Source organism: Calliopsis andreniformis, chromosome 9 (genome assembly GCF_051401765.1).
Source record: "Calliopsis andreniformis isolate RMS-2024a chromosome 9, iyCalAndr_principal, whole genome shotgun sequence".
Classification (NCBI taxonomy): domain Eukaryota; kingdom Metazoa; phylum Arthropoda; class Insecta; order Hymenoptera; family Andrenidae; genus Calliopsis; species Calliopsis andreniformis.
In genome coordinates, this window is record NC_135070.1 from 4780737 (window position 1) to 5035796 (window position 255060).

The 255060-nt window shown below is 35.1% G+C and overlaps 7 protein-coding genes and 1 non-coding gene across 10 annotated transcripts; 7 read left to right on the plus strand and 1 right to left on the minus strand.

Annotated features, from left to right (window-relative positions):
- The first annotated feature begins 10782 nt into the window (after positions 1–10782).
- Ublcp1 (Ubiquitin-like domain-containing C-terminal domain phosphatase 1) lies at positions 10783–12284 on the plus strand. Its single transcript, XM_076385565.1, has 2 exons — positions 10783–10973; positions 11106–12284. Exons 1-2 carry the CDS (start codon positions 10814–10816, stop codon positions 11948–11950), a joined length of 1005 nt encoding a protein of 334 aa, XP_076241680.1. The 5' UTR covers positions 10783–10813; the 3' UTR covers positions 11951–12284.
- Positions 12285–12604: 320 nt separating this feature from the next.
- Sp3 (phosphatidylinositide phosphatase spermathreecae) lies at positions 12605–19466 on the plus strand. Of its 3 annotated transcripts, XM_076385203.1 has the most exons (13): positions 12605–12743; positions 13159–13535; positions 13598–13861; positions 13935–14089; positions 14175–14347; positions 14412–14604; positions 14680–15007; positions 15127–15197; positions 15471–15695; positions 15997–16218; positions 16305–16618; positions 16688–16897; positions 16976–19466. In XM_076385203.1, the coding sequence occupies exons 1-13, from the start codon at positions 12647–12649 to the stop codon at positions 17959–17961; spliced, it is 3615 nt and encodes a 1204-aa protein (XP_076241318.1). In that variant the 5' UTR covers positions 12605–12646; the 3' UTR covers positions 17962–19466. The 3 variants fall into 3 exon arrangements, with proteins under 3 accessions (XP_076241318.1, XP_076241319.1, XP_076241320.1); XM_076385204.1 differs by lacking the exon at positions 15471–15695; XM_076385205.1 differs by lacking the exon at positions 13598–13861.
- Positions 19467–20599: 1133 nt separating this feature from the next.
- On the plus strand, positions 20600–22968 carry LOC143183170 (rRNA N(6)-adenosine-methyltransferase ZCCHC4). Its single transcript, XM_076384635.1, has 4 exons — positions 20600–20790; positions 20867–21420; positions 21505–22204; positions 22277–22968. Exons 1-4 carry the CDS (start codon positions 20742–20744, stop codon positions 22627–22629), a joined length of 1656 nt encoding a protein of 551 aa, XP_076240750.1. The 5' UTR covers positions 20600–20741; the 3' UTR covers positions 22630–22968.
- Positions 22969–23364: 396 nt separating this feature from the next.
- Htra2 (HTRA2-related serine protease) lies at positions 23365–25301 on the plus strand. Its single transcript, XM_076384476.1, has 7 exons — positions 23365–23759; positions 23852–23975; positions 24076–24162; positions 24238–24432; positions 24505–24655; positions 24723–24888; positions 24972–25301. Exons 1-7 carry the CDS (start codon positions 23365–23367, stop codon positions 25132–25134), a joined length of 1281 nt encoding a protein of 426 aa, XP_076240591.1. The 3' UTR covers positions 25135–25301.
- Positions 25302–31204: 5903 nt separating this feature from the next.
- LOC143183311 (uncharacterized) lies at positions 31205–35867 on the plus strand. The gene is given in 5 exon segments (XM_076384835.1): positions 31205–31733; positions 31736–31831; positions 31834–31859; positions 34278–34697; positions 34770–35867. Coding segments are annotated over 5 exon segments (1509 nt in total). The 5' UTR covers positions 31205–31570; the 3' UTR covers positions 35574–35867.
- Positions 35868–57463: 21596 nt separating this feature from the next.
- Positions 57464–63843, plus strand: Cpr16 (cuticular protein 16). Its single transcript, XM_076384306.1, has 4 exons — positions 57464–57578; positions 60151–60343; positions 61100–61407; positions 62554–63843. Exons 1-4 carry the CDS (start codon positions 57570–57572, stop codon positions 63049–63051), a joined length of 1008 nt encoding a protein of 335 aa, XP_076240421.1. The 5' UTR covers positions 57464–57569; the 3' UTR covers positions 63052–63843.
- A 3860-nt stretch (positions 63844–67703) lies between these two features.
- Positions 67704–218866, minus strand: Oamb (Octopamine receptor in mushroom bodies). Its single transcript, XM_076384723.1, has 12 exons — positions 217842–218866; positions 196135–196266; positions 144732–144838; positions 91871–95305; positions 83132–83269; positions 81208–81306; positions 81003–81130; positions 78794–78931; positions 76665–76947; positions 74854–75015; positions 72692–72999; positions 67704–69635 (listed from the first exon to the last, which is right to left on the minus strand). Exons 4-12 carry the CDS (start codon positions 92129–92131, stop codon positions 69518–69520), a joined length of 1635 nt encoding a protein of 544 aa, XP_076240838.1. The 5' UTR covers positions 92132–95305; positions 144732–144838; positions 196135–196266; positions 217842–218866; the 3' UTR covers positions 67704–69517.
- A 27573-nt stretch (positions 218867–246439) lies between these two features.
- On the plus strand, positions 246440–246573 carry LOC143184221 (U5 spliceosomal RNA). The gene has a single exon (XR_013002741.1). It is a non-coding gene; the product is annotated as a U5 spliceosomal RNA (small nuclear RNA).
- Positions 246574–255060: the final 8487 nt, after the last annotated feature.

Sequence of the window (255060 nt, forward strand, 5' to 3'; positions counted from 1 at the left end):
TGAATAAATTCATGAATCACCATATTTAGAGAAACGCATTTTTCTCAAAACCAAGCAAATGTCTAAAGTAAAATACTTTCTCAAGTAACAAATACTTTAAAAAATAGTTACGTGAACAAATTCTGATAAACCACCCTGTACGATATCGATTAAGCTTAGGCACACACGACCGACAATTTCGTCGGTCTAACTAAAGGTCGATTACAGTTGTATATCGATTATGTTCTTATTCATTAGATAGAAAAAGAAGGTTTTTCAACCTGTAATCAGCTTTTATTCAAATCGATAAAATTGTTGATTGTGTGATCCTACTTTTGTATGCCAACATACAAAATTAAAAAGTCTTTTAGAAAAATAAAGACTTTATTCAGTAGGTTTAAGTACTACTATTTAAATAATAAACTTAACTATATTTAAGTACTACTAACTTAATTTAGTAGTGCTCATGGACTTGTGTACAGCATATCCAGATAGCACAAAGATATGTTATGAACGTCCAAAGAACATTCGATCTGGACGTTCCTTAGATTCAGAAGATATCCTAATAAGATTCGTATGTCTCCTATATGTCCTCCTTAAGTTCTTTAAATGTCGAAGGAAAGTTTCATTTACATCGTAAGATGTAATCAGATGTATCAACCTGCAAATAGGATGATCAACATCCTCAAAACATTCTCTGGATATCCAAAAGTAACATTCTGTGTACTTTGTGTGAATATTTAAAACAGCTTAAAAAACTCTACTGTAATATCTTAAAAGGTGTATAAGAAATGTATTTCGAATATTTAAAATTACTAAACAAAACATCTTCTCTACTTTTTATATACGTTTTAATAATCTTACACGGGACGAAGTGATAGTGGACCAGATCACTTTTAACGTTGACCCATAACAAATTCGCGTATTCAGACATTATGATACCTATACATAATATGTAGTAGATTTTACAATAAATATACACATTTAGGAAATATTAACTCAAGTATTAAAAACGTTTCAAAATTTCAGTCTGTTAAACCTACGAGACAGTTGTTCTTATAACACCTAAAATCTTACTTTTCAAAATGTCTACAAAATTTATAAGATGGATGTTCTTGCAACATCTGAAGTTTAATTTTTTAGAAGATTTAAAAGTTTTTTAAAGTGAACATTCTTAGGACTTCCTAAACGGATATTTCGGATAATATTTTAACAATTTAATAATTTAATAGTAATTTAATATTTCCATAATATGTACACTTTTACAGCTGAAATTAATGAGTAAGTCCCCTCTTTTCCATATAACACGGTACAAATTATTCTGATTTACACTGATTCTGAGTTTCTTATAACGCGGCAGGAATCGATCGCGTTATAGGAGAGTTGACTGTAATCCTTCCATTAAAACGTGAAACCGTGGCAGAGGTCTACCTTAATAACGAGGTGTTAAATACTCCCCATAACAGAGAGCGTACGTAGATACATATAACTAAAAATCAATGGTATTCGGTTACGATCGAAAGAGTAAACCATACGAACGTGCCATGTTTCCTGAGCGAAGCCAGAAGCGCGTTTAATTTCCCTGCCGCTCGTTCCCGTGGATATCCAACGTTTACATATCGAGTCGCATCAACGTTATTGCAGTATGCATTCACGCGGCAGTTATCGGTCCCGCATACACTGCGCGTGCCTATGCATTATACGCGGCCAACATTGTCCGCTGTCCGTGCATCAATCACGAGATATCCTGCAGGTGAACACGACCAAAGATTTCAACGTTCGACGCGCACAGCTCGCCCGTTACACTTGCAATAAGCGCAGCCAGCGAAATGTTAATTTCGAATAATGTGGGCTGGGCTACTGCGATATTTAGCGCCCACTTTCAGCATAGTGATTCTGAACAATGCATCGCGGTTAGTTGCATATGCCAAGAAAGTTTAAACAGAGTCTTGAAACGAACTGGATAAAGTTTGCAGAAGCTGCATGGTTATGAGCACATAAAAATTAAATATCTCTTGCCTTCCAGTTGGAACAGAACGGAGAATCTAATGGAGGTCTAGGCAAAGGTTGTGTGAAGTATAAAGTAGAAGAGGATGAATCAGTTGAGGTAATTTATTATGCCTACTTTTGTCCTTGATTATAGTAGTAGGATGTATGGTGTGAATGTTTTGTGTACTATTATGAAAAATTGTGAATTTCTCGTGCATTATTTCGGAATAATCTTTTTTATAATACTTCTTTATAATAATACTATAGTGATCGTATTGCGATACTGACACCATGCCAATCGTAACTTGAAAATGACTTGGTGAAATTTATTTTATTTCAGACAGGACCAACTAACTTCAAACTTTGAAGTACAAAATAATTATTTACTTCAATTAAACGTTTTAAATGAAATGATGAAGAATTTTGCATTTATAAAAGTGAAGCTTCGAGTGTATTTGAAACTAATTGTAAAATGTGAAACAACATTCCACATTCAGTAATCGAATTTCTTATCCAATAGAAACACTTCTTAAAATGGGTTTACACTACGTGTTATATAACTTTAAAAAACAGAAAAGAGACCCATCTTTAGAATACGAATTTCTTTACATAAAAAGAGAACATAACACTTTTACATTATTTTAAACTTCCACTAACTAAACACCAATTAAAAAAATATGTTGCTACAATAAGAAGAAAATCAATTATCTGATCAAGCCACCCTCTCTTCTTTCTATCATATTCACCATGAATCAACTCATGAACACTACGACACAGAACTAGAAAATTGATGTTCATCGAATCGACTCGAAATAAAGGAAAATTGGAACCGTAACGATGCACTCGATGCGATTTCGCGCTCTTCCCTATAGAATTTTACAGCGAAATGCCTTGCAGCGTTCCATCAAACGGCAACAGCCTCGGTCCCTTTCTGTCAGTGAACTTATCGCGAAGCCTATTCTCTCCTTTATTTTCCAGCCCGTTCTGACCCACATGCCTCCAACGCCAGGACTTGTATCTGCTTCCAATTAAAAGGGTGAAATTGGATCTCGCGAAGGAGAAAAAAAAGATCGAAAGGAAACCCCTGGCCCCTTCTCCCCGAACCAAGAGAAGAGTCCAAGTGTTGGGGAGAGAGGGGTTCTTTCAGACGATCGAGGTTGCTGCAACTCCGCCCCGCTGACCAACCCCCTTCAAAGACTAACTTTCTCCAGATCTTTTTTTAGAGATTAAGGTTTCGCTGTATTACTCTAAAACCGAGCTAAGCATCGATAAATATTCAAAAGCTTCTTCTAAGCTGGTTCAAAATACAAGTTTAAAGCAGAATTTCCTACAAGCGTCTTACGCCGTGGTTTACCCTTTAACTTCTATTGTCGGTCTATGAGCTACTACTTACTTATTTATATCTGTTTCCCTCTCTGCATAACATACGGGACTCTTAAGAACAGTTGATTTTAATTTTTTATTTGCCACTTTTATGTTAATACTAACCCACTAAAAAACACTAGCGATTTGATAGAGAATTAAATAGTAGTTATATGAGTTTTAATAGGTTTAGTAGTTAAGAGTTAACGAAATATCGAAACGCACACAACATTTTGCAATATGCATATGATCTGCATTTGTTTCTGTTGTGTGGACATAACTCTTGCAATTGAGACACTAGATAGTTGCGAAACTTCTTAAACGCTGCCAAACTAACTTTGTGCAAAGTAGTTGAATACTAAATTAAATCAAATTTATGCTTGATTCGGCTATAGGAGTTAACGCTTTGAAGGTTTAATACGTACTGTCTGCGTAGAGTTCCTAAGTATGATAGGACTAAAATTAAGAATAATAAAATTGTGTTTAGAGCTTCATCTCAGAATTATTGATTATTGAAAACATGCCTAAACATGAAGTGAAATGTGTCTGACATGAAATTTACTCTAGTTATTTCGCTGTGTCTGACCTGTCTAGTACACGTCAGTAGTAGAATAAGTCGCAAGTCAGACACATTTCACGCGAATTTCAAACGTTTTCTTAGTAATTAATAACTCTGAAACGAAGTCTCAAACGCATTTTTGTCATTTCTGATTTTTCTTTTATTTTAGCGTATAGAATCACTTCTTAACATTTCTAACAACTTATCCAACACCCTGTGCCATAGAAACCAAACGAATCGAACATGTGTGCAAGAGAGTTATTAACCTTCAGATGGCGAAGGCTAAGTCAAAAATGACTGTGAGTCCACACTTCACATGAATGCAAAACAGTTCGTTGTCCAAAGCTTAAATAACGAGTCTAACAAGGAGGCACGAAGTCTCATACTTTTCCATGATTATTAAGGGTAGTACGATGAGTATTTACCCCCAGCAACCACCACTATCAAGTGATCGAACAATGACAAATTAGCATCTAAAAAAGAATCACCGATAAAACTTCTATTGACTTCCTGGTAGCACAGAAGTTTATTCCGAGCTAGACTTCAAGGGAATGGATCATGAACAATCCACTCTTCGGGATCCAGCCTGAGTATTACTTAAGGATTACTTAATGTTCTAGTTTAAAAACTTAACAAGATAAATTTTTTTTATCTCATTTTATGAAAGCATATACCCTCTAAAATATTTCAGTTAATGGATACTGTTGGTTTCGCAAAATGAACAAACTTGTAAACGTTTGCTCACAGCATGCGACGCATCGTTGCACGGAATTAGGTACCCTTTAAATGCGATTTTCTCGAAATCACATTATTACAAACGGTTACCATAATATCCCAAGTTCTAATTGTCCAGTTGAGACCAATTTTAGAGGGAATCCCCAACACACCTGTTTATATGGCCCGAACTAGAATTTTGAGAATCCGATGTTTTTCAGTACTTTAACATGTCAAAGATGCCAAAGTAACGACTCATAAAAAATCGGTAATCTGATTTTACTGTGCTGTCAAATTTTTAATTTTAATTATTTTTGCACAATTCTAGTTCTGACCATAATCATGCTTACATTGAACAAGATTATTTTTTATTCATTTATTTTAGACTAGAGTCGTTTAGAATTGTGACAATCATGAAGGCATTTTTCATATAAGGGGCTGATATTAAAGCAACTGTATCACCTGCAATTTTTAATGTTTTTATATTAAAAAATTGCATATATTCCTTAAATAAAGGGTGTTTCTTTTATCTTGCACATCATAATATCTTCGTTATTTTTACTGATACGAAAAAATGTGTCAGGACAAATTTGTTTGGTTCAAAGCTAAGAATATTATGATGCATGCTTTTTTCACTCAATCATTTTTTTTCCTATTTTTGAAGGTCATCACCATTGATTTGCACATTAACATGTATTTTCTATGATGCAACATTATAATGCATATCAAGATGAATCCAAGAAACTATGACACTATGATCTTGAAGGAAAAAATGCCAGAAAACATGAAGAAAAGAACTTTACATGCTTACAATATCATTCTTTTAATCATGATTGACCATGCAAACAAAAGTTTTATATCCCCTGCCCCAAAATATGTATCTCAAAGCAGATGGTCACCATTTTATACATTTATTGTAAAGTAAATTTAAAATAATTAAAATAATAATAAAATAGTAAAATTTATTACTTACAGAAAACCAAAAATGTAGAATTTTTCAATCATTTTTAAATTAACGTGATTTTTTCATTCAAACTCATTTAAAGCTCATAGAGTCATAGTTTCTTGGACCCGTTTTGATGTGCACTACATATAATGCAGCATCAGAAAAAATACATGTTAATATGCAAAACAATGACGATGATATTCAGAACTTGAAAAAAATAACTTTGAGAGAAAAAAAGTCTCAGCAAAAATAAAGAAGATATTAAGATGTACAAGATAAAAGAAACATTCTGTGGCAAAAATATACGAAAAATTCGACACAAATATATGTTACCGCTTGAAAAAGTCCTAAAAACACTTAGAAAATTGCGGTCTAGACTAGAATACCCCCTTAAACAGAGCGTAAGAGTTAAAGACGAATTAAATACCAGCTCTTACAAGGATAAGTTCAGTTTAGAGAGTAGTTACATTTGATACTTTTCGCGCCACTTAGGGAATACGTTCGCATCTTGACATGAGAAACACGAATATGTATGAAGGCGCAAAGAAGAGTATGCAAGTGGAAAACAGGATACTCGAGGACATCCTGTGAAAGGGATAAGTTGAGAAGCTGCGAGAGGAATTAGAAACTTCTCTACTAAGCGAGACTGCATACACTGAAATTTATGCTCGCTGATTCCGTGACGAGAATACGCAAAACCGGAACAGATAATTAGAGACACGGCGACGCGCGACGTGGCGATCTGGATTCATGAAACTCTATGAACCGAATAAATCTGCGACTGTTCGCTACGACAACGCCTGTTATCGTGAAAAAATTCACTCCCCTTTCCAAATGCATTTACAGTTAAACTGCTCCAAGTGAAATCGTTCTTTTGGCGATTATCCCATTTATTTATCGTTCATCGGCAATTTTTCAACCAACAGAAAGAAACGAATTTCGCCGAGGAAGCGACGCGATAACGTAATGCCGCGTCGCGACGCTCTCCTCTTTTTCCCTCGCGAATGATAAATCACGTTCGATAGTTCCGTAGAAAAAAATATAATCCTCTGCAATGGATACACATATCCGTTTAATAACGAGAGGGGAGGACACGGTCGGATATTAAAGTCGATTTCATTTTATCGAAGTGGCTGGTCCACCAACTCTATGGCTGGTAATTCATCGTCCCGACTGCTCCGCTGGCTCGCAACGACGCCGTGGTAATAAACGCTGCCCCTGGTCTTAGCTTAATAATTGATATTAATCTCTTTATTCGGCCGCGCTAAAATTCCATCAACTTTGCGTCAGAGGACGCTTGTTCACAAGTGAAAACGCTGTCGACTGGTTATGAAACGGCGTGTTCACGAAACTGTGTCACATGAAACCATGAGGATCATCGCGGACGAAAGTTGTTGAAACTTTGTCAACTGACCATGCTCGCCCGCCAGTTTAGGCGTTCGTGCTGGAAAACTAGCGTTCTTTTGAGAGCATTCGTTTTTTAAGTTCTAGTGTCCATTGAGGTATTTGGAAACACCAGTAAACGTGAAACATAGGTACTGGTGTAAAATGGTGAACTTTTTTAGCGAAACAGAGAAGCTTTGCCGCAACTGTTTTTCTGAGGGGATCAGACACTGTTAATTTTTGTAAATGAAAGATAGTTCTGAAGTTTTCATTTGCGTGTCATTATCGTTTTGTTTAAAGTTCGTGTTTTATGTTAATACCTTAACTTTGTTATGGAAGCTTATTTCTATGGATTGTACTTTTTGTTCAGTTATACAAGGATTACCAGAGATAGTTGTTTCAAGCTGATATATAGAAATTATGAATATTTCTTATTTAATTTTTAATTACTCTTGTTGCTTGCGAGGACATTAAAATTTTTTTAATGAAATAATGAAAATTAAACTACGAGTATGAATGATATTCAATAATACAGACTTTATAAGTAGATTTATAAATTAGCAAAAGATCTCACTGCAATAATTTGTGAGTAATTTAGGAAAATCAAGTAACAAATTATTACTCAGTTTCCTGTGCAATGAAATCGGTGAGTTGAAGAGTAATACAAATCCAAAAATAACACTTTGAAATATTTAATCCCAACGTGTGGTCCTCTACATTTTACATACCTATGGGGACCTCTGAGCTAGAATGTATTAACTCCATTTGTTTTCTATGTGACTTAATACGCTTTTGCTCTGAAATCCAGGAGCTTATTTGAAAATGGCTAATTTCGGACTTGGACTGTTTATCTCACTCCTTCAATTAGGCTTCATTAAGAAACTAAAAGCAAACTAAACATGAAAGGCATCATATCACAAACATATGCACCTATCATCTAAAAGTCTATTTGCATGTATGCCTAATGCAACTCCTCCTTTCCCTAAACATTTATATTCGTTTCATTACAATTAAATTCCATCTGTTTGACAAATGTTAATTATTTATTACACAAACGATAAGAAACTTATAACTCATTCTTTCAGAAACAGTTTTTCTTTCCCAACGACTCCTAAAATTTGCCACTTTTCATCACTGTTCAACCCTTCTTTCTTTAACGATTTCCTTCCCCAGTGGCGTAGCAAGGGATCACTGAGTCCTTGTATAATCTTTTGGACTCCTTGCCCCATTATTTTCTTCATATTATTTAAGCACATTATTTACATAATGGTCGCTATGAAAACGAAATGTAAGTTCAAACCAAAAATTATTATTAAATTATTAGTTAATAAGGAAGCTACTAAAATATAAAGAAAGAAATAAAATAAAAAACACATTTATTTCTTATTTGAAAAACAGTTATATTACGAATGTGAAAAATACTTTATGAGAATATAAAAGCACATAACATATGTACAAACATATCTAGTCATATTCTATTTAAACTGTCAGTTTATACGTGGCGTAATGGCCTCCAAAATGCTACATTGCAATATAACTCCTTGCTATAAAATGCTTTCATATATATTTCAGAGTCTAAAGATGTATTAAAAATGGAATAAAAAGTTATTTGCCATGCAACATGTGATTCTCAGAACTTGATAAATAGTATCAAGCAAACAATAGAAAAGATGCAAAAAATGTAATAATATATAGCTTATGAATGTAAGACGCATAGACCAGTGGGCCCACTGCTGATCTTTGGCCCTTGCACACTGCACACAACTACCTCCCTATAGCTACGCCACTGCTCTTCCCCTGAAACATTTCAAAGATTAATCGACAACGTACAAAGAATTAATGATCACGCATATTACCCCAAGGAATCCAACGCATTGCATCTGTAAGCACCAATGATGGTAACAAAAAAAAAAAAGAACTAGAATAATGAAAGGGGTGATGCAAAAATTTAATTACAATGCAGTAACTGCAGCAGGACACGGTCGTTTATGGGTGCAAGTTTTGCGTTTCGAGCCTCCTTAAACAGGACGGGTATCGTTGCGCGTTGGTTTCACGCTGGCAACAGCTCGAGGGAATCGCAGGCCACGGTTTTTCATTCGACAAGACTGATGACTCGCGCGGCTCGTAAACGAAACAAGCGCAATCGAGCACGCGAGCTCGCGTATCTCTTTCCCTCCGACCCTCCCACCTTTCTCCCATTCGCGCAAAGCAACGAGCCTTGCCAAAAATTTAACCGTACCCTCCGCAGTAGTTACCAAAGAGCCACCGCAATTTCTTCCCTTTTCCGCTTTCTCGTTCCTTTTTTTTTGAAAAAGAAAAAATTTACATGCCCCTTTTTCTACCCTTTTCCTTCCCCTTTCGCTGGTTCTAAGAACGGGACACCGCCACCGTGCCACACGACATTTGCATTTTTATTCCTGTGAAAGGAGCCCCCTCCGCGAATTTATTTCCTTGCTTTCGTTAAAGACGGGTACTGGCCCGTATACACGCATTCTCGGCTTTTGGAAATTGAAGAGGAAGCTGTTTGAACGCTGAATATAAGAATTTTTATAAGTGGAGGAACGAAATTGTTTCAAATGCATGGCTCACGCGAAGTGGCAAAGTTTTTTAACAACCGGTTTATTACCCAGATATCCCGGTTTTATTTCAGAGGAACTGTAAAAAAGCCTTGGACGCAAACTTGTAAAATTTTACGACAGCTATTCCCAGGCGTTTGTTTAATCAAGTCACGAGACTAACTCCAAAGTTTCCCAAACTTTCTACTGTCGCGGGAGATCGGCTTAAAATCGCGTGATAAAATTTATCGACAGTGAGAAAAACGAAGGAGAAGATTAAAAGGAGAATGTTAATTGTAGTTACCACGCGACCTTGGTATATTAATACATTAATTAGAAAACTACGCGATACAGACAGTCTTTGGTTTAGTGATTCATGAATTTGGTCAGAAAGGATTATTTAAATTCGCGTGTTCGAATTTTAAAAATATTTTACTTTCTGTATTTACCCTGGGAATACTGAGCTCTGAATTGTCACGCATAATTCTAAGACGAAATTCCTTAAAATCATTTTTCATACGTACCTATAACTTTTGACATTTTAACTCACAAAGACTAAAATATGAGCATATATATTTTTGCTAGCATTGCGTGTTCAATATTGATTCTTTAATAGTACTAAATCCGATGATGAAGAATCATATCCAAAAAAATTCTTCAAAACAAGACACGGTTCTAAAGGGATTAAATATTTATATGGTCATAAATAATGTTTTAAGAATTGTTACATAAAAAAAATAACTTAAATTTAACATTTTTCAAATTGTGCGCTCTCTCATTAATCCCTGCCAGTATTTCTAGAAATACACTAAAATAGTTTCCACTGTTTTTCACTAATATGTATATATTAGTTACTATATATTATCGTACATATAATTTCCTATTTATAACTTAAAAAATCTCGACGTATATATACGTCATTGGTAAACATAAATAATTACAGTTTCAAATGTTCTTGCAATTGCTAAATAATTATATTAATAAGCCACTTACCCAATTTCCAATGGATAAATAAATCATGGTCCAGAGTAAACTGCTCATTTTTATTAATTGAATAATAAATGATCGACAACCAGGATTGAATGATTTTCAGTCAAGTTCTGATGGCAGCACTATCTTGGCTTTCGTTCATTCCTCGCAACGCCACCTGAATGGAGAACGAAAATTTTTGACTGCAATACCGACAGAAACCCTCAACAACATATATATATGTATATTTGCGTGCATATGCTACAACTTTATTTCATTGACGTAGATTCTCTGCCATATAGATTGTATGTGTGTGTACAGTTAATCGTTTGATGTCGCGTCACTATCTTAAAAAGAATGGAGAGTGAAGTGAAAATTATCGTAAAATGGAGCGGCAAGGAATACAACATCTCGGATATACAACAGGACGATACTGTTCTAGTGTTGAAAGAATATATACACAGAGAAACTGGTGTCCTTCCGGAACGTCAAAAGTTGTTGAACCTCAAGTTCAAAGGTTATGTTTTGAATTGTCTTTGTGTCCTTTTCTCTCATTAATATGTTCCTTCTAACACTCCTATTTCACATCTAAATCTTTGACTATAGTTAAGATACAATGGAGTATCTATAGAATTTTTCTTTTCACCAGGCAAAGCAGCTCAAGACGATGACATCATAGGAAAGTTAGGTCTCAGACCTGGATTTAAATTAATGTTGATGGGATCTCGAGAAGAGGATATCGCTGAAGTATGTCACACACCAAACGATGTGTCTGACGTAGTTAATGATTTGGATATAGAGGAGGAGGAAGTAGAAATTGAAAACGCAGAAGTATATCTGTCCAAAATCCAAAAAAGAATCGATCACTATACAATTGTAGAATTAAATCCATTCAGAGAAGGGAAGAAACTTCTAGTTTTGGATATAGATTATACTCTCTTTGATCATAGATCATCTGCAGAAGGCATTACAGGATTAATGCGACCTTTCCTTCATTGGTTTCTAATACATGCGTACAAAGATTATGATATAGTGATTTGGTCTGCAACTACTATGAAATGGATTGATAAAAAAATGAAACTACTTGGAGTTTCTACTCATTCGCTTTATAAAATAGCATTTCATCTAGATTCTGTAGCTATGATATCTGTTCACACACCAAAGTATGGTTTGGTTGGAGTCAAACCACTTGGTCTCATTTGGGGAAAATATAAACAATTCTCTGCAAAGAATACAATAATGTTAGACGATATTAGAAGAAATTTCATCATGAATCCACAATCAGGATTGAGGATAAAACCTTTTAAGCATGCACACATTACCAGGAGTAAAGATAAAGAACTGTTAAAGTTATCTGATTACTTAAGATTTATAGCCAAGGTAGATGATTTTCAGACTCTTAATCACAGAAAGTGGGAAGAATATACAGCAAAAAAATACGAAGAGGAAGGAAGGAATGAGACGAACATCGACGACGAATTTCCAGAATGTTAAATAATTGTTAAATTTCATTGATTTTCCTACTATCCAAAAGATAAGAAATTTAGCACATACCATTGTAATGTGATAGCAAAACAATTTAAATTCTGTACAAAAAAATGCGAAAAAAAGGATGTAAAAAGAGAACATGGTTTACATATACTTCCATGAATTATAGTATATAGGATTGATTATTCATTATTCATGCTGCATGAATATGTTAAGCTATGCCTCGTAAATCTGCATATTTTCCCACGCTTTATATTTAAGATGTACTTATGAGTTACACAAAACATGTACAAAATATATATCAAATCATCTAAATAAAACCTTTGTATTTAAACAACTACTATATGATTTCTTCTTTTCATTCTTTTTCCTAAGACAATCGTATTAGAAAGCATAGACTATGTCTGTATAATTAAACATTACGCTATTTTAACTTCAATGGCTATCGAAATTTCAGGGATTATCAAAATTCTATTTTAGTTCTTATCTGATTTGAAATTTAGTATCTATATCAATCTCTATCCAGTCGCCATCTACTCTTTGATCAAAAATATCTATAGTCTGGTCTGTGCTTAAAACGGGCTTATTGTTAGTTTTATATAGGAGCAAGATGGCGAAGTGTCCGTCATAGGCGGACTCGTTAAGGGAGTTGACATTACACATGCTGCCTGTAAATCGTCATACCGCGGAAAAGTCAGAAGAATGGAACTGTTTCGTACTGACACTCATTTTATCTTTGTGAAAGAGAGATACAGTCTTTGGTGCGACAAATATACGGGTGAATTTTCTGCAAAATCGGGTGAGTATAAGCTTACAATTGACAAAAGTGCATAGGTATACGTTTACGTCAAGTGCAGTAACACATTGCAATATCGTTTATCATTTTCACTATCAGCTGTTTTAATTTATTGAGAAATATAGGCAGAATAATTTTATATTTTTTCATGTTATGGATTAACTTTTCTAATAGCTCTTATCACAACAGGAAAATTAATTTTATATCAGATCAAAATTACATTGTTCCTAGTAAAGGAAATTCCTTAAAAGGTAGCTGCTTGCATACTCTTTTGCAATGTCTATAGTCCATACATTATGTAAATATATGAGATAAGATTTTACTAATATAATTAGTCATAAATGAAGATGTGACTTAAGATTTAAGCAAACTTTTATGAACATTAGGAATTGATTATTAACTATGAATTGTTTTACAGATTGGGAATGGGCTTCCGCAAAGGATTTAGAATGTGTTGGAATGTTTTATGGCATAGTTGGCAAAATAGAACAGCCATCTGTATTAGAACCTCGTTTAATGTTGATTAAAGAAGTTTTCCCAGCTGGAGAACTATATGGAGGTCATGTCGTATATAAAATAAAATCTATTGCATTTTTGCATCTTGGCACAGAAAATGGTGATATTGGACTTTTGCCATGCAAGAAGCATCAGAATTTGCCAAAGAAAAAAAGTCAAGGTGGTTTGTTTGATGTGCCACAAAAAGCTGCTTTTGCCAAAACATGGGGAACCATTAAAAGTGCTACAAATACTATAAAGAATACTACACAACAAGCAGCTGCACTTGCAACATCTCAGGTAACTCATTTAACTTTAATAAGTTTTAATAATGAAATGTTATAATGGAAAATTATTTTCAGGTAAAATCTACAGTCACTAAACGAAGTATTGTTAAAGACAAAGAAAGATTTGAAAAAAGGATTTTAGAAGAACTGAGCAAAATATTTACGGAAACAGATTCTTTCTATTTCTGCCAAACTGGTGACATCACCAACAGTTTACAAAAGCTTTCTGTCATTGAATCACAGAAAAATGAAGAAGAACAAAATAAACCACTCTGGCAAAGAGTGGATGATAGATTCTTCTGGAATAAACACATGCTACAAGATATAATTAATTTAAAAGTTAGAATTTTTATAAATTGAATCTATTCGTTTTATAGGATATATGTTCTTATAAAAACATTCATTTTATTAGACAGATAAAGCGAATTGTTGGATATTACCAGTTATCCAAGGGTATGTACAAATAGAGAAATGTAAAGTAGAAGTGGGTTTCGATGACCAGCCTAGACATGAAACCTTTAATCTAGCTATTATATCAAGAAGAAGTAGATTTCGTGCAGGAACACGGTAAGTATTTCATTTGTTTGTATAAATGTATTGTATTAGTTTTGTTATATACAAAAAAAAAAACGGATTTTTAATCGTAATAAAGATATAAACGACGTGGCGTCGATGATGAAGGGAAATGCGCAAACTATGTAGAAACAGAGCAATTAGTTTGGTACCATGATCATCAGGTATCTTTTGTACAAGTACGAGGTAGTGTACCAGTGTATTGGTCTCAACCTGGTTATAAATACAAGCCTCCACCACGTATTGATAAAGGTAATTAATAAAAGTAATAACTCCATGTATATTAATTAAAATGTCAATATTTGTGATATTTTAGATGAAGCTGAAACTCAAGTGGCATTCGAGAAACATTTTACAGAAGAGTTGGAATTATATGGTCCAGTTTGCATTGTCAATCTTGTAGAACAAACAGGAAAGGAAAAGATCATTTGGGAAGCGTATAGCAATCATGTGATTAATTATAATAATCCGGATATAACATACACCACTTTTGATTTTCACGAATACTGGTAAGCATGCGTTAAGCTTTAAATTATAAAACCTATTTCAAATTGCTGTTAAATCTACCTTTGTGCCTAACACAGTCGAGGAATGCATTTTGAAAATGTGTCTATCCTGGTCAATGCATTAGCTACGGTACTGACAGATATGGGCTATTGCTGGCGCGATAAGCAAGGCACAATTTGCATGCAGAAGGGAGTGTTTCGGGTGAATTGCATAGATTGTTTAGATAGAACAAACGTGGTGCAAACTGCTCTGGGTAAGGCTGTGATGGAAATGCAGTTTTCAAAGCTAGGACTAATACCGCCGGATGGAACGCTACCTACAAATATCAGGCAAACATTTCAATTGCTTTGGGCCAATAATGGCGACATTATCAGTAAACAGTATGCTGGTACAAACGCTCTGAAGGTTCGTACTCAGTAGCGATTTGTTTCGTAATTTCGTTGTACAACTTGAAAGTTAATTGTACACGAAACATCCCTAAAACCTTCGAACCTCTATGATACATGGTTTCTTGTTACTTATAGGGTGATTATACAAGAACAGGGGAAAGAAAATTTACTGGTTTAATGAAAGATGGCATGAATTCTGCAAACAGGTACAATTGGACAGCAATTACGATACATGCGCTGTATTGCGTTAGAACATCACTCTCATTCACAAATCCTACACGATACATCGCTTTACTGTTATTCATTAGCCAAAACATTCCGCGAATATATTCTTTTAGGCGTTGTAATTTTTTAAATACGAATAAACTGTTACACATTAGTCTTGTATAATGATCAACACCGACTATGTTTACAATCTACGACCATCAATTAAATATTGATGCATAGATCCTTGACACAACCCTTTCATTTTCCCGTAGATATTATCAGCAACATTTTATGGATGACAAACGTCAAGCGGCGATAGATACTTTGCTAGGGAATCCCATCGACGTAAATCAACTGAATATCGATTGGTTGCACTATTTAGACATCCTTGACAATTGCTGTAATGAGCTAATACCCGCGAAACCACAATATATAGAGCTTCCACTTGCTACACATCCTGAGTTTCTTTATGCCGGTGTTATGTATAATTTGGCAAGGTTCGTTCTTAGCTTTGGGTTCAAAGTTCTTAACTTGTCAAAGCACGAATAAGAATTTTACTTCGAGTCTTTAATATCATCGTTCTATTAAGTGGGAAACAATGTTAGTGTAACTATATAATGCTGTAACAAAGTCTATGTTGCACGATACAAATTCTATTGCACGTCAGATGCTTGATTTTAAGTTTAATCTTAATCCTTTAAAAAATGATTACTTACTATTTTTACAATAACACTTTGTCTCAATTCTACCTTCATCTTTCTTTTATACAAGTACCCAAAAAAATCCGTATTCTTTCAGATATTATTTAAATCGCTTCAAGGATGTCTATAGGCAAGCTACGATTGATATGATGTTAGGAAATTCAGTAAGTGAGGAAGTGTTCCAAGAACGTACAGAAGAGGAAGATAATGCTGCAACAGCAGTTCATGTAAAACTGTTGATAGAAGACTGCAAGAAGCTACTTATACCTGATCCAGAAGTTATTTTAGGAAGTTGGGGTTTAATAGATGCTGATCCTGTGTATGTCATTCATTTGTTCTTTTATTTTTTCCTTAATTGTTCCAGAATTCATCATATTATTTCTTCTACAATTTCTATGTCAACAGAACTGGAGACCCAACAGAAACAGAGATGGATACTATTTTTATATTAACGCGCGACAGTTATTATGTAGCTGATTATGATGATCAGATTGATAAGGTTACGAACTACCAAAGAGTTCCACTCGAGGATATTGTGTTGATCGAATTCGGTCAACCAGAAACTACAGTCTCTCTTTTTAAGAATAAGCATTTCTATTGCATTAGAATAAATTACAAAGTAGCCAATGAATGTGGCTACTTTCACATGTTTCGCAGTACAAATTTACGTTTTTTCAATAATATGGCTGTTGTTATAAAAACTGAAGAAGAAAGTATAGGTAAGATAGCTAACTGTATTTAAGTTTTCAGTTATTGATTCAAATTATACATTAATTTGTGCATCACAGAGTCTTTAAAAGCAATCTGTGAAGCTATTTCTGTAGCAATGGAGATAGCAGGCTTACCAAAGATTCCTATAGCAATGAATGTAACATTAGATAGGCGAAAGAGTAAGTTAGTTAATGTTAAAGGATCTCCAGGCCTTCTAGACATTACTTCTTTACCTGAATTGACTAGAAATCTGTCAGAGACACAGTTACTAGCCCTTAAAAGTGCAGGTATCTATCTTTAAAACCATTGTAATACATTCATAGTTTTAGATGAGCAATAAGTTGCAAATTTTCATATAATTACAGGAACAAAGGCTTTAAACAACATGTCGGAACAGTTTAGCAAATTAAACAAACTGAGCCATAGTTTTAGCACAAAGAAACCGATGGACTTGGCTAAAAGTATAAGCAGGAAGTCAGAAGAACCTACGAAGCCTACATTTACTGTCGGAGGTAGAGATATTTCTGGCAATGTGCAAGGAAAACATCGTAGCAGTAGCAGCAGTAGCAGTAGTGACGACGAGAATGTTGAAGCACCACCTGTCCCCTTAGAAAAACCAGAAAACTTTAGTCATGATAAGAATCTGATGGAAGCTTATACTCCATCCATCGGTATCATAATGGGCGTCAAAAACGCTGACGTAGTAGAGAATGACGACAACAATGAAAATCAAAATTTGCCAATGAGACCCAATAATTTTCCTGACCAGAATATCAATGCAGAAAGTCTGCTTGTTCCAGAAGCCGGATCTGGTACAAGTACTCTGAGTGCATCCCCTCAAAAGACATCAGCGACCACGCCTGAAATAACGATACAAAGTGCGACAGAATGTTTGAATGATGACAAGGAAAGAATAGCTCCACCTTCAACGTTAAATCTGTCAAGAAATATAAGTCATTCGGCAGGAGAAGTAGACGAGAGAACCATACTGAATAATATGAACACTAACAATTTGCAAACAGAAAATAGAATACAAGATAAGAAGAGGTCAACATCCGAACAAGATTTAACCCTGAATATCACATCCTCCCAAAGTGAATCAGCGTTGAAATCTATAAAAACCAATATTACAAACGTTGCAAGTCCAGTGGCATCTACTGCCAAAGACATACTGTCGCCCTTTTCTAAATTCGCCAAAGGTGTCCAAACATTGGGCGCAAATTTAGATCCTAGAAAACTGAAGACGGGACAAGTAGGATTGCTAAGGAATCTTTCGGACCATCACATGGAACAGCGACAGAAATTACAAGAAAGGTGGGGCTCTTGTCGGTCAAAATTGATCGCTTTGTAAGTTTTTTGAAGATACACAGTAGCCAAAAACCTGAATGTTTAGCCACGTTATTATATCCGAAAATTTAGAAATTTGCAAAATAATAAAAAAACGAGATACTTCTGCATAGGAATTGACAAATGGATTTATCTGATACCTTCGATATTTTCTAAAAATATAACATCTTTAAACAGTCATATCTGATTTAAAATCTCAATGCACATGTTTAATAGATTCGGTTATTTTTTGTATTACTGCCATCTTCTTGACAAATTGTGCAAATTCATTTTCTAATCCTAATCAGTAAGACATTGTCTATACTTTTATGTGAAAATTACTTTCCAAAGTACAACATGGTCAATATTTAATCTACAGTAAAGCTATTGGAACTGTCTATTAACAAATTTTCTATTCTATATTGACAAGAGCGATGTGTTTTTGCTCCTTTACTAAATGACTATTTAACATGCAAAATGCTTTTGGCATATTTATACAAAATTTTCGTGTCACGACACCATTTGTATCAATTTTATGAAACGAATCGTAGCATCGCATTTGGATGTTAGAAACTAAAATTTTGAATTCACCAACAAGGTGTGCTTTTACAATAAAATTTAATCCCAGCATTCACTGAAGATTATAATACTTTGCTGCATAATTAAATTTTCTTAATATTTGGAACTTTATTCATTTGTTTTATAAATCATAATTTCTTTTTGTAAGTTCACAGATTCAGGTAGATATACAGTTATTGCACATATATGGCACACACAACTATCTAAGCACTGAAAATTTATTTGTGCAGCAAATTCAGTGAAAAGGCTTTGTAGTCAATTATGTAAATAAGAGAAGTTATTCAACTGTAGTCTAGTAAATAATATTAATTTTAGTAATTAAAACAAAAGCATAGTAGCAAGATGCGACATGCAAAGTAAATGCTTTTTTCAGAAGTCTGTACAGTGTGCAAATTAGTGTCAATAGTTATTAAAATATAGAAAGTACAATGCAAGAAGCCAATAACTGAATTTTTTTAATTACTGAATTATGATAAACAGAAACAAGTTTGAGACTTATTTTAGATATACGAGAAAAGGAAATCTTTGTTCGTATGTGTCACATTGTTCCTCGTATAATTGTATGCAGAAACTATGTGTAATTCAAAATATCAGGAACACAATCACAGTATTCATATATTTGCATAGTTGAAGTATTATGTACATTACATTTAGCTAGTACTAGAAAAACTCTGAAGATATACTCAACATCTAGTTTATGAAGGAATATGCATTGTTATTTAATATGCTATATTTATGGCAATTTAGACTAAAGGACATGAATTTTGACTTTAGATATCTGACCTCTTGTATATATAAATGTTAATTTAGTTGTTATACTATGCAAACATTTCATAATTGCACTAACACGTGTAGAAGTATTGCAAATTAAGTTTTCTAGTAAATGTTTTTCCAATTGCAAATAATAGTCTGTGATATAATCTACCAGAATAAACACAGCCTAGAATGGTATGAAGTGTCGATTCTGTAGATCATTTAGAAATGCTTTAAAACAAGAATACAAGGAAACAGGACTGTTCGTAAGTGATCCATTCTATTTACCTAAATTAATTATTCAGATTGTATCGTCGTTTTTTAATTCATTCCATATAGGTCTGCATATTTCTAATATAATTTTAATAACTGTCAGAATATTTATTTATTAATGTAGTATTATAAGTCTATGAAGAAAATGAAATCTATATTTTTGTTCCTTTTTCCCTATTAAGACAATGTATGGTCCAATTAAAGTTGAACATTCAAATATTGTAAAATATATTATTATCTCTGTATTTTTACGACAGAACATAAGAAACAACCTTAACAAACAACGCACGAAAATGTTTATAGCCTGTAGAGGCTTCAATTGCCTTATATATATACATATATATATAGCAGTTACATTTTCGAAAACACATATACATGATTATGTACATATGACGCAACAAGCTCATAGCACTTGTAGAAAGAAAAAGAATTGAAATAAAACTGCGATAAACTGCAATAAACGCTTAAAACTTCATTTTTACTTTTCCTAAGAGAAGATTGATTTCAGTATAAATTTTCGTTACATTAAACATTATTTCAAGAAAATCTTCTAAAGTTAGAGAAACTATGTCCCATTTGATAGAAAATTATATATACAATTTGCAAAAAAAGTATTTTAACTAATTTTTAAGTAATTATCGATTTAGTTAATCAGATCGTTCTGTCATACAAATAAAAGGTGAATCTCGGCAAAAGTGTTCGAGCGTCACTTGATTTACAGAATTAAAGATTAAAAATTAATTTTTTGAGGAAGTGTAATACATACTTTGATACAACGTCGTATATTGCTTCAATTCGGTCAATTTAAGCACTTAAATATTTCTCTTGTCGTAATTTATTCGTGGAAAAACTATTCTTAGTACACTGATCACAGATACTCCGAATTCGTTTAAACTACTGAGCAAAGGAGCGTCGCGTAAGCATTCAAAATACTTTCGATTCTCGTTTGCGATATTTGCTTGCGATTCTCGAATCTCGAATCAATCGTTTAAATCTAACCTCAGTGGTCGATTAATCACGTGGTGCGGTTTGTTTTGACACAGACGAACATTGTGGATTTTAGCACACTGTAGTATGTTTTACGAATGTATGAAAAATAATAAATATCAATGAAACTTTCCCTTCCCTGTATTTAGATTAAATATTTATGAAATTGTGGGTCTTTATCACTTGATAGTTTCTTTTTATTTAGTAGCAATTATGGAATGCTTTTGGTCCGATTTAACTACACACCCACAATGCCCACATGGTAATTTTCAGTATTAAAATTTGTACAATAGTATTAGATTATATTAAATGTTTATAATAATGCTAACCTTATGCAGGGCCTACTTTATTATTCGGTACACATGAAAAAGGTAAATTGGAAAAATTCTATACATGTTCTGCTTGCCGTGATAAAAAGCTATGTAAGTTTTACTTGAAAGAAGGACAAAAACTGTCAAAACAAGAGACAATTAAATGGGAGCGTGAGAGAAAATTGTTTACCTCTCGTTATCATCATAGATTATTATATATACATTTTAACGAGATAATGAATTTGCCACCAGAAAAGAGGTGTTACTGTCACACTTGTGAAAAATTAATAAATGTAACTGAGAAGGATGCATCGAATACACATAAAGATCATATCATAAAAGAAGGTCTCACAGACTATGAAATGAAACATCCAACAGAGATTTTGAAACCTTTAGAGGACTCAAAGCAGGAGGCTCAATATTTCTTTACGAAAAAAGCGACAGAAGATATAACAAACATGCTTGTAAAACTTGGTGCAAAACAAGTTCTTTGCATTGGCACACCAAAAATTCATGAGTATATAGTAGATAAATATGAAGATAAAATATTTTCATTATTATTAGACTTTGATGGAAGATTTGTAAGTATATCTATTTAATAAATTTTTAAAACAAATAATTTTAAGTTAATAACAATTTCATTGTGTTTTATGATTTTGTTACAGCACAACTTTTTTGGACCACTAAATTACTGTTGGTATAATCTATTGAACAATCATTTTTTCCACTACAGCTCTGTACATATGTTTAAAGACTTTATTACACGTAACAATGGTAAAGACACATATTTAATATGTGATCCACCATTTGGTAGTAGAGTAGAACCTATGTCATGGACCATAAAAAAGATTTCTGAGCTCCATCAAAAATGGAATAATATAAAAAATGAAAATGATTTTTTGAAAATTATGTTTATATTTCCATACTTCATGGAACCCATAATGAAACAAAAAAGCAATCCACCTGGTGTATGTGGAGGTTTAAAGGATTTAAAAATGACAGACTACAAAGTATCTTATGACAATCATTCATTATTTGTAACAAATTCTAAACCTAACAAGCCTCCATCACCTATTCGAATCTTCACAAACATACCTTTGCAATTATTGGAATTTCCTGAATCAGATGGTTACAAATATTGTAAAAAATGTCAGAAATGGGTTTCCCAAGAGAATAAACACTGCAAAAAATGTAAAGACTGCACCTCCAAAAATGGTTTGACATATAGACACTGTAATGCATGTAAACGATGTGTTAAACCTTCTTGGAATCATTGTCAGAAATGTAAAAGATGTACTATATTTAAACATTTATGTGGAAAAAGACCAAAGATCAGTGGCAAATGTTTCAAATGTAACGAATATGGTATGTATTCTTCTCCCAAATTTAAAATCATAGTATTGAAATAGTATATACCATGTACTTTATTTTTCATAGGACATACTGAGAAAGAATGCAACAACAGTCAAGAAAATCAAGCAAATACAGAGAAGAAAATTAAAAAACGTAAGCTTAATGACAAAGAAACAATAAATAATATAAAAAAAAGAAAGATGAATAATTCCCATAAATCTGATGAGGAAGAAAAAGAGACATTAGGATCTTCAATTGTTAAGAAGCCTACAAAAAAATTAGAAAAGAATGGAGTGAAGCAAAAAATAGTACCAGAACTAAAAGTGAAGACTTCAAAGAAGTCAAAAATTCTGAAATTGCCTAAACAGACGAAATCACTTGTTGGATCAAATAATAAAATAAAGATAAAGAAGAAAATAAAAAAACAAAAGGCATAAATTATCTATTATAAACACAATTCATTGTAAATTCACTTTTCAATATTGTAAATTACATTTTCTTTTGATATTAAAAATTAATCTTTAAACAAATGAAATTTAAAGCCTTTAAAACTTTTACACAGAGCATCCTAGAACTAGTGGAAAGCTAGTGGTTCCACATGAAATAATGAGCCAACAATATAGAAATAAATTTTTTAACATCACGTTTTGTTTTCAAGGAAGTTAGTTTAAATTTTGACAAAGAAAACTTATTTCTTCATATTCCTCAAGCGCCTAAAATATTAGTTGCCCAACAAAATTTCATTCCATATTTTCGATTTATTTTTTCATGCAGAATCACTATCACTTTGCTAGTATCACAGATTTTAGAATAGTTTGTATAACTTTACTCATAATATCGCAAAATTGAAAAATAATATGATCATTGTAAATATCTTTTTATAACAGTCATTTCATACAATATTTCGGTAAATTTAAAATGTTTACTTACAAAATTCGACTTCAAAGTAATTTTAGCTCCACAGTTGTTTTAAGACAGATTAGTTCTTTTTTGCAAAGAATACAGGAATAAATTATATGATTTCTTGCTAAATTTTCTTCGTAATACACATTTACTTTCCACTTTTTATGAAATTCACGAAGCGCACAAGCGCAGCACTCGCGCGCGGGAATATGAATTCTGAATGCAATTGAAAAGCTGCCTTCTAGTTGTAATTAGTTGCCAATTGAAAGATGGCTGCCTCCTTGACGCGTATACCGTGGAGAATTTTAAAGAGAAATCAATTTGAGTATAAACAATTAGTTGCTTTCTCCTGCACAGACAGATTCTTACAGTGTAAACATTTTTCCACGCAACAGAAAAAGTCCAATATTTCTGACCAGACTATTAAAAGTATACTAACCTATACGGTTTTCGTCTCTGGTGTTGGTTATGCTCTGTACAAATGGAAAGACGATTTTCACATATATCAATTCTGTAGTTTGGCCAGTATTATACCTACAATACATGCAAAGTCGATAACTACGGTGGACATTAATCATAACAGGGATAAATACAATTTCATAGCAGATGTAGTGGAAATATCAGCTCCTTCTGTTGTCTATATTGAAATTAAAGACAATAAAAGGTAAGTGCGGATTAGGCGACTAAGGAGCGACAATGCAATAGTATAAGTGTGCATCTGATTAAAATTTGAAACAACTATTAATCAGAAGATAGGTTTGATTATTATACAGGCAAACCAATCACAGCTAGCAATGGGTCTGGTTTTATTGTTCAATCTGATGGTCTAATATTGACGAATGCTCATGTTGTAATTAATAAACCAAATACAACTGTTAAGGTAACTGCCGTGACAGTTTATGTGGATTGTGTATATTTATACTACATAAAGTAATAATGTAAACGTTTTTTCAGAAATTCTTATACAGTCTATTTCACAGGTACGTCTTCAAGATGGAAGTACATACACTGGTATTGTGGAAGATGTTGATATGCACAGCGATCTTGCCACTGTGCGGATTAACAAGGTTCATATTCATTAAATAATGTAATGTATTGATTTACAATTCTACGTGGTTGTTATAATAATATTTTTTATGTAGACTAATTTACCGGTCATGAAGCTAGGCAGTTCATCAAATCTTAGGCCAGGAGAATTTGTAGTTGCTATTGGATCTCCATTAGCTTTAAGCAATACAATAACATGTGGAGTTATAAGCAGCGTCAATAGGCAAAGTGAAGAACTTGGTCTTTTTAATAAACAAATGGGTTATATTCAAACAGATGCTGCGATCACAGTTAGTGTCTTTATTTATAGTATACAATAATTAAGGTTAAACTCATTTCTATTAAAGATTATTATTCTTTAGTTTGGAAACTCAGGTGGCCCATTAGTCAATTTAAATGGAGAAGCAATTGGTATAAATGCGATGAAAGTGACGGCTGGTATTTCTTTTGCAATACCTATAGATTATGCTAAGGATTTCCTGAAGAAAGCAGAAATGCGGAGAAAAGGAAAAGGTAATATGTCATGACTAGATATCGTAAGGAAGTAACAGTATCGTAATAAATCTATCTTTTAATGCAGTACAAAATGCTGTGGAAACCCCTAGACATCGATACATGGGAATCACTATGCTCACTCTTACACCGAATCTTCTTTTTGAGTTACAACAGAGACTAGAAGGAATTCCACAAAACATTAGACACGGAGTTCTTATCTGTAAAGTAATCACTGGATCGCCAGCTGACTCGTACGTTTTAGAAACTAATCTGTAATAGTAGTAACTAATACAATACAAATAGTTTGTCTAACATTATTATCAAAATATTTTAGGGGCGGTTTACAGACAGGAGACATCATAACACACGTGAACGATGAGCCTGTGTTAGGTGCCACCAATATTTACAAAGCGGTAGAATCAAGCAAATTATTAAGGTTGACTGTTATAAGAAAGATGGAAGTATTACACTTACGAATCGAGCCCGAAGAAATTTAAACTAAAAAAATATATTTGATACATAACTTATTTCAAATCAAACTATTTTTCAATAGAATTTCTACGCTTGTTTGTACAAATCGCCACGGACGTATTAGAAGAAATTATTTGTTAAACCAAAAAATGTTATTTCTTCGCGTTCAACAATAAATTGCGTAAAGAATGAACATGCTGTGTATCGTTTTTCACTATCCAACGTGGTCCCTGCATGCGAACGATCTTTCGATAAAAAATTGACAGTATCTAACAAGATTTATTGCGATCGTTGAATTTATCGGAAGTCTGATTGTTCCTTTATCTTCTTCTTAGAGTTGTCACGTCGCTCGAGTAACGAGGGACGCTTGTGAGATAGAGGTCACGAGCACGTGTGCGTGCGTGTGCACGCCGGGTGTGGTCCACCGGCTCAGTCCCATTATGTTTATGTTGTTTACGACATGAGACGACCTCCGCAAATATGTGACCGGATCTCAGTGAAGAACGTGGGTGTGGTTTGCATGAGGCTCCTGGTGATTTTTTCGAAAATGATTTTACTGTCCGCGAACGCGTGCATCTTCTTGTTGGAATGTTAAGGTCGACTCCAGGTGGGACGTAATGAGCAGCTCGTTATTCTACCCCGAGGTTCATGAAATGAAACGATTTGACGGTCCTGTTCGCCCTTGAACTGTTTTAGCTTAGTCAGATAGATGAGTGGAATAAATTACTACAATTTAAATATCCGGATCGAAGCAGAATTTTTGATTGGGGTAATATGTAGGAAGCCTTGTACGATTTTAAAGTAATTGAAAATTAAATCCAATGAGAAATACAGTATTTCTTCTTTTGTGATAATGTATTATTTTTCTACTCTTTTTGTACTAGAATGTGAGGTATAATGAAAAATATATTTAAGAAGATAAATATACAAGGTGTTCGAAATTTTAAGAGGCGATTCTACATGCTAAAATAAGACGAATATGCGTTTGAGGCTTTGTTTCAGAGTTATTTATTGTTAAAAGAACGCAGCTAACTAAAATACTTGAAATGTGTCTGACTTGAGACTCATTCTACTGTCGACATGCAGTAGTTAAGTCAGACAGTGAAGCTAGTAGAATAAGTCGCAAGTCAGACACGTTTCACGCGAATTTTAGGCGTTTCCTTAACAATTAATACCTCTGAAACGAAGCCTTAAACGGAATTTTGTCATCTTGATTTTCATCCTATTTAGACATGTAGAATCACCCCTTAACATTTCTGACACCTGTTGCCAAACATCTTGAATACATTGGAAAAACCAAAAGTTCTTCCCTGCTGATGCTATAATAAAGCGTAACTGAGGGATGCCAAAAATACCTCTTCCGCAAGTTGTTCGAATGAAGCTGGAGGAAGGTACAATAACTATGCTGGCAATTGCAATCAATTTCGAGCGACAAGTACTTTAGTTCGCTTTTCTATTCTTTCACGGTACTTGGTTCCACGATTATCGCCTGTACATCGCTTCATGTTTTTTCTCCTACCTCGATTCTCTTTTTCCCCTATCTGTTAATCTCCCGCGCGAACGAGCCTCTATTCCCTGATTATCCACGCTTTTGGCGCGTATTCGCGCCCACGAGTGAACGTGGCTGCTTCCTACGAGCGTGTCTAGCGATTCTCAGTAGCTGGAGAACAAATGGGCATCAAGGTGATCGGGACCTGGTATCTACGAACGAATGAGATAGCCCTGCATTGCGTGATCGCCCACACGTATTTACATCTTGGCTACCCATCGGTCGATGACCAACAGTGAGAAATTTACTTGAGGGGTATTCCTATTTGGATATAAGTTTCATTGTACCTAAAGTATATTACCGTAATTTGTTTGCTAATAATATTGGGATGGGTCTTAGGAGTATAATTACCATTCTAACTGAAATGTTTCTTTAAACAAATTCTCAAGGAACCTCTTTTACACTTGAACTTCAAAATATTCACTTAAGGTGGTACACCATCTTATCAGTTTAAAAAATCAGAAACGTTTCTGCTAACTTTAGATTAACTTCAAACGTAGATATGTAGTTCCTTGTAAAATTATGTACAACGTGGTATATGAACTTTTTGGTATTTTGATTTGTTGAATTGTTATGAATATTTGAATTTGACCTTTTTTAAGTAAAAATAAATTTGTTTTTACAAGGCTCTCATATCTTTATTCTTGAAAATTATTAAATAGTCATTAGCCATTTATTATTATTTATCATTTTCAAATTATTTGTATTTTAGGTATTCCTAATTAAAAAAATAGTTTCAGAGATTTACCAGAGGCAAGCTGACGACCAAACATGACAGTGAACACTGTCGAATTACTCTTCCGTTTTATAACTTTAAGTAATCAAATCCAAAAATAAAACTAAAATATTGTTTAACATGTCAATATTTTATTTAATAATTATAATTACCTAAAGAAAAAAACTGTATGTCCGTCCATTTTTTTAGGTCGTTATAATGGTGCACCCCTTAAGAAAATCCTTGCAAGTTAGCATTAAATCATTATATCACTGTGTCTATTATATCATCCATATTATGCAACTGGTACTGTTATTTATAAGATTATAAAGAGTATTAAATTGAAAAAGATAAAAGAAATTAATTAAATATTTCAAATCTCTGCGCATGTCCTGATAGAATTTTGAATAAGTATAGTGTAGATTTAAAGTGTTAATCAATTTTTCTCTTATACTTCCAAAGTTTGATTCTTTTTATACAATAATATCTACAAATGTATTTATATATTTACTTATTTATTTATTTATTATAAACTGGATAAAGTCCCAGTAGTAACAAAAGTACATAATACATAATTTGTAGTGAAACGTGTTACAAGAAATTATATCAAATTCTTAAAACTGCACACTTTGTTCGAAAGAAAGTTTAAGTGGATGCGCAAATTATTGGCTTCGATATAGACAAGACTGAAGGGGTCAAAGTTAAATTAAAGTAAAATATAAAGTTCCAAAATGTTCACTACCCATTTCAACCACAAAGCAATATTAAAAGATAAGAAACTTCTGTCTAACAAAATATATATTCCTCAGTGTAACTCCCCCATAAGCCCTCCATCAAACATTGAAAGTTGACAAAAGGTCAAGGGAAACTAACATTACCTTATAAAGCACCCAGAGATCAAGACTCCGCGTTGCACTCTACAGAATCTTCAAGAAGACTCCGTGTCCTTTATCACGCACGCACACAGTGAAATCCACAATCACGTCTCTCCCTTCGTGTCCCAGCCGACAATGACAAATAATTCCGCCACGAACGCGACGCGATTAAAGGACCGCAAGCAGGGAGTCGCCTCGCACGCGACACGCGGCACGATCGCTTTTGTTTAATCATTTTTGAACCGACCACGTCCGGGTCATCGCGACGAGTATCGCCAAGGACGAGGGCCAAGCGATTTTATTGCGGCAAGGGAGGAATCCTGGATGTCTGCGGTCCAATGGAAAAAGGAGAGAAAAAGGCCGCGGCAGGCAAACAATTTCACTGGTACAAGACGCCGGCGTTGCGTTCGATCAAGGACGAGCGAATTATTGCCGCGAAAGGCAAGGAGGAGCGCGATACGTAATCACGACTCCCCATTGTGTATCGGGATCTATCGATCCTCCGGCTACTCAAAGAAAGGGGCCATGAGGCGCCCCTCGACGTTGCCCGCCTAATGGCAATTCCAGACGAATAAAGAAGCACCACGACCAGTGTTAATGACGTCAATAATTTCACAGCGGCAATTAACGCGCGATACGCGGAGGATCGTGGTAGTTATGGACTGGTACAAGAAATTTGTAACAATCCTGCGGGCGAAGCGTTCTGCAGCTTGTAATTATTTGAGAAATTATCTTCTTATTTTCTATGATCATAATATATATATATGGTCGACTGTATGATTATAATCAACCACAAATGCATACGAACGTATACAACTGTTTAGACTGGTGATGCATTTGTGGTTGTATGACCATAGGTAAATAAGCTAACTGGACAGTGTTTAGATTTAGATGGTATACATAATATGTATATTTGGTACTGTAAATGTATATTATCACGCATAAGTATATAGACACTTATATGTTGGCGGAATATGTAAAATATACCAAGTAAAACTGTTTAATATACAGGGTGTCCAAGATGAAGCAAGCCACCTAAATACCTCCTCTGTTTCTAATAACACGAAATTGTTTAAATTGAAGAAGATGATTCTACACTAAAGATTGTTCTTCTATGATATTTGTCTCTCGAAACCATTCAAATTATACCATGGACGATTTTTGTGTCATTAAAAACAGAGGAGATATTTAAGTGGCCTGCTTCAGCGTGGACATCCTGTAAGTTTTGGTTACAAATCTCATCTCAGATGATTATATAAGATTTATAAATATCAATGAGAATAGTATTTGATATTAGTATAAATAAAAAATTATAGATATTTCATGCATTTCCAAATTCCAAATACTTATACAAGATACTGTATATCAATCTAATTATCATTTAAGAATGTATAAGAGCTGCTTAATAAAAATTGAATATTAGGTAAAGTATGTTAACAATTTATTGTATATAATTATCCTCCAACAGAGTCCTTATATTATGTACATGATTCGTTTAATGTCAGTGCATTTGTCTTACCTTTTCTACCCTTTGTTAAAGATGTTGTGGAAGTTTGATTCAGTCATGCCTTTAAGAACCACTTCTAATGTTTTTTCAATGCAACATTTTTCATTTCTTTGACAAAAGAAATTCTTATCACTTTCATCTCTCTTAATATTTATTAAATAGTTCTCATTAGTTGCCATACATTGTGTAATTCTTAAAAGAGTACTAATTAAGTTCTAGCTAAAATATACTGGGTGTTTGCGAAATCATGGCATAACCGATAAAGAGATAGTTTCTGATGTAAAAATAAGTTTAAAAAATATATTTAATAACATTTGTTCACGAAGCTTCATTTTCGAAAAAATCGAACTTGTAGATTTTCTTAGTATGCTTATATTTAGAAACACTTTGCTTCACTCGTCTACATCGTTCTTCTTTGCGTTTATAAACAATGTCAGTCAGAATTTGATACAATTTTGGAGAATAATAAGCAATAGGTAAGTTTCAATAATTTCTCGATTTTAGTAGTTTATGAGATACTGAAAATGTCTCCTTTGATCTGGCTTCATTGGTTACCTACATCAATGATCTGGTTACATCAAAGAAATAGCTTATTCTAAAAATAAGGAAAATTCTCATGAAATAAAAGATAATATTATTCAGGTGTTTCAAGAGACGCAAAATTTGAATATATTATTGTCAGTTCACATTTCTTACTCACTGAACAAGACTTTGTTTACAAAATCAGGGGTGTTATTTTTAGTATCTCATAAAGTAAAATAAATTAATTATTGATATTTATTGCTGACACTAGTCAGATTGGATGAACAAAGCAGCTTGCGTCTAAATGCACGCGAACTTAGCAAACTTTAGGCCTCAATTTTCTCGAAAACGGTGCCTTATACAAAAAAAATTATATTCTATACTTCCAGTTTAATTTTAGCCAACCTGTTAATGTGTTCCCTTCTCACGAATTCAAACGAGTTTGAAATACGTTGTTCAGGGCGATATAATTAACTTTAAAACGACTTTTTCCTTTATGTATATACGGTGATTGAGTTTTCCTTTATGGAAATCTTTAGTAAGTAAAAGACGAAAAAGTCTTTTGAATTCGCAGTACGTCGAAGTTTACATTAATATATTTCAAATTACGCATCATTTTTTATCCTTCTACTATAGATTTCCTATTTATATTTAAGAATAGTACAAGTAATTAACAAAGTTATAGTACAAGTAATGTATAGGAAAAAGTTACTCAAAATTGTATCTCTGACAACATATTTCAAAGTAATTAAAATCGGCGAGGTGACTCCTTTTCTGCATAATTACTAAAATATTACTACAACTTCCAAATACAAATATAATTCGAAAATTAAGGTCGACTGTAAAACGCATAAAGAAAAAAGATGCTTAGAATGTTGTCCTTAACACCAGATTACATAAGCTCGTTCAAATCGGTGAAAAGGTGACACATTAACATGTTCATCTCAATTTTAAATCAGCAAGTTCCTTTTCTTTCAGACGATTTCGAAAACACCCTCTATGTTTTATGCTCGAACCATAACTAGCGGTGATAAATTCACATTCGAACAGTACCCAGCTATACCTAGACCTTCGGTCGCCCTCGTAAACTTGAATCTAGATTACACGCTATAAGCTCGTTGAAATCACCGTTTTCCTCGTATAGTCTGAAAATAGCGTCCAATCCTTTCTACTCGTTCTACGACCAAGTCATCCAGTCTATTTTCTTCGGTCCGCCGCGTATCCCAGTGCACACTTGGATCTAGTTCTGCGTTAAGATCGCGCGGCTTCGAGAAAAAGCGAACCGAACGGGCAAATGGTCGAAGAAGAAGCGAACGTCTGCGGAGGGCGTGGCAAAGACGATGGCTCGCGTGGATCCGGATCCTGGATCGAGGGATCCCGTCTTCTCATGTATTCGGTGAACGGATCTGCCTGTCCTTCGGCGGTTCCTCTGGTTCCTGGTTCGAAGACACCGTCGCCTGCTCGCGCGTCCCCTCCGCCATGTATATAAGTCAAAACCAGATCGGAAGCAAGGTGCACAGGCCGAACAGTCCTTCGTCGAGTAAGGAGGTTCGCAGGAAACACATCGCACGATGCAGGCACTGGTAAGTCCCTTTGTTCTCATCGAAAACTTCCTTCCTGAAAGAAAACCCTTCTTCTGGAGGGTTGATTCAGAGTTTGTTTCTGGTCTTTTATGATCTGATTGTTATTTTTTTTTACTGCTGTCTTCATGCTAGATGTTTCAAAAAGAGTGTAGATATCTTTGTGTATCAAATACAAATATTTTATACAAAAGGGTTATTAGATATTTACCTTTCAAGGGGTTATGTTGTATATAAATAGGGTGCTTAGTTTATCTGGAAAACCTCCGAGTGTTGACAGTATTTATTCTAAATGCTGTTAGCATTGTAAGTACTGTCAACACTCATTAGTGGGTTTTCAGTTAAACTGATTGCCCTGTATGTCATGATCAAAGTCAGTCCATAGCGAGAATCGTGTATATACACCATTATGAAAATTTTCAAGTACTTCGATATCTGTGTTAGTGTTCTTGAAATTTATTTATTTATTCTTGATGATTTGTCACTGGTAAATTATAACGTTTGAGGGTTTAATTATTAAAACTATTCAATAGATTGCAAGGAAGTAGAATTTTTAAGTACCACTAGGATACTAAGCATGTGAATTTTGTTGTAAATGGTACGTTGAGGTACCTTCAGGATATGAAGGGTTTTGGAAAGAATTTTTGTATGAATTTGGAGTTAGGGTACTAGAAAGAAAGTGAATTCTATGTTGGAGGAAATTAATGTGTTATTTCATATTATAGCTACTATTAACGCAAAAATTCAGTGAGGGTTCTTGTGCTACTTTGAGAAATAGTTAATTATAATCGATACTTGTTCAATTTTTCGGAGATTTCACTAACAATATGAGAATGTTTCACAAACCACGATCTCAATAAGTAGATTTGAGCTGTGCTCCCAGCAGTTTGGAAATTCATAAAAACATATATGTAGTGCCGAAATCAATGTAAAATAACAAAGCTTTGCGGTAGCCTTTTCGTTTTTGCGAGCCCGTCTATGTGTTTTCACTCGCCACAGTGGAAGTCACTCGTTCGCCTCTTATTTGATCGTAAAAGAGAGCTGAATCCTAAGACTCATGCAAGTATAAACTCACCCCCTCTCGCGTGAGAAGAGAATAGCCAGTGTCACTGACGGCCGACGTAAAATTCGAACGATTCATCGGCAATGTGGCCTTGTCGAGGGCCGAACCAGGCCTTGAGAGGATTCTAAAGTCACGAGCGCGTGCTTTTCCCTCCTTTTGTCGACAATCGTTCCGGGAACGATCCTTCGAACGAGTCTCTTCTATCGATCGTTCAATTGACTTCGAACCTGCAGTTTTATGGAGGTAAACTCCTGAATCGAGAATTAAAGTTGACTTGGGGTAGATAGATACCAGGATTCTCTGAGGGAGAGATCGAATAGCTGGAAGATCAACGAATATTCATTTAAATCCTTTGATTCAAGATTGGTATCTTATATTTATATCTGTAGCTCTTGAGGTTTTACATTTTAATATAAAATATATAATAATATTTATAAGGATAAGGAGATAAGGAGCAACGTTTAGAAACTTTCACAGTTAAGAATTTATAAGTTTTCAGATTTTTAAATTCTCAAGTTTTTAAATATTTAAAGTTCCAATGATTAAAATATTACAATTTTTTAGTTTTCTGATATTTCATCAATATCTTATGGAATAATGAAATTTTCAAATTTTAAAACTATAGAATACTTAAATTCCTGAATTTTCAATTTTTTGAGGTAGCTAATGAATATGAAGCAAATTTAATCAATAATATTTTTTTAAGACTCATTAAAAAATGACCCTTAGGGAATTCTTCTTTTGAGAAAAGATGAAAAGTTAATTTAAGGATTGTAGAAATAGGTAGGAAAAATAGAAAATATATGTAGGAATAATGTATATCATAAGTTAAAACTAAGTTAGGAAGAAAATAGGTGCAAGTTACTGATAGTGTATTCAATAGAAAGGAAGAATTATTCATTTGGAGCCAGATAAGTGTAAATTTGATATGTCAAAATATAACGAAAATCAAGAATGATGAAATTCTGTTCAAGGCTTTTAATTAGATAAAGTGCTTAAAATATGTATGAAAGGTGTCTGACTTAGGACATATTCTACTGTAGACGTGTATTAGTCACATTAGATACAGTCAAGTCAGTAGAATAAGCTCCAAGTCAGACACATTTAATGCATATTTTAGCCATTTTATCAACAATTAATGTTTAGTTTTCAAGAAATTTGTGATTCCATATTACAGTCAACAAAAGAATCACACAAGCAATGACTTCTTGTAACTGTACAGCAGCTATCATGTAACATTTAATCTCCCTTTTACGCAACGTTGTAAATACACAGAAAACATGAGACGTTTGCAAGCCGACTTACACAGATATAGTCCCTCCTAAAAGATTCAGAAAGATTCAACATTCTCTTTCCAGATTCCGTTAATCGCGACTCTGAGCGTAGTCTCAGGTGTGCAGTTGTTGCCGTACACGTTCTTGGTCGATCCGCTTCCGGTGCTTCGCCAGTACCAGAATACGAGGACAGGGGAGCATGCTTACAGTTATTCTGGTGGTCCATCGGCCAAAGAGGAGATCAAAGATGCCAGTGGGGTCACGCGAGGATCCTACAGTTACGTGGACGCCAATGGGATCCTCCAATCCGTCTTCTACGTAGCAGACGAAAACGGTTTCCGCGTCGCCGCGACAGACTTGCCTTCTGAGAATAATATCAACCTGGAGGCCGCTCACATTCTCGTAGCTAGAGACACGAAATCTGCTGCGATCGAGAAATCCAGTCGCAGGAAGCGCAGCGCCGAAGTACCTAGCCAGAGCGAGCAGAAGGAGAAAAGCGGAGCAGCTGATTCGATTCTACTTCAATCTCTAGTACCGACCGCGACGTCCCACCAGAGCCAGGTGCAAATCCACAAGAACTACAATCTAGAGCCAGCCAAGACTCTGGTGAGGATCGACACAGAGCCACTCTATCAGCCGCTGCTCCTCCCCAGCGCGGTGCCCCTGGCCACCTCGCACCAAAGTCAAGTTCAAGTTCACGGCAACGTGCGCGTCAACTTGTCCGAGGTCACGAGCAAGGCTAAGCCGCTTGACGGCGTTAGTCAAACTCTGTTTCCTCTTGGTCAGTCTGAAATTCAAAACTACCTGTTGAGACGTCAGCAGCTGAACAAGGAATTGCAAAAATTCTCTGACTACATAGACAAACAGAAACTCAAAGAAGCTCAAAAGCAAGATTTCGTACCGATAGGTGTCCCAATCTCTCCTGTCATACCAACTGTCATCGCGAAGGATGCTGTTCCTGTGCTTCCAGTTGCTCAGTTGTACACTCCTTCGATCACCACTTCGATTTCTCAGCAGTCTATCAGTCAGATTCATCCTTCGAAGATCCCTCAAATCAGTATTCCATCCGCTGGGGAAGCCATAGCTCCTGAGAGCAGCACTCTAGCTCCTAAAGAGGACATGATTATCAAGAGCAGCACTGATCTACCTCCTAAGGAGAAGGCGGTTCCTGAGAACATCGCTGAGACTGTGCCCCTCAAGAAGGATGCTGCTGTCGCGTCGGAGTCACTTGCCCCGTCTACCACCGCGTCCATCAGCAGCTACGAGATCAACCAAATCCATGGACCCTCGAAGGTTAAGCTCGAGCCAACTTTGCTAGTGAACGTCGCGCCGATCACGCAACTACATTCGGTCGTTGATCTGCCAGTCTATATTCATTAAGCTGTATCTCTTCTTGTCGGAGGGGAACGAGCAGGCATAGCCACGGACACGTTTACTTGGGAAATGAGAAGGTCTGCCAGTGTTTAACAGCAGACGACGACCTTTGACCGATCCAAGGCAGGAGCATGTTTTTCTTCCCCGAGCAATCTTCGGGCCGATCGGTCGCCTGCATTCGCGAGCAATTGATGAGAGTGTCGGCGGATGATTGATCGTAGATAGACTCGTTCGCGCGATAGCTCGCCTCCTTCTTACGCGCGTCATTCCTTACACTTCATTCTCGCCTCTTCATTTCGGTCAGCGGCAATACGCTTGCGTTAAATTATTGTTCATAGCTCACTTGATAATAAAAGACGATTTGCGTGTACGAAAGCTTGTTTATTTTTTGTCCCTTGGGTTTTCCTAAGTCTGTTGAATTTTAGTACAAGGTGATTCTCTCGCTGGTGGACTCAAAGGCAATACCGCTGTCTAAACACTGCAACGATAGCTCCAGGTCTGTACGTAATACTAAAAAGAAGGGGTTCATGATTCTAAGTGCTTATAGCATTCACCGAGAGGAGTAAAAAATGTCTAATCAACATAGGTCCTAAAGTCAATCCTTCCGACAAAGAACTGACTTTTATTATCTACGAATATTCGATACCACAAGTCAGTGACGCATAAAAGTACATTCAAAGTTATCACCACAAGATTACCAAACTAGCACCAACGCAGATTAATTCATAAGTAAATGCAAATTGAATAAAATCTTTTTTGTTATGCTAAGTGTTCGATGTGACTTGCTTTTGTTACAATGCAAAACTCACATTTACTAAGCTCAATACTACACCCACAACTGCACTTAATACTAAATGAAAACTGAAAATCTCAACTATGTTTGTATCTGTGAAGTAATCTTTGTTGATGTTAATTTAATAATTTTCTTTTGACAACATGGAACGTACTTCTGAATTAATTCTTGATTGATAAAAATCAATTTTTCATCAAAAGAATTGACTTTAGGACCTGTGTTGATTAGATATTTTTTATTCTTCTTGGCGAGTAGTATAAGCCCTCAAAGTCTTGAAACTTTTTTTGTAACACCCTGTATACGTGATCTGTCGAGAGGTCTTTTATAATAACCATAAGTGGCTGATTTTGTCCCCATAGAAATTGCTATATACGTATATACGTGCAATGAAAATGGAAGCTTGTTGACAGATCACATTGTATAGTTAAAGCTAATGCGTACGAATGATATTTTGACGCCCGAACTTGTTGTCATCGAATGTGTGTCTTAGTTGTTTGTAATTGGGATAGCAAAGAAAAACATTTGATCGCAGCGAGATCGTGCGTCAAAATATCACTTGTGTGCATTAGTCTTTATGGTACTATTACCATGGTGTTTAGGCAGCGACACTGTGTTTAAGTTAACTGCCGAGAGAATCACCCTCCATATAAGGTGTGCGACGATAGGCGTGAAATGTGTTAAGGAGCGACTCTACACGTATAAATAGAACAAAAGTGGAAAATGAAGAAATATTAAAGGTATATCTAAAAGACACGTGAAATGTCTGACTCAACTTATTCTACTAAGATCGCTACGTATGACCTAGCTAGTATAACTTAGCAGTAGAATCAATCATACGTCAGACACATTTTATGTGTACTTTAGGCTTTTTGTAAGAATTAATAATTCTGAAATGAAGCCTCAAATATATATTTCTTGTTTTTTATTTTCATTTTATTTTGACACGTAGAATCACATGAAATTTCTGACACCTGTTGTCAGACAACCTGTATTTTCTAATAAAGGGATGGATAGAGGTTTTGTAGTACGTTACTGAATTTTAACACATATCCGATTGAATGACGAAAATTCAGCATTTTACTACAAATTATCAACGACTACATGAATATTTGTCCAATCCACGAATTGTGTCAAAACTGTTAGCCTTAAGGTGAGGATGATGCAAAAGTGCTAGTACACATTTAAGTTCACAGCTTTTTTGCGTTAAGTTAGATTTTGTGCAGTCTGTATTTTGATTGGACTGCGAATATTTTGATGGAATATCCATAATATACAAAATATTTCAAAAAGCAAAGTTTTATTGAAGTTCCATTTTTCTAATTGTATTTATGAAACCATAGATATAGATACATAGACGTTCGTAGTTTAGTTATGAGAATACAAAGTGTAATTCTGTATCACTTAGACCCAAAAATAGCACTGAGCTTGCAGTAATAACCTCTTATATACATAGTTTTAAGTTATCTAAGAAAGCAGATTTAATTATTACAATTATTTTCCCATCTTTTTAGAACAAATACGAAATAGAGAAATTGTAATAAGACACCTAATTATGCACTTGTTGTTGACGATACACAAAAATTTTTGACTGTAGGTATACAAATGCTATTATATCATCTTTGATTAAAGTAACTCTTAACTAAACTAACAGTTTTTTGTTATAACTGGTTTAGTATCTCTAAAAAATAACGAAAATGGCATCGATTGCCATTGTACAGAAAAATATACGATTCATATTCCCTTTATACCTACACCTACAAAAATATTATTGATACCAGATGATGTCTCCCTCGAACCCAATCAAATTTCGGCTGACAAATATTGTTCTATCGTCACCAGCAAGCGAGTTATTGAAGTGATCTATTTTAGTTTTCCCTCCCTGTGTATTCACCTTTCTCATCGACAGGGTTACATTTCATAACTCTTCCAATTTTCAAAATGGAACTCTTTTTATTCCATTATTCCTCCTTACTACTACCATTTTAATTATCCTTGAGATTCCTTTCATCCCCCTGTTTTTGCCCTTACCACAGACATCGTCCCAGCATCCCGTTCGTCGAGAAAAGAGGACAACGATTTCTTGCTCGCAAGCCGAGGTCGTTTACCCAGAAATAGGAAAAATCGGGAAATTATTGCGTGTCGTGGACAGCGTACGGCGTGACTATCGCATTTGCTGGGCAATATCATGTCTTACTTATTCCCATTCGGCGTATCGAAGCAGGAAGGATCTCCCATCGAGGAATCGAACGGTCCCTGGCGCGTTTGTCACGGCTCCGCTCGTGGGAACCGCGCCGGAACCTTTAACCTTGAACACCATCAAGTTCGCTATTATCCGGAATATATTACAGCATTAAAGTACCGAACGGGGATCGCGTGTCCAATGAGACGTCAGATTAGCCTCGGCTTTAACCAAAGCCCGGCTACGTCTTCGCCATTTCAGCTGATCCGCGATGAACTTTCAGGATTACTTTTGAACTCAGGGAGGCTTTAGGGCCCGACGATGAGGCCTGTGCTTGGGAAGATGGAACAAGCTTCTATTCTAATGGTATTGGGTCTATTCCGAGGGCGTTACAGGATCATGGACATCTGATCGATTGATGCACCACCGAGGAGTGCATGAGAGGATTTGGTGGACTAACGCTAAGATGAGTGGTGAGAAAACAGTCGATACTTGTGACGAACCTCAGTGTTTGGGAAATTTTCACGCTTTGTCTTACTAATTTTGCTCTTCAGCACTATAGAGTTTTTAGAATTATTAAGGTTTCAGAAATTTTAGAAAATTGCACTCTTAATACTAGAATTATCGGGGTTAAAGTACATATATGTGTAAATCGTTAATTGTATACCAAAATCACAGGTTCTTGAAGAAGTACATAATTTATAGGGATAACGTTCATTTACGCGTTTCTTTAGTTTTATTTAGCGTTACCTGAGAGGAAAATAACATTTGTAAAAAATGGAATGTATGTAAAATATGATGCTAACTGTCATTTTGACAGCATTGGTAGTTCTAGTGTTAAATATAATTATTGTTAAATATAGTTTAATTATAAACTTGGTTACAGAATAATGGTAATAATAATAATAGTTAGTAAATCATTACTTACAATTGATGATAACTGCAATTAATTAAAAGGTTGTAACTAAGAGCACTTAATTAATAGAATATTAATTACTCGTAAGTTATTCGTTGCAGATAAAAAATGTTAGTTAATAATTATTTGTAATAATTAGTAATCTACAATCTTTAATTAAATTTAATTATCAATAATAAAATAATTAATAACCTTGTAGTAATAGTTTATAATTCATTTTACCTTTCCCTTCTATACAGGGTGTTCAAGCTGAAGTAGGCCACCTAATTATTTCCTCTGTTTTTAGTAACACGAAAATCTAAAAATTAAAACAAAATGATCTCATACAAATGATTGCTCTTCCATGAAATTCCTCTTCCTAAACCATTCAAATTTATTAAGATAATTTGAATTAGTAAATACAGCTTAGATAAGTAAACGCACATAATAGAGAGATATAATTACCAAGAGAAATGCCACTAACATTTCCACATCGAACGAAAATCAGTCTGTTATTTCATATTTTTCTTATAATTTTTTCATAAATCATTTTTAAGCCTACATTTATATGACATTTTTTCTTTATTTTCGATGGTAAAATATACTGATACCGTTTAACGAAGAAACCTGTGACACCTTGTATATCATCAATAGTATCGGTATCGATTCCATCGCTAATTATAACTTATTCATTCTCAATAGCCAGGCTATCGAGCAACGTTTTCGGCTTTCTAAATAACAACTTCGTCGGGGAGTCAGCTCGCAGGAAATGTTCTCAAAGCGAGAGGTCCCCAAGGTGACGTCCAGCGAGAAATGGTATCGAAGAATCCGGATCACCTTCCACTGTCAAGTGCACGTCGCCACGGACAGGGTCAAGAAACTTGATCTGGCGTAACGTCGCGAGATTAGACGCCGAGAAATATCACCGTATCTCTTAATACTCGTCGAAGCTCGCGGCTGTCCGCGCGACGAGGAGCGCGTAAAGTACGCCTATTCCCTTCGAACGCGAAACACGTTTCTTGCTCTTCCTTCTCCGCGTGGGCGTACGTAAGAAACGACCAGTGGAAAGACCGATGAAACGGTCGGGTGCATCGCGCAAAATCTCCCGCGGTTTCTTCATTATTGCACCGACTCGCCGCAGCCCATTTTCAATTTGATCCGCGACTAAACCGGAACCGACGTGGCCGATAAGGGGAAGAATTCTTCGTGTGGTTCGCTTCTCCAAGGGCTACGTGGAATCTCGAGTACGTTTCAGGAGAGATTGAAATAGAAATAGGTACTTTAGGAATTTGATCTCGTTAGACTGTGGTTACAGTTGCTGCGTTCTCTGACGAGCTGTCTAGAGAGGGGAGCTTGAATCTCAATTTCGAAGCGATTCGACGGTTTTCAAGATTATGGAGATTCGAAGTTGAATATAATTTGAGGTCTAAAATTATTGAGTCTTCGAAGACAACTGAAACTTTTCAAATTCTCTTTAATGCTTTATTAATAGTACTGTTTGGAGAAAGATGCATATTGGAACTGCTTCTAAGATTTTGAATGATTACCCATTTTTTATGACCTAATGTATCTCTGAGAATTTCTAAAGTTATCAAGATTTTCATGAGTTCTAAAGTTCGAAATATGTTCGAAGCTATTAGAGTTGTTATACTTTATAAATCCTAGTTAAGAGAAACGAAACACTAACTTTCTGAGGATTTCGTTTTTAGATCTAACTAGATGGGATCGTAATTGTAATTGTGTGAAGAAGAATTATGTTTAAGAATTATGTTTAATGTCTTCTACTTTAATGTAAAATATAATACTAAAGTAACCATAATACATGTATTGTGAATTTAAATATTAATACATGAATTATTAATTTCAACATGTATGGAAAGATAGTTATAGATATTTGGGTAAAATTCTCTATTCAGAATATTGTATAATATCTTTGGCAAATTCAGTGACTGTGTTTCTTTGATTCATTACTTCTATAAACACAGGATTAAGTAAGATCAGTGAACATGATCCCAGATAAATCTAGATTTACTTGTAATCAATAAATTCATTACACAAGTCAGTCTTCTTATTTTAGTAATTCTTGGGAACGGTTGTTGACACGAGATCCTAATTAGGAGTTCACTAATGATGGTACCAATTAACGCGTAGATTTTTGAAACCAGTATCTAATCAAACGTCTACAAGTTTTATCCTCTTCCTTCTTTTTGTGATCGAGTTAAAGATTCCATTTGGACTGGCTTTAAAAACACTAATCTGCATTAACTAGTAACTGGAAGTCGATCTTGAAACTTTTATAAGAGCCATTTATTTATTATACCATTCCTAGAGAATCTGGCATGTCAAAGTTATATTTACGAGCTCTTTTAAATTGTTTTATAGAGGGTGCCCCAGTTTTTTCCAGCATAACTTTGTCAGTATAATCTACAAGCAAAATAAAGGAAAAATGTTATACGAACATAGGCTCTTAAATGCTTTATTAGGAAGCTATAATAAAAATACAAACTGATAATGAGCTGCTTTTTTCATGGAGTCGCATTATAATTTCATTTCAAAATGTCTGTTATTAAAAAGAAAGTAGGAATGACATAAATACGTCACGAATACTTTACATTAATTCCTATTTTGTATTAATTTGTATCTAGTCAATTTTTTCTTTCACAGTTTCCCCCTAAGTAAAAATCTATTGATGTAATAGCTGGTGATCTTGAGGGCCAATATGTACAGGTTCTCCTCGACTTATCGTTATAGTTAGTTAACCATTACAGTACTGATACTGCATATTTTGAAATAGAATTATATTGCAATTTTACCAAAAAGCAGTCTATTGTTATTTCATATTTTTATTATAACTTCTTAATAAAGCATCTAAGGACCTATACTTCTACAGCACGTTTTTCTTCATTTTGCTTGTAGAATATGCTGGCAAAGTTATGCCAGAAAAAACTGGGACACTTTGTATAGGGATAAAAGTGTCTTTATAATCTTAATTTCCTTCATAACTCAGAAGCTTCGATCGATTAATCAAGTAACAACGAGAAGGTAGTTGGTCATCAGTATTTCATATGGACGATTAAAATTCTTCTTTCCAAAGGAGCGTGGCATTGAGAAGGTTGCCCCGTTTGCCCAAGGAACGTTATTTTTCTCGAACTGGTTACTGTTACCTTACGGAGCAATGAATGATACGACGAGAAAGACGAAGGCGGAGAGGAACGACGCGATTCGCGCTCGCGATAATAGAAACGTCCACTGCGCGACTGATAAAGGAGCTGCGTACGTTACACGGCTGCGGATGACGCGAGCTGATAAGTCACGCTCGATAACGGAAAGGGTAATAATGATTTCAGTGACGTTAGCTCAGAGACTTTTCTTGTCTAAGAAAAATTCCTGACTGGAGTCTGCACTTCGGCCAATCGACCCCAAGATTGAATGCTCGGTCCTTTTTAGCTCGTTTCTACTGTCGCTGCGTATTTTTATGGGACGTTTAGTGTAATTTATAGGAGTGCAATAGCACATACAATGACGGCTAATAGTATAGAACCAAAGATTAGTAAAAATTTATCTCTTACTGATAAGCCAATACATAGGATGTCAAAAAACTGGTGGTACAAGTGGAATGATGGTGATTCTACATGGAGAAATAAGTCGAAAATTTAGAATTCAGTGTTTTAATATTATGCTCTGTTTTCGAGAAAATTGACTTTGAGTTTTAGCCGAGGAAAAGAAAACCGAAGTATAGTTTTAGGCATTTGAGGGGTAAATGGGGAGAATGGAATATTTCTTGCTTAAAGTAGAGAAAGTCAATGGTCAGACCGTGAGTATACCCCTTATCCCAAGTATCTTTTAAATTCAATTTTTTGAAAATGAAGCACGATAGTAAAAAATGTTATTCTATATTTTCAACTTATCTTTTCATGTAGAATCACTCCTTCGTTTATACCATCAACTCTCGAACACCTTAAATATTAAAAGAAAAAAAAAAACGACGACAAAGAACATACCTTAGTCTTTACTTAACTAAATGTAGGTAAAGACTAAATTGTAGTTTGGTTAGTTTATACTAGTTAACGACATAAAACGTAACTCCAAGTTACGTTGCCTCATCCTTTTGGTCTATAGCGTAATATGAACACTAAAACATGTGTTCTCAAAAGTTTGGAGTCACTTGTCAGCTCTCACTGAAGTTATGCTGTGAAGTATGGCTAAGTACTTCCGATGCGAAATCAATATTTTTAGTAATAACATACAATGTTTTCTCCTTCAATATAATGGTATCAATTAAAATCTAATAATTATAAGCAAACAATTCTAATAATTATTATCTAATAATTATTGTCGCCTTATAACAGTTCTACGTAATTATCTTTACGTATCTACACGAAAGGGTATTTATTCATTAAATGAATAAATAAACAAGTATAATAATTTTTTACTATTACTTGAATTGTATGTCTAACTAGGCAACCATTATTTCCCTTAATCCCTCAACCTCGGTTTTACTACATGTATGTAATCTGCGCTGTACCATAGTTCTGTGTAGGAGAATTTTTGAAAATAAATTTTCAGTATTGTAAATTTATATAAACTATTTAACTAAAAATCAGAAAACAAAAGCATTTTAATACTATAATTGTCGGTCTCGTTTGCATAGTGTTCTTACAGGTGAAAATGCACGTTGATGAAGAGTTAATTTAATAAATGATTCCATAATTGGTGATTGGTAGTTTACGTCACATCAGAGGAGATTTAGAAGCAGTGGACTTGTTTCAGTAACTTATGTTTCCTGATTGATTACGTTACTTTCTTTCTTCTTTTAAATGCTTTAATACTCTCAGAGTAGCTCTAATCCGCTTTATCAAGAATCAAGTTATCTCTCGTATCACAAGTTAGTTTAACTTGGTCAAGCCTGGTCCAATCCGCTCCAATTGTCCTGAGCTGTCTTGGATCTGCTCCAACTGGCTCAAATCGATTTGGACCTGCTCGAACCGGCTTGGAACTGCTTAGAATCGATCTGATGCATTTCAATCCGTGCAGGCTTGTCTGTATGAGTTTTAAATGACTCAAGTTCCGCCAATTTAGGGTCAATGCTAACTTTATCCGTTTAAATGGTCATTGCAGTTATAACCTTTCTGCCCTGAATTAATTTTCTAATTAACTAGTTCTTAGCTCCTGTCTTACTGAGAGAAAATAGAAAATTGTTATTGGTCATTTTTGTATTTAATTAGTTATAAATGAAGAAAATTAGTTAACAAAACTGCTCTCGTTAGTTCTTTAATTGAATGCCATATAAACGATCTTAAGGTTCATTTTTTATTGAGAAAAGAATTTCAAAATAAAAAAGACTTATTTTCTTACATTTTATTGAAGAAAATATTTAAGTATCTTGGAAACAGACTTTAATCCACTTTCTGTATTGAAACACATTCCAGAAGTAAGAGTGCTCCTTTAAAAGCAGAGGAATTAATTAAAGAGATTTCAAGATCAACTTCAATTAATTCCTCTGACTGAATTATGTATTCTTTATCCTGGTACGACCGTAAACTCATTTCAAACAAGCCTGTTGTTCCACTGTTCAAGGCCGTTCAAGGACACCAGCAAAAAAGAAAACAATCTATGTTTATAAATAACTTCGATACCAATTCATTATGCATCTGTAATTCTGAACGTCCTTGTATCATAACTCATCGAATCCTGTTAACATTCTATTCAAGGAAAAGAAGTTAACCTTGACGAATTCATGTCCGCACCTGTGGCACATTCATTTCTAGATTGTCAACCTTTTAATAAAAAATTGAACTAAATTTAACGAATACAAAATTTTCCCCTTAGACAATGTCCATATTTTTAAAAAGATTCCACAATTCTCTTTTCTTTTCAGATCCAAACCTAAGAAACAACAGGAACTCAATTCAAAATATCACAGTTAAAATGATTCTCAATGCTTAACTCGTCGATTGACAAAAAATTACCTAGAATTAGAGTCAGAAGATTTTTCCAGTTCTACTTCCTTCAAATTTTTTATCACAGCGAGATCCAAGAATATTGCAGCACATCGTGACCCTTCGAGTTTACCCGACTACCCTAAAAACTTCAGGTCACGGTGGATCTTCCAGGCTGATAGAAAAACGTCGAGGAAGTGTTGAAAGCGATCTCGAGTCGCAAGAACAAGCTCCAAGGCTCGCTCTCTTGGTCGTCCACCGCGAAACCGTGGCGTCAAAGGAAAAAAGGCCGATCACTTCGGGCGATTGATCTTAATTGATTGGCGCGAGCAGGCCCAGCAACCTTGCGGTTTATCGGTGAGTGTCCGTGGCTAGGCCCCCGTGGGAGGCAGGCGTCGATAAAAGTGGCTCGGAGTAGCCGGTGCACCGGCAATCAGCAAATGGAATCGTTAGTTAGCGGTGTAATCTTCGATCGGACGTTAGTTCTTCCGTTGTAGTACACAGCTCGGGTCACAATCGTGATTCACGATCGCGTTCGACCTGCACAGTCGTGGATTCGCGCCGTTTATCGCGGCTCTCCAATTCGACTCCGCTCTGAACCGCTAATTAAGGCGAATTATTTATCGACCTTTTATAATTATTTGTAATTTACATAATTGGCACATGGAGGACCGTAATTTCAGCTTCATTTTTCTGGTTTATGATTCTTGTATTTGTTGTATATTTTATTGACATGTTTGTCCACGAATTGTAAATGTAATATGAAATCTGGTTATTTGAAAACTTTACTGATGATGCAAATATTTTTTCTTGGGTTTTTCAAATTTATTTTTGCTCTTCTTTTAGGTAGTCTTATTTTTTATTTCTGTATCATTGCTAGATACGTATTTTCAGTATTCATAGAAGTATTGGAAATAATAACGATTTTTATTTTTACTTTTTCCATGATTCTAAACAGGCTTTTCTTTAATGTTCTTTTGGTTTACACATAAATGAATGTGATGGGTATGGTGTAAACAACGTTACAAATAATGCTGTTTTAGCGAAGAGACCATGTATCTTTCTCCCATACATATTTCTTCCTGTCCATTCTATCGCAAAGACTAGTCAGAATATAAATAATAATAGTATCAATTTTGATCGGTAAAATAAAAGTCTCAGCGTCCAAAACTCGAGTACCCATTTTCGCCAGAATCTCTGTAGATTTGTCCAAATAATGTTTTAACGAAGAGACCACATACTTTCCTTCCCTAAATTATATTTCTTCTTATCCACTCTTTCCAAAAGACTAGTCGGAACATCAATAATAACAGCAGGTATCAATTTTGCATCGATAAAATAAAAATCTCAGCGTTAAAAATTCGAATACCTATTTATTTTCCCCAGAATCTCTAAACACTTAGTCATACGTAACAGCGTCCCTCTGTCGTTTACTAAGAAATAAAACGAGAGACGAAGATTCAGTTTCGATGTTGAAAATTCGCTCACGAATCTTCACATGCATTGCTCGATGATCGATTCGTCCCGAGGCTCCGTATCGCTTCCGACATAAATCAGGAATCCCTCCGTCCTCATCGAGCATAAAGGGAATTTATGGAGCATTATTCGAAACAGAGGGGCCGAATCGACAAAAACTATTTATTCGACTCGTGCTCGCACTCCAATCGTAAATCAGACAGTTTTTCGCCGTGGAACCAGCCTCTGTGACGCGGATAAGCGACATCCGGGGTTGTGCCAGCAAACGTCTGACCGATTTGTATTCAGCAGCTCATCCCTTCAATCGAAATCGACGTTGTACCGGCGAAACGGTGTCGCAAGAAAAATTCGTGACTCCGTAAAAGGAGGTCTGCTGCGCTTTGTGAAGAAATTCGGGATGAATTTTTAATAGAAAAGGTTCACAGTCTGCGCAGGGTGTCTCGGATTATAACAGCCAAACTTTATCAGTCTACTCAATGGGTATAAATAAGAAAAAGTGTTATATAAACATAGATCGTTTAGAGCTTTATTCGAAAGTTATAACAGGAAAATGAAGTATGAAAGAAATACTAACTTATGGTTACTGCGATACAGCGTGGGATTATACCATGAATATTTATACTTAGTCTGTCTTTATCTAAGCTAGAAAATATTACTACCTGAGGTTATCAAACATGCTATGATATTTTTAGCTATTTTTCGGGATTGATTAATGTAGAATTGAATTCAGGATTGAATAATGTTTTGACATCTCTACCTATTTAATGAGGTCTAATAACTTACTAAAGTACTAGCGAACATTACAATTTCAAATATCAAAGAGTAAACTATAATATTCAATACAACCTGTATGATACTTATAGTTTTTTCGAGATTATTCACATTGTTGACCAAAAGCATTGTACAAGTGGGAAAAATAAATAAAGAATGTAAAATATCACTTTTTCACTGACACTTAATTTTTGAGAAAATCAAATTTGATAATTTGTTGTGTGCGTTTATACTTAAGTACATTTGATCACGCTAGTTAATAAGTAAACGCGAAGTTCAAATATATGCACTAGAATTTCATTTGCTTGAATAAAATTTTAGTTACTGCCAGATTAACTGAATTGTAGTTGAGCTCCTATTGTTTAAACCACTGTTAAGCGTCACTCCATTTAGGTATATGAATATCCAATTGTAAGAACTATAAATATTGAATGGTTGGAAGAACAATTCGAATTTAGCATGAAACGAAATTTAGCATAGACTGATAATATTTAAAGAAGTTGGAATGCTTTTTAATTTTCTTTATTATTAGTAAAGCATGTATGTATTCACAGTACTTAAATTTAAACACCAAATTTTTAGACATAGATCGAAACGTATGATCTTTTTTATATGTTTATTTATTCATATTTTCTCCTTATTATTCCAAAAGTATTTTATATTAACATTGCATTGGTTAAATTTTCCAATGTAAATTATTTGTCATCCTATTCTCTCTGGACACAATTGCATTAATTTCATATTGAAACATTGTATCAATTACCTGAATTCATTTGGCCAGTACTGTATGCTTGTTATTTATAACAATTTGCTTTAATAAACAAAGAATTAATTCATTAAGTATTACGCAAAATTATTGTGATCGCAAATTTGTTTCTAAATTCCTAAGGTTTATATAATATTATGTATTTAGAATTGCGCAGCTTTTGAAAATAATTTGCAAACATTAAATTGCTTCTCAGAATTTTTTATCAGCTTTCGATTCTTTCATCAAACTTTAAAAAAAAATATTTACTTATACAACCTACTTTTAACGATGTCAAAAATTTATAAATTTTTGAAGAAATATACAGGATGAGTCTCATAACTGTATCAATTAAAATTTTTTTGTAAACTATTTCATGCAGGAGAAAATGTTTCAAATGAAAGTTATTTGGTATTATGAGGAGCATATTTTCAACACCGAAAAGCTTTCATTTGAAACATTTTTTTATGTAACAAATAGTTTAAAGAAAATTCAAGTGATACAGTTGCATAACTCTCCCTGTATTATAATAAGCACAAACATATGTAATAGATTTTCAAGCCTAATTTTCTCGAAAGCAAGGTCCATGAACAGAATGATATGCTACATTTTTTTATTTATTTTTGCATAAAAAATCATTTTTTGTCCACTCATACAATATTTTCAGCCGCACTTTGTATTATTTTCATGCGTCAGTGGATAAAGTTTCAAGTTATTAGAGGTTGAAGACACTATATTAAAGTTCACAAGGATTTCCTGACTAAAACTAACTGCCAAGTAGTTATTTCTCAGAATTACCTAAAAATTTCAGTGTAGTATATGACTCTTATTGGCTGTAAAATTTGTCCTGTTTACTACGCTATTTATCTTTCCAATACACTTTCTGGGAAGGTTGCCATGCTGGCACGTCATGCAATGTAACGGAGGAGGATCCGGAGGCGGAAAGGTTGACATCAATGTCTATTTGAACCTTCCTTTCTGACAAGCGAACCTTACTCGGATAATTTGCCATAGAAATTATTTACAGCGGGTGTACAGTGCACCCATGGATGGAAGCCTACTATTGATCTCTAATCTATAAACAGCTGGAAGATGGAAGAATGAACTGTGACTTTGTGGAAAAAGAAATCGATTGCGCACTTATCTCGTGATATTAAGTTTCTTATGAGCATCATTTAAAACAGAGATTTTAGAATGAGAGACGGTAATCGTCGAGTATGTTAAGTTCCCTTATAACACAGGAAATTCAGTCCCTGCTACTTCGACATAAGTGCTTAAGAAGTCAGTATACAAGAAAGGGAAATCTATAATCCTTTACAAAAATATCCATTTGTTCAGAAGCAAATTTAATTGTATAGCACATTGTAGATATATCTGTGGCTGTAAGCCAAAGCTATCCATGTAACATTTAAGAAAAACAATTGAATTAAGGTCTTAATTGAGATCTAAAATATAGAATTTTTATTCGTAGAAAGGTGAAAGGACATTAAAAGAATTTTTTCACTTGGAAATAAGGGTTCAAGAAGGCACAAGGCTATAAAACAGTATTGCAGTTAAACACTTTAAATGCTAATATCACGAAAACAAAAACATACGACTCAACATTTAAAACTGTTCGTGTTAGAAGAGTATTGGGATCTCTGAGTAACGCCACCTTGGTATGACGAGGGTAAAGAAATCCTAATAATTTCTCTTGGGTTATACGAGAGCTCACAATTTCCTACCGCGTTTCGCGAGTGACACGTTATTTAAAGATTCATCGTACATCAATTTCCTCGAAATTCGATAAGAAATCGCTCACCGACGTGCCACGAAGTTAACTTAAATTTTTCAATACGACCCATTCAGCGTACGGATCTCCAACTAGCCACAGTGAATCTCGAATCCATCGAAAAGATTTTCAAAGAGTAATCGATCGACTCGGGACTCCCCGTCTTTTGCAATCACCTGCCAGGCTATAGCATTTCGCTCGAAGAGACGACCTTCGCGATAACGACAAAAACTGAAGTGTAATAATACCATCCAATTACATTAAAGGCACGCGCTACTGCTATTCCTCGGGCTGTCGAACGCAATCCTTTCAGTGTCTTTTTTCCTTCTTCGGGAGAACGAACCACGCACTCACCCTTACGTCATGGCCCGTTATTTATGTCAAGCTTTACGAGGTCTGCTTGTAATTCGCGCGTAGCGAACTTTTCTTTACGACATCGCTCCGAGAAACCAATTATTCGGCGAACAGATCCTCGCTGCGACGAATGCAACTGCGCCTTTTCACGGCACCAGCTTGAGGAAGGATATCGAATCATCTGAGATGCCAGAAAGCTTCCCTTATTTTGCAAATATTTTAACTTTCGTTTGTTATTGCTGGCTGTTTCAATGAAATTTGAAATTTGATGCTTATTTAGTTCTCCTCGCTGAAATCGCGTTGCGTGTATTAGTCAGGTTAATCGAAGCAACTTTAGAAGAATAAATCTCGAGTCAAGCGAATTTCATGCATATTTCAAGTGTAGTTCTAGACAGCACACGACGTCTTGAAGACGTCTGTTTTATGTCTATTTTATGGCTGAACGACTTACGATATAATTTAGACGCCTTAGGAACATTCGACAGCATGGTTTGAAGACTTCTGAAATTTACGTCCATAAGACGTCTGAAAAATATGGACGTCTTAAAGACGTCTATTTTTTGTCTGAATGTCTTGTAGACGTAGTTTAGATATCTTTAAGATGTTTTATGAATGTCTTTTAAGATGTCCTAAAGACGTACTAAACTTCGGACGTTCCAAATACGTCTTTTGGTCATTTTTAAGACTTTACTGAATGTTTTTAAGGCGTTTTTAAGATGATTCTATACTACATGGAGTCTCAACAATTAATATCTGTCTATTTTTATTTTCTCTTTATTTTAATATGTAGAATCAGATCTTTCAGATTGCTGACACCTGTCGTCGAATACTTCGTATGGACATTACATTATAAATTTCGCTTGTTAATTTTGACTGTTTGAATAAGATTTGAAATTTGAAATTCATTCAGTTCTCTTAATTAATCTAACTTTGAATGGTAATCGCGTAGCAGTATTCGATAGAATAATTCACAATTTTTCAGTTTATGAATCTTTAAAAATCTTATTAAATTTCATACTCTAAACTCTGACTTGGTATGGGTAAGTCAAAGCAGTTATTTTACAAACTCAATCCTTTCTGTTTACTATGAGAAATACCCATAAATAAATTTATTTTAATTCCATCAATAAGCAATCAATTTTGAAAGCTGTAATATTAAATTCTGATAACCTGTTCAAAGACTCTCAAAATCGAAAATTATTTCCTCAACTTTCGTCAATACAAAGTTCTAAACGCTAGTTCTCTCTTTGCTCCTTATCCCCCTTGGTCGAGATTTCGTTTCACTAGTGTCGTCCTTCCGGCTATTCTAAGCGGCTTTCAAAATTACGAGCTTGCAAAGGTCGCCCCGACGTCTTTATTGCACGCCGTTTCGCTCGTAAAACTTTCCCCCTTGAAACGAACCCTGAGCTGCGTGTCTTTTAGCGATATTTTTTCCTTCTCATCTCTTTTTCTTTGCTCCTCGTTTCTGTCTTCATATTACTGTAAAGAGCCTCGGGAACACGCATGCGAATATCTGCTGAATCTATCCTGTTGCGTAAGCTTCCCACATAAATATAATTGCCACCTATAATTCTTTCAGCTCGTTGAAATGTTGAATTCCTTCTAAACTTTTCTAATTTAAGCTACATCCTAGCTCTTTTTTTTCAACACTTTTTAATTTACTTCAATTTACTTACAAGAAGAATACACCATAAGCCAAGAACTGATTTCGATGAAACTGAAAAATACATCGACACATGTCTGAACGATTTATCGAATAGGCCTTAATAACATTTCGATAATATTAAAACTAGCAGAAACTTATATAGAAGTCAAAACAATTAATAAAGTTAGAAAGTACGATAAAAAATTTTCATCGATTTTATTAATTATTCTTTTTAATTAAAATCTTTATCGATTTTATTAATTATTTTTATTAATTATTATATATAAACTTTGAACGTCGAAATCATAACTATTAAGATTTATCCGATAAAACGCTCAGACATATGTCGATTTATTTTTCACGTAGATACACCATATTCAGTTTCATCAAAATCGGTTATTGGCTCATGATGTATTTTCCTTGTTAGACTTATTTTAACTCACCTTAATATGCTGGGATTTATTTTCACGTGCTTGTAAGAATTAACTGAGTGACTCCACGATCACTACACTGATGCGTTTACTTCAACGTCTAGCGAGGGAATGGCTTCGGTGGAAGTTTTTGCACCCTACCCATCCAAGAGCCATTGGTTTGTTTCATTATCACCAAGCCCTATCATAAAACCATTACTGGCCCCAAGTCTCAATCTGTTCGGTTATGTCGGTCATGTATAGTGCTTCACTGTCAAGAAGAGCCTTTACAGCAGTGCAGATCTATTAGTCTCACGGTTCTTCTTGTTAGTGGAGTATAATAGTCTCTCGTGCAGCACGAGATCGATCATGGTTTTGCCCTTCCGAGGATATTCATTTTCTTACACGCTCAAACTCCAAATTTGCTCCAACAAATTCAGATTTACTTCGATTAGAATATCTGAAATGTTGGGGGATGTAAGAGTGAACTCATCAATTTCAAAAAGATTGTTTATGCTATTCATCATTATAGAAAATTAATGATAAGCGTTTTTATCAAAATACGGTTCTCTTGAGTTTGTTCTTACTTCCTGCAACCAGCTGAGAGTTAATTTAAAATGGCTGTGTTAGAAGGGACTATTCTACTTGTAACTCAGACTACTCCTGTTTTACACGTGATACAGAGATAGTTCTTTAATCCTGAGCTACTGACTATCCAGTTTTTAGACATTACTACTGGCACACAGTTTGATAAATTACTAGTACATAAATAATATTGTTATTAAATATTTACAAGGTTAATATAGTATTAATTTTTATGAATTACTGAAACATAACAAAGCAATCTTATTATGACATGTATTAAATATTTAAATTTCTGTACTTAAAAGGCCTATCATCTGTTGACGTTAAAAAATAAATAAATAACAAGCACTAAAACTTTGTAGTAGAAAATATTTAACAGTTACGCAAAGGAAACAATTTATGGTGAGACTAAAAATCAAAAATTGCATGGAATTTCATAGACTTCAGTAGTTTAGGGTTAACTTGCAGAATTTACATTTTATTTGCAATAAAATTTTTCAAGAAGAGTTGTAAACAGGATGCTCCTCTCTAAGCAACTGAAATTTACAGACATTCAGACAAAATACGTTTATTTTAAGCAAGAACTCTAATATAAGTATGTAAATTTCTAGTCATTGCTAGAAACCAGTACTGGATGAGTAGTATTCTCCCATTCGACACGCCATTTTTCAACTTCTCAAACTGTTAAACAATTCCATAGAACATCGTTGGATATCACAAATTTTAATCCCACCTCATTTTTAACCCTTTCGCTGATTTTTCTTACGTCGTATGAGCATGACACACAGTGTTTGGAAATGGCTATTTGGTCTTGGAGAAATCAAAATTTTGACCATCCCTTTAATCATTAATGTTATTATGTTTTTAAATTTTCGAGAATCTTTGTTTGAAATTTTATTTACCATTGAAAAGTATTTACACAGGGTAATTCTTATACAGAAATCTGTAATTTGCAGCGTCTTCAAAAATATTGTTTAACGCTGATGTTCCTCATTCTAGCAAGCAATAATGTTAACATTGATTTACTTCATGAATTTTCTGGAGACAGAGAAACGTATTTTATTGTCCTAATAAAAAGATTTAACAAAATTTATGACCGTTTTGATTAGAAGTATTTAAAGGTAGCCAATTTTTTAATACAATTATCTTAGTTTATAAAGAACTTGTAGAACTTGATCAAAATTTCACCATGAGCTTATAGTTTAAATTTAGTTCCTCAATTGTTCTAAAAATCTACTGCTTCTGCTATTCTCTTTAAAACGTAACTTTAAAGTTAGCGTACCGATATTGTTTTCCTCTTTATTTTTCTGCACTATTTTTCATTATTTCCTACATTATTTATATACATTTTAAAATTACAAATCTTATATAACATTGAAACATCTCTAATAAATCTATTTGCTTTTTCCATTTAACATAAAATAATAAAAAAACTTCTTAAGCAAAATTAATGTTAATAATATTAACAAACTCGTTCACAAGAATTTGCACACTGTTAAGGTGAAACATAATTCATCGTGTCTAAGTTGCCGTTTTCGAACACTGTGTGACGTGGAGGACCTCGCTACTTTCCCCGTACGTTCTTCCTATTCCTATTCTTATTTTTATAATAACTGTAGGTAACTGAACAATCTTCTATCACATTTCAAGATCTTATTAAGCAGCGACAGAACGAAAAGCCACCCCTGAGTTCTAAAAGGACACCTCGATCCTCCCCTCCGTTCCCTTCGCAAGGAGGAAATCGAGTCGACAAGGAATTGCATCGCGGCGTTCTATCGCGCGGAATGCAGCTGCGCCAGTGTTAGCTGCACGGCGCAACGACAGCCGTTTAATGTGAGGGGCGCGCGCGCTGAGTCGCGTTTAGTGCCAATGTCAAAACCAACGCGAACCGCCCACGTGGCCGTTTAGACGTCCAAGGGAAAAATCCTGGACGACGACTTGTTGCGCCGCGTGAGTAATGCAGATGGAATTGATGAACTCGTTACCGGTCGCTTCGCCGCCTTGCGTCCTCGACTCGCTCGTAAATTTCAAACCGCGACCTACACCGCGAGGCGGCGAGTTTCGAGTTCCGCGTCCAGTTCCACGACTGATAACGATAACGGGGGACCCCTAGAAACTGGCTGGACCTCAGGCTCGCGGTTCTTGAACTGCGTGCCGCGATGCGAGGACGCAGTGGTGTCCACGAGATAATAGAGTTTAATATGAGATACGCAGAGTTCGGGAAAGGGTACGATGAATTTGACTATTGTGGAACCTCGATTATTCGAAATGTCGAGAGATTCTAGTCTGAAACATTCTTTTGATAGCTAGCTTTGTTTTCCTTAACACTCTACTATCGTTTTATTATATAAATCTTAATTGATATCCTACTGTAATTTTAGTATTATTGGGATAAGTATTTGCACCCCTAGATAAGAAGAATTTTGACTATTCGAAGTTCAGTTAATTGAGGTTTTACTGTAGCGAAGAAGGAGTAATTGTACACTTTGATGACGATTTGATAATGTAGATACTAGATTGTGAGAGAGATCGTCGATTTTTTGATTACTTGTTTGTGAATATTGTATTTAATGGATTGTGTTTTTCTTCTTCATTATAGCAACTTTTAAATGATTAAATATTCAGATTTTCAAACTGTTTTTATTATTAACTTTTCGACTGTTATAATAGAGTAAAGTGCCTAGTTAATCTATGGTTTCTGTATACCTAATTTAAAATTAAGGATCTAGCTTGAAGTTTACTAGAAATTTACTAGATAACAGGTGTCAGAAATCTTAAAGGGTGATTCTACATGCTAAAATAGGATGAAAATCAAGAATGGCGAAATTGTGTTTGGGGCTTCGTTTCAGAGTTATTAGTTGTTGCAGAAGCGTCTCAAATTCGCGAGAAGTTTGTCTGACTTGGTACTTATGCTACTGGTAGTGAGTATTAGGTCAAGCACAGCGAAGTCAGTAGAATAAGTCCTAAATCAGACACATTTAACGTATATTTTAAAAGTTTCCTCAACAATTACTAACTCTGAAATGACGTCTGAAATGCAATTTCGTCCATCTTCAGTTTCATGTTATTTTAGTACGCCTCAAAAGGTATGATACCTGTCGCTGAACGCACTTTATGCATATTATAATTTTTCATGAGCAAATAGTTCCCTAGATTTTACTCAAAATGTCAATTACTAGATATTTAATCTTATTACAGTAATAGCCTAATATTCCAATATTTAAAATTTCAAACTATTCATATAGTCAAATTTTTAAATGTTTCAATACTACAATTTCTTGACATTCAATCGTTCAAATGTTCGAAGTTCTTTTGCCTTCTTTAGTTCCCGATTCCACTTTTTTTGACAAAATCACCTGACACCACTCTCATCAAACATTTACAAAAATCGTTGTTGTCGATAATTCTGAATAATTACAAGTTGGACGTATCGAGGTTCGTTTGTAGATAAAAATATTGAAGGTTCAAAGAAAAATCACATCAAACAATACATAGTCTCTATGCAATTGAAAAAGTTACATATGTCTAGAAACTACACAAAAATTCTACAAACACATCTTCACTTCCACAATTACCTACTTTATACATGGTGAGTCTCACAACTGTATCACTTAAATTCACATTAAACTATTTGTTGCATAAGAAGACATTTCAAACAAGAATTGTTTAGTACCAAGAGAAGCACACCAAAATCGAGCATACCCTCGACACTAAACAACTTTAGTTTGAAACATTTTTGATGCAACAAATAGTTTAAATCAAATTCAAATGATACAGTTGCAAGACTCACCCTGCACAATAATCGTATTGCATCGTAATCATAATCATCAACTCAAAAATAGCCAAGATGAATATCGATAAACATGTCACGAATCTGACCATCAATTCTACGTACTGTATTCGATAAAGAAAACAACGAGGAAGACGTGAATCAACTAAAGGCGACAAGTAGGTGTGGGCTTCTAAAATGACGTATTTTGGAAAAACGAAAGAGAAAGGCGAAAAGAAAAACCGATAACATCCCCAGGGTGGACGTGCGAAGCGGAATGCGCAAGAGATCGACGGCTCGTACCGCGGCCAATAAACATTGATTTATCGGCGTGGAAATCGAACTCGGGGTGATTTGTGATCCTGGGCAGTTCTGCCCGTGCACCGAGGGCCTCACGGTACCCCATAGGGCCCCATAGGGCCCCATAGGCCCCCATAGGGCCCCTGTGTACCGGTCGCGTTGGTGGGGACGCGTCCGTAAGCGCATATATGTATAGCGGGTCCTATATAAGGGGATGCCTCCGAGAGCTCACACTCTCATAACCGTTAGTCGAGTCTCACTGGGATTATACGGCTGCAGAGGAGGAAAAGTTGTGGGAAAGACGTGGACGATTCACGATTCAAGAGCGTTTAGCGGACTGGGCATTAGATACGTCTGACCACTGGCGAATATGATACTCGTGAGTGATTCAATTTTCATTTTCTCTTTCTTTCCACTGATGTCCTTTCTGTGGGGTTTTGCGAGGTTCGCGGTTGGGAGAATATGTATTCAATTATTTTATGAGTAATGTTGTTTGTGAAGGTCGTTCTACGGTTACAAATTTTATACATCTGGGATTTATTTTTGTCGGGTGAAGATTGATTTGTAAGTTGCAATTTATCACTTTACTACTTGCAAATTAATTTTTGCATGATTCTCATTACACTATACCTTTTTTACAAGGTTTAGGTCCACCGTGTAGAATAAGTCTCAGGTGTAGCTACTATAATCATGTCTCATCTGTTAACTAATTTTGAAGTCCCGTCTTTAAGAAATTCTTATTTTCTGAAAGAAAAGCGTGAGATAAAAAAGAACATTAGCTGTAGAACGACCTAATAAATATAAGGTGTTCTAGAAGTATCGAATAAGGTTATTGATGAGAGTTTCCCATAGTTTGTTCTACATTTTGTATGTTGAATGCTTATCTAGTTTCAATTTAAATTACACATTCCAATTATGATAAATATATGAATAATTATTGATAAAGATATAGAATAAAAAATGTTTGTCTAACTGGACCCTCTATCACAATAAAAAATATATAACCATAATTATGCATTAGTAATAAAGTGATTAGATTCACATGAACTGAGTGAGCAATTAGATATAAAAGCTTTGATGTATAACATGAATAACTGAACACCTCGAAAAGCATTTGTTCATACATTTATCTATATTAACATTTGTTTTTCACTCTAGCACATTCTACAAATGGGCTAGATCTTGATTAATATTTCTAAAACACTCCACGTACAGTGAATACGTTGGAAAGTGAAAAACGATTTAAAAAATACTACGACGCTTACAAAAAGTAACGTCGACAAAATCTAAAAATATTTAAAGAGAGAAAATTAGTTTATTTCAGTTTTCTTGGGACTATTGCAGTGAAAATAATTGCAGATGAAACAAAAAACAAATTTCTTTCACAACAGACATATGATACATAAACAACAGGGTTCAGATTTTTCATGTTATCTCAAATTCAATATTATACTAAATTAAAAAAAAAGAATAATCATGTTAGCTTAAATTTTCCCTTTAGAAGTCTACACAATTCACATTTTCATTGTAAAAAATACCTACGAAGTGACACTCATATTTGCGAAAAACAATTCCCTCTAACAGTCTGCTACTAAGCAAAAGAAACCCTTGGAGAGCTATGAAAAGTCGCAGCGATAATTTTAACCCGTGAATTGACTCGAGGGGAGTTGCCGTGGCGCGTGCATCGCATCTGAACCTTGAATATGAATAGGGCGAATTTGTAATCGCAAAGTAGTTTACGACGCGAGTAGACGCGCGTGCGGGGAACGTTTTAACGACGAGGCGCAAATAAGGGAAGTTTATCCCGGTCCCGTCACGCCTGTGTCATCTAATTTCCAAGTTTTACGAAGCAGTTTGTAAGACGCAATCTCAATTAATCCACGCGAGTCGGCCTTAGAACCAGCAACTTTTAAAGAGCCTCGCCTACTCCTCCATTATGCTTCTATTTAACGCTGCACATTGCAGTTCACTTGTCATTCTGCCTTATTTCTGAAACTCGTTAATCCTCTTGAATGCTGTTCACGTTGAATGCGGAATTTTCGAACTCCGTTCGAGGGGAAATCTCTTTGAAGGTGTTTTCCTTTCCGCCTACGCGGCGATCCAGTCTTTGAGGGTCCTTCCCTGCAAATCATTTCCCGAAAAATCTTTCGTCGCTTTAATCTTCCGTGCACCTGTTGCCAGCGAAATCATGGGACAGCAGTAAATCCTATAAAGGAAATTACGAGCTTCTAAACCCTCTGCAGAATTTTTGTTCCTGAGGAGTTCCCTTCCACAAACGACGAGTAATCTGCGAAATAATCTTCGTAGGCTTGCAACTTCTTGAGGGTTCTAAACTACTTCAAAGTATCTGAAGAGACGTCTTACTAGTGCTAGCAGAGGTTTATGTTCGAATGCTGGCGCATCGTTCAACTTTCCTGTAAGCAAGTATCGCTCGTGCTGCTAACTATCGATAACTGAATCACCTCGAGGAAGATTTTCCACTGCACAGCACAATATTCTTGAGTTCTTCGACGATAATTGATACGATTATTAGCGAATAAATTATTCCTCTTCACCATGGAGTTTCTTAATTGTTCCTCTTGTCACGTTCGCATACGCACGATGGTACTTGGGGTCGTGCAAATAAAAGCTTCTGTCCTCGAGTGAGTCTACGTGCTTATCGTTTTCTTTTCCAATCGAATAGTTGGTGTTATAAATTAAATAAATTACTATGTAAGCAATCACTTCTGTATGTTCATATATTTTAGATGTAGTGGCCATAACTGGTGCTTTGGCCACAGCAGGTACATCTACCCTATACTCGAAAACGCATATTGTTTTAGTTACATGCCATAAGCAACCAGAGGCGACAAAATGTTTCTTGTTGTTGCCCCAGTGTAGACGCAGCTTAAGAATTTGAAGATATTTTTCCCCAGGAGGGAAGAGAGATCTTGAACGTATTTTTCTTACAGAAAATTCTATTTTGTGCCCTCCTCGGGCAATGTCTCGGCGCGCCGATCGCCAACGTTTGGTTCAGTCCTCTGGGAACTTTAACGCCATTAAGACAGTTCCACGTTCAGGATGGTTCCGGGAGTTATCATTACTCATTCACTGGCCCCCATCATGCCAAATCGGAATCCAGTTTAAATGGAATCACTCAGGGTGGTAAGTTTCAAGAATCACTTATTTAGTCGCTCACTACCCCGATTTTTATAGCGTTTATTGGCACTTTTATGGAGATTTTAAGACTCGAGTTTAATTCAAAGTGTAGAAATCTGGTTTTATATTAGCCTTTTAATGTGTATTTCCTCTGGAAGCTCGTGACTTTACGAGTTTAAAGAAACTTTTGAATTCGATCATTTTATCCAAATTCAACTATATTATTAGCTTTTTCTTTTAGTTTTTTATTTAGCTTCACTACGATGTAAATATGCAATTACAAAATTTACAGATACTACGAACTTCTAACTCAAAGTGTTAAGATTCAGTTTTATATTAGACATCAAGTGCTTAATTATGTTGAAAATTCGCAAATTAACTCGTAAGTAACATTTCTGTCCGATGACTCGTAAAAGCATGAATGGCATACATTCCTTTCCTGGACATTACAGACACAGCAACCTACGTTTGAAAGCGACCACTTTGGAAACGATGATCTACGTGACGCAACGAACGCCCAAGCACGGGATTAATCTTCGCGTCGGGCCTTTCGAACAATGCGTGCCTCTGCAATTTGCATATCCCTGACGCATCGAATCTCATTTGCTACGTTCCTAAACTGGACTCATTAATAATTTTGCAACTCTGCTTATTTCTTCAATTTCTCACTTAACTTCAGAAATTGCTTTACTAATTTCGTTCCATTATTTTCTTGTGCTTTTTCTATCTTTGTGTAATTTATTAGACGCTCCCTTTCCACAGGATATTCCTACATCGACGCAAATGGAATTCTTCAGACAGTGACGTACACAGCAGACGATCAGAACGGGTTCAGAGTAAGGGCAAGCAACTTGCCACAGCCTCCGAAAAACGACCTGCAGGTGATCCAAGATACACCGGAAGTGGCGGCAGCGAAGAAAAGCCATTTAGAAGAGCTGCAGAGATTGCAGTTGAGGGATCAAGGCAACTATCAATCGAATATTCTGTCTTATAAGATCCTGCCTTCGTACTTCAGCTTCGCGCAGTTGGAGAAAGATAACGAGAAGAACCTGGGCGTTCGAGAGATTGCAGTAAGAGAAGCATTTTTTAAAAGTTTAATTAACACATTGGGGAACGTTTAAAGTTTGTTTTATAGACTCACTGACTTTCATTGATCGATTAGAAGAATTTTGAATGATTTTTTATGCGATGTAGATACTTTGAGTATAAGTTAGAATACTTTATAAATTCGATCAATTAGAATAATTTACAAAATAGAGCAAATGAATAAAATTGTTTACAGATATTTAAGTATTAAGTACATAGTATTATTATTTGTCAACAAACTCTTGTTAGACCATTGCATAAATAATGCAATGCAAGCATTACTTTTCCCTGGAAAATATATAGTAAAATTATTGATTTTTAACCATTATTCATTAATATATTTTCTGTTAGTTTTTCTAATGATTTCTTATAAAAATATATAATTACTATCCCTGTATATTTCTTATGATTATCATAAACTGGTTATAAATTGGTATTGTCAGAATGATTTGTTATTTTTCGAAAAATCATGCACTTAAGTGTTAAAGTATGTTTCAAGAAAATGATTCTAAAATTCTATGATGAGAGTAAATATACACTCCCGCGCATAGGTGTTAGAACACTTATCATATTTGCATTTAAGTCTGTAAAGATGAAACAGTCTTTCAGAAAAGAGTAACAATTTCTTTTCATTTAATGATACATATATGAAAGGAAGAATTACATATGTGTCCATAGCTTAAAAAGTTATTATATTTTCTTCTCATCGAAAAATCCACTACGCTTCACTATCTCGTCAAAATGTTAATGTCAACAATAACCGACTCAGAAACCATAGCCAAAGTGTGATATGTTTCTATATTAGTGCAAATGAAAATAATGAATTATTACTTGTCGAACTTATCAGATTTCTCAAAAAACCAATAGGAATATATTTTTTTATAATTCTTATTACAAAATAACTAGCATCATCTTTTTTATATCATAGAATTAATATTCAACATACGAAATTACATATACTGTGATTAGTATGTCTAAAAGTTGATAAACGAAACAAATAACAAAATTTTATTAAAAACTACAGGTGCTCTAACACTTATGAGCGAGAGTGTACAACTTAAAAGAGTCGAATTACGAATAGCAACTTCCCACAAATTAAAGGTCAATAATTAAATATTATTTTTCCACAGACCGCCAAGAACCCCTTCCTGCTATCCCCTCACGAGGCAGAGAAGATCGAGGTGCCCAAACCAGACCCGAATCTGTCCAAAGTATTGCCAGCGAGTCCAACTTCCGCTTCGCTGTCGCTCCCAACGTCGACAAAGCGCGTCGACGAATTGGGGCAACAAAAGAGCCCGAGTGCCCAAGGAAACTCTTTGCAAATAGGAAAGCCAGTGTCGCTTAACAATATCCAGAGGCCAACAGCTGTCCCTGGATCCTACGTGCTTCCGGTTCTGCCCTACAGGCTGCTCCACAGTTCCCTCCATCACACGCAGGACTCGCTAGGCCAATACGATTACACCTACACAGGAGACTCCAGCGCGAAAACTGAATCGAGATCGCTAGACGGGACGACGAGGGGCGCTTACAGTTATATCGATCCCAATGGCGTTTTACAACAGGTCCATTATGTGGCGGATCATAATGGGTTCAGGGTTATGGCCACCAACCTGCCGGAAGCTAAGTAGATTAGCCCTGCTGCGGCGAGACGCGTTGCTCAGGAACTGGGGACTTTTGGCGATTCGAAGGAAGTTTCTTTGCTGAGGAAATTGGACACCTCTGCTTGGAGGACAGTGTGTGGGCTACTGGAAAATTGTTTGAACACAGAGAGCACGAGTAGTGGATAAGGTATCCACGTTTGAAGAACGGTGCTGGAAATTAGCTGTCTTCGTTAATAGCAAAGCGCAAATTAGATCCACGATTTGGGAGGTTTTCTTGAGAGGACAAGCTAAATTTTCACGGAAATCGACTTTTCTGTGAGAGATGAATTTGTAATTTATTCTTAGGGGAAAGTTTCGCAGGATTTTCTTTGAAAGGGAACGCTTGCTTTCAAGAAAACTTCGGTGATTTGGTAATTGCGTTTCAAATCGAAGACGAAGACTTTGCTCTTTCGTTTCTCCCGATCGGAGCTTCATCCACTTTTTCCTATACTTTTGCAAAGGGATGTGTGTACTCAAAGGATCCGGTTAATTTTCATCGCGTTCCGTTCTCGAGGTCCCTGGAATGGGTCTCCTATCAAGGGGCACTCGATTGGTGCGGGGTAATGAAACTTCATGAATGCTTCTCGAGTTCGTTCTACGCAGCCTCGAGGTCTGGTGGAAAGAGAACGTACTTAATTCGCATTCGCTTCTCTTTTTTAATCGTAACGCGCGAGAGAATCTACGCCTGAATAAATTATTCTACATACCGAACGAATTCGCTCTTCATTTTCCCTCACAAGTACTTTAGTCTACTAACTGTGCTAATTATTGAAGAAACCTTGTTGTATGAATTTATGTATCTACATTTACCAAGATAGAAAATTATTTAAGACGTAGGTAAATTGTTAGAAAGGATAGGCAAGGTAGAGAGGAAGTTCTTTTGAAGGTTCTTCGAAACTGTGGAAAATCAATTTACCGACCTATAAGGATTGTATATTATATCAGAATAATTTCTCTGTCTACTTCTTAAAAGCATCTAGAAAGAGAAATTTCTGTAGTAGATTTGTATATTCAACAAAAATTTTAAAAATGGAGAATTTCCTTTCCTGTGTTATATATTTTTTTCCTGAACTATTCAATTTTACTGTCAGTGATTTTCCCACATATCTATAAGCATTAGAAATAATTTCGTGATATGTTTAAAATATCCACTTTCCGTAATATACTTCCCTTATTTCTATTTATAGTGAATGCAGTGATTTCAATCGTCTTTTGCCTTCAATCAAAATTGATACATTCAATTGCGCTCAGGCAACTAGAAACCCTCGTTTTTCCCATTTCCCGTATCAAAATATTCCTGTAATTTCAGGAACAGATGGGCGAGTTCTCAAAGCATCGGTTTGCAATGAAAACGTTCCGCGCTCAAACCCAACTAATTCCTGATGGACTGGCTCTGGCATGGTGTGTTTTGCGAAAAAGATGGACCTTTGATAACGAATCCAGTGATTCAACTGACAAGTATATAAAGACTTCTATAGGAGTCCTCGTCGATGAGGTTTTCAATCTCTCGATTTTCAAATCAGACTAACAACGACATTCTCAGCTTTGAGGTTGGTCTTGAAAATTTAATGAAACAAAATTGGCACTGTTTTCCTTACCATTAGACGTAACGAATTATATGAATAATTTACCTCGACCTAGAGTCAGAAACAGACACACTGTCCTACTAGCAATTAATTAATTAACAGAAATCTGTGTGCATTGAGTCGTGCACTGATTTAACCTTTTCAATTTCTTTGATTATTTTCTCGATATAAATGACAATCGTAATAATACAGTAGTGGTCAATAAAATTGTTCCTACCATATCTTAAAAATACATTTTTGTTCAATAAGTTTATTCAGATACCTTGTGTTTTATAAATCAAACTTTTAAGTAGTATGTAAAGCTCAAAAGATATAACTTTAAAATATACACAGAGAATGAAAATAATTTATTATGTAGTTACGTTAATAAAAAATGTAATAAAATCAACTTGTTACACAAAGAGAAAGAAATTTGTCCCTTAAAATAAGAGAATACACTACAGTATACTATTCAAGGAAAAGAGGAAGTTATGCCAAGATTAATTCGATTCACATTTCTTCCAAGTAACTTGTTTCCAGCTCTATGTTGTAAACTGTTAATATTCATGTGAGAATTAAATCGTAAAAAATTGAAATTTTTTAGATAGGTACTATGTCTACAACCATCATTTTAGATATATTTTAGAAAGATAATGATGCTGATGAAAGTACTGACTTTAGTGTATTAGAGTTTAGAATTGTTAAAGTTAATTGCCTTTGAAGTTCTTTAAAATTTTACTACGAGAAAAAAAGGTAATATTGCTTTAAGCCTTATTTGGCTAAAGTTTCTCGTCCCCTATGAAGGACGATCCTGACCTACCTCTACGTTATTGAAGAATTGGTCAATAACGGGGATAAAAGGTGAAAGGCCTGCTGAGAATTAATATCTGGTCAATTCTCTGATCCAAAAAATGCAAGTTGTCCATTCCATTCATTATTTCCAAAAGTCCTTTCACTTTGTTCGTTCAATGATACGCTGAAAAACCTTTGTGGAGAATACTCCTACATCATGCTGACTCTTCGTTTACTAAACTAATTTTATACTGACACTATTTGTTGCAAAACAACTACTTGCAAATGTATATCTATCAGTGCAAGGCAAAATCACATAAACTACATTTTCAAACAATTTGAGCACTTATGTTTCCTAAATGAAGCATACAAAATAAGGAGGAAACTATTTTTTTAACAGTAGAACTACCAGAGCAGTTGACATGACAGATACGACTATTTCTTGGACAGATTATCTTCTGTACAATCATTGTTTCTTCTTAGTTAATGTTGAATAAAGCTAAGAAAATATATAAATAAATGTCGAATAAATCTAAGAAAATATGTTCTTTAAATTATATAAAATATGTTATTTTTGAATTATACAGGGTGTTCAACATTAGGTGTCAGATATTTTAAGGGCTGATTTCACATGTTAAAATACAACGAAAATTAAAAATGATAAAATTGTGTCTAGAATTTCGTTTTAAACTTACTAATTGTTGAGAAAACATCTGAAGTTCGTCTAAAATGTGTCTGACTTAGGACTTATTCTACTAACACCGCTGCGCTTAATTTAATTAGGTCTCATTGGTAGTAGAATATGTCCCAAGTTAGACTCACGCGTATTTTAGGCGTTTTTGTAATAATCAATAGCTTTGAAATAAAACCTCAAACACATTTTCGTCATTCTTGATTTTCGCTTCATTTTAGCGTGTAGAATCACCCCTTAAAATTTCTGACAACTTGTCGAAGATCCTATACACTTACTCAAAATCTGGTATTTTGGCACACCATTAAACCCAGACAAACATTAATCTCGATAGTTCTAGCGTTAGAAAAATGAGAATAAAACAAAATACAAGTCCACGATATTAAAATTTAAGTTCTAAATGCAAAATTTAAATGTCTCAAAAAAAGAAATATACGAATTATCTAATTTTGCCTTTCAACCACAGATATAGATTAATGCCACAGTAGTTTCAGCGTGAAACGTAAAAAGATAAGAGGGTAAAAGCACGGAAGAGATACTGCCCTATCGATATTTAACGGATGACGATAAAGAATTGTTACTCCGTCGCTCGCATATGTTGAATGCTGTTTATTTAATTATGTCAATTGAACGAAAGCGAGTTTTCTTTGTTATTTTCGAAAATTTTGCTATTTTTCGAGGTAAGTCTATCGCACATTGCCTTCATAATTATACTTCGTGTTTATTGCTACTATCATAGTAATTAAAAATTCATAGTTTTTCATACTTCAAATTTGTAATGTGTTAGGATAAATTTTATGGAATGTCTTTTTTCCAGAATAGGTTTCTTTTTACGAAACACTTGGAAATAGGAAAGTGTGACATTTTTCTCAGACATTTAGTACAGATGCCGCACTTTTAAATCGGTGTAGATGCAACAAATTGAACGAAAGCTAAGTCGACTGAAATGATGTGTTTCATGTTTAAAAGTACAGAAGAAATACCTGCAAATACCTATCCCAAAACACTTTTATGGAATTAGCTCCTCTCTTGCTTAATTCTACAGTGCATAACAAAGAATCGACGAATATTTTGACGTCTCCAGAAAATATTACTTTCTAAAAAGAAAAATTCCAAAAGAAATTGAAATTACTCTGTTTCTACTAAGTTTTCAAATAAGAAGTTAAATCACTTAGTTTAAATGGAAAATTAAAAATTTATCTCCAAAAAAACACAACTTGTAATTTCATTTGTTTAAAGCTGATATGTACTGAAACTTTAATTTATCTCAATGAAGATAGTAGCACAAGATGTCTTACTAACTATATATATATATCTTTGAAAAAATTCTCCATTACAGGCTTTAGGGACAATGTAAATTTCTCAAAATATGCGGCACCTCTCCTGTATGTATCCCAATCCTATAAAATACTTAAGATTTCGACAAGCAGAGATGAATTATTGCAAAGCGTTTCTAATTATCCAAAATTGCATTCATTAAACTTGCATTTGCTACAGTATCGTTCCTACGTACCTGGAGCCCAAGGAACACGCACTTTCATGGTCCAAGAGCCTGAAACCTGATCCAGAGGGTAAGCAAGAAGGTCCCAGGGTCAACGATCATGGATTTATTCGCATATTTATTTCCATTCGTTCGTTACGTATAGTAGACGATATATCACACGATACAATGAGCCGCACACTGCCATCGATACCTCGATTTCGGACGTCCCTCTGCCCCCGACGGAGTCGCGCGCGATCCGTCTAACTTTCAGTAGCGAAGACTTGGAAAAAATCGAACACGTCCGTACAAAAATCTCGTCAAGCGCTCTTATAAACCGCGAGAACGCGCTTAATCGACGCTTCACAGCGCGTCCATGTAGTTCGATCCCTACAGGGCGTCTCGAAAGTCGCGAGCGTCGAGTTGTTCTACCTCTCGAATTCTCGCGACTTTAGCTACGTTTACGTAAAGCAACTTTTGATCGGGCAACTGAGTTGATCAATCTGAAGTTAATCAAAGTTGCCCGTGTAAGCCCAATTTCAACCAAGTTGAAAGGACAATTTTGATCGAATTTAGGTTGATCAACTCGATGGTCTGACCAGAACTTGTCTAGTGTATTATAGAGTTATGAGATGTTGCCTTGCTACCTATGAACTGAAATGCTCGGAGAGAAAGGGAAACAAGGAGTACGAACGATACGGAATAGAACATAGTAAGATGCAAGGATATTGAGTGTCATTGGGGTAGACGACGTAGAAATAAGTACGTTTACTCCAATATTATTCACTATCGTTGCATCTCACTTTGTTACGTTCTGTTTCGATGGCGTTCCTTGTTCCATGATGGACGAGTTTCCTTTCCTTCTGATTATTTCAGTTTGTAAGTAGTGAGCCAACATTTCACAACTCTACAGGGTAAGTTACTCGGCTGTACCACCTGAATTTTCTTCTAAACCATTTATCGTATAAAAGAATATTTCAAACGAAAGCTGTTTGATATCCAGAGTATGCTCCTCTTTGGTATGTTGCTCTCGATACCAAACAACTTTCGTTGGAAACGTTTTTTCACGCAACAAATAGTTTACAAGAAAATTCAAATGATGCAGTTACGTGACTCATCTCGTACAGTTAATTTCAAAACGCCCCGCGAGCTAAACGTTAGAGTACCGCGTCAAGGAGGATCATTTTAATACTATTATCACAAATAACCAACAGGGAATGGTAAAAAATCTACGGAAACGATGGGAGAACTGAGGCCAGAGGGACCTCCTGGGCAATTTGTGTTCGATAGTCGCGCCAACGGTGGGTTTGCGTTTAACATAGCTGTGTACACATAGATATCGACACGTACTTATTCGATCGCGCTTTTGTGCGCCAAGTTCATTTAAAGCGTCGCGAAGTTCCCTATTAATCTCCCTTTCGACTTTCCTCGTGGACTGTTGCGCGAGGCATCGCGACTCGTCTTCTCTGCCCCTCGAAATCGAGGGTCTAAGGTAAATCTAGGTCGCGAAGCACGCATCGCGGTTAATTCCATGGAAAACGGACAGTTTTTTCCAACTCCACCAGCCGCACTGAAATTTCATTACGAGTTTTAAGCTAAGTTCGAACGAAGGTCTCCGAGAGTCCCTTCATAGTTTACTAATCAGTCAGTTTGCTCTCCCTGTTCGGGACACGAGCCACTCGTGGAAGTAAGACACCGAAGAAGCTCGAATGTTCATCGCGAAGTCTGCTCCACGTGGAGTCCCCCGATTGGAGCAGTCCTGGAGTCGTTCCAGGTGAACTGTGTTCGGTTCCGCGACACAGCCCGCTTCAGGACGACAGCTCTGGCCGCTCAGAGCCGCGGGGTCCTTCAGAAGGATTGGATCCTCACTTTGGAGGTGTTCGGGTCGAAGGTGACGCGGTGCGCGCCACATCTGGCGCGCTACAGTCATCTCGACTCGCTCTGCGAGTGCACGGTCGGCTCTGAACTGGGATCCGGGTCCGAATCGTCGATCGACACCCCTTGCTGTGGCATGCGGATCGAGTAGCTGGGACTCCGGTCGTTTCTGCAACCACAGAGCGTGGGATCATGGCGGCGGTGCGAGGTGTGCTTTCATGGTTTCATCAATCTCGACTTTTTATGCCAATGATCTGCGTTTAATAGTCTTATTTGCATTCGTTTCAATATTTCGGATTCTTCGATCGCTTTGAGGATTAATCGAGGTAAATGTGCGACTACACTATATGTTATATACAGTATGTCCCACGAAATCCTGGACAGTCGATTATTTGCTAACGTATTAAAGATACGAAAAAAGTTTTTATATGAAATTGAATGGCAAGAGGGGGCTGATTTATTGGCCGTAACAATTTTTTTTTTATCATTATTGTTTACAGAGATATGAAAGTTAAGTTTGGTTTTTTAAATGGGATTATATTTTTTTTTTCTTATCAATAGATAGTACGTTTCAAGACGAATTCAGCAAACATTAATGTATACACCTTTTTTCAAATAGTTTTTAAGATATTACGCGTAAAAGTTTACTAATTTTCGGTGGAAGAAAATCTGCGAGACCAGGAAGCACAGTAGGGAGTCTCGACTCTCGACCACACTTAAGATGCTACGGGTTAAACCGTGCCTCTTGTAACTGATACGAAGAGACTGTGGTAGGAACGGCAGGCCTAAATCTTCCACCGAAAATCAGTAAACTTTTACGCGTAATATCTTAAAAACTATTTGAAAAAAGGTGTATACATTAATGTTTGCTGAATTCGTCTTGAAACGTACTACCTATTGATCAAAAAATATATATATAATCCCATTTAAAAAACCAAACTTAACTTTCATATCTCTGTAAACAATAATGATAAAAAAAAATTGTTACGGCCAATAAATCAGCCCCCTCTTGCCATTCAATTTCATATAAAAACTTTTTTCGTATCTTTAATAGGTTAGCAAATAATCGACTGTCCAGGATTTCGTGGGACATACTGTATATAACAAAGTTATATAACATTTAGATAAATAGGAAAGAGAGATGTTATATATGTGTCTCTTTTATATTTTCTAAAATGTTATATAACCTTGTTATACATATGATATGTAGTGCAGACCCACCTTAAGGAATTCTTGACAGGAAAGATTAACCCTTAACTATTAATATGAAGTCGGGTAGTCTCTACGTGATACATTTATCAATACTCTCATTGTCAGTTTAATATGGAAGACTATAATGAAAGTTGGGTATATAGAGTACATGTTTCAGAACTGATGGTACAGGCGGAAAGGGGGTGATTCTATATGAGAAAATAAGACGAAAATGTAGCATACCAATTTTTGATATCACGTTTCGTTTTCAAGAAAATTGGTTTTGAATTTTGACAGAATACAAATGTACAGTTTTGGGTGCTTGAGGGATAAACGGGGAAACGGGAATGCTTCTAGTGTACCGTAGAGACAGATAGTGGTCAGACCGATAGTATTCCCCTTGCCTTGTGTACCCTTCAAGTATCCGAAATTGTACTCTTACACCCGACCATAATTCCAACTCAATTTTCTTCTTCGAGTTTATTGTATATTTTCGATTTATTTTTTCATGTCGAATCACCTTCTTTCCTCTTGTACCATCAGTTCTGGGATATTCTGTATAATATGGCATATCTCGCCTCTACATTATAATTAAAATTGAGAATAATTGAGGGTTAATTGGATTTTAACTGAAATAAGTACTTTGAAAATGTTAAAAATTTGGAAGTCGAAATATTGTGAATAATTAAGGATAAGTGTCTTTCGAGGACTTTAGGATCTATAAAATATTAAAAATTTAGATATTTAGGTACCTATCACTTAGCATATGAATTAGTGAGTTAAAGAATAGTACAAGTCCAAAAACCATATTTTGAGATATTCGATCTCAATGTGTAGTTCTGTGTACTTTACATACCTGGGCACCAGAGCCAGAGTATATTAAGTCCACTTGTTTTCTGTGTGACTTAATGCATTTTGGCTCTAGGATGCAGATACAGTTTTGAAATTATTTGAAAATGGCTAACTTTGAACTTATATTGTTCTTCAACTCGCCGAAATTAAGAATTACTATGTACACTATTGGCTAAGAGCATTTTCTATTTAAATATTACTTAAATCTGTAAAATAGTAACTGAAAGAAATTTTCATCACTTTCCTATGGAACAAACAAATTAAAGATTAAAAATTATTAATTTTAAAACTTACCAAAAGTAAATTAATGTTACATGTACGATTCGTCAACATATCTTCCGTGGCTGGACACTAACGCTTGAACTAATCCCAGTAATCTTTTTATGAATTTTTTAATTATTTCTAAACTAATTTCGTTCCAATTTTCTTGCAGACACTTTCATATGTCATTATCATGTAACTAATTTAATTAACGATTAAATTAATTTATAACACGACAATCAATATTATTGTATCATGATATTTTTAGTTTTCTTGTGGCGTTTGAAACAGAGTTGGGTTGTTTGTACAATGTTGATGTTAGCTACAGTTGCTGTGGGAGTAAGTAATATCGAATTTGATGGCTCTAGGGATGTTGATATTAAGCTGAGCCACTAAGAGGACGTTAATATCGACTTGGACATTGAGCAGGGTCAGTAAAGTACGTCAGTATCACTTTTAACGAGTTTAAGAATTCTTAGCTATGAAACACAACACTAAAACAATATCAATTCCTTCATAGCTACTATTTCGTTTTCAGTACAGACTACCCTCAAATAATTGATATCGTTATTATAAGAATGATTGAGTTCTTCTTTTTTATAAACAGCCTTTTATGATTGGAGTATATATTTAGCTATAATAATGATAATAAATTAAATTTGGGATAAGAAGAAGGTTAATAATTTTATCCTCCTTTCCGTACAACAAAAAGAAAAAATAATATTCACTTGTAAATAAGTACGAGTATAAAGAAACTTCATTAGAATGATTCTCCAAGATCTAAATATTCTCTTAAATCATCCATAACTCATATATGGCGTCTACTATCCATCACTCCGTAATTGTTAATTTTAAGCTTCCACATGTCAGTCTACTATCTGTATTATACGTGTACTCGTTTCTAACTCGATCGATACTCACCTCATTGTTAATTGACTGCCGTCACTGCCGCGTCTCATGCCAGCTCGCCGCTTGCAAAAACATTTGCAGATGATCGTCTTGAACGCGAATCGAAAGTCTTTGCTGAACAGAGCGTAGATGCATGGATTTATCGCGGAGTTGCAGTAGCCCAGCCAGAAGAGCACGCTGAAGACGGTGGGGTGAATGCAGTTCGGACAAAAGGCGCGTAACAGGTACATCGTGAAGAAGGGAAGCCAGCAGAGAATGAACCCGCCGACGATGATGCCCAACGTCTTCGCTGCCTTTGTCTCCATGCGAAACCTTCTCACCTGCGAACGAAAACGATTCGTATTCGACGCAAAATTCAACACTGATATTGAAAATATGTTGAGATGTCGACAGAAGCTAATTTCTATTATCAATTTCACTTGAACCTTCCAAGAACTAAGCATTTTTATCTGCAGAAGCACTGTGCAAGCGACAATGAAAATTATGTTATTAGAAAGTTAAGTTAAGTGTAGTAACTAAATATATTAGCTAAATCGATTAACTCTACAAAACAATGATATTTATACCTAATGGGATCTGCACACGGTGAATAATATTATCAATACTCTTCGATATTGACAATAATATTGTCTATACTTTTTGATATTGATAATATTTGACTGTGTTCGGTCTGTATTGAATGAATGAAGATTGAATATTGATGAAATTTTGATATTTTGTAACTCAAGCGTTTAGATTGACACGGGTTGATAAAATTATTGCCAAACTGAATTAATAATATTATTGTCAATAGTATTGACCATGTACGGGACCCTTATTGTAACTATAAAGAGTTAAGCGTTAATCAAGTGCTTTAGCACTAATATCTTAAAAAATTAGAAAAGTGGAATTAATGAATATGATCCATAAATAACTCAATTATAAAAAAAACTTCAATTAACTAAAGTCGACTACTTACAGTTCCTATTACTCACATTGTAATAACAATAAGCTTACAGTAATATCTCAATTGTAACTTGAATAATGATCAATAGTAGTTTGTTAAAAATAATAAAATTATCTATCAAAAAAGTGCTTCAGTTTAAAGTTTTCTTTAAATAATCAAAGTATATTGAAAACTTATTTAGAAAAATTTTTTCGAAAAGAATTATGATAAGGTGACACAGCAGATAAATGAAAAAACGAGAGATTGTATAGTGCACAGATGCCATCCTTAAAGGGTTAAACAATTTCGGATTACAAGCGTTAGAGATACATAGTTCAGGCCTGTTCAGCTGAAATCCTAAGATTAAAAGCGTCGCGTCGCGAGCAAGTGACGTTACGAGGGCATAAAGCATGTCAAAGGAGTTGTCAAAGTGTCAGTGCAGTTGTGTCGTAGTTAGTAACTTGTTGCTAACTTCGAGGCGTCTAAATCTAAAATCAAGGATTGTCTTAGCCATGAGATTGTAGCTCTTAACGCCACGCCGTCATTTGCATGCTTTACGTTGTCAAATAGTACTCCAAAGAGCATTGAATTGTATATGACTGATGTATGTACAATTATATTATTAGTCAATAACAAAAATGATTATAATGAATTTTACCTGCTTCATTTCAACTTCTAAAATATATTTAAGTCTTGACAGATTATTTTAATATTAATAACGACAGTAAAATATTTTCAGAATTCGAACATAGTAAATAAATACATTAAATGTTGTGGGGATCTCCTAGATTCAGTCATTTAAAATAATTTGTAATAAATAAACCTTAATGTGTTTACATTTTATACAAAAATTAATTTAAAAATATAATGTTAAATAACTAAACGCGCCTTTAAATTATGAAATTTTGCAGAAAGATATGAGAAAAGTCATCAGTTACAGTAGTACGCCTTAGTAAACTCAGGAATTCTGTGTTAGTCTGACCACATAACAGACCTGTTCTACTTGACATATACGTACAGTTTTTCATTCTCAGAAACAAGCATCATGCTTCTAGTTATACCGCTCCTCTATCCTGAATATAATGTTAGCAGAGCTTTTACGCCAGCGTAATGAGGATAAAATGAGAAAAACAGGTCTAAGGGTAGAAGCAGCGACAAGGAAAGCAAGGAAAAATTGATTTCGAACAGATTCACTTGACGTTATCATCGGTGACACTTTCACTCATCAAAATTCCTCGCAGTTCCGTACCTGAGCTTTTATGTTCCTCTTCCCCATCTTCGCTACTCGAGGCTTCTCCTCGGGACCGGGGGTGAGCTCGCGTAACGACACTTCATCCCCTGTCATTTGGCTCTCGCAGCTGCTTCGTCTGCTAGGCCTCCTCGTGCTGCCAACTCTATTTACACTGCTCACCTGTCGTGAACGCAACGAGTCGACTTTAACGACGCCATTTCCCCTATTTATTCGCCTGGTACGAACATCCACCGTGTCTCGCGACGATTTGTGTCGTCGTAAACTCTATTCTCTTCTTCGTACAATCGTAAAAGGGTGAAACGTACCCTCCGCTAATCGCGAGTTAACGACACGAGGTATCTGGTTCGTCGCAAAGGAATTACGAAACTCGTTCGTACGCCTATTCGGGTAGTCGCGGGCGCAAATTTCAGGGCATTTGGGAGCTGCGATGCATATTCACGAGCTGGTATAAACGCTGATCTAAGTCTCCGCCAAGTTTCTCTTTTCTCTTGGCGATTTAAATTTCAGAAGTTTCATTACACGCGAAAGAAGGCAAGCGAAACAAGAGCTTGAGCATCGTTTTCAATTTAAAGGTTGACGTTTAACTTGCTTTGAGATTTAAATTTCAATTTGTAAATGTCTTAAACAGTAATGGATATTCTGAAGCTTTTGTGGTGGGAAGCTATATAATTTTCATGTAGCTTTTGATGGAGTCTATCAAAATGCAGTATCTCTGCTAGTTTCATTTTCATAATCCCGATGTATGGCTATTCTGCTCTTTTATTTTGTTGTAATTAAATAACCAGTATACGACAGCTTCTAAATATACGCCTTTTCAATGGATAACAGTGAAACTTAAATTTGCATTTCATCACAAGATCGTCGTAAACAGATTCATGCGTATACAATAGATTTTAAATGTCCCCACAAATGAAAATCTAATGGATTCAAATCCAGAGAACGAGCAAGCTATGTAATAAAACCTTCACGATCAATCCATTTATTTTCCAAAATATTGATTTAAAAATTGCCTAGTTATTGTTATCGAAAGGGAGACCAAATAGAAAGTTTACTCTATTTATAAAATTCATTATATCTCATAAACGAAGACAGGTAAGACCTGTGTTTATATGACTTTTTTTCCATTGTTTTTAGGCATACAATCAACTCTCGAAGTGGATCCCACATGTTATGAAACCCCCTATATAATATAATTCGATAACGTTTCTATTTACAACACCAGTTACAACTAAATATTAAGCTAATCGATATGACGACACTATATATGAATGAGTCTGAGTTTGATCTGAGAATTAAAGTAGAGTGTAGTACAGTCTAGTGTAGTGACTAAGAATGTCTAAGGATACTCTTTCATATAGATTGTTGAGTATGGTAGGGAGAGGATGATCAAAGTCCTCGGATAACTATCAGTAAGACTGACAAATTGGTACTGTACAGAGCTAGTAACGTTGCATTTGGAAAAGATATGGATCCATATGGTTATATTAGATAGAATTGCCTGATTTCACAGACACTTTCAGATGCAACGTATCATTGGTCAAACTAATCATGACTATTAACTGAATCGACATATCTCTCATATACAGAAAATTACTACTATGTCAAAATGTGTCTCTGGTGTAACCTTACTAACTCTGCACAGTACTTTTACATAGAAAGTGAAAACAGGAGTGATTAGCAGTGCTTATCCATGACACAGGTCTATCAAAAGGTCGGTCATCGAACAGAGTGTTAGTAACTTGAAACTATCACAGAATGTTGTAACCAAGGAAGCTTAAAATGAAGACGATTTTCAAGTGTCGAATTACCTTAAGGTGCGTGCTCCTCGGTGTTGGACAAAGCTGGCTCTGTGTCTGCCCGTTACTGTAATGCACCGAGACCTGGGAGCATCTCGAGGGCGTCCTCTCAAGAGTGTTGCACTTTGTATTCAGCGTCTCGGTGCTCGGATACGAAACTGAGATCTTTATCTTCTCCCTTTTCACCGAGCACCGACTACTCGACTCGGGGCTTCTTGGACTACCGTTGTTGCTACCGTTGTGAACGCTGCCTCGTCCCCGGTGTATCCTCAAGGTCAACCTTTGTTCGTCGAACCTGCCAAGAGAAACCCCGTCCTAGGTGCTCGCAATGTTTGGAATTCCTTGGGTTATATCGCAGACACTCTATTTCTACTTTCACACAAATTCCTCGCGAACTACTTTTCCCTTGCAGTATCTTCTCCACAACGCTCTACATAGTTTAAGGTGCTGAATAGCGGTATTATAGAGTGTAATACATACATGTTTCAATATGTTATAGAGTGATTCAAGACGTCAAATGGGTCATAAAATATCCTATAATATAGTGTCTGACTTGCTTCCGTTTTACAGTAATAATGCTTCAAAGTTAACATGTCTATACGGTAAACTACGAGTCGGAGGATTTTGTAATTTTGCAGAATGATTAAGGAGGAGCAATAGAAGAAAAGAGTCTTAATACATTTTATTGTACCTCTTACGATTTAAGTTTTATAAAGCTTTAAGGATCAAAAAATCTTGCGGAAAAGAACGTAAATAACACACACAGATTTAGTATAATTCAAAAGACTATCAGTAGTCAGCTGTTCAAGACCTAGTGATCGACAGAGCAGGGAGCCGTTTACAATAGGAGTCCCATGAAAGGACTTGTGTCCATAAGCGTCTTAACACTTGTTCAGGATCTTCCGAAACAAAAACAACCTTCTTAACAATCAAATTCTCTATGTCAACAGACTCTTTTAATGTGTTTATCTCACCGATATGCACAAGTTACTTTTCGTTTCAGAATATAATGCTGTCTTTAACCCCTTACCAATCCAGCACGTGACAGTCATGGGAGAGCCTGACGCTCGCATACTGACTAGCCTGTGACAATCACGGACTTAGCCATAACCACTCAATTTATGAAAAACAGCAGGTAGACATTTTTTGAATCGATTTCGTCAAATTTGCAGCAAGCAAAACGAAAGCAGATCGGATACTATGTTATAGGATATTTTGATATTATAGAGTTCAATTGAGGTATCTTAGCACCCCTTAAAATATTGAAACGCGTACATGCTACACCTTGTATATGTTACACTCTGCACAAAAAAAAGTGCATATAGTTTGCAAGAGTTTGAAACATGATGATGCTAGTGGATTACTTCGGGATAAGTTATTAGTTGAAAATGGAACTGAAATTTATACAGTGTTCCAAAACTGGCGGTACAAGTGAAAAGATTGTAATTCAAAGTATATAAAAGAATAAACCGAAAATATAGAATAAAATTTGTTAATATCATGCTTCGTTTCTGAAAAAATTAACTTTGAAATTTAGCTGAAAACGAGAATACTGAAGTACAGTTTTAGATATTTGAGGAGTAAATGGGGAGAGGAGAATGCTTCTAGTTTACAGAGAAAGTTAATTTCCCTTATTCCATGTACAGTTCAAACAGCCAAAACTATACGTCCATAAGTTTGTACCCAATCGTGATACAAATTGAATTTTCTCAAAAACAAAATCGAAACGATAACAAAAACTTGTATTCTACGTACTAGGTTTTCGTTTGTACCATTACCAGTTTTGGGACACACATGAGATCATTTTATCACAAAATTTGTTCATAAATTATTTGTTTAAGGATAACGTAATTATTTTCTGTATCCTCTGAGTTAATATAAAGAATAAAACTGGAATGTAAAAGAAGTAATTTTTGAATGCGTAGTACATCACTTAGTTATTTAGGGGCTAAAGATTTTAAAATCGACAAAGATAATTTGGAAATGTTAAACAGTGGCTAATTTATGGAATTTACAATGGAATTTACTTATTATAAAGGCAAAGTCAGAGTTCATAACAGTTCAAGCAAAGTCAAGTTAATGAAAATAATTAACAGAATACCGTGCAACAAGTCTAAAATGATATTCCATGCTGCTCTTACCTGGAGCCAAGCATTTTCGAACTCTTTGTCGTACGGAAGCCTTGATTAATGGCCTTCGTCGTGGAAACAGCCGCGTTATATATTCTCCAGTAGAAAAACAGCATAACCAGCATCGGTATATAGAATGAGCCCAGGGCGCTGGAACGTGACAGAATATAAGACGTTTTTAATATCGATATTCGACGAGAGAAGAATTTTCTTCGACAGAGTGAACAGATTCTCCAATAGTTGTGCTCGTTAAATCTGTCTTTTGTGCCCGACTTTTTTACTTTTCTGGAATTAATCGACATTTTACACGAATATCCCTAGATATACTTTGCTGATTGCCAGACCATAAGAACTTCTTCTGTTCTTTCAGCAATTAACCTTTCAAAGATGAAGCCTCACACACAATTTCGCTTTTCTTCATTTTCGTCTTGTTTTGACATATTAAAATTTCTTAAAATTTCGAACACTTGTCAAACAGCTTATACAGGTAATATATATACAGTAAAAAAAGCTGTACTTTTGCATTATTTATAATAATAAAAAATAATAAATAATTTATAAATAATATAACACAAATCTTCAATCAAACCCCATAACATCAAATGTGAAATAATAAAATGTAGGCATGGACCAAAATGGATTCGGAGTTAACTACTCGCAGATTAAAGGCTCCACTGTGCGAGGGTTAAAACAAACATGTAGACATTTCAATTAAATTCCACGAAATATCCAAATACTTATAGACCATGGTATCAATTAAAGAAATATTTCCTTTCCATCCCTCTTCTCTTAAAGATTATTAGTTGCTTATATTATCCAAGGTGTCCTAGAACTGATAGTACAAGCGGAAATATGACGCCCACATGTGACGCCCACTATAAGAATACATATTTGATCTAAAGTAGGAACAGTCAATGGTCAGACCGAGACTGTTACCCTTATCCCCTGTACCCTTTAATCACCCAAATCTGTACTTCCATACGCTTGCACCCAGACCATAAATCCAACGCAATTTTCTCGAAAACTAAGCATAATATCAAAAAACTTTATTCTACATTTTCGCCTTATTTTTTCATGTAGAATCACCCTCTTTGCGCTTGCACCATCAGTAATGGGACACCCTGTATGAAATAACCATCAGAGTGTAAGGGGTTAAACAAATATAAACTCTACGCCCTGACTCTCCAGTAGTTTACTACTGTATTGTTCAACAATGTTTCATCCATTAATATAAATTCTGGTAGTGACGAGTTAAATCGTATTTTAGTCAAATGGTTTCACGCGTGCGAAAAACTGATGCATATCGCGAGAACAGAACGAAATTGATAATGCGCCAGTGAAACGATCGTAAATTCGTCCGACGCTCGATGGAACATTAAACGTTTACTCAGCAGTTGATTTAGATGCAGCCGCGCGTATAAAGCGACCACGATTGATGCATGCCCTCTCCATCCTCCCAATATCTCGATAACCCAGTAAGAATAGAAATGGTCGTTGGCAGAAATACAGACTTCGCTCTTGAGATTGTGATCATACCCGATTCTACGCTGGAGATGCAGAACCGATACCATGGAATTCAGTTACATAAAGTGAGACCATCCATTTCAGTAACACAATTCCTATAATAGACTGCCTTAAATGCTTAAATTTGCATCTCACAGGGGAAATTTCCCAAAGGGGCAATTAGTTAAAAAAAAACAACGATTGAAAGCGATAGTACGTCACCCCTTAATAACCAAAATGAATGTTATTCGATCGGAAAATTTGATATTGTTTAGAAAAATGGCGTCAAGTATATCCAGTTTCAGAACTGTTTATGGCGGTCTTTGACATCATTTTTTCTAACGAATATCAAATTTTCCAAGCAAACGACATTCATTTCAGTTATTAGGGTGTGGAGTACTATAGCTTTCAATCGTTCTTTTTTTAAACTTATTGCCCATCTGGGAACCTTCCCTTGTCAGTTCGAATCCTGCAATGTTCAATTCAAGTAGATTCAGTTATGCAGTTCTATTTTAGAAAGATTCAACCTAATAAACTTCTCGTTTTGAGAAATAAAAGCAGCTCACAGGAAAAATTGCCACGAATTTCTATCAGACTATTGCAGTTACTATTAGGAATAAAATACTCGTAAATCTGTGCAGTGTTTTTGATTACTACCCGACGAAGCTTTAATTCCTACGACATTTTCATCTCCACTTCTTCATTTACAGAGTCTTACCTGTAAACGACGTAACCAGCATCGTTGGTTAGCTCGCAGATCCAAGGGCACGGTTTCACCGGGACTAGGATGGTGGTGGTGTTGAATGGGCCATTTTGAGCGGATGTCCCATTGTACGTGGGATGCGACTGTAGATAAAGCGAGGTAAATTGTATAAGGGCGTCGTTTAATGAGAGAAAAATCGTTAGAGCTTTCTGCTAGTTACCCTTTTGTCTTTCCAACCGGCTAGGGGCGGGAAACAGATAACGAAACTCAAGATCCAAACAGTGGCGACCAGAAGTCTTGCCCTTTTCGGTGACATAATCTGGATGTGAAAAATGTTATAATTATATGAAGTTGTTGCATGTGAAATGTTTGATTTCAGAAGCGCGAAATGCTGTTTGGAATTTAGTAGTAAAAAATGACACCAGACGGCATGATACATCAATTAATGGTTTAAAACTTGAAATTTAACTCTTTTTTTTTTAACTCTTTTATTATATTATGCATAAATATAATTTATTTATACAATGAAGTATAAAACCGTAGCAAATAAAGTTTTGAAATAAAAATTCTGAAAGGATTATTTTATTTGCAATAACAAAACATTATCACAGTGATGAGTAAGAGAATGCAAATTGTTTAATTTAACACCTTTTTGGAATATGTTAGATGAAGAGAAAAAGGAATATAAATACTTTATAGTTTCCATAAATGAGTAAATTTATTAGTGGAATAAGTTGAGTTAAGCTACATGTGGGAGAATACTCTTAAGGAAACTACTGAAATATTTAACCTTCTACCTGGTCTTAAATTTGATAAAAAATCCTATTGTTTCATTTCTGGTTACTTCAATTATAATAGTACACCAGGTACAATTCAGGATATTTTAATATTACATTATGATGACGGAAGACGAGAGAAAGCTAAAGAAATTTCAAATTTTCATCTCATGGGATTTAAAAAGTTTTCAAAGTTCTACTTCTTGCGTTTCATGACTTTTAAAAGTTTCTGTTCTACGAGTAATTATTTCTTGGCAAATTAAAATTTATGATAAAGTAATTCTACCTCTTATAAAATTTGTTCACAGTTGGGGTCTTTACTTTGCATCGAAAATCAATTCGTCATTAAAGAAAACACTTAAGAAAGGATAAGATTCTGTGAACACTTTACAATGTTTTACAAGTTATCTAAGTATATTTCTTTAGGGTAATAACTATCTGAAAATGATTTATAATTATAATTAATAATGGAAAGTTTTCTTTGTCAGTGCTTCTATCTGATCCAGTACTAAATTAGTATAAAGATTGAAACTCACAGAAAATTTTACTAGAATATAAAATCAGATGAAAATTGGAATGCTTCGCTTAAATACAAATTTAAACAGAACTTAGCAAATATCACTGAAATAATATAGAACACACGTACATATCACACACCTACGAAAAACCATAATAAATTGAGAATAAAATTCTTCAGAAAAATGAAAGAGAAACATCTATTTGCAAAAGTCCTCGTTAGAGCATTATAAAATCTAAGTTAAATAAAATTGATTCAGACGTCTATTATTCGAAATTAAAAATGATGGTTACGTCTATGTTTGATTCAGAAAGACAGTTTCAGCGCTAAGTTATGGTCCCTTTTACAAAACACCAAATAATTTTGTATTAAATTTCCTACTTTCTGACATTTCGGTCTACATTTAATCCAAACAATTGGACATTGTGTGTGTTTTCTCTTTTCCAGACGTATAAATTTTATAAATTTTTTCCTTCAGAATGATCTTAACCGAGACCGAAACGTCGAAAAGCATAAAATGTAACACAAATTTGTTTATGTATAAGGTTTTAACCTCGTTTAAAGTGAACAAGATTGTTTAACTTTCTGAGTCTTCTGTAAAATCACATAGAAAAATTGATTTAACAGAACTGATTGTCAGTGAAATAACGATCTCTCCAATGTGATTTCTCTCAATACAGAAAGCACGAGGTTTGGATGTTCGAGGTTGAAAAGCACACCGGTTGATTAAGTCATCGGAGTGAAATGTCGAAGAGAAGGAGAGAGGAATCAGAGGAGCCAAATGGCTTCATCGATCGTTCTGGACCACTCTCCTGTCCTTTCAAATCGAATAATCGATGAATGGTACTTGCCTGAGGATAACTGACCGGCCTGGTCACTGCTAAGTATCTATCGAGGCTGATGGCACACAAATTCAATATCGAGGCAGTGCACATCCATACGTCTACAGCCAACCAGATGGAGCACCAAAGATCGCCGAATATCCAGACCTGTGGAAAAATAAATCATGGAGAAAGTCGTTATTCATTGGAACTTCTTTCACGTCGACAATTCAAGATTCATTATTAGATATTTTAAGATTCATCGTCAGTAATTTTATACCAGAAACGCATAAAAGAAATTTCCCTAGGCAGTCAACTGCTATCGTAATGGGAGTAGAATACTTTTGAAGGATGCCAGCGTATAGGTAATGATATGTGTAAAGTATTGGATTCCATTATTCAATAACTGGAGAAATATCTGAGGTTATAAGGTAAAACGATTGAAGTCACATGCTTTTGTTTTTGAAATATTGGCATTTTATCTTCAATACTGTCTTATGGACGTTTGTCTTCTTGAGTCTTTATTTTCAAGTGAAAACATTCTTTTAATGCTCTTTATTCTTCCTGAAAATATAACTTCTATATTCTAGATATCAATTAAGTCCTTATATTCAATTTTTTGAAAATGTAATATAGGTCGTTTTTCCTTACAGCCACAGATAATAATCACTTAAAGTTAGACATTTATTTGTCTTTCTTTTGTTTCGTCTACCAAGTCTTTTCTTGGTAGATTAAAATCAAATTGGTAAAGTCTTGTTTACATACATAATAAAAAGTTTACGTATGTCGCACAGACTGCCTCCAATACCTTCGCGATTTTTCGTCATCCGAGATTGGATGTTTCCCTTTTTATGGGCTCCAGTTATAAAGTTGCACAGAGAGCCTCGTCTCAACGATACTTCCATAGCACAATGCAATCCTTTCATCCCCATTCGCTATTTCAATCTCCCGTCCTCTTCGAACCAATACTACATCGAGGCTCCCTTATCCTGGCACGCGGAGCTTACTCGAGAAAGTCGCTAGCTTCGGAGGAAACGACAGAACGCGTTTTTGAACGCTTCCAGGATAATTCTACCGTAGAGCTTGGAAACATTCAGCTCTCTATATCCCTTTGTATCTTCTATAATTACAAAGTATGCACAGATTTTTAAAATTAAATCGCTGAGTTGAAGAACAATACGAGACTAAAAACCACATTTTTAGGTATTTGATATCAACATGTATAGGATGTATCATGCAACTGGGACAGGCTGTAACTCTTAAACAGTAAGAGAATATATTTAACTTTAAAATACTATATTAAATTATCTAGTGTTTGTAGAACCGGATTTTTGATAAATTAATTCGTAACAAAATGGTATTACCTGAAAATCGATACTTTAAATTTCAGCTATCATGATTTTGTTCTAAATTAATTTATTAAAAATCCAGCTCGAAAGAGACTGGATAATTTATTCTAATATTTAAAAATTGAAGGATTTTTTATTTCAGATAATGCACCTACTGGTAGCAGTGGTCACCGCAATACGCTGTCAATAAAATTCCTTCTAACATGTTAACTGCATTTTATATATTACTCTCTTTTTTGTATAAAAAAAATGTACAAAGATTCATTAAAACATGTTACATACAGAAAAAGAGCATTTATCCAAAAAAGTTCAACAGCTTGTCTTTAAAAAATTCCCATAGATGTATGCGCTTCTGCCTAGCTATCCCTCTTAATACACTTTGGTTCTGGAGTCCAAGTATAATGTTAAGATCAGGTACTCGAAAATGGCTACTTTTGGTCTCGCACGATTCTCCACCTCACCGATTCAATTACTTCGAAGCTCCTTCTTCCAGTACCCACGATCAATTTCCTCAAGCCAGCGCTTAACACTGCTACCTCATAAATGACATTTGATTCGCCCTTATCGCAAGAGACACCAACCCGCATCCGAAGCCAGCGTCCAAGCGTGGCGGCTCGATTGTCGATAATCGGATTCCCATTATTCGCGCTTCCAAACGCATTACGCACAGGTAAGACGGGAACAGCGTGTGACACGTCGATTGAAGGCCTCTGCGGCCTCACGACGGGGCATCGCGCGTAATAGAAGCCATCCTTGCGAGTGCAGCGCTGCAGCTGCAACAAAGACAGTTGCGAGCGACTGCACACGCAGCGAGCGTGGCCTGTGCGCCGGCTCAACCACCTGTTTCGAATTTCCCCTCGACCCATGGCCTCGTCGCCGTTGTTCGATTAGCCAAACTCCCTCCCACGGCCTTTACAGCCCCATTTCCTGGCTTTATAATGTTTCCCCGATGTTATTAATACGATCCCAGTAGAGCTGTGGATAAACGTTACGCCATTTGTCTCGTGGCACATTCCTCGTACCTGATCGTTCGATTATGTGTCATCGTTTTAGATGAATGAGAGGATTGCTAAAGCGATTTTATGTTTCGAAAAGGGAATATTGAAGAATAAGAGAACGAAGAAGGTTAAAGTTTTAGTAACTTGTGGGTAGATGACTGAGGGAGTAGTTTAATTTATTGGTGAATGTTCTTCGTTCAGTATTATCTATTTTCTATGTCAGTGGGTTGTATTCTCTTGAACTAGTGATCCTGAGTTTCATAAATATTTTTTTAATGTTTTAATTCTAACATCTTCATTTTTAGTGGCTTTCAATGCTCATTCTAAATGATTATTGCAGATTTAATGCTAGGATATGATTATACTTTGCATACATTTTATGTTTTACAAGCGTTACTTTTTTCAGTTAATGTTGAATATCTCTGGAGAAACATGTAAATAAATGTTATTTCAACAACAAATAAATTTACAACTTTAAGTGATTATTATCTATGGCTGTAAGGCAAAACGACCTATATCACATTTTCAAAAAATTTGAGTTGAGGCCTTAATTGACATCTAGAATATAGAATTGATATTTTCAAAAAGAAGAAAGGGCATTAAAAGTATTTTTTCACCTAAAAATCGCAAACATTCCTTTGACACTAAAACCATGATTTGACGAATCACGATCTCTCGGTAGAATACTTGTCAGAAATGTTTCATTGAAATTCTTTACAGAGAACTCAAAGCGTCTGTGCACACAAGTTAGGAAGCTTTCCATTTTCTATCGCCGCTTCGAATTTTCTTGTTTCCCTCTTTCACCTCTGCACTAGCAAGTTTTCAACGCCATCAGCTTCTCCCTCAGGTCGCATAGATTTCCCAGAAGCTTCTCTGTCGTGTGTGCAAGTCCAATTTACCATTAGCTCGGTCGAAAAGTAAGTGAACTCTGTGGGGACGACCGATGAATATGCGATCCGGCTTCGTCCTCCTTGGAGAACGTTCAGAAATATTCCTGCGATCATTCTATTTCCTTCCTCTCTAGTACAAAAAAGAAGCACCAAAGACCTCTCTAATAGAGGGAAAAATATGCGAACGTTAGAAAAGCAATAGGGGACCTGAACATAAGCAAAATGGGCGTATAAACGGAAGCTATAAAAGAATTCTTTCGATAAAAGCGATACTAAACTACTGTCGTTGGTCGACTCAAGCTTTTCCTCTGAATTTAACTCGGTATTTATAAGTTATTAGATCAGTGGCTCGTGAAATGTTCGTCACGTTTTCTAAAATGAAATTTAAAAGGAAATGCTTTTGATTCAATTCAATGATATTCAATGATATTCAATTCAATATTGTAGCTTTATTTTATTCGATCTTGTCAACAGTACATGAATAATGTTTTCATGAAAAAATTTATTATTCAAATCGAAATCTCGTGAAAAATTTTTTATGCATGAGTGGGAAGAATCCTGTATTTAACAGAAATCATACTGAAACGTAGTTGAATATTTTATAAAGTATTAAAGGATTAGTCGACAGTAAATGAAAAAGAAATTATCAAGCAACTTGAAAACTCAAACATGTAATATTACTGGTACAAAATACGATTTTATACGGATTAACGACTGAAATAATTTTGAAAGCTTCATAAAAATCTGATAATTATTTTTTATGAATATTTACAAAAATTTGAAATCAATAATAATAATCCTACTAAAATGACTTTAAATGAGAAAAACCAGTAGATCTATCTTTATTAATGTAATGGACAGTATACTACTAAATCGATATTATTTATTATCATAATACTAAGGAGTCATGGCAATTCCATTCTCAACAAAAATTTGTCTAAATAATTCATATAAAAAATCATCTACGTTATCCGTAAATATTTTTCATATCCATTACAAAAAGTTAAACTTCTGGGTATGTATACCCCCTTAAAAGAATACAAATATTTACAAATTCATGAATGCAATTTCCAAAGTCCCCAATTACAAACGAACGTTCTAAACTATATACAGTCCTCTTTTTGAAATTAATCGCAAAGTCACGATCGCGCGAAGAAAATTCAATTTCAGAAGGGAAGTTACTAATTGAACCTCAAAGGTATTAAAATTGCAGCCCCAGTCTCTAAATCCGAATAAGGGTCGCCAGGACTTTACCTTGCTTCCCAACTCACACCTTTCCCCCAGCTTCAAACGTTCATCTTTTGGGGCGTGCCAGAATCCCAGCCAGGAAGAAACGAAGGGCGAGAGCCAGCAAACTGTTGCGCCTAACTCACCCCTCCGATTCTCGGCCACCCCTTGCTTCGCTCGCTTATTTCGCGTGTACTCTTTTTGCGGCGAGTTCTTCAGAATGAACGTGACGGGGCGGGGTGAAAAGTGGGCGAATATAGCGGCTCGACTGTTCCGCCGAGTTTAATAACGGGGATAATTGTTTCGAGATATTTTTGCTCGACCTTTTTACGCGTTTCGTAGACAATAGCGGAGCTGACCCTGCTTTACTGGGGAAATTATATTTAAAATGTTGCGAAATTGCGGAACACTTTGTCGTTGTTTGGGGAAACGTTACAGGTTGCGTGATAAAGGGTGACCTGGTCTCGGTTGAATAAATTCGCTTGCTTTGATACTCTTCCTTGTTTTTAATTGTTCGTGTCAACTGGTTTTTCATAGCTCAAGTGGTAACGGAGGTTGGTTTTATTTTTATCGTGACAGGATTCTGGAAAATGGAGTTGCATAAAGAGACTGGCGCGCGTGTTTTTTGGGGTAAAATATCTGTTAATGGGAGAATGTAATTTGGGGGGAAGGATGATAATTGTGTTTCAAGTTACAGTAGAATAAAGAGAGATGACACTGCCATATAATAAAATAAAATTACCCAAAGTATAACGACAAAGGTGGCAGGATGTAAAGCACAACAGGAAATAGGACGTTACAAGTAGTATAAACTACAATAAAGTGAACCATAGCAGTATAAACCAAACTAAAACAGTGTACCTATGTAGAAATTATACTGGATGTTTGATGACAAGTGTCCAAGGTTTTAAGGGATGATTCTATACGTAAAGCCTCGTTCAAATTAGTCAAGATATTTGAATTCAAGTGGCTTGAATGCAAGTGCTTATGGAGCAATTTGAACAATGTCAACGTGTTGTACTACTTGACTTTAATAGCCTTTCAAGTTTCAACTGACGTCCTTTCAACTTTTCCTTTCCTTGAAATACACACTAATTGGTCTGTACACTGATTGAACAAATTTTAAGAAAATTGATAACCATGTGAACGTCATACGTAAACTGTCAAAAATGCATGTCTTGTTACTTGTTTGAAAAATGCATATCCAAATAATCAGCATGCACCACCTCTTCTGACGCTATTTTATCTACTTTTGTATGACAGCTTCAATTCAAGTTACTTGACTTGTGTAAACACAGACTTGACATTAAACTATCTGAATACAAGTGGTTTGAATTTAAGTAACTTAAGTAATATGAACAAGGCTTTAAAATAAATCAAAAAACAAGAATGACAAAAACGCGTTTATGCTCAAATGTGTCTGACTCGGAACTTACATATTCTACTGACAACGTGCAGTAATCAGGTGAGGCACAGCATAGTCAGTAGAATAGGTTCCAAGTCAGACACATTTCAGATGAATTTTAGACGTTTTCTAAAAAATGAATAACTCTAAAACGAGGCCTCAAACGCAGTTTTGTCATTGTTAATTTTCGTTCTGTTTTGACATCTAGAATCGTCCCCTAATTTCTCACTATATTTCAGACTTCTGTCGTTAAACATCCTGTATAAAAGTAACTACTATAATCTCAGTTAATAACGTACATATAACATACAAAACAAAATGCACGGAAACTTTGATCCATGTTTCCTCCCCATATTTCCTACTCATAGAATCCCAGCAAAAAGCACTCGATTTTTTTTCAGTGAAAAACTGTCCCAAAGTTCTCTTCGGACGCTGTAGAAAACCAAAACGATGAGCAACAGTCATACAGCCGTCATCGTTTGAGTATTCAACAGCGAGGCAGCAAAGTTTCAAATTTCGAAACGGGTTCCCACGAATGTTCGTGCAACGCAAGAGCACTCGAAACTCAAGCCAGAGGACCCGCCACTTTGATGCTCGCCAACTCATCATCGTTGGCTCGCGATCGATGCCCATTGTGCTCTTCTGTTTACACAGAAGAGGGAACGAGAGCGAGGAGAAGAAAAATATGATCGATTGCTGCAGTGGGAATCACGGGCAGAGAAAAAAAGATCAAAGGCTGACAGTTCGAAGACTTTAAACGCAGGTAACAGCGAAGTTGAGAACGATTTTTGTTTCAAAAGCGTCTCGCTTTGGAAAATTCGCTTTTCTTCTCATCGCTGCAGTTTTAATTTCGCAATATTGCCACGGCGCTTCTTGTTATCCCATTCGTGCACACAGCATGCTATTTCGTGTTTCGATTGATAGATTGATTAATTAATTAATAGCTATTGATTCACTGAGCTATTAATTAATAGCTGATGAATACATTCAAATGTTTATTGAAAATATAGTTTTGTGTTCCATTTAAACGGGGAGTCTAGAAATTGACATTTTCCTAGACAAACGATTCCAACTTCTCGGAAACGTTTGAATCTCTCTCTTGGTTCGTTTACTTTGAATACGACAAACGAATTAAATAACGGTAGCTTCATTTAGTTTAATCCTGTTTTCTACAGGAAAGAGTCTTCCTCACTTTGAATTCAGATTTCTTCACCTAACACATTTGAATGTTAATGCATGGTAGGTGCATACTTATAATTAATTCCTTTACAACTCAGAACGTAATTAGAAATACTTTGTTGCATAGTTTAGGTCAAAGTAAATCTAACACTCTTCAAGTTAGTCCCTTGATGTGTAATTGAATTAAGAGGAATTTTCCACTTGAAATAAATGGTATTTAATTTTCTTCAAATTTGTTTGTATGCATGTAGCAAAATAGAGTTAAAAAATCAAAACTGTGTAACTATAATTTTTAAGGGGTTGCAAGGAACATGAAATTGTAATTTTTCTTCCTCTATGTATATTTAAAATACTTCGTGTCTGAGTTTTTTAATACTTTTGAAGTGAAAATAATTATTCAGACTTCCATTTAAAATGGAATTCATGGTGAGAGTCATAGAGTTCAACATTTTTTTAAATGTATTACCTGTTTTAGACTTTGTGAAGTAATCGAGTCACGTGATAAAATTTTATTGCAATTTGGACTGGTTTTTGAAGAGAGTTCATAAAATTTTATAAAATCTAAGACAGTAGAAAAAAGTTTGGAAAATCAATAAAGATGATAATTTCTAAGTATCTTAAAGTACTATAAACAATTATTGATTAAGTTCAGATTTTGAGAGTGTAAACACTTTCATAAAAGAGTACTTTTGATCACTATCAGTAAGTACAAATAATAGAAAACTTGTCCCTGAACTATATTCCTTTCTAATTCATAGTGATCCAAACAAAAACAATTTACAGTATCACAAATAAAATGTTTTTGCAAAATCACTAATGATTTTAGAAAAATATATAATTATATGAATTAATAACTATGTTCTTCGAAAAACATTTTCTTCATAAGAAACATAGCATGCTAAAAGTACCTACTATTTGACACTAATAATTTAACTTATATTTTTCTCAATCTCTAACCTTGTCAAAACTATATTACCCAACTATAGAGAAAAGCAGTACCTACTACAAATATTTTACTGTTGTTTTATACTAAAACAAGATGCAAAATGTTAAAAATGGTCCAAATGCTCAAAGAAACTCAATTTTACATTTTTCTGTAGTTACTCTCTTTTTCTATAGTTAAGCAATATAGCTCAATTGAACTGGATAGGATACCTATTTAAATGTATTAACTTTTCCAAGATCCTTAAATTACCTCTAACTGATGGCATTTACTAGAAGTGAAAGTCTCATCAAAAGTCTCATTAAAAAACATATTATTAACTTTGAAATTGAAGTAAGATGACAGAAAGAAATAGTTCAATTTACGAAGAGTTTAACACTGAAGCATTTTAAAACCTAAGTAACTTTTAAAGTCCCATCAAAAAACATAAAATCCACTATTACACAGAACATATTATCCAAGTCATTAACACTAGAACTACCAAACCTGTCCAAGTGACTGGTATCCTGATATTCCTTATACACATTTTATTCTTTAACAGACTACAAACTTTATTTTTTCTCACTCAATGCTGAATAATATAAACGAACTTCGTTTACTTCTATAAATTACATAACTTTCCAGACATTTGTGATTATGGCACATTGTTAAAAATAGACACAGATTAACCACGGTAGTTCTACTGTCAACATTCCCTCAAAATAAAAAAATTCCTCTTTCCTCAGCTCAACACAAACATTCGCCAACCAGAAAGAAGAAGATAAAGAAACTACCTCACCTTGAAGACTTCCCACGTAGCGCTGAACGGCAGCACAGCCAGGCCAACCATCAGATCAGCCACAGCCAGACTGACGATGAACGTATTCGTCACGTTCCTGAGCTTGCTGCTGTGGTAGACCGCCAAGATGACCAGAACGTTACCCAGCACCACCATCACGTTCACGACCGCCAAAATGATCAGGGCGACCAGAATCCATGGGCCAGACCATTCGACGCGCTCGTACAAAGCAGCGCATGCAGTGGCGTTCAGTTCTCGCATTTTAGCTGCCGACCTCTTTGAGCACGTCCTTGCGATCCACTAGAACGGCTTCTAAGCACTTCCGGCTGGACGACAGCTCGAAACGCGACGGTCGAACGACTAAACCCGAAGAACACCGCCGCGAGATGTGGACCTCCATCACGACCCTCCGCAGCATTCGCTTCGATCAATCGATCATCGGTTATTTCTGAGGAGCGACATCATCCATGAAAGAGAGTCCACCTGACCTCTTTGGGTTCGGGTTTTAGTCGATTCTCAGGCTCTTGTGCGGTCTCCTGACTCCCTTCTGGTCTAAATACACTTTTCATCAGCCTTCTACAGTCTTCCCCTTCTCTTCCAGAGAAACAGTCGCACGCGTATTTGCACAGGGTTCGAAATGTGTGCGAGCGTACCTAGAATTCGTGGGTTAGGTCTGACCGACTTAATTGCTTTGCTACGTTGCTCCTCTGCCTCTGTTGTAGATAGGAATTCTCTAGTATAATGGTTCTTCGGTTCAAGCTTCCCCCGTCTCTTCGCCAGATAAACGTTCCAAGTTGACAAGGAAGCTGTCAGACTTTCGTTCCTTCAACAAACTAGGTTCGAACTCGTCTACTTGCGGGCTGCTTCACATCGCGACCCGCTGAGTCGCGTCGAACTCCTTTTCGGTTTGCCTGGCAAATCTGAAGAGTACACACTTTCGTTCGGCTTCTTTCGGAGGATTTATTCTTCCTTCTTCCTAGCCACCACTCGCGCCCCCTTCGCTGAGTTCGCGCGCTCCTCGCACGAGGAGCAGCCACTGTTATTCAAATTCGCTAACGAGCACTCCCGAGCGTCCAAGTTTCGTTGATCATCCTAACCGCGCGTTCGTTCGTTTTCTTCACTCCTGAACTCGGGCACAACCCTCTTCCGTTTCAATTGTTATTCGCGCTTAATCCCCTAATGCATTCAAATTCAAACCCCTGCGCTCCAAGGATCCTGCGAGCTTCCGCGAAAAGCGACTCGAGCGGGTTCGATCCTCGTCAACCCCACCCCCCTAATTTAAATTCTATTCCAACCTCGACCAGGCTCTTCTTCCTCCTCTAATTTCTTCCTTCGCCGCGCGCCCGAGCATACCTCCGTCCAGAGCCAATTATTTCACCCGACTCTTCCAATCTCGAGTCCTCATTAACCCCCTTCCTCCAATTCGAACTCCGTGTCCTCAGTCGGCCCCTTTCAAATCAATTTTTCTTCCTCGTCAAATGTTTCGTCGGACTTCAAACTCCTTCTGGCTTTACCCTGAGCTGCTGTTTCGAAAAAACTAGGCTTCTTCGAGGGCTTGTCCCCTCAGACTCGTTCATTCCACTCGCACCCCCGCGTCGATCGTGTCGTATCGTTGGCCCAACTCGATCCCCGTTCCCATTTCTGTATCACGGTTTTACTGCACCGAGGAAAACGTCCTGCTACGCTGACGCAGCTCATTCGATCCTCGTTTCCCTTCCATCCTTCGTCCCTCACTCGAGCGCTGAGTTCCCACCCTGTGTCGCCTCGATTGCACTTTTCGATGGCCCTTTCTATTTTTTCTTTCTATTCGCCGCGCAATCTGCGAGAGCTTCTGATCACGCTGTGCACTTGATTCACGCTACTACCCACACCCTCAGTTCTTGCAATTTAATTCTCATTAGAGATGCCCTGCAGTCGAACGAGACAGAAACACAGCTTTATTGTCTTTTTACAGGCGCTTCGAGTCCTCTGTGATCTTCAAATAACTCTTTCTGGAGCGTCAACCTTTTGTAAAGGAGCGGCAAGCGACGAAGCTGACTCGCTATAAGGTAAATAGGCTTCGAGAGAGTAGTTGATCCTGCTACTGTCTAGAGCGCTTATGAGCCCCTCGTCTCGTCGCAAAGAAGCTTTGAAAATCTCCCACAGTTCGAAGTATTGCGCCTCTACTCTGTAGAGCGAATTCGTCAGACGTCTTCTTTTCTTCCGCGCCCTGGGGAAAGTCTTGCGATGTTAAGGAATGTCACGGATCTCTGTGAGTGAAATTCTTGAACTTTCCTTCAGCTGCTTCCCATGGTTTTCAGGTTAGATCGACAGTCGTAGGAACTTGCTGCTTTGTGTTTCTGATCGCGATTCTGTCATATAGGCCTCGTTTATTCGAATTCTAATGAATCTTGAATGACTTCGCGAATTTAGTGTCTTTAAGTACCTACTTTGTTATTCTTCCTTTTGTAATGGAAGGAAATTTTGGGGAGATCTTACGATGAGGATATTCCTGAATTCTTCCGTTTACTTTCTCATCCAGGGTTGACAATTTTAGCAGAATTTAACTTCTTAATTTAGACGTGTAAATATTTGAAAGCTTCTCAGAGTATCGATTTGACGGCTCACCTAAAATAGCGAACTTTTCTGGTATCTGTATGTATCCTCGATAACTTGAACCTTGCGGACCACGAACGATTTCACGGAACTTGGATCAGTCTTGAATTGTTCGACAAACTTTCGATCTTCTTTGCGACACCCTAAATATTTGAACACCTTCTCAGGGTAATCTTTAATTAGCAAGATCTAGGAAACGCAGGCTGTTCCTTTCCACGTTTCGTGCTTAAATTATCAGCTTCTTAAGCCTTCCTTCTCAATTAACCATTGAAATTCACACTTAGAACTTTCTATGCTTTCCCGATCCCTTCCTCTTGTCCATCAAATCTCTTTTTCTATTCTATTCTCGAAGACTTGGAATTTCTTGCTCTACTACAATTTGTACAGCCCTGTCTTTCCTCTTCTCAGATGTTAATTAATCCACTATTAATTATCCTTCGAATGTACGAATGACACTCGTACAGAACGCGCGAGTTTACACGGTTGTTTGCGTGAAAAGCACAGCGAAGCAATGTATCTGTCGACTTTCCTCGATCGGTCTCGAAGCTCTAGAGTATCGTCTAAACGCGACGTTATCACGGACCTAAATGTAAGGGATCACAGCCAGATATGAGTTAAATCGCGAGGGATCTACGGTTTCAGTCTCCTCCGTCAGTCTCTTCTCGGTTTCGCCTCGTCTCGACGCTCGACTATATGATCTTCCGACACTTGGCGCGGTGCGTGTATCTCAGCAGTCTGAATCGTGTCTCCTCCTCGATCCGCTTTGCTCGCATTATTCCGTCGACGAGTTTCCGAAATCGATCGGGATCGATTGCGCTGCGAACGGCCTCAAGACGATATCTGCAACAGGAAATGGGGCGGATATTTACGATGCAGTCCTCTCCATCGATGTGCACTGCTACTTACTGCTAGTCTAAAGTTTCTAATCGCTTTGCGAATTAAGGGCGATGATACGTGAAACTGTATTGGGAAGAATAATTGACGGGAATTTATTCGAGAGGGAATTTACCTGAACAAGTTACAGTTGGTAAATTCTTAAGTTGTTAATGGATAAGTTGCTTAGCGGGAACTAGTTAAATAAGGTATTATGTTTTTGTCAGTTCGCTTTCGTGGTAATTGTACTTTTTATTTACTGTATTATAATTATTGTTTCTTTTGCTGTATTATAATTACCGTTTACTGTATTATAATTTACTGTATTATAATTACTGTATTATAATTATTGTTTCTTTTGCTGTATTATAATTACCGTTTACTGTATTATAATTTACTGTATTATAATTACTGTATTATAATTATTGTTTCTTTTAAGTCCATAAAACTCTAAAAAAAAAAGAAATAAATAAATGATGTTGGAAAATTTAATATTCTTCGTTACTTATGGACAACTGAAAAGGCTTTTCGATCAACTCAATTTAATTGAGAATATTAAGTTTAAACCATGCGACTTCTTTATACAAGACTTCTTTATAGATTATGACTTGTATTTTAGCAGAGACGTATCTGAATATTTATAAAATATTCATTTTTTCAACTTCATTACGAAGAATTGAAATAAATTAATTATCTACGATAAATGGAAGAGCAATTTAATATACCTACTAAAGATATAAATTCATTCCAAAAGAATTTATCAATCAACATTATCTGTTAAGTTAAAATTATAACGTTTATAGTCAACAAAGTAACCTATTATAGAATTAATTACAACAATTTCAATTGTTTGACCACGTAATTTATTCTGTTCGTCTAGGAAGATATGGAAGTAATCTACTTAGGGGATCATGCACAGTATTTAAGTAATTGTCTGGCTAAGCGTTGTCCTATTTCACTTGCCTGAAGAGATGCCATTATATTTGACTCATTAAGGGTACCGTAGAAATGCTACAAATTACACTATTTAATATATTTGCTGACTTAATAAATCATTTTCATTCTTTTAAATAAGTTATCAATTATTGTAAAATGTGCATGTACAATTTAATTCAGAAAATACAAATTTTTCGCAAACACAATTTTTATTTCCATTTGCACAATAGTTTTAAGAATTAAAATGTTTCATTTTTGAATAGTTAATGCATTATCGTGAATGGTCAAAACATTTTAATACAAATATTCTCAATTTTCTGTGTGTCAATATGTCTGTATTTTGCTAAAAATATTCTTTACTTTTTGTATGTCAATATGTCTGTATTTTGTTAAAAATCTCAATTTTCTGTATGTCAACATGTCTATATATTATTAAAAATATTCTTAATTTTCTGTATATCAAATAATTCTGTATAATGGAATAAAAATGGTTTAATTAAACAAATATTGCACAGTATAGAGCCGATTCTAGTTAAAACTTAATAATAATAATAATAAAGTGAAATATTGACGGTAATACTTCATAACAAGTTTGTTTTATACTGTAACGAAAGCACGCCACACCCATAAACTGCTCGGTTGCATATCTGCAAGAATATTTCAAACAGAACACGAGGTAACATCGAGGCTTGTACTCAGCACTGCAGACAATTGCTGCCCACACAGAGAACCCCGAACTCTTCCTGGCAATTTCCGAATTTCAGATTAGTAACTCATAACTCTGTGTACACTCAGCTCAACGAACTCGTTCAATTTCAACAAGATTCCAAGTGTTCCCCGGCCAACGCCAAAATCCTTCTGAATATTCAACCAATAGTTCCAGACGCTAGCTTACTCCACTTGTCCGAACAAACAGGGCTCTAATCCCCTTACCAAACCGCCAGGCAGCCCCATAACGTTTATCCATGGATAATCATCATCTTTCGTCCTGCTCGTCCAAACATGGACGCCTATAAATTGTACTCGTCGATCAGCACGAAATGGACGCCGCCGACTTATACATTTTCACGTTGAATTTTTCACCTCCCGAGGGATTTTCGCGTACCAGGAAACAAGAGCGGGAATTGCGGAGCAATTTCGACAGACCGTGGCGGTGTGAACGAACGAAATGTTTGAAGATCAGCGTACCGTGCATCGCGGCTGAAAGATGATTCTGTTCGGACTGTAAAGGGGAGGAAATGCTAGGGGGGAGGCACGACAAGGATCACCGAAATGCGAATTCACGCGAGGCTGAATTCCACGAATTAAGGGACGTCGTTCTCATTCACCGACGTATTCCCAGTTTTTTGTACCTTCAACCGTATTTTTTCCTGCTTCCATCCGGTCTCTCTCTTCTGTCCCCGAAACGACGCCTTTTTTCCCCGACCACCGACAGAAATCGTTGACGTAATTGCTCCGATAGAGGCTTTCCTCCTTTTCCTTCCGTAGAGGGAAACTCGTTGTTTCGCGATTAAACGCGTCGGTTCGAGGGAGATTCATTTATTGGTCATGGGATCAGATGTCGTACATTTATTAAGTAAAGTAGGGTTCTCGGGGAACATTTTATAGAAAGATACTTTCAATATTGATTCTTTCCTATTTTAATGAAATTAATTGCCCTTTTATTGCTCTTTCTAAAAGTTGGTACCTATGTATATTAATTAAAAATGTGTACTTCAGACCCTATTATAATGATTTGAAGAAGGGGATGCAACACTAGAAATACTAAGCGTTATACACGATCATATTGCTTAGTACTTAAATGAAACGTAAAAATTATAAAGCTAAACTTTAATTATGTACATGAATTTTCTTTAATGATGTGGTATAACGACATATAATTGAGTTTTGTGTGATTTCGTGTTTTCCAGATTGACTGCCATGTTTCTTAATAAGGTTAACGTCATATAACATATATTTGCTTTGGAAAGTATATTTACACAAATTTCTAACAAGTCCTAATATTTTTTTACTCTTTATCCCTAAAATCCATATGCTCTCAACGATTGTTTTGAATTTTTATACATTTTCGATAAATCAATAAAAACTTAGTCAAATTAAATTTAATCTGTAACCATATTACAATAAATTGCAATTGAAAAAATTGATAAACAATTTTTAATGCAATACAAAATTGAAGTCACCTCAATTTTTTTTAAATAAAATTGTATCTTTTTTTGTCATTCGATACACTTTTGCATTTCCTTCAAGAATGTATTAGAAATCTTAGGTCGAAAACGTACTAGTTTAAGAGTTATTAATTTTGTCCTGAACGTTCATATAGGGTAGACACAGGCGAATCAGATCACGTTTTGTTCGATGACAAAAAAGTAATAGTTAAATACTAAAAAGTGAATTTTTTCTATAAATTCATAATTAGTACTCATTTGGCTTAAACAGTGATAAGAAGAAATCAAAATAAACTTACAAATCTTTCTTCTGCAAACAAAAAAACCAAAAAGTGCAGATTACGTATCTTAGATTTGGTAAAAATTATAATCTTTGCACACGTCCATCTCACTTGCAAAATATGATGGTATTAAATAACAATTAAAAATAATCCACGAGCTACTATAGTAGATAGGGGGGAGAGAAATGAAGTAGCATGAACGATCAGAATGCTCAAGCAAAAAAGATTATATTATTGATGCGATATTACAGTCTTATAAAAATCAATTTTATAGATTTATCTATTTCATATATTTTTTTATTTTACTTTATAAAAATCTATTTTTATAAACCGTAACACTGCGCCAATAATACAACCTTTTTTCATTGAACATATAACATGTAATCAAAATCAAATATTATTCATCAGAATGCTCGCTCCTATCGCGATATAACAAATATGGCCAAAATTCTGATTTTTATCCGATTCGCTCTGTGATCCAATTCGCTTCGGTCTACCTGCTCGTTGCCCAGCGTACGTGCCAAAACGCTCAAAAATGACCCAGTGATCTCTATCAGAGAGTTAAAATAAACTCGCAGGATTGTCCTGGAAATCGAGTGGAGGGCAGGTACTAAAGTATCCACGAATCAGGTAACTTAACCGAGAAAGAGAACACGACAGGCGACGGAAGCGAGAAGATAACGACTCCCGCGAGACAGTTGTTCAATTTGCGAATGCGTTTACTCGACCGTGGAGGAAGAGAATGATTACAGACAGAAACGAAAGGGGAACGGGGATGGAAAGACAGCGAGGATGCTCCGGTGAAAGAGGAGGGTTTTTGTTCTTCTGTCTGACGAGCAGACGATACAAATTCGTGGACAGGGCGGAGGCTAGCCGACAGAAGAGAATGCCATTTCGACGAAACGTTTTCATTCAGAAAGAACAATGGAGGCCGTAAGGTTCTGTCGAAATATGCATGCGCGTGCAACCAAGGGGAGAACGAAGGATGGCGGTGTACCCGTGCACACGACAAAGGCCTTTTGCTTGGCTCATGCCTCCGTAAAAGCATTCCGCTTATTAATTAGCTTTTCCTCTCGTGCGTACGCGAGACGTGCATAGAAAAGGTTCGAATGAATTGTTACCATCTAAATTCTGCTCTGACATTCCCACGTCTATACTTTATTAGCAGACAGAAGGTTTCGTTGAATTTCGATGAAGAAGGGAAGAATGGAAAATTATTTAAAAAAAACTGCGGGAAAGTACATTTAGGTTATTACATTTATCTTGGTTTTTCGTTAATATATGACTAAATATATTTCATTCTTCACGAGGAAATATTAACACTTTGACTGCCAAGCCGAAATTACATGTTTCGCTCAAGACGCCATGGGAGTATTTATATTGGTGGTCACAGGTGACCATTGTGACGCCTTGGTTACGATTGATAACGACAAATTAAAACAAGTCTTTGTTACGATTAAGTACTTCGGTCACCAATGACCACCGTGGCGTCACAGGAGAAACCGTGGCCGGTCATATATGACCAACGTGGCAGTCAAAGTGTTAAATGTATATAAGGTGTACCAGTAAAAATTATCACCTTGATTATCTTTTAAGCTGCAAGGGCTGTTAAGACGATCATAATTGTGTGACATCTGGTAGACTAGGTTTACGATACGGACGAATTGGGCTTGCTATTTTTGAGGAAATACACTGTCAGTTTATTGGTAATCATTTGTTAATTTGAATCGAGGAGTAAAGACCCTAGAAATCGCTTCATCGTTTCACGAGTCTAGAGAACACATGTACTTTAGGGTCCCGAATCTCTGCTCAATAGCAATTGACGTATCGTAAACATAAAATCCGAGCGTCTTCCGTTAGCGCGCTACCCTCGGGGTCCGTCACCCCTTGGGCCTTTCCAGGGTGATGTCATCCTACGGAGTCTAACCACTACCCCCACGCGCTGTCGACAAAGGCTTCCCTCCCATGTCTGTGGTGGGAGTTTGGGGCATAACCTACCCCAGAGAGGCCTCCCTCTAAGGAGTTACAAGGATTCCTATTTGTAAATATTTTCTCCTCCCTCTAACTCAATTCTGTATAAAGTAAGATTCATCAAAATAAAGATTAGATACAACTTAGAATTCATCGGTATCTCTGGTCCTTCGAGCTAAACCTTAGTCGGCACACCACGTGCAAAATTCAACAAAACCAGAAAGATCTATTGAACAACCGCTGGTCTAAACAAGAGCAATAGAAGAATTTTTTAAATAAAAATTATTTAATATTGAAGAGGTCATCGTATGGTCATGTTCAGTTCTTTGTAGGTGTTTTTTTAAATAACATTCTACATTTTTCTGTTTAGCATCGGTTAATAGCTCTCAAAACGAATATAAACACTTATAATACAAGGTCATTTAAGGTCATGCAAGAGAGATTATGAATAATAAATAAACTCATCTAAACGCTTGAATTACAAACTATCAAAGTTTCAACAATATTTAATTCTCATTCCTTCAGTATAAACCGAACACGGCCAATAATATTGTCAGTATTGAGAAATATTGACAATATTATTGACTGTGTGCGGGCCCCTTAAATAACATTTCAAATCATTTTCTTCAGCAAATCATCTGAACTGTACTAAAAATACTCCACTAAAATAACTAGAAAAACATTTTTAAAAAACTACCTGTTAGATATATCATGGAATAAAAAGCAAAACAATTCAAGTTCAAGTAATACATTTTGTTGTCATAATAAAACATGAAAAATATTCAGTCCACTCTATTACATCGTAAAAGCTTCGGTTAACAAAAGCGAATTGTTCTATACTACATTCGCTTAATTAAAAGTAAAACAAAGTACTAAATAATACATCTTCTTTTTCTAAAAAAACAAGTAACATTCGTAATTTTTAGATGACTATCTAAATTATTTTCCCTTTCTGTCTGAGAATAAAGGAACGTTGACAATGTTCCAATTTCACAGCAAATGACTTTACTTTGGGATACAATTTTAATTATTTAACGATTTTCTGTTCGTCCATCGAATTCTAAAATTACTGTTATCTCGGTTAATGAAAATGGTGTATATAATGATGAAAATTAATTATAGTGAAAATCGTCGAGATGGTACGCTTATCGTTTAGTGAACGTAGATATAAATTTTAGTTGACAACCGAGTGATTTGAAAATTGAAAATTTAATAGCCTTGAAAAGCAGAACTTGCTAATTACTTAACCAGACGCCATTGTAATTCTCCTTGGGTATTGAGCACTGTACAGTGTATGGGTGTATTTCATTTTACTCGTGCCTGTCTCGCTCATTATCCTATTCTATTTCTCTGACGAGGTGGTATTTGTCTAACCATACATTTACGTCCCAAACAAAAGAAACATCAGTCTATTGTACCGAGTGCATTTTCTTTATAACAATGGAAGTAAGTGCAAACGTGGAAACACAATTTGAAATGTGTCTATTCGGATAAATGAATGATCTCTTACCCTTTGCACAGCACAAAAATAATTCTCATGTTAAACAAAATACGGACACATTTAAAATACACAAAATTTAAGAAACCATAGAACGAATAGAACATTAATGCTTTCAGTCTCCAAAAAAATCATCCAACGCGCTGTTGGTATTCATGTCATCCCTGAACGTTCAAGTTGTCAGTTTACCCTCAGAAAAAGAAGAGAACCTATTCATTTCGACCCTCAGAATTTTCAACATGAAAAGGGACCTTTTCTGACGTCTACACGTCTGACCAATGATTTCGATTTCCGTGACATGCGGAGAGCAGGGATGAAAACCGCCAGTGGCACATTTGATAATACAGCAACGATGACTGGCTCATCGCGTATGCATGCACATCTCGCGAGAACCTTCGTCTTTTGTACAAAAATAGACCACGTGCGTACCATCTGCTCACAATTTCTATACAGAGTTGAAAATTTGGCAATATGCTGTCAACAGTTACTGATTCCAAGCACGTCCGATGAAATGTGAATTACTTCACTGGTAACAAGTAGAGGAAGTTTATTTGTGACTAGACGAATATTGTTACTACTATTTATTATTGGGACGTGGTTGTATTTACTATTATCATGTAGTTTATGGTATTGGTTACATACATGAAATTATGTTATTATTTAAACACAGAATAGAGTTAAGTACGATATTTTGAGAATTAATAAAAGTTCGAATTTTGGTATCATTTTTACAAACATTATAATTATTCGTAAAAGTATTAATGAGAAATCAAAAGGAACTATACCACAAGATTACCATAATTCCACAATGTTATTCTATTCAAATTTTGTAATTTCAAAAACTTCTGGAGATGTCTTTGACATTAATTTATCTTCTAACTGTAAAAATATTATCGTAAACTAACAAATTCAATCAGACACTAAATTTACTATTCATAACTTCCAAGCACACGATACAGTAGCTCTCGATACTAATTCGTTCAGGAAGTTCGACCTCTATACCAAGCCAACATTCTCAGATTCTTCGAGTGCCTGACCACATACGAGCTTTTCTACTTATAGCAAGTAGTACGAGCTCAATTTCAAGTAGAGTCACGCGAGATTCGCTATTAGGTCTGGTACGTACACATCGCCTAAATAATATTTCTTCCAAACAATTTCTCGATAAGCTTAAACATTATTTAAGTAAAATATTTGAAAAGTAATTATTTAAATTATACATATATAATCTTATATAGCTACACTTTATTTTGAAATAATTGTGTTAATTCAATTGATCGAGCGAGTGAACTTTGAACTGTTCAATTATGTAATTATTAAATGATATACTTCCTCAAATAATTTTGAATTCTTTTATGTAAATATTGTCAACTGTGTCAGAAATATAAATTTCCTCACAGTGTTTGACAGTAGACGCAGATACATTATAAAAATTCCTGGAATCATAGTTTAGTACTTTACTGTAGCGAAATTAAAGTTCATTAATTCGAATAAAAAACTATTTATTATTAAACGAGCGATTAAACTATCGTGTGCTTTGTAACACAGAAATTAAACGAATTCCACGGTTTTCATCGCTCATGTGCACAGTCTCATTAAAATTCATTATGTCTACCAGAACCAACACAATTGTCATTCACGAATTATCAGTCGTGTGCGTCTGGGCTTACTCAAGGTTTCGATTTCCCAGGGGGAAAAGGAAAACAGAATAAAAGACAGAAGGGGCGGAAGGGTTGGGCTCGGTCTGAAAAGGTGCTGGAGCCGCGATGTTGACACGCGAACCTTGATCCCTCTATTCTCGTCGTTTCGCGACAGCAACCAAGGAAGTCACTGTCGACAACAAATACCGCGAAATGAACGGAGCTTCTTTGAGGACCGGATACCGGAAAATAGAAGATGTCGCGACTCGGGACGTGGCGACACTTGAAATTCTCACGAGCTGATACATCGCAGGAAATGACACCGTTTTGGTAAGAGACTGTTCAAGTATTTATCTCGTGTAACATTATGTATTTAGGGTTGCTTTTGAAAAATAATTTCCAAGCACTGAATCCAATTTCAGCTGACGACAAGCATTTTTCGGACTTTTTATCCTCAGGCTTCTAATTTTTTCATCAAACTTTTTAAGAAAAATATACAGGGTGTCCTAGTAAAAATTAACACCTTGATTATCTTTTAAGTTACAAGAGCAATAGACAAATTTTTTGAATAATAATTATTTGATATTAAAGGGGTCATTATATGGTCGTGTCCATTTCTGTGTATGATCATGTTTTTATATCATATTTTATATCATATAATTTTATATCATTTTATATCATGTTTCTCTATTACTCTTACAGGTTAAAAAATAATAATCAAAGTAGTAATTTTTACTGGGACACCCTGTATACGTATACTACCAATTTTCAACGATGTCAGAAATTTATAAATTTTTGGAGAAGTATACACGTATTCTTTAAGTAATAAGATAGATCTATAAATCTTTGTAAATGCACAAGGACAAAATAGAATCTCCCCATAGTTCTAAATCATTCTTTTTGCCTTCAATTTTACTTAACCCTTAGCTGGAATGGTTAGGGCACAGCACATTTATACTAATTCAACTTTTATGAAGTCATTTCATAAATAATGTCGCCAAGGGTTATTTAATTCGAAGAAAATTAATATTTACTGTTATGTTTAATCAATGATATAGAGATATTGCAGGGCATTTTTCAAATCTTCTAGCAACGAAATTATATTCGTTTAAGATAAACTACAACTTAATTTTCGTAAGAAAAATAACTATAAATAACTTGACGAATTAGAAAATTGTGAATTCGTTACATACTATTATGAATGATATCTAATATAACAACTGTGATCTCAAGGTATTATGTTAGACATGATACCATCTGAAAGTTAAAACCATGCAATTCATAACATATTCTAAATTAAACTATTAAAACTGCAAAATAACTGCTATAGTCAGTTAAACTTCAACCTTTCATAATTACACCTTTTTCGTCAATCATTTGTGCTCTCTATTTCTATTCCTGTCTTGAGACTAAATGCCTCAAGTCTATCAATTTTTATTTGCATTATACGACTCGTCGGTCCGAAACAACGCTTGAATTGTCTCGGCGATTAAAATGCATAGATTACAGACATCTACGAATCAGTGAAGCAGCGAACAGATTCGCGAATCTGCTTAATTTAAAGTTGCACTTCGTCGAGACAACGACAAAGAAAAAGGAGGACAGGCAGCGCGGGAGAATGAAGAAGAAATAGTTTCGTAGCTACGAGGGGATTGTAATTAAGCGAGGTTCTAGGGAAGGGAGGGGGACTTATCAATTTCCGAGGGTGACTTTAAATTAGCTCCGTCCTGAGGGAACTTTTTCCACCGACCGTTTCAACTTAATATTTGCAACAGCTTGATACGCTTGTTTCTTTTGGGCAGACGCGTTCTAGGGGAAACTTTCGGTTTTTATGAATGAAGAGCCTTTATTTTAGGGCGGGAGGAGTAAAGCTATAAATCTCTTTAATTGTGGAACTATAGTAAAGATTCTGTTTCCCTGTTGAGTCATACAGAGGTACAGTTTTGAAAGATATTGAAAAATTCATTCTATTTAATATTTAAATAATTTTTAAGAAAATAATGGTTCTACCGAACAGTAGTCATATTTCACTTGTTTAATTAGACGACTACAGGTTTACTGATTTGATAAGTGTCATCACTGTTCTTTAACGTTGAACGCTCCTAGACGACCATGTTTTACTTGTCTGACTATATACTGTGTCGTTCTACTGGCTCGACGATATTCTTTCCAAATCATTTCACTTAAGTTAAGTTTGAAAGTTTCAAAAAATCAATATAGTTTCTTACATATTTAAGGTGAGTCTACACTACCTGTTACATAACAAAATTGTATAACATGCAGTGTAGACCCACCTTTACATAGACTGACATTTTAAGAATATTCTAAAACAAATTCTGTGACTTAGAAGAATTGGCGAAGATATAGTTTGGGAAGTATGTCCAGAAGGTTTAAACACGTTCTTCGCTATATTGCATGAGCTTCAATAATCAAACACTATTTCTACATCAGAAATTAAATTTTGTTACAAACTCTGTGTTTCATACAACTTTTAAGTCACTAGAAGTATGTAACTGTGTGTATGAAAAATCTTTTCACAGATTTCAATGTCAATATGTTGCTGCTAAAGTAGATTTTGTCGATTAACAGTCTATATTTTTGTAATTTTAATCTTAATTTTAATTTTAAGTTAATTTTCATCTTATACATTTGAACGTTATTTAAGAAATGTTGAAAGCTTCAAATTTTTGCCTGACAGTGTTTTCTAGAAAATATTTTGACATCTTTTTCTCCAATAGTACACTGATTACTAAATGCTTAAAGACTCTCGATAATGAACACAGGAAGCCTAATGTATAGGAACGTTTAAGACCATCTTTAATTAAAAAATAAAATATAATAAAGATATCTAATTCCTTTGCTTACAATACATTAATTTAATTATTCTCTTACACAAACTGTTGGAAACGTGCAACGCGCTTAATCCTTCGAAGGCACAGCATTCTCATCGGCAGAGACACTATGCAAATAGAAATGGAAAATTATATCATTGAGAAGTTTGTATATTCTAAACTAAACTGTCCTGACACCTTTTGCAGTCACTGAAAAAGTATTCAGAAAAATTCTTTTATTTAGAATTGTGGCATGGTCGCATACTATACACATTAAACGATGACAAATGAAAGAAAGAAGATTCGTATAGTGCAAGGACATCATCCTTAAAAATTTAACGTATTCAAGACCACTGTATATTGGCAAAACTGTTCCTAGTGACCGACAACGTTTTGAAGGTACTTCTAATAATGACTCAAATAATGGGTCTTCAGCTAATGGGGAATGGTATCACGTTACTTAACGGGTGGGTCATCGCTTTTGAATCTATTAAATTGTGTTCGTACGATCTCTAGAACAGATATCGACACTCCCAGTTCCTGTAGAATTTTCCATGAACGAAAATATACGAGGGTTGGCTGAAAAGTAATGCACACTTAGGTATATTTCGAGAAAGAAACGAGGTATCGGAGAACATCGAAATAAGAATGAAAGTACAATTCCTTGGCTTCAAAATGGTCTATTTCTTTTTCAACTTAATTCTCATTTAGAGATATTTATTTCTCTTAACGAGTGACACGCTTTTTTATTGTGTCACTGAAGTATTCCAGCGGTTGATTCTTAATTCAGGACTTCACTACCTTTGAAGTCCCTCTTGAGGTATAGAAAGAGATTAATATTAGATGATGATCAGATGAGTATAGAGGGCGTGAAACAAGTTCAAACATCAACTTTCAGACAGTGTCGAGAGTTACATGTAACACAACATTACATGTACAACGTTATTGTGCTGTTCTCGTAACATAATCGATTCTTGGATTTTCGTACACGCCACACACGTCTTTTCAAGTTCCTCAACGTCACAATATACCACATAGAATTTACGAAAATATTGGATCAAGAATCAACCACTGGAATACCTCAGTGACACAATGAAAAAGCTTGTCACGCGTCTGGAGAAATAAATATCCCTGAATGGGGATTACGTTGAAGAAGAAACGTATCATTTTGAAGCCAAGGAATTCTACTTTCATTCTCATTTCCATTTCCTCCGATACCTCTGTTCGTTCTCGAGATATACGTAAGTATGCATTACATTTCTGACGACCCTAGTAATTTCCCACGTGATATAAATGCGAAACGAATCGTTCTCGTTTCGCCGCTAAATCAAACGGAAGTGCAAGATGAGACGTGAATCGGTTGACTCGCAATCGCGGCGAAAACGAAGTGCTTTTCCACGATGTTCAGTAAATTGCTACTAGTCACGCGCGTTACTACGTGATCGTCTATCGAACGTTTGGGACAACTACTGCCCTAGAGGAATGTTTACTCAAACCGAAGGCGTGAAAAGCTATCGAACGTGTCAATTATTAATGACATGTTCGATATCGACTCTTTGCACGATCTCTTTGTATTTCTACATTTTTCTCTTGACTTGAATTTCAACAATTCTACAAAGATTAAGACGGTTTAACTTATACAACATCAGAAATTATGATAGCAGTAATTGAGTAAATGAGTCATAAATTTTCTCAAGACATATTATTGCAAATTTGAATTTTTTGAAAACTGGATCCATAAAACTTTAAATATACAAAGTTATTTGGAACTAGGATTTATGTTAGTAAATATCAATATTACGGGTAAGCTATAATTCACGCTCAAATTATATCGTTATTCTTAAATTTCTAGTTTTCTATATATAGGGTGTTTAACAATAAGTGTCAGAAATTTTTAAAAGTGATTTTATATACCGAAAGAAGAGGAAAATAAAAAATATTAAACGAAACTAAAACTAGAGGAACTCGAAAGTAGTTTATGTAGGTTACTGTTTTTAAATAGGAGCACACCTTAATTTATTATCGTTAAGTCCTTGTTTTTGTGTTGTTGCTTTATTAAGTGCTGTTTCACGATCGTATCCTGCATTTTTCTCTATTTTCATTGTAAACTGGATCTTGTTACCCGCAATAAAGTGAGTATTATTATTATTATTAGGCTTAGTTTTCAAGTTATTAGTTATTAAGAAAATGCTTGAAATTCACGTAAAATGTGTTCGATTTGAAAACCCTACTTACTGACATTGCTGCGTCTGACCTGACTAATTCATGTCAGTAGTAGAATATGTCTTAAGTGAGACACAATTCTTGCTTAATTTAGGTGTTTTTTCACAATTAATAATACAGAAACAAAGTCTTAAATGCAATTTCGTCACCCTTAATCTTCGTCTTATTTTGGTATGTAGAATTACTTTTTAAAATGTTTGATACTTGTTATTGCACATCCTATAGACTAGAAACTATATTGCCTGGACTTTGATTATTCATATTTTCCAAGATTCCCTAACAACAGAATTTGAACAATAATTTAATAACTGTCTAACAAATTTTAGAAGATTAAACATCAACAGAACATTCGACATTTTTGCAGCTCGACATTGTTACTTTAAGCCGATTAAAACTATATATGTGTACGAGAATATTTCTGTATTTGTCGCATGGTGAAGCAACCAGAAAAGTTTCCCCTGGGTAGAAATCCAGCTCTTGATATACATAACCATTCTTGAATAGTGTACTGAACAGCTGCATTACCTAGAAATTTTCTCCTTGGATTTGGTTGCGACCCCATCTAATTTTCATTTGTTTGAGTTACAGAGGAAACATGGAATAAGAAGATTTCTACATTATGCAGCTGTGCAATATGCTGTCCAAGAAAGGTTTGAGCATCGAGAAGTAGATTTCTACCCAAAGGAAATCCAAGCTTAGGCAAAGATAAAATGAAATAAAAATATATAAAAAGCTAGATATCAATTTAGAATTCAAGAACGATAGTTTAATTTATATATAAGTTATACATCTATAATATTTAAAATAACAGCATATTACATGGTAAAAATTAAACTTTTTCTCCTGTTCAAACAATAAAATTAAAATATAAATGTTAGTATGCGAGAAACTTTAGCTTCTAGTCAACTGTTGTACAGTTTTAGAGCATTACGTTAAATTTTTCAAAAATGGTGTATTTTCATTTTTAAACACACTATGCAAAGTGTTTAGGACTAAATTATAATGACTTAAAGATTTTAAAATTACAATTGAATTTCGATTAATTAGTTTAAAATGAATGTCAAATTGAAAGCAGCCTCATGGTAACTAATTTTAATATTCTCTGTCAATATTATTAAATCTCAGTTCAACTCCCAATTGATACTTTACTGCATTCTTATTATGACTGTACTACCCCTGGTAAACAGTTTTAGTTCGAACGCAGAATACGAAATTATTTAAAAATATTATAGTTTTTGAAAATGAAAATATTACTGTATCAAACCGATCTAATATTCCCATAAATCTTATATTAATACAATTTTTAATAACTTTATACTGTTGCGTTTCATCGAAACTTTTTTGCCAGAGATAATATCAAACAACATTAATTCTGAATAAAAGAAACTGGGAATAATTAAAATCCAGTTAATCGAGATTACAACGTATTGAAAAATTCTTTACAAAATTTTCTTAAACACAACTAGGAGATACAGGACACGTTGAATACATTTGATAAAGATATATGAAAATATACGAATCTGTATGATGCATAAACACCGTTGTCAAAGGACTAATTTCAATTTAAACCCAATAAAACAAAAAAATTGTGAAGATGAATGCTTTCACAGAGAACGACACTTCACGGAAGTAGAGCTTTCAATGCAGGTACGATTGTTTTTCCGAGTTTCCTTCGACGAGTAATCTAACTGGTTATCTACCGAACAAAGATAACTAATGACATTGCTATTTTCAACACAGTAATCAAACAATGTTATATTTTCAGCGGCGATTCGAGAGCCCGCGGGAAGACAAAGGAACCATTGATCCGTGAGCGCGATATCATTGTCCGCGGACTGGGTTAAGGGTTATTTTCCACAGCCGCGATCGAGATCGCGATTACCTCCGATCCGTTCGCCGAGAATGGAGGCACACCGCTAATGATGTGTCAGAACAGGCAGTCGGTGTCTATTGAATCGACGCTCGGCGAACTTTCAACTCTTTTCGCTGCTATTTTCCCATCCGTGCCGAAGAAAAGGGCACAGAGAGAAATGGGGATGAAGAAGATGAGTCGTTTATTGAAAATAAGATTACTCGAACGGTAAACGTTCACGTTACAAGGAAATCGCTACATATATTCGCTTGCATATTTCATAAACGTTTCTCAATATTTCTAAATGTCAAACGATACGGAAAGGAAAATATTTCGAGGCATGAATTATTCAAGGGAGGCAAGCGGTAGGAAATGAACTGCTGTCGCTTCGAGGTGTCGATCGCGAGTTTAATTATAGATTCGCGAGATCAACTCCTCGAGTCGTTTTCGAGCGCCACACACGTGATCGAGCTTCGATGGAGTTATGGAAAAGGAATGGAAAATAGGATGTGATCGGTGAATGATTTCGATATTAACAGCTAAGAATCATGAGGATTTCCGATGTTAGGACTTTTGTTAATTGTACTGCCTGAAGTTTCGAAGGATCACTCAAGCTACATGTGCTAACTTGGAACCAGATAAGAGCCTAATTGCTCATCTAACGCAAGAACTAACTGACTTCTAAACTCTCTGGTAGGTTAGCGGAAATGCATTTTAACCAAAAACCAAAACTGTTTAAAGACCAAATGTTTAAAGACCAAACACTGTTTGGTTTGAATTATGTAACCAAACACTGTTTGGTCTTTTAGGAATTTATTATCAATATTGTTATTATTATTATTAATAGCTAATATTAATTCAGTATACGATGAAATAACAGAGGAAGTGTGTATGTACAAAATTGAGATAAAGTAAAGTAATTAAACGTAAAGAAAAATATAAAATAATACAGATAAGAAAAAAATAAGACAATTGAATCAACCTAATTTATGTAAGATAGAATACTAAGCAGATTTTTCCTGAAGGATCTTACAGAGAAGAGAAAATTATTAACGAGATATTAAGAGATTAAGAGAAAGTTATTAAAAATTATTAACGTTAATAAAGATGCGGTTCAGACAGTAATTGTAATGACCATATACAGTACAATGATGTTCTTGGTAAAATAGAATACGCTGCCTTAGAGAAGGTAATTATATATATTTGATTGATAATAGGGTGGCCACTCAGAATGGCCATGGAAGAGGGTGAATGAAACTAAACAGTCCTTTTACAATTAGCGATCGATGGCTGATGGCTACTTTGGACCTCCCAACTATCAAATGTCGTCTGACTGTTTGTAAGAAAAGTGAATGTTTAGAGATATCAAGTGGTCCGACGCCGTATTATTAAAAAATGGGAATATTATTCCTAAAGGATCTAGCGACAGGGTGGGGAAGTCTATGCCTTTTGGTAAGAGGTCTGTAATGAACCCCACGGCACTTATCCCAGAATTGTCGATTGGAAACGCATTCTAAAAGAAGAATTGCTAACAGGCATTTCTAAAAGCCTTGAAGCCTCGATGCTTTCCAAACTGTTCACCGATTATTCAGCTACTGCTAGTTTAAATTGAATATGTTAGATTCAATATACTTGTAGCTCATTTCTATTTCACACCTTTTTTTATATGCGTATACTGTTGAGTTGTAAGTGATTTTAAAAATTTCCTAATAATTATTTTCATCTACTTTGGAGCTCATAAAGACGCAAGATTCATTTTATGGTACCTTTTCTGTCATGGAATGTTTCAGATATTTGGTGTATTTTTTTCACTATTTTAAAGTTTTTCTATTTCATTAATGAACCTGACCAATCAGTGGGTCAGAAGTCCTCGAAACCTCCCTTCTTCGTCACCCTGGAAGGGATGATCGGGACCTTGACAGCAATGGAAATTTCCTTCAGGTAACATACCTGCGTGTCATATGTCAGTTCTAGGAATGGCACACTGACCAACTACCCTTCGCAAATCCCGCGGTTTATTACACGTCATCGCTATTGAGAACGAGAAAAGCAAAGACCCCAGATTATCTCTAACAGCTTTTAATTTCTCTCACTGGGACATGCATTGCACCTAATAAACATAGAAATCATAAACTAAAGTCCCGTAATTAAAAAATAGCAGATGCTCTTCGACCGTGCCATAAACTGCCAACGATTTACCTGAACATCCGGAATTTAGGGTTGAACCACACTATCGATATGCTCACGGTCCACTTACGCTCAGTTCTTGAAACTACACTCTTCTAACACACAGTTGAACCGAGATTGGAGCATTACTCGTAATGGGTGTTTTCCAGGTAGAGACACAAACGACACAGTGTGTCACTGTGTTCAACAGGGACAAATACTCTAACAGAAACAGCGTTCCACTGTTCAACACGACAAAAATCTAAGTTACAGCGTGTAATGCATGTTTGCTACCAACAATATAAAATTTTCGTTTGGTAACCATGATTTCACTGTTCACACCTAACAGTATTGTCGGTGGAAAGGCTCTAAGAAAGTACATACGCTAAAAAGGACCGCGATAAACCTACGCACTTTGCACAAAGGGCGTGACGAATTCGTTGTACTTGTTATTGTACTTTCCATTAAGTGAAATATAATTTTACATTTCATTCTCTGTAATTTCAATAACATCTAAATTAGAAGACTGTTGATCTTTACAGAACAAAAATGTTTCCAATAAAATTCAGCTTTTAGCTTACATCACTTACTTTCTTGATCATGCTATTCTAAATAGTTCAAAAATTGGACACTTCTTGAAACATTGAAATTATAACTTAATTAGATACGCTAAATATTCTTGTATAGGTTCATAAGAGTATAATGCACTCTGGTACTACACTAAGAAACTAAATTGTGTTCCAACAAGTACTTTACACAATACAGCACAGTGTAATACTGTGTGTCATAGCTGGAAAGCACTCAGTATGATCACATACATTTAAAAGCAGCGAAATACAATGAAATAGTGTTTGATCGAACAGATAATGGAGAGTGAGGAAACTGTGAGCGTATTGATAGTGTGGTGTGGTGTGTCGCGAGGCGTCTTCAACCGCGACACGATTAACAGAAACTTTCGCGCCTGGCCATCAGCGATTCACCGTCGTTAGTTGGGTCGAACTACTGAAAACGATTTCTCGTTAACCATCCGACTCAAGCGGTATTTAATTTAGCGTGTGGATTGGAAAACTGCGAGATGCAAGGGCTCTTGTCCTTGCCTTTTGTTATCCACGCGCTCGTTTCTACTGGCCAAGGTTCCCCATCGATGGGTCCCGTTTTTTAATGATCACAATTTTCGACACATTTCGAAAGATGGACGACTTTAGGGAGAATATTTAAATTGACACGTGAATTTAATCACATGTGTTTTAAATGTATGTTAATTACATATACAAACTAGGATAGAAATTTCATTATAATATCAAGAAATCAGGAACAGAAATATCAACAATTAGTGTTTCATATTTTTCTTGAAAATAAGAACGTTGGTAAAACAACTGAAAACCACAATCGATTCAAAAAGGACTCGAAGAATATAAAGTTACTTCTTGTTCAGTTTCCTAAATTTATAAAAGACATTGTAAGTACATCATTGAAATTTGAACACGTAAGTATAATAATACTTATGAAAAGATTTGTGACAATCATTACAATCAATTAAGACAATCGTTATTCCGATTAAATAACAAAACTAAAATGTACCAACCCAAAATAACAATTTGAGATGTATAAATCCGTGATGAAGCTGTACGAGTGCAAACTAATTAACGAAAGTTTCTAGTGGAATCTATTTAACAAGTTTGAATTACAACAAATTAATTTTAAACTGTTTTACGATTGCCAAGGAATCAAAGGAACGTAGGAAATCTTTAAAAGACCTTGAAGAAGGAAATCTAACAACCAATTAAAACTTGAACCAAAGCTTACGTGATTGAAGGTAAAATTTGTATGCGTCCGTTTCACGAAAAGGATTGCATTTCAACTTCTGCTTGTTGGTGCATTTTTAATAGTACCTTAATTTATTCAGTATACAGGGAGTAGTAAAAAGTTCCATAAAATGGAATTCATTAATAATTGAATGAAAACGTCTGACAGTAGCTTTCAATTCAGAGACTTCAGCTACGAAACAACTTTACACAGTTGTATGACACAAATTCGAGTAATCCTTATCAAAGCTAAGCTTAAGACGCTTCAGAAGACGAAGAGATAGGAGCTTAACGATCAATTAAAACTTAAACCGAACACCAAAGAATTAGAACTTACGCTTTTTGTGTGTCATTAATGCAGGGCACAGAAAAATTAATTTTCGATCATTCAAATTTCATTCATTCACTTCTTAGTTTTAACACGTCGATTAATAAAATAATTCCATTGAACATCGAAAGGCCTCTACGAAGTCGAACCACATACATACAACCATCCAGACGCGAAAACAAAAATGGGAATACACAAATCGGACCCAGGCAATTGAACTAATGTAATTAAAAAAAAAAACTTCATTTAGAGAAGAATTTGAAGTGTCCCTCTCTGATTTTAATTGGCTTTTGTGACATGATAATATACGTATAAATCACCATGTGTAAACTATTAAATGTAAATATCCAATAAGTATCAGGTATAAGTAGTCACAGTAGTTACTTTGCAACGTAGCCTATTACAATTTTCACAGTGTGAATGGTATAACTTTGTTACCAGTTTTTGAATGACATTTTTACAGGTGCCCCCTTCTATTTAATATGCACACGAAGAAATTGGAAGCTTATTGAATCTAATGTACATTAGTAAGTAAATTACTCTTGAGTATCTACATCAACATTTTAGCTCGTGAAATAGTCATAAGAAGCCATAGGAATCTTAAATTTCTCCATCTTTTAATTTGTATCTTCCTTTGCTCGGAACCATCTGTTCATACTAATACAGGTAGAAGTTAACAACATTGTCCACATTATCTTACAATTCGCGCTACAAAAATGAAGGATTAAATCACGTAAAACGATTCCACAACTTCAAGTTCATTACTTCACCACCTTGCCATGTATCCTCTACGAACAATATACTCTTACACACTTTAAATCATTCAGCACCCCCTCTCGATACCTCGTACAATGCCACACTGTGCCTCATATTTGTCTAAAACTCAATTAAACCCAAGAGGGACACTTCCTACCCTTCCTCAAGCAATTTCGATCGCCGCGTTCAACCGACATAGAATCTCGATCGTCCTTACTCTGTCGAAGATATTCCTCCCGTGACATCCTCTGTTCACCAGGTCCATTCATAATCGTGTCCCCGATGGCGCGTTTTCCTTCGTTCACCAGTTCCCACGAGGGATTTCACTAAAGGCTCGATGTGCCTCGGCGGCTGTTCGCCGAGTTTCCCGCGGCACCTGTTCGCCAGGTGGCCGAGCACGTAGTCGCGATCGCGAGGATGCCCGGAGTCCCTCGGGACTCCCGGGAGAGCCGAGAGGGTCGTCGTGGTCGCGTCGCGAGCGAGGAGCGCACTGAGGATCCGGGCGCACCGTGCCGCTGCACCCGTGCATGCGCGTTCCGCACGCGGAATTCGCCCCCTCCCCTGCTATCTTCCCGGCTTTTTCGGTCCTTTTCGTGCCCCTCTAACTACCCCCCTTCCTCGTTTCTTTCACCTTACGCTTGCCTACGCTTCTGCTCCTTCACGCAGCTTTTTCGAGGATTCCCTTTCCATAGTACGCATCTGCGGCTCGGTGTGAGGGATTTAGGGATCGCGTTTGGATTAGTTTGATTTGGCGAAAACACGTGTGCTGAAAGCGCAGGATGATGGAGGAGACGAAACAGGGAAAAGGGCAGCGGTTGGATGTGCATAGGTTTATGGTATTCTAACGATTCGAGGCGGAATAACGCGGTGAAATGAATGACGAAATTTTGGGTTCGGGGGTGGTCGCCAAAATTGGAGCTTCTGAGGTGGTAGTGAAAAATTCTGTGGTAGGAAGGCAAAGCGATCTATTTCACGTTTTTAAAAAATTTGAGGTAAAGAGTTAATTGACACCTTACCTAGGATTTATGTTCTCAAGAAGAAGACAAGTCATTAAAAGAATTTCTTCGCCTAAAAATAAGGGTTTAAGAAGGCAGAAGTCTATAAGACAGTATTGAAGTTGCAAATTTTAAATGCCAATATCTCGAAAATAGAAATATGTGACTTAGATCGTTTTGCCTTACAACCACAAGGTTAATAACAGCAATTGTGATTTTTAAGTATTTTGAGAATCTAGAAGTAGCTCTAGAAAGTAAGAAATTAGTGAGTAATTAGTAATAAGTTTCTTAATTAATCATTTTCTGCTACATAGACTTTTAAACCAATTTTCTGAGAATTTTTTTCGTTTTCTTAGTAGCAACGTTCTTTTACCTAACTGACGACATATTTTATAATTATAATATCAATACAATACTACAATCACTACCAATGGTTCTGAAAACGATAATATACAGCAATGGTCATAACCCTAAGCAACAGTTGTATTATTTTTGACAATATTGAAGATGAAATAAAGTCACCACAAATTTTCAAAATACAACTTTCTTTTGTTTCCTAGAACTTAAGCGATTCTCGAATATCCCTAATCAAGCTCTAAACCAACTAGCTGAGCGTATCTCTCCTCTTCTAATTGACCTCCATCCTCACAATCTACGGCCACAGTTTTGAATTTCAAGCCGATCTTACAAAATTTGCTTAACCAAGACTATCGTAGTTTCTTTGTTTAATCAAGTGCTACTCTATTGTCTCGTCAAAGTTAAACAGCACACTGTTCTACTTACTTCATCAAGCGTCATTCTATTCTACTTGCCTGGTTAAACGCTGCTACGTCATTTTGATCCGATGAAGAACAGGAGCATTCTTGCAGCCAAATTACATGCTACATTATTCTCCTTTCTAAGCCAAGCACAATTTTATTTCATTTACCACAACAAGCACAGTCCTATTCTACTGATCTAGTCAATGCTGTTCCATTCTTCTATTATACGCCTCTAACCAAGCATCTACCACGTCTACCACATCTACCTGACTCCACGTCGTTTCATACTACGTACGCGACCACGAGCAATCTTCTTTCACTTGTTCGACCCAACAACATTCTGCTTTTCCACTTTGACTGGTTACTGTCCCATTCCCTTGTCTCATTCGATTGCACATCGTTCTACGCTCTCTGATCAAAGTGCCTGTCCCGAACGTCTGACCAAGAAGGCACCCGTTCTACTTGGTAAGACGGAGACCAGCAGGTTATTACTGAATCCAACGTTCCACCAAATTCGCAACCCAAATAGAATTCACTGTGTACCCGCTAAATCAGTTAATTGGAACTTCACATCCGCCAGTACAGCAGAAACGTCAACTCAAAATATTATTCGTCTCCACCGCCCTTGGAATCACAAAAACTCAATTACCGAGAAGCTCGATATCTTCGATCCACGTCAACTTTTCTTCGAGCAGTTCTCTTCGCCGTGCCAACTTTTCACCCTTCCACGGATCCTATCTTCCGATTTCCGTGCTTCTGTCACCGTCACACTCTATCCTCCTACCTTAACCCTGTTATTTAACCACCCCTTCGACATCGACCTTTCCATCTCTATTTCCTCTTCCTGTTTCCACTTTCCTCTCTTTTTAATCACTTTCTCGCGCGTTATCCTCTGTCATCATCCTCCTCTCTCCCTCTTTCTGCTTGCCTCCCTCAATTCGGGTCGCGACACCCCCACGCTCTCTTCCCACGCGTCTGCACGAGTTTAGAGGTCTCGCCTCCGCTTCCTCCTCCCTCGCTGCAAAATGTTACGATCACATTTTGCTGCTTCCTGCTGGCAGACATCCCGCCGATCATGCATCAACGATTCTTTGCGTGAAATTTTCTACTGACACTTATTTTACCCTCTACACTATTTTGTATTATGTTGCACCAAGGGGAGTGTTGTTTTATTTGCTCCTGACCGAACGACGAGTATGAAAGGTGAAGTCAAATAACAAGTGTTTACGATGCTTTGTAACTAATTTCTTAGCGAGTCTCCAGTCTCGTGACCTATAGCGGCTTTTATTTACTGTTGGTCCAGATGGATGGGAATGGAACAAGGGTGAGTGCTGAGAAACGAAGGAAAAGGAACAAGTGGAGGAAGTGAACGAAGAACTTCGATTTCCAGAGGAAGTTTCCAAAATGTCCGATACTGCTGAACCAGAAATGTCAAAGGTTCTCTAAGGGTGAAGCCGAACTGGAGGGTAGCTATAAATTAGATGACTTTCATTATCTTAAGAAGTTTCAGGATTTGAGCTTCGTACGATATGGCAGTAATTTCTGGTAAAAATTTCGTATAAGTTTCTCTTTAGAAGGTGTGAAATTTATGTTTATGGCCGAAAGGGATATCCTACGGTGTCCACTTAAATTATTGTGGAATCAGCTGAACTACCCGTACGAAGAACGTGGCAAAAATATCGGGAAAGTTAAAAGAAGCCCAGATACCAGGATTTCTCGCTTTCTTTTTCGTTTTTACGTAACTCTTGGATTACACTGTACGTTACTTCTTCTGTCGGATAAAAGACTGAATTAATGAAGTTGATCAAATACATGGATCACGAATATGACTCGCTTTTCGTTTTACGTCACCCATCATATGGCAAACAGTATAACTCAAAGTAATTGCAGAGATCAAAGATATTAATTAATCACGACTTCCAAAAGTCGGACAATAATTAATTGTTTCTTGTTTCATTGAGCAGTTTTGCTCATTTTCGCGTTAAGCTTCGTTAGTGGGGTAATTGTATCTCTAAGCGTCGTGCTATTTCACTTCGAGCTCCGATAATAAATGCTCGCTACGTTCGTACGAATTCCCGGATATTCAATCCGCTTCAAGAGAGACGCAATGGAAATCCAAACCCTAGACACATCGTTAGCTCTAGCTTAACTCTGTTGAGCAATTATAGCCAATCGCCAAAGTTTGACGTTAATTAAACGCTACATACAGGTTATCATGGAACTGCTGGTATTTCCTGAGCGTAAGTGATTCTAGAAAAGGAAACATATCGAGCATGCGGAATGATTTTATTTAGTAACTATCGATTTTAAAGATGAAGCTGATCTCTTACACTCTTACTGTGTGCATACTCTTTGTACAGATTAAAGATAATTTAAATGAAAGTAAAGAATATAAATAAATATATTACTGAGTAAGTAATTATTACACTCATCTAGGATTGAGTTATTAAAGGTGCGAAAAAATAATTTGAGTTGTCTTCGTTTATATTATTCCAATGTATATAGTGTCATTTAATCGTATGATGGAATTTGACGTTCCCTTGTTTAGAAGTTTCAAATTTTCAAAATTAGAATTTTATATGTATACGTATCTATAATAGCTGAATCGGTGTATCAGAAACACTTAAATTTGAAAAATAATTGAATACGTGAGAAGCACAACATCGTTAAAGAGATTGAAATGGATAAATGAATAAATTAGTATTTGTGAATCTTGTTGTTAACTGCTAAATAATGCAAGTATTAACTTTTTGCATTCAGAATGCCAATTCTGGTGACAAAATATAAACTTATTTAAAACAATGCGAACACGAAAATTAGTATTTAATAAAGAAATATGTAAATTCCCTATTGATTATCATAGTAAATACTGCAAATATTAGACTAAGTTATTTCACTTATTATTTATATGGCTAATAATTTATTCAAAATACTTCATGTTAAAATCCACAAATATATATATATATACTTTTATGTTCTACAAATTTATTCTTGCTCCCTACATCTACAGTATGTCCCACGAAATCCTGGACAGTCGATTATTTGCTAACCTATTAAAAATACGAAAAAAGTTTTTATATGAAATTGAATGGCAAGAGGGGGCTGATTTATTGTTATCATTATTGTTTAGAGAGATATGAAAGTTAAGTTTGGTTTTGGTCAGTAAACTTTTACGCGTAATATCTTAAAAACTATTTGAAAAAAGGTGTATACATTAATGTTTGCTGAATTCGTCTTGAAACGTACTATCTACTGATAAAAAAAAATATATATAATCCCATTTAAAAAACCAAACTTAACTTTCATATCTCTGTAAACAATAATGATAAAAAAAAATTGTTACGGCCAATAAATCAGCCCCCTCTTGCCATTCAATTTCATATAAAAACTTTTTTCGTATCTTTCATAGGTTAGCAAATAATCGACTGTCCAGGATTTCGTGGGACATACTGTATAATACTTGTTATACTTCAGCTTCTAAATTTTCGAAAGATTCCACAGCAATTCCTTCCCCTTCGTAAAGCCTGACGATCCAACAATGTTTGCTTCGACACTCGAATCATAATTTCTTCCACGAGTGCAAATTGCTGTTTAAATTATTCAAAGCCCTCGTTGCCGTATTGAATCTCTAAATGAAAAGCTACTCTTCTCCCAGAATCATCAATCCCTTTTGATTGGTCACCGCTAGTTGCCCGACAGGCTACGTGCGCCTACGTACACCTATACATCGCGATTAACGTCGCTATATAACAGCAATTTGCTGTATCGCCACGTATCGTGTTCCCTCGATTATTGGCCTATGGCAATAGATTCGTCGGTGAATAGGTACCTGCCGGAATTAGAACTCGTAACTAACTCGCGTGCGCCAAAACTGCAACGTCGCCTCGCCTCCGCGGCGGCTTCCTGTCATAATTAATACGTCGGCCTCTTTGATGTCGCAGTGCACGTGTACGCGGCACCCACGAGTCGCGCGATCGAACAGCAGCGGAAACAGTTCGGTTTTCGGGACGGGTGCGCGACGTTTCGCGCTCGACGCTGAGAACAACTAATGCGAAATTCGGGTTGTTGTTCTCCAGCAGCGAGAATCGCACGATTGGTTTGACGGGTCGCTGGTTTTATTGAAGGGGGAAAGTGTTCTGAGCGCTTTATGGCAGACGTTTACGATGGGTTATGGACGAGAGCGAGAGTGATGTACGTACCTTAAAGGGTACTTGCTGGTCGTACATTGCCACCGAAGCGATCTTAAATGGAATGGGCGATAGACAGGCTAACGTTGCTTTAAGGGGTTACATCCACCTAGAAATCCTCAGGAAATTTAAAAGTTTGAGAATTTAAAGAAAGAGACTTATCAATGAAATTATTGCCAAATGTTTTTCTACTAAAATTAAATGTTCATAAAGAAATATTATTAAGTAAACGAGATATTGCCATTGATAGAAAACGTGTTTTTATTTAGTTGTGGACACTCACTAGCCCAGACGAAGCATCTAAAAGCAGAAAGCCAAATCGATATTAAAGAAAGATAAAATTTAGAAGTCTTTGACGATCTCATTTTGCAAGATTTTGTTTCCAATTCTTCTATAATTAAAAAGAAAGATACGATTTTTCCATCGTAATTCCATACTTCCATTTTACAAGACCACCAATTTATAACAAAATGCAAAATCAAAATTCGGAGATTGTCAAGGATTTCTAAAGTTTATCTATATTCGATATCCATTCGGTTTTTTCCTTTCAGATGCAACGTTTGGGCTAGGGAATGTTCACAAACAAACGGTTAGAAAAAACACGTCTCCTATTAACAGCAATATCTTCTTGAATTAATAATATTTCATCATGAAAATCTAGGATAATATAGCTAAGAGATGTAACTTTTAGTGGAAAACATTTGGCATCACTTCCATTGGTAATTTTTATTAAAAAATTTTTGGACTTGTAAGTTTCCTGTGGGTCTCTATGTGGATGTAATCCCTTAAGGGAAAATAAATAGGTTTGTCTCATCTAGGTTCAATTTGCTAACCCTACGTATCTTCTTTTGAGAGTTGGGCATTATTCGAATTGTTTGGGATAAATATTTATCTAACAAGGAGAAGACACAGTGATAAAATCATCGATTTTATTCAAACTTTTTCTGATGAATTTTGAACAAAAGAAAGTTGATACGTGTTCGAACGTTTTCATCAATACTTATTATTTACAAAGATATTTAATATTTTCATTTCCCGTCTTTTTGATATATTGAATTTCTTAGCACGAGTATAACGGTTGGCAGAGTTCAATAGTCTTTTTTCTTTTTTCTGTTTATTTTTTTCTTCCTTCTTTCTATGTTGAAAATAATATCTAACAATAAGTCCTTTTTAATATCTGTTATGATGCATTTACATATAATTTATAAGGAAACTTGACAATGAGTGGCAATGAGTGGGATGGTAAGCATCATAAAAACAGAAAAAGCGTAAATATCTTCTACAGTATGAACATCTTGTAAATGCTGCTTTATTGCATGGACACTTTTCTTTTCTTAAAGCACTTGGAAAACAAACGTGGTTTATATTATGAAAGACAGCTCATTGGATATTAATTCTCTGCTTACAAAAGTTGTATCTTCTAAGCGAAGACAAGTAAAGCATATGTGACGGCGAATGAAAATATTAAATACCTTTGTAAATAATGAATATTGTGGAAATCGCTTGAACATATATCAACTTTTTTTTGCTCAAGATTCATACGAATAAATTATTTAAATACGATTTTATACAAATGAATTCTTATACAAATAATTTCTCGTTCAAATAAATCCTGATTTGATCGAGTATTTATTCATTATTAATCAATAACATTTTATACTTCAGTCTTACTCGTTATCTGTTATCCGAATAAAAATTTGCCCAATGCTTTTTTAAATACTGTCGAAGAAATAAAAACCATATTTTAATAACATGTTTTTGAGCTTTTTGTGCATATTTATACGTTATAATTTAAAAATGCTAATTGATACAACATACATAATTTTTCGAAATATGCATTCTTTCTTTTCAGATCTCAATAGAAGAAAATGAGAAACAGCAAAATTCATACACCAGTTCGTGTATTTCTTCACAAGGAATATGTGGTTAAAATTTGGTTAAATATCTCTTATAGTTATTGAGAAGAAAGTACCTTTAAAATGGGTAAAACAGGCCTCTCTATTTTTTCTTAACGCCTCAAGTTGATTACTGAACTGCGAATTTCACACATTTATAGGAAACTTAAATATGTAAAAAGGTACACAGTGAACTTCATATGCAGAAATACATAAAATTATAAAAGTAAAGTACATCGTATGTGTATAATAACATTTAACGGAACAAACATATTTGTGTTAAGAAAATCTTAAAAAGTCAGGTCAGAATTTAATTTAATTTAAGTCAGAGTATTTAAATCCTTTTTTGAAGAATTAAGAAACTTGAAAAGAAAGTGCTGAGTGTGTTGAATTGCAGGGTAAATATGAGATTTAATGGATCTAGCTTCCCTTTTTGGTCTGGTCGAGAATTTTGTTCCGTTCCTTGGTATTTTTATTCTCTTTCTAGAATTCCATCCATGAAAATATAAATTTGCATAAAAATCTGCAATCTACTCATTAGTCACTGTTATAAATCTCTAGACTTTCAATAAATCGCGACAAATACTTGTACATACAGTGAATTTAGGTTAATATGATTCTTGTTAGAATAAAGTAACAATCTCCAGAGAAAAAGGTTCAAGGATACTAGAGATCCTACAAGATTAATCTGCATACCATAGAATGTAACTCAATCTTTGCAGAATACTGGGAACTTTTCAATGTAGGACAGCAGGTGTCAGAAATCTTAATGAACAATTCTACATGTCGAAATAGGATAAAAAAACAAGGGTTTCGATTCAGAATGATTAATTATTGCAAATATGACTAAAATTCGTGTGAAATGTAATAATTTGGAATTTATTCTGTTACTGACGTACACTAGGTAGGTTAGACATAGCGAAATCAATAGAATAAGTCCCAAGTCAGAAATGTTTGAATCGTATTTTAGGCGTTTTACAAACAACTAATAAGTGGAGAAGCCTAAAACACTATGTTGTCTATTCTTATTTTTGTCTTACTTTAACATGTAGGATCACCCCTTAAAATCTGTAATATCTGTCATTTAACACCCTTTGTTTTTTTACATGTCCAAGAAATTAATTCTTCTTTTCAATTTACTTACTTGTCTATAAATTTATTTTTTTGCAAACACACTGCTCCACCCTCATAACACATATGTATTTAAGAACTGACACAATTTAAAAAACTATGTCTTTCCGAGGAAGCAAAAACTGCCTATACGCTTCAGAGAAAATTATTTATCAATCATTTCACAACCGATGACGTACTAATACGTCAAATATGTACTAAAATGAAGAAATACGGTTGCAATTGTGTTAAATACATAATACTGTCATAAAGAGTAGTTTTACTTAATGAAAGTTATCTTACTTGAATAAATAGTCTAAAAATAGTTGTGTTACCAGTATTAAATTAAATATTAAATATTAAATATTCTTGTCATTATTTAAATTATTTGTAATTTATATTTCAAAAGTTCTTTGGAAAGAATCTTTAATTATGATATTTAACTAACAAACTTTTAACAATAAATAGAGGTGTATTTACCAAACCGATTTATAGCTGTAATTAAAAAATCACGTTTCCTGAGTTGTGTCACTTTCAAAGAACATGTGTGATATGTTTGTCGACATATTTTTTATTTCAACAGCCATTACACATAGGTACAACCTTAAATCGTTTGACTCAATCAATTTGACTCAATCTTTTCCAAAAACCTCTCTATACTTACTGTTTACATCGAAAGCAAAAATTCCTTCGAACAGACTATCGTATCTCCAATTAACCAAATCCTTAATTCAAAGGTGAAACAGCGGATACAGGAAACTGAATTAGTCATTGCCTAAGATTCTGTCCATAATGTTCTCCTATTGTACCAAAGAACGTGTTAACAGAGAAAATGCTGTCGCCTAATCCTGAAGAACGAAGGGACTGCAACCCAGAGTGGTCGATTTACACGCGGTGTTAATATCTACGTTACACACTCGATGTAGGTCGATGTGAACAACACTGACAAACATGGCGGCGAGTTAAACACAATGCCGGGTCGCGAGATTAGGCGAGCAAGGATCATTTTGTCAGGGAAACGGTCGCGTGAGCTCGTGGAAATGCGGCCAACACATGGTATTGTTTCAAACGATTAGATCTGTAACGCGATCTGAGATTAAAGCCGTACTCTTTTCCCTTCGCCTGCAAAGCTACCTCTTCCGGCGTAGAAGCAGGTCGTCTGTAGCAGAATATTTGACAGAGTAAACGGATAAGCGCTGGGGCATAGGAAGATGAACAGTTTCTGAAATGAACCGTATCACTCTCTGCTTAACCCTTACACGCTCGATCTTATGTACACGTAACATTGTGTTTTAGTTCACAGAAACTGAATAATTAATATACAGGATGATCCACAACAGGTATGAGAAATTTTAAGAGGTGATTGTATATGTCCAACTGGACGAAAATAAAAAATAACGAAATTATGCCTAGGGTTTTGTGCCATTAATTGTTGCAAAAACGACTAAAAATGAAATATGTCTGACTTGGGACTTACTCTAATGCTGATGTACCTATATTAAGCTTTGTTCAGGCTAGTCAAGTTATCTGAATTCAAGGCACTTACGTTAGCTTGATGTCAAGTTTATTTTCATACAGGTCAAGTTGTTTGAATTCAAGTGGTTTGAATTGAAATGTAACTTGAATTTAGGCTGTCATAAAAAAATAATAAAAATGACGTTGGAAGAGGTGATCCACGCTGATTATTTGGTTATATATTTTCCAAACAAGACGTGTGCTTTTGACAACTTCCTTGACGTTCACACTTTTGTCGATTTACTTGAAATTTGCCTTGTATGGTACAGTATACATCATGATATATGTCAATTAATGTATACATATTTCAAAGTAAGGAAAAGTTGAAAGGACGTCAACTTCACTTTAAGCTAGAAAAGACATCTTGAGTCAAGTAATATAATACATTCACATTGTCCAAATTGTCCCATATCACTTGTATTCAAGCCACTTGAATTCAAGTAACTTGACTGATCTGAACACGTGCCTAGACGAACTAGAAAATTGAAGGAATGTTTGAAGTCAAGTAAAATAACAGGTTCACATTAGTCAAGTTGCTTCAAATCACTTGTATTCAAGCTGCTTGAATTCCAGTAACTTAACTAATCTGAACAAGTCTTTAGGCTCTGTGTAAGCAGTTAGCACAGAACTTTAGTTACATAAAACACAACGAAATAAGTAGAATAAATCAGGAGTCAGACATGTTTCACCCGTATTTTAAGCATTTTCTCAACAATTAATAACTCTGAAACAAAAACTTTAAACGCAAATTTGTCATTCTTGATTTTGTCCTATTTTGTCATGTAGGATCGCCTCTTAACCCCTCGAGCGCTGTGGTTTGTTACTGAAAGTGTGCTCCACAGTAGGATGAAGTTTTCACCACTAGGGTATATATCCGTCATAATCAGTATGCAAAATTAGCTCATACGTTATAACCATCATGGAAAACAGATTTACCAATTTTGCAAGATTCTCACATAGTCCCATTTCACAAGTCAACATAACCGACACAAATATTGAGATACACAAGAATTTTCAATACGTCATTCTCGCTATAGATTGATTTTGGTCATTATGTATACTATATAATAACTCCTTGATGTTATATGTAATATACATATAACCCTTTAAATTTCTGCCATTTGTTGTCGAACACCCTCTATTTGTTTTTGGTGAACTTGCAGATATGGAACATTGGTCCTCGAATACTAGCAAACTTAAACACTTAAAATCATGAAATTTTACATGAAGCTTGTTTAAGCTACTACTCTTAATAAATAATAAAAATAACGTTCTCTTACAGGTCGAAAACATCTGATCCCGAGAGGATTAATAAATATAATAGATTATTCTTCAAAATTGTGTAACAGATAAGTTTCTATTTTTCGGCTAAATGAATGACCTGCGAAAAACTATGAAATTCCTTAAATTTTCATTTCAACATTTTCAACTCATTGCCACGGAGATTTTACTGTATATCTTTATAATTACCAACTTAATTACAATAGATTCTCAGAACTTGTGGCTATGCCTCGTTTGTTACATCCTGTCAAGAAGATGGATGTGATTACTTAGCAACTATCACGAATAAAACACTATACATTATACATGTACAGCGTTTCCTTGCTATAGGTCCACGACTCATTGATAAAATTATAATAGGGGACACGTTTCTGAGATTAATTTACACATTCGTTCAAAAGTAAGTATTAGGACTCCTATCATTTTCGATGAACTTTGCTTCTGTAATGTAAATTATCAATAGGAAATCATTTCTTATTTTATAAATTGCAAATAGAATTTTGATGTATTAATGGAAATGTGAAATGTATAAACACTTACAAAATACACATATAATATTCAAACGTATAAAAAATGTGAAGAATAAAGCACAAATTAAAATATCTGAAAAATGGAGCAAATTTTGATTTAGGTTCTATTTCTTTAACGTATAATGTACAATATTTAATAAATCTTTACCAATTTGTAGATATCGTCAAGATTTTGAAACTGTCCTTCTTTAACAGATTCTAATGTGTAAATATTAAAATATTTAGAATTGGATATTAAATATTTTATAATTAAATTTCTCAAAATCTAAACATTTAAATATTTGACAACTTGAGAAGTCAAAAATTAAAATATTTGAAATTACTATTACTCAAAGTTGTTAAATTTGATGATGATAAGCTTCTTAAATTTGAGTATTTGTACTGAAAATTAAAATATTTGATAACTTGTGAATTCAAAAATTATGAATTCGAAAATGATAACATTTGATAGTTTCGATCTTTTTAAATTCATCAGTATTTAAACATTTAAATATTTAAAATACTGAAAATCTGAATATTTAAAAATTTGAAAATATGTATAAGAGTTTGAAAATTAGAAAATATAAACATTTAAATTCAATTTAAATATTGTAAAGAACACATAAATTCGTAAACTTGATCATCGAATAAATTTCGTTCCTTTAACTCCACGATATATTAACCAATTCCAATTTTAAGTACAAAAATCCACAAGAAACAATTCAGCGTACCTTATTTCCAACTTGGAGGGAAATAAAGAAACTACCACTTTCGAAGATCAAATCATCCCCTATACGATAATGTTCAGTTGCCACTGAATCGTTCGGCGATAAGAGGGGAATTTGTATCGCATACGAAGTCGTGGGCGCATTTTCATGCAGCACGAGTGTCACGGGACAACCGCAGCCGGAACTTCTGCCAAATCCGCGGTCTTCCCGTGTCGGTCGTGTGAAACAAAACAAACGCCATTATTAAGAGGAGCTGCACCCACCGACAGCCTTGTGTCCTCGTGCACGCCAACATCCCGTGGTCGTAGCTCCGCTAACTTCCACGCAGACGTTCCCTAGTTAATAATACCTTGTTAAGTGGCTGGCCTTACGAGTTGCACTTAAAGTCCTGCATACTGTACGCGTCTGCAATATGCGAGCAACTATGTGCTGACAAACTTCCGCGGGGATGTTGGTATGTGGTTGATTGGGTGTAGAAATGGTCAACCGAGTTTCGTTGAGTAATTGCGCTTCACTATATGATATAATTTGCAAATTATACATATACAACGGGGAAAGTTTGATCGTTGCAGGGGAACTAAGTATGTACCTCTGCTACTCCTTTCCCTAAGTACAGTAGATGCTATATACGTAATTAAAATAGTTTATGTGCTGTTCAGAACAATTTTTTACGGATTTAATTAATACATTAAATTAGATAGAATGTGAAACGACTTTGCATTCGAAAAATATAATTCTTCGCTAGAAGCTCATTATTATGTTTATTATATTTTGAAATTATTTAGCGTAAATAATTTTGTTTGGTTTGTTGCATACTACATACTATACTATTTGGTTTGTTGTCTTGAGAATAGGGGAAAGAAAATATTATATTTGCAAAATTATGTACTTAATTACAACATTATGAAAATATTAGCTAAAATTTATCCCAAAATTTATCATTCAAAATCATAAATAATGGTAAGTCTGTGTATTAAAAGATATTCCAAGCAATGAAATTGAAAGTGAAAATTTTTGCGTGCGACACTTTTCTCGCAGTAATACACTATATTTTTTGCAGTTACAGTTCTTTCCTCTTCACTTTAAATCTGTTTTCGAAACTTCAGTCTGAAATTTGCAGCTCTGAACCAGAGAAACAAGAACAGGGGATGAGAAATTAAGCTCGCGGTCCTTTTAATGCACTCTGTCTGGGAAACAGGTTACACGATGAATTTTCGACCAGCTTTAATCTCACGCAAAGATTAGACAAATTCTGAATTCGTAGAAATGATATTTCATAATTCTAAGGGATGTATCCTTTATTATTTTCAGTCCTAGAGCAGCAGACGCCTTTGAGAAGCTCCGAGTTTCCTTCGATATACTAAAAATTCGATCTATATAAATGTAAAGGAGCACTTTGTATCAAAAACTGTCTTTAGCCTTGGCATATTCGCGCTACGAAAAAAAAACGAGCAAGTACCTCTGGTTTCACGCTTCCACGTGCTACATCGACCTCCCGATCAATTTAATCAACCGTTAATTTAATTAATTTTCACTCGGCGAGTGAGTACATTAATTAAAATTAATGGAATACTCAGCACGGAAAGTGAAGGACAAATCGAGAAAAAGAGAAACTCTCTAGAGTCGTGTTTTCTCTCTGGCGTGTATATGTACGTCTTTTATAAATATAGGCAATTGCATTTCAATTATAAATTATTTTTATTGAAGTAACACAATATATTTGTTTACAGCAAACCCCATGAAAACTTTTGTATTCAATCAATATTTTCCCTACAGTCTTGTTTGTTATTAAGATGTAAAAGTTGCATCAAATTCTTGGTCATTCATACAATATTCAAAGAATATCTGAAAATTGTTTCGATCAAATATTACTGTTATTCTTTTAACAGCAGCTATTTGAAAATTGAACCGGGTCTAAATAACACAGTGTGACAATCGTGTGCTCTAGAATAGGTATGACAACTCAGAATTAATCTGGATGGTTTTAAAAACTTGATGAGATTGTCTATGTTCCCTTTATGAAAAATTGTCTTCTAATAGTGGTTTGATTTTAAAGAAATTTTGATAATTATTATACTTTGGGTATAAAACTGGATTATAAAACTAGGTAATTTTTGTATGACCGATTCTGATTCTACAAATTGCTACTTGTTTTTTTCTCAGTAGTTTATAAGAATCTTCAAGAATTCTATGCAGATTTGAAAGCAATTGGACGTAAGAAACAGATATTCCCGAGAATAGTATAATCAAATTTTCAAGAATCTTTGTCAACCAATCCTGCATTGTGATATATGCAGAAAAGAAATGGTACTAATATTTCTATTAAAAACTAGCCACTCCTACAATCTTTGTCACCAACTAAACGGCCTTATTATCTCACCAAAAATTAAATTGTGACACTTTTTGACCTTGCAGAAAAGAAAGGGTACTAATATTTCTATTAAAAACTAGTCACTCCTACAATTTTTGTCACCAACTAAATGACCTTATCATCTCACCAAAAATTAAATTCTGACACTTTCTGACCCTGCAGGAAAGAAAGGGTACTAATATTTCTATTAAAAACTAGTCACTCCTACAATCTTTGTCACCAACTAAACGGCCTTATTATCTCACCGAAAATTAAATTCTGCCACCTTCTGATCCTGCAGAAAAGAAAGGGTACTAATATTTCTATTAAAAACTAGTCACTCCTACAATCTTTGTCACCAACTAAACGACCTTATTATCTCACCAAGAATTAAACTCTGACGCCGAGCTGAATCGCTCGATCCCACAAAGGAGAAGAATTGTGAATAATTACAATCAGCGCCGTGAGAGGAATACTGGATCGCAGGAAGCTGCGAGCGCAAACAAGCAATCGCGGGGTGACCATTGCCGTTTGGTCATTGACAAATATTGACATTCGAGCGACGTGCCGTGTTAGGGCCACGTATCGGTACCTCGAGTCAATTGGGTTAATTGGATTGCAGGTCCACGCTCGGAGACGCGTGGCGGAACAATTCACGAAAAGCGCGTGCCGTCACGCGGAGAGCAGGCGCCTTTCTAGTAATTCCATTCCAGTTCCTATCGGAGCCTCGCATTTTCCCAACGATTATCTCTCGCATCCTGATGGGAGGAGGCGTGGGCGGTGGATCCCGATTTCTTTCATTTGCCGCTTAGCACGAGCTTCGCTGGCTGTAAGAAACGCGGTCCGAGGCTCAGCCAGTCGAAAGGAAGAGGAAAACCGTGGCCCAGCTCTCTCCTCGATACGGATCCAGTTTCCTGTGTAATTTAATTACAGCAGCCAGCGGGGCTTCATTAAAGAATCATTGTTATCGCGGGCTCAATTTTCGAATTGCCATCGTGCTGTCCTCGAATCAGGACCGAGATGAACCTGCAACGAGAGGTCCCTCAGTGTACCGCTGACTTTTTCATGAGGTTTTATATAGCGATAAGGCTTGAAATACTGAAGCTTTTAATATATGATTTTGGACGTAGAGCGGATTAATCATTTAGAAAATGTATCACACTAAAGTTGGTAACAGAGTTAAAACTCGGTGAGCCTCGCCATTCTCCATTTTGTGTTTTACTCATTTTTTCGTCTTGTTTTAATGTGTGTTACGTTTAGTTTACTATGGATTATTTCTGTTTTTTAGCTTATGATTGGAGAGGAAACAATTTTTAATTAAAACAGCAGACTTTGATCTTTCTGTTGTGTTATATTTTCCTTATGTTATTTTTATTTTCATTTTTATAGGTATTGTATATTACCTATAATATTATTATTATTAAATTTTCATCAACTTCTATTCATGAAAAAGTATTAGTTTGGCGTATAAAAAATTGTTTTCAAAGCGGAAAATCAAATAACAGAATTTTTAATTTTTAACCTTCTTAATCAACCTCTGTGCACTGCTTAAGTAGTTAAACGAATATCTACCATATTAAATAGTGTACATTGTATTTTCACACTAAATTAAATTCTTATTAAAAAAGCACAAAAAATTAAAATTAAACTTGAAGTCAAACTAACCCAAACAGTGGACAAGGATTAATCATATAATTTTATCAGACATATCTATATATAATTTAATAACTAATACTTTCTGATGAAACTAAAGAAATTCCACACTATTTTTAGTAGACACTTTGATATTCACCACCTCAGGAATAAACTGTATAAGGGTGTAAAGGTATATACAGTTATATGTATGTATATATAAGTACACACGTACATATATGTATGTGTATATAACTGAATACAATATCTATAAAAAAAATAGAGTCATCTAAAGCTGTATTATCCCCAAAATAATAAACCTGAGAAAATTTGTTTTTTTAAAAGATATAAAAGAAACAATTGATCCAATGCACAACAGTAAACAGAAGAAATGAAATCGAAACAGACTGCAAGCCCCTTTTACTAGACAGTTCTTTCATAAGTGAAATTCCGAGTAAAGTTCTTCTCTCTGCCCTTGCTTTTACGTTTAATTAACGTAAACATCGCGTTTTGCCAGACACGCGATATAGCTTTTCTTTCTCTCTATTCGGTACACGTGTTCGCATAATGTTGCGAGCAAGCGCTTGCAATCCGTACAGTAGTCACTATCGACTATAATAAGCCTCATTGACATTCAGCGGTTGTATGCTCCTCCCTCCTCTCTTCTCCGCGCACTTCTCTGCACGATTTTCTCGCTCGTTGCTGCGACTTTGCGTCGACAATCATCAGCGCGGCAAAGAGAAGCCAGCTTAATTACCGATTGTCGCGACGCGCCGATTTCTCATTCATCCACGCTCAAGGAGGCAAATTACTGATTCGCTGGTTCGTTGCAGAGACTGAATGACACCCACGCCAACAACTGGAGTAGCAACTGTCCCTCTTTTAATTATTTTAGCGAGTTTCAGTTCGAGAAAGTTAAAGAATACATATTATACAATCATTTTTTCGATATTATTATGTTTAATATTTATAATGAATTATTGAAGATTACTATCATAATTGTAATTTGAGGGAGATAAAAGATATCAGTAAACCAATATGTAATACCAAAGAAATGTATGAAATTGGTTATACTTTTTATCTTTCCTTATTTAAAGTATATTTCTTTTCATCGTTACTCAAGATATGCTTAGTTATATATTTCACAATATTTATATATTTCAAAATATTGTATTATTGAATTAGAAAAAATGTTTTACTTAATCGTCCTCGAAACAATTAGTGTTACTTCTGTCCCCACAATATGTTACTTTCCCACCCTCCGAAACGAAAGTAACAATGACACTACCCGCAGAAAATTGCCACAACCCTTTCACTACTTATCACATAAGGCCAAAACGATGGTCAAATGATGTACCAATAAACATACTTTCTTAAGCCATACATTTTCTTTTCATATCTTTAAAAGCTAATTAATAGCTAGGCCAAATGTAAAAAGTGTTACTTTTACCCACTCTACCCTGTTCCACAACACCCACACGCAGTATAACCCATATTTTAGCACTATCAATTCTCACCCTCTCCCTCTTCCACGCTGATATTTTCCCAGGTATTCTATTATCCACCCTGGTGGAGCACAGATTCTCATCGGCAACAAATTCCTCGGATTCTGCCCCCCCTGAAACCTCCAAGCGTTTAATCAGATACGAGCGCCATTACGCTTCGTTATCCGGCGGTGAGCATAATGCGCCGGGCCTATGGCAAAGACGGCGATTTCGTTGACAACGTTAACGCGGCCCATCGCGCGATAAACCGTAACGAAATGAACGAGCGTAATCGCGTTCGCCGCGCGAAGGCTAATTACACGATAACGCCGTCGTTAAACCCATTTCGGTGTCGAGGAAGGATCGTGACATTTCCTATTCGACGATCGGACCGACGATTAACAGTGGTTCATTGAAAACACGCACCGCGGAAGTAATAAGCACGGGTCATCGGTCAAAAGTAAATTTCGAAAGCGAGGCACTCTTTTTCGGGCACTGATTTTTTCAGCGACTGTCATAGGTGGGCGGCATTCTGTTTGTATTGCATCTACAGTGGTGTGCAGCCAGTACGATTGGCATTTTAGATTGGTTTCAGAGGAAGTCGAATTTGAGGGATATGGAGAATGTAGGAATTTGAAAATGGAATGTGGAAGTGGGTTGTGTACTTCTGTTTGGTTTTAATAACTTTACGTATGTGCCTGAAAGTGGGTAGTAGTTATATAGTTATATGCTTGTTCGATTGCTGGTTATATTAGAGAATTGGGTGTATTATCTTGTTAATAAGTAGATTATTGTTCAACGATATAGTCTTTTCAGAATGGGTAATTAGTTAGGTTCCGTTTTGGAATAAGTAATTTCCCTGGTTTAATATTCTATTATTATTACATGATGAATAATACATTTAATTATATACTTCATTACCTATGCATTACAGCAGCAAAATATGGATAATTTCTTCGCAGAACTGGGTTCTTTAGATCTTTTAGAATGATTTTTGAGAATAAAATGTAATACATGAATAAATTAATTAAGAAGTTACTGTAGCAAAGACACTATACTATAAATACAAGAAATTTTTTCATGAACAACGAGATACTATTCTTCACAAAAATCGTAGAAATAACAAATTATAGAATTATTATATAATAATCATCGAACAGCAAACTCTAACAATAAACGTATTCTGAAAACTAAAAGAATCTCTCGACTTTACTTCTTCAGTTTCAAATTACAGAAAAATAAATATACAGGATGTTTACTGGCAGATGAAAGAAGTAAAAACTCAGAAAAGAACTCGAGGAAATGTAATAGCACAATTTCTTATTATTTATAAAATATTAGATATTTGTAACTCTTAGATATATATATTTTCAAAATGATTGTCTTCATTCATGAGACAAAATTCCAACTCTTTTTTAAATAACTCAAAAACGCTGTTTATAAGAAGTCATTTTATTTCTTTTGAAGTGTAAATTATTGCTCCTTGCAACTTTTCCTTTATTTCTAAACTGTTCTAGTAAACTTCTTCTTTTAAAGAGCCCCAAAGAAAAAAGTCACAGTCTTAAATCGGGTAAATATAGTAGCCATTCTAGTCCCTCGTATATAAACTCAAAATAACCTAATCCGATTACTCTCTATCCGTAACTCAGATAGCGACGCCTACAATTGTAACACAATTGTTATTCACCAGAGCTACACACCAACAAAAAGTTACAATGCTCACGATTTTAATAACAAAAACCCCAATGAGTCTCTTTTACTTCGTAAAACATACGAAGTAAAGTAAAATATAAAAAATAAACTAGATCCATCTACTTTGTACATATAATGTTTCTAATTATTACATATCCCAATAAAACTCTGTATAACTCCACCACTAATTTTCAGGATGAAACCTTTCATAAGGACAAGAACTAGTAACACACTCCGATAGACTTCACTCTCATGTAATGCGTGATTTTCATTCAATTTGATTTGCGACACGTTCCCGTCCGCGTGCTGGTCATCGACCTCGTCCACGAGGGCATTAATAATTAGCCTAATGACGAACGCTATCGTATTGGACTGGAGCCGACGCTTACACGGCAAACAGACGACAAATTCGCCTGGTCGGTCGCGTTATTTCCGACGAATTACGATGTTTGATCGCAGCTCGGAAACGTTTGCGAAAGCAGGCTAGTGGTCGTTTTACACGTCGCGCCGTTTTGCCCGACCTGCCCCTACCAATATCCGACGATTACAAGCCTGCGGTTTAAGATTAACTGACCAAAATCCTCGGCAGGATACTCCCACTGTCCGTTTAACGTATTTTTCTGTTGATTCAACGTGAATTTCCGAGCTCTCTATTTTTCACGTGTGAAGTTCATGGAAAAATCATTTTCGAGGTTTAAGGCTCGACTTGAACGACGACTTTTAGATATAAGTCAAGATTACATTTTAGAAACTAAAATGATACATATTTTATATATGTACTGGTGATTATAAAACTGATCCAAGTCAAGAATTTTAAAAGTTGAACTTCTCACTTATTTTGTAATTTAAGCCGATTCAATACCAAATAAGTAATAAATTCAACTTTTTTAAAGTTTTGACTTGTACCACTTTGATAATTACTGAAATATATGTACCTACAGTAACTCATGAAATTGATCAAATAGTAGATCGGAACATTGTTCAGTTTTGAATTACTGTGACTTCCTATAAAGAAGGCGTATACCTTCTTGGAGTTATTTTAAAGGATAAATCCTCTACTTTCACATTCTTAAGTCAAATTTTTACAAAGGTGTTTCTACACTAATAAATTGTAAAAATTCAAACGGTTGCAATGCTTTTGACAAATTTTTTGCAATCAAAATCGCCACATGCTTAAAGACTGAAGCTTCATATTTACAGAAACCTATATAAAAGTTATTGTGTGATTTTTTGTTATCCAGTTGTTCTATTTTCAATATACTCAAAGTAAATTATGAGAAGTTTATACGATCGAATACGGACGAAATACAAGTCTAACTATCTAAACTCGTTGTGATGAACAGAGACAAACATTTTTTTAAAATCTAGAGTCATGTGCATTTGTACAATGACAGAAAATGACAAGAATGTTAATATACGACTGCATTTTACTGAGTAACAGTAATTTAAAAATAGACAATGTTTCGATCGAGTATTTGATCAATGTATACCTTAAAATATTTTATGAACTAAAACGTTGATGGATAAGATGTGAATACCTTAAATTAGAAAATAAAATGATGCACATTCGATGTATGTATGACACGTTGATGGATAGGAAGATGTGAATACCTATCCCACAGGAATATTTTTTTATCTAATCAATATTGAAGAGTTGTGTCAATCTTCTTATAACAATTTTCAGCAAAGAGTAAGTCCAAACATCGAGTACGAACTGCATTTGAATTATTACGAGTGTAAATAAGACCACAGAAAATATTTTTCACAAATTAGTCAGACAAGCTATCGTACGATTTGAAACAATTTCTTATACAATCTTCCATTCGATAGGAAAATTGTATGAAATTAACGCAATGATCACGTTGAAATTATAAATATCAGAAATTCGCAATTATTCCATGTCAGTGAATATCCACGATTCCCGTTAAAGCAGAGAAGCATTCGGTTATACGTCGCACTCGAGCGTAAACAGAGAGCTGTCGTTAAATATTTGTAATTCTGCAGATATTTTCGCGATGGAATAAAACATTAACAAATATTATTACATGATTAATGTTGATTTCTAATTATAAGCTTCCCTCGTTCTCTTTCCGCTGTAGTGGCCCAGATTATATAAATAATTATTCAACTTCACAAACTCCACAAGTAATGATCATGTTTCCTTGTTACCTATTCACACAGACTCACAGATAATTACCCATTCCCACACATGCTACGTTTACCAATCAAACAATTTTCTCTGTCTATATTGGTAGACATCTGTCAATCATTGTCAGACGCACCGATGCTAGACATGGCACATATCGTTATGCAAAGCTCATTGAAGAATACCTAGGCTTGCGAAGAGTTTCAACTTTTCGTTATACTTTCAGTAAGGCCTACTGCCTTTCTACTCAACCTACTCGAATCGTTTCGCAGTATATTTAGTGTTGGGACTGATACCAGTATCTATTCTATCAATACCAGTTTATGAATTTCGATCCAGTATCGGTACGTATCAAACACGCGAGTACTGAAAAGAAATGATACCTCATCAATACTTACACAAAAGTATTGATACCAGCTTGATACTTCCACGAAAATATTGATATCTTTCGAGGATATCGATACTTATTTTATACTTTAATGCTGTAGAAGATAATATCAAAGTTGATTTGTTTATTGTTAGATAATGCGTCATATTCGAGCGTGGTTGTAACTTGAATGTTATTTTAGTAATTAATTATTGAAAACTGTTGAAAGCATACATAGATGTACTGAGACGAAGAATTTAAGTGTTTACATATTTATAAATAAAGAAGAAAGATTGTCAAGCATGATGCACATAACCGTATGTAATAGCAATATAAATTCTTCCTATGTTAACCATATTTACATTCATTTTGCATAGTTAATAAAATATAATTCCTTGTATTAAGATATCTCGGTGATGCATCAAATGAGTATATAGTACACGTTGTAATGTCTTACAATGATATTACACTTTAATGCACTACATATATTTCATTATCTTGCAGGTACTATTGTTGATACGTTTTTTAAACCACAACTCGATCGTTTCCCTTACTTTACGTGGTGAAAAAGTCACCCACATGATTTCCACCTAACCACTCCTGAGCTCTGATCGTCCTACGTCCCCGCGAGGAGCCAATATACAGGAAAACGATTCAAGTGGCGTGCAGCAGTAGACTGTATTCCCGAAAGTATAGCGAAAAGTTGAAACTTTCCGCAGGCCTGACCTAGTCGATTGAACGAGTAACAGAAAATTATCTAGATAACCTTTAATCCTTGAGTTCCTCGGTAACAAACTAACGCTAAGGAAATGCACAAGGGAAAACTTCCCCTCGTCAAGATGACTAGATCTTCCAAGTCGATTCTCTCTCCGCCCCAACTTCAGTTTCCGATCCGCCGCATCGAGTTCCCGATTGCTCGTGCGGAATCAAATTACAGGGTCTCGCAGGGACTACAGTGGATCGAGACACCGCGACAGGTGCATGCAAAAAGGGCCACGAGAGAAATTCCGCGGAACGGGAAGAGGAAACCGGGGAAGAAAGAGAAAGACTTCTTTCAGCTAGCGGACCCATTGTTTCTTGGACAAAGGGGACGGCAGGTTGATGGGAGGAGACACCCTCGTCGGGAGTCCATTGTTCTTGCGTTGGATCACGAGGACGCCTCTCAAAAATTGCGGCTAGGGACGCCCTCGAAATCAGTCGTCGTTTCGAGTGGAACATGCTTTTTCGCGGATCCCTTTCCCAACAGTTTTCACCCTTAGACAATCTTGGAAGCACTGGCTTAGTGACTTTAATACAATTTGGGTCTAGAGTTTCAGGCACGATTGCTAACAGAGAAATATTTGTCGAAAGAATTTATCTGTTGTAGATGGGCTATGGTATAAACTACTTGTGTTAATTTAACTATTAATTCTTATGTCAGTAAACAAAATTGTCGTTGTTTAAAGAGAATGGGGAAACGATACCTTGGTACCTGGTTATTGATACAAGAATTACATGGTATGGTAGTGTCATTGGTTTTGTGTTATACCAACTCTCAATATTTGATATGAGGAATATCGATGCGTGACTTATGGAGATCAATAAACTGAAAAATTTTGAATTTTATGTAGAAATATTGTTATATCATTTTTTTTTGTTAATCAAATTATATCATACGAGGATTAAAGCTGGTTGAAATATAAAATACAACGGTTTATCAAATGAAAATATCTCACCCTCGTTAATTGATCTCAAGTGGACCTAGATAAATACATGTCATAAAAAGAGCTTAGTGTGGCAGGGTTTTTCTTTAACTCCTATAATTTGGCACATGAAATACGTTCGTTATCTCAAATAATAAACGAAATATCTTGATAGATGCAGACATAAGAATGTTTAAAAGCTAATCTTGTTTTTTTAAATGAAATGTTTATTTTTTATGCTCGAATTCGATAAAAGAGCGAATCTCGAGTATGAACATGAAAGTATTAAGGTTTATGAAACATTTTGCTTTGTTCATTATGCGTACTTTTATTAGGATATATATTCAAAGATATACTAACAACACGTGTTCCAAATGGAAAAAATAGCGATAAAATATAATAGCAGAGAAAGTTATATAAGAACGATGAAAAATATAATAGCGATGGATTACTACAGCATGTACTGCGGTAGATTACAAGACGATAAGACATGCAAGGTATATAACAGCTCACAGTTCACAACGTTGACATTTTGAACATATTCCTAATGAAAGGAGCAGGGTGAATTAGTCAAATATCTTAAAAAAAGCAAATTTTAGAATATGGAATAAATCTACTCTAGTAAAAGCATAAAATATTAAACATTTCATTTAAAAAAACTTGTCTATCTTTCAGATCTCCTGTAAGTCCCTATTTGTAACAAAACCATTGCTGTATTAATATACCTTTCCCTAATTTGTTTATTTATTCAATAATAATCAGAATGTATAAGGCCAACATATACACAAAATAAATTATTTCCAAAATGATACAAGAAACGATAACTAACAATAAAAGTAAATAATAACTACAGATAAATACAAAGAATAAATACTTTTTGTCGACTCTATAACTTTCCTACGTAATACTTTCGCTCACTAGTCGAAATAACAAAAATATTTCAAGTAGACATAGTTAGTGGGACATCCTGTATACAATTACAATTACGTAACAAATTAACAACGCAAAAGACCGACTAGTTCTAAATCTCTAATGATCGAGCTCCTTGGTAGCCGTCTAAAGTCCTTGCAACAACCATATTTCTAAACTTTGAAGTAACAGTTTGCGACCGCTTAAGACAGGCAACTTCTATTGCCAGAAGAAGGCCTCGTAAAAAATTCGCCAGTAAGCGCAGCGAGTGATCAGTCTCCTGAGGCGTACTAAGTGTGAAATAAGTCAGGGAAACTGCTCGTCCAGCTTTATCTAGCGAAATCCTTTTGAAAAGTTTCGTGCGAGACGGGAAGCCAAAGAGGGCTGTGTGCCAAGAGTAACGCTCTCCATGATGAAAGGAGGTGAGAACTTCCGGATGTAATCGGGATCAGGACATTTAGGCTGAGGTTTGCAGCGACCAGCCAACAAACTTCGATTTAACCCCCTATTCTAACTCCGTGAATCAAGGATTACCTTTAGCCTCAGAATCAGAAAATTAAGGTGATAGTTTGGTCTAATGTTAGAGAATTTACCTCTTATTTAGTTTAACCCTACAGTGCTCAGAGATACAGATATGCATCATGCAAGTTTTTCTTTAATATTTCTCTATTGGAAGTTTAAATGACGAAAGTGCGAGCTGTTTCATATAAGTATATATTTCGTAAAAGTTAATGTTTCCAAATAATATAATACTTATGGGCAATGATGCACGTATGAATCATAATGTATTTTTAATACAAAAATCTGAAAAAATAAAAAATGATTCTTTTTTCTTATTATTCTTCCCTTATTTTCTGGCACATTTTAAAATAAAAGAAGTACTTTATTTAAAAATAAAAAATTTCGCAGTGACGTTGATTGATTCTGTGATTCTAAGTAATGAAACATTCATAAATTCGAGATATGAGAATTTATGGAAAGGGGGGTCTGTTCTTATGTCTATATTAATTCATGATTTTGTAAAATAAAAATAAGAAAAACACAATCTATGTTATATCTCCTTTAAACCAAAATAATATCAAGTATCTCCTTATTTCGTACTCTGAGAATTTTATTACTATAACTTCTACTCTCTAAGATGATAGAAAATTGACTATTACTACTATATAAGTAGTAATATCAAGCATTAGTCAGACCATTTCTCGATTCATATATGGTTCGTAAAATTCGTTGAATATATTCTAATCTGCGAATAATGGACCACATAAGGTAACATTTGTATCACTTATTACTAGTATTAAAAAAGTTTAATGTTTAAAATAAAGGAACCTTCCCTTTGAAAAAATAGGAATAGGAAAAATACAAAGTCGTAGTATAGACTTGAGATTCCAAACTTCAAAGGCTAATATCTTAGGAATAAAAACCTGCAACTAATACAACGTTACGTTGCTGGCTTAGAAGAAAGGAAAATATAGAGATATCATTTAAAATGTTTTCTGAGGAAAATTTGTGCAAAATCAACAGGACGGTGCATTGACTATTTTGACCTTGCTTGAATAAAGAAAAACAAAACGACCCTGTCAAAAAGCTGTCAGGTTAGATTGGTAGGACTGATCGAATTAATGTGTTTATTGCTAGGACTGATTTTGCACAAATTATCCTATACAAATAGATCATAACAAAGAAATGTTCTCTTCCTTCTTTTCTGCAGAGTTGCTAGATCATATATTAGTATTATTTGTTTATTAACAGTATTCTTACTAATATTTTTTAACTATTCTATAGTAACTATTCAGCTTCTAATCAGTCATTTCATTTATTTCTTTTGTTTAAATTATTCCTGATACATACTATCTAAGAAAAATAAATACGACAGAGGGTCAACTTGGATATGCTAAATTACCTCACAAAACACGCACTTTCGATTCACTCCAGCTTACTCAAATTCATTCTACTTTGCTAAGATTTCTCTCAACCATCTTGAGCTTCCTCACAGAAGATCCAAAGAACACAAGAAGCGTCACCAACCCCTAACCAATAAGGGTCTTAACACGTGTTCATAGCCTTCCAAAACAAACACAACTTTCTCAACCAACCGAATTTTCTAGTTCAACGAACTCTTTCAATGTGTTTATCTCCCCCATATGCAGAAGTTACTCTTCATTTCAGAACACAGTACCAACTTTAAGGCATTATTGTTGCAAAACGAAAGCAGGTCGAACACCATGTTACAAGACATTTTGTGATCCAATTGGAGTATTCTACCATCTCTTAAAATATACAAACGCATACATGTTATACCCTGTATACAAACCGTGTCTAATAGTATACATGGCCTAAGTATCGAACACGTTAACGAATCCCAATTTCAGCGGCGTCCTTTTACATAACGACTTCGATGGCCATTATAATAGGATTAAGTAACACGAGCCGACCACTGACGATGCGCTGACGAGTTCGCGGTACTTTTAATACGACCGTAATCGCATTACCCGCGATGCAACGGAGAAAGGTCGAGCAGCTCATTAAACGGGGCTTTCTTTCGCGAGTAAAAACTCGCCCCGTCTGTTGCGTATCGAGCGAGTAAGATCCGCGACGTTGCAATAAAATGACGATTCCGTATTGCGGCTACGCGGCCCGAGCGTAATACATTCCGCGCGTGTTTTTGCGTTGCAAGCTCTGCGAGGGGATGCCAGAGACGAGATATTTCCGAGCGACGGGTGAAAGGCGATGGGTAGGGGCTCGGTGCATTCCGAATCGCGCGAACGTGTACAGGAAAAGCTGAAGGGGTTCCGTTCTCCTTTTCCCTAGGCAGGATCGATCCTCCGCGCTTCTGTCTCGTTTCACGTGTTTGTTTTCTCTGCTACCGCTTGGCTTTTAACGTCGCTGGACGGTTGGAATTGCGAGATCGAAGAATGACGGTGAAATGTTGGTCATCGGGAATATTAATTAAGCGAAACGTCGATTACGATAATATTGATGAAATGTACGTGGTGTACGGCGAGTGGAAAAATATTGCGTTGTATTAGGGTAAATAAGGAAATCTGAACTGACGTCGATGGAAGAATTGGGCCCTGTTCTGCAATGGTGTTAACCCACGAAAAATCGAATTTCGAGTTATGAAGGGACTATTATAAAAAATATAATTAATGATATTTTTGCTGTATAATAAATACTTGAATAACAATTTTTGACATTTTTGGAGCTTAACGTCATTTTTACGAATTGTATGTTGTTATGGAACAGATGTTATTTTGCGTTTATGTTCTATGTGTAATTTTGAGTCTAATGAGAATCTGTAATTCTTTAATATTATTGTTTGTCTTACTAACAAGTTAAAATAAACAAATGTTAATAAAACATATACACATGTATACTACTCTTTTCGGATCCTATTTAATGATAATTAGATTATTAGATAATTAATTACCTCTCGTGCTTTAAACAAGCTAGGTTACATTTTACTTGTAAATTACGATCCTTATATGCGAACAACTATTTTAATGAATAATGTTAGTAATTATGCTAGAACAAGTTATTGTAGTAAAAAATATAAAACGCTCGGTTTCTCTAAAAATACATTAGTTTAATCTTTCACATCAATGAGTCGTCTTTGGTATGCTGGAGTAAAAGATTCTTTTTTTTTTTCAAGCAATCAATCGACGTCAACGAATTTGTATCGTGAAGGGACTTACCGAGAAAGGCTTTCATTAAAATCGGATCCCTGGGACGACAGGACTGGATAATCCTTTGGTGATCGAGTGGGACTATCGTCGCTTGATTTTTTCGTGCGGTTTAGGGTCTGAAAGAAGAATGAAAGGTCTGATTAAATCGAGAAAATTCAATTACTTTAATGCTTGTAGTTCCTTCGGGAAAGTCCTGCTATTGTTTTACCCAACTATTTTACGTTTAATACCTGTTTAATCGCAGAGGAAAATAAGCTCTCTAATGCCCTGTGAAGGTACTATTGTATAATATACAAAGGTGATTCAACTAATTGAATTCCTTATTTGAAAGGAACCTGCCTCTTAGAATTAAGCTAATTTGCATGTTAAGCTGTAAGTATTATTAATTAATTTCCATTTACATCAATGCACTTTAAAGCCTTGAATATGCATATACAAGCTGTTCGGCAGACATTAAAAATTTTAAGAGGTGATTTTATACCCTAAAATAAGACGAAAATGAAGATAGACTAATTAGCGTTTCAGGCTTCGGTTCTGAGGTATTAATTCTTAAAAAAATATATCTAATGTACGCCAACAGTAGAATAAATCCTAAATCAGACACAGTTCATGCAAATTTTAATACCTGTAGAATGAAGACATGTAGACACGTAGAATCAGCTTTAGAAATTTCTGACACTTGTTCTCGAACATCTTGTATAATGAAAATAGGGCAATAATATTATTCAGCAGAATATCAATATAAGTATTTATTAGACGTATCAGACAGTTGTCTCAAGTGTTTCAATAAAAACTCAATGTTCTACTACTGAAATGTAATCTACCCCTAAATTCAATGTTAATGGATTTCAATAAATTTTCGACACAAAGCTCCAATAGTACTTTCGATTAACCCAGTCGCTTTAAACATAGAAATTATAATAAAATTCACTCATACTGTTGTACCAATTAGGCAGACTCTAAAGTTAAGAAGGAGAGAGCGAACGGTACAAAGGCAACGCGGCATCATCTTCGATTAATAAAGACGATAAACTGCTATTGTTCTCAGTGGTGTTCGTGACTCCCTATTAAAAGCCCGAAGTCATCGCAGCTCGATGATTTTCTATTTTCGTCTGTGGCGAGCCCCATCCGGCCACTTCGGCCGTACCGAAGGACGCTGGAGTACTACTTCCGTAGGCAGTTTCTTAGAGAGGGAAACTAATTGGTTATAAAATGGCCTCCCACGACTTGGCCTTGCAAAGTCGCGTGCTAAGCACCCTCGATTTCCGACTCCTTGGGCTTCGTGCGCGCACGATAGTCTCGAACGAACCTCTCTCACCTTATTCTTAGGCTACCTGAGAACGTGGATTATGATATTCGTACTATTCCTTCGTGGTTTACGAAGCTCAATTTGATAACTAAGGGTAGGAAGAAATAAGTAAATTTTGATTGATATTGAGAATTAGGGAATAAAGATATTTGGATGCTTGCACTCTTGGACTCTTGGACTCTTCAACTCTCCTTGAGGATTTGGGTTTTAGTATTCGTTACATGTTAAGGTATAATTTTTGGACTTTTGAATCTTTGAAGGTTTAGGAGATGAAATCTTTAAAATTTTGAATTTTTAAACTTGGCAAAGTCTATTTTTGAAGTTTTGGTCCTTAGTATTTTTAACACATTAAAAATTTAGATTGAAATACTTTTATATGCTTGAATCTTTTGATTCTTGAACTTCTAAATTTTAGAACTCTTAAAGCCTAGTACTTTTAAGTTCTGACTATTCTTAAAAGGTCTATCAATCTGTGCACTTTTAGACTTCTAGTTTCTCGAATTTTTGAACTTTATGAGTTTGGACTTTTTTAACTATTGGACCCTTGAACGTTTAAATTCTAATGTTCTTAAAACATTAATCCTTGGACTGTTCATCTCTTGCATTCTTGAATTATCAATTTTCCGAATCTTTGGCTCCCAGAATCTTCCTGCTCTTAGACTACTGGATCCTTCTAGTCTTCCGTCTTTGGATTCTAGTGTACTTAAATCGTCAGACCCTTAGACTCTTGGACTTCTGGATTCCTGAATTTTAGATTTCTGGACCTTTGTACATTAGAAGTTTTTACATTCACCATCTTTTAACACTTAGACTTTGGAGTCTCTAATTTCTTAAGAGACATCTGAATTCTTAGAGCCTTCGATGCTTGTTCTAAAGCTTGGGACTCTCGAATTTAAAAATTTAGAATAGAACTGTCTTTATGAGTCCATAACCTTGCTCTGCTTCATCATCTTCTTAAACTCTGATATCTACCACTCATCAAGAACTAGGGTAAGTATACCTAATACTGGACAGCACGTAATGCTAAACATTACCTATATCTTTAAAAAATGAAACACAGCAAAATGACCTAACTGCAAAAATAAAGAAGGGATTCCCTGCAATCACTTTTGCAGTTTGCCCGCTTTGTTGCATATCATTTTTTAAAGACACAGGCAACGTCCAGCATTAGGTACACTTCTCCTACAACCAAACTGGAATTACACGTTGCATCTTCATGGACCAAGAACTACTGTCTCAACTTCTCGAAGGCTTCTTGCGCCGCGCGCGAAGGATGATCGCGTAGGATGCACCTTTCTGTATCGACTACACGTAAAATATTTATCGAGCGTAATCGAGGGCCGACAAACAAGGTCGCTGGAAATTGGAGAGGAAATAGACGGCGAGTCGGCGCTCGGACGAAAAGGGAAGATCAAAAGACACGTTCTGCAAACTCTTTCCTCTGAACGACCGCCGACAGTCTCGTAAATTAAAGACCGAACGAGGTGTTTACCTGCGCGGAATTTCCAATCGTTCTTCGCATGCTTGAAGAATGTTTGCGCGCATACAAGTATCGACGTTATTGGCTTCCAAGTTCGGAGGATCCGACACACCAATTTTTACGACGCTGATATCGTCGCTGCTTCTGCTCCTTTACCTGCATAGCGTCTCCGAAACACGAAGGGACGTCCAATGAAAATCAATGACATTGATTCATTACAAGGGGCGTTAAATATACGTTTCAATACTCTAGAGTGTAGTAGAATAATGCGAAAGGATCACAAAATATGTCGTATCTGTATCCGTTTTGCATTCGAGTAGAGCTGGGATTATTGATTATGGATGCTTTATCGATACGTTAATGATACTTAGCGATATATCGATGATATCGTTAAGATATCAATAAAACCAATAGAGAGTATTACATTAAAGTTAACTGAAATCAAAGGAAACACGTTCTTTATACTTATTTTCTAAAAATATGTATATACATACATAGATATGTATACTTTTTTAATTAATTCATATTTTATTAATGCAGCTTTGTTTTGTAATCAGTATCATAGTCCACATTTTTCACTGTCCTATCAATCCACAATTACAGTGTATACTGCAATTTATATATCTATATGCATCCATTGCTAAAATATTGTTCCTGTTCCTCATTGTCAGTTGTATATTTCAGAATTGTGTAACCCAAACTAAGTATTTATCTAATTCTAAGAATGAAGTCAAAGCTGCAGAATTAATCTTAAAAGAACAGAGAATGAGTCAATGTCAGAGTTGTACAAACAGAACGATTAAAAGGAGAGTGATTGTAAAGAATACACTGTCAATTACTATATTTTTATTATTGCGTTTTGCTGTTATATGTTGCTTGTTTTATTGTGTTTTTATCTTAATAATAATCTTAGCTCCTTCTGCGGCTGTTTTCCTTGCTAATATCTTATTGATATTATCAATGCATCGAATTATCAATAACATTCCGATATTATCGATATTCAACGATATCTGTATCAATAGTTCCACCTCTACATTCGAGGTGACGTTGAGATTTTAGAACAAGGAATAGCTCCTGAATATTGTTGACACAGATACTTTGATATAGATTACTATCCTGGACCTTCTGGCTGTTCCAGGATATGTATGTATGCTTTCAAAGACTTTTAACCTTCGAACAACCGATCTCGGGTCAAATTTAATCTGAATATTTTGTGTATACATTGTGCAAATGACGAGTAAAGAATAATTAGTTCTGTATATAGCATTTGTGTTACTGTCTAACCATCCTTGAAATGTATAATAATATAATTTTGGCAGAGAAACTATTTTTAAAGTGTACTTAGTATGAGTCCAAAAAGACCTGGGGTCGACCTCTAACTGGAATAATTTCAGTATTATAACACAATCTAGAATTGTTGGCATTTAATTATTACAAATGATTAATAATAAGTAAATAGAGAATTCACAGCTTTTCAGATTATTATTCTTTATTATGTATAAGTAAATCACTAGTACTTTAAACAGCTAATATTAAAAATAAAATAATATAAATGCTGTGACCTACCCCAGCATACCATTCAGGAGTTAAGATTATCGTACATACATACACCTGTGACTGTAATATACCTACAAATTCAGGTTACCAGTAGGCCACGGTTTTCACCGAACACCCCCACAAGTAGGCTAATCTCATTTCTACAAACACCTTGAATTTTCAAAGTTCTGTAACAATTAAGTTACAGACAATGCAGCAGAATGTGTTAATACTATTGCAACTCACTAATATATCCTTAAAATCCTACACCTATTGATTTAACCAACAGACATGTTAGCTTTAACCCCTTGACCTACGATTTTCTTTCGTAATTTTATTACCCTCGCTGCTGATCTGAAGAGGTAACTATCCTAAACTGCCAACCGCAGAGATGCCATTAAACGAACTCAGACTTCTCATGTGTTATCGCGTAATCTGCAGCGAAGGTATTGTAAAAAGTGCACGAGTCTGGCAAGGTATTATAGGTCAAGGGGTTAATGCATTACAGAACATTTATGATCCATTTAGCCTCCTCTATCGTTTAAAATATTTATTACACTCTGCATACCATAATTTACGAGAAATACAGGCAATCAACGAGGTCTAATTTGAAATAGACGTCGAGGGAGATTCGAATACAGGGTGTGTACAGGTTCTGACAGAAAGCTGCGAGAGATACCAGAAGATTCCTCGAATTTCCTGCCCGACTAAGTTCACCCTTAATTAACAACGCGAATTCCATTGCAAATCGGTATCTCTCCGCGTTGCAGGTTGTCCAGGCAAACACTGCGAGAGGCACGGGCGCTGCTCACGCCAGAAATTCATCAATCTCTTTGTGGAGGGCTGTTCCGCATGCTGCAAGAGATTTGCCTGCTAGCCAACAGTCCATTACATTCCCTTTACCGACGATTTCGAGGCGATTAGGAGCGTCGACGGCACAGGGGACATAATTGTCCGCGAACGGTCTATCGATTAGTCGTTGAGATGAGAAATAAGAGGCAGCAGCCATGCCCAGAGGAAACACTTACTATTATTTAGTCCTGCTCGAGGGTCAAGACAAGACAATATTTGTAATATTTGTAGAAATACTGTCTTGTTCTTGAAAAATAGGATTTATATACATGAACAATATAAAAATAAGTACTAATTATTTCTAAATAAATCATACAACATTTTTCAAATTTTACTATTTGTAATTAATTTAGGTATAAAAATGTTCTTATACGTAATTTCAGGTGTACATGTATACGTAATTTTCTATGTTTCTTAAAATGAAGAAAAGATTTAAATTATTGTAAAACATATTATGTAGGCCAAGATTATTAACAACTTTGTATTATCTTGTATATTGTATAAAGTAGTCTTGCCCTGTTATTGCCTTGAAATTCGAGGCAAAACAAGACAATACCAAAATTAATCTTCGAATCTCGTGCAGCACTGCTATTATTGGCAGGGAGAGAAGGGAAGAATGAGATTATTGTATTACCATTAGATCCGTTCGGTTCGGGTTCTCGTCGCTTCTCCCTGGCAAGATAACCAGAAATCGCCGAGAATGAAACAATCGCTCTCGCGTCTCGCGAGCGTTCTCGAGTGGCTAGCGGAAGTCTTTGCGATCTTTGTCCGCGGTAATTGAAGTGTTATGGAAGACGCGAGGCGAGGAAATCCGTGGAAGTGCTCGACTGATAACGAGGAGAATTCGAGAAGCTGCGGAAGAGATACTAACCCTTTGACAGCACGATCGAAACAGTTTCTGAGTTGGGAGAAACCAGTTTCGATACGAGTATTGCTTTATGGATCTTGCCAGAAGTTTATTTAAAAGAAGAGTAATTTTCTTTGTTGATTCTGTCGTTCTTCGCGACGCGACATTTATCGTTGGACTTTAACGTTGGATTTTTCACTTAGAGATTTTATCTTCTTCGTCTCCAGGAACCGTTGAAGTTGCGAACTGTTACATCTTTGAAAGGTCAATTAAGTTTTCTTCAAATATTTAATCTTCGTAGTAAGACTAATTTTCGGAATATTGATTACGCTAATAAATTGCTTGAAATTGTATTTATTTTAAGGGAGAGAATTAATTCCATCTGAGGTCGTTCTTCTATATCAAAAGCAGACAATCAATTACTACACATGGGATGGCAAATATTAGTCTTTCGAGGACGTAGAATGTACACTGCTTCTTCTATATCGTTTGTCCACTTTCATCCCGGTTCCTTTCAAATTTTTTACCCCTGAACCTTCAACATTGATAATGTACCTTGTGATATACTAGTTCACAACTCATGGTTAAATCTAAAAACTCTTTAAGTTACAGCAATATTAGTAATTTCAGACTTTTAAATATTCAAATGTCTAAGTCTCTTGAGTTTTTAAATTCTCAAGTTAAACAAATATTCATGCACTCAAACATTAGAATTTAAAAAATTTTCAAAATTATGAAATTTCAAATAATTAACTTATTTTGAAAAATATTTTAAAATACTCAAATTTTTAAAGTTTTTCTATTCGCTGAAACTTCCAGATTGTATACATCATGATACATAAATTTCATATCAACATAAAAGGTGACTCAAACTCTTTGTAATATAAATGTTATTTTAGGATAACGCTAAGAGCAAAGTGCATAAACAAATTGGATGAAAAGTGCAAATAGCATCTCCCACGCGAAAACGCTGTGACCCGATGAACGATTTTAATCAAATGCAATTCGCTGAAAAATCACGACTTATGTTCCATTTATCAACCATTCATTAGTTATCGCCCACGTGTACGCGTTCTATGTGGGGGAGGTAAATCACTCTGCGTTACCCATTGCAATATTTGAGGCTGCGTGGGCGGAATTAGAAACGAAATGTCGCGGAACGAATTATTCCCCATGTTCAATAAACGCAACGAGGGAGTTGAAAAAGTAACTTCGTGGGTTCGATGCACAAGTTCTGGCGAGTTGCCAACTTTCAAAGTTCGAAGTTCGAGGGTCGAATGTTACAGAGTTGGAAAGTCTAAATGATTCAAAGTTCGAAGCGTTTTTAAACAACTCATTGTCAATTTCACGCGGCGACTTACTCGCCTTCTCCAATTAACAAGATAAATTATAATTTCTTTTTATAAGGGAAGCTGAAGAGGTCAAGAATGTGACTGTTTTTATTGCACTTACTTAAAGTATAACAACATCATGAAAATACGTCCCTAAAATTTTATGATTGGAATTGACGGAATGACAACATCACATCAATTTCAGAAATATAATATTTGAAAATACAGAGTGCTCAAGAACAGTGACAGAAATTTCAAGAGGCGATTTCAGACGCCAAAATAAGAACAAAATAAAAAGTGATAAAAATGCGTTTGAGGCCTCGTTTTGGAGTTATTAATTGTTGAGAAAACACTAAAAATTCGTCTGAAATGTGTCTGACTTGGAACTTGTTCTACTGATATTACTGTGTCTGCCTTGACTAGTGCACGTCGGCAGTAGAATAAATCCGAAGTCAGACACATTTCACGCATATTTCTGTGGTCAGATAGCAAAACTTGATACGTCACGATTTACTAATTTTTCAGTGCAATGATTTTACAGTTCGGTAAACCAATAGGTAAACCCACAGGTCATGAATTTCCAGACTATTTTTTCTTAAACCATGTATACTTTTAAATATATTTTTCTATGAAAAGTATATACATATATCTCATTTCTAAAAAAAAAAACATTTCAGGCTTTGCCATCTGACTATAGATTTTAGACGTTTTCTCAACAATTAATAACTTTGAAATAAAGCTTTCAACGAAATTTTGTTATTCTTTATTTTTATCCTATTTTGTCATGCAGAATGACCCTTTAAAATTTCTAACACCTCTTGTTGAACACCCTGTATAATTGAATAAAAATTACCCTATCCTAGTTCCTTAAACCATTAATTATTTCTACTTCTAAGAATCACTTAAACATGATTCTTTCAAACAGGAGTGCACACGTATGAATCGAAAACTCTGAACGCGAAAATAGAATGAGCGAGTTAAAATTAAAAAAAAAAAAAAAAAAAAAGAGATCACGCTCAATTTCATATTCTACATTCTTATTAAAATTTCCGTGGAAGTAATAATGGTAATAGCGCTTTGTTCATCGTTATTTCCGGATATCCTCTGGCTTCAAGAGCAGCTACGTCGTTATAACACACACGAGGAGACATTAGAATTTATTTGCATACAGAGGAAACAGCTTCCCAGATATGAAATTACCTGCGGATGCGTTTCTACTTCGTGTTCTAGTATGAACAAGCCCCATGTTTCTTAGAAATGTCACGGTTCACATCGTTTCAACGCCCTTTCAAAGAACAGTCGCGTCCTTTTCTCGCAGCGTCTTCCCTCCTTTTCTCTCCTCCACCGTTTCGAAAAATAGCATCTGATAATCCGCCACATCTCGTCGCATTCCTCTTTTTCCCTCGTGCATCATATTGTTCCTTCCCCGTGTGTCGTCCCTTCTCCCTTTTCTTTCTACCCTTTTTTTTTTTTTTGCTCGGGTACGCTGTTTAACGCAGACTTTTCGTTTCACCCCTTTCACCTTCTGGCGGTAGCACTGCTTTCTCATTTCATTTGAATTTTTAACTCGTTTCTCCGTTACCTTTGTTCGCTTCTGATTCCTGTGTGTGCTGTTTTCCTACCTGTACTTTTTTCTGCACCGTTTGTTCTCTTTACTGACTGTTTACCTATTCCTTTGCTTCCTTTCTCTACGTTTTTCGACCATTACTTCTGCCCTTATCGACCATTACATCTCCATTTTTTGGAACCATGGCTGTTTGTAGCCAATTTCCTTTAGCCCTGCGCTCGTTCGTCGTTTCATGCGGCCTCTGCTTATCGTCCGCTTTTTCCAACTCTCCGTCATGTTTTCTTGCTGACTCCATCCCTTCGTAACTGCTGCTCCATTTCCTTCGTTGTTTTTCTCTTTGTCATCTTCTTTTTCTGCTTTCCTGCAGCCCTATGCTTTTCATTCTTCTGCAACTGGTTCTACTGCTTTGCCATCCGCTTTAGCTTTGTCGTCCCTCAAATGCTTGCTTCTACTTTCTACACTCAGGATTCTGTCCCCTTTTTCATCGTTTTCCATCCTTTGTTTTTAAGCTTTTCTATATTTTTCTATATTCTATATTTTTTTTTTCTTTAGAATTGTCTCAAGCACTTTTCTTTGGCAATATACCAACGAGTAGTAAAAAACATATATTTCTCTTCCAAAATGTTAACGTAGCAAGATTCTAATCTCAGTTCTGTATCATGGACTTACATCTCCACACCTGCAGTGTCTTATACATCAGATACGCACAATCTATGGTAATGCATTGGTACTATGTTACAAGGTTAGATAATGAGTGTGTTAATACAATTTCCTGCCACTAAAACTGTTGTATAAGTTGAATCTTGAATACTCCAAGTAAAAGATACACAAAATTTTCTAAAATCTGACATAACATATTGTTTTGCAATACTGCCACATATTCACGGGAAGATGAAAGAAAAAAGTATCCATGCTTCGAAAGAAAACCTAAATCAGACTAATATCTACACAAATTAGTGGTCCTATTATAAAATAGTAAGTTAAAATCACTGTAAGTCAATTATAAAAAAGACACTACTGCTCACAAGTATTATGAATTAGGCTAAACTTCCTGTTCTTTAAAAATGCAGCTAAAAGAATTAAATTATCTAAAAAATTAAGTAGCTTTTTTGCTACATATTTGTTCTTTCATACATAATTTTAGAAAAAAGAATAAGCTGACATAAAAAGATGGTACCCAAATACTAGGTATCTGGCTAGGCCCCTAAAATTTCACTTCAACAGAATGATATAAAACACAATGATTACAATATTGGATTGAAATAAAACGGAGTAATAAATTGGCAGACGAGCGCATGGATGCGAAAAACTGAATTGCAGAAGGGAGCGAGGATGCTCGCGCGTCGCTGCAAAATTGCACCCAGCCATATTTCTTCGACAAGTAAACAACGGACAGTAAACGCAGGTAACACCATAATTTCTCGGTGATTGTACTTTACAGCCGTCACATTCGTCTCTGGGACACGTTGTCCTATTTCCTATCCACATTTTCAGCGGAATGGATTTTGTCCCTGACTCGCTCACGAATTCACCGTCTCTCCGATACCACTGCACCGCCACTTTCCACAGGACTTCCCCCGAGCAGGACTTATTCTCTCGTGAAACGTGAAATTTTGGATGGATAATTACGAAATAATGAAAGATTCTGGAGTAATATTTTCAGCGAATAACTCTACGACTTCACAGTTTTAAATTCCCAAATTTTCCATTTGTTAATATTTTGAATGCCATATTGGTCATATATATATGTATTAGTGACATTAATACAGATAGGCATGTTTTATTAAAACATTTATATATAATATTAATTTATTCCAATATGAATTAAACTGATAAACTGAATTAAAACGGAGAAAGTGTGTACTAAGAAATTATGGAGATAATCTATTAAAAATCGTGTATTGAAATTAAGACCACCGTGTAAATTTTAACAAGAATTCTGAAATTATAGCGCGACAATCAACGCGTCGATGTTGCAACTTCCACAAAATTAATTAAGCATCGCGGCGGGCATACAAAGGCGTACTGAATACGATAATATGTCAATCACTAGCCAGTAGGAGAAGAAGAGATTGCTGTTTTTAATTGGATTTTTTTACAGAGGAATGAAGCAACAAGTGATGGACACGAGGATCGAAGCTACAGAGTTCGCTCTACATTTTTAGGATTTTATAAAGATTAGCTCGATAGCTCCACGTAAATAATATCTACTGTATTGTACCGCACGGTTGAACTCACGAAAATATTTTTTAGAATATAGTTAATTTAGTCTATATATTACATACTTATAAATAAGGGTGATATGACAAATTTTCTAGGAATGGAATAAAGCTTGCTGAATTCATAGAGGAAACTGAAATCATTTCTGGTGTGAATAACCAACCAAATAACGTGCTGTTTCGTCAATCGTGACGCGTATAAGCTCGCACGTTCCAGTGCTCGCGTTACGAAACCATCGGCGTGTAAATCACCAGAGACTCTTGCAAAACGAACGTCCGAGGCGAAGCCACCGAAACGGAATTTATTGCGTCGACCAATCGTGATCTTTATCCCCGTCGGTTCTCGACTATCTTTCACCTATAACAGGCTGGAATCTGAAGGGAACTTTTCTAGAAAACTGGTAAGAAATTCGTGAAACGTCCTTTTAGTTATTAATGGAGTTAACATATCATAATTCACGATTTTGTGAAATAGTTGAAACAAATGTTCCTCAACATACAATTGCTATGTATTCCCAAGTATTTAATATAGAAATAAGTTAATATAAAGTATTTAATATCCTATCATTTTACGTATGTTAATTGTGTATTATTATTGTATTGCATTAAAAATTATTTGAGTACTTCTAATATTTCTTAAACAGTTGATTACCTAATTGACGACTAAGTAAGTACTTTATTTCTATTTAGATAATATAGTAGAACTGCAACATTTGTACTAACTTAATTGTTCATATTTGATATAAAAAATAGCTATAGATAACTTATCAAAATTAATAAATCGAAAAATTATAAATTTTCTGTATACTACTATTGTATATTATTTATTACAATGAAACAGTAATAAACATATCACAGAATATTGTAATCTTAACATTATACAAGCTCAGGATTAACTCCTAGGAATATTCATAGTAGTAGTACTTACACACTAAAAAATATCATTTTGTTTCTATCTAAAAGATAAGCCAAACTTTAAGCCAGAGAAAATTCAATCCCGCAGCCTCATAAACGCTTCCCTTTACAGTAACAAGATGGTGCACAAGGGAACGTTGCACTTCGACTACCATCATCCTTGAATACGTGGCGAAGTTTCCGCGTTAAGATACTCTGAAAAATTGTCTTGCCCCTTTTTTGAGGACATTTCGACCCCGTTCACGACTTTTCCAATACCGAGATTTTCAGCGGCGATACCTTCGTTCGAATTCCCTGCTCGTCTGTTTCCAGCCATTCCCAGGGTGGTTCACGGCCCCGTAACAAACCCCTTCTTCCACTCGACGAACCAACCCCTCGCGTTCGCGACGAGGTCGTTCGACCGAGAGAAACGGTATCAACGAGCCGCGGAAAGAGTATGGGGAGAGAACCGATCGAGAAAACTACCCCCGACGATCTTAACAATGGCGACGATAACGGTGATAACCACGGGGGGAGGTTGATAGCGGCGGTGGTCTTCTTCAAAGGAATTGCCGTTCGATCATCCTGAAGAGTCAAATGGAATGTAATTTCCTTCGCTTCTTATAAGCACTGGAACTTCCAGATGAACATCTCAGAACCTGGCGCGGTCAGTTTAAAGCTTTGGCGCTTAAACTGTTTTCCTCGATTACCTACGTCGTCTTTTTCTGAAATTTTTTTACCCTCTATCTACGATCTACAGGGTGTTCGAGGATGAGTGTAAAAAAATATTAAGGGATGATTCTACGTTCTAGAATAAGACTTCAGGCTTCGTTTTCGTGTGAAATGTGTCTGACTTGTGACTTATTCTACTGACTTCGCTGAGCCTGATTTGATTGATACACATCGATAGTAGAAGTCCTAAGTTAGACACATTTTTGAATTGATCTGAGATGAAGTCCCAAACACAATTTTGTCATTCTTAATTTTCGTTTTATTTTTATATGTAAAATCACCATTTAAAATTTCTGGCAGTTTTTGTTGAACACCTTGTATATAAAATAAATCAGACTAGTCACAAGTCTGTATTTAGAATATTAATTAATTGTGATAAGTGTAGTTTCTAAGGTGTACCTTCTTTGTATTTAGCTCATTTCCTCTTTTCACATTTCTTGCCCAGTTTCCTGAATTATAATACAGAACGTAATATGTCTTTAGGATCTGAATACTTAAATTTAGACAATTCTGCATGAACAAATTCATGGAGATAGCTGCAAAAAGCCCATAACGATCCAGCATCTCTTATTTGAATGCAGAAAATTTGAAATCCAAGAATAAAATTTAAATAAAGAATATAATTAATTATTTAAAAGTAACAAAGCTATTTGTTAAAATATAAACAACACAGTCGCTAATGAGCTAGACGTCGATGCGATGTTAAACTCTTACACAAAAGAAAAAAGATTCATAAGGCGTTGTACAGTGTGACTACAGCTATTGTTAAAATCAGATGAGATTCAACCTAGTTCTATCAGAAAGCAAAATTTATACATAATTAAATAGATACTTACATACATAATTAATTTATACATAATTGATTAATTTTAACCTTTAGTTATGTTGCAAAGAAGGTTATGAAACATCAGATAAATTATTTATCCTTTTTATGCAGTCATTACGCCCTTACAAAAGAAGAATTCATAATTTAGAAATTCTTTTGCCATTGATACTTTGGCTCATCTGCCTACAATGGTCACAGCACTGAATATCAAGGTATTTTACATATAAAACCACTTTACAAAAATTAGTAGTCAGAACTAACAGTTTTTTACAGTATTTGAGGGAAGAAACGAAGTGAGTGCTTTAAAAAGGAGAAAAACCAATTTCTAAAAATATCCTTCAGATAACATCCTGGCTGAGAGAATGACACCTCGTGATAACGATAATCACGTAAAACCAAGGAAAAGGATCGCTAAATCATTGCCAAGAAATAAATGGATCGTGATATCTTTCCTTCCTTCCTTCTTTCCTCATTTCGGTCACTCTTTTGCCCGCGGCGCAAAAAGGGTCGTTTGAGAGGAGTTCCTCAGGTTTTCTGCGGATCTCAATGCTTAATGATTCGTAAGTAATCTAGAGATTAGGAACACGCGATCATACGGCGACATTTTAATACACTCGATAGGTTCATTTAGTTATTTATTATTTGATTATCAACGAAGTACTTCTTTGGAATTCAAAGCACACTTCATCGCCTATTTTATATTCAAAATTTTATAAAATAATGTGACACCGTACACTACTGACTATTGGTTAACTTCAATCGATTTACAAGTAACAATAAGAAAATGAAGTTTACTTTGAAATGCCTTTTACTTCAGTAAATGTATTTTTCTGTCTTCAACGTATACCCTTTTTATAAGAATGTGTTCCATAAAACATATAAGTAAGCCACTCTCATGCCCTCCCAATTTGTATAAATAATTACAGCGTATGCGATACCCTCATTCCATAGAATTTCAGATAAGTACCCTGATAGAATAAAATACTAATCGTACCAATTCAACGTAAACAGCGTGACTTGTATCAATCGACAATATCCTTCGAGCAGGCGTGGATCGGAAAGTCAGCTAAAACGAGGTTGTGAGTAAGGATCAAAGGTCGACGCGAGTCCCGTGGCGAATTAAGGAACAAAAGTGCCCACGACGAGGCGTTAGTGGTATCGTATGGGTGGGGTGGAATGACTGCGCTCGATTGCGAGTTATGGCGTTATCAAAGAGGACGATAGGCGCCACTGATGGAAACAACAGACTTGCCCTCGTGAATTAAAGCGCGACAGAGTGGTCGTCTCGTCAGTGATCAGCGTTTTTCGTTGGATGAAAGACGTAATGCATGACTACCAGGCGTCCCTTCTCATCCCTCTGTCAACCTCATTCGAGCCACCCTTTGCACGTCTTTACAGTCCCTCGACAGGTTTTCCCTTGACGGGCCACCGCTTTCAGTCTCCATTGTTTGGCTTTTCGCTATTTTTCACTTCCTAACGGAACGATCGCTCACCGAATGCTTTTACTGCCAGTAAACCGGTCACTTTGTGGATTTAGGCGCGGCTAGGCGAGTCTGCGAATCCATTTCATGTGGTTACGCTGAGGAGCGTCCCTCTTCTTTTATTCTCCAGGCGCACTTTTTAGACCCTCTTATCCAGTGAAATTTTGTGGCACAGAAGGGAAGTGATGGAGGTGAATTATCGACTTTCTTATAGAATTTTAATGACGAATTTACTGGACATTAATGTACTTGAATCTTGCATAAGCAGATGCACTTAAAAGATTCTCCTTGAATAATCAGGTCGAGCTTATGATCTTTTCTTCGAATCGCCGATATCAGGCAGCATTTTTTTCTCTTTGTCAGGAAGACCAGGTTTTATTTGATGTTAAATTCAAAAGTATAAATGCAAGAAAAATTAATCTTGTCATTCGAATGAAAATCTAAATTAGGTTGAATTTTATTTAATCGAAATTTGAAATGTGAACATTTAATTTTAAATCTAAGATGTGCCTAGGCTTTTAAGAAATGTAAATTTATACTTTAACTAAAGTTTATGAGATCGGATTTGTGCTATTATAAGAAGATTACATTAAAGGAATCTTTCTCTTACAAAATGACAATATAAGTAATAAAACTAAAATCTATAATACGAAATTGAGGTTCAAAATAGCGAACGTCAATTTATGGAAAATAAAAACATGTGACTCGTATCGTTTTACCTAATTATCCATAGATATACAGAGTGATCAGTAACAAGTGTCAGAAATTTTAAAAGGTAATCCTAAATGACAAAAAAGGAGAGAGTTATTAATTGGTACTTATTCTCGACTTGGCACTTATTCTACTACCTACATTCACTAGCCAGGTCAGACACGGCGAAGTGGATAAAATATGTCCCAAGTCAGACACATTTCACGCAAGTTCTAGATATTTTCTCAACAATTAATAATTATAACACAAGACCTCAAACGTATAGTTAAGAGAAACGTATAGATAAGAGACCTCAAACTGTATAGCTTGTCTGAAACATTATTATTAATATTTGATCCCAACGTGTAGTTCCGTGTATTTTACGTATATTATAATCAGAAAATACTGCAAACTGTATGTGCATTGGTTAGTTGAAGAACAATACAAATCCTAATTTACCCACTTTCAAATAATCTCGAAACTGTATCTGTACCCCAAATCCAAAGTGTGTTAAGACACACAGAAAACAAGAACTTAATTATTACTAGCTCTAGGGACAGACATAGTTTTGAGATTATTTGAAAGTAGCTAATTTTGGACTTGTACTGTTCTTCAACTAACCAATTCATGTACAGTATGCAGTATTTCCTCATTATAATATTAGTGCTCTATACATTATAACTTGGACCCAGTTAGAGGAAACGAGCTTTGTTGCTGTCATGTATTAGCATATGAATTGCGTTTCAGAAATGCGTTCCTCGCTATAAGCTCGTAGTCAGAGAATCATAACTTGATACCACGGAAACACTGTACGTATTGTGTTCGTCATATACATAAGAATACATGAAGACACCAATTAGACTATAGTAAATCCAGTTCACTTGAACATAATAATTATTTAATTTGTAATAATAAATTGACTACCCTAATGTCTCCTTAATGCCTGAAAGCAATAATATTCCCAGCTAGAATTCCAATAGAATCGAATTAGTCCTTTCTCTCTACTCATCTTCAAATATCTCCACGCCTTTTTACTCTGCTTCGCGACCATCTACTTCTCTCTAGACATTTCTACACCACTCTACTCCCATTTACTACCCCCTGCCCACCTCTACTACCTTCTATTCTTCTCCCTGCACTTTCACTCACCATTCAACCCCATTCACTACATTTTCTCTTCTCAGATCTCCTCGCTACTTTCCTCTTCTTCCACTCGACTCAAATTCTACTTCCCTTCTCCCATCATCCATTTTCTTACATCCTTCTTTCCCTTCTTCGCTGTCCCCAGCTTCGTCTCAAATTTTACGACAACTTGGTAGAACCCCAAGTGTGCAAGCGAACAATTAGTCACCCTGTGCTGCTTTTCATCCCCAGGCGACTATAATTCACCGAAACGAACGGTTAACTAGCCGTGATCGTGTTCCTCGTTCAGGTCCAACGCCGACCACCTTGGCCCTTAACCGTGGTAAAATATTTTGTGAACCTCTTCGACGAGCATCGGCGATGTCACCTCGATACCACTCGATATCAATTATTTCTCGTGAAAATGAGAAAGTGCAGGTGCCTCTGGCATTTCCCCTTAGCCACCAAGTCCTTATTAAGACTAGGGGGAGTTCCTCTAGCGCTGAACAGCACCTAAAATCGGACATTAGCTATATCTTTAACCCCTTCGAGTGCAAAGACAAGTCTGACTAATGGTCACAATTTCGAGCCAAACATAAATATCACGAGTCAGACTCGTGGCATTGTTACTGGGAACTTTTCTGTCCACGATTTTGGGTTCGCATTCTGCCGAGCTAATTTGGCTCGGGAGCAAACTGCAAAAGTAAAGAGAAGATTCTTCTTTATTACTGCTGCAGTTTGGCTGCTTTGTAGCGTTTCACTTTTTAAAGATATAGGTAATGGCTGGGATTAGGTGCTGTCCAGTGCTAGGAGAATTTCCTCTACAGACTGGGATATGATTGTTGTAAAGGACAATGCTGAGTCTCTAGGATATAAACTGACTCAAAGAGCGTGCAGTATGATTATCTATATATCATTGGAAAGATCTCAAGAGGAATCAATTTATATAACTTTCAACTCCAAAATCAGATGAGATTTTAAACTATAAAAACTAATAGTAAAATCCCATCTGAATCAAGGATCCGAAGTTCAACGCTCGAGGAAAGTTTAGGAGGTGTACACTATCGTGCATAAACACAGGGTGCTCAGTTGATCTGGAAACCCTCCGACTGTTAGCAGCATTTATTCTAAATTCTATTAGCATTGTAAGTACTGTCAACACCTGTTAAAGGGTTTCCAGATAATCTGATCACTTTGTATTTGGACACCTTCATATTATTGAAAATGCATGAAGTACCTACACTTTCTTACTTATACTAACTAATATTAAATGGCCTGAGATGAGATTTGTAGCCAAAAGTATATTACAAAATTTGACTTAGTGTATTTTATGTCTTTCAATAACATGATAATACCTAAATACATATGCATGGTAGTGTAGGTGATACTTTAGTCCAGATTCGGTCGCCAAATGTGTCTTCTAACCTTTGTTCCAGGTCCATTTGGAGCTACAGGCGATTTTGTACAACTTTTGAGCATTAGAAAAACTGCAGAGGCTAGAAGTGTAGACCCAATACGACCCTAGAACGAAAGTCAGAAGAAACATTCAACGACCCAACTTGTGCTAGAATATCACTTACACCCCTCGAATTTTCCACGAGCGTCGAGTCTTGGGTCAGATGGGATTTTATTATTGATTTCTTTTGTTCAAAACCGCAAAATTGCGAGCTTTGAGGCCATTTTTCTCGGTGTTCCCATCTGATTTTGGAGTTGAAAGTTATATAAATCAATTCGTCTTGTCGAGATCTTACCAATGATGTAGATCTTACTGCACGCTCTTCAGGTCAGTTCACACCTTAGAAACTTAATATTGCCCTTTTGTAAAGCGACTGTCTTCTTATTTTTTATTCACTACGTAGACAGAAAAAGACGATCCTAGTATCGACCTTTATTATTCAAGAATCTTCGAGGATTTAATAATAAGACTAACGATGAAAGTAAATGAATGTCGCCAGTGGATATCGTAATTGTTACGAAACGAGCGCACTTCGTCTTGCTGTAGGGCAACGAGAGCAACGTTGCGTGCCACTGGTTACTAATGAATGCAATAACGCGGCTCGATTACCAGCAGATTGCTGATATATTCTACGAACGCTATTTGTACGTGGTATCGTCGGATCTCTTGTTGTAATTAATCGCGTCACCAGAGGAATATTAATAATGGTTAAATTAACCTTTGCTCGTGCAAACACGATTCGAAAATTTAGAATTGAACTGTGAAATTTACTAATTAGCCAACGGCTTGTTGCAGAAAACCTTTATTGTTGATGTAACACTTCTTTCGCTGTTTGTGAACAAAGAGACATCCATAAATGCTGTGATAATTTTGTCGTAAAACATTCCAAGCTTTTAAAACTCATCAATTTTTGATATAGATAGTTTATAGTTTAGGATATATTAACAATTAAAATAGTTTCATATGTATTGTTTCAATCCTTTCAATGAATTTGAAGATTTAAATATGTAACTGAAAATTTAAATGCTTGAATACTAGAAAATAGGAAACGTTGAAAATTAAAAAATTTGAGTATTTAAATATTAGAAAATAGAAAAGTGGGAAAATTTCAAAATTTGAAATATTTGTTTAAATGTTTGAATATTAAAAAATGGAAAAGTTTGAAAATTGTAGTATTTAAATATTTAAATATTTTGAATATTCGAAAATTTCCACAGAGCAACAGGAGTCCGACGCGATATTAATTCTAAGTCTTGAAACCAGTTATTTGAAGCTCTGTAAATCCCGAATTCCCAAAATTTTAGGTCGAACGTTGAGAGTTTCCCTCCGAAAACTTTCACCCTTCGATCGTTTTCGATCGAACTTTTCAGAGTGGATTAAAAACGCTGTCAATCCAAGGGATCAAACAGCAGATCGAACAAAGTTTCACGGGTCCGAAAAATCATTTTATACTCTACTCGAAAGCTGAAGAGGAGACCGATACGGTGCTGAACATTCAAACGCTCAGCACTCGAAAAGCTGCAGTTGCAAATCCGTCCGCTCGCTAGACCGTATCAGCGTATGGTGCACGCGAGAGCGTTTTAGGTGTAGTAATCAAGCAGTGGCAACTATTCTGTTGAACGCTCGTCTCGAAAGCCCTATTAACTGGGGAAAATGTCGACCAATTTTCCATCTCCATTTTCCCCGGCAATTCAACGTTTCGGTTAACAATGAGAACGATTTTTATAAATTACACGTATCCTTTTAATTACTTAAATCAATAAAATGGTTAACACTCGGAAAGAAGTGTTGAGCTGAAGTTATTGAAGTCTCTTGTAGAATTTACAACAGCACTCGAACAGGCCTGAGTTTAATAGAATCAATAAGAGTCGACTTTGTGTATTTAATAAAAATGCTCTTGCTGGAGTAAAGCTAACTTTTTTGGTTCCACAAAGGTCTATGACAAATACTGTAAAAGTTTACCCTGCTTAAATCTACTTAAGAGACTTTTGCAAGATTTGTATGACTTTCTTCTGTGTAGATCTTATGGAATGTGTATTAAAAATAGATGGCTCAAGTATACTTGCAAGTAGGTTCGAATCTGACTGCATAGGTTCGAACACTTCACGAATACTTCGTAAAAGAAAGCAATACTTATAAGTATACTCGAATTTAGACGAGAAGAGTTCAAACTCTTTGTAAGTACTTTGACAAATGTAAAGGGTACTTTCAAGTATAATCGAACCTTTAACAAGTAGATTCCAACCTTTTGTGAGTACTTAAACCAAGAGCTTTCTATTCTATATAGAGGCTTCCAGGAGTGCATCTGCATCTTTGAATCGGTGGACATTTGTAAAAAACTTGGAAAACTGTTTATAACATTGAAAATTAATTTCGAATTCTTTTTTTAACGTAAAGATATTGCACTCGTTAAGAAGAGAAAATGTTTAAAAGAAATTGTATATTGGAAACGAGCCACTTAGTCAGAAAAAATTGTTTAAGGCTCGATAATTAAGTACATTACAAATATAACCAGTGAAACATTATTACTCGTAAATAGTATTCGAAACCTATGAAACGAAACTTGGGTATTGAAACTGACTCAAATTCGTGAGTGCATATCTCTAGTTCAAAGCAAATTGTAAATCAAGCTTCACAGCAATACGTGCAATTTATAAAGATTGCAATACTAAAGGGAAGCATTTGGCATTTGAGCTTTAGTGTTGTTGAATCCACCAGATCGCTGGAAAATCCAGGCTCTTCAGTTTCCAAACGATCCTGCACATATCCCCATATCTGTTTACGATATAGTTTACATCGATATCATCTCGTCACTCGACGTTTCCTCTCTAACACTCGTGTTCTATGAACGAAATGCATTAGTGTCACAGACTCTTTAACCGTGAACAAGAACCAATTGATAGCACATTGATCCATGTATTTTGTAATTCAATCCACTTTCAAAGCCAGCTAGCTACAATTGCAAGCTCAAGTAAGTTATAAAAATAATCAGGCTCTCTAGAAGCTTTCCTCGGTTTCTCGAACGAGAGGAAGGATCGATCGATCGATCGAAAGAGGAAGTACGCATCAGGATTGTTCACTCCTCATTGCGTAACCAACTACTGGTTACAATTACACGACCAAGAGGGATCCAATGGGGTTCCTAAATCTGTTTATCTTCGAGATAAAGGGATTAGGTTAAACCAATGTGAACACGAAGTAGCATGAGGCACGCTGCTCGCAGGTAAACGCTTGTGTGGGAGTGGGAATCACTTTGGCCGCTACGATAAGCCCGACAAGGCCAAGTCGAGGTGAACGAAGGGATGGAATGCGTTGGAAGGAATTAGGCGAAGTTAGGATGCTGTTGGCGTTATCAGATGGAGGGGAAAAAGGCATAATATGAAGTGGGATGCTATTTCATCTAAGTACTTTGCTCTAGTTAAAACGTGTGGGTAATTGAAACTGACGAGAGATTCACAGAAATTCACGTTTTTACTACATAATACACTAATTACTGCGATAAAATTGTGATTCAAGTTAATTTAAATTAAGTTAATTATTCAAGTTAAAAATTTTAATTCGGTTTAATATTTGCTGTAACAATGAGATAACTCAAAATTCATAATTTTCAGAGAAATAAATAAATATTGATATTCAGTGCAAGAACCACTGTTTCTATACTAAAAAATTAAAAACAATGAATTTTTTAGTTTTGTCATTATTGCAGTAAATCAGCGATATTATAAAACTTGCTTTAAATTTTTGACAATTTCCAATCTTTTATATTTTATATTTCAATATGGAGCTTAGTAACTTCCAGTTACTACTAATAGCATGATATGGTCTTATCAAATACGTAAATTATGGTGTATAAGCAAAATCCGTCTGATCTAAATAATTTGAAGTTATAGTGAATTCAGCAACACGCTTATAACGAAGAAGTAATATGGAATATTTATTCATTCAATGAAAGTTACATTTTTAGTATATATCATAAATTACTGATGGCTCACAGAACGTGATTTGCACTTGCAATGATTTTAATTCAGCTCGTGTTCAATTTTTAGACAAATACTTTAGTGTAAAATATATAAAAATAAGTATAACATTTAATTTTTAGCTGGACATTTGAGCTCACATTATAGTAACTGAGAGAGTAGAAATACACACATGTATGTATTATGCATGTATAGTAAGGTATACACATGAGTCAGGGTAATGCAGACTTTAAGTGTCAATAAATGTTTGTATTCTGAATATTTGAAATTCTAAAATGTTCAATTTAATTCATTAAATTAGAACTCTTAAAATATTAGTCCTTTATTTTACCTCTTTTGAATACTCAGTTTACTAAAAGCAAATTATTTACTACTCACTGAAAGATTAATCACTAATCAAATGATTAACTAACCCAAACCACTGCTCTACCAAATTATGAGAACTATCAATATCCACTTTAAATTCAAAATCCACTTTACCACTCATAATACATTCGCATAGAGTATCCTTTATATTCACACTGGAATTAACAGAACGACAAGAGAGGTGAAATGTGAAATACAAAATACCAGCAGCGCCATAGTCGGTGCATTCGCATCAAAATGAGATGCATTTTTCATTTACATTTATGTGCAATTAATATTCAGATATTCGTTTCAGTATTCGCGTGTATATCTATACAACGAACGAGACAACGCCGAATGGAAACGAAGCGCAAGGGAGAAGTAAGAAGCAGACGTTAATCAGAATAATTTCGCCGCGTACTGCGATTCGCGAACAGAGGAAAGGAAACATCAACGTGGATCGTTTCCACTTAAGGTGGAAGGGTTGCCCTGATTTCGAGTTACCACCTTCGACAACGAGACGCGTATTTGAATGCCAGTTTCGCGCTGCTTTACACGAGCATTAATGTTCCATGAGCTCGACCATAATACAAGAGTGTATCCCAAAAGCTCACACGCCGCGAAAAATCGACGCGACGAGACGGAAGGAATATAGAAGCGCAAAGGCCTTAAAGAGCAAGAATAAAAGGTACCCACTGATTTTCGCTCCCCTTTCAACCCTTTTTAGTATTTCTTTATCTGCTATCTTTCTCGTCTTTTTTCCTATTGTACTTCTGTACCCTTTTTTATGCTCTCATCGTCTACTTCAGCGTTCAACCGATTGAACAGTCCTTGATTTACCCTTCCCTTGCATTCTTTAATTTAGAGGATTTCAGAAGTATGTGATTTTAAGCGGAGAGAAAGCCCGTTTGGATTTTAAAGTGACTTCTGCTTTTCTTTTTTGTTCTTTTTGAAGACACTCCTTTTAATGGTTTCTGTCAGTTACGTCAGTCGAGGTAACAGAGATAAGAGAGAATTAAGAGAATTCTTGTTAAAACAATTCTTCTAAGATGAAACTAAGTTTTCTTTCAACGACCCTAGTTTCATCCATTTCCTACCACCTTTCGCCTGCCTTCTTTCAATCCCCATCTTTAATTCTTCCACATCTGCACTGCTGTTACAACTTTAATCTCCCTCTTGCTCTGCTTCCAATTCTTGAATTAGGTTACCTTTTATTTCCACCTTCAGATCCATCCTTTTCAGTACGCAATTTCCACTTTAAACTCGCTCTTCTTCCCAAACTGTAACTCTTTTGTCCCTCACATGTGAGTAGAGCCGCCGAAAATATACGAAACATTTTTCAAAAATTCGTGTCAGTTTGAGGAGTGCTTACATTGTATAGGATAATACACAATTTTAAAAGCATATCTTCAGTAATTTAAGAGATACTAACCATTAACCCTTTGACAGTTTATCTGTAGTGAGACTCAGACATGACAAGACGTCGATAAAAATAAAATAAAAAATGAAACATGTTTTTTTTACATTTGTTACGACGTACACAAGTATTTTAAAGAATAAAAAACATATCTTTTACCAAAATTTGCAATTTTATTACCCTGTTAAAGGGTTAAAGTTGCTCTGTGTGCTTTATCTCGTTGACAGATTTGCAGAATTAAATATTTGCATATTTGAATACTTAAAGATTTGTTTAAAGGCCTATCCTCGCTAGGCCTATCATAATCCCAGCCCTGTCCGCAGTTTCTCCAACTTGGCTGTACTGCCAACCGCTTAATAATGTTTCATCGCATGATTTGTCAATAATAAACGACTTTTCACAGACGATCGCATTCTTAAAAGATGAGCTTTGAATTTTACAAGAATGTCCGAGGCAAGAGACAGCCATCGGTCCTTCCACCATCGATCACCGTCACTTCGTTCCGCAACGTAACCGACGGCAATTTTTCGTCGAATTCGAGTCAGCTTTCGCGCAATCAATTTTTCATCCGCGGCTAGGGAGAAGGTATAGGGAAACTTCGCTGGTCCTCCACGCGATCCACCCCCGCATCGTATCATCTATTAATGGAGCAGCGAGGTCTGGTAGATTTGATTCCGATAATGGAGCGAGAACGTAGGCGTGCGGCTTGCATGCAATACTCCTGATTTTCCTAATGGAGGATCATTTAGGTGGCAATTAGGAGCTCGATCGAATACAGGGTGTACCAGACCAGCGACGAAGAATGTTCTATCATACATCGTTCTGCTCTACTTTTCCCACAACGGCTATACTCTTTTGTCGTTTCGTGGAATTCTGAGTAATAAAGAACTTTTGATCTATAATTGAGCTGATGGGTATGATACTATCTAATTAATGTGTCACACCATTTTTATCGAAAGATGTTAACTCTTTCTCAATTATGCCAATTTTCTGTTAGGTGAGATGTACTTATAGATTAGTGGCAAAGTACTGTTTGTTGGAATTATTCTGTAGATTTTAGCATTCGACTCTTACTACTTTTAATTCATAGATTTATGTATTAATTCATTCACTGAAGGCTTACCAAGCTCCAAAATTCTAAGGAAATGAATAGTACTGGGAAATTGCATTTTAATTCTTTTAGGTATCAAAAAACGAAAAACTTGTCACCATTTTTGTTAATTAATAACTATGTACTACTAGAAACGCATCTCTATGGTCATTGTCCATATTCCTGTGCTCGTTTCTATTACTGTGCTTTTGAATTAACGTTACTTATAAAAATGGAACTTTTATTAAAAATGTAATACTTTCTTACTAAAAGTGTAATTTTTTTTAGGTACACATTAATAAACTTAAATAAGAGAAACAGTACCTTAGTTTATGCATAAAAGTTCTGTTTTTTCATAAATGACTTTAATTCGAAGGTATAGAAACAGGAACAGGCACAGAAATATGAACAAGTACTCTATTTAACGAACAGGCTTACAAGAAACAACATTTTTGTGTTATCTTCCAATTTTGATGACACTTAGTATACGAGTAGTGCACCAAAAATTATTTTTTTAACTGCTGATATTTATGTTTAGGAGCTGAAGACCACCTCCAAAATTGTGATGGAAAATACATTTTCATAAATATCTCGAATTTCGTTTACGTTATCTTGTTGTTCATAAAAAATCATGTATTATATATATTCAGATGGATTTATCAAGTTATGTTTCTGCACACTCATTATAAAGACGGTTATACCTTGGAATTCGTCAAGATTTTCATCTTTCGGACTCTGACACATATAAAAGCACTCTTTTCTTGCTACCACATAACATAAAAAAATAAACTATAAACAAAGATGGACTTATCAAGTTCTTCTCCTGTAGTCTTTACATATATCTGCTACTGCGTGTAATTAATTGACTACTAACGAAAATAATTTTTTAAATTAAAATCGAAAGGGCTACAAATGGAAACCTGATCGTTTAAGCTTCCTTACTCGAAGCAGCAACTTCATGTGCGCCAATTCAACGCTAATGCGCGGATGAAAAAATGGTTCTTGAAGTGATCACTACTTTACGTTTCAAACAAGATAGGCGGGACAAGTAATTAGGAGGACGTCTCGACAGCCACTTCTTGTGCTCCATTTTCCACTTGCTCTGCGAGATGTGCTACGCAGAAGACAAGAGAACGAGAAAAGAAAGAGAGATCTATTCGTCTCAGAGAAACGCGAACCTGGCGCAATATAAAGTGCATAGCCTCTTTAGTTGGCTACAGGACGCGAGCTCACGGAAAATCACCGTTACGACCTCTTTTTCGCCAACTGGATGGCCAATTTGCGAGTAACCCATTGACCCTCGGCCATGCGATATTTGACCTCCATTCAACGAAAAAGTTTTGTCCAAGCAATATTCACACGAATTTTGACTAATTTTAAATACCACAGCTTTTAACCTTGCAGTGGTAACGTACGTTAAATTTACTCGTAACATTAGTGGTGATGTACGTCAAATTGACTCGTAACACTAGTAGTGATGTACATAATATTGACTCTGTATCACTACAATAGTGGTGACTTGACATTAAATTCACTCTGTATCAATAGTGGTGACTTGATGTCAAATTGTCCCTGTATCAATTAATAGTAACTTACGATCCAATTTACTCTACATAAGTATTGTAAATGTTTACGTTTTCTATCCTGCTAATTATTAATCTTCTATAAAAATATACTCTTACATTATTGTTAAGTGTATCGAAATAAAATTCATTATTGGAACTGTATTAACAAAAAATACATTTTATTCTTGAAATGTTATAAATATAATAAAATTATCTAGAAAATAATAAATAATAGCGTCTTAATATAAGTAAAATATACCTCCACCTAGGCATCAAATTGATATAATGTCACTACTAGCGATACGAAATCAATTTATCATCAAGTCGCCACTATTGATACAGAGTCAATTTGACGTCAAGTCACCACTATAGATGCGGCATCAATTTGTCGTCAGGCCACCACTCGTGATATTAAAACAGTGGTCACCACTTAAAGGTTATAGTTCCACGTACTCATTATGTTCCATTCTGTGTACCATGCATGTACGAAAAAATGTATTGCATCCAGTGCGTGGGGGTTTGCTCATCGTTGCACCCCCTAAGTATTCCCATTTTCGGACTGATGCATAATGCATGATTGGCACGTAGCACGCTTGTTGAAAGCATTTTCGGCCAATCCTGATGGTGTATCGCCAGATATTATTATTGTTATTAATTCCACACTCACGATCCTATGCAAATGCGAATTCGCGCTGGTAACCTTTGGAAATATTCGAACGCTTCGTTTACATTCAAATAACATGCGCGACAAATGAATCAGGGACCGAGGAGAAAATTGATTCGCGAACGGGGCTAAACGCAAGTGGCACGACACATTTATTTTGGAACAGAATCGATACGTGTCGTGCAATAAAAACTGTCGATTAATCTCGTGTCCATCGATTTCTTGTGTTTCGTGCTACAACAAATACGTCATCAAGTGTCTCATTATACATAGTTAAAAGTGAGCAGTTATTGATTATATTGGTCATGTCTTTGGGATGGTAACGTTAGATATCTTTTCATGTGTTCACCTATACTGTTAATTAAAGCATTTGTATACCCAGTTTTTATGTAATAATGCTATATAAAGAAATAGTATATTAATACGTTGACTGCCATATGATTTATATATTGGTGAACAGTACAAGTCAAGATTAGCCATCTTCAAATAATTTTAAAACTGTGTCATGACCCCAGAATGAAAGTGTATTAAGTGACACAGAAAACAAGTGAACTTAATATACTCTGACTGTGAGGTTCAGATATACAAAATACACGAAAATATACGTTGAGATAAATATTTCAAAATGTGGTTTTTGGGCTTGCACTGTTTTTCAATTCAACAATTCAATTATGATTGGTAGTAACAAAAAGTAATTGTTTGAAAATAATGAAAATATTGAATTGAAAATAATTCTTTTTCTAAGTTGGAGTCATTACCAAAGTAATAGAATTTTTAGTGAATATAGCAGTCAACATATTAATAGAAATTAGTTTGTATTATATGAGGATAATGCATCTGAAAATAATTTTTTTGTGACAAACTACAAGATGTTTGACTTTAATATTTACTTAGCTTATTTTTTGAGAGTAACTGCGCTACTACCTTCTAATTTAGGCATTACATGCACAAAATAAATATACGTTGTAAATTCCCTTTCAAAGCTTCGACATGCTCTGCTCATAAAATTTGTTGAATACATATAACTTCATCAACATCAAAGCGAAATTTCCCGTTTGTTCTTCAATGTGCCTACGCAACCACGCAAAAATCAGTGCGTATGTATCGCTTTCAGAAAAGATATCTCCGTGTACAAGGAACGTTACTCTATTTTATTGCCACTCGTTTTGTGGTTGGCGCGCTTAATTCGACGAATGCAGCCCATATCTCTATCAGAAGCTCTTTTCCAGAATTGGAACGCTGACGTAGGATAAAACTAGAGATTTCTATTCGTTATATGTAAGACTCGAAGAAATTAGATCGTACCTTACGTAACGGTTATTGCAATATTTTCCTTCTTTTTTGGCTGCAGGGGGATTTTGGAAAGTTATCAAATTAAATATTTTCCTTAATATGTTATTCTAAAATTCTAAACCTATTATTCTAGAGAAAATCAAATAGATGAAAATATTGCTAACTGTTCAAACTGTTTACCTTTTTTTGTCCTATAATTAAAACGTCTCGACAATTCTTCATGAATTAGAAATAGCAAAATTTACACATTAATTTAACTTAATTTACGGAATGACTTCATTATTGACATTATAAACAAAACCCACACCGATAAAAATATACATTGCCTAAACTTAAAGCAAGACATAACGCGATAGTTTTAAATGTAACAAACAAAATAGAAAGAAAGTCATCAGACTCGCGAATATTATTTTAGGCAATTATTTTAGAGTAGCCATATGCTTCATATAAAGTTGGATGAATGTCACAATCACTATTGCACAGTATACAGAAAGTTATTCTAAAAAATTTTTAAATTGTCCAATGAGCCTAGACTATGGAAGACTTCATTATCAAAAAGAATATCAAACATCCGTCTTTTTCTCAGAATTCTTCTCACTTTCAGTTATCCACATCTAGAAGCTAAAGAAGACTCTCGAGCTAACAGAAGCATTTCACAAAGATCAAAACAGTAACCCAAACATCCTACTCTACACAGGTATTCCGAATTTCGAACCTTCTAAAAACATCTCCAATCAAGTTCCATCCTTTCTATATTTCCCAACTTCCGTCGCTAACATCTGGAAGCCCGTCTCCATTAAGGAAGCAAGGTTTCCTTGATCTTTCATCTTTGCCAGCTCTCACGTGGCCCCGAATCAAGGGCCAGCGAAAAGATTGGAGGAAAAATTCTTTCAACCGAGTAGCCTCGCTGTCTTCGTTCCCCGAAAAAGGTCTCGTGTCCAAGGATAAGGAATCTGGCCGAAAGGCGGGAAACGAGCCGTGTGAACGCGGGGACACGGCAAAAGGGGAAATCTGGCTCGATGCTCGAGAGGAGAGATCACCGATCGAGACACGTATGCGTCTCTCGATGCGCGGCCCATATAAAGGCATCGTCTCGACCGCAGGCAGCCAACGAGCATGTCAACACACTGGTGAACGTGGGTGGATGGTGATGGCACAAGGTACACGAACTCCTATCGCCTGGAATGCTGGTCAGGAAAAGGTCTCGTCACGCCTGGAAACGGGACTCGCGACCCGAAAAATCGAAACGTCAGATGGAAATGCGACGTCGGAGAAGCTGCCCTCCTTGCAGCTTTCTGGGAAATCGTATTCCCGCAATTTCGAATAGTTTGTTGGCTTGAAATTGCTGACTTCAAAATTAATTTGGGAGAAATGTGAGGCTGTCGAGTGAATATCGGTTTAAATATGGTTAGAAATGTGTGATTTTTCTATTTAAAACGTATTTCATATCCGTGGCTTCCCGTAAATTAATAGCAAAGAAAAAGTGAATGTTAAAGGAAAGAAAAATATAGAGGGAGCATTTGCAATTTTTTCTGAGGAAAATTTATACAAATTCAACATGGACGTTTGTTGACAATTTCAGGTCTTGTTACTATAAATAAGAGCAAGGCGACTGTCAAAAGGTTGTCATGTTAAATTGGCAGGACTGATCGAACACAAATCAATGTGTTTATACATATGTATGCACGTACATAAATTTTGTTAAGCTGTTGGGTATTGTAGAGATAGACTGATTCAATGTTTCATGGACAACGATCCTACCCTGAACTACAGTTACTATAAATGAATAGAATTTTGCAAGTATTCGGTAACTGCATTTCGAACTCGTAATAGTACATTTCAAGCTACAACCTTGAGCTTCAGTAATTCGGAATAAAGTTTAAACTAGAAGTATATAAAATGTTTCAAGTCTAACTTTAGAAGTTCACGTACTCCTCGAACGTAACATTATTATGAGTTGACAAAGTGGAAAATAAATCTGCGGCATTTTTCGAGAGTGAAATTCATCGACAGTGCTGTTGATACCTTTTGGCTACTACTGTACATTCAACTGAATAAATTCTGAATATACAAGTATAAACAAATGCAAGTTAGTGAAAACATTTCACATTGTTTTTACCTGTCTCTGCATCTATAAAATTACATTAGCAATGCATTGTATTCTGTGATGAAAATCATTATTTAGATTCAAAGTTACAATATTACATCAAAATTAATGAGGAACAACAAATAAAACAACTTTCATTCCACGAAGCTTCCAAATGAGGTAAATAATGCAGTACAATTCTCCGACTTATTTACAAGAACAATATAAATAACAAGAATAATTGAATAATACTTTAAATATTTAAATGCTGATAGGATATATTATAATCTCCAGGCTAAATCTCATAATTTCTTATTCAAAATTTCATTGAAATTCTATGATCAACGAAGAAACATTTTTCATTGGCTAGTATATAATACATACAACATAACATTGCTCATTTTGCAAAAGCTTGAAGCCTGCCTTTTATAATCTCAAGATAAAAAGAAATCATTTTACTCGAAATAAAATAATTCCTTCATTCTTTCATGATCAACCACCTCTCCCGTAATTAAATCATTAAATCATAATAGATAAAGCAGATATTTAGGTGATTCCATTTGGAAATTATACACTGTATTTGAAACTTCAGATAAGGACGTTCCGTTGGTGATACACTCCAAGCACCATACCTCTTCCATCAGCCATATTGCGTAGCAGATACTATCCAGAAACCAGGGCATTGAATCAACACACCGAACAAATAACGAGTTCATCAGAGTAATCACAGGTCTCTTGCCATTGAGTTTATCGCTTTTGTCGTGCACAACGAAAAGCAAGGGGTCCGTTGGCATTATGTGATCGAAACAGAAGCTACCTTAGTCTTTTCCTGTTCCTTTTCCTTCAGCTAACGCGAAACTGCTGGGTTTCCGCGACCGCGCAATCGGAAAAATCGCAGAGAAGCGAAACAAGGTTGATTAATTGCCTCTCGTTTATCGTGAACACCCGTTTCGAGTGGAACTTCCGTCCTCTCTGGCACAAAGACATACTCGCTTCCTTGGGACTCGAGTTTACGCGAGTTTACTGAACGGAAGGTATCATAAACGCGAGCCAAAATCAATATGCCGCGCAAACAGGAAATTACTGTCGTGACCGACAGCATCTATCTCTTCGAGAAGGGAAAAATGGATCTCGAGATGAAAAGTGCAGTTAATATCAGGAACGACGTGCAAACTTATTTCTTGGTGGGAAAGTTTATGTACATACTTAATTAGAGTTTATGACAATAGAATAAAGGTAGAGGTAAAAGAAGATGATTCTTTGAAACAGAGTAGATTCTAAATCGAACTAAAAGATAATGTAGGAATATTATTGTAATACGACCCTTTATTACCGCGACGTTTTGAATTTGAGAGGATGAAAGGGGTATGTAATATTCTTGTAAAAACTAAGGTTGCCTGTATGCTAATGGAAATGAAACATGTCGTTCTTTCGCATAGTACCTTATTTCATTTTATCCTGTCATAGGATACAAAAAATGCAGAGAAGATAATGAACGCAGGAGAAATAACCAGCACACTGGATTAACTATAAACTTAATATCATGTAACATAATACCTTCATCATCTGAAGCCTTCAATTTCTACTTCCTATACCCTGAAATATAAATACGATCTTAATATTACCCTGTATTATCACTGTTCTAAAATTTCTTGCGGCTTCAATTATGAACTGCAAGGATTAAGCTTCCTTTTCTAACTCCATTATCACAATCCAAATGCAATCTCGTATTAACGCCATTCTAAAAATTCTTACAACTTGAGCTATAGCCTACAAGGATTTAAATTCCTCCTCGACTCCATTAGCGCAATCCGAATTCAATCTTTTATTATCATGATCTTTACAACCTCGCTCACGGTCTGCAGGAATCTAAATTCTCTTCTAATAGAATTCTGAACATAATCTTAAAATAAAAAATAAAGCGTACCAATTCGTATTGAAAGTTAAAGAAGATATACAAGGTATCCCTAGGTTTTCCCACCAAACTGTAAAGATTTAATCAATATGCAAGAATAAGAAAAAAAATGTTATATAAAGTTTGACTATAAACGCTTTGTTTTAAAATTATGACCAGATATTGTATGCGTGAAATAGGTAACAAACATTTTCTATCATAACATGCAGAAGATCGATTGTGCTTTTTTGATTTCAGTAGTTGGATGTTTTTTATCATCTGGTAAGAAACAATTCCATGTCGTTAATACTCAATATAATAGAATATAATTACTTACACACAATATTTGTTTATAACTCTGTAATAAAGTGTCTATTGCCAAACTTTATATAACATTTTTTTCTTATCTTTGCATAGAGATTAAGTTTACATTTGGTGGAAACCCTCGGGACACCCTGTATAGGGAAAAGGAAAAGGGAAGGAAGTTAACAAAATATATCAAGGAGCCCCACGAGTAAGTTTCGCTGAACGCAGATCGCAGGACGCCGCTGAAACCGGAAGAAAGCTCTCGACGTGATAAGTCACTACGTGCATTATGGGCCATTACAGGGACCATGTGCTACGTACCACCGAGTTGCTGTTGGCCAAGTAACTACTCGGAACTTAAATACCTTTCTTTCAGGATGCCAGCCACGGAGGAACGTTTGGCACGCGTCGTGACGAAATAAAGTTAATGGACGTGTAACACGGTCTCACAGGAACGTAAAGGCTTCCACGTACTTACGAAAATTGGAAAATTTACCGTGCTCGTAAATTTTCGTTTGTGTCTGCTCGCGATTCGACACGTCCAGTGATAACTTAATGAAAAATTACTGGACGTACAACTAGATGTACCTTGCAGTTTATTAAATCATTGCTCTAGCTACAAGACAACGCGATATAGATAGATCAAACTTTCAACAAATTTGTGTTTATATTTTAATTGGAGTGCATAACACCAAATTTGTATTTCTATTTGTGGTTTTCATAAAAGAATATTCAATTTGAGAATCTTCTGTCTTGAAAAAGGAAAATGTAATGAAGCTCAAATTCATAAGACAGAACTACTGAAAATTAGCTTTAGAACTTTTAAAAGAAAAACATCGATTCCCTCATTCTAATGATATATATTTATAAAAAAAAATGAAATTTTACGAGAGAATAAAAAAACTATTATTTCAGCGTAGCTTTATATTTTATATAATTATCTGGAATATTTGTAGATACATAAAGAGCTTCTATAGCGTTATCTACAATTCTAAATAGTATAGTTAATATAATTAACTATTAACAGCTAACTATTAGCTACTAGCAACTAAAAAAGTCTGGTACATTGTTTCAATTAATTGTACATTGAACCTGTAAATAATTTTTCTTTATTTTTTGTATTAAAACGATTCGATTCAGAATCAGAAGTATTCGTAGAAACACTCAAAACTCAAATTTCACTAAAAATGACGATGCATGGTATAAGAATGAAGGTATCGATATATTTTGTTTATTGAAATAGTTTTAATCTCCATTGAAATTATTTTACGTTTCGTTATGTAATAAGTAAGTATATGTAAAGCAGAGAATGATAGTTATAAGTCAGTGTATCATTGTCTTAGATTCATAAGTTACTATTTTTCGAGAAATAATACATAAATGACGTTATAGACATGAAATTTACCCTATTTCGCCTTATAATCACAGATTTAACCCTTTATTGTGCAACTATCGAAGCTGACATCGTTGCAACATTGACTACCTTACACTATAATAATGTCATTAATATCTAATCAATTCAATTATGTAAATTTATGTTTTTTCTATTGGTTAGAAAAAATGCTCTAAAGATAAACCATAAAGAAAGCCTGCGAGCTTTCGAATTAAATAAACGAGTTACAACGATCAAAGGAATAGAGGAAGACAAATGAGCAGTAACGATCAAGGAAAGTACAAAAATGAATGATGAGTAACGACTAAAAGACAGAGGCAGCGATAAATCCTTCACAGCACAGACCACATAAAAATTCGCAAGCATCATCGTCGAGTAAATTGTATCTTAAGAAAGAATTGCAGGTGCCACAGCAGCAATGCATTTTGTCGGAGTCACAAACAATGCATCGATTACTCTTTCTATTTGACTCGAATCGAAGTCCAGAAATAGCAATGAATCTTAGACGCGATATATCAGGAGTGTATCGAGTCGCGTTTTACTCTTCGTATAATAACTCAAAGAAAAGGCATACGCGCTATCTTTCGGCTTGCATACACCGCAACGGCATATAAATCTAAGGATTTATTACTCCCATAAAATCGCAGAAAAATGTGGGCCACGCTTTAGAATCGATATATCGAGAGAAAGTTTGGGGTGGAAAGGACGACGATTAACCACTTCCAGTTCACTGTGTTATTTTCAATAGGTCTTAGCTTTGACAAATTGATATTGTTATTGCAGTAGTATGCTTTTATTTGTTTTAATCGCTTTGGTGTCCAGATAAGGAAAGCGCAAATTTCATTTAAGGGTTACGTAATGTTTATTATTCAAGCGACGAGATGAGTTCCTTAAATGTAAAGGTTTGGAAACTTTCAAATATTTAAGGTTTCAAATTTTCAAATTTCTAAATACAGTAGAATCTCGATTATCCAAAATGCCGCGAGATTCAAATCTAAAGCATTCTTTTGATAGCTAGCTTAATTTACTTTAACAAACTATTATCACATCAGTATATAAGTCTTAATTGATACCCAACTGCACTCTTAATATTATTACACTAAATATTTATACCCCTCAATAACGAAAATTTTGAATATCCTAAGTTCGATTAATCAAGGTTCTACTATATTCTAATTTTCAAGTCATTCAAAATGGTAAGCTGCGTAGAACAAGTATAATTGTTAATATTTATTGCAACAAAAGTAGAAAATATTTGAACAATAGTTAATATATAGTTAATACGAATAGCTAGATCTGAAGAAATGTTGCAGCAATTTACACACTTATATTCAATATTAACAAAACTTACCAATTTTATCCTTCTTCGTCGTACTTAGAAATGGAACAAATTAATATATTTCACATAGAGATTAATTATGCTTATAGTATTAAGTATGAACGAAAAAAATAATTAAACATCATGTACTTATAGTATTTATACTTTTCAACACGTACAAGTCCGCTGAAAAGCAAAGACCTAGAAAAGTTTCTCGACAGAAAGATAATACTTATAATACTTCAAAATACCTATATACGAAGTTCACGTTCCCCCAAGTGAAATTTCTCGAGAAACATGAAAGAACTGAATTACGAACTAGTTCCTGTAATACTCTCCCCAATATTTCTCATTTAACACTTTTTATTTCCTCCCCCGAGAAAACAACAATCTGTTAAAGTAGTTCTTAGGTAAACATTAAAATTCAATACTGCACTCAAGTTTTGAGTGAAACTAGTTTGGACTATAAGACACCCTTGTGTGAAATATAGAATCAATTTAACACACAGTTATCCAAAACTTGTTAACAAGAGCTGATGCATTTTAATAGAGTGACCTATGGCGAAGTCAAAAGAAGTATATCTTTTTTACCTTTTCTGTCTATACTATATAATACTATATTTAAATTATGTCGAACTGTTATGGAATGAATATATTAATTTCTGTGAAACTGCCTAAAACAGTTATATTTCGTAATTTGCTAATGAAAAAGAAATTTAACTAAAAATTTCTTAAAATTTAGTGTCGCGTTAGAATCACTTATATCAACATTTAATGTTTCTGAGTACTGTTAAAAATTATTCCTATAATTTAAACACTATCCCACCACATTTAAATTTGACTAGAAATATTATTGCTAGTATATAAATAACGTAATAATATAATATTATATCAATACTATAGCACACCACTTTTAATTTTGACTAGAATAATTAGTCAAGAACTACCTTATAGTTATCTAAAGCGAGTGGCTGATTATTCAAGCATCTGAATCGTCGTGCTCGGTCATCCCGAATTTTCCAACAAACAGGTCGACACGTGTACGACGCGACGCACGTGGAAAAAGCAGAAGATAGTAATTCGCGATCACGCTGCTGATTCAGCGGCGGATGATGGACGACAGGATCGCGTAGAATGGCATGAAAAAGTAATTTGTCACCCCTGTCGGGCTATACGACTCCAAATAACTTCAGAATTCTCACGTTACGGGCTCCCATTGAAAAAACAACATCGCTAAAAAACCATGATTGATTTCGACAGGCTCTTTTGCCCCAAGGCTAATAATTAATTACACGACCTGCGGAAATATTTGTGATAATACAAGAAAGGGGGGTGAGCGATTCATCTGCTCCTCTCTTGCTTGTTCGGCTGCGGGTGGAACGTGATTTGGTTAAAGCAAACTGCAGAAATGAGATCTGAAGTTTGTGCAGTCGCTGAATCTCATTTTGCCTGCGAGTTCTGCATTCTGTCCGGGTTCTTCATTCGCTTTAGAGTTCCTGTTTTTGATTAATTCGATTCAACGCGACCTATTTCATTTTGAGGCTTCTGACTATTCCTGGCCATGGAGAGTTTGGCGAATTCCGTTGTCGTACGATGAGTACACCCAAGAAGTAATGAATTGACTATTGAGAAAGCTGGAGTCTGTCAGTTACATTTTAAAAAGATTCAAGAAGGAGGGCTTGTTTAACTTGTTAGTGAAAGAAACTTGAAAAGATAGGATGTTTCTAAAATAGGAAGTAGAATAATCCAAAACAGATGACTCCTCGTATAAAAATAAAACGAAAGTAAAACCGATTTTATTTTCTTTATATGCCATTCTTGCCCTAAATTCTATGTACAGTACAATTTTGTCGTGTGAAGTGGATTGTATCAACGTGTCATTCGACCCACTGATGAAGCTAACTGCAATGTTCGCGAAACGTTGGGAACTATTTTCCACAAAGAAACAGGTTACTCTCGAAAGTTTCAACAGTGAGAACTGTAAGTTGCCAAGTCGTGAAAGCCTCAAATCTCTATTATATGAAATATTTATAAACAATGAAGTCACTTGAGATGAATTGTTGTATATGTATAAAAGAGCGAACATGACTTTTAGAGAACATAACTGTAAAAATAACTTTTCACAAAATCATTTTTCAGTCACATGTAATTTTAAGTATTGAATCTTTTCCTCCAACCTATTTATTCCTTATTAAAAGTATGAATAATTAAATTTATGTATATTGTATAATATATTTTACTATACTAAACTAACATTATGCTAGCACTTAATGCGATGCAAATTATTCCAACAAACTGAAAGTTTAATGTTGTAAGAATTTAAATTTAAGTTCTATATTTTAGATGCATGCAAAGGAAAATTGCTGAAAAATTGATTTATACTAGAAACCTCCACGTAATGAGACTAGATCCATTAGCAAGTAGCAAACTAGTTTTGAAGTACTTCTATCCTATTTAAATATAAGACTACATATACAAAATTAAATTGTGATATAGTATGGATACTTGTAGAGTTATTCGCTTCCTAATTCGACCAGCCTAAAGCATACATATGTATATAAAGTTAAACTATTAGATAGAACATAAAAGGTCAAACAGGTAAAGTTTAAAAAATTTTCTGAAACCTTAGTGAAATAATCTCTACGTCACATTTTACGAAAATATTTTTAAACCCTATTTAATTCCAAGTCTCACGGCAAAATTTTAAAATTCTCTTCACCTTTCACTCTAAATGCATCTTTATTTTAATATAGAAAATGTAGATAAACTGTGTAAGTCTTAGCACGACAGCTAGTAATTCCGTCCTCCTAAATTAGTCGCGACACGCTTTCATGCTATGTTGATAAGACTTAATATTTCATTTCTTTGCAGTATTTAGAGGTCCACGAGATCACGGATAAGACCTTTAACCTACACGTGTAAATTCAGTCTCACAAGTTACCAAGAAAACCACTTCGGGAGATTATACCATACGTGGAAACGGAATACCGTGAATTTTATGCATTCACTGTGCAGTCACGCAGCTGGGGGGTGAATCAGCGCTCGAAGGGAGAATTCCTTAAGGATGAGGGTAGTGAATTTCGCTAGGAACATCATGGCCCGTTTGAAAGGCAGGACAGGTACCGCTGTACAGGGCGAAAATGTAATTTGTCGCATCGGTCGCATCCCACGACCCGAAAGGGCAAAGGGCACCATTTACACAGTGACTGGTGGACTGATCAACTTGTTCGCGATGGAGTGTCATCCTTGAATATCCTTCTTTATATTGTATAATTCTATATTGAGAAAAGCGTTAATTGCTTTCTTCAAGATTGTTTATAACATAAAAAATGAGCTATATATTTGCATATTTTTCGTTGCGTAGAATTAACTTTCTTTATGAAAATTAGGGTAATACTCAACGAGCAAAATTTCGTTTACAAATTTTATAAATTTGTAAAATTATACAGAATCACAATACAATAATTTAGAAAGTAAATTTAAAACATTGAGTAAAAGAGCATTATATTCTTATACATATTAGACAGTGATTATTTAACTATTTTCTGAATTTAAAAAATAATTGTCTAATTTGAGAAAATTATTTAGATTTCACATGCACTAAGAAAATAGGCCAATGGAAAATGTTACTATTACTAAATGAAAGTATTGTTACTACGTCAATAAAATTTACTCAGGAAATGCGAAATTACTTTTCGACGTCCTTAATAATATCGTATTATAATATGATGATATTGTAATACGAGCAATATCGTCTTACCCAGCAACAAATTACGTAGAAAATACTTCACAAAATTAACCGATAATGTTTCATCCTCAAATTTCCATCATCGAGTAAATATCCAATTAAAATTCTTATGAACTCTATTCTTCATCTTCCACCAGCCACTGTGGGCAAACCCAAACTCTGGTACTTGTGTATCAAAACCCAAACCTCGAATGCACACACAAAATCAATCGATCAGTTTCGCCAATCGCTCGTCGCATCTGCAGCTCAAATACGTCGTGTCGTTTATCAACCATAAAACAACCGACAAACCGAGCAATTAAAGTGTACTGTACCTACGTGTCTAAATCGCTGGAAATAAAAATGTTCGAAGTCGTCGCCTGCAACAGGAAAAAAGGACACGAAGTAGAATGGGGAACGATGTCGTTCTTCTTCCGCAATAACAACAGTCGAACGAATCCCTGTTACCGAAACAATCGATTTCACGGTGTACAATGAAACTCGTTGTTTTTTTTTTTTTTATTTTCGCCTGCTACACCCCCTGCTTCTACCCTACGTTCATGGATAATGTGTACGTAGCGGATTCTCTGAATTGCGATAACGGTATTGTTCGACAAACAAAGCCAATCGTTGCTCCAGACGGAAATGGATTAAAAATTAATCCGGTTTCCGCGTGTTCCCTGGAAATCCTATTCACCGAGCCATACTCATTGCGGCTGAATCAATTTCCAATCAATTTTTCTTCTTTTAAGCCACAGTACAGTCCCTGTTAAATATATGGGTTAGCTTGCGAACGGGACCAAGTTAAGTACAGTGCAGATCTGGGTCAGCGCCACTTGGAAGACAATGAATCAATTCTAAAACAATGCACTTGTTTCTTTCGGTTACACGACGGGAACCATGATTGGTGAAAGGATGGAAAAGTGTAAAATGAAATTTCCACACGGGAGAAAAGCGATTGGTAACTTCGTAGGATAGGGCATGTGGAAATTATGTATTAGAATTAACGAGAATTTGAGAAGGAATTCTACACGTTAATTGGAAGACAGATTATTCGATATATTATGCAAGAAGATGAGAGTTAGTATAAAGGAGCGTGAGTGTACTGTATATAAGTTATTTTATCCATTATTGATAATGAAATCGAGGATCTGATATTTATCATACTCCTACAATCCGCTTGTATATAAACAAGCAAATGGAGAATGTATTAGAGCGCAAGATATATTTTGGCTGATACCAAATATATAATGTTTGTTGTTATTTCTTATTGTGCATTCAGAAAATATGATTTGAATATTTGCAAGAATTTCGGGACATATTTTAATTGGCTGAGGTCGATGAATTGCAATTTGTATGAGTCATCGAATACAGTACAGTGCGAATAAAAATATATAAAATATTTTATTTAGAGAGAATTTAGAGAGAAATTACTCATAATTTCAAGCTTTTTTAACTTTTTAATTTTCACTGAATAGGAATGAGAGTAGAATTACTTAGTTCATTTTAATCCCAAATTTGTCAAATATCTATCGTGTAATTTTTTTTATTGAAAAAACCTTCCACTGTATTAGCTCATAGGCACTATCATGTAATTATAATATGTATGGCCTCACACAAGTCTCATAGAAATGAGCTGCAACTAACCATATAGCAAAGAGACGACTTAAAAACGTCTTCAAACCATAAAGTCCAATAAAGTCCTAAAAATGTCTAAAAGACTTTGAAACGTTTGAAGTTACAAATCAGTATGTCTTTCAGAGTCTTAAAAGACATTCATGGCGTCTTAAGAAACATAATGACGTCTTCAAAGACATTCATAAGATGTCCTAAAGATTTCCAAATTACGTTTATAAGACATTCAGATAAAAAATTAGAAGTCTATAAAACGTCCAAAAACGTAAATGTTTAAGATGTCCATGTAGTGTGTCTTTAAGACGTTTTATGGACATGAATTTCAGTAATCTTTAAGACGTAAGCTGACAGATATTTCTAAGACATCCAAATAATGTTTTAAGATGTTCAAACGAACATAAAACAAACGTCTTCAAGACATTGCGGCGTGTACTATCTGGGATAATTACAAAGCTCCCAAAACACAATAATGAAAACCAATAATAAACATAGTCTTCCCTGGTCATTAACCTGAAGATTAAACAAACCACTTCGTCAAATTACACAAAGTTCCCCTCAAATTGCAATCATCGAATCAAATTGAATCTTTCGATATTCGTCCCCTAAGTGAAAAGAAAGGAGCACAGAAACAGAAGCTGGAACAGAAACTAACGAGGAGAGAAAACGATTAACGCCCCGAGTAGATGTGTAACAGGGATCAATCGATTCTTCCAATTAATTGACGACCATGAATGCCCGGCCCGAGGCAGAATGAAGTCAACGCGAGCGAAGGGAAAGCTTCTCGGATTTCAGGGATAGAGGAAAATCGGCGGGCAACCGAAAGTGACGTATCCGGTTGGTTGTGGTGGGTCAGGCACGTACCCGACCCATATTCGGGGTGTTCCCTATGGCATACCAAGGATTTTCCGCCGAGCCACCCTTGTCGCCCGAATTTCGACGAGCAACCGTCAGCATCCACGCCCGTGAAAGGGTTGCAGAGCTTCCCCAATCCCACTTACGACCTTTCCCAAAGAACACGCTGCACCTCCGAGCCCCTTTCCTCCCCGCCTTCTTGCAACGAGTCCATCGTGGTATTTAAACTATTTAAAGCCGTCGTCGGATTAATTAATGGACGGCTGCGTTGGGACCGCATGGAAATTAGCGAACTCGAGTTAAACAGCTAATTTGTCCTGCGTTCCACATACTCTGACTTCACTCGGATGAGCCTCAAAACTCCGCTCTGGGGCGCGTTTTAATCCGCCGTTTCTGCTCGCCCTGCTTGACGGTAGTTTCGGATGAATGCTTCTAGTACCTACTTCTGTTGCGTCCCAAAATATGATTTCCCGTCTAGTGATTTCGTTCTGCGATATTTATCGAAACCGAAGCCAGCATTTTATGGAGGAAGATAATATTATGATCAACGAACCTCATTTATGCACTTGCAATTCAGCTTTGAGCACTGTTCGGATTAATTTTATGTGGAGTTCAATTTTACTCCTCAATCCTTTTTGATAGAAATTTAATGTCCACCTATAATTTGAAATATTGAACATCCTCATATGAAAATGCATTTTACCTTATTTTAGGTAATAGAGACGAATTGTCGTGGTTATTTAATTTTTGTACACTGTTCAGACGACTATTACGTATATATAAGTATCGAATTAATTTCTATCATATAAAATAGTGTAAATTAAATCTTCATGTAAGAATTTATGCCTTAAATACTATAATTAAAAATCAACAAATTTACGTACATTCACTTGTTAGTGAAAAAGAATTGAAAATTCTTCAAATTGATCTGAACGGTGCACAAGGATTAAAGAAGTGAAGAGAGTCAAAACGCACTTGTACAGTTGTTAGCGCATTAGTCTATCGCTTCATTGTAAAATTATTTAATCGGCAACCCTCTAATCTATATTTTGTTCTTTTTATTTGCGTTAACTACTGCCTGCATAGCAAGATAAAATAGACAAGAAAGGGTTAATTTTGACTTTAAAGAACCTGAGTTTTCTTTTCCTATTAACAACTGCCAGCGTCGAGATTACCTCATTATCGTGCAATTTAGAATCGATCGTTTCGCCAAGCAAGGTTTCCCGGATGAAAAGATTGGTCTGACCGTCTATAAACGGCAATTTCGAGGGAAAGAGCTTAAGTGGTCAAAGCGAATCGATTAACGCGATTAAATTTCTCGATAGACAATCGGGTCTCGATTTCCCGAGTCGGACCGCTAACAATCCCTCTTAGATCTCGTTTTTTCTTTCTTCGAGAAATGTTAAATGTATGAACTAATTTGCATCCAGTCTATACATTTAAAGAAGGAGACGAAAAAGATACAAATTTCATGATCCAATTTATTTAATTATGGATTGCTTATGAATGAATGAATTTTTTAAATATATCGATTGATCCAGTGTGGATACAACAGTGAGAATTAATACTGTCTAAAGGACTGGTTCCCCTTTTTAATTAAAAATTAAGTAACTTTAAATCGTTTTCTAGTACCTAACCAAAATATGACTATTAATTCATTTCGTATAACCAAATGTAGATGTTAGAAATTGCTTCACAATTGAAGAAATTGGTACCTTTAATTTGATTAATCATTTTGCGAGTTTATATTTTATTGTTGTTCCAATTTTTAAAGTTCATCTAATTTCGTTAATTTACGAAGTAATTTTGAAGAATATCCTTCAAAAACGTTCCACTATATTTTTAATCTTTGATTGCATAACTAACTGTATTATTTTTCAATTATCCAATATCGAAAAATTTATAAAAGCATTTCTTACGATACTGTATATACTTTCGTTTGTGATATTTCTCTGTAAATGAATTGGATACAATATTACTAATCACTATAAAATTTTAAATTTCAAATAATTTAATGGCTCCCTACTCCAAACTTTTATAGTTCCTAATAGACTATAAATTTGCAGAGTGCAGAATAAAGGTCTATAACTGACTTTATATTTATAGAAACAGATACAATAGAACTTCAATTATCCAAAATGCCAAGAGATTCAAACCTGAAGCATTCTTTTGATAGCTAACTTTATTTTCTTCAACAAACTGCTGTCACTTCACTATATAAATCTTAATCAAAATCCTACTGTACTTTTATTATTATTACAGTAAACATTTGCACTCCTAAAAAATTTCAAAAACTTTGAATACTCGAAGCTCGGTTAATCGAAGTTTTACTGTACCTCAAAATTTTTCTGAAATATTAAATCTTATTTTAATTTATACTTTGTCCTAAACAATCTTAACAAAATATTAAGACTTTCCCAAGAGTCTACATTCTAAATAATTTCGTCCTTCTATCATCAATTGTTTAAAATATTAAAATTGTCGAATATAACTAAATAAATCATAATTATATACATAGGATACTATATATAGGATATAACCAAATAAATCATAATTAAATTTTACCGACACCAGACATTAATGTAATTAGATATTTCTAAGTATTCCCCACAATTATACATTGAGTACAGAATATCTAAATTAAAATCCCCTTCGGCAATCAAATACTGTATCTTTTATTCAAGTTTCCAGCACCTGCCTGCCATCGCCCTTAACCCATAACCATTTTCCCCAGAACGATTGCGCAGAAACGGAAGGCGTAGAGGAAAAATGAAAATTAAAGTCGGAGATTAATTCCAACCTCCTTGAGATTTACCGTTCCGCGGTTCGTTCAAGTGGATTTCTTCGTTTATCTGCTTCGCGGATGATGAATGATGTTTTGAGAGACGATACCAAAATGAAGAATCGTTCCGAGGATATTTTGCGCTGTATTATAAATGGAATGGAAACGCTTGTAGTGACGCAAGAAGACGAAGCGTTGGCAAAGAAACCAAGGAACGGCAGAAGATTTAAAGGATGGACGAAGAGACGAGGAGCGAAAAGGAATACGAAGTTCACCGAATTAGGAAGCCCGAGAACTGTTTTGAATAAGCCCGCCGCTCGAATTCCTGAATTTTTCATAACCACTTTCGTCGCGTATTTCTAATTTCGAGGAAATTTCCTCCTCGTTACGTCAATTCTGGGCGGAACCCCCGCGCTTCCTTTTCAACCGTAAACGAATTTCTCCCCCGAAACGATGCTCGACGAAAAGGAAGATGCTTACGCGAGGGAGGGGGGCAAGGGGAGATAAAAACGAGAGTAAGTAAAAGCTTAGAAGACCGCTACGTTATAACGATCCGCTGAATTCGAGGAGAGAATGGGATGTTCCAGGGGCTGTTCAACGAATTCGAAACGCGTCGTGCTTTTCCTATCGCGCCGCGTCTTCCCTTTTACCTCACCCCGCTTTCTTTCTTTGCCCCGGGCCTTCACTCGAAGCTTTCACGTAAATTCTCGTCGTTTTACTACGCCCTGATGTTCGTACAGCGGCTCGGTACTTCTCAACCAGGGAACACGTCGAACACTCCTAGAAATGGCCTCGACTCAAATTACTGAGCTCGCTGCCAGTGGGTTTACGGGAAGAAGTTAATTGCCGATAAGCTTCATTATGAAATTCTACCTTAGAGCAGGAGCAGAACATGTTCCCTTGATGGGTGCTCAGGAATCAATAGTTGAAACTGTAAAAATCTACAGATTTAGCCTCTCTGAGGATTTCTTTGAGAAGGGTTTCTACTGAGTTGATCGAAGAATTTTCTTCGATTCTTTGATGTACTTGCATACTCTTTTTATTGTAATTACTGGCTGCACACTATACGTAAGTATGTGTATACAGAGTGAGTTGCGTAACTGTATCACCTGAATTTTTTTGTACACTGTTTATTGCATTAATAAATGTTTCAAACGAGAGTTGATGAGTATCGAGAGCATGCTCTTCTTTGATATGCTTCTCTCGATATCAAACAACTTCCGTTTGAAACACTTTTTCGCGCAATAAATAATTTAAAAGGAAATTCTGATACAGTTACGTGACTCACCTAGTACGTGAACCATTCACAGGCCAAAGTGATTAACTCCACTTTTTTAATTTTGTAAAATTTTACTGTGAAAGCACTTGATTGATGCTTAGCTTTTTATATTTAAAATAAATATAAAATTTATTTATAAGTATGTAAGTATACGTACCATTCACAAACTAAAATAATTACTTTTACATTTAAAATAAATATAAATAGATCAGCAGTTGGAAATCAGAAGGAAAACCTTATACACAAATAGGATTGTTATGTTATAGATATGTGAGAATAATTTGCATTTGTAATAGAACCTCGATTAACCAGGTCTCACTTGTTTCTATTGTTAATTTTTTCTCAGAATTACGTGTACCTCGTATAATGACAGTAGGTGCACTGAATATTTATGCAAATTCATGTTTTTACAAATACGACTAAGGAAATCGAACCTAAATTGAGATTCTGTTTGTTTTCCAGAAATAATATTAAAACACATACTTTGAATATGTTGTATACATTTGTAACTTATATGTATTCTGTACTTTTTCGTGCATTTAAGTTTCCTATAAATGTATAAACATCCGTAATCTAACTATAAGAGTACAACAGAATATTTTTGACTGGAAGTTTGTTTTAATAACAATCTACCAAAAAAAAAATAATAAAATTGGCCCTGAGTGGAGCAGTTCAGCTTTGTGTCTCGTTTTATGCAAGTTAATGCAGGTCCCAAAAGAGTCACTAACATTATTTATAATTTAAAAAATTTCATTGTAAGTGTTATACATTCCATACAAAGTTCGATGAGACTCAATTTTATTTAAATGGAATATATTTTTTGTTAAATTCATTTGAAGTCAAAGTTATGATTTTCATTATTCTCACATGGCTATCAGACAATCCTATATATGAGTGAATTAAAAATGAATAATGAAGTTATCTTAGTTCTTAATTTTTTACGTAAATCAAGATGGTTATGTAAGATACGCTCGACAATATTCTCCTATCGATCTAATAGGATGTGACAGTGTTCAGTAGAATATGATAATACTCGATTAGGCAGAATCACTGAAATATGGCAATAATTGCTCAGACAGGAAGGCAGTATGACACGATAACGCATCAGTAAACATGAATAGCAAAATATGACAGCACTTTGTCTGACAAGGAGCAGTAGTACATGATAACACTTGGCTAGATAGCGTCAGTAGAATATAATACGCGTTCAGACACACCAACCGTACAGTATGACAAGTTTATTGTTTCTATTTGTATAACACACGATAAGTAATGGTTTTCAATAGAAAACTTTGACGGTATTTGTTGATTAACTTAGCCGATTAAAGTGATAAATAAATATAATGGTCCTAATATGAAACATAGAGACTAATTAAATTATCTATAAAAATTGTACAACATATAATGGTCCTAATATGAAATATATAGACTAATTAAGTTATCTATAAAAATTGTGCAAATAACAGAACCAATATTCATATGAATACGATAGAATAAATCTTAAAAGCATTTTTATTCTTTTTCTCAATTCAGAAATTTTGTCTGTTATTTTATTTTAACCAAAACATTTTAGTTACTAATTTTAATTTAGGTATAGCTTAGTCTTTTTACTGTCATACTTTGAAAATTTACTTAAAGTTCATCATTTATTTCAATTATATTTACCGAAAAAAGTATGTTTTATGTTGATGAAATTTTCTTCAATTCTTATGTTACGTATATAATTGGAGTCAATATTAAATGCTGCATATCCACTGACGTCACCTAAACCCTATCACTTAAACAGTGCACTTGGCATTCACTCTCTCAAAATATCCTTGTTCCTCATAATGAACGAGATAACAATAATGATAATAATAGGATAAAGTAGCTAGTAATGTACATTCGCCACGCAATCGATAATTTCCATGAATTTAACTAAAACTCGAAGTTTTAATTGGAAATTTTTAACAATCCACTATTCTACTGTATTATGTATGTTGTGTATACCAATAAATATATACTATACTATGAATTTGTAAGGGTGAATAAATAGTTTACTAGCTTATGCTCGAGGTATCAATTGTAAATGTTCATTCTATATATCGTTAATCCCTGAGCACTATATATATACTATACTATGAATTTTTGTAAGGGTGAATAAATAGTTTACTAGCTTATGCTCAAGGTATCAATTGTAAATGTTCATTTTATATATCGTTAATCCCTGAGCACTCTTCAATTTTGATCTAAATTACAATTTTAATTTTCAACATAATTTCAAGAAAAATTCTTCACATAAAATTCACTCACTTTTAGTAACAGTATTCAAAATATTAAAGTTCACAAGAAGATACATTTTACACTACTACAAGCGTTAAAAATAAATCAGCTTATACTTCTATAAGCTAGTTATCTGACATCTCACACAGGAAATGCAATATAAATGTTAGACTCAAGATTAACCGATCCCCTCCGAAGACAACATTCACCAATTCAGAGTTCATGCCATGGAATCCCACCCTAACGCTCGTACACTATGTTATCAACTCGAAACAGCTTCCAAAATTGGCCGCGCCGATGGAAGGGATCAACAATTCGAAGGAGATTCGAAACGAATGCAAAGAGCCACGAGGAAGCTCTGCTCCCGGAGGATTTCTCAGGCACCGAGCGTATAATGACAAATCGAAGGAGCCACCCACGCGACAGTTCCCTCCACGCACACGTGCGCTTCCGTTTCGTGCTTTTAAGCTCTCCGTTCAGCTCGGAGAATACAAATGGAAGCCGCCGCGGCGCGCCGGATTGCTAGCTACCTACGCGTGACATTTTGAGCGACGGAAAGGCGAAAGCACAGGCGGAGAAGAAGAACGAGGGAGAAGGAGGGACGCAAAGAAACGGAGGAACTGGCAGAATGAAACAAGCGAATGAAGAGAGCAGCGAAATCGGAGCTGATGAAAGGGACGCAGTCGTGCCGAGAATGAAACGAACCTTGGATCAACCCTGTCGACGAAAACAGAAAGAGATCTACGTGCGTTTGTGTGTGTGGGGGAGTGTGTGCGGGAGTGTGTGTGTATACGCAAGCCACCGTGACCAAGTTGGATACGCGATGCGAAAGGAGAATGCAGTTGCCTCGGGAGCTTTCGTAATGTCGATTCAACTGCACTAACGACCTTTCGCGATTGGACCTTCGACCTTTATGCCGAAACGCTGACTTCTTCTACTTCCACTTCGACTATATACCCCGCCGAACTTTTGCATCGGTCAATATGCACTCAATACTACTGGATTCGTCGTTAACTCTCAGGCAGCCGATCCTGGGTCAGTTCTGACCCATCTCCTATAGCATACTACCTCTGGGAAAAGGTTTTAGATGAAACGCTGCAATACGAAATTATTAAAAAATATTGTAGTTTTTGAAATGTAAAATACTATTGTATGAATATAAAACATATGGATAATATTAGATAGATTTGGTACGGTTTTCAAAAAGTGCTATATTTTTAGATAATTTCGTATTATTGCGTTTGACTGAGAACCTTTTACCAGAAGTAGTAGTATCATGTTTATCGATTGCTGTACTGTTCTGTATGTAAATAGTGTTACACTCTCCGAGATATATACTTCTCGTAGTTTCTATTAGTATTCAGTATAACTGTGAGTTAGCAACCAAATGTGAAATACAGGGTGTCGATACTGAACCAGGCCACCTAAATATCTCCTCTGTTTTTAATGACACGAAAATCTAAAAAACTAAACAAAACGATCTTACACAAAAGATTGTTTTTCCATAATATTCCTCCTTCGAAACAATTCAAATTATACAATGGACAATTTTCGTGTCATTAAAAACAGAGGAGATATTTAGGTGGCCTGCTTCAGCTTACACACCCTGTATATCTATAAAATTCATTCTATAACAGATCGTAGTATTCTGTGTACAGTGTACAAGTGATAACTAAGAATAATTTTTCCTATATTTTACTTTAGTGTTATTTTCTAACCATCCTTTAAACGTGTAAAAACATACAATTTTGATAGAGAAACATTTTTTAAGTGTATACATGATGGTCCACTTAAGTAAGGCCACCTAAATATCTCTTCTAATTGTGATGACACACAAAATATTTTACATAGAATTTGAATGATATGGAGGGATCAATTACTGCAAGGAATGGTCTTTTTTTGAAGTCTCAAATAAAAGAGTTTCAAATCAAATTTTTTTGTTATATCATAAAACTTGGAATAGATACGTAGGTGGTCTTATTTAGATGGACCACCTAATGTGGGTCTATAATGAACCAGGGTCAGCCACCTGAGTTGTTATGAAGCAGTTGGCCATTCGAGGGTTAATATGTGTCTTTTCTATGAGTTTAGGTATAGACACGTACATGTGTAATGCAACGTATGGTGCAATATGTAATGTGACATAGTTCACACGTACGGGGTATTATACGCGTCATGTTCATACACGTGAATCGCGTTACATCACGCGATATGTAACACGCGTTACACACGCCTGTATCCTACCAAAGATGAATCTTCCCTGAATGATGGATCTTTCGGTGTTTCTCGCCGCTTGTTAGCAGTGTTGATTTGTATGTCGAATAAAGCCGTGGTTACTATGGATGCAATTTCGCGCAGTTTCTGAGACTTCGCAGGTTTAAAATTATGTATGCATATGAATTTATATGTATGTGTAAATTTTATGCAAAGTTGTGTCCGCTGTAACCACGATCCGAAAATACGACAGATTGCACGACTTTTATACGACATTTGTTTAAAACAAATGACGATCATTCTACTTGTATGATGATGAGTATGATGATGTATGAGTATGAGTACTTTCATTAAAAATTTTGTTAGAAATTATTAGCAACTATTATTAGAGTAAACGACATTTTCAGACAATCACCTAATGAAAATATTGTACATAAGGTGAGTCATCAGAACATACAATTAGTACCCAAATAATTTTTTTTAATTTTGTGACCAATTCTCAAATTTCGACTTTTTTTAAAGAAATTTTAATTGGCATAAAATTCCACACTAAAATTGATTTCACAAGTGGAGATAAGTATAAAACAAATTTAAACAAGTAATTCACACTACTATTTAATGTTTACACTAACTGCAGCTATATCATCAAATAATATATCATAACAAGAATATATGATTATAATATTCATAAAATCATAAGTGAGTAATGCAGTTTTAATCTGAATATTCAACTTCAAAATTCTAATTTCTAAGTTTGTCTTTGAATTAGTTATCTACATATAAATAATAATTAAATGCTATATAAATAATATATATTAAACCAATAAATTAAACTCAATTATTCCCCACACACTATTATATAATATTTGGGTACTAAATTATAACCAGCAGTAATATGAACATATATAAATAGGTAAACAAATAAATAGCTAAACATATTTGTTAAAATCCATAATAACATTTGTACTCACATTAGTTTCCGCGATTCAATCTGTTCCACAGTAAATATGTACTATCCATTTATGAAAATCCCTTTATAATTCCTTTTAACGCAAAGTGGTAGAAACAGATGAACCTTCTGTTTTCTGATCCTCTTCTTGAACCTGCAATACAAATATTACGCATTACATTTTAAATACATTTTCCTTTATTTAACGTAGACCTATATTATCTCCTTCAATTAACAATTTTACAAAGTTCATTGAAATTGATAACAGAAAAAGGTTACGAAACACGGAATCAGGAAATAATGGCAGAATGATAGAGTAAACGCGAAGAATTTTCAAAGCGAAACTTCTACGATTTCACCCATACATTTAGACGGTACGTGACAACATAGTGAATTCGAGAAATTCTAAAAGCCAGAATATTGTCCCACCCATTAGTGACGCCAAATGTACAAAGCACTGTACGAAAATTTAGATATTTACTTAATTTGCGCTTTGTCGTGTTATTGCATACGAAAATGCATAGTTATTAACTTATATGCTAATATTAAAAACTATTGAGCAAAAAAGTTGTTAGCTTTACCATACGATTAATACGACAAAGTTTGTACTTGTATTTCATTCCTTCAGCGTCTTCACCACCGCACAATAAATAAAACTTTTGTAACAAAATACAGCACACCGAAACACTGAGATTATGAAAATCGAGACTAAATTAAACGATATAAAACTAAACATTTGTTTTATAAACACAAATAAAAAGAAACTGATATACAGTCACAATGTCTGAAGAGACTCGAAGAAGCTGTCAGAAGTGCGTTCGTGCATGCGCGGTAGCATCATAAAACTACACGCATGCGCAGTAAATTCACGTGACTACGTGCATGCGCAGTAACATTACGTAACTCTGCGCATACGCAGTAGCTATCACGTGATTACAATTTAAATATCTGTAGATTCTTGTAATAGATATAATTTTTTAAAAAAGATATATTTAGTTATTACTACCACTGAAAATATGAAAGTAGTTATGTAAGTATAAAGTTGATTTTCTCTAATACTTTATACTGTCAATATTTTCACACTATATAGTTTTAACATCTGTACCTCAAAGTTAGACTAACCCAAGTCCATTTTTCTAAACATTAAATATTTTACAGGTTCTTATTGCTTCCTCTGCATTTTATTAGAATAATAGGAATTTAATTAAGTTACATTAGATGAAGGAAATTTAATAATATAAATTACTTCAAATACTGTTTTCTAAAATGGGCAATCGTATTTGTTTTTCGACTCTCCTAAGAAATAACAAGAAACAACTTGGGTCACTATGGTTTTCAGATACAGATATTATTGTTAATAGCAGTCAATAGCTATTTATTAATTCTTTTGAAAAATCCTTAATGAAACTTTCTGCAGTAAGGAAAGCCTAAGGAATATATATTTCAGATAGTAGAATAGATTAAGTTCGAAGCGAAATTAAGGAAAATTGGCAAGAAAAAACTTGAACGTTTCAATAAAGACACTTTTCCTGCAATATGCTTTCTTCCAAAGTGCGACGATGCCAGTGTAAAATGCGGTCGTGCTCTTTCTAATGGAACTAAGTGTTTCTCGTGCGATTAATCGGTTCTTGCCGTCCTCATCAAACTGTTCAACTTAAAACAGAAAGGAAAAATTGCTTCTTAAATTGACTCTTAAAATTACCTAAAATAAAACATTTAAGACGGAAAGTAGCCTGAGGTAAAAGCTAGTGATCGATTACTTCTAAAGAGCACAATACTTAACTACTTCTTAAATTCAGAATGTTATTATACTCTTTGTCACTGTTATATCACTTTATCATAAAACCCTAACGACAAAATAAAAACAAAGTATCGTTAATGACCGTTCAGTTCGAGTCGTTTATGTTAGCAATTCAATATCTCTTCAATCGACGCAGTACGATATTAAAAGAGTATATTCAACATATTTGAAAATATGTGAACGTTTGAGAATTGATTAAGTGTTAATTTGTACTCTTATACGTACTTATCTTCCTGTTCGACAAAACGATATAAATGAAAAGTACCAGAGTGGAGAAGAGATTAAATAACAGACAATTTTATTTCTCATCGATCACTGTATGTACTGACAGAACAGTGACGCGAACAAATTGACTCGAATTGGGTAGGAGAAGCTATCCTGATTGACGGCCGAGAAAATTCTACGCCCCCGCTTCGTAAATTTAATGACAGATTTGAATGATTCTGTAAATCATTAATTAAAAGTAGTACAGTTAACAAAAAATCTCTAGTTTGCTTAATCTTTAACTTTGAACAACTAGATATTGACAAATGTTTCCAGTATGAATTACTAGGGAGTGATAACATAAAATAAAATAATGACACAAATAAAAAATAATTGTATATTATAGTTTGAATCGTAGGACATGTTTCCACGAAATATTTCTATCAAACTCTGAACAATGATTCCAATTTCAAATAAATTCGAGGTTGTAACAAAAAAATAGAGGATTTTAATATTTTTAATCAACTGTTTCATTTTTATAACAGAAGATAAATACTTTGATCTACTGGACATCGTTATAAATCCTTGTTAATTTAATTCCAATTGAATTCTAAGTAGTTTTACTCAATCCTGCTGAATATTTCACAATCACAGACGCAGAGACAACAAAATTAAATGAAACAAGTTTAAAAATTAGCATACACACAAAATAATCTATCAGTGTTTACTGCCTCATTTTCAATCTCTATTTCACCGTATTATTACTTAATTACTGTGCCCCTGGGTCGTGATGAAGTGCGTTCAAAATTTCGGGCTAATTAAACGCAAGCGAACATCCAAATTAAACTACAATCCTGCCAACGATTCAAACGTAATTAGACCAAGTAATTAATCGATCTTCGTCGGTTTCGACGGTTCGCGGCTCATGAATTTCGACGTGTCGATTGTTTTCTTATCGCTTTGGAATCCCGCCATGGGTTCGGTCGAAATGATCACACTCTATTAACCGCTGTTTTAATGACCGCCAACTGTCGCGTGATTAACGCTGCAGCTCGCGACACAGTTACAAATTATACTACGTTTCTCGCTGATTATGCATTGTTAGAGCCGTGTTTTGCCATGATCGCGTCCCAGCGAACCTTTTCACAAGAATTCCAGCCCGAGGGATTGTCGCAATACCGATTGAACTCCAACAATGACTTCAGGGAAAGTTTTTTCAACGATCCTTAAAGATTTGTATCGTTTTCTATCACGAGAGGCAAGGATAACGTCCCGAAAACGAGGACTTCGTTGAGGAATATTCCCCAAAGGCACGAAACACTTTGCTTCCCCAGGATTCGAGAGGAAAATAATTTTCCTGTTCGCGACAAAGGAGCTTCCGAACTGGAGCAGCCAAAGGGCTCCGTGCGAGGAATCGACCGAGCTGAGGGCTCGACGGAGCCAGCGGCCGACTAAATGGGACAGCTTGAATACGCTTATCTATCGCGAGATAGTGCGATTCGGAAACACTTAATTTTTTTCCTAGGCAATGTTGCTCGACAGTCACGATCTTAGATTTATCTGGGAAACCTTTTGTCTCTAATCAAGCTTGTCACGGGTGCAGTCACGCGATCGCTGAATTCAGGCACCCTTCTGTTCTGGATTTAACTCTTCGCGAGGCGACGCGACGTGCGGTTTTTCGCGTGTTGCGTTTTAACAGGTTGAAATTGAATGGAAGGAACAAGAGAAACGCGGGGAATTCGTATTTTTGAAAATTCAATTTCAATTTGAAAATTGAAATTAGAACTAATTCAATTGTTACTTTAAGATTTGTAATCGGTGTAAGTATTGTAAGCAGGTACTTATGACGTTGTAAAAAATAAGTATTCATATTAATATTCATTCATATTAATGTTGTTGCATATGAAATGACATTTTTTTTTCAAAGTTTGAAATACTCGTCAATTTTTATAAATTATTTTAAAGGAGGAAGCACTTGAATTGCTTGCTAATGCACACAGCTGTGAACTGTGTACTGATGATTAACAAAATTTGTAATAAGGTTATTAGGTAGAAAATAGTCGAGATATTCAAGCAATTCTTTTATAACTTTAAACTTGGAATAAATCTTGTACTTTTTGAACATTATTTTTTGAAATACGTACCTCAACAATTTTTTAATGAATGTATATGGATTCGAAACAACTATTAAAGCTACATTTATAAATTTCTTGAATTCTAAAATTTATTTTTTTTATAAATTCGGGTATAAATTTATTATTTTAGTTAGTTATAGGAAAAAATGCATAGAATCGTGCAGAACTTATTTTGATTATGTATGCATGAAAACTATGAAAACTAGTTTGACATAGATATGTTTGTTTTCACTTTTTTCAATTCTAGTTTTTACATTCATTTTAATATGAAGGATAACATATCTTTAAAATTGGAAAATGCGAATTGAATAGCCTTTCACAAATAAAACAAATCACAGTATGTTTACGAAAAAGCGAAACGTTGAGAAATGAAAAATAATATTACATTCACTATCTGTAGACAAATAAAGAAATATTTTTTTCTAATTTTCATTTTCATTTTGAAATATTTGTAATTTTTATTGTATGTAAAATCTATATTGTAGATAAGTATTATTTCGTAAAAATTTCATCCTCTTGGCCTATAACTACGAACTTCAAACACTAACATTTTTAAAACTGAAAGATTACTAATACAAAAAATAAATGCCCTCCTTGCACTTTTTCTACTGAATTTTCTCGGATTCTAAGTTCAAGCATTTGTCCTGTTCCTCGTATCAGTCCTTCAAGTGTCCACTTCGTATCAGACTCTGGCTAAGCTGATTCAAATCACGGATGAAGGTCTTGAACAATACAAGAATCGTACAAAGAACAGTAAATACGATTCGAGGTAGTAGCGAAGATCTAAAGGGACGCAAAGAGAATAAAATATTCGAAAAGCTAGCACTCTGATCCTTGGAGAAGAGACTTCTACATGAACTCTAACATATAAATATACAGGATCTAATAAAAATTTCAAACTCCTGGGTTAAGCAGTTTCGAATCTTACCCTTAAACAGCGTGAAAGAATTTTTCGCCTCCCAAAGGGGTAGAAAGTTGACAAAATTTTAATAAAGTCGAGTGACTACAGTTACGCTGAAATCAGAATCTTGGTTCAAGCTAGATTGAATCGCGTGACAAATTACGATAGAATTATTCATAGGAATCCCTAGGTGCAGTTCGACGGTAGGTAGACTTTTGAGAATTTCATTAGATCGATCATTTTCCCCTGTGGATACCGTGGAACTTTGTTCCGTGGTGATTTACGTCGGCAGAAAGGTCTAACCACGAATATTTTTCGCGTTGGGAAAGCGTTTCGAACTTTCTCTGGGAATTTCATCGAGTTCGCTGTGAAACTGCGAACTTAACGTTTTCATAAAAGCAAAACTACATAACTGTCGTCTGGAACGCATTGTGGGAATGCAAACAGAGATGGAGAAACACTTGCGACTATCATACAAGTCAATTTTTCATCGTGCCTTATGAGCTTATTTCTTTCTGAATTTAAATATTTCTTCTGAAGCGTTGCCTCGAAAATATAGGATATTAAAAATTGCACTATGATATTTATGTCTGCAAATTTATTATTTATGTGATATTTCATTTGCAGTATTTACCTAATGTTTCAATGCAAGCAATCGTATCGAGCATCGAGAATTAAAAACTTTTGTAAAAACTTACAAAAGTTTGTAAAGAATTTTTACAAACAAATTTAGTGTATGCGTCAATAACTGTATTTTGTCTTATCAGGATTTTAAAATAAGAAAATAGGTATTGTATCGTTTACGTTTTACTGTTTGTTATGATATATATGATGCTATGTATTAGTAACTTCACTTGCTTTTTCTTTCTTTTGTCGTTCTTTTTTAGGTCGTCAAAAATAACTGCAATGTCGGCGAAGAAAGCAACGCGATGATCTTGGCGGAGACCAGTGTTCGCGAATTCCGAGAAACTTGAGAGAAAATAAAGAGAAAAAAGCGTGTCTCTGTTATTGCGAAATTAAAAGCTCAGGAAAAGTATCTTAGTTTTATGACAGAAATGAACGAAAAAATAAACTTCCTTCTGTTGATCGTAATCCTTTTAAATAAAAATTACGATTTTAAGATAGTAAGATAAACTTAATTTGTCGATTATAAGTCAGATCATACATATTTCTGTAAAAAAAAAAAAGAAAAAAACAATATAAAGGTTGCATTATAATTTACGAAAAAGTAATCAGATCATACATATTTCTGTAAAAAAAAAAAAAAGAAAAAAACAATATAAAGGTTGCATTATAATTTACGAAAAAGTAATCAGATCATACATATTTCTGTAAAAAAAAAAAAAGAAAAAAACAATATAAAGGTTGCATTATAATTTACGAAAAAGTAATCAGTTGTGTAACGATAAAGTCAGAATACTCTACATTTTTCTGTGCTTTGTTAATTAACAATTAACAAGTTATTCTGTAACTGTTACATTCGTATTTATAATTGTGGTATTTATTGCTTGTAGCAACCTTAACTGCTACTATTCTTTTTCTAAAGATTTAAGAAAGTTAGTCTTAAGATTAAATACTTTAAGAAAGGTTTAAGCAAAATTAGGAAACGATAAGAATTTATAAGGATGAGTAGAATAAGAATTTAATATAACGATTATTATAAATTATTTAAGTAACGTACATTAAATTAATTAAACAATATACTCACAGAGCATTAAAAAAGAGACAGCTTTTCCCTTCAAAGAGAGAACAAGAATTTAATATCATAAATGTTTCACAGTTCAGTAATATATTAATATTCGTATTTATTTATTTATATTTATGTAAAGCAAACTGTATTTCAATAAAATGGTTTATATTTAATCAAACGGAAATGCACTTGAGCATTTGTTTGTTAATTACAACGCACCTTCTCTTTTTACTGAAATATTTTAATACAGGTTCTTACAGGTTGAATATTCTAATACCGAAACATTACAAATGTTACTCGAACTATCATTAGAAGAGTAATATATGGACCTTTACAGTTCAGTCGAATGTACAGACCACGTAAAATGTGGGACATATCAGTAAGACATACGGGTAGATGGTACTTGAAATATTTCAGTAAAATATTGAACCAGACTTAGAAAATTTTTGAGAATTCTCCGTACGTTTCAATATTATGTTAAAATACTTTTCGAGTGTTTTAGCGAGGTATTACAATTATTAGAATCTAATATATCAAAATATTAAAATATGAGAATAGCTAAGACTTGAAGTGTATCATAAAGTTAAACCGATTAGTAGAATACAGATTATTGGAGCAAGATATTAGGGGTAAATAGAATGTAGAACATTTTATTGCTCGCTTCTGTCTATTCTAATTGTGAGTCAGAGCACACTCCTACGTACTTCTCGTACTCCTACACCGTACTAAAATACTAAAATATATATTTCGAGTTCTACCTACTCTACGATCTAATTGTGATTCTAGAACTCGTAGGTGTCTATTTCAACTTAATGCTGCAAACATAGATAAAACTCAAAATGTCATAGTACATGTATGAAATCCAAAATGTAATAATAAAGAAAATTGACTTCATGAAGGATGCGCAACATGTAAATTTATATGAAAAAATTTCTCAGGTATACATAAATACTCACTGAATTCTGAAAAATAGTTCGATCATATCTAACCACTTCAAAGTACTACGCAAGGTATCAGATATATTATATTAATAAGAATAGTTTAGAATATTTTATCTATTTTATAGTAGAATAGACGAAACTTAAAATGCTTTGACAAAATGTATTCAAAGCAAGAACTAATATAATGAAGACAAAATTATACAGAATTGAGAACACTAGCTCATTTAGTATTAACATTTAGTAGAGTAGGATTTCGATTAACTGAATGGTTATGTATTAATAAACGGCGTATAGCAGAATCTCAATTGAAACTCAAGTTGGGGTTTAATAAAAGCCTGCAGAAAATAAAAAAGCCTCTTATAAGTAAATTAATCCCCACTATGTTCCCAATATTAAAAAGACCCAATTTTCCAAAATTAAGTACCAAATTTAAAGGAAATTTTACTTCACTAAAAAGTTGTGGATAACTGACAATCAAATTTTCTCGAATCTGTTTTTAGGAAAAGAACAGTACTTGACTTTAAGGTCTTACTCCTCCGCGTACGGAAACCGCAATTTCGTTTAATTAATTAATTGCACGTTGCGTTTTAAATTAAAACACGCGACCAACTTCACAGAAAAGATTAAGAAAATTCAGCTCCATGATACAACACGACAGACCACAATGCCTTCTGTTCTGAATAAATCCTTCCGAAATATACGTAATACATTGTTAAGGGAGACACCAGACTTTGTTTCCCTGTGTTCAAAGTCCCCCGTTTAATCTGAAAATATTTTCGGCGACCCAATTTACGACCTACGAATTCCCCACCCACCGTAGATGGCTCGTAAACGAATCGTCGAGCACGGGAACGCGCGTGCAAGCTTATCTTTTAACACGACTGGTCAGGTAAATCAATACCACTCGGTGGAGCTTCAAAAAGGAAAAAAAAGAGAAACTCCATGCGGCTCACTGTATCTGAGCCTTCTGCTTCACTGATTCGTACTCGTTACGTGTGTGTATACCTATGTGTTGCGAGGGTGGCTAACGTGCCATTGAGATGTCCCGAATTATGGCAGCTATCATCGATTTCCTCGACAATTTTCTCTTTCTTCTGCCTTCTGCTTCTCAAACTGGGCAATCTTCCTTGTCAAGGAAACAGTTTCACTGGCACCAGCTGCTCGTTTTATTTTAACCTTTTACCTTTCGACAAGTCACGCTTTCCGTGCAATTTATATTCGAAGCATTTGAGTAGAGAAACTGTAAGGTGTTTAAATACTTAAAATTGTAATAGAGATTTCTGGATTTGAATTGATAGGGAGACAAAAGTATTTCAATAAGAAAATTTTTGGATAATAAATCAATAATCCTTGATATATCATTGTTATTATATCTGAAGTAATCTAGTATACCTATGTATTTGTCTATTAGTTGAATACTGTTAACATAATCGATACCATATATTAAGACTCAAAATGAACTTGTCTCCATAATCTGATTACTTATAATATATAAATTTTATTGAAAGAAAATCTACTAATACTATTTTCAATTATGAATAAAATTAATTTTATTGAATTTCATAATTCATTTCAAAGTGTCATGATGATTTTATGATTCTTCATTAAAATCAAACGTATCATAAAAAATATGAAATGTTTAACGTGAAACGAAAATTTCTCATTGCATAATTACTCAATTATTGCATTATGAAACATGTGTTAGATCAAATTTGCTAAAAAATCTATTATTTAACAGTATAAAAGATGGTAACTCTACATATTAGAAAATATTTCGTGCAATTGAAAGAAAACTGAAAAGTTTGAATAGCCTCTCAAGCAGAAAATTGTATGACACACATAATACGTGAATATTCTTTCAAGAATCAAGAATATTTGCTAGAATTCTGCTGCAATAAGGGTACATAGAATCTCAGCGCAGCCTCTCAAGAGGAAGTCATTTAACGTAGTTCCTCCCACAAGTCCCTTTGGCCACGATTTCAAAGACGCAATGAGAAGAAAGCGTTGTATACCCTTGAAGGCAGTCGGCGCGGCGTCTAATCCAAAATCCAACGCGCGCGGTAATGTGGCGTCGCGATAATTGCGCAGACCATCAGAAGATTAAAAGTCAGTCCATTGTACCAGTCGCGAGACAGTGCTCTGTTGCGACTAGCTCGCTTTTTCCACTGATTTTCGCCGAAATCTTGGAAACTGGGTCACCGAAATTTTCAGTTTTCCCAGCTTGCCCGAGAATAACGCCGAGACATCATTAAATATTCGAGAAGTTCGTGTTCCAGCGACTAAACACGAGCGAAGTCAAAAGGTTGAAAAATCAAATCGCACGGCAGGAAAACTCATTTCTTTTCGAAAAAAGGAATCCTACTCTTTTATCAATCGAATGAGGCAAATTTTACAAAATTCATATTCGTACTCCGAAATGTTTTCAGCCTTTTCGGATTACAGCATTTCGAAATTGGAAATCCTTTGATTGGATAACGAATCTTTTACCATTTCACTGAATAAGTGGGATTCAAACTAATTCTTCCATTGAGTGGAATGAAATGAAACATTAGATTAATTGGAAAATACTGTATATCGGACCTTTTCATTCAAAATTAACAACTGTATTATACTTTAATGAAATGAAGATTTGGAGCGTTAAAAAATGAACTACCTTTGACCCTGTGGTGTATGATTAAATTAAATAAAATGTTCCAAAGCAATCTATTATTTACTAGACATGACAAGGTTAGTAACAACAAGTTCCTTTTAAATTGTTAAAGTATCCAATAAGACTTCTCAATCAATCTAATATTCTTCATCCAAGTAGTGACAAAGAAAGGATATTACAGGGAAGCAAATAAATGATTATTTCATCGTAGCTTTATATTCTATGTAGGTATCTAAAATATTTTTACATAAAGAACTTTTGTAAATTATTGAAGAAATTAAAAATAGCTAAGTCTGATACATGATTTTAGGTAATTCTAAATGAAACCAGTACATAATTTTTTCTCTTTTTTTCTTGTTATAATTATTCTATGCAGAATTAAAAGTAGATGAAAGAACACTCAGACTTCTTCAAAAATGATGACACGTGGTATTAAAATAAGGGCATGGAATTATAACCACCAGAATCATGTCATCAAAAATACACGTCGCTTTTATTACACTCTGTCGAAAACCACAAAAATTGATCGTGACACCATTCGTCAAAGAGATCAGAGAAGTCAATTTTCGTTAGCAAAGAGCTGACAACACGGTGTAACGATCACGTTGAAATCGATAATCGTAACTGTAACTCCGCTCCCGACGATCGCGCGAAGTGGGTTAATCCAGTCTTTATCGACGGCGATTCAGATTTGCTCGACGCCGATAAATTCGCGCCTGTCGGAGTTACGTTTGACCCTAAACGAGCCATGTGTGGAAATAAAACGGAAATCGTGGGGAATGCTGAAGGATGAACTTTCGACCCTCCCGCTCGTGAACCGCCCACGCGCAAGAGCAGCCGATGAAAGAGCGGGAAAGGCGCGGAAACCGCCAGTGACTCCAGAATGAGCCCATTCACAGAGTTCCTTGGGCGTTATTAATTACGCATGCGATTAACTATTCGAGGAACAGGCTCTCCGAATGGACTCTCAAGGCAACGCGATGCGTTTCCCATTTGGAAGAGGCGATGTTATCTCGGAACCTTCGCGAGATGGATAGCTCTGGAATAATATATTGAAAATACGGAGTGTAACGCATAAAAGGAGGCTTCAGATCGTGGAGTGCGAAAAGTGAGACTGTATGATCGAGTGAAATCGGTTAGGCACGCGAGATCGCGTGTTTCGTGTACAAAATATGGAATTAGATGAGACATTGTTGCATGGTGGAGATACAAAGCTAATTTGAGCCGCTCATTTGCTAATTCGATTAACTCCACAAAATGAAAATATTTGTATTTGTTTTAAATGTGAAGAATTAAGTATCGATTAAGTGTTTTGGCACTAAAATTTGACTACATTCAGAAAGTCGAGTTCTTGGCTCTGGCTTGTGAATGGTTCATTTGCAATAGACAGAGTACTAATATTTTAGTACAGTATTCTCTAGTTATAATCTCGACATTATATTTACAATCAGATTTGGGTAAAGTATCATTTCAAATAGTGAGTAGTAAATAATCCATTTTATTTTAGATCGTACATGTACTGTTGAAAATAAAATATTTCATAAAAATACTGACATTTACATTTGAAATTATTATTTATTTTATTTTTCATTATTCGCTACGATCAAATATTATCTGGGCTTCTTTTCTGTCAAGGAATTTAATAAAAGATGAACATAATTATATTCAAAACAAAAACATTATTGGGAGCTTTGCTTTGCTTAAAAAATAAGTTAATTTGGTTTGCAAATATTATGAAGTCTTGCAATCTAATATTAATCCTTTCCACAATCTATTTTCACTGCCAACAAATATTTTACATACAATTTATAATACAAAGTTCAGATATTTTATCTTATGCCTCAGGATATTTACATAAAAATATTTTATTTGACAAAATTTCACTTCCTATTTAAAATACTACTGTATTTAAACTGTAGAATCACAGTTACTTAATATAGTAATATTAATTGAAATATTTTTTCTATAAATTTTACTCAGCACTGTTACGATTAATTAGTTTGAAATAAGCTTAACTCAAAATTGAAGTATTTATTTAATCCTTGAAGTTCTAAATTACTTTAGACTTAATCGTGCTTCTAAATTTACTCTTACTATTAGTTCAACTGTATCTTGTTAATTTTAACAAAAACAATGCTTCTCTTATTTTTTAAAATACAGATTTATTGATGAACCATGAACTTATACTGTCCAACTATGGAGAAAAGTGGTATCTACTACAAATATTTTATTGCTATTTTGCACTAAAACAAAAGCTAAAACGTTCAAAATTATCCAAAGATGCAAAAAACTAAATTTCACATTTTTCTGTAGTTACTGCCCTTCTCCATAGTTGGGCACTGCCAATGGGCAGTATATCAATACAACCCTGTACTTTGTAAGCTGCTAACTGTGAATCTCTAGCAATTCTTATTGGAAGAAAATTAGCCTATTAGATGTGAACAAACGTCTTCGATCGAAAATGGGAAGATTACGAAAGGACACAATGTTCTTCAGAAATTAGTTTATCGACAATAGAAGGAACACCGTAAATGGAACTCGCCGTTACAGGTCGAAAGAAAAATACTACGGAGATGATTGGACTGCAGGAGTAGCTTCAAGCAAGCATTGTTGCTCTCTTATATCGGTGCCATAGCACAATAATGAAATCAGGTATGAAGGAAATCCTTGGAATCGGATGTTTCCATGCTTCGTTCTGCTGAGAAACTCCATAGGACATAGCATTTCCGATACACACAAATGCTGGAAAGAATCTTGCGCGACCAGGGAAAACAATTCGCGGGACGCTGTCAAGAATTCTCGATCGGACTTCGTCCCGATGCTATCTCCAATAGCAATTCCAATTCTTCGGCGAAATATTGTTCGTTTATCGCGAATTCCTCGTGTTTCTGTCTTTGGCATCGAAAATTATTCGTTCTTATCGTAGATTTATTAGTTACTGGTAGAAACTCTTAAAGACATTATGTAACAATCTTTAAAATTTTTGACGATTTTACTTTGTTTTAAGACTCGTTCAGATTAGTCAAGTTGAATTCAAGCGGCTTGAATGCAATATTGAACAATTTGATTAATGTGAACCTGGTATTTATTTGATTTGAAATATCTTTTTAAATTTTTATTTCGTCAAGGCACGTTCAGATTAGTCAAGTTATTTGAATTCAAGTGATTTGAAGCAACTTGGTAAATGTGAACCTGTTATTTACTTCAAATATCTTTCAAGTTTCTATTTTGTCGAGACTTTAGATCAGTTATGATATTGAATTCAAGCGACCTAAATGCAAGGAATGTTGGACAACTTGATCTATGTGAATGTGTTATTTTACTTGACTTGAAATATGATTTCAATTCAAGCTTCAAGTGAATTTAAGATGCTTTTAACTACTACACTTACATTCAAGTACCTTAACTAATCTGAATGTGCTTTTAGATTTAACTTCGTGTAGTGTTCAGAAACTTTATATATTATTAAACCAGCTTACAAGTAATAGTTTTCTCCTTTTAACGAAAACAGAAGAAAATGATTAATTTATAACAGTCAATAGTTTATACAGACTGTACGATAAAAATAAGAAAACTTAAAAATTTTAAAAGTCAATTCTATATGTTAAAATGGGACAAAAATCAAGAATAATGAAATTGTGTTTAGGATTTTGTTTCAGAATTATTAATTGTTGTAAAAACGTCTAAAATTCATGTGAAATATGTCTGATTTAGAACTTTCTTTACTGTCAGAGTGCATTAATATTAATAGGATCAGATGCAACGAAAGCAGTAGAATAAGTTTCGAGTCAGACATATTTGAAGTGTATTTTAGGCATTTTCTCAATAACTATTATTCAAAAGTCGATATACAATCTAAATTAAAATAGACTATTTACTATTCACTATTTGAAACAGTATTTTATCCAGCTCTGGTTATAAATAAATGAATCATCATATTTATTATTTTGGAATTCAAATTGATCTTAAGTAGTTAAACTCTATAAGGTCAAGTAATAAAATCCTCTGAGTCTAAAACGTGTAAACTCTAAAGAATGAGAGCACTTTTTCAAAAATTCAACCCAAAAACAATATAGGCCTAAACAACGCAACATTTTCTTCGATAACGTTTCATTATCTCCCGAGAAAAGGACAGCAAAGGGGCAAGAATGGGAAACGCAAAGGTTTATTGTCTCTCGATTTCTGCGGCACACAATGCCATCCAATTTAATGATCGCGATCTGAAAATGCAACGGAAGCTTCCTTCTGCCCGTTTCGCATTCCATTGTCGCTGAAAACAATGAACGATACTCGACATGCTCTTCTCTCTTGGCCCACCTTTCTCCCCCTTTATCATCACGTGTATCATGTTTCATCGAAAACACATCCTTTCACTATATTTTTCATGAATTTTATGTGCTCGGCACCTATCAATAACTGAAATGCAAAGCTCGAAGAGTTATCACTCTTCCAGGAAGAATAGACAAAAGTAGAAAAGTAGAGAGGAATATAGGGGATACGAAAGGTAGCAGATGAGAATGAGGGAGAATAAAAGGAAATAAAGAAGTACATATGGAGAAGTACAGAATAACAGAGAACTATACGTCGAGGGGTCGTATTCGTTCATCGAAAGTTCCATAATCGCGATGAAGTAACGTATTTGCTGCTTTGAAACACGACTGTTCATGAACCTGAGCGTGTTCCTTCGTTAAGAGGTTATTATTCGCCTGACCCCACGTTTGTTTGTTTTAATCACATCTTCGCCCTACTCTCATTAGCGTTTACGTGAGATCATTGTTTCGAAGTCGGGGATTGAAGGGCAGCGTTTATCGAGAGGGTTAATTGTTGAATTTTGCACAGAGCCGAGGGGTGAATGCGAAATGAGGCGGAACTTTATTCGAAAGCCGACTAAATTCGGAAATAATTTAACGAAATACTTTTAATACGATAATTATTTACGTTATTATTGGAGTTAATATTTTTAACGTCTACTTCGTAAGTTTGTAGATTCCTCTATCTCTGCTTTGCACTCTTTTACAAATACATGACTCAAAAAAATGATAGCATGGATAAATTTTTAGTAAATATAGGCCAACTTTGATTGTCAATAATTTCCCGAAAAATCATCATAGGATCAGAATTCTTTTTTATATTCAAGCCTGAAATCTTTACTTTAAAATACTAAGTATCAATTTAAAGTTTAATGCATCTCTACCGCTATAACCGTTTCAATCTGAGGACATATTTGTCATATTGAAAATTGTAAAGTTTGATGAAATGCACGGACTTACTAAAATTTTTTTGGGGATGTTATTTATACTATTTTAAATAGTGTATAATTATATTTCTCTATCAAGCGACAGATAGTAATTTTCTATTAAATTCATGGTAAGTTTATTCACATAAGTAACACAGGGTTGACAAACGTGGAACATTTTGAAATGACACAGATAAAGTCGAACACGTGTAACACAACATGTTTATTATTTGGTGCAAGAAAACCAGAAAGTGTTGTATTAGCAATTTGTTATGCAATATCATCAAATAATAACTCGGAAAATTAACAAAATATTTTAATATTATTTCAAGATGCTCTGATTCAAATAATAGAATATTTAGCATTTTTGTTCGTTACATGGAAAACAAAATAAACATTAGAAATATTTTAAAATGATTGTAAAATGCTGAGAGCAAAAAATCTTCGTAATAAGAACGACGAGGACTTGTATCGAGCTTATCTTACGTTAGATACCTAAGAAATGCTTTGAACGATCCTTTTACTTATAGCTAAGAGAAGAGCAAAAAAGAATTAATACACGTAACCGTTTGAAGCAATTCATCGGAGCTCCATGAAAAATTTAATCAATAAGCTGCAACGAAATTTAACAAATTTTTGAAGAACTACATGAGGCGTTACGTAATGACTATTAAACAAATGTTTTAACAAATGTGTCTCAATATTCTAGAAAGAAACGTGAAATCTCGAAGGGTTCCTTCCAGCAAACTAAAACTTGCCACTTTAAAATCTATCGTATCTTGAAATGACTGAAAGCCATTCGATGAAAACTCAGTTTCGTAATTCAATTCGAATTTCTTTTGGCTTTCATTTGGCAGAATGAAAAGGAAACCTTTCAGAACTCAGAAAGAAAGGAGACAATGAAAAGTAAAGCAAATCTCGATGATAGTACGAAGTTAAAAGTAAGAACAAAAATACAAAGAGAATCTTTTCGTACGTGCACTAAAGTCGTAAATAAACCTTCATATTTATCATATACAGAAAAACGTTTTTTCACATACAAAAAGAGAATTATCATCTTACTAACAAATTTAAATTTTATTTGGAATTAACATCAAGATTGAAATGTTTGAAATTCATCACGTCACATACATGTATCATACCAGAAATGTAGAGTTTAAACAGACTTTTAATTTTAGTAAACTACTATTAATACTCTGCAAACTAGTCTATCTTAATTAATAACTTCAGAAGCTTATCTTTGACAACTTTTAAACACTATATCACGTTAACTAAATTTGTCACAATGATCTATACTTTGTAGTCTCCAAAAAAATCACAAACTTCACCACTCTCTCGATCCTTCGAAGCCATGCAATCCCTTCATTGAAATGCAAATAAATTAAAAGTAAACTTCATTTTCAAGTTCCCCTCGGGACAAAAGTTAAAGAAATCCAGTAGAATGAAAAATAACCTTGAAATACGGTCCAAGAGAATCAGTTATTTAACGAGGGAGAGAACGATACCGCGGCGAGATCTTCTTGCAAGGCTCGCGGGCACGCCCTAAATTCCGCTTCATGATTTTCAAAAGCTCCGGTGCTTTCGAGAACGCTGAAAGCGCGCATTGAATGGCACTGCGTCTACGCGATATCCTGCTTCGAGGGCTGTCTTCGGTAACTTACGGAAACCCGCTAAATGGAACGGCCAACGATGAAACCAATAAGCTGTTAAGGAAGCTGTAGTGCGCAGAATTACGGATCGAAGGTTTCTCAATATCACTGATTTCATGGGGAGAACAGCAATTTTACGAATTATTATTATTATTATTTTTTCGCTTGTCTTAAAAAGATCGATTGAATGTTGGATTGGTGCATCTCTGGAGAAAGCTTCCGAAATTGTTTTAGTGGGCCACTTGATTGCCGTTTGTTGAACCGATCGAACGAAAGCGGCGCTCAACGAGGTAATTGACTCTGAAAGTGAATGACAGAGTCAGCGAGGTCAGTTGGGGTAAACGGTCAGTGGTTCTAGACCGGTTCGCAATCGCAAACATTATGCTGAACAGCATTTTAGATGTTTCAGGTTGTGACAAGATCTAGTTCTGAGAGAAATGAATAAGAAGATTGATCATTTCGAGATTGATTAGGGTTAACCTTTAAAATATGTTCAAATAGCTCAAACACTTTAATTTACAACAGTTTCAAACCCATTCACATGAATTTCAAACGAATAAATTGGACAAAAGTTAATATTTTTTTAATTGAATTTATAAAACTTGTCAATTTAATTTCTCTAAATGAAGGCAGTAATGGAGGCATTCTTAACTTGATTTCTTTTATGAATTTCATGGAAAAACGGCTTCCAAAAATATTTCGAAAATTTCCAACGAATTTCCAATCAATTAAAGCTCGACAAATAGAAAATGCATTAGTCTCAATTAAGAGGAGTATTCCAATATCGCTTTATTTGATTGCAAAACGTCCAGTAAACTATTCAACGAAACGGACAAAAATGGACTTCATAGGCATGGGAGCGGAAATCATTTGTTTCCGAGGTACAAAATGTTCTCGACTATGTGCTAAATATAATTAATGATCAAGCAACCGAACCATTTGAAGGGCGCAGAAATTGGCGCAATATAAAAATTGAAGGAATATGTACTGGAATAATCAGCGAACACGTGAAGCATAAATACACTGTCGATCGAAAGCTTGAAATTATTTTACAAATTAAAAGAAAATAAGAGTTTAATAATATTAAACAAATAAATATACATAACTGTAAGCAAACATATCTTTTATTCAATTGCATCGAGGTAGAGAATATTACAATTGTCAATGAAAATATCAACTCTGAATCGAGAGAAATTTTCTTATAAAGATTCCATAATTGACTAACAATTTTAAAACGTCTGTAGTAAATAAAAAAGCAAGATCAATAATACGTATTCATAGATTAATTTACATGTCTTTAAAACATAAGTAATTGTGAAAATGGAAAGTACTACGCTGTAAGCTATGACACTTGACTTATCCATACAATTTCAACTTTCTACGTTTAACTCCAACAAATTTTTAACTTTTCCTTTATTTTTAATGCAGAAAGTAAAGTGGCTACAATTTGAACATATAAATTGAAGAAAGTAAAGCCTTTCTCCTGTATCTGACCATATCACTATCACTATAAACAAAACCATTTTCTGATCAAGATATGACTCTTTTGAATAAAAGAAGGATCACAAGAAATTTCCAATTTCATCATTAAGCTCTTCAAAGAAATTAGGGTATATATGTAAGAACATTTAGTTTTTCTTAAATTTGTGCATAGTTGTAAAAGAAACAATAAAAACTGTTAGGGCAAACATTCCCTAGAAAATACTCTACTATTAACTGTATTTAACTTGTACAGACGTATCTTAAATGAATATCTACATGTACAAAATAAAACAAAATTACTCTATTTGGTCCTAGAAAATTTCTGTCTCAAGAGGTTAAAGACCTTCGATGGAAGTCAAACAAGCTAAAACTTGTAATTTTAGATGCCTAATCTATACTGGTCTCTCGGATTTATGAACTACTTGTTGTGTCTGTACAGCTCCCACCAGGATCGACGTCTAGGTAAACAACATAGATCAACGAAAAAGCGAAACGCAGACGTCGGGTTCAGGTTCTGTCGACGCGTATCGAACAACAGTGGTTATTTTTGCAATGAATAAAGCGGCAGCGAATAGGTGCTAGACGCACGGGAAATGCGCTCGTTAGAACAGCTTCCTCTTGGCTGGCTGCCGCGTATCCCTGCCTCGAGTGACAGCCAGGAACGCGCATTATGCCCTGCATCACGGATCGTCTCTACCAGACACCGCTTCCCGATGTTAATAAACACGCTATCTTACGAGATCGAATCCCTCAGCTAACCGATTTTCCTCGGTGAATTCGAGCAAAATTCGTGTTACTGGTCACGTCCACACATTGGACGTGTGGCACGTTAACGCGAAACGCTGATCAACCGATCGTGGCTGCTGCTACGTATAAACAGATTTGTCTTTTCGCGAAGCAAGGCAATGAAATGGGTGTGTAATTATAGAGGGTGTTGGAAGGATAAATATACTAAATTGCACGTAAATCGATGTGAAAGAATTCATTTTGGAGCCCGGAGCCAAGGTGTATTAAGTCACATGGAAAAAAGTGGAATTGATGCACTCTGATTCTGGGATTCAGAGTTAGAAACATAGAAAATTAAATTTTCATAGTTTTTTTTATTTTTGGCTCAATTTTCGAGAGTAATGTGGTTGAGTGTTTATCAAAAGAGACTGGATATTTTCTGAGACTGCATGAAAATATGTTTTCTTATATTTGAATATATTTGTTTTAACAATTTTAAAGTGCGGTAACTAGAACCAAGAGTATTACTGATTATTAATTTTTAGAAAGGTATTTGTTAACAATTTTTAGGGCTACAAAAGTTAAGAATTCTTTTCCATTTTATCATTATTGTTGTAAAATAATATAAGATGATTTAAACACTACTTATTTTGATTATTCATGTGTCAAGGAAATTCTGAACATTGGTTAAATTTTTCTTAAACGAAAAGAATAATGGTAGATTCTTTCATTTCTGACCGAAACGAAACAGAATGTAATATATACATAGATACTATAAATACTGTAGATAATATAGGCACATATGTATATGCCAAGTACGTAATAACACGAGAAAAGTTAAATGTCATATTTTGTTGTTCGACCAAGTGTTAACGCTACACTGACGAAATTCGTACGAACTATTGTAAAGTACTGTATAATTAATTACCAGTCATGCATGTACTGCGCCTATGACTATCAATTAGTTTCGTGAAATTGTTCGAAAATTATATGCACGTTCATTGGGCTTTCAATTCCAACTGTTTTGTATTTTCCAGTGAAACTAAGTTGTAACACTTTTAATAAGTAAAGATTCATGACTGAATTTTCTTTAATAGCAATAAATTAGTAGTCATGAATATGAAATTTCATCATAGTTACCACACTGCTTAATTTTATCTTGTAACATTTTTCAGTGCTTTTAAACCACTTTTTGAACAAATGTAGATTTTTCTCAAAAATAGCAAGTATTTTAAATTTTGCAAATAACAAGGACTAAAATTAAAAAATATCTGGAAACTCTCCTTTTTCGGCTGTAAATGTTTTCTGTAAAGTTTTATGAGAATTGTTAGGAGATTCATTGCGTTCTAACCTCAGAGGACAAACACTGCTACACAAAAGAAAATGTCGTTCTGTTTTCTCTAGTAAGGACAAGTACGGTCATCGTTTGCGACTGGGGCAAAGAAAATGAAAACAGACCTCGTGAATGTAATCTTTTTAAAGCTTCTTACAGAATACTATGTTTTGGTAGAAGATGTTTACAGCTAGAAGAGGACGGTAAACTAACTACCCTCTTTCATTCCAATAATGAGTAAACTAAACTCCTAAATTTAGTTCTCCATTGAAAGAAATCTATAGTACAATAAAATTATTCTCCATTTTCTGAACTAATTTTAATACACATTATACAAATCGTGAACTTTTTAAAAAAATTGAATACCTAACTCTGTATCTGTCCATGAAAAATTGCTAACAAATATCTTTCAATAGCAAATTAAATAGCATTTCCACATTTTAAATGAAATTTCTATATTTAATAAAAGATAAAAAAATTTTCAGATAAAAATAAAATCTTTTAAAGAAAAAATGTAGCAATTTGTTTCGCTCCACTCTACTTTCACAATTTTTCTCATCCAACAATTGCTCAAATATTCCATTAATCGATATTCCGATAATTGATCATTCCGTCAATCGATGTCCTGATAAACAGAATTCTATCGTACTCGTACTACACCGCAACAGATGAATTCTCGGCGTAAAAACTGATTAATTTCTCGTTCCAACCGAGCTTTAATGGGTACTTGACGTGATATAAACCAGCGGTTTAATTCGAAAACAGAGGAACAGAAAAAGGGACCATAATCTTGGCCATAGAGCTCAACGAAATTCCACAATTATTTCCAAGAGTAACAGAGTTAGTGGGATTCTGGTTTCATTCGAGAGGGTAAGACAGAAACAACAGCAGAAATTAAACCGCGCTAACTCCGCTAGCCCTTCATTGTGGTCGGTGTACTTAAAAGCCCATTAGCGTGGCCCAATAAAAATTTGAACTTACCGCAACACGGCAAGCCTCTCCTCGTAATTCTTGCAGATTCCACGAGAAATCGAAGTCACACCGCTAATTAGCTCTCTCTCGATCGATCCACCGCTGCTTTTTCTTCGCCACCAGTTATTTAAATACCACTTCCCAGTTTTCACTCCAAAGTTATGTGCGCAAACACCCCCACAAAATCTGACTCCTCGAACGAATCGGCGACGAGGCTGAGACTTTTTCAACACTATTTACAGATCCTATCGGAAACGAAGCAAAGACCGACAATTCGCCCGTAGGTACTGACAACCCGAACGCGCGACATTATTACGCTTAATGGAACAAGCGTTTACGTTCGTTAATGGCCCGCTCGAAATCGTTCGCCTTATCCCTTGCGCCAGACGACTAGTTCACGAGGGAACAATATTAATTACGATAATTCGTAATCGGTGCATGGGAGAATTGCACGCTTCCGTGGGCGATTTATTTTCGTGAACCTCGAGGACTGGAAGGTCAACGCGAGTGGAAGCTCGCTCTGTGGAAGAACGTGGTCGAACAGGGACATCAAATATTCAGCAAATGCCGTTTCCGCTCTGACGCATTCGCGTCGCGGTGGCTTAGAAAAAATACGACGTGTTCGTTCAAAAATTCCCTTTCGTTCAAATGCAAATCCTCAGGTGTCGTATATAGAGCTTCGTTCACAGTTTCTTCGGTTTAATTTAGTCCGGACATTTCAGCTTCTCTAATTTTCTCTTCAACTCCACGATGCCTCGAGTGTTCGTTTTAATCTCCCCGCGGAGGAGTGCCGACATTCTAGTTACTTTTTACGTCGTCAAACTCCCTTCTCCCTTTCGCACCTCCACACACTCTGGCTCTTCTACCTGAACGTCCTGATCCACCTTTAATAGTATTTCTTCTCACCTCGCATGAAACTCCCATCGTGATTACTTGGTGCCACGATCTATCGATATTCTCAGTCTCCAAACTTATCCTACATTTCAACTTCTGGACGCTCTAATCTCTTAACACTTAACATCTCTTAACACTAATCCCTTCAACCCTTGCAATGTCTTAATTCCCATCAATATTTTCAACCAACCAATTATTATAATAGAAACGCGAGAACTATACGGTACACTTTAGAATCTATATCAATTAATATCAAGTTCATGAAAATTGTTTCTTTTAAAAGTACACAACGATGAAATAAATACGACGATGTATTAAACACTGTGAAGTTTCACTGACCACGCTCAGAAAATCACAGCTCGATTAGCTGTCGCGATATTCGAGGTTCGATCGTGAGAGCAAACCAGTCGTTCGAATTACGTAGCAGGACGGCGGGTCGCGTTCCCGGGAAGCGGAAGTAAGAGGAGCGTCGGCGTATCCGCTCGCAACGGCGGCCGACGTCGGACTGCCATCGGCCGCCACTGACAACGGCTTTTATCGACAGCGGGACACGTCGGCCGCCTCGGATAAGCGATCCTTCGCAGCACGTGGTAAGCAAACTGTTCAGGTTTCGTCGTGGATATTTCTGTGACTGCAGGGGAGAGCGGGGTTAGAAGTAGCAATTTGACTGTGGACTATGCAGAACTATGCAAGAGTATGGACTATGGACTATGCAAAAACCATTACACTTACGACAAAAATGTTTATGTCAGACTTTTAGATTGATATTTGATATTATTGAGTCAAAGGAACTTTGCTTTGTAATAAGTAACATCAAAGTTATTGGTAAAAAATGAGAATTGGGTATAATATCACAATTGATTCTTACTCTTTGGCGGTTGTAGCATGGCCTCGGGTCGATAGTAACAGAAATTTGTTTTTAAAAATTCAGAATATTTTTGAATAAGAAAGGTAGTGTAATTATATTCATAACAAAATTTATCTGCAGAAAGAGTACCATACTTATTTATTTCTGATTTTTTATATGAGTCATATTGACCCAGAGTGACAATAGAGGGTTAAACGAATCTTTTCACTTCAAAATAAGGGTTTAAAAAGACATAGCTCCACAAGATAGTAGGGGAAAAGTGAGTATCCCCGGATAGTTAAGTGAAATATCGGTATCATTTGTTAAACAAACTGTAACTAATAGACAAATGTGTTCAACACTGGGAAGGCATATGATAGCATGTTATTTGTTTTCCTACGCAGCTCAGTACTCGAGAGATTCAACTGTCCGGGGATACCCACTCCCTTCCTATTGAAGTTGAAAACTTTAACGTCAGTATCTCGAAAACAAAAACACGTGATTTAGGTTATTTTATCCAGCAGCTACAGATTTGACATTATGAGAAAGGAAATTCGACTTATTACGAAAGCCACGAGGGCGGAGAAAAAACAATGAAATTTACAGGAATTTCAATTCCTGGAATTTTACTACCATGAAAATTTTTTGAAAAGCCGAATTTCATTTTGATGTTTAATCAAGGAAAATAAAGAATGAGTCTTGTTACTCAACATTTTCATTTGGGAATTTTTAGTGCTATAAATGTCTTTTTGTGGCGATAAAATTTAGTTACCATTGGAATCATAAAGTATCCAATGCGTGGAAAAATGAAATTTAGATTTTTATTTGTTTATTGACAAATGGAAAAGGGAGAGAAGCTGATTGCAATTTAGTTGAAATTGTAAGACATTTGACGTGCCTATAGATGAACGAAATTTGATCTTTTTCCATAGAATGATGGAAAAGATTGAAGATAGGATTCCCAAAATTGTATTTTTTAGAGAAGCCTTTCTACAACAATGGACTTCGTGCAGCGTTTAGATTCTAGGATATTCAATACACGAAAAATTTTGAACTAAAATTGTATAAATTGGAAAACTATTTGAACATTGATAGTTCTAAATGTGTATATCAAATTTTAACCTTTTGTACTCAAGAGGCTTCGTTTTATAAACGACTATGGAAAATATTTACACAAGGAAATCCTTAAAATTAAAATAACAACCTTTTGTGTATTCTGCGAACATGCAGTATACGTATTTATTTATTTGTAACTAACTGCCCTCACATTATTACTTACGCACAATTCTCACTCCTACAAATTATATTTCTGGAACATCGAATGAAATGCAACTGCAAATATTTAAAATTATATTTCCTAATATTTATAATTATATTTATTGTATGTTTCTGAACCTGAATCTCCAACATATATTCCAACGTTTCATTAATGTTTATTTTGTAATTATGAAAACAAAAGAGCTACATACATATCAGTTTAATTATACATTCCTCCTGTTCACATAATATCATCATGTTAGCAACAATTTTGAATAGAAATATTATCCTGTAAATCGGCAAATGTGCGGTATCAAAAGAACGATTTGAAACAGAAGTTGCACCCTCACATTCGAGCGAAATGCATTTTGGCTCACAAAAAGGCCCTCATTAACGAAATAATTACGCGTGAAAATTTGTGCAACACGACCACTTTTTACGTTTCCTCTTATATTTCTCATTTGTAAACACAAAAAAAATTGTTACACTTTTCATCCCAGATATTTTCACCGGTTTTCTGCATGCCACTTCATTGTAAAGGTATAATTCCACTGAGGAAACAGTAGGCGATTTGTAGCATGCCACAGTATTTTTTAAATTAATTAGTATATACACATTTTACAGAAGTTTAGGTATTAATATGAAACAATATTATTTCAGCAATAAAGTTAGTAATATAATTGCGTTAAAGTGTTAAACTGTTAATAATAATACAGCAACAAAATAAGTCTTCCTTGTTTCTTTGAAAATCACAAACTAAAATGACATAAATTTCACTTCATTATGGTCATACAAAAATATGTCGCTAATAAGAAACATTCTGTGCTCAAAAATTGAAGAATATTATAATACCTCATATTACCTGCTATTTTAAATATTATTAAAGATGACAATATTGTACGTGTATAGAACAAAAACTTAGTGTTTCATGACTCTATCCTATTCCATATAGTTCCCTTCTCTTTATTTAGTATTCACGTACACAATATAGATTTTGACAACAGACGTAAAAAATTTTAAGACTTAATTTTACATGTTAAAATAAGACGAAAATGAATATAAACGAAATTGTTCAGAAAACATCTAAATCTCGATGACATCAATTCTTAAGAAAAGGCCTAAAATAGACGTGAAGTGTGTCTTATTTGGGACTCATTCCACTGCCGGCATCCATTAATTACTAGTCAGGTCAGACACAACGAAGTCAGTGGAATAAGTCTCGAGTCAGACACATTTCAAGCGTATTTTAGGCGCCTCCTCAACAATTAATAACTCGAAGACGAAGTCCCTGCATACAAAGTGCCCCAGAACTAGTAATACAAGCGAAAAGCTACTGATCCTACATGAAAAGTAAGTCGAAAATATAAATTAAAATTTGTTAACATCACCTTTCTCTGACTCTCGAGAAAATTGAGTTTGAATTACGATCAGGTACAAATGTACGCAAGTACAATTTTAATTCGCAAAAGGTAAGGGCAACACTCGCGGTCTGACCATTGACTCTTTCTACTGTAAGGTACTATCCCTGGCAAAAAGTGTTCGATCCAATTCAACAATATGAAGTTATTTAAAAATACTGTAATTTTTAAATACAGTGTGTTTCTGAATAACATGTACAAGAGAGCAGGAGATGATTCTTTATCTTTTTGATTTTGATTAAAACTAAGCTGAAAACGAAAAAATTTTGTTCTTTATTTTTTCTTAATTTTTCATAGTTTTCAACTTAGTTTTTGAGATCATCAAGTATGAAACTTTTTTCATATTATACGCACTTACGACTAAAATACAATTCAGTCAGAGAGGTATAATGTCAACAATCTTTGTAAATGTTTAAATGATATTTACAAGTTACTGCATTCCGGAAAGGAAAACAAAAAAAATGAATTTTCTTAACTATTTTGCTCTCTCTACAAATGGTAGCAGATAAATTTCCGTTACAAACACCCAAAACTCGAAAACTGAATGTAAAATGACGATTCATAATCACAATGAAATGACGATTCGAATAGCATGTTTTAAATCGTAAATCATCTTATCTTAGATAGAAATACATATAATACGAAACGAATCTTCAAACTTGATTATCTTTGAAAACTAAGCCAAAAACGAATAAATTTTATTCTTCACACTTTTCTTATTCTTTCATAAAGAATCACGTTCTGCCCGCTTATACATGTTATTCGAAAATATCCTGTATAAAATACTATCGTATGAATATAAAGCAAATGGGAATACTAGATGGGCTTGGTTCAGTAGTACTTCACGCTTTTAGAAACTGCAATATTTTTACTTAACATCTTATTATTATATTTGATCGAAAACTTTTTGCCAAAGACAGTAGAACTTCCCCTTCTCCTCATTCACCCCCCAAATATCTAAAACTGTACTTTGATAATCTAGTCCTTGTCTAAACTTTAAAGTCAATTTTCTAAAAAACGAAGCACAATATCAGAAACTTTTATTCCATATCCTTGACCGATTATTTCATGTACAATCACCAGCTTTTCTCTTGCGCCACCAGTTCTGTGACACCCTGTATAAGTGAGATAAGACATTTACTCGCGAGTAGAGCTGGGACGATAACTTACAGACCAAAACCCCGACAATGAGTTATCAAGATTCACTGGTCCCTACTCTACCCATCATTGTGTAATCCTTCATCCCTTCGTTCTTCGTTTATCGATTAACCGAAGCTGAATGGGACGATTCGATTATCCACCGCTACTGGTGTCAGCGTCCACCGTTTGGCGTTTTTCGAGCGGATCGAGGCGTCGGTATCATTTTAATTCTCGAAACATACTGGGCACAATTTATTCGGGATGAATGTCATCAGTAAATATCCAGAGGTGGCTAGAGCGCGAAGCAAGGGGGTCGCGATAAATTGCAAATCGTTTGTGAATTTTAATATACAAAGAAGCGAATCGCTCGGAACGAGAACGAATTGCTACTGCGTTCGACGTTTCGACCTCGTTTATTTCTTTCTCTCTCCTTCTTCTATCGTTAGTTTATTCTCGATGCTCGACCAAATTCCGTTTTGTCGGCTGCAGTTCGCGCAACATTCGGAAAAAGGAAGAACAGAGACGATGGATTCGAAAATCAATGGAATCTGAAAGCTGAGCCTTCGTGTACGAGGTCTACCTTTGCCCTCCTATATTTTTATTGTGTCCTGCAGAAAGGCACGCGAGCAGCCTTGGTCTCCCTTTTTGCTATCCCTGCGGCGAGACTTTTACAGAGAACCATGGTTTCACCAGTTGTAATCGAGCTTCCAACCTCGAGCTTTGACAACCAGCAGGGTGGAACATCGATGCGTATGAATTTTGTTCAGTGTGTTCTGCGGATGAATGGTTTGTGAACTAATAGAATTTATGGCACTGATATTCGAGTATGTAAATGGTACCTATTCATAGTTACTGAATTAGACATGTGTTTCAGCTTTTCAAAAATCAGAGTGAGCGATTTGTTTTTTAGCTAACTTTTTAAAATTGCAAGAATATAATTCCAACTTTGTTTAGGAAATTGGTGAAAAGGATTATTAATTTCCTACAGTCAAATTTTAAAGGTATTGTAATACAATTTCTGTTTTAAAACAGAGTATTTGAAATAGGAATTTTACGTAACAAAAGTACAGTGCCATAGTTTTCGCAATCAGCTAATAATTTTAATCTATGTACGAATTCATGGTTTACTGAACTCAAAGAATATTTAGCCCGTATTCTTTTGTATTTCATATAAATTTGTTTGTATAGTTATCTCAAAAGTTGAAATTTAAAGCACATTATTCGTCAAACCGTTTCTTTTTATGAAGTTAATCAGCTTAATCTACGAGAAGCTCACTTTACTTTTACTAACTCTTTCGTTTTGATAGAAAAATACCTATAATTTGTATGAATTTCTAAAATTTCTCAATATCAAGGAAACTGTTGTACTATTCTCCTTTATCAAGCAATCGAAGAAGTTCACATGGTTTTTCGTTAATTTCAGGGTATTGAAATATGACAAAATCAAAATAATAAAATAATGAGAGTTTTTAAAAATTATCCAAATAAATCACAATCGTAACGTGATTGCAATATTTCAAGAGCACAAACGAAGTTCTAAGAAGACGAATGAAGTGCTCAGAAATATCCAGAAAATTTCAGCTAATTATTACAGCTTAACTAAGCCGTACTTTTTGCAGATTGCACGCGGAACAAGGTTCAAGCATTGTCTGAAACAAAGAATGCAACTGCACCCAGGCTGGATATATTCTGGGGTAACCGTGGACAAGCGTGTATACACCGAGCTTTTCAACTATCGATTCGCGCGCACTTCACCACGATAACTCTTTTCCTTTTAAGAATTCCGCGGCTATTGTTCCACGATCACGAAGCGAAATACACGTTTCTTTCATCTGACTACCCTACTGCCCTTTTGTCGTCCAAGTTACGAAAGAAGGGCCACCATGGAATCGTCGATCAAACTGCATAAATTGCATGAAAGACGAAGAAAAGTCGCCTGGACGTGAAATATTTCGTATTCAACGGCGATAACCTGTTTCGAAAATTTCGAGCACGATCTTGCTTGCCGCGAAAGTATCGTAAAAGTATCGCGAAAGAAGCGGACGTAGGCGACGTGAATGTTGGATGAAAAATGCGAAACGGGGCGATCCATTGAAGATTATTAGGAGTAGAGAAAATTTGAGGTTGCTTTGATGGGAATAGTAGTTGTACATTATATTGAAAAATATTAACTATCTGTTAATAAGAACATAAAAATATCAGATGTTTTTTAATACTGTCATGCTCTCAAATATCAGGTTTTCCTGTAAGTAATCTGTAAACGTATTTGAAATGAAATATAGATGCAAGTTTGTAAGAAAGGTTTATGTGTTCTAATCAATAACATAATCACCGTTACTGTCTTTTACAGGTTGCCATCCTGGCTGAAGATTCAATATCTCGCTTGCTATTAACAGCAAACTTGCTTCTCTATTCCATTTCAAATATATCATTACTTATGAGAAAATCTGATATTATTTTCTTAGTGTATGACACAATTCTAACAATTGGATTAAGTTTTAACTTTATTTTATGTAAAGTTAGAAAGAATCATATAGGAAAATTTCGTATTGTTTTAGGAAGTCCATCATATTACTGTAAGTACTCTATTCTTTTTACAAATGGATCGTTGAACATACAGCGTAATTGCATTCACTTTTGTTTTAATTCACCTTACCTTAATAAATCTAAATAGTATTAAAAATTATTATTATGATTTACATAATATTTTATATTCATCATTTACTAATGAACTCTCACTCGATTCAACATAGTCGGCTAAAAACTGCCTTAAACTGAGAAAAAATTAACAACTTCCTTCTATTGAGAATAGTTTGATCACAGCGTCCACGAGTTTTCACTCGAACATTTTCGCGAAAAAAGCTGTTCGAAATTAGTTGCGTTTCCACCAGCTAGCCCCGCTTTTCACGAATTTCTCCTTACTTTTTCTATCATGCTCGTTAAGCGGCATCGAATTTTCATGGCTGCATTTATTCCCTCCCGCGTTTCTGCTCAACGCGAAACGAGCGGTCGAAATTTCCCAAGTCCGATCCTATTAACGAGATTCGTTCGTATTCTTTCACAACTCGTCCCGTCTGACTTCTCTCCCCTCGCGAAATCAACGAGTTCGACCGTCCAGGAATTGAATTTGCGACACTCGTACAGACGTAACTGTTTCTGCTTAATTAATCGAATCCACTCTTCGCTTTACCGCCAAGACGATGATGAATTAATGAATTGGTCAATTAAAATTGGCGAGCCGCATAATAGGATTATAATGAAACTGAGCGATGAGACGAGAACTGACATTCGAAACGGCCACTTTATTATTTCTAATAAATAACGGGAGTGGCATTTGTTTGAAAGGAAAAATCGTGCGTCGGACGGTTTAATGAACGCGCCATTAATCCCAGCAAATGAACGCGCTAGACCAGCTTACGCGGTACGTATATACTGGAAAATATTCTTGAAGTGTATAGAGTGTGCAATAAAAAGTGGTCACAAGAAAAGTGGTTACTTTTCAGACCTATGTGAAATTAAATCCACGTCTAGAGTAGTCAAGTTGCTTGAATTCAAACCACTTGGATTTAAGTAGCTTGATGTCAAATTTGTGTTCGCATAAGTCAAGTTACTTGGGTTGAAGTGGCTTGAATTCAAACTGTCAGACAAAAATAATAAAAATGACGTCGAAAGAGGTGGTGCATCATGGTTATTTAGTTATGTATTTTTTAAATAAGACGTGCACTTTTCACAGTTTTCACAGCTTCCTTGACGTTCATATGTTCGTCGATTTACATAAAGTTTGCTCTGTATGGTACAGTATACATTATGGTATACATGAATTAACGTGTATTTCAAGGCAAGGAAAAGTTGAAAAGACGTCAACTTCACTTGAAGCTTGAAAGGATATTTCAAGTCAAGTAATATAACATATTCAAAAATTTGTTCACCCAAACTTTAGTTTTCTAGAATTTGAAGTTAAAAATTCACTGCCATGAGTATGTACTTACGATTGAAAAATGATTGAAATTGATGCTTTCACCGCTGCATGCAAAATTTTATTTTACATGAAATTCTGAAGAAATTTTTTGTTTATGAAGAGTGTAAAAAGTGTTTTGTTTAAGTCAACGAGAATCGATGAGAGTATATGTAACTGCTTTGGTCGATTTCGTTCTTGACGTGTATACTTATACATAGAAGTCTCAGGCAATTTTAGACTATTGAATTCTTGGCCTACGTCAAAATTTCGAAACTGAACTCAACACGTATCAGTAGTCTTCAATCGACGAACTTTATAACAAGATAACCTTAGAGAACTAAATGTTCACAAAAAAAAAACGAAATTCTTAGTTATTTTCAAGATAGTAAAGTACTTAATGCGCGGGAAGATGAAATTCGAATTCTTATTTATGTAACGAAAAATGAAAAAAAAAAAGGAAGAACCCTGCTATTTAAAATTTCTCTTTCGGGAAATATTAATCAATTCAATTACTATCATCACAGGGTATTCAGTTTACAGATAAGAAGAAATTCGGTTTCCTAACTTCCATGTATGATAAAGGCTTTTAGAAAAAATAATTTTACTTCCGCTTGGTTCTGATTTCTTTAAAGAAAATTTTGTTTTCTGTGAAAACTTTTTGTAACAAGCTGTAAGATAATTTCTTCATGAAAAGTATTAAAGTCTAGACCAGAGAGCTTTCTTCATATTCATTATAATTGATTCTGTAGAAATGAATATTCTTTTACAAGCACAATATATTTTAAAAATAACTTTGATCTCGAATGTTATATTATAATAGCCATGAATTTTACGACATATTTCCAAATAAATCCACCAATTCAGATAATCAGAGAAAATAGAGACCATTATTTCTTCAGTACACCATGCGCCATGGACTATTTATAATAGCGTATCAGCAAAGCCATGCCGCTGGATCTCCCCCTATCACCGACTAATTACGTTCAATTACCGTCGACGGTTAATTAAAACTCTTAATTAATTAGCCCCTTTAAGCGTCGCCCGCGTCGAGATTCGAGCCCCTCGAAAGTTCCACAGGAATTTCGTATGTTCTAATATATTCCTCGACGAGGAACTCTTCCTTGTAATTGGTCCCTCTCCTTCTCTCTCCCAGCGCCTCTCTGTCCCTCTCTCAGCCAATACTTCTCCACTAATACAGGGTCGAGAGGCGATAAAGTTGTTAGTGGGCTTGCTAGATGCATGCCGTCCTAATAGAACGAATAATCACTGCAAACAGTTTCAGTTCTCATTACGGACAATTTTCGTGCAGGTTGAACGACCCTCGATCGCTGTGCTTATTTAAAACCCTCTCTGACCCGAATCCCGCTTCGAAATTCCCTGCCCCATTCCGTGGATCGACAGGGCCACTGTCTCTCACTTGAGCGTTTATCGATCCGACGAAGACAACTCGAACCTCGCTGGACAATAGCTATCGAGATTTAAATAGCAACGATTCGGATGCTCCTTGGCGTGCATCGGGAATTTAAAACCGTGACGTTTGGCTAACAATGAGTTGGAAAAGACAAGATTCCCTGGGCCACTCTGCTTATTTAAGGAAGGACGTGGGTGGTCCATTTCCTGATAAACGAAGCTTCAGTGATATAGTATCGTGACGTTTCTCGTTTAGTGGATTGAAATACGTACGTGCTTTGGGGGCAGGATATTAATGTGTTGCGTACTCTTGTGCAGAGAGAGTTTACGTTGCAATGCATATAGTTAGGACGAAGTATATGTGGCAAGGCTAATATGGGAGACCCAGAGATATCTGAAGCTGCGAGATAGAAGATGTCTAAGGATTTAATTCGCGAATGGGACTTTTGAAGATTCGTGCTAATGAACTTGGAGTCACTTCCCCTTTGAATCCCTCGGGCCGACTAAAAATAGCTCCAGTGCATTTAATCAAATTTCGAGTAAATTCAAATATCGTTAAGCGTTTGTTAACTCTTCCAGTACTTTTGAAACGAAAGTTAATCACTTTTGAAGTGCAACTAATTGTTCACTGATTAAGTTTAAAAAGTATCATCCATATTTGTCCATACATACATATGTATATATGTATACAAGAAGATTGTAAAGTTTAAACGAAAATTCTCAGATGAAACGCGAAAAATGTTACATATTAAAAAATATGAAACACTCTTACATTCCTAAAAATACATGAGGACTCTAGAGTCTAGACTCTAACTAAATTACGCTTCCTTGACCTTACGTTTGGAATCTGCTGTGGAATGTTGTGGCTTTGCCACTCTAGTATGAAATATGCGTTTAATTTTCGTGTCCTAATCGAGAGGATTTAACTTGAAATTTAATTTGTACGCCAACACATTATAGAGATATAATTGAGAAATATAAATATGGGGCTGGCTAAAATAAATTCAATTTAAATGAAACTTATTAACTGAGTCTTAGTACGCGAAGTATACCTATTACCTCACATTAAAGCTAGCATAACTACTATTATATTTTAAACACCTTGAATATGATCACTCTTGACCAACATAGAATCAAAGCTGAACTGATTTTTCTTTTCAAAATTTTCTAAAACTGTCTAAATTTACCCAAACTTATCAAACTACATGGCCTCGAAAAATCAATCTGAAGATTTCAACTATTTCACATTGCTTTAAACCGAACAACATTAGGTTAACAAAATTGTATAAATAGAATTTTCTTCGAAGCAAACAATTTCACGAACAGCATTGATTTCCTTCATAAATACATAGCATCATTTAATTCATCTATTTCTACCGCCAAGGAAATATACGATATACGATGCACGGATAAGAATTATTTTGTCATTACATATAAATGTTTCTTTTCGTATTGTACGTTGATATCGAAGGGCCTATAGTTGGGTCAACAAGACGAGTCAGCAGATGTAAAGCCTTATTTAGATTAGTCAAGTTACTTGAATTCAAGTGGCTTGAATGCAAGTGATTCGAGGCAATATAACCAATGCAAACGTGTTATATTACTTGATTTGAAATATTCTTTCAAGCTTCAAGTGAAGTTGACGGTTTTTCAAGTTTTCCTTGCCTTGAAATATATTAATTGATGTGTACCTTGATGTATATTATATGTTGTACTATACAACACAAATTTCAAGCAAATCGACAAACATAAGAAACAAATAACCAGCATACACCACTTCTTCCGACGCCATTTGTATTATTTTTGTACAACAACTTAAATTCAAGTTATTTTTGAATTCAAACCACTTGAACCCAAGTACCTAAACTTATGTGAACACAAACTTGACATCAAGCTATTTCAATACAAGTGACTTGAATTCAAATGACTTGCCTAATTTGAACGAAGCTTAGAGAAATGCATGGGCTTGACATTGATCACCTGAATACCACGCAAAAATATTGTGCTTCTTTGCTGACTCGTCTCAATGACCTGAGTATAGACCTGTAAATAAATTATTATTATTATTATTATTATTATTATTTATTATTTGCTGCTTCTTATGGATCCTTTACATTACTTCTATCCCAAAAGCATGATCCCAAAGCCCGAGTCTCACAAGCCTCGCGAATCTGTTTAAAGATTGATCCGCACTTCAGGCTCCAGAGGGGAAATATTTGTACTTAAGAAGTTAATCTCGTCAGTAATCGTGATCAAAGGAAAACCCTTGGAATTGAGATTTCCCTCTCGATTTGAAGGAAATAGAATTCATCTCGAATAATATTCATGCAAATATTTGTTGCGAGCGCTGGTTTTTATGGTCCATGAAAAGCAGCGTCGTTGGAAAACAGTGAGTCCGTAAAAAGGAAAACGCACCGGTTATTTCGTTTCAAGGGACTTGCCGCAACGAAAACGCGAGAGGTCTCGTTTTTTCTTCGTTTAATTTCTGCGTCGAGCGCGGAAGCTCTAAAAGTTCGCAGTAAACGAGAAAAAGAAACAGGTGAGCGGAGAAATTAAATGTCGAGTTAAATTACTCCCAATTTAAATCGAGAAGAGCAAAGGGAATAGGGAGGATGGATTTCTTGTAGGTTCCAAACGATTGCTGGTCACTTCAGAACAATTTTCCTGCATTTAACAAACAAACTTGTGAGAAAACAGGTGACTTCTTCATTTCTAACTACAGAACAACTAATTGTAAGAAACATTGCTTTAACGTGTTCCTAACATAGACCTATCCCTAACATAGACCTCACTCAATATATTTTTCTGTCGCATGTTGGAGGTATTCTCGAACCCTCGTATCATTTTCTTGTTATACCTGACCACTGATTCCACGGTTGGCCACTTGCTTCTACCGAGAAAAACAAAAGTGTCCTTCTCACCAGATATGAAGAGCAAGTGATGGAGCAAAGAAAGCTAAGAAATGACAACTTGGAAATTTTACAATGACTTTATGATAGAAACTTAGAACTACAATCTTAAATCTCCTCTAAAGGATAGAATCGTATAAATTAGAAGCAATGAAGACCCTCAGTAGATGCAATGTCTTGATTCGATAAGCAATCTTCATGTAAATCCCGCAAAATATCAAAATTTAGAATTTTAAATAGGGATGACTGTTAAGAGCGTGATGGGGAGAACGAATAAGGGAATAAAGAAATAACTAGCCAAGAAACCAGAGAGGATGAAGAAAAATATGTAAATTAATGACCGAGAGGCCTCCCTAAAAACAAGAGAGTAAAGGCAGAAATTTACAAACTAAGAACAATATAATCCACCTTCATCTAAATCCTGGTAAATATGAAAACTAAAAAAACACAACAGGGATGAACATTAGGATCAGCAACGTGAACTGTGGAGCCTTCTATAGAACAATACAGGATCGATGGAACGATTCACAGTCTCCAAAAAGAACAAGAAATTCCATACTAAAAGGAACTTCCTTTCTTGTCATTTCTTAGCTTTCATTGCTCGGCCTCTTGCTTCTCATCTCAGTAAGGAATTCACCTCTGTTTCTCTTGATAGAAGCAAGTGGCCAACCGTGGAATCGGAGGTTGATGGAGAAAGTTCTCCCTTCGGGGGTCTGGACTAAGAGAGTCGCCATCAGACGCCGGAGGGTGTGTGGAAAGACACACTCGAAGATAGAAGCCCTATCAGTTTGGTCAGGCGCTCTCTTTTCTGTCAGTCGGACAGTTATCAGGTCTGCCCGTCAAATAGCACTAAGCTATGGTAGCTCCTGTGAGGATACAGAGAGAAACGTTGTAAGAAAGTAGGATGTGATGTCGTGCTGGGCGACCGTCATTTCGGGCAATGGTGGTCATGTCCGTTTAGAGCATCTTCTTTCCTTTTTCTTTTTTCATAAATTCGTCACGATCTCTGTACAGAGTGCTAACGTTTATCGAGGCAGTTTTTGCGTACTTTCTTAGAGTCTTTCCACTGACTATATCTGGCTGGTTTGAGTGAGATATCGGGTCTCTTCAGCGTACCGATCTTCAAGATGGCAGGGCTGGCACCATCGATTTATCAAATTCATGATTATGGTACACGTTAAACACCAAATATTTCTTAAATAATAATTTGGCAACTGTATACTCTTTAAAGTCCAAGTTGAAGACATGGATGGAACTCGACTCCCATCCCTGTCTTTAGCTTACTAGTTTAAGGTTTAAACTTTAAGATTTTTCTAAAGGACTTCTAAAGGATTCTATCTATCTCCTTGTGAGCCTTGCGAATCTCTACTTGCAGCAACCTCCACGTGGTGAGAGATGAACAATTGATTTTGCGCAGGCTAATGGCTGGAAATGGCTATAAGATTGTAATTATAAAACAAGTTGTACTTATTTGACTATAGTTTAGACAAGTATGTACGTGCATGTTTTGTATTAATTTAGGGTTAAATACTATTCCTCGATTTAGATCCAAATACGAATTTACAAACTTTTTCGACTGTTGTTATTAAGTTCTATGCAATTACTAAAACCGCTATTTGTAAACGCAGACGATGCGAAGAATCGAGTGATTTTGTCGCGAGATCAGTATTTCAAACCATGTGATAGAAAATCCAATAAGGTAATAGGTTTATCCTATACCTCAGTTTAGTGTTGGCAAAAGTTCAATTTAAATAACAGATAATCCATACGAATAAAAAATAGGATTTCATTTACTACTAATGAATAACTACCCAAACAAATAAAAAAGATATTCAAATAACTTCTTCATGTGAGCATTTATTCGGATGAAACTTTATTTTACTGCATCGTATATCGCAGATGAAAGAAATAACAACATACGGCACATAAAATGTACTGAACGCAAAATATTTTTACGAACTTCTTTCATGACTATGAAACTTAAATCGGGAAAATAATTTATTGCATAAATAATTATTATTGAGTTTAAATATTCGACTAAAAGAAATTCATTTGATTCATAATTTTACATAAATATTTAATCAGAACAATTCGATTACCGTTAAACTCTGCCTTTGATGCACAAGTTGTTGATCAAATTTTTATTTCCGTTTACCCTCCCTATAGATGTCTCTTAACTTATTCAATCTCTCATAAAGACACCGCTTTAAAACGTGCACGCGAAGTATTTCTGAAAATACGTAGCACTCTGGATCTTAGATGCAAAAGGACTGAACCATATCTCGTAAAATTTTTATTTCGACCTTATTGATTAGTATACTAAGAGAGCTACTGACGAATTTGCGAAACATTCTATTAATTCAGACAAACAGACGTTACCTATGTTGTATACAATTATTAACATTAGTCGAAGTGATCTCACCCTATTTTAGAGAGATCAAAGTGTTCAGATGATAGCGACACGAAAGGTCGAAAATATACAGGTGAAAGAATTTCAAAGGAGGGAATCGATAACAGAAGAAAAAAGGAGGTATCACGACAGCCAAACTTAATAACATATTCCACGGGAATGAACTCAATTTATATTCACGGCATAAATTTACATAGCGTTCGTGGAAAAAAAAGAGTAGCCCAGGAGTCAACTTCAACAGAAACTTGAAGTAGAGCCTACCCCCTGTATACGACGCTTTCATCCCTGCCCTCTGACCTCTCGATCCGACCCTTAACTTCTTCGAACGTTTCACGTGCACGGATCTATGGATTTCTGTGAACGGCGCGACAGAGACCGACTTCATTTGCATGAAAACCTTTTCTGGAAAAAGTGTTATGGTCAGGACGAAAGGAAATTTCAGCCATTTAATCGAATTAGATGTCATCCACAATTTAACGCGATGTGTATTTATTTTTCTATTTACTCCATTCACTGGGTCAATCTTTAACTAAATATGCTTATCTGTATACTAGATTTAATACTTGTTAAAAGTACTGTGTGCAAGTACTGTCAATTCTCTGTTATGTTCTGCATTTGAACGTTAACTTTATACTACATCTCCTAAACATTTGGAATCACTTCATTTGTAGTAAAGTTATACTGTACGCTAAAGTATTTTACATTCGTAGTTATGTAACATTTATAGCGAAAATTATAATGTCTTTTATTTCAATATAATGAAATAAATTAATGGAATTATTTTAACTGTTTTTATTGCATATTTATCGCAGTAATCTTGTTTAATTTAAAAATAATTCCAGACGTAGTATACAGAATAAGGGGCATAACTGCTTCAAACTTTCATATTTTAGGATTAAATAAAACATGTTAGTATTAAATAAAATGTAAAATATGTAGTAGAAATTAATATTGCTAATTCTTTACTTATTGTCTTAGGAAGCGCAATTATTTAATATTGAAAATATACCCAATATACATTCAATTATAATAAATAAAAGTTAATAATATATTTTTTATGGTATATACTCTCCATATATCGGCGTCTCCACTATTTTTCTCATATAATAAAATAGTTAAAAATTACATTACAATTATTAGATACTTCATAAGAATCGAGTATATTTAAAATCATTTAAGTTATACAAATTTGAATAAGAATTTTTATGCAGAAATTCCTTTGAGAAACATACGCAATAATAAACAACATCTCAGTTTACGAAACAGTGTTAAAAATAGCTAAACAAAGAAAAGAAAGTGCAACTAAATATACACATCGTACTCACGCGAGAAAATTGTCACAAGTCGAAAACATAAAATTTTTAATTCTGAAGAAAAAACACGTGTAAACCCACTTAATTACTTTATTCTGAAACATACGTTAGCTAAACCCTACTAAAGAATATAGTATTTAAAATTAACAGAGATTTTAAATCTATTTATTAAAAAATATTAGGATGCTCATAATTAAAAAATATTGACTTATAATCATTTTCTCGTAGACGTGCAGCATACATAAGTATAATACATACAGAATATTACGAAATGAACCAGATGTCAGAGATTTCAAGGGATGATTCTACATGTTAAAATAAAACAAAAATCAGGAATAACGAAATTGCGTTTGGAACTTTGTTTCAATGGTATTAACTATTGCAAAAACATGAAAAGTTTGCATGAAATGTGTCTGACTCGAGGCTTATTCTACTGTCGGCATGCATTAGTCAAATTAGACACAGCAAAGTCAGTAGAATAGGTCCCAATTCAAACACAGGGGAATTAGTAGAATAACTTCCAAGGCAAACATAGCGAACTCAGTAGAGTAAGTCTCAAATCAGACACATTTCACGCGCATTTTTGGTACTTTCTCAAGAATTAATAGTGGTACTAATTTTCATAGAATATGTAATAGTATGATGTGAAGGCTAGTGATGTTTGCAAAGAAGGATGAGTGTGATGCGTGTGTATGAAAAATATTGTATTGACAAATGAAGCCTAGAGTTCGTGTTATGGAAACGAATATGGGTATAATAAATATGGCGTGGTATAGTCTATGTGATATGTATAAGATATGATTGCAAAAGAGAGCAAACTATTGTCGAAGTGTAAAGAGAAATTTATGTGCGAGTGATTTGTTAAAATCTTATACTTTTTTATTTCACAATTTCTTATTCAATATATTATTTTTTAACTAGATGTGGTTATTTAATTGATCCACTCACATTAATAACTAGAAAACAAAGCCTGGAGCTCAATTTTGTCGATTTTCATTCTCTCCTTATTTTAGTAATTAGAATCACCCCTTAAAATTTCTGAAAGCTGTCGTAGAACACCCTGTATATGAAAACCAAGTAAGTACTGGGGATAGATGCCCCCAGTGACTTTACGCACACTTATTTTCACTCCAGAGTTAAGCCACCGAACAAACTTCAGCGTTAAGAATTCAGACCACAGCAATTACGCCACAATTCGCGGATTCTCGCGTAAGAACATCTACGCCAAGCATTACATGCAATATCACGCAAAGAATACTAAAGTCGGTCATGTACTGATGCAGTGTCCTGCAAGATAGCCCAACCAGCGCGAGTGAACTCGAATAACTTTGTCAATTAAAATCTGGGTCATTAAACGCTTCCGAGCGTCCCAACGACGCGTCGTCCCGAAATATGACTCGCGGTAACCGTCTTTCTGACCCAATTCAGGCTTGTTCCACCCACCACTGGACGCTGGATCTCACGATTCAGAGAAATGCATCACTCTTATCAATTCACCCCGAATGATATCCACTTTTAACGAGAGAAAATTTGAAAATGAGAAATAAGGCTCTTAAGGTTTAAAATTTCGAGACTGAACCATCTACTTGGAATGTTTCTGATAATTAATCGTAACTACCCTTTGGGATACCCTTTGTGAAACGAAAGAAAGGGGAGAGAAAAACGGGGATGAACCCGTATCCTCGTTAACGTCGGAGAACAAGCACAAGCGTGAAAATTCCGTAACAGAATTTCCGGCGATATAATTAAAGAGACTCTCGTTCCCTCGAATTCGCAGGGATCATAAGCTGGCCAATTTGGAACGGCGAGAAAAACGGCGACGGGGAAATTAAGGAAATCGTGGCACCCCTCCCGTCTCGATTGCGCCAACTTTCGTCGTTCTCCTCTCTTTTTCTTCGACGAGGCTCGCGTGTACGTTCCTCGCAGCACTTACAGCGAGTTATAAAAGTTATACTTTCACCCCCGTAACAGCTGGATCGCGAGGAATGGACGTTCCTCTCTTCTCTAAAGGAGCTTGGAGATGATATTCCTGGGGATTTAACATCGCTGGGAATGGATACGAGTCGCTCGAGGGAAATTCTGGATACGTAATTAACGAATAGCGCTATTGGGACCGAATAAGCGTGGCTGTTTCCGGGAATTAGCGAGTGGCGAGCTTGCCAAAACCTGGAATTAGGTTGGGCGGGATTCATAATTTGTTCCACAAGTTCGTGCAAGTTCGGAGATTTGAAGGAATTAGTCGATCGTAAGTTGGCTAAATAGATTCTAATAGTTAGGGGTGGCAGCGTTGGGATGAAGGAAAATGAAATATGTGGTTGCAAGTGCTATAGAACTACTTCATGTATACAAAGTTAAATATTAAACTTTGAATGATAATGTAAAATGAAAAAATGTCACTTGGCACATTTTTATCATTATGTTACCTTTTAGAGAAATCTGTATAGCTTTCTAAATGAAAATGTATAATTTTTAATTGTGAACTCCTTTTCTTTATGTAGAATAAAATTTTTCACTTCTGAGAAAATAAAATATGTAAAAAATGAAATATCGTAATCTCTGTAAGAAAACAGAAAACAGAATAATAAGTAGAAAATTCTCATTTAATCGCACATAGTAACTATTATAAATAAATTTAGTATCGTCTTTGATTCTAAACGTTAGAGCTTTAAGTAAGTTCGACTTATAAGTTTTATAGTACTATAATTAAACAATACTGCAAATAGCAGCTTTGTTTACCCTCTTCTCAAGAATATTACGTTTTTTATTTGTGTTAAATGAACTATTTCGTTCATTTCATGATACTTTCTCCATTCTATTAGATCCTACCAAATATTGTTATTATTTTCTTGGCTTATGAAATTTCTTTGGCTGCACACAGTAAAGTAAAAATATATAAATTAATTAATTGATGAGTGGACAATTATTACAAGATGAATGAGTAAATCACTAGATTAAGATTCTACAATTTCTCCTTATTTACAAGTTTCTAAAATGAGAAGTTTAACTCGTTATTAATTAAAAAGTTAATTCATAGTCATATAAATATTAATATTGTTTTGAATTGTTTAAATAAAATAATCACTTGTATACTGTGACCTACTAGTGTTAGGGACATATATTAAGAAATGAATTTATTTCAATGAGGGATTTTGAATCCTTTTAAATCCTGTTGAAATTGGAAGAGCAACAGGTAGCTAAGAATTAAACAAAAGTTCAAGATGTTACAAGTTTGCAGGTGTCAAGAGGAAAAGTACTATTCACGTCTCATTAAGAAAACTCAGCAACTTCAAATTACTTGGAATAAATGTTGCAACTCTTAAGAGTTCACGGTAACGTAATAATAATAGAAAGAAAAAGAGGATCTCAAGAATACTACAGTTCAAATCAATTTCTTTAAAGACATTCACTTTGGCATGCTTTGTAATATCAATGTTACAAGCTATCTATAAATACTACAGATAAGAAAACCGTATAAAAAATGAAATACGATCTGCAGACAGAAGATATTCGCAGATCCTAGGAAATGATACATCATGCAGATATCATTAAACTTAGAAACCACGCATAAATCGTACTTTACACTACTTTTATAATCAGAGGTTTTCATATAATCCTATACCTTGATCCAAAAGAGGTAGATCATATCGGAGGTACTAAAATCAACGGAAAACTGATCATTAAACAATGGATATTTTTGCAACTATAAACAAAATTTCTACGTGCGAAAAATACAGAAAACCCATAATAGAGAAAACTATAGAAAATATTCAAAATAAATGTGTGTTAAAATACTCCCGTTAATGGATAAGATAATATCCGTGGTTAGATTCTAAATTTTCAACTATGTATTTTATATACAAGTAAGAATCTGAATTTACATAAACCTATCACACACTTCCTTACAAACTTCTACATTTCACTGTTTTCCTATATTTCCAGAAGAATATTATTGCAGACTGCAAAGAATCTCTGTGGACCTTTCTAAACTTACTCTATCACTTTCTTACGTCGATGTCAAATATTTTGTTGACATTGAAATATGTTATAGCCTACGTGTAATTAAGATGGGTTTAAGTCATCATTTTTACAATTTCGAAATTATTTAAGAGATACAAGTTCCAAAGTTTACAGTTTTCGTAAAAATTTACCATGTTTCCATGTTTGAATTTAAATCTTCGAAACTATAAAAAAATACAAGGATCAAGGCTGCAAAAACTCAAGATTATTTCCTTAAATTTCCAGTAAAAATTGTCGTCGTCAATGTCTGAAAATATTGCTGTAACAGTTGAACGTGTTCCACCGTGACGATTCCCGAGAGATATTACAGAGGAGGAGTATTCCGCGTAGTAATTATGCGAATCCGTTTGTCTGGTGCTGAGAACCGAACAGGTGCTCCCCGGCGGTGATTTCGTATTAAAACAACTCGTTCGCCGTTGGAGCGCCTAGTCGCTCGCAAAACTCCAAGTAATTCGTTTCTCAATATTGTTGGCCGCGATGGTATCGCGCGTTGCAGCTTCAGAGAGGATGCAAAATATTACTGGCCAGGGGCGGGGAATAACGCTGGAACAATGATTGCGGGAAAATAATTTTCTCCCGTATTTCTCATCCGCCCAGGAGAATATCGTGCGCGGCGAAAGTGTGTCAAGCGCAACGAAAATAGGGAAGAAGAAGAAAACTCAGAGAGGAGAATTCTAAATTCAATGCACTTCGATTGACTAATCGAGGAAATTCCCGTGAACCTGCTACAGCTTCGTTGTCGTCCAATAGAGGACTCATGGACGAGCTCGACCAATAGGGAAATTAATTTTCTCGTAGATTTTCGATGCAACGAGGTAGAGGAAATCAAAGTATCGATCGTCGATAAGCGAATCGACGAAACGTAATTCCAGCTTCGATAGAGAAGCCATCGTTCGATGAATTCATTCAGAAACAAACCGCCGAGAATTCCTCGCGGACTCATTTGGTTTATTGAGGTTAATGTAGAAACTAGTCGACGGATCGTATGATTCACGTGGTAACGATCTACACTTGGATGATTTTGCATCCTACGCCTGCGCAACGATAACTGGCATTAGGTGGAAATGCAAGAACAACAAGTGGTTGGGTGTTACGGTGTACTGCTTGAATGAGCGAGTATCGGGGAGAACGTAGTACTACGATATCGACGAAACAATCTCATCGTCAGACTACGAAATACACGTTCTGCCGTCGCTCACAAGGGAAATTGAGCACTTGCTATATACACTACTGTCAAAATTTATTGCATTGAATAGTAGTGAAAAATTGTTAAATTTCAGGACCAATACACACCAGCGATATTTTGACGCACGATTTCGTTGCGACTATATGTTTTTCTTTGTTTTCTCAGTTACGACAAAATAAATTTCAGCTTCTTTGATAAAAATACATGTTCAAGCTATTTAGCTTTGTGGAAACATGACCGTCGTGTTCAAATATTCTGACCAAAATTTTTCATAAAATCGGATAAAAGGATCAAAAAGGTTGAAGCTTTAAATACACTTTCTATTGTATCGAATTTGGGTGAATATTAACAATGTTACATAACTTTGAAATTTGATCATTTTTCACCAGTATTCAAATGAAACAATCAATTTTGCCAATAAGGTAAACTCTAAAAACATTCGGGTAAACTCTATTTAAAAATAAAAATATGTTTATGTATGAATAAAAAGAACACCTACTGAAAAATAGCTTCATTTGAAATTGAGGTCACTGTGCATGGCCTGATAAAATTTTTAACTAATACAGCATAATAGTACCACGCTCAACGAAAATCAATTACAAAAATTTTGCTTTCAAAAATCGTGTATTAATTAGCTGAAATTGTTGCTCTGAAAGCGACATTATCAAAGATTTGCATATCTCTCCACCGTAACGGATCGACTCGTTTAAATATCGTGCTCCGAGGTATAACATTTGTTTACGCTGAACGCCACAACCTCAACCAACTCCCCTATCCGTGCAAGAATTGAATTGGTAGCGTAAACATGGAAAAAACACGAAATAGAAAGAAAAAAAAGGATGAACAATTCACACTCGATATCGGCTTTCCACGCAATCTTTTTTCAACTCGTTATTTGCATCCGATTTTTATCGTCGACATTACTCACAAAAATATTTCCATTATATCTCGCAAATATACAAAAGATAAAAGAGGAGTAACTTACTTTCTTGAAACTTTACACAAGAAAAGCAAATTGCTCTGAAAAACGCTAGGCATTTAACAAATCTAGAATCCTATTCTACCCATAATCGAGACTATATAATGGTCAGAAACTTTAAGGGATGATTCTACACGCTAAAATAAGATGAAAATCAAGAATCACAAAAATTCGTTTAAAGCTTCGTTTCAGAGTTATTAATTGTTGAGAAATCTCCTCAAATTCAGATGAAATGTGTCTGACTCGGTACTTATTCTACTGACTTCGCTATGTCTGACTTAGAAATTATTCTACTGACATTGCTGTGTCTGATCTGACTAAATACTACACGTGGGGAGTAGAATAAGTCTTAAGTCAGACACATTTCACACATATTTTAGACATTTCCACAAGAACTTAAACACAATTGCGTCATTCTTAATTTCTGTCCTTCGTTGACACATAGAATCATTCCTTTAAATTTCTAACCCTTCTTATAAAACATTTTATACATATAATGTATAATAAATAATTAAAAATTATAGCTCTCTTTTAATGGTTATTCTAATGATGTTATTAAATCATACTTTAAAACTTTACCCAAAACCTTACTGAGCCATCTCTATTAATATTTTCGATGAAATATCACGAGTAATCGAAATCACTCATCTATTACCTAACATCTATTTCACAAAGAATGTGATTGCATCTCATATGAATACGATCTACCTCAAAAAGATTAATCAAATGATCTAAGACATATAATAGAAGTAACTCTATTAATATCTTAAACAAAACTTCAAAGAACAGAGTCCTTTTCCACAAACTGTAATTTTCCATCTTCAAAAAGTCGCGAATTTATCTTGGAAATTAGTCCCTGCGCTAATAAAACATTCCCCGTACAAAGAGAGTTTGAAAAATATATCGTTATGTTCCAGCAAAGGGTAGAAATATATGTACCCCGCAATAAACGTGCAACCGACTTAAAACGCACAGTGGCGCAGTCCTTGAGGGTTGTAAGCGAGAAATCCTCGCGGTGAGGTATTTCGTTGGATTTTTCCGAGATGCATCCAACGCATTCAGTGTATACGTAACGGTGGATTGTTGCAAAGTATAATGGCGCCCTGGTGAATGGATTTCAACCGGCTCGTGTCCGTGCGCTCACCTACAACCCCACACGCCCCCTGCTATATGATATCCATTGATCGAACCGTCTCTCGTTAACGCACAATGCCCATCGGGAAATAGCATCGTGGCCGAGTTCAGCATTACCCGGATTAATCGAACGGACCTCACAAAGAAACTCTGTTTATAGGTTCGAACGAGTTCCGTGGATAAATCCCAGCCATTGTGGATACATCTATCGCGTTATCATAATCCCACCCTCCTCCCACTGTTTTCGATATTTTCATTATCTGTCGGATAATGTGCAGTCTATAATGTAAAATCGATAATCTACAACATCAGTATAGATTGTAAATTTATATTAGACTCGTCGTCAGAGTGAAATATGGAGTGTGAGCAACAGTGGAAGGTTTTAGACATCGATTCGACCATAGGGAACTATTAAACTTTCATGAGTTGAGTTTTTCTTTGCTTGTGGAAATACAATTGTATGACGTATAAATGATAAATATTGATCCTTGGATATAAATTCATAATCAAAGTGAAATATAAAAATGTTAAGTTCTATCACTGACTATATCTTTATGAACATACATTTCATAAATAATGGTGTAGTTATAATATTATTACTTAAACTTGAAATTTTTTAAGCTATATATTTAATATTTTCTTTAATATGCAATTTTCAACTTCTGTATTTGTCTAGATATTATAATATTTTTATGTAGACTTTTATAAACTCACGCAAGACATCTAATTAAATTAATTATAAGTATTGTAATAAAATTATTGCAATAAATAAACATAATAATATTTAAAGAATATAATAAATGATTGTGTAAAAGTGCGTATACATTAGAGGAGAAGTATATGCACCTTTATTAAAAGATTTGTTATAAAATATTGGCAACAGTCACTCGATTGAATAACATTTTAAACATATCAGCTATTGAAAATATATAGGGTGAGTCACCAGAACGTACAATTAGTACCCAAATAACTTTTCTAATTATCTAATCACTTTTCAAATTTCAATACTTCTCGTTCAATACTATTCAAAATGTCAAAATACATTTAAGATGTCAAGCCTGTCCTTATTGTTGTAAACAATACGTTATACTTTTAAAAATGAATATATTGAATGTATGTAGCCTTTGTATGTATATGTGTATAATCTCTTAGCTAATATACAAATGCATTAAATAATTTGAAAACTTGAATAGCCATACTAAAACTGATTTCAAAAGTAGAAATAAATGTAGGCTATCTTTGAACCAGTAAAATGTTAAATTATAGTAACAATTCACAAAATTAATTGCAATTCTAATAATTAATGCAACTTTAATTTGTACATTCCATTTTACTGTCCTCTGAAGATCATGAAATTTTAAGTATTCAATTTGTCCTTTACTCAAACATTAAATTCAATCATTTTGTATCCCATTAATAAAAATGTTGGTCTTCAATTACTTTTGGATTAATGAGAGAGTGAAAAGTTATTTGGTTACTAAATTACGATGACTCATAACGTATTCAGTAATATAAATATACATAAATTGATAACACAAATAATAAACATGACAAAAAACATATGTAATGAAATATGTAATGTGTACTCACGTTATTTTCCACGATTCGATCTTTTGCACAGTGAATATATGACTCATATTCATATAATATAGAAAGTCTTTCCAAAATTCCTGGTAACAAAAAATTGTAGAGACAAAACAGCTTTTTGTTTTCTGATCTTCTGTTTGAACCTGGAAAATAAAAACATTACCCATTACATTTAAAATACTTTTTCTTTAATATAAAGTAGATATACATAAATTAATCACATAAGAAGTTTTAAAAAAATTCACTAAAATCAACGAAAAGAAACAAGTACGAAACCCCGAAGTTAAAAATAATAACATTATGAAAACGTAAATCTGATGAATTCTCAGAGCAAGAAGTCTACAATTTCACTGATTGCCAATACCGATTGCATAAAATCAAAATATCAAAATTGACTGAATTCATATTTTAACCTGTTATTCCACACGAAATTAATACTATCAGAATATTGATATTACTATATCTGTTAATACATGGAATTATATTCAATGGTAAAACATTTGTGTATTATCTACATGTACGTAATTGATACGTAACAAAAAAGTACATTCGAGAAATTCTCAAAGCAAGAATACAGTCGCTCTCACCACTAATGTCAACTGTATAAAGCAAAATATGAAAATATTTAATTTGCATTTTATTGGGCTACTGCATATGAAATCACGTGTGTATTAATTTATACGCTAACATGAAAATTTATACTCAATAATACAAATTAGGAACATTACCACACGGCCAAGCTGACAAAACGATGCATCTCCATTTCCTCGTTTCAATGCCATTTTTACCGCACAATAAACACACTTTTTATACACACACACACAAAATCAAAATACTGAGACTAGGGAAATCACAACTAACTTAAATAACGAAGAATTAAAGGTTTGTTACAGAAAAAAGTAAATGAGAAATGCGATACGATGTAACATCCAAATGGGCGCGAAGAAACAAGCAGGAACACGATCGCGCATGAACAGTACTATTACGTGTCTATGCGCATGTGCACTAATATCACGTGACTTCGCGCATGTGCACTAATATCACGTGACTTCACGCATGTGCACTAATATAAGGTACAACGCGCATGCGCAGCAACAGTCTCGGCAATAATTCAAATATGCATTTGTACTATACATGTATAGATTCTTCAAATAGATATTATTTTATGTAAAAGACATGTTTAATTCTAACGACCATTGAAAACATAAATTAATAGTATATAAGTTTGATGTTGTGTTTTTAAAATTTACATATTTTTACAATAAAAGACATTTTTAAACTCATATGTTTCAATACATTTTACATCATTTATAAAAGTATAGAAACTATATAGAAAAAAAGTGTAACATTTTACTGAAGAAAAATAAGATTATCTTGAAATTTATAGAACATAAGCTTCTTAAAAATTAAATTCATAAATTTAATGTCTTCCATTAAGTAATACATACTTTCATGAGACATTTTTTTAACATATGAAATAAAAAAAATATTCGGGTACTTGTAAATTATAATGATTTGGGCTATATAATCATAGTTATTAAATAACTGATATTAATTTAAAAAATCTATTATAGAAGTTATGTAATCTTCTCAAAATGTTCTATAAATTATTTTCATTCATTTATAGAATTCATTTACAGAATGAATGAAAATAGATAGGATTATTGCACATCACAAAATGATATGATGCTTTATGTGAAAAATAACAAATATGCATTATGTGGATTTTTGATATCTCTATGATTCCAGAAATTTTACAAATCTCCCTTCTATTTTGAGATATTTCAAACTTCTGCTTAGAAACAATGGTTTGCTTGTGTCGTGAGATTTCACATCGAGAGATGGAAACCATGTAACGTAATTCTGTCGTAAAGTTTAAAGCGGTATTTAGAAATTGTTTCCAGTAAGGTATACCATTTCTAGTTGTGCCACCAGACATTTAATTCCCCGTATCGCGAATATTGTTCCGTTTCCATTATACTGGCGCTTGCGAATTAATTTAAAATTCAATCAAACATGCTTCCGTTGCAACTATTCGCATGAAATAAATTCAAGTATACAATTCGGTATGTTTTTCCCCAAAAATCATATCTCAGGAATTAACCAGCAAAATCTACAGCTATGCCTATCACCCCGTTTCTTCTTAATGCTCTCTGGTTTCCCTTCAAATTACGCATAAATCATTCGCCTTTTATTAACGATTTCCGTGAAGGGGAACAATTGCAAAATTTATAACTGTACCTATCATCCCACTTCTTTTTAATGCTACTTCTGACTACTATTTAGTTACTTTTGACAAATGGTCTTTCTTCAGGAAATCGTAAGCCCCTGCTTTCGCAATTCGTTTGCTCTGCAGAGAGCCTCCTACGTCCACTCGTTTACCTCAATTAGGCGAAGTTACAGTTCGAAATTCTGTGAATTCTAATTACGGAAATTTTGCAGCCCAGGTACGAGACTGCCTGGCGCCGGTATAAATCATCCGGAAGTTTGCGAAGTGATTCGATAACTAGAAACTGCGGTTACCTATTTACTGGGTAAACGACTGCCTCTGATATCTTGCACGGTGGTAGTTTGTCGAAGAATCTTTGGCTGGATCTTCGTGTTCCCAAGCGTCGAGCACCCCAAACAGCGTGACAAGCTTGGTTCCGCGTCTCCCACTTTAGTAACTCTTGCTCTCGTCCTAAAACGTTGACTTTATTTGGAATACGGGTCGAAAATGCGTATTTAATCATTCGAAACTTTGGCGATTTAATGAAGTACAATTTTAGATCAAAAATTAAATTTTGTTTAAGAAATTTACGTATAAAGTAGACTGTGTTTTACAGTAATTTGAAGCAAAGATTTATTTGGATTTATTATAATTCCCTGTAACATCCACAGTCAACCATGGAAAGTATCAAACTACACGAGCTTTTCAGAAGTCAAATTACATAATTGATTCTACTTTCTACATCCAATGTATCTCAATTATATTAGTTAAATATAAATTATTTTATTGTTTCTACCGTTCCATATAAAATGTATTCAATGTAGGTAAACTGAAGATATTATTTATGCCGACTATTACACATCAATTTTGTGTTCAAAATTAACAATAAATAATGTTAAGTATAACGTTTTTGTCGTATTTTTTTGAGAAGTTCTCATGTTTTTAATTGTCGATTTAATTTGCTTTTGGAAGCTTGTAGGAAATTTGTCAAAGAAGCGATATTTTTCGATACACTAATTTTCATGTAAATATCTTGCATTTTGTAAAATAAAACTGATGTACATCTAAATTACTTCAAATATAGGTACATACATAGGCTCATTGTACGTTGCATCCTTCGTGATACTAACAAGATATGTACCATTTTCATTTTAAAAATCTGTATAATTTAGTACTTCCAAAAATATAATCTTGAAAGCAAATAAAACATATCTTCCTTGAACCATTTCCCGTACTATTAAAAGCAGTGCAAACATTATAGACAGTTCAATTAAACGAAACACTACTCATTATCGTTGAAGACATCTCCACTGACTGTTTCTTATCCGAAGAAGCTCCAGACACGATTTGCGTCTGGTTGTAATCACGTTATCAACCCAGAAAATAACATCTCCGTGTCTGTGTACCTTCAACTGTTTGCATAGTCAGAGCTTCAGACGTAGCCTTCGCAAAATGAGTTTTTGGATCACTTTCGAGCATCTTCCGCACAATTTCAACATCGATTCTTCCTAAGCTTGCGCGCTGTGGAAATATTTGAAGCGTGACATTTCAATTTCTGTTCAACAAACTGAGCCTTCCGTTGATCCTCCTGGCAATGTAATTTTTCCTGTAATCTTTCGACCAACAATGTACACTATCGCCAACTCGAAAATTCCAGTTGACTTAACAATCACAGATCCATCCATATAATCAAAGCTCCCATCGACGATCGAATCTGTTTCATCCTGCCAAATACTGCATTACCATTGGATCGAACACGGCGAAAGTGTTCGAGCTCTGTCGACGATCGATTTCATTCCAGCGAAAATATCGTATCCCAAATTTGCTATTCAGTTCCCTTGTGCCGTGTAACGTGCACGCGAAATCTATTTCGGCTAAGTACCACGTTTCCGGTAGGCGGTTTCGATGCAGCGGCCAGTGGCACGAATTTCGAAATACGCGATAAGAAAAATCAATGCGTTAATATTTTATCTTCTTTCATCACGAAAATAGTGGAATGGGAAGTCTCATAAGTGACAGAATTCCAATTTTAGGTGAAGAATTATTAACGAAGTAAAATTGAAAGCTTCAAGGGAAAAGGTTTATAAAAAAATGTTACTAAAATTAAATTGCTATTTAAAATTTTGTAAACTATTGAAAAAATTCTATTAAAGCCCTTTTTTTCTTTCTGAAAATATGAATTCTATATTCTACATGTTAATTAAGAATTTCACTTGAACTTTCTAAAAATGTGACATAGGTAGTTTTATCTTACAATCACAAAATGGTGCTGGCGTATCGGTCTGAAATTTACAGTCCTTCATTTACTACCTTCACACACGTCTCAATGAAAGCGAGCCCCAGAAAAAAACATTCGAATATTCCTAGAACAGGGACTACCCTTAAGCCCTCAACGTAAATTGACGAGTCCTGCTCGTCAAGGCATTTGAAACGAAGGCGTAGCGAAAATGGTCTGGCCCAATGTCTGTTGGGACAAGGGCATACGTATTTTGACTCCACCTGCACATTTATTTTTCCAGCGAAACGACTAATGGTCATCAAGTGTGACAATACCCAATTCCCAAACCGAGAACATGGTAACGGCCTCCAAAGAGGGTCCAGCTTCTCCACCAATTGGAAATTATACGCAGCATTACACTGTTCTTCGACAGACTGCTCCCACGTTGAGGGGTCAATAATGATCCAGATACAGTCCCAACTTACAGACCATTAATCCAGCACCACTATATATGGAATTTTCGTTAATCTAAAATGTGTCACTACGTGTTCACTTAATAAGAGACCACTAACGATGACAACAAATCGATTCTATAAAAAGCAGTAAGCAATAAAAATACTGTGATATTTCTCATTAATCGTTCTCTATACTTCCACGACGAAAGGTAAAAAGCCGAAAATCAAATTCCACGACCCAGAAATCCCCGTGACACGGCAGTTTCATGATGAGAAACGATAGAATGTTTACCTACCGATTTTTCATCGCACTTTTTTAGTATTCTCGCACCGCTATTTTTGCACCCTTTTTCGCACCCCGCGGCGTGCTCATTAATATTCATTTTATGAAACCCCGTCCCGTTAGCGGGGCTCGCTTTCTTTTAATTCGATCTCAATCAATCCCGCAAAGCAACGTCGCCAGGTGTACAGATTTATTCAGAGCGACGCGCCTCACGATAATCTGATTTCTCGATCTCGCACGTCTCTTCCTTTCAGAGGCGCGTTCGCGCAGTGAGTCCATTTGCTGAATGAAGATCGTTGGGGGACAAGGGTGAAAAGGACAGAGGCATCCAGTGACCAACCGGAAGGATAAGCTATCTTGGTTCACGATTGCACCCTTTTCTCCCTTTCTATTCTTCTTCCGCGGTCACTTCTGCCTTGGATGGCTTAATATCCTGTTTTGCTGGACTGCGTGCTTTGAACCGTGTTCTTGACTAATGCATCATCGACAACTTCCTGATCACGTATTCTATACTGGGAATATGGTCTCCTATGAATTATCACTATTGTCAATATCTGTAATTGTAGTTGGATGAATAAAATTTGGTAGGTGGAAGTTACTGTTATAAAGGGTGTCTTTATTATCTTATATACCCTAATATCTTGGTTACTTCAGTTGATACGAAAAAATGTGTCAGAACAAATTTGTTTCGTTCACAGCTAAGGATATTATGACTCTTGTTTTTTCTCTCAAGCTGATTTTTTCCGAGTTCTAAAATTCATCACCATTTTTTGCCCATTAACATCCGCTGGATTATTTCTGGGGGGAATAGCTGTATAAAAAATAAAGTTTATAATGAAATTCCTACCACACCAGAAAACATAAAGGAAAGAATTTTTCTTGCTTGTAAAATATAAGGAAGATATTACAACATGCAAGATAAAAGAAACACCCTGGATATGTACAATTTGTTTTAACAGTGTGCAATACAGTACAACAGTACAATATATTTTAGCAGTGCCTGTAATATAATTGTACCACATTCGTATGATTACTCAAGATTACTTCTCCGAATATTATACATACAACAAGCTAATTTCTTCTTTTTTAGTGTTGGGATTTTACAGGTAGTACGTAGAAGGTGACGATAAGGATAGCGTTTCAATACCCTTCAAGAATTTTTGTCTTATTTTAAGTCTAATCTTGTCCCAACTATGCAAAACGAGTACCGAATGAAGACATACAAGCATAAGGAAGCATGAAAATGAGGGACAGATGTGACCTGAATACATAGAAGTTTGCAAAACTTTTGAGAAACTTCCAGTAACGCATACACGAGTTGTATAGAAGTTGGGTAGTTGCGTAATGAAGTAACATGGGGTTGAAAAAATTAGGTCAAAGAATACAGCATTGAGGAATAGTCAAAAAATTGAAGAATGAAATGTCAGAGGTAAAATATCTAACAATTAAATATTACAAGAAATTGACAATAAAATAATAAAGAAAAATTACCCCTTGAGAGAATAAGCTCCCTTGTACCGCGACATGGAAGTTGAAATTTTTTCTAAATACCTGCTACTTGAAACTGGTAAAAATATCAAATATACACTGTAACGAAGCCAAAATGCTTAATTTTCTACATACTCGGAGAAGTGTTTCATTTGCCCCTTATATGAATAAATATGAAAATCTGAACCGTAAACATGAGATAGCTACAGAGGAGTAGCTAAAAGCATACGTAGAATAAGTACTCGACAATAATTTCGTTTATATTCCCCAAGTGCTACACATTTCTGAAAGACTGTATTACAGAAATGTGTAAAAGAAATCAAAATTTACGTACTCAGAGAATTTCGTGGTCCTACAATTTGTACATTTTCAAAAGAAAAAAATATATTTCTTGGAGATTCTTCAGATGATAGCAATAATATCATTTGGTTTTAGAAAAAATTAGATATTCTCAGGAGATGTGCCATTATTAACATTTTCAGTCATTAAACCTCTTAGTCCTTAGACACTGGATTCGGGTCACTTCGAGCCAATTATTACAACTTACAAATAATAATGTACGTAGTCAAGTGTGATAGGAATAGGGGATGTTCTAGAAGAATACATTTTATAGACAATATTCTGTATTACAAGCTACAAGTATTCAGTCAGCCAAACTTGTTTTATTATGAGTTCTATGTTGATCTGTTTTATGAAAATTTTCCCTTAGAAAAAAATATTTCTTTGTCAGAGAAATATTTGTAAAATAGATACAATAAATCAAACTGCATCCACAAAACGTCATAAATGTTAATCTGTTGCGATTTATTTAAAAACTTGTGTTGAAAAAAATTAAAAAAATGTAACGAATAATTCATTTGAAGAAAAATTAGTCCTTATTTTTAATAAATGATTTTGTCAAAATTATTTTAATAATTTGTAGTTTATATTTGTAAAACTCTTTAAATAGACTAGACAATTTCGAAGTCCAATTAATAAAATTTGTATATTGAAAAGAGGTATGTTTATTAAACTGTGTCATGATCGGACCTCAAAAATCGTATTTTTTAAATTGTGTCAATTCTGAAATACATTTGCAACATGCATATTCTGGGTCATTTTAACCCGTCTCTGCCATTGAAGGATTCAGTGTCCAAGGCTTAATTGTATATCTCACAGCAGTGAGCTTAGCATTTTACCTGAAATCATCGAAGCACCAAAAACTTTATGTATATCAATTTTATTTAAACAATATCTGTTTCATTTAATATAATACAATACATTTTGTTCCACTCTGCTATTCACGCTCGCCTCGCTAATAAACTACACCTCCTGGTTCTCATCTTTCCATTAAACCTCTAGCACAAAAATACGAGCATAATTTGAAACTTCTCTCCCTCTTTCACGCACACGCATACACTCTCTCCCTCTCGCACGCGTTCTCTTTTTCACCCTCGTATATTTCTCCCACTCGTTTCTTTCGAATTTCCCCGGAAAAATGCCATTTGCCAGTCTTTGAAAAGTACATATTGAGCCACGTCGAATTCCTTTTCTAATTTCCGCGAGTTCCCCTGTCAAGGTTCGTCGAAAATCCGTGATTCTCCCCTTCTCGACCGAAGGAAATGAATAAGATGTTTTCCCCCTTTTCTCTTCGTGTTTCTCTTTTCTCTGCTGTTTCTCGCGAGCGTCGAGCGATTCTGAATATGAAATGCTGAAGAATGATTCGGAGTGGTCCAAGCGGGAGTATTAGTTTCACGGTGACGAAAAGATCAAACGAACGCGCGACGCTTCTTTCGATCAACATCTCGGGAGAAATACAGAAAATTTCTACAATTTCGAGCACGATCTCTCGGTCATTCTCTCTCCCTATCACTCTGCCCCTCTGAGTCGGCAAGTCGCGCACAAATGCTCGCCAATTACACGCACTCATACGCAGCCACGCGTATCTCGTTTACAGACTAGACAATAGTTGAAATATACGATCCGATGAGAGAAGTATGTGCAGTTGGATATCTCGAAGTGCATTCTCGGAGAGAATTTCTCTCTCTCTCCCTTGGTGCACGCGGCTGGAGTATTTTTACTTTACACATTTTCGTGTGGCAATATTCACGATTCCGTACCAATACCAGGTCATTCTAGGTCAACCTAAGTACATCAACCTAGGTCATTCCCGTTTCCTGAGGTCACGTTTTAGTCGTAGGTCTCGGGAGGATATAAAAAGGATATCGATTCGTTCAAACGTTCCAAGTTAATTTCGATCGTGAGTAAGCCCGAAATTAAATCCTGTCACCTCGTTTATTCGCGCGATAAAATATGGAATGTCACTCTGTCTTTGTATTGACTTTTCTAGTACCACGAGATGACCCAATATACATGTACTCTTTGAATTGATTCTCAGACTCTTCACTTGACGATACGAAGTCGTGTGTTATCCTTTCAACGTTCGACGGGAGAAAAACTTGCATCGACGGATTCATTTTCGCTACCGCTATCGAACAAAGCGAACAGTTTCGCCGCGAATAACGCACGACATAATTGATCTTATTTTACATTCTGTGGAAGGAAACAGTTTTCCACCGTGTGCGTGCACGTGCACACAGTTCCATGTGGAGACGAAATCGATCGTCCTATAAAGTTCATTCATCGATTACGTGTTTGCATACGAATGACAAAGTTGTCGGATATGAGATAAAAAACGATCGTTAGCTCGAGAGATTTTAGCGGAGAGCTTTGGAAAGACTACAAATGCCGAGATAAAAGTTAAGAAACATAAATATTTCCTTAATTGTTACACCTCTAAACAAACTTAAACTTTACGAAATCAGTATCTTTACGCAATAGATACGCGAAATATCTAGATGAGGTGATATTTCCAAATTCAATAAATTCTGCATTAGTAATCACCAAAGTACTTGGTCGCTAAGCTAGGGAAAGTAGCAAAGTTTATATCGACGTGCATTAAGCCTCGTTCAGACTACATAGTCAAGTTACTTGAATTCAAGCCACTTGTATTCAAATAACTTGACTAAACTACACGAGCTTACACAAAATAGAAACTTGAAGGGATGTTCCAAGTCAAGTAAAGATACATTCACATAGGTCAGATTGCCTCAAATCACTTGCATTCAAGCCACACGAATGATCTAAACAAGCCTTTACGAAAAGTAGCACGTTTCATTTATCTTGCAAAAAAGAGCATAATTTGTGTTCAATGTGATTCAATTTTCACGTTTTGTTTTACTCCGCAAAGCACATTTATACAATTTCATATGAAAAAGCATGCTATGTGCTATCAAATGTAATCTTCGTGGTGAAACGGTGAAATAGATTATTTCTAGTGGCAAAGTCGAAATATGTTAGTATTCATAGAAAGAAATAAAATGTATTCTTTTTCTTGGATAATCAAAAGATGCTACTTTTTGTAACGCGCGTTAATATTTCAACGTTAAATATAAGATTAAACGAATAATGTTGTGGAAACAGCCCCCGATCGCTTATCCTAGGCAAAAACTGATCAATGATACAAAAAGGACTGCTCTACTTGTAGAAACATGTAGAAATATTTGTCTATAGACATTTAGAGTCTTTCCTGCTTTCCTAAACGATGACACGTTAATGACAATTACAACAGAAAGGAATACATCTCCATTCGAACTGTCATATACGTGACGTACGCATACAGATAGATAATAACCCCCGTATAGTGAGTTGGTACCTTATTTTTGCCCCATGTACAGTATTAATGAGCTATACATACGAGATTCGAGAAGTTACTCATTCCACATACACTCTTTCTTTCTCTCTTTCTTTCTCCCTGTAGCTTTATGTTTCGTAATGTTTTTTTATTTCTCTGTTTTCTCGATCGCGTCGTTTTATCAAAGAGTTTCCTTACGCTTACGCTTGAATAAAAATAAATATTTTCGATTGTGTCCTAGAAAAATTGTTGCAAGCTATATTCGTACGGTATACCTAGCTACTTACAAGATTACATTAAGTATTCTTAAACGTATACGCCTTGCCTGTGTTCGGCTGGCCCGCGAGTACGAATAAAAATCTGTATCCTCTCCTCGAGTTCTAACCATCCACACAAGAGGAGAAGAAACGGTGAACTTTGAGTATCTCTTCTCCCTTCGTTTC

What these genes read in the sequence shown, in the direction of transcription:
- Ublcp1 (XM_076385565.1), top strand. Translation starts at nt 10,814, where the DNA reads ATGGAGAGTGAAGTGAAAATTATCGTAAAATGGAGCGGCAAGGAATAC. An exon ending in GTTGAACCTCAAGTTCAAAG is followed by an intron (nt 10,974 to 11,105) that starts GTTATGTTTTGA and finishes TCTTTTCACCAG; the next exon opens with GCAAAGCAGCTCAAGACGAT.
- Sp3 (XM_076385203.1), top strand. Translation starts at nt 12,647, where the DNA reads ATGGAACTGTTTCGTACTGACACTCATTTTATCTTTGTGAAAGAGAGA. An exon ending in AAGATATAATTAATTTAAAA is followed by an intron (nt 13,862 to 13,934) that starts GTTAGAATTTTT and finishes TCATTTTATTAG; the next exon opens with ACAGATAAAGCGAATTGTTG. An exon ending in AGATTTCGTGCAGGAACACG is followed by an intron (nt 14,090 to 14,174) that starts GTAAGTATTTCA and finishes ATCGTAATAAAG; the next exon opens with ATATAAACGACGTGGCGTCG.
- LOC143183170 (XM_076384635.1), top strand. Translation starts at nt 20,742, where the DNA reads ATGGAATGCTTTTGGTCCGATTTAACTACACACCCACAATGCCCACAT. An exon ending in ACACCCACAATGCCCACATG is followed by an intron (nt 20,791 to 20,866) that starts GTAATTTTCAGT and finishes AACCTTATGCAG; the next exon opens with GGCCTACTTTATTATTCGGT. An exon ending in TAGACTTTGATGGAAGATTT is followed by an intron (nt 21,421 to 21,504) that starts GTAAGTATATCT and finishes ATTTTGTTACAG; the next exon opens with CACAACTTTTTTGGACCACT.
- Htra2 (XM_076384476.1), top strand. Translation starts at nt 23,365, where the DNA reads ATGGCTGCCTCCTTGACGCGTATACCGTGGAGAATTTTAAAGAGAAAT. An exon ending in AACCAAATACAACTGTTAAG is followed by an intron (nt 23,976 to 24,075) that starts GTAACTGCCGTG and finishes TCTATTTCACAG; the next exon opens with GTACGTCTTCAAGATGGAAG. An exon ending in AAACAGATGCTGCGATCACA is followed by an intron (nt 24,433 to 24,504) that starts GTTAGTGTCTTT and finishes ATTATTCTTTAG; the next exon opens with TTTGGAAACTCAGGTGGCCC.
- Cpr16 (XM_076384306.1), top strand. An exon ending in AAATGGAATCACTCAGGGTG is followed by an intron (nt 60,344 to 61,099) that starts GTAAGTTTCAAG and finishes CCCTTTCCACAG; the next exon opens with GATATTCCTACATCGACGCA. An exon ending in TGGGCGTTCGAGAGATTGCA is followed by an intron (nt 61,408 to 62,553) that starts GTAAGAGAAGCA and finishes ATTTTTCCACAG; the next exon opens with ACCGCCAAGAACCCCTTCCT.
- Oamb (XM_076384723.1), bottom strand. Translation starts at nt 92,131, where the DNA reads ATGCGAGAACTGAACGCCACTGCATGCGCTGCTTTGTACGAGCGCGTC. An exon ending in CTACGTGGGAAGTCTTCAAG is followed by an intron (nt 83,270 to 91,870) that starts GTGAGGTAGTTT and finishes ATTTTTCCACAG; the next exon opens with GTCTGGATATTCGGCGATCT. An exon ending in GGCCGGTCAGTTATCCTCAG is followed by an intron (nt 81,307 to 83,131) that starts GCAAGTACCATT and finishes TTTCACATCCAG; the next exon opens with ATTATGTCACCGAAAAGGGC.